The sequence below is a fragment of the Phyllostomus hastatus genome, unplaced genomic scaffold (assembly GCF_019186645.2).
Source record: "Phyllostomus hastatus isolate PE091 unplaced genomic scaffold, TTU_PhHast_1.1 phas_contig_150, whole genome shotgun sequence".
Classification (NCBI taxonomy): Eukaryota; Metazoa; Chordata; class Mammalia; order Chiroptera; family Phyllostomidae; genus Phyllostomus; species Phyllostomus hastatus.
In genome coordinates, this window is record NW_025333611.1 from 21,239,265 (window position 1) to 21,527,622 (window position 288,358).

Consider the following 288,358-nt stretch of genomic DNA (forward strand, 5'->3'; position numbering starts at 1 on the left):
GTCCTGCCCCGAGCACCTTCCTCCTCCTTCAGGGACTGGGGAAGACCCCACACAGACCTGTGTGCCCGGTCCCCCGAGTCTCTCCCATCACCTGCCACCTGGGCTGGCCAGAGAAGGGCAACCCCTAATGACCACTGCACTGTGCAACCACTGCTACAACTTCTTGGTGACTCAGTGTCCCCAGGCTGTTTCAAGCCAGGAGGCCAGAACAGCCCAGCACATTGCAGGGGCTCATAGTGGCCATTTATTATTTTCAGGCTGCCAGCTTCCATCTGAATTTCCTAACAACACCCCAAATTTACTGGGGAAATAAAGTCCCCCTCTTGTGTGTAGTCTTGGTGGAGGGACCAGATCATTTCCCTCCTCACTCTGATTCACAATGGGGGAAGGAGGAGACAAAAGCTGACCTTGGCCAGTCTGGTGTGTTTTCCAGAGACTTTGAACTTGGGTGAGTGGCCCAAGGAGGGAGGACTGATGGAGGCCCTTCACTGTGTCGGGAAGGATGGCTTACTATTTCTTGTGAATTGTCTGCTGCACTTTTTTTGGTTCTCTGGAGCATTCCTGGCACTGGCTTCTCCAAGCCTGACTTTTTGAATCCCAGTTATCTGTGGACCCCTAAATAAGTCCAATAATTTCTCTTTTGCTTGTTAGCTAGGTTCCTTTTCTATTGTTTGCCATTAAAGTCTTTGATTGACATGGTACAATAACGATTCCTGGAGTGAATAAATGAATGGAATGAAGACAGGCTCAGGTCATATTTCAAGCCTTTTCTGACTTTTCCCTCCTTTGTCATAATCAGAGAACTCAATCTCATCTGTAGGTGGGTTTTCTTGGAACTTGGAAAAACAGCAAAGCTTTCTATAACCCTCCTTGTGGAGGCAAAACTATTTTTTAAAAAATAATTGAACTTAACTTTTAAACTAATGCTTCCTGTATGGTGGTTAGAAAATACAGGTAAGCATAAAAAGAATATAAAAATATTTCTAAACATGTTTCTGTGTAAGAAATACCAATGGGCAAAATCATGTTTAGTACCTGAATGGTATTTCATGGTACAGATAATACATTTAGTTAATACTCTATTGCTAGATGTTTGGGTTATTAACAACTATTCACTCTTAGAAAAGATTCTGCAGTGAACATTCTTTTAGGTAAACCTTTGGGTGCATAGGTTCATTACCCTTAGGATACATCTTAAGAAGTAAAACAGTTGGGCCAAAGAGTTTGCATGTCTATAATAATTTACTTAAAAAACCATCCCTTTTAAAATAAAATTGGTGGAAAAAAAGAATAACATTTTATCATGGGACTCGTCTTGAGCAAGAGCAAAACCAAAACAAACAAAAAATGAAAAGCCTATGTTTCAAGGTGTGCAGTAAAGCAGCCCCATCTAAAACCACATCAGATTAACTAAGGGGCTTCAACTAACCAGCTGTATTAAACAGAGACAGAGGATGCAAGAAAATTTTACTAATAGCCCTGTCTGCTCAACACAACCAGACATCGCACTTGCTCTCCTCATCCATTCATTTACAAAACAGTTACTGAGTCTCTACTGGGTGCTTGGCATGGTTCAAGGGACTGGGACATGGAAAGGGGGGTAAGGTGTGGTCTCCACCTTGGAGGCACTCACCACCCTGGGCTGTGCAGAAATGTAAACAACTCCACAAACACCCAGTGTGCTGGTAGCCGCTCCAGGAGAAAGATGAGCACGGTGTGGTGGGCGCAGAGAGCCAGGAGCAGTTTCTTCCTGTGCATCAGGAGTTCTCTCCTCTCTGTTCCCTTCTCCCCATTAAAATGCACCATTTGAAATGGGACCTGCCCTGGCTGGTGCGGCTTAGTGGATTGAGTGCCGGCCTGCAACTCGAAAGGCTGCTGGTTCGATTTCTCAGTCAGGGCACACGCCTAGTTTGCAGGCCAGGACCCCAGTTGGAGATGTATGAGACACAACCAATCAATGTATCTTTCGACCATCAATGTTTCTCTCCCTCTCCTTCTCTCTCCTTTCTCCAATCTTTAAAAATGAATAAATAAAACCTTAAAAAAAGAAGTGGGATCCACCTTGAGGAAATACTTTTTCTAGGAAATCGAAGAAAGGAGTGATCAGGACAACTGCACGGAACCCGTGAGCATTGAGGAGGGGCAGTGACAACACCTGGAGGGCATTCTGGAGAGACCACTGTGAAACAAGAGAAGAAAGTGTGTGCAAGGTGGCTAAAAACAAGGGCTACCTTGGACCGCTCTTAATAACAAGATAAGACCCTTTAGTGGACCTCCATGAGTAGAAGAAAGCCACTGTATTAGCTATTGTTGCCGCAACAAATCACTTAGTGGCTTAAAACAACACAAACTGATCATCGTACAGCTCTCTAGACCAGAAGTCCGACATGGGTCTCACGGCACTTCACTCACAGTGTCTGCAGGGCTGCCTTCCTCCCTCCTTCCCCGCCTTCCCCGGCTTCTGGAGGCTGTCTGCCTTCACCGGCTCAGGCTCTTCCTTCTTCCAGGTTCAAGGCCAGCAACAGCTGCTCAATTCCATCTCCCATAGAATCACTCTGGTGCTTCTCTCTTCCGCTTTTAAGGAAGCTTTTCAGGGCCCACCTGTAAAATCCAATATAATCTGTCGGTTTTAAGGTCCTTAATTGAATCACAGTTGCCTAGTCCCTTCCGCCACGTGAGGGGACATATTCACAGCTTCTTGGTCTTGGGACGTGGTTGTCTTGGGGGAGGTGTTTTCTGTCTTTGTGGCACTAGGGCTTTGGAGCAAGCGTGACATCCTGGGACTCTGAACATGCTGACCTCAGGAGAGAAGAAGGACTGGAAGGAAGGCGGAGACCAGTTAGAGAATCTTTTTGGTGCTTCCTGAAAAGATAGGATTTAGTTCTGTGGGAAAAGGAAGGAAAGGACAGATGCCAGTGGTAGAGCTGGGACAGACTCCCTGGGACCCGGGGAGCGGTTGAGTGGAGAGTGGGGAGAAGGGGAACAGAGGCAGTGCTGTCAGAGGTGATTGTCAGGATAGTGGTGTCATGTTGTCACATGCATGTGATATAGAGAAGGGGCATAATGATTAATTCAAGTTTAGATCTTAATATCTTAGCTGATAAATAACCTAATATTCCCACTTTTACATTTTGAAAGGGGGATAGGAGAGGAATAAAGATTTAGGATACATACATCTCAGGAAGAGAAGTGACAGGTGGGAATCAGAATGGCTGGGAGGGACACCAGGGTGTTGGGACAGACACAAAGCACAAGGATAAGACAGAAGAGGTGACAGGATGGGGACAGACTGTAATGGGAAGAGAGAGAAAGTGTACGAGTAAGATGGGGAACAGACATAGACCACGAGGAGGACAGACCCCCCCCAAAAAAAAGAAGTGGGAAATGAGAGGCAGGAATATGGGCAGAGAAAGGGACCCGCTCAGAGTTTCTGGTGTGAGTAGGTCGGTCAACTTAAATTTCCAGTCCACTTGGACTGTACTCACAATTTTAAGTTAATAGCTTTTAAGATCGTCTTGGAAGACTTAGTTGCTTTTGGAGGCTAACTGCTGTAAGGTTTCACGGTGCTGTCACACCTCCTGCAGACGGGGTGGCCCTTGAGGGGGTGAAATGCCCCTCTAGCAGGCCTTCTGGCTCCCTCACCTGTCTCACCAAAGGAAGGTTCTCCCCCCTCCCGCCCTCCTTCTCAACATGTTTTAGCTCTTGACCCGACTTCTCCCTGCAGTTGGAGGGCTTTGTCAGATGTGTTGAGGAAACAAATGTTTTGGTTCCTCACAGATATTACCGACACGGGGTGCCACGCGGGCAGGAGCTTTGGCGACTCTCAACACAGCCACCCGTTTAGGGTCCCCATTTTACAGACCTAATCACATGCCCAAGGCCACGCGTGGACAGAGCTGGGAGAAATGTTACCTCCAGATCGGGGAAGCATGGAGCGAACTAACAAATATTGGCAGGATCGCTTCTGAAGACTTCAGGATAATGAAACGCTACCTCTGGAAAACTTGGGAGCCTGTAGCTAAGGAACAACGGAGCTCACTCTGAACCCTGCTCCCAAACCGAACCTGCCCTGGCAGCCAGAGGCATAAGGAAGTAAGCTATACAGTAAGGGGCAGGGTTTCTCCCGACACAAACGCTTTCATACTTATCTTACAATAGAGGAAATGGGCACTCAGAGAGGTTAACCAACTTGCCCAAGGTCACCCAGGAGCCGGCAGGGAGCCCAGGGCAGCGTTTGCTCCGGGAAAGAGCAGACTGGCCAGCCCAGGGGGTGAGGTCCTTCCCGCGCTGCGTCTGTGCCCACTCCCCTGTGCACCAGGCCTCCCGGGCCGGGGCCCCCGCGATCCCCCGCGTCCGGTGGGGGCGGCAGCGGGGACCGCTCTGGCTGGGGGGCTGCCGAGTCGGCGGGGCCGGCTCCGCCGGCTGGGGAGGAGGACTATGCACCACGAACCCAGGTGAGCCGAGGCGGGGGCCCTGCCGCCCGCAGCCGGGGGCCCGCGCCTGGAGCCCGGCGGCCTCCCTGTGCGGGGGCTGGAGCCGGCACCCGAGGGGGCGGCGGGGAGGGCGCAGGCAGCGGCTGGGAGCGCAGCAGCGGCGGCGAAGGCAGAAGCTCGGCTCCGCGGCTCCGGGCGGCCGCTCCAGTCCTCCAGGGCGCCTTGCTCCGTCGCCTCAGGCAGCGGGTAGGTGCGGCCGGTGCGCGGGGGGTCTGGAGCCCGGGAGCCCACGTGTGTCGGTAGGGTCGCGGTGGGGGCGGGGTGGCACGACCCGGAGAGGTGCTCAGGCGCTCTGGATTCCGGAGCCCGGGCTTTGCCGCAGGGATGGGCTGCGCGGCGGCTCAGGTTGTAGGTGGGCTGCTGCCTGTGCAGGACCCGTCTCCAGCGTGGGACCACTGTAGGGTTGGGGCTAGTGCCCTGCGCTTGGGTACGTGAGTACTCATGGAACTGCTTGTGTGTTCACTGACTATGGCAGGTTGTGTGTGTAAGGGCGTGTGTGTGTGAATGAGAGAGAGAGAGAGAGAGAGAGAGAGAGGGAGAGAGAGGGAGAGAGGCACGTAGGCTGTGCATCCATAATGTGTGTGTAACTAGATACATGTGGGCTGTGTGGATGGTCCTGGGTGTGTGGTGAGTGCACTCTGTCTAACTGTATGAGTGTGTATGTGACAAGATATGCGTGTCCTGAGTGTCTAACTGGCTGTGTGGGCACGCTGTGCTGCATGAAGCGTTCCGTCACTGACAGTACTAGCGTCCTGCGGTTGTCTTTCACAGAATCCCAGCCCCAATTTAAGATGCATTTCCCCTCAGCTTGCCACCCTGAGTGTGGCACCGTGCTGGTGGCTGCCTTTTCGAAGTGGCGGCTGGCAGAGGTGGGGAAGTCATGGGCATTGGCTGATTTTGCTATAGAGTTCAATGTTAAGAAAAAACGATGGTTTGGTTTTCTGTTTAGTCTATTAAAATGTACCCAAAAATCTTTCCTAGGGTACAGATTTGCCATAAACCAAAGCTGATGGGAGGGCACTGTGGCAAGTTTGCCCTCCTTGTCTTTTATGACTGCCCGGGTCATAAAGCTGTGGGTGAGTCTGGGGGGCGCTGGGTGGTGTTCCCACGGTCCCCTGTAGCATTAGTGATGAGGGAGAAGTTGGCGCGTGCTGCCAGGGAGCACAGGTGTTGAAGGAGAAGGACACTGGTGATGGATGCGGTGCCCTCGACTCAAGGAAAAAGTCAGGACAGGTCGCGAGGCTCCTGGAGCTCTGAGAAGCAGCCCTCCCCTAGGAAGTGATGAGTGTGGGGGAACAATTAGTAAAAAGCAAAGAGGGTTTGCAGCATTCTCAAGGCACCTTTTAATCTTATCTTCATTTTCTCCATGTACCCTTACCCTAAATTAATTCTCTCTTGTGTTTGCATCATTTCCTCCCATGGGAAACATCTTTATTATAATTATTATTATACAGCTGAGCAGGTTGTCATTCCACTGAAGCGCGTCAGAGTTAGCAGGCGCTTCCGGAGGGCCCAGGGCCCAGGGCAGAGGGGTGCTCTTGGTATCTCTGAGTTGTCTGGATTTTATTCCTGAAGCTGCTCCTTCTAAGGGCCACAGCTGCCTCGTTCGTAACCAACAAATTAAATATGTTTTCTTCCACTTGAGTTTGACTGGACCTCCCACACACTGTTCGCCCCCTCTTCTTCCTCCCCAAAGAACAGCACCTGGAACCCAACCCAAGCAACCTGCTGCCCCAACCCTCCTCCTGATTTCCCCATCTGTTATCCAACCACCAACACCCTCTGTGTCGCCTCGCTGGTCACCTTTCTGTTTCTCCTCTTCCTTCATCAGTAGTGGCCACAGCTTAATAGGGAGGTTTTATTCTTTTTCCCTCAGTACTTCTTGAATCTTTTTTTTTTTTCCAATGTCCACTGCTACCACTCTGTCAGGTGACACCCATATTCAGGGATTTCTAGAAATAGCCCTGATAATATCACTGTCTGATTAATCAATTAAATAACTATTTGGGAAGAATCTAGACCTTCTGATGGTTGTAGCATTATGTGACCTACGTGGAGTCTCTTGGCCATTCTAAATCTGTTTCCTCATCTGTGGAATGTAGCGAAAGATTTCAACTACAACCCAGTTGCTAGATCATTTCCAAGGATTCTTCCAACTTTAAAATTCTCTCGTTGTCATTGATGGTCTTTGTTTTCGCAGGAAACATTTCTCCTAAGGCCTTAGGGCTACCTTCTAATATCTAACCATCTTTTTCAAAAATTCTATTTGTCTTTAAAGAAGGGAAATAGGCAAAGGGGAAAAGGGTGAAAGTGTCCCATTGACTTAAGTTTGTGGTTGAGGGTTAACTAGATATGTCAAGCTTGGGAGTTGCAGGAATCTTAGACGTCACTCATTCTCGCCTCCCATCAAGTGCAGAATCTTCCATGCCATTGCCTTTGTGAAAAATGAAAGAAAATTGTGTAAGTTTTATTAAGATAATGTCTCCTAATGTTATAACTCAAGGTCTCTCAAACCTCTGTATTTTTGACATTTTGAGGTAGACAATTTTTTTCTTATGAGGCACTGTCTTGTGCCTCATAAGATGTCTAGCAGCATCTCTGGCACCCATTTGATACCAGTCGCAAGCACCAGTTGTGACAACAAAAAATGTCTCCAGACATTATGAAATGTCCCCTTGGAGGACAAAGTCCCCCCCATACCTCAGCTCCTGTTGCAAACCACTGTGCTGTAATTCAAATACAAGTCTTGTGGCCCTGTCCAGTAACACCTTACAACAAAGTGTTGTAATAAACCAGCGAATTGCTGCGCTGCTAGCCGCTTTTCCACCGCCTTCCGTCCTGGCCACCCTCACACATGTGTGCCTCCTACCTTCTTACTCCCCTGATGCTGTGCCTGGAAACTTTCAAGATGCTGCTGAAAGCTGAAAAGTGTTTGAGAGACAATATAACGATAATCGTAACAGCTCACATTAATTCAGCCCTTGATATGTGCCAGACATGGTTCTGAATGTTTTCCATGAACGATCTCATTTAATCTTCGTTAAGAACCCTATGAGAGAGATGCTTTGATTCTCCCCATTTTAGAGATGAGTAACCCAGTCATACAGAGGTGGAATCACATGGTCAGGCTTTCTCAGCTGAGGAGTGGTTGGAGCTGGGGTTGGTTGATGCGTTTTCTGACTCCATATTCTGACCTGCCTTCCACAAATGGGACCTTGGTGTTACAGGGTGGAAACAATCTCAAACATCATCTCGTTCAATTGTGAAACTATGCATCATCTACAAAGGCTAGAGACTGTGAGGTTAGCAGTTGCATTCAGTTGAAATAATGTGGTTTCTCCTTCTGTTGTCTTCTGAATTCAGGTTATTCAGAAATAGCTCCGAGGCGTCTGCAGGGTGAGAGCTATAGGGGCTGAGTTGGGTGAGTTAGAGGAGAGGGGCTCAGGGGAAGGGAAGGGTGGTGAAAAGGAGCAAACAATGAACACGATGGTTCTTTTTCCATTAAGTCCTTGCCATCATCTAAACTTTAGCTATCTCTTCTACCAGTGAATGTGAAGTTGCCATATTTTATCAGCTCCCTCCTTCTGTTTTCTTCTTGGCCTGCCCTTTCATTCTTCCATTATGCATGCTGTTTTTATACTACACAGGCAGGAGGAAGTGGTACACCTACGGACAGAGTGAGCTGTAAGTGCAATGTACTTGTATGGATAGGGTAAGAAAGACTACCCTACTAATAACTAGTAAGCTTGAAAATCCAAGGTATGCCCTAGGAAGGCTGGCTGTTGCCTCTAAGACCCTGTATCAACAAATCCACAGGTCTGGTGGCTGCCAGCGAGTAAATAGTAGAGCCTTGGTTTTGCAAGCCTCAGAGTTTGGTCAAGACAGTGGTTCTCAAACTTTGGTAAGCATCAGAATCATCTACAGGACCTGCTAAACAACGTGGCTGGTCCCCACCTCCAGAGTCTCTGATTCCTTGCTTCTGGGTTAGGATCTGAGAATCTGTATTTCTGACAGGTTCCTGGGTGATACTGATGGCGCTGGTCCAGAGACCAGAATTCAAGAACCACATGGTGAAGACCTAAATAAGTAAAGGTCACCGCCCACCTACCTGAGATTATTTGTAAACAAAAGGGATCTTATTTTTGAGATAATTGAGCATTTGGATTTATGAGAAGCAATGGATAGGGCAAGATAGAAAGAACAATAAATGCTAAGGACTAGCTGACATCTCTCGGTAAGCATCTGAGCTTTGCCTCTCAGTTTGAATTTCAGAAAAAACCTTTGCTTTTTCTGCTTTGGATTAATTCTGATTTCAGATCTTTCCATGCTTTCTACCTCAACCCACCCCCACATTCTTAATTTGAAAGATAGAATTTCTCATGAGTCACAGGATAATCCAAATAAAAAGTTCTTTAATATCTTGCCTATTGCCAGATAAATTCTGACTGGCCCCCTATATTAAAAAATGTATGTTACCTGCCCATCAGCTTTTGTTTCCTATGCAGTTACTTTGTATTTCTTTCTCTTTCAAATCAATATCAGCACCAGGAAGAAACCTAACAGAGACTCAAGCCAGACATTTATATGTAACTGATTAAATGTTTTAAAGTTTGAAGCAGAATAAGTTTCTTTTAAAACCAAATTTCAAACTCAATCAACCCCTCCTCCTTCTTTAAAAAAATTTTAATAAACTTTATTTTTTACAGCAGGGAAATTTGGGTTCACAGCAAAATTTATCAGAGAGTGCAGAATTCTTGTATACTCATATCTCCTACCCCAACATAAGCAAAACCTCCCCTACTACCAACAGCCTGCCCCAGAGTGGTACATTTCTTACAACTGATGAACCATTGACATGTTAATACAACTCAAAGTTTGTAGCTTACATTATGATTCACTCTTGGTGTTGTCCTATGTCCTATATGTTTCTGACAAATGTATAATGACATGTACCATCATTACACTATCGTACAGAATAGTTTCACTGTCCTAAAAATCCCCTGTTCTCCATCTATTTATCAGCCCTTGTTTTCTAACCCTTGGAAATCACTGATTTTTTTTTTACTGTCTCCATGGTTTTGCCTTTTCCAGACGTCATATAGTTGGTATCATACAGTTAATAGCCTTTTCAGACTGGCTTTTTTATTCAATTAGTAATAAAGTAAGTTTCCTCCATGCCTCTTCATGACCCAATAGTCCATTTATTTTAGTGTGGAATAATATTCTATTGTCTGAATGTACTATAGTTTATCCATTCATCAACTGAAGGACATCTCGATTGCTTCCAAGTGTGGGCAACCTGTCCTCCTGACCTGCATCATCCAAACTGCCTGACATCTGACTGGTAACTGTCCTGGGCCAGTCCTAAGGCTAACAATGTAGAATTTAACTATGCTCAAGACTGTACACTTGACTCTAAGAACTCTTAACTTTTCTTTCTTCTTTAGAACACTTTTGGATTTTTGCCTAATTATATTTCCGGTTTACAGACCCTAAGACCCTTGAATAAATCTATCATATATTTCTAGCCAAAGCCTCCAGACTGCTTTTGGGATCATTCAACAGCTGCCATAGACATCCATGCAGAGGTTTTTGTGTGGACATTCATTTCAATTTGTTTGAGTAAATACCAAGGAGCGCAATTGCTGTGTCCTATGGCAAGAGTACGTTTAATTTTGCCAGAAACGGCCAAGCTGTCTTCCAGAGTGGCCGCAAAGTTTTATGTTTCCGCCAGCAGTGGATGAGAGTTGCTGCTTCTCCACATCTCCCACAGCACGCGATGTCACCAGTGTTCCGGGTCCTTCCATTCCGATGGGCTTCTGCTGGCATCTCATCATTATTTTAATTTCCATTTCCCTAGTGACATACTGTGTTGTTGCTGGATTGTTATGTGTTCACTCAACTGAAAAGACTCTCTTAAAATTTTTTTTAATTGTGGTAAAATACACATAACATAGAATTTACCATCTTAACCATCTTTTAACTGCACAGTTCAGTTGTGTTAAGTACGTTCACATCATGGCACAACCAATTCCTGAACTTTTTCATCTTGCAAAACTAAAACTCTATATCCATGAAACAATAACTCCTAATTTCCCATTCTCCACAGCCCCTGACAACGGCCATTTCACTTCTTGTTTTTATAAATTTGACTATTCTAGATAAGTCGTATAAATACTGTATTTTTTATGACTAGATTGTTTTGAAGGGAAGCAGAATTTGCCACTTCAAAATATGCCTTTTTGGGATATTGAGTATTTTAGCCTGACTATTATTTTTTTAACCAATTTATACTTCTTCATCCCTTCACTTTTTCATTCATCTTCCCAATCCCTCCCATCTGGCAACTGTCAAAATGTTCTCTGCACTGACGAGTCTGTTTCTGTTCTACTTGTTCATTTTATTTGCTTTTTAGATTCAATTGTTGATAGATATGTATTTATTGCCATTTTATTGTTTATCTTTTTAATCTTTTTTTCTTCTTAAAGAAGACCCTTTAACACATCATGTAATACTGGTTTGGTGGTGGTGAACTCTTTTAGCATTTTCTTGTCTTGGAAGCTCTTTATCTGTCCTTCATTTCTACAATAAATGAAAATTTTGCTAGGTAGAGTCATCTTGGTTGTAGCTCTTTGCTTTTCATCGCTTTCACTATTTCTTGCCAATCCCTTCTGGCCTACAACGTTTCTATTGAGAAATCAGCTGACAGTCTTATGGAAGTTTCCCTATAGGTAGCTTTTCTCTTGCTGCTTTTAAGATTCTCTCTGTCTTTAACCTTTTGTATTTTCATTGTGATGTGTCTTTGGTTCATCTTCTTTGGGAGACCCTGCACTTCCTAGACTTATATTTCTATTGCCTTCACCAGGTTGAGGAAGTTTTCTGTCATTGTTTTTTCAGATAGGTTTTCAATTTCTTGCACTCCTTCTCCTTCCAGTGCTTCATGGTGTGAATATTAGTGTGCTTGACATTGCCCCAGAGGCTTTTTACACTACCCTCATTTTTAAAACTTATTTTTTCTGTTTTACTCTTCCGAATGGATGTTTTTGCTTCCTTGTATTCCAAATTACTGATCTGATTCTCTGCTTCATCTATCTACTGTTGATTCCTTATACATTATCCTTCATTTTCAGTTAGTTTATCCTTCATTTCTGACTGGTTATTTCTTATGGTTTCCATGTTTTTTAAATGCTTTTGAAGTTCTCATTAAATTCATTGAGCATCCTTACAACCAATTTTTTGAACTTTGCATTTTGTAGATTGCCTGTCTTTCTTTTGTTTAGTTCTTTTACTAGAGTTTTTTTTCTGTTTTTTCATTTGGGACATGTTTCTTTGTCTCCTCATTTTGACACCCTCCCTGTGTTTGTTTCTATGTATTAGGTAGAGCTGCTACCCCTCCCAGGCTTGGTAGAGTGGCCTTATGTAGTAGGTATTCTGTAGGGTCCAGTGGCACAGCCTCCCCAGTCACCCAAGCTGGGCACTCCAGGTGCACGCACTTCCATGTGGGCTGTTCGCACTCTCTTGTTGTAGGTGAGCCCTGATTGCATTTCACACATCAGTGGGATGGATTTCCCCCCAGGCTGATCAGTTGCAAAGATTGGCTACGACCACCTATCACTGACCACCATGGAGGATCAGCTGTGCATGGGCCGACCCCATGGAGCAGGACTTACTTCAGTAGGGCTCTGGTGCCCACTGAGTCCTCCCCTTGACTGTGTCACTTGTGGAGGCAGTTGGATAGTACTTCAACGTGGTCTGAAGCTGTCCACTGGGTGTGCTGGCTCTGAGGCCTCCCTGGAGGTGCAGGCCAAGGTCAGCCACCACTGTTCTGCCTGGGACCTCCCCGCATGAGCTACAAAGCAATCTGAAGATGGCTGCTACTTGTGCTGGGCTTGGAGGTGGTCAGGCAGGCCAAGCTACAGACCAAATGCTGGCTGCCACTAGTGCTGGGCCTGGGGCCACTTAGCAAGAGGTGCAGGGTACACTGAGGCCAGGTGCTGCTTGTTTGAGAGATTCTAGCAAAGTCTCACTTTCCTCCTCCTTGACTGTCAGCAGTCCTGCACCTAAACAAAGGGACTCCAAGTACTTACTCCTAGAGATCTGCAGGTTTTGAAACTGGATGCACTTTAAATGTTCATTATTTGCTAAGTACCGTATTTTTCGGACTATAAGACACACTACCCCTGCCCCCCGCTGCTCACCATTTGGGAGGAATAATGGTTGTTAATGCTGCTGTTGAGTTCTGTTTACACTTACATTGGTGAAGTATTATGTTATTTATGTTATTAAATATTTTTTACCACACTTTTTGCTTCAAAATTTTTTCCCTATTTTTCTCCTCTAAAACCTAGGTGCATCTTATGGTCTGAAAAATACGGTATACACCTGGTCTTCTTTGATTTTTGTATCAATTCCTGAAAGAAGTGTTTTTCTCATTTGTAGATGATGAAACCAAGGCTTGAAAACTTCAGGAAAACTGCTGTATTAGTTAGAAGGCTAATTGTATTAGTGAATGAATATTTTTGATTACACAAAATAAAAGTCAGTACTGGCTTGCTTAAGCAAAAGTTGGAATTTGTTGGAAAGATAATGGGGCTTTTGTTATGCATTCAAGGATGGAAACCAGATCATTTCCAAAGAATTCAACTCCAAGGGTTCACGATCTTTTCCACCTTTCTCTGCCATGAATGTGACACATCTCCAGGAGTGTGTCTCTTGGTTGATTCTCAAGAAAGAAAATCTGATTGACCCAATCATTTATGGGCAAGAGGTCACAGCAGAAGCATCACAGTTGCCATTGGGTTCACTTTTGTCATTGTAGATATTCTCTGTAGAGGTGGCCTAGTAGACACTTGAATGAATATCTCCTGTCGTCACACAACTAGTGTGGCAGAGATGGGATTTAATTTGAGGTTTGCACTCCAAATCCAGTGCTTGTCTCCTATCAAGGAGATGATTGATAGAGAAGCACATTAAAATGGCATATAATAAAGGTAACCTGCCTTTCTTTTCAAGGCCTCCCCAGATGAAGCATTTTTTGCATAGGGTCCTGCTGAGGCTCTTGGTGCTTACCTCTTGGTTTCTGAGATGTCTGTGGCCGCACCCTGCCTCCTCTCTGTCCATCTGGTTTCTGTCTTGTGTGGCCCGGCTTCTCTTTCTGCTCGTGCAGGTCCTGTCTCCGGCTCGCCTAGCAAACTCTGACTCACAGACTGCAAGAGCTGAAAGGATCTAGTATCTTGTCCCATCTTGTACCTGTGCAGCAAATAACCGGTGGCAACGTGTGCCGGGCTCTTGTGGTGAGCATTGCTGAAAGCTCCACATCTCATCCAACTCTCATCCAACAAATGAGTCGTGGCCCTTTTGGGGTTTATTTTCCTACCAAGTTATTATTTAAAAAGTTTCAAACAAAGAAGTTGAAAGAATTGTATAGGGAGCACACATACAGTCACCATGGAGTTTCTACAATTAATGTTTACTACCTTGTTTTTATCTTATTTCTATCTACCTCTCTATCCACTTATCAGTCCATATTTCAGTGATTTCAAAGTAAGTTTTTTATTCCAATTTTTATCACTAGGAAACTGAGACCAAGATAGGTTATATGACTTGCCCAATGTCATCACCTCATGAGGAAATGATGGAGCCCAGATTTATTCATTTTTATTTTTACTTTTTTTTTCCACTAAGCAACATTGTATCTCCTGGAAGGGAAGAGGAAAAACTGACTCAAGGTCCGTTAGTGGCAGGACATCTGATTATCAGGCTCCTAAAGTCCCATCAACTTGACCCATGACAAGTAGTCTACTTTCCAAGGAGAAGGAGTACTTCCCTTGCTCTACAAAGATCTGCAGATTTAGTACTTTACAACCTACTCCAAATCTCTGGAAAATCTGATTTTTGACATAGATGATTTTACAAAATTAGTATACTCTTTCTTCCATTTCAACACTTGGAAATAACTTATGGAGATGACAGGCAGTGAAATTACTATTTGAGATAACTTTTTTTAGTATGCTTTTTAAAAAATATATTTTATTGATTATGTTATTACAGTTGTCCCATTTTCCCCCCTTCACTCCCCTCCACCCTGCACTCCCCTCCCACCCACACTCTCCCTCTTTAGTTCATGTCCATGTGTCAAACTTATAAGTTTTTTAGCTTCTACATTTCCCATACTATTCTACCCACCCCACCCCATCTATTTTCTACCTACCATTTATGCTACTTATTCTCTGTACCCTTTCCCCCTCTCTCCCCCTCCCGCTCCCCTGTTACTAAGCCTCCATGTGATCTCCATTTCTGTGGTTCTGTTCCTGTTCTAGTTGTTTGCTTAGTTTGTTTTTGTTTTAGGTGCGGCTGTTAATAATTGTGAGTTTGCTGTCATTTTATTGTACATGTTTTTTATCTTCTTTTTCTTAGATAAGTCCCTTTAACATTTTATATATTAAGGGCTTAGTGATGATGAACTCCTTTAACTTGACCTTATCTGAGAAGCACTTCATGTGCCCTTCCATTCTAAATGAAAGCTTTGTTGGACAGAGCAATCTTGGATGTAGGTCCTTGCCTTTCATGACTTAGAATACTTCTTTCCAGCCTCTTCTTGCCTATAAGGTCTCTTTTGAGAAATCAGCTGACAGTCTGATGGGAACTCCTTTGTAGGTAACTGTCTCCTTATCTCTTGTTGCTTTTAAGATTGTCTCCTTATCTTTCATCTTGGGTAATGTAATTCTGATGTGCCTTGGTGTGTTTCTCCTTGGATCCAACTTCTTTGGGACTCTCTGAGCTTCCTGGACTTCCTAGAAGTCTATTTCCTTTGCCAGATTGGGGAAGTTCTCCTTTATTATTTGTTCAAATAACTTTTCCACTTGTTGCTCTTCCTCTTCTCCTTCTGGTATCCCTATATTTCGGATGTTGGAACATTTGAAGATGTCCTGGAGGTTCCTAAGCCTCTCCTCATTTGTTTGAATTCTTATCTCTTCATTCTTTTCTGATTGGATGATTCTTTCTTCCTTCTGGTCCACTCCATTGATTTGAGTCCCAGTTTCCTTCCCAGCACTATTGGTTCCCTGTACATTTTCCTTTATTTCACTTAGCATAGCCTTCGTTTTTTCATCTAATTTGCGACCAAATTCAACCAATTTGGTGAGCATCCTGATTACCAGTGTTTTGAACTGTGCATTTGATAGGTTGGCTATCTCTTCATCGCTTAGTTGTATTTGCTCTGGAGCTTTGATCAGTTCTTCCATTTGAGCCATTTTTTTTTTGTCTTGATGTGCCTGTTACGTAGTGAGGGTGGAGCCTTAGGTGTTGACCAGGGTGGGGCGACCCAGTCACTGGGTTTTGGTGCTGTATGTGGGGGAGGGGTCCGAGAGGGAGCAATGGCACTTGTTCTGCTCTCTGCTGGACTTCAGTTACTTCCGCCGCTTCCCCAAAGCAAGCTAGGCCCTTCTGGTGCTGATTCCTGTGTGGGTGGGCTTGTGTATGTTCTAGGACCCTGTGGGTCTTTCCAGTGAGCTCTCCTGTGAGGCTGGGAGTTTCTCCTAGCACCTCAACCCACACAGGTGTTTTCAAGCATTGTTTTGAGGCTTTATTTCCCCACCTGGGACCCTGGGTTGCGGGGTCTGTCTAGTTCCCCAGTTTCACCTGCTTTATCTGTGTGCCAATGTGGGACCTCTCAGTCCACCTGCCACCTTGTGTGCCATACCTGTCCACAGTCTGCCGCCTTACTGGGTCTGCCCACTGCTGCCTTGCGTACTCAGGGTCCACCAGCCACCGCTTTGCTAAGACCCCTCTCCACCTGGCTGCCCAACTCTGCCCCTCCTACCGGTTCAGATGAATGTGTCTACTTTAACTTCTTGGTTGTCGGACTTCCATACAGTTCAATTTTCTGTCGGTACTGGGTGTTTTTTGTTTCTAAATTGTTGTTGTCCTTCTTTTGGTTGTGCAAGGAGGCACAGTGTATCTACCTAGCCTTCATCTTGGCCAGAGGTCATGATCTTGAGATAACTTTTTATAAGCTCGCAGGACTTTCACATAAGTTATCATATTTAAATTTCATGAGGAGGAGCAGATCTGCAAGATAACTGCGCTGGATTTCTTAACCACACTGAACAGCTGGAGATTTAGGGCTTATAGAAGCAAAAGGAAGAACCCAAAGTCACATGGTGTTAAGAGTAAATTGGGTCTTGGTAAAAAAAAAGACACACACACACACATATATATGTATATACATATATACACACACAGAGACACAATTTATTTATTTATTTCAAGTTCCAGTAGATATTCTGTAGGTTTTGAGGAGCTACAGAAGTATCTAGTTAATAAAATTGTACTGGAAATGTTGAGATAGGGGACTTTTGAGATCTGGATCCTTTATGGGATAACTTAGTGGTTAAAGGTCTGGGCTCTGAAGCCACTTCCTGGCATGGCCTTGGACAACGTCTCCTTTCTGTGCTCCAGTTTCTTTATTTGTGGTGTGGGGACAATTGCAGTACTCCTTCATAGCATGGTGTGAAGACACAGGAGGTAGCATATGTGGAAAGTTTGGTACTTAGCCTGTGTCCAACAAATATCAGTTATAGGACTGTGTCATTATTCTCCTCCTGCTCCCTCCCCAGAAGTCTTCTCTGTGTATTAAATAGGCCGCTCTAAAATCTACGTGTATAGTTCCATCTTGATCCTGAAGGGTTTGTTTGAGAACTACTGGGACATTGTGGGCAGCAGCCATTTGGGTCGATATCTTATTAGTTCATTATAATTATAAGATGCAGATTCTGCTCAAGAATTCTCATCTAAGCTGTAAATGGCCCAATTCCTGCGAGAGTTCACTGATATGCTTAATTAGATATGGTGATCAGCACATGGTATCTGAAGTGGAGAGTTCTGTATAAATTGTTGTCTCATCCAGGAGGCTCAGAAAACTAGAAAAGAGTGAGAACAGAAGAGGTAAAATGCTGGCAGAGACTTTTCCCTTGGCATGCATGGCAAATTACTATATCTAGGTCTTCCAGGTGAAGAAGCATTTAAGCAGATATGGAAAAACTCCTGAAGAGGATTTCAGAAGGATGTGCCCACCTGGGTGGATTGCACTCCATCCTTGTGGTGTTTCCCAAACTGCTCTTCATGAATCATTTGTACCAAAATCCCTGGGACATTTATTGGTTCAAATGCAGCTTCCTGGACCTACTGGTTCAGAGTACTTTGAGTGAGGCACCCAAATCCGCAATTTTGCAAGTTATTTTTAGGCATTCTAATGTTTGAGAATCACTGCAGTCTGTAGCAGAATTACACAAGGTTCAAAAGAGTAACTTTGAAGACTTACTGAGATGGAAGGCAAATTTTGGTTTGACCTGTCCCCCATCGCAGACCTCTGAAATCAGAGGTGACCTAACCCTTTGGGCATTCTCAGGCTCAGCTCTCAGTAGCCTTTTCCATGGCGAGGAGGCATAATTTCTGTAACCACATCTCAGAGCAGGAGAGATCAGCCCTGAGATGTGCAGCTGCCTTCGTGGGGAAGCGGAGTGGGAAACATGTGGCCTCCAATGAATGGGGCACCGCCAAGCGGGAGACCCCCTTGTTACAACAGCTGGCCCACGTGATATTGTGATCACACTGCACACCTGCTTTATCAATATTCACTTTCCCTGTTTTTTTGCAATATCCTTGTGAGGTTAGTATTATGCTTATTCCATTATATGGATAGGGCCACTGAGGTGAAGAAAAGTAAGTAACTTGTCCAAGGGCATGCTGCACATTGATAGACCTGGGACTGATTCCAAGGCTGTGCTTTGAATCAGGGGCCAGCAAACTTTCTGACTGGGTGCCTGATTTTCTATGGCCTGTGAGCTAAGTTTTTACATATTTTAATTGTTGGAAAAAAATCAAAAGAAGAAGAATATTTCTTGATAAGCTAAGATTCTATGAAATTCAATTTGGTGTTCATAATACATTTTATTGGAAACCAGCCATGCTCTTTCATCTGCGTATTGTCTGCGCACTGCACCAGCAGATTGGAATAGTTGTCATAGTGACCTTCTGCTGCCAAAAGCCTAAAATATTTGCTAGATGGCCCTTGGCAGAAAAACATGTGTCAACCTCTCCTTTAAACCACAGTGCCAGTGTTTCCCAAACTTCAATTGTTTGAGTACCTTCTTTGTGATTCCTGCCACCGGCTTGTGTCATCGAGAGCATCATCTGTGTAGCACTTTTCTTTAAAACTATTAGTTTTCCTTAAACAAATTGTATTTCACAAAGAAACAGAAATGGAGGTGGAAACCAGTTCCTACTACAAGAGATAGAAGGTAACTGTACAAACTAATGCAGCACACACACAACAGTGTCTCAGGTTTTAGCTAGACACTTGGGGCAGGTGCTGTCACTGTCCCTCCCCTTTTCCTGCAGATCCCTTCACTGTTTCTGCGTGCACCATCCTGACTTCCAGTGCTGAGCCCGGACGTGTTTTGGAGGCCTGTCCTCAGTCTGCTGGAATCAACTTTGCTCACATGCACAATTAGCTGGTGGTGCCTGGGAATCTGTGTCCTGCTGTGGACAGCCCTTAACCAATAAATGATGGGTGTGGGAGAATCAGTAACTCAGTTCCCTCCCCACTTGCCTCGGATAATTCTGAGACATCTGTTTTACATGGCTTCTCAGAGCTTCCCTGCAGGGTTAAGATTCAGTGGCTTAATAACACATTCCTCATTGGCTGCCTTTCATTCCCTTCCCTGTATCATTACTTCTCTGCCAGGGTACTTGCACCTGCCAGATAAACTATGTGCATTTACTTGATCCTCGCTCCAAGATCTGTGTCTTGGGGAGACCCCAGTTAGACAATAGTGCTTCTCACAAAAGACTGTGAGCATAAGACCTGTTCTTTATTGTCAAAGAGAGATTAGCAGATATCAGAAAGGATTCAGAGGTAAATTAACACTTATGTGAGTCCTTTTCTTCGTTGTAAATGACTGTGATTAAAATAGAAAATGAGAGAACACATTTTTCACCATGAGATCCAATAGTACTTCATGCTCCATCCACCTGCTGCCTAATATCATCTGCTTTCTTCCATGACAGGAGAACCATCCTTGGGAAAGTGACATTTTACCTTCAAGGGTGGTCCCTAGATCAGCAGCATCAGCAACACCTGAGAACTTGTTAGACATGCACATCCACCACTCTAAAGCTACTGAATCAGAAACTCGGGGGTGGAGCCCAGCTGTTGTGTTTTAACAAGCCTGGGGTGGGGAGGTTTCTTATGCTTGCTTAAGCCTGAGAACCTCTGCTCTACAATAAACAGCCACTTATTTAGTTCTGATCTCACTGCATTCCTGGATTTCAGCAGAACTCAGAGTCATCCAAGACTTGCTTCGTCCCCTCAAACGTGACTGCATGATGGTTTCCTGCCTTCTGTTTGAGCCTCCCACCGAGGTGGACCTTGTCACTTGCCAAGGCACTCAGGTCGATAATTGGACAGCTCTGCTGTTGGATCATCTACCTCATTAGCGAGTCTCAAACTCTTGAGACGCCCATGTGTCCTTTGGAGACTCAGAGACAAGGCTGATTCCTTCTTTAATTAATAGGCAGAACTTTCATCCCGTGTCATGCCTTGTCATTTAACAGATACTTACTGAGCATGTACCGTGTCTCTACATAGGACCTGTGGCCAAATTCAGAGTAAGATGCTAATCACGTGATCTGAAAAGTCAACGTGTAAATAATACTTCCTGAATCTTTGCATCCTAATTGTACATATCAGCCCTGTGGTCCCTTAAGTGCAACTGAATTGGCGTCTTTACGGATTTTCAGTTATGAGAAGAAAATGGCTAGAAGCTTTTTATTTAGGACTAAATCTTTCTAGATGGTTTAGCAACACTGGCATTTTGACTACCAGTCTATAAAGAGACACTTGCAAATGAAGGCACAGTTTCTGGCCTAATTTACAGAGAATAAGTCTTTTAAAGAGTATATATCAACTGACTAAGGTATGAACCTAAAATTAAAAAGCCACTATGAATGGCAACAAGCTTTTGTACAGGGTCAAAGAATTGCATTTCAGGGAGCACAGATTCAGGCAAAAACCCAAATAGTGTCCTAATTACAGGGCAAAGGCAGGGGTTTTTATGAGAAAAAGAATGGAATGATTACATAAAAGAGAAGGACTTCCAATGGGTGCTGATCAGCTGAGCTACTCTTGACCGTGGGTGTTTGGTAAATGGTTCTATCTTTAGACTAAGAGTCCATAATTACCAGTCCTTGTGGTCAGGATGTCCACTTGCGTGATGGCTTTATAAAAAATTGCTTGTAAAACAACATTAGTTTGGCCCAGTCCAAAGGTCTGGCCCAGTTCCAACAGTCTAATTGATGAAAGAATGCCTAAACCTGTAGAGAATTTTTGTAACAATTTATGCCAAACAGAGGCTATGCCTGGAAGCAAGATCTCAGAAGACAAAGGAAAAAAAATGCTTCTTTGAATGAGTTTGCCATTTCTTTTAGGCATTTGGAATTAAGGAGCGAACAAAAAAGAGTACCCGAAGGTGGGAGGAAATAAAGCCGGATTGGATTACTGGATAGTGATAAGATTGTGCGCTCTCTTGAGGGTGGTTTGTCTTCTGAAGGGCCTGAAATGAGGCATTTCAAAGACGCGTTAACCTAGATGCGCGGAAACAATGGACAGGACTTGCCAAAGGCAAAGATAAACCTTTTCACTGAAATTATGTAGCTGGGGTGTAACTGGGCATCACCGACCTGCCTAGTCAGGAATTTACGACCAGGTCACCCTGTCATGTTGCTTTATATAGGAACCCTTTTTTGTCCGCAGTCTAAAGGTTCAAGGAGCGAGGCATCTGGAACAGTTACTCTAAGTCCAGTTTGAAATGGCTGCATTCATGCCAGTGTCAGAGAGGTCACAAAAGCATTTGCTGAGACAGCATCCTACCTTTGCCACATACTTTCCAGAGAAGAAAGCCCAAGTAAATAGCCAAGAAGAGGAATGTTGTTTTCCACTCAGTGAGCATTTGCACAGTTATAATTTTTCAGATGTTCCAAGAGTTGTTTTCCCAGTGAAGTGTACAAGGAAATCATGATCGCCATGGGGCGTAGAAGATTGGCGATGTTTGTGTGTCTGATCCTGGTGAGACTGTGTGCTTTTGTGCATATGGCCAATGGCAGGTTACGGCAATGAGGTAATGAGACCCACGAGAAGGTTTTGAACTCTTACCAAATATCTGGCTTTATTTGATTACACATTACATTGCTCTTACTTTTGTCTTACCTGCTCAGAAATGCTTGTGATCATGCCTGTTTGAGAAAATATAAGTGACTTGCGTGAGTATTCTTTTTTTTTTAATTGGAAAATGATTCAAAACACTTGGGCTTTTTTTCCCTTCTGGGGATATGAGGCAGAAATAACATGGACCATCACAGTCTATCATTTTAGCACTGGGAGAAACCCTAGCGGTTACCAGAAGCAGTTATCATTTAGACAGACATCCTGACCCAGGGCTCCACATGCTGCTTAAATGCCTCCAACGATGAGAAGCTCACCTCTTTGAAATTTCCTTTAACTTCTGCAAACTGGTGATTGAAATTTCTCCCTTTGCGCACCCTGCCTGACACCCTCTAGCCAACTCCATTTTACAGTCGGGGAAATTAAGACCGGATTGGTGAACAGACTTGCGAAGGGAGCAGAATTTCTACTCTGGCATAAGAGTTATTTTGGGCCGATTGTTTTTAAGAAACAGCAGAAAAAGGAAAAGCTCTGAAAACTAAGTAGAAGTTACCCTTTGTAAGAAACATTTACAATTAGCAGAGAAATCTCCATTTGTCTGGATGTCTCCCTCTGGGTACAAGGAAGGGAAAGATGACTGTAAATCTCTGGAAATTCTTATCAGTGGAGAAAGTAAGGACTTAATTTGCATAAGGACTTCACCTTTGCTTACCTTGCTTTTTGTGGTAACCTCCTGTAACTGCCCCCCACTCCCAATACCTTCTTTTGTCTTTAGCTGGAGATAATTACTGAAGGTGGTGGCTTGGGCTATTTTGGAGAATTATTTGTTTATTACTCAGGATCTGGGCCTCTCTCACACATACAAAAGGTATACCCATTGTTAAACTCATTTGTCTTTATCCTGTTTATCTGTCTTTATTACTTGAGGGAAGGGATTTCAGTCAAGAATCTAGAAGGTTAAGGAAAAATTATATTTCTACCCCCACACCTGCTTAAGAATAAGAACAGAGAGTTAGCCATAGGATTGGGCTGCAAATCCAGGCCCGTAAATGTAACTCCTGGTCTGGTGCTCCTATTACATGTCAGACTTTCACCCTCAATTTGGCAATTTAGGTAAATAATATTTCACTTATTCCTGACACTTGTTCAAAACAAAGATATTGAAATATGCCCTATGATGTAGAAATTTAACCCATCTAGGCATACTCTATAAAGAAACGTGGTCAATCCATGCACAGTTACGCATGAATATCCACCCACGCATCCAAAACGAAGGGAAAAGAAACACAAAGTGTAGCAAAGCAAACTAAGGTTATGACATAGCTCCAGGTTGGCAGGTGTGGGCACTGCACCAAACTGCACTGATATTTGAGTTCAGGAGGTAGGGGCTACTCACAGGTGAGTCCTGTGCTCACACTTCTTATAATAGAGATGCAACTGCACACCTTCTGTTAACCATTAACGACTGTTCCACAGCAATCTTTCAGAGTTTTCTGAATCAAAGGACAAGGGTAAAGATGGGGTACACATTGGAATAGGCATTGGGCAGCATAAGTAAAACCGTCTTTTCCTCCTCCTCCTTTTTAAAGGAAAGATCAGAGTCCAGATTTGTATTCATCAAGGAGGAGACACTCCAAGGAATCCAACAGAGTTGTGGGTTGCTGTTCCTTTACTTTTGAATAATTCCAGTGGCTTGAGCTTGTCCCAGCCTTGAAAGATACTGAGACCTTCATTTGTACTTTACGTGGCTAAGGGTTTGTTTGACTCCCTCCTCCACTCCGTTCCCAGGATTTGCCATGTTCTTTTTCTGGTTCTCCGAGACTGTTTCTAAGATTGTTTCTTTGAAGGGAACCGACACGAAGGGTGTATTACTCCTTGTCCCTTGGACCATATCATCAGATATAGCACAGCTATCACTAAAACACACACACACAGAGATACACAGTGTAACTGAATTCCAAATTGACAACTCTTAGAAGTGACACGGCTTGTACCTATGCATAGGAAATGCTCTCGGTTGATTTACTTAACTAGGCAGTGTTTTGTCAAGGAGCTAGAAATGTAAGTATGCAAGCTAAAAGCAATGGTTCTTTGTGAAGCAAGGTTCCCTTATTCTATGCAATCTTCCAACGAGAGGTGTCCCTATAATCATCATTAGTTGTGTCTGGGGATCGTGGCAGAAAATAGTGGAAGATGAGCAACTGATCAAATCATGATAGGTACTAATCACCATCTTCTCTTTGGTTACTGTTTCTCTCTGACAGAATGCATGCTGACTTGATAAATGGCAATCAATTTAAAATTCTTCACTGGGCTTAGATGAGCAAAATACAACACTGTATATCACGATTGTTAAAAACTAAAATTCAACTGAGCAGATTCGAAGATCTAGTTGGCATTATTAAATGATTCATGAACCGGGCAGCATTTCATCCAGCAAGCAGGGACTAGTACAAAATGGAAGGCTTTTAAAGAAAGGAGTGGGGGCAAGAAAATCATTAGTAAAAGAAAAATAAAAGTTGGTTGGAGGAAAGTAAGAGTTCAGGGTGACTATGACTTTCATTGGTCGAGCCACGGTGTTTTTCATTGGTCGAGCCACGGTGTTTTTCATTGGCTGGGGTACTAAAGGAGATACGTCTTCCTGTCGGAGATGCAAGATAATCCCTTCCTGTTGGGGGTAAGGCACGAGAGCTCCCTCTATAGGCCTTCCCAACACCAATTTTCATTGAGATTTTCTTATTAATTTCCACAGTAGGAATATATAAGGTTTTATAATGTTTTGTAACATTATAAAATAAAGTGTTAGTGAGATGAACTTCAGCTAGCTTTTAACTGGTTTTACTTAGTTCCAGTTTTTTTCCCTCTAACCCGTATACAAATACAATATTGATTTTCTAGTATGTTTCACAGTATTCTTTTCGTTGCAAATAATGCTGGAACCCAAGTCAAACTGGCTTACGGAATGAAAAAAAATTTGTTGGCTCATTCGAGTGTAAAACTGTCTTAAGACACTGCTGAATCGGAAGCCTCAGCTTGTGTCACCAGGACACTGGTATTCTCTATGTTGCATTTCCTTTGGGTCGGTTTTATTCAGGCTCTCCCTACAAATTGGCAATGACGGCCACCAGTAACTTCACACTGAAAGTCTGTCAGTTTAGCAACACCAGGGGGTAGAGAAACCCTTCCTAGCAGAAATGCCAATCTGGCTTTCACTAGTCTATCTGATGAACAGATTTATTGTGGCCAGGAAATGGATTGTTTTGATTGGTCAGTCCTGGTCATGTGCCCATCACTGCAACAAGGAACTGAGGCAGGGGAGGGGTAGTTCTGCAAAGGAAAATGGAAGCACTGTTTTCAGAGGAGGGAATCAATGATCAGCAAAACATTACAGCAAATGCCCACTTCCATGAGGAGATTCCCTGGCTCTAGTGGGAGGGGGAACTCGTGCAAAACAAAGATTGAGTTTTGGAATTCACAGCCCTGGATTCTATTCCCAGAGTGGTCAAGGGCTAGCCAGCTGTGAGACTCTGTCATGTCAACTCACCTCTTTCACCTGTAGTCTCCACCTGGCAGTAAAGAGAAAAACTCAGAGGCTGGAAGAGGAGGAAAAAGGACTGTGATTGGCAGTTAATACTTCATAAAGGTTAAATTAGTAAAATGGAATGTTTTTTACTTCCTTAAAAAATGACAGTATTGCATTCTGGGATGGTTCATGCATTACCTCCCAGCAGGGAAGTCACAAATTCTCAAACCTCAGTTTCCGCATTTACAAAACAAATTAACTACTTAGATAAATCAACAAAATGTATGAAGAGAATATATCAGACATTTTGCCAGACACTGAGGATATACATAATAGCAATCAAGATATAACTATGTGCTTTTGAAAACTTACATTCTAGTGAGGGAGACAGACCACTAATAAAGGAGCAATTGAGTATATGTAATGTGTGTGTTGGCAAGATAAAAATGGCATGATTAAAGAGGATAGAAACTTATAGAAAATGAGGTCTGAAATCTTCCTGAGATGATCAAAGAAGATTTCTGTGGGAAGTAACATCAGAGCAGAGTCCCCCTGACCTGAGGGACTGATCTACCCATGGTAGCGTCCTAGGGAGGAGAACCAGCCAGTGAGAAGCCCCGAGGTGAGAGCCTACTTTTGTCGTCAAGGAAAGCAGTGAAACCCGTGAGCTCGAGGGCCGTGAGGACGAGGCCATGGTTAATGCTGAGATCCGAGAGGAGGTGGGCCAGCTCGTGTCGGGTCTGGTTGGCCGTGATACGAGGTTTGATTTTATTCTAAGTGTGATAGGAAGCCAGAAGAATTTTATGCAAGCTAGAAAGGATCTGACTTACATTTTCAAGATATTGTTCTGGCTAATGTGGGGAGAAGGGATGCCAGTGGAGCGACCAGAGGATCAGTGAGGAGGGTGGAGGGTATTCTGGTGAAGGAGGTGGTCACTTGCTTGGGCCAGGGTGCTGGTTCTGGAGGTAATGAGAAAAATAGTCAGATGAAGGAATCGTTTTCAAAGCAGAGAGAATGAGTTTGCTGATAGTTTGGTTATAGGACGTGAGAAAAAGAGGTAGTTCCGTCTCAGTAACTGGATAAATGATGGAACTATTCACTGAGCTAGAGACACGAAGGGAGGAATAGGTTCTTGTGCTGGGAGTGGGAAATGAAGAGTTAAGTTGGAAATGCTTTGTACTCATCCAGGTGTGATGTCAGGTAGGCCATACGAGTCTGGGAAAGGCCTGGGCTAGAGCTATTTATCGTTTTGGGAACCTTCGGTGAGTAAGCAGTATTTTAAGCCATGGAAATAGATGTATTCATTTCAGGATTTTATTTTATTTTATTCTTTCAAAAATATTTTATTGTTTATGCTATTACAGGGGTCCCAATTTTTACCCCTTTTGCCCCCTCCCCCCAGCACCCCCTCCCATAGTCAAACCCCACACTGTTGCCCATGTCCATGGGTCATTCATACATGAGCAATGATTTCACATGGATGAGGAAAGAGAGTAGAGCCCAGTTATTTCAATTGTTAGGGCTTTGTGCTTAACTATTTCAAATAAAAGGTTATTCCAAGTTCAAATGGAATAGTGGACAGAGAGGAGTGGACAGAGCTACTTTGCTTGACGTCAGGGTGGGGTTCAGGGACCCGCAGGTGGAGCCTCCCCCACCCCTGCCCCAGACCCAGAAGTGCCCACGGGAGCCCCTGCTAGTCTTAGAGGCTCCAAAGAACAGACCCAATGAGATCTACACCCTTTTCAGCTCTGCTGGTCTGCCATTCTCTTCTTCGCTGCCAGGCGTGTTCGGTCCATCCCGACCAGAGCATCTCAGGGCCCAGGCTGAGCTTCGTGGTTCTGTTATGGAGCTAAACAGATTTACAGTTTCATTTTGGTTAGATTTAATTAGACACCCAGCAGATGGAATTATAGAGTACCAGAGCTGGAAACGAATCCAGAGATCATCTCTTGCAGTCCTTTCTGTTTTTGTGAGGTGGATGATGAAGCTCGGAATGCAAAAGGGACTTGCTCAGGGTAACCCCAGAAGCGACAGACCAGGCTCTGCCCCTGCATTCTCTCATTCATTATGTTGTGGGACAAATGTGTTGGAAAACAGGGATTCTTGTGAAAAATAAAACTGTGCAGTCAGTTGAGAGCTGATTTAGTGAGTATCAGTGAGTGTCCATCTGTTAAAGGGCATCAGGTCTATGCTAGCAGAACTTTTGATACTCTGCAACGTAGCTCCCCTTGGACTGGGGGTTCTTAGCCTGGGGTTTATGGACGGGCCTCAAGGAATCGTGGGCTCCCCTGCAAGTATGTGTGTGTGTGTGTGTGTGTGTTCGTGCTCATCTATTTTTTTCTGGGTAGAAAGTTCTCAAGACTTTATTAGATTCTCAAAGGGATACATAATTACCCACCCTCAAAAAAGGTTAAAAAAAAACAAACCTCAAAATTTTTAAAGGAAACAAAGTGACTGACCATTTTAGACAATGTGCTGTTTTAATCATAACAATATAATTACCTATTTTCACTGGCTAGTGTCCTAATGCAGATCATATAAATGAGTTTTTTTCTGAGAAGAGCAAAAAATAACAAATAAACCGATTTAACGCAGAGTAAATAAAATACCTGTATGTTTTAATCTCCAGGAAATTAATAAAAACTCTCTGCAACACTTAGAGGTGCCATACCTCAATTTGCCATCGTATTGTTCATTAAATAGTTTATACTGATACTCTATAAAATCCTAATAAATAGGTAGCAATGACTCTTTAGCCTTTTTTCCCCTTTGCCAAGGACTTTTATTTCCCTCCATTAACTGGTTGTCTAACTTCTTATTTATTCCCACATTATAGGACCCTTGGGGTGCTGAAATCCAACTCACCCATGCCTATTTCCTGTAATGGACGAACTTGATGCTAATGTGAGGTATGTGACAGTTCTGTATCTATTGTGCTATAAACCGTGGTCATTCGCACCATGAGGCCTCTGTAACAAAGCTGTGGCTGTGGATTTTCTTCAGCGTTTCATATGTATAAGCATGAATGTGGTTCTGTTCGATTATTAGTGTGTTTTTTTATTCTGCTTAAATGATAAATCAGTACGACTGTAATTGTTTCCAGATGCCTATACAAAAACTCTGCACTATGGGAGATAAGTTATATGAAAGTAGATATTCATCTCTGTAATAGGGAGAAAGAAGATATATTTAAATGGCATAAAAACAGCTTAAGAATGTCTGTGTGTACAGCTACACTTTGAGTATGCATTTAAAGAGCTATTTATAGCGGACTCTAGTTTGCCCACTTCTCTTTTCAGCCAGGCCATTACGTGCGACGTGATGGTTGCATGGTATAGTTATACAAAGCTGAATGCTTTTTATTTTGTTTTCCCATAATTTCCTGCTGCACTTGGAGATCAAATAGTAGGATGGCTTCAGGGAAGTTATTTCTTTGAAAGGCTTGCTGCATTTTATTCGGTAGAAACAAATAGTGTATTCAATCAGGTTTAAGTGTTATGGATTGACTTTTGAGGCTGAGGACTAGCTGGCGATACCAATAGCTGGAAGACTTTCTGGAAAAAAAAAAAAAAGCAAAAAACATTCCTGGTGTAATCACAGGGCAGTATTTTTTTCACTTGAGACCTGTAGAAAAGCACATTTCAGGTTTGGATCAGGGGCTCTGTGCTTCTGTGTTCCCCTAGTAGAACGCTGTGACATTCTGCTGAGAGCCGTCAAATGTCTTGACAGCAACTCTATTGTAACGCACCGAGTTCCAAAGGCGCACTAAACCCAGGAACTCCTTAAGGGTGGAATGTGTTTCATGCTTAATCCCTGGCACATGGCGGGTATTTAGCTAAGGGTTGTCGGTCAGACTGTCACTGATGTTACTCTGTTTCAAATGGGGTTGAGTTCTGTGGCACCTTGCTGTGCAAAGAGGTTCTGACTATGAAGCAATAAAACATTACATTCTCAATAGAAGCATTGTGGACTTTTTTTATTTACCCAACACACTGACTTGGTGCAGAGTCTTAGGACCTCCGTGTAGATTTTTTAGGCTGGTGCCATGTGTTTCATTTTCCTCTAGAAGTTGGTGACATTATTCGTCCAGGGAAAGCAGAGGGGAATCTAGGGAATCTCAATTTTCTTTTCGTTAATCAAAAGGTCAAAGTGAATCGATGGTGATAAGCTATGAAATTGTTTTAAGTTTTAGACATGGTATGAAGCTGCATCGGTTGGTAAACTACTCTTCTTTGTGGATAATTTGGATAGTGTGATCCCTAACATTTTTAGCTTTTCAACATTTATTTGTAGCAGCATTGGATTCTAATGGCAGAATACAATTCAGTTAAATGAAGCCTCAGGTGCTGTGTATCTTTTATCACTTAGGTTGCAAAATAATAATCACTCCCCAGAATCTCATCTCCAGACCATCTTTGCTGTCAGATTTCTAGCCTGATCCCATCAACATGTGCTCATCCTCGCCCACTCCCCCTCTCTACCCACAATATTAGTAACATGCAAATGCCACAGACTTTCCACGCTTCTTCCTCAGTCCAGCCTGTGGGGGTGTCCAGGAGAAAGGACATATTTTAGGCTTACATTTACCAGATTGTGATGGTGGCTGTCTAGTAATACATAACGATTTTAGGTGGTATATGAACATTTTTTTATTTTAAAATAAATATTTATTTTAACGTAACCGTCTTAATAGGATGACTGATAGTATTTTGTACTCTTACAGTTTCCTTTTAAAATACATTTATTTAAAGTAGAAAATTAAGTGTATTTAAAGAATATGTTATGTGATTTAAAACTACTCATTAACAAATGAATGTGAAACAAAATCCTAAGGGTAGTAGGTAAATGACCGGGGTCCAAAAACTGATATTCTAGGTATAACTAGACAGAGTAAATGTTAATTACTTTAAGAGCAGAAACCAGAAATTCTTTTTTTGGTAAGAAAATGTCTTCACTTGGTAAAATGCCTACATAAAGTGAGAGCCAAAGGGCCTAAATCCCTGGCACAAAAATAGGAATTTTTTACATGCTTTTGAGATAGGAAAATGAGTGAATGGAGGAGGGAGAAGGTTGGAGAAGAGGCAAGATTCAGAGGAGAGCTGAGCTCTGCTGGGAGAAGGGTGAAATGAACAGCCAGCACCATGGTGGCTTTTGGGACCTGGAGAGTGGTCGGGCTGGGTATCTTTATTTGCTGGCTTGTTTTAAATGTGCATGAGGTGTGTGCTGACCTCTCCCAGGATCGAGCTCTTCAATAAAACTTTCTGGCTTGGCTAGGAATTGAGTGTTGAATGTTTACTATGTGTGAGGACATCATGAGCTATAAACTTAACATGAGTTACCCATTTAATTTGTGAAACAACCCTATGAGGCACGTGCCTTTATTACATCCATTTTACAGTGTGTGGTAACCAGAATTCAGCACCCTGCCCAAGGGCACAGAAACACACCATCTCCTGCTGCACTACAAACGTGGTATGAGCCTGTGTACGTGTGTGCAAGTGTGCATGGTTGAGATGGCTGGCGGGCCTGTCTGGGTCCATGTGATTTGGAACAGAGACTTCAGAGGGGACACCCAAAAGGCACGGGATGGCAGAAGGCTAGACAAAAAGACTAGACCAACACCGAGGAAATTCAGAACTGAGCAAAAGTTTTAGATTTCGACAGGCTGTAGAATTGAAAGACTCCAGCCAATTTTTCCCAGATACTGGGGGACAGAGAGGTCCTACTTGACATGGAGAGCTAAAGAAAAGGCCTAACATTTAAGTATTTTCTCAGGCCATCCTGGCAACTTCTTTTTTTGTTCATTTGGTTTTGTTGAATGAGTTTGCCAAGTCAGTTTGACCCTTACTATTATGTATCTGTCAGTGTTCTTGGGCTACAAGCATCGGAAACTAACTTGCTAACATATTCCAAGGTAATTTTGGAGAATCTACAATGGATGGGCTTAAAGAATTAAGGACAAAATGTTAGAGGACAGGGCTTGTAAATAAACAAGAACTTCAGGAGTTCTTGCTGAACTCAGAAGTAGAATGATGGCCAACCACAGGGAGAAGTGGGTAATGACCAAGCATCTCCTCTTTCTATGTGCTGCTCAAGAGTCGGAGTCCTGGGGGATGACATCTGATTGGCCAAACCAAATCATGTGATGGCTTGCTGTCCAGCTTTTTTTACTAGTGTTTCCCCTGAAGGGCATCCATTGTAGAGAGCAGTAGACGTAGGATGAACTGAGTCAGGATGAAAAGCCAGCAGTGAATCACACCATGGTTGGAGGGGCAAGTTGCTGATGAGTCTTCTCCTTTGGTAAATAGTGTCTCATAAACTTAGCAGTCAGCCGGCAGCTCTTTGCAGACGATCTGACACCCACATGATATGTTTTTTGGTCCATTTGCTTCTTGTTGGGGCTCTGGAGGAGACAACTGCATTTTTTTTGAAGGATTGAAGAAAGGAAAGTGGCAACAGTGGCTTTGGTGACTTTTCAGCCGAAAGTCTCTGTAGAACACCATCAGCCTGCATTTGGGCAGTGAACCCAGTGGTACCTCACCCCAGTGCTGGGCCTAAGCCCTAGACACTGCTGAGCACAGCTTATTGTCTGCCATCAGAGGTAGCCCATGCTTGATTTTTGTTTTGTTTTGGTGAGAGATCAGGGTTTTTTTCCACTGGCAGGTGGTTTTCCTCAGCTTCAGCATTGCCCCTAAAGACAACCCAGGTCTCCGTCTTTTTCTTCTTGCTGTTTGTGACAGTGACAAAGTTTCTGCTTTCTAAGAATTTTTCTATCTATTTCTAGTTCCAGAAAAGTATAGGGTTCAGGTAGGAGATAAGAAAGTGGGGGAAAGTTCAAATATGTATACACTCTTTCTTTGACGATGTCTCGGGATACTAGCCCCTCTGAGGGCAGAAAGTTTATTTTGTATCTTGATTCTTTCTACCCACACCTTCTCCCGACCCTTGACTCCTCCCTCTCCTTGCCTCCTCCCTCTCCTTGCTGCATGGGCTCGCAACATTCTCCTGCCGCCCTGTGTCTCTTTGGCTTAAGATTCTGTTTCTCCTCTACAGAATAACTGTTTTGCTTTCTTATTAATGGTTCTTATTTAAAGACCAAAAATAGACCCTCTTATAGGAATGATGAATCACATAAAATAAATTGCAGCATATTTCTCCCTTAGCTAGAGTTTCTGGAAAACTCAGAGCCAAATTTGTAATTACCCCTAGTATGCATAGAAGATCTCCAGGCATTCACAAGGGTTTGGACCTGTCTTTATTTTTATGTTTCCAACTCCTTTTGTCATTTTATCTTATTTCCTTTCCTTTCTTAACAATATCTTGTATTGATTATTTTTGTAAGCCACTTTAAGGAAGGAAGAACAGAGGGGAGAAGGAAAGGGAGAAAGGAATTCAAGGAGCAACCAGTTTTCCAGGAAGGAGGGTCATGTTTTCTTCTTTCTCTGGTAAAACTTGATGCCGTGTGCTGGAAAGTCACTAAACATTTTTGAACAGAAGATCAAAATGGCAAGCTTTTGTATAAAACACAGGGTATCTGAATAAATACCAAAAGTTGAGCACCTTAAATATAAAATACATGCGCTTGATGTAAATGCAGTCACTCGTGGTCCGCATGTAACAACATGAGTTAAAAACCACAGCAAAGGTGAGTAGCTGACCTTGAATTAACTACCCAGTTGCTTTAATTCTGCCATGGCATGAGTTGCAATTCGCTTCTTCAAATCAAGAAATGAATTAATTGAAAATCAATGTGATTACAAGAGTTAATTGAAATTATCTGCTTCTACACAAAGAAAAAAGAGCAATTCTGAAAAATAAAAAGAGTTCATTTTGGGCTTGATTATTAATACTGATGACAATGCATGCATTTCACTAAAGTCTGAGAATGAAGTTGGAAGAATGCTACATATCCCAAAGCCTTGAAATAACTAATAGAGTTTGAAATCCATGCGTACAAGTTGTCAGCCCTGAAGACTTATCAATATGTAATTGATTTGCAAGCAGAGCTAATTTATGTTTGTAACCTGGCAATCTGAACGGTGAATATGTGCAACTTTTAGGCAGTGAAATGTTTTGCAGGAAATCTCTCTTCAGGCTTTGAAATTGTGACATGCATTAGCATATAAGGAGAAAGTGAGTGGGTACTGTTTAAAAGGAGATATTTTTATGTTGCTTTAGAAATGTAAATGAGAATAACACTCAACTTTAGTGCTTGACTGATAAAATGGTGATAATTCACTTAGTCTTTGGATTAGATCAGGAGCTCAGTGGCGATGAACTGGAACTCACCTGTGGTGGAAACACTTCACGCTCCCTGGAGTCCCGGGGACCTCAAGGCGGAGCCCTCCCGAGGACACCCATTTCCAAACATGGATGACTGCGTGCGATGCGTGAAATGTGCTGGTTGTGGAAACTTGGACCAATTATTTAATCTCTAAGCCTTTAGTGTTGGCATCTGGAAATGGGATTCTTTTGAGGATTGTAAGTAATATAGGTAACACAGTATGTCACACATAGTAGGCATCGAACCCATGGTAAATATCGCCCTGAGTCATCACAATAACTGTGAAACAGAGGCTTTTATTACCCCTAGGGCTGTGGGTCAATTACTACACGCTATATGCTTCTTGAGTGCTTAAATTCAGTATCCATTTGATTGGCTGACATTATTTTTTCAACCAGTTGTTAAATTGTTTGACTCTTTGCCCCCAGTAGTGCCCATTCTCTGGTAAGGAAACTGCAACTTTCAAAGGTGAGAGAACACCTCAATAGTGGGGCTCAACCATGGCAAAATTGGGCTTAGACCCTGTTTGGTCCCATTTTCTCTTTACTGTGCACCTTCCATGACCTTGGCACATTCGTGTTTGGGAACTGGAGGACCTCAGACTCAGAACTGTGTCTCCTTCACTCCTAGCCTTGTGCTCTCTTCAGTACGGCCAGCTCTCCTCCATATGCAATTAACCCCCTGACCAATGATCTCTGTTTAGAGGAGAACACCTCTGACTTTCTGCTTCTGCTTCTGTACCTGTTCCCGACTGGTCATGGCTGCCACTGTATATGTTTCAAGCAGGGACTTGGCCACAAAACTCTCTGGAAGGGCAGGAAGAAGGGGTGTGTTAGCCAGAGGTCAGGAAGCTTCATGAACCCCACCCCTGCCACAAGTTGCCTCCACCACACTCGTGGCTGAAGAAACATTTGCTGCTGTGCTCACTGCGGAAGGCAACTCCAGGTAGTGGAGGGAAAAATGGTCCTTTTTTCCCTCTTGCAGTCCAGTTGCCCATTCCGAGCCTCCCACTTGGAAAACAACCACAAGCCAGTGGGCAAGGAAGTATGGAAAATGTAGTTCTCAGGCTTCTTCCTTCTCTGATGCAGATGGGCGCCTGAAAAGTGGCAAATAACAGTATGGATTCTTCCCTGTAACCTCGCTTCCTTTTGGAACTTACAGCTCTGGAACTTGATGCCTTGGGCTTCGCAAGCCTCCAAGCTCACATGTGATCACAGTAACATAAACATCGGAACTGTGTCTCTAAGTCTTCATCTTCTAGACTGCCAGAAGCTAACTTTTGCCCAGTTCATCTTATCCAAGTGTTTTGGGGGCATTTGATTATTACTAAAAGTGTGTGCTTATAAGTGTTCCTGAATTTGTTCAGCTTTCCAAGCTGAATTTTGCCACCTTCCAGCTCCAACCATTCCAGTGAGGTGCTAATTTGAATCTATCCTGATGCATGACGAGTCTCCAGGACTCCAAGGTTGTGCCTTGTCTCTAGTAAAACAGAAAGGCTCTTGATACTGAAAATCCACGTTGGTGTTCATGTAAAGTGAGACGAATATGCATTCTGTGTAATACCTGATCAAAGTGGGTCCAGACTAAAACTGCTTGAGATGTATGTGTTACAGAAACCAGCAACACAGCATTGCCTAATCTCAGACCTAAGCTTTCCCCAAGGGCACGCAGAATGTTGGTGTCAACTTTTACCTGTTCTCAGAACTACCACTCACATGCAGCATTCTGAGTCTCATGCCTAGTCAACACTGGTGAGTTTGGTTCCTTTTCTTGTGACACCTTCTTGACTCTCATTGCAGGTTGGCTCTTTTGGAATCTTGCAGCCATCACCAAGCCTTATTTAAATCTTAAATTTCAATAAGAATTTTTTTTTCTAGATAGTTTCACTTCTATGTGAATCTACGCATGCAAATAGCTGGGGGTGGGGCACTGAGGCATTGCATAATTTTACAAAAAGCTTTTACGAGATCTCTTTGATTCTCAGCTCCAGTGCAGTCAGAATTCCCTCTCTACTTAAGAGGATTACAGTATGGTCTGTATGGAAGGGTCACTTGGATTCCAGAAAAACTGGGTCTTTTTGTCCCTCTTTTTAAGAATTGGTCATTATGAGATTCAAGAAGCATATGACTGATGCTGAGAATTATTGGAAATCCTTTCCAAACTCCTTTTGATAATCAGGAGCCTTGTACAGGGTTTGTAGCTTCTTGAAGTCTCACAAAGCACAGAATACAGAAGAAATACAGAGGGTTTCAGAGAGGTTAACTGATTTGTCCTGAGCCCACCCAGCTAACAAGTGATTACTCTGAGACTAAAATCCAAGCCTTTGCTTCTGAAATCACTGCTTTTTTCAAACTACTTTCCAGCTGGCCAAAGATAGCAAACTATTTCATAAAGGGTATATAGTTTAGATTAAAGTGTTACTTAATTAAACTTGTCTAAATTGAAAAATGGATGTAGACAATACTGGGAGAATATTAAATTGCTTGTTCCTTTCTGCCTTGATCATTTCATAAGAATAGTTTGCTGTGGTTCGGAGGTTCAGACGCTCCTCTGAGCACAGGACGTACTAATCACCTGACCTACTAATCACCTTTAATCCTGACAGCTCTGTGAGTTCCTTCCTGTATAGGCTAAATGTTCGTGTCCCCCTGAGATTTATATGTTGAGATCCTAGCCCCCAATGTGGTGATAGTAGTAGGTGGGGTCTTTGGAAAGTAGTTCACGAGGGCACGCACCTTGTGAAAGGGATTAGCACTTTCATGAAAGAGACCCCAGAGAGCTCCGTGCTCTCCACCATGTGAGGACTCCATGAGAAAATGGCCAACTGCACACCAGACTCGAGATCTGCGAGTGACTTGATCTTGAACTTTGCAGCCTTCTGAGCTGTGAGGAATAAGTGTTTGTTGTTTAAGCTACCCAGTCCATGGTAACTTGTTATAGCAGCCCAAACTGACTATGACACTCACCAACAGTGTCCCTGTTATTACATAGTGGGGCGACTGAGGCAGAAAGGAATAGTTACTTTGTCCAAAGTTACATTTCTAATAAGAAGGGAAGCCAGAATTTTTACCCAGATTTTGTTGATGTCAGAGCCTATCCTTTGAGCTTTGCAGTTTGCTGGTGCCAAGATTTCTGTGTGGCAGAGGGTTGTCATTACTCATTTTCAGACTCGGGTTCCCAAACTGAAGGCCCAGCGGATTTGTTTGTTTGGTCTGCCCAGGTCTTTACAAATCAACTCAAATGCCTCTGGGGAGGGTTTCCCAGAGTCACAGTGACTCCTATTGTCCGCGGAGAAGCCATTTGAACTCTTACATTTCCTTCTGCAGACCAGCCTCCCGTGGTCAGGGCATTCCACCGGCCCGCCAGGCCCCTGGGGCTTCTCATTTTATGACTTCAATTTGGGAGACAGTGGTGAGAATTACCTTCAACTTAGAAAGCATATCATGACATTTGTGCCTGCAATTTTCTCCATGGAAATTTGTTTTATTACCATTTTGCAAATAGGGTTGTGCTGAATGTAAGAGCTTTTTTCAATTAAGGAATTGGAACAGGTTTCTAAATAAATACCTGTTAAATGAGTACCATTTTATCAGTCAGGTAATGATGTCAGGCAGTGTTCTGATTTGCATCTCTAAAGAACTGTAAGAATAACCTTATTTTTTTCTCCTTTGCCCACTCACTTGCTCCTTAACTTATAATGGCTTAATTTCAGTGCTTGCAAAAGATTTTATACAAAGTAGTCATCTTTGAATGCTTAATAACTAGCATGCCTTTATACATATTAGATATAGATGCATATTTATTATAAGATTTCACTATAAACAATGTAACTGACATTTTTAGTCTCACCTTTGTGTCAAATATCACTATTTTTGTTATTGATTCAATATAGTTATTGCAGTCCAAATCCTTAAAAGTTGAATTCCAGAAAAAATGTGTATATAGATAGATAAAAGTAGAAAGTCAGTGTTTCAATATGAAACAAAGGAACTTCTTAGCACTCAGAAAATGTTGGTAATAGTAAGTGAACAAAACTCAATATGGAAGGTCCAGAAATGTGCTCATTCTGTGTAGAAGGAGAAGCCATATCACATACACTGGGAAGATGACTCTGGTTGAGTTCAAGGTGAATAACAGGAGTTAGGGGCTCAGGGACTCAGTTAGGGGACTGTTATACTTGTTCAAGGGAGAAGGGTAAGGCCAGGCTAAGACTAACATGGGGACAGAGGAAGAGGACGCAGATTCTAGAGGAAGTAGAATTCATGGTAGAAGGTGACTGATTGCATGAGAAGGAAAAGGAAGGCATCTCAAAGGCACCCATGGAGAAGGAGTAGGGTGCACGGGGAAATAGAGCTTAGACTGGAGCTGGTGGAGGTGGAGAAAACAGTGAGAGATTTGGTGATAAATATCCAGTAGATCATTGGTTAAATTGGTGTGGAGCTCAATAGGGAAATGTTTTGGGAAAGATTCTAATCCCATCTGCTACATGATGAATTGAATAGACTAGAAACTGATGTCCCCCACCCCCAGTCTCTAACAGTCTTCTAGGCAAAGGAGAGATGCATGAAGCTCTCCAAATATTCCTGCCAAGGAAACCACCCGTTGTACATCTTTAGGGAATCTGGAATAAGGAATTATTTCCTTTGTACTTCATTTCTAGTCAATAAGATTGTGAGAATTGAGTCTAAAGCTTTTCATAGTAAATAAATTCTTTATGGCTCATGAGGATTATGACGTAAGAAATGCACAAGTATTTGGAAAATAAATAGTGCATTTAATACGTTTTAGACAAGCTATGATAACTGCGGATTTCAACTAGTTTAGTACTTCAGGAGACAATAAGATAAAATTCTTTCCCTAAAACAGAGTGTTCTGATGGCTTGTCCTGGGATTGTACTGATTTTTATCACTGAACACTAACAGAAGTTTTGAAAAAGGAATTGAGTGAACACCAAAGACTCCTGAGACTCAAGAAAATTGTGGCTGATTTCTGTTTGTAACTTCAAACATGTTTTGTTCTAAGGTTGTCAACCAGCCTGTCGTCTATGTTGAGTGATTGCACAGGCCTCTCAGGTCAGTTTTCCGGACAGTCAGCCCGAGGCCAGGGCTGTGGCTTCCTACACTGGCAAAGGAGGCATTGACTGTGGGTAGAGATGGGTCTTGGAATCCAGGATTATGGGGATAAAATCAGAAGGGAGAAGGTTCAATCCACTTTGGAAAGAAAAACAAACAACTTTACTTCTAAGAATCTCACGTTAATTGTTTGCAGGGACATTGATGCTGCTAATCAAGAATAAGGAAATTGAAAGGTATTTAAAATCTCATCGAGTCCAAAAACCCGAAGCAGTTAGTCATACTCTTTAAAAAAATCTGTAATTCGTGTTTGACTAATTGTGGCATGCCTCTATCTAATTATGTTGAACTGATGGGGTTTTACTCTGTGGGGAAAAAAACAACTAGTAACCTTTTTACACCAGCTTAATTTTAGCACTGTTTCATTTAGAGTTATGTAACCTGACTCTGCCACCCTCTCCTCCCCTTCCTGTCATTGCTGTCATTAGCGCTCACCATCTCTCTTCGGAGTGATTGGCATCATCCCCAGACTCCTTTCTAAACTATGGTTGTTTCACCTCCAGTTCATCTAGCAGTCAGGTGGCTGGCCATCATTCTATAGCTTAAGTCCAAGCATGCCCATCCCCTGTATTTTTTTAAAATTAAATTTATTGAGGTGACATTAATTAATAGGGTCATATAGGTTTCAAGTGTACATTACTATAATATATGATCTGTATATTGCACTGTGTGCCCACCACCCAAAGTCAAGTCATCTTTTGTCGCCAGATACTTGGCCCCCTTTACCCCTCACGACCCATTCCCTGTCTTTTGTCAACTTCCTGTTCATACTTCAGATGGGAACTCAGTTATTTCCCACAGACCCCTAAGCCTTCCCCACCTCCTCTCTCTGCTCCCAGGGCTCTGTGTACCAATTGTTGGTATCAGTTGTTTGTAATTGTCAGAGCTGTTTGTAGTTAGTTGTTTGTGGAATGTCTGCCTCCTCTGCTGGACTTCATGGGCCCAGACTTGAGCACACTGTCTGGCAGATTATAGCATTGGAGAAATTTAACTAAAGTTGAGAAAGCCTTTATATTTCACTTTACAGCTCTTTGGGCACATTCTCACCATCACTGAAGGTCTATCATAGGTAGGTTTGTGCCCAGTGGATATCGACAGTCACCAGCTTTACGCCTCCCCCGCCCTCCATCAGTGAATTTCACTCGCGAGTATGGAGTCTGAGGCTGTGAGATGTGGAGAAGGGATGGGAGGATGGAAGGAACACTGGTTCTTTACTTGAAATTGAAAGCCTGTCTTATGGATGTGTTTCCGGATATCATGGCATGGGACTTGTAGTGACAGGGTTGGTGCTTCCTTTATTTTGTGTCCCCTACCTGGGGTGGACTCCTTTGCAGTGCTGTTCCCACCCCACCCCACCCCACCCTCTCCTGCTATTTCTAGTAACAAGCATTGAGCACTCAGTAGTGTAGGTCCTGTGTTTGACCCTGCATAAGTATTTTCTCATTCACTGCATACAACAGTTCTATGAGGGTCCTCTTACCATTTGCATTTTATCAGTAGTAACATTGAGACATAGACAACATAATTAACTTGCCCAAATTCATGAAGCAAATACAGGGAGGAACCAAGGATCCAAATTTAGCGGGTCTGATTCCTGAGCTTCAGCTCCTGACTACTGTGCTGCAGCTTCCTCTGCACCACTATCCCACCTGCTACAGACGCTGGTGTTATTACACCAGGTCGGAAGACCGTCATTTCTCATCTTACGGCCGCAGCTTCTATTGCTCCAGCTGTTTCTACTCATTCTATTATTTCTTCTGTCTGTACTGCCACAACAGTGCCTCATGTCATGCAGGTGGCAGTTCAGATGGCCTCCTCCGAGAAAGAGAGCTTGTGTCATCCCAGAGAGAGGAGCCCGGGTGCTCTGTGATCAGGGCCCCTTAGAGGAGATTAGCTCCCTTTCAGCAGACTTTCTGTTTTTCTCTGACTGCCTTATTCTCTGGGAATTGTCCCTCTAATCAGAAGTCCTTTAGCTGAATTCCCCCATCCTCTCTTGTTCATCCCGAGGGGGCCCAGATCAGCTGGGGACCTACAATGTTGGCACACACGAATGGTCCTTCAGAGGCCTTCAGAAAGTTGTAGCCTGTCTCACGTGTCCGATTCCCACTGCCATGTCCTAGAAAGTAGTCACTTGTTTCTGCCAGAAAATTCCAGTCCTTTTTAAAAGTATATCCAGGTAATTGGTTAAATTGGACTTCACAATCAGTTCAGTCCAGAGCATTAGGTATTTCAGTGAAGACAAACAACCACAGTGAGATTGGGTGAAATTATGTAATATTCTAACAGTCAGGTCCGGCAACAGGTCTGCTTTACTCTTTCTCTCATTTTCTGCGCTGTTGTTCATCCACCTATGTTTTTGTTTGTCCAGTTGCTGCCCCTGCCTCTTCTCACAGAGTGCGCCTTGTCTGCATTGGCCCCCTGGAAGGGGGTCCAGCTGCCGGCTGTGCTGTGGGCTGGTGGCGTTTCTCTCAGACAAGTTCAAACTCCTACTCAGTGAAAGGCATTGGGGAGCATGGAGCTCATTTCCTTCTCAGTCCCTGGATATTTCCCAAGCAGATCGCTCTGGTCTAAGGTTGACTGATGCCTTTGGCTCTGTCACACCTTCCTGTGTCCTGCTGTCTTTCCTCTCTTCTCCCTCCCCCACTTTGTGTTACTGGCATGCCATCTGACACCCCACTTGCCCTGTCTCCCCCAGTTCTCTCTTTCTCTTGCCTTTTGACTCTGCACAACACTTGCGCTCTCATTCATAACCCCTGTTTTCCCAACTCTTCTTTTTTTCCCAATGTCTTTATTGTCCCTAGCCTCTCACTTGGTTCACTGGCAGACATTTCCCGTTCACTGTACAAGGGAGTTTGTTAAGGAGCACTTGCGTACATATTTGTGAATTGACAGGTGTTTACCAACTGTCTATAACGTATGTGGCTGGCCCTAGTTACAAAAAAGTATGAGCTAACAGTTCCGGCTAGTGATAAGACCTCATATTAATAATTTATTTACACAGTATTTCAAAGTGTACAATGTGATTCCACATTGTTGTCTAATTCTCACAGCATCTAGGAAGTGGTGCAAGTGTTGTTAACCTAGCTTATAGATAAAAAATAAAAAAGGGAGGTTATGAAAGAGATTTTTTTTGCAGGTGAAGTCAACCACAGTGTAGGATAAAACCAAGATTAGAATCAAAATATTCTGATTCGTGTTTACTGGTTTTTCACTATATGTGTGGCAGTAAGTGAACACAGGCATATCACAAGGAAATATCATCATGATACAGTGATGTTATAAGATGCTAAAATATAGATAGAGAGTTATGATGATTATATGGTGTTTGGCCTAGGTTGGATATTTGGAAGGGTTCATTGAAGTTTGGTACATAGAGGAGGAAAACTTTTGCTGTACCTGTCCAGGTTCTTTGGCTGGTTTTATGATAAAATTGCCATAAGAAAGATTAACAGGAGAAGAGCAAATTTCATTTTATATATATATAGGCTTCTCACAAAGACAATGAGACCCAAGGACAAGTCGGGCAGTTGAGCCTTCTGTGCCATTCTGAGCTAAGGAATGAGATAGGAGCCCCGAGGCTTCAAAGGGAGGGAGAGTAATTCACAGGATGATAAGAAGAGCAGATGTTTAGTATGACCTGCCATACAGACAGGTCACTCCGATAAAAAGGCATTTCTGGTAATAGCTCTCTTTCTGGGCCCCCTCTCTAAATTCTTTTAGGTAATTAATGGAGAGATCAATGTTTTTCTTGAACCTGCTCAGTCTTGATTGCCTTCAGCATAAAATAATCTATATTACTTTAGATTAATATAGTGGCATGTTTTGGGGAAGCTTGTCCTGAACTCATGTCAAGTGAGAAGTGGCTCAGATCTAGAGACAGACTTATTCATCAGGATATAGTTGGTTTTCGGGAAACAGGTACATGATGGAAAGATTAGTCCACCAGGTGATATTATAATGAGCAGCTGGCATCCGGCAGATCCAGCAAATGGTCGTGTTCAGAACACAGCAGTGGGGGATCTGGGAGTTAATTACTTTAAGCCATGTAGATTGTTGTCCTTAGAGAAGTTTCCAAAATGTACTAGGGGCCCATCTACAATTGCTAGAGTGGAAGGACTAGTTAGGGAGAACCCAGACGCTGAAGTGACAGGGGCTTGGGGCAATTACTGTAAGAGATCGTCAGGAACATAGGGACACATCTGGATACCAGTCAAAGCTAGAATGCAAATTGGCAGCTGGGTCTCAGGATCCATGCAGAAGCCAAGAGTCCAGAACTGGGATATAATCCAAATGAACCACAAGGATGACTTGATGTCCAGTAGTGTCAGTAACATCAGCATTAAATACTGAAGTAACCTTTGGATGCCCTTGATTATGGATGGATCAGATCTCCAAGGTATGTTCTAATAATGATAATGTGCCTTACAGACTATCTATTGAAAGAGACAAAAATAAAAGAAAAATTCAGGGTGAGTTTACATTAACAGGGGAGACTTCATGAGAATCTATCTGCTTCTTGAAGTATAGGGGAAATATAGATCATCCATGCAGTGGCTAAATATTTGATGAGTGCTATTAGTAGGAGTTTCAAGAAAATTTAAAGTCATTTAAGCAAAAATGGAAATGTTATTAGCTCACCAAACTGAAAAGTTTAGGAGTGTAACATGCTGGACCAGGGCCTCAAACAAGTTTATGGAATTGGTGTTTCTTTCTACCCCGCCATCCTCTTAAGCAGGGTCTTTCCAGGTAGCAGTGACTTGAAGTTCCAGGCTTACATCCTATCAGTTTCAAATGCAGATAAAACAAAGGTATTCTTTGCCGGTGGTTCCAATGAAGTACCAGAATGAGACCATTGGTCCAGTTGCATTCATGTAGCCATCTTTGAACCATTGTGGTTGCATTATATTTCTACCGGAATTTCCAGGGGAATGAAATACGGTGATTGGCCAGGCCTGGGTATGTGCTCTCCTGGGGAAGATGTGGGAAAATAGGCGCCGTCCCACCCAAACCACTTTTCCTCCAAAGAAAATGGAGTTCTCTTGCTGAATGAAGGGAGGATGAATTCTTGATAGTCTGACAGTGCAGGTGTTCAATCAAAAGCCCAAATTTGTCTGTAAAGGGACCTAACCTCAAAAGGCAGAGTTCTTTAAAGTTTAGTTGTGAAGGAAATCCTTCATTCACTTGAGTAAGATCTGGATTGTATTATTACGTAAAATGACGGTGTCACCATGGGCTGACCAAATGCTGTTCCACCAGGAGTTTGATGCGGTTAGCAGGGGCTGAGAGAGAGGTGTGCCAGGTGGTAGGTTTCAGTGGAATTGACAAGGCTGGCAGGATGGGGTGGCTCTTAGGGTTTAGAGAGAGTGAAACCCAGTTGTGCTAGTTGGTAGATCACCCTAGGGGTTTTCATCCCCAAACCAGACTGAAGCGTGGTGTTTACTCTCTGGAACTCTTGATTCTTGGTAGAAGATGTACGGTAGAGTCACCTCTCAGTGAACTGGTTTCCTTTTAGAAAATGGAAGATATGAAGTTCAAACACTCTTTTGAATTTCAAAGAACCTCTTCTTATTAAGAAGCACTAATGACTCTCACTAGTTCAAACAAATGATTAAGGTTGACAGTAGAAATGTAAATCTCACTGTAAAAAAGGATTCTGGTAATATTCCTTCTCTATTTCTGGATGTTATTCTGACACATACAAATATGCTTGTGTACATATATGGTAAGTGGGTATACACATGAGGAGGCGGTGGTGACTGTTCTTCTAAGTAAGTGTATATTCCCAAGTGGGTGTGAGTTGTGTGGATACAGCAGCTGTTGAGTCTCAGTGTGGTTTGCTTTCACTTAGTCTGAAACTAGGCTCTGCTTGAGACAGAAAAGACAGTGAGAACTACGTCAAATTTTGCCCAATATCTTACTGTCACAGAAGCCTGGAGACAGAGAACAAGGGACTTTACACAGTAGCTCTGTCTAGGAGAAATATAATGTGAACAACAAATGTGAGCCACATGTGTGATTTAAAATTTTCTGCCCTGGCCAGCCAGCTCATTTGGTTAGAACATCATCCTGATACACCGAGGCTGTGAGTTTGATCCCAGGTTGGGGCTCAAACAAAAATCAACCAATAAATGCATAAATAAGTGGAACAACAAATCCATGTTTCTCTCTCTAAAAATCAGTCAATAAAGGAGTTTATAAAATGTTCTAGTAACTGTATTAAAAATAAGTAAAAAGAGCCGAGTGAAATTAATTTTAATAACTTATTTTATTTAACTCACCATATCCAAGATATTATTTCTGCACATAATTAATATAAAAATTATTAATTAGCAAGTTTAAATTTCTTGGTACTTAGTCTTAAAAATCTGGTGCGTATTTTCCACTTACAGCACATGTGAGTGGGAACACATTTCAAATGCTCAATAACTGCATGTGGCTAGTGACTACCACTAGTGATAGCGGACCAGTAGTGATAACGGACAGAGCAGTTTTAGAACATATTTGAAGGTCAGCAAATTATTCAAATAGGCCACCACTCCCCATTTCTATCCTACCTTCTCCTCCAGCTACAAACACTGCCAGCGTATCACTCCTGCTTCCCATGTCCTGGTTCTGTGACTTGACCATCCCTCTGAACTGTTTTGAGGGCATCCATGACCAACTAAGCAGTTCCTTGACAGGTGACTTAAAGCCATTTCGGCAATGCATGTAGCTCAGCCTCTGACTTTTCCTCCGTATTCTTCCAGCCTCCTATGTGAGCCTGGTAAACTGCCCCTGAGTTCTGGTGCAGGTGTTCTGGTCTTACCTTACCGTCCCTGAGTAATCATCAGGCCCTCAGAAACAAAGTCTCTTCCTCCTGCCCCCACCGTGAACCAACAAGTTTAGTTTCACACACTCAATTTTCTCTATTGCCTGTTCTTACATCTGCCTATTCATAATGGATATTTTCAACATGAAATACCATAGAGCTTCATTTTTTCTTTTTAGAATGACAATTGCCTCATTGCTTAATAAACAGGCTACATTTTCCAAGCAACTTCATTGGACCTGAGATGTCTCATGCTTTTCTGCTTTCTTTTGTGACTCTGTCAATTTACAGCACATTTCCTGCTTTGGCCTTTTCTTCTTCTTTCTTCTTCCTTCCTCCTTCCTCCTTCCTTCTTCCTTCTTTTTTTATCTCCCTCCTACAGCTTCCACTGTCTTGGCTGAACCAGGCAAACTACATGAAAAAGTACGGGAACCCTCTCCTCTGCAGCTTTTTGGCTGTAGTTCTAATCTTTCATTGCACCCATGGCCAGGCTGTGTGGGCCCCCACTGGCTTCATTAGTGCTTTTCTTGAGCTTCACTGCAGATCCCTGTTGATAGCCCCACATTGTGTGTGCATAAAATTTGGTCTGCAGCAAGAACCTGAACAAAAACAATTTTGTTTTAAGTTGAGGTCAGTGCCTTAGATTTCTATTCCATTATTAATGTAAATGATTGCCTAGTTTTCAAAAAGAATTTGCTTTCTTGGTCAGGAGAGATATTCTCACCCAATTTAACAAAATATCTGTATTTTCTTTGAACTAGCAGTGTTTGTACATGCATTTGTCCGCAGGCATCATTAATTGTAGCTCATTTGGACTTAACAGATTATTAAAACTGGAAGGGAATTTAAGATGATCTGGTCCAATTCCAGTGTTTGATCAGGACAAAGAGACCCAGAGGTCCCAAAGCCACTTACAATGAGTCCTAGGCAAAGCTGGGTAGATTTCTCAGTTTCCTGACTCTGAGGTCAAAAATCTTCATCCCTGTATTTTTTTCTTATTTCTTTCTTGCTTCCTCCCTTTCCTTTATTCCTCCCTTCCATCTTTCCTTATTTTTTCCTTCCTTTCCTTTCAATTTCTATTAGGGAAGCTGGATCAACTAAATTAAAGTATAATGGTATATTCTAGATACACCCTACTAAATTACCTATGAAAGCAACTGAAGTCACTAATATGTATTACACTCTTTAGTGTACTTCTCTGGTCCCTAAAGTCTAGTAACAGTGACTGATAATTTGTATTAAGTTGACAGAAGCCCTTAGCCTTGAATTTCCAATGTTCGAATCCACTTCTTGAATAAGGACTTGAACAGTTAACAAGATTTGTGGTTGATATGAAGGAGCACTGATAGGATGACAACCTGTTGGAGGTTGTACCAGTCAAGGTCCCACAGGAAAGAGAAGGCACGTATAGATGGGGTAACTGTGTGTGCAGAGTTGAAACATCTAGGGATGATGCAGTGCCAAGGAGCTTCCAACAGCAGTGAGATTTTACCACCCCTATGCATGAAAGCACAAGGGGAGAGAGTTATTACCAGAACCCTCAAAGGTCTGTAGCAGGTTGTAGGAATTCACCCAGTTAGATCTGTGATCTTCACTAGAGGAACACAGCTACTGCCAGTCTGTGGCTCAGCAAGTAGAGATGAAGACATTCTCTAACCTTACTTTTCTGCTGATGCCTCCTATTGACTAAACCCAACCAGAAGCCTGAGGGAAAGGGAGCTGATTGATGTGGACCCTACTCAGAGCCCAGGTGGAGGAGGGTGGCTACAGTGATTGGTTCAGGTGGGTATAATCAGTGACTCCTAGGAATAAATCAGAGGACTGTTCTTTCCCCTGGAGGTCCTGAGAACACAGAGATCTAGAGTCGCTGACAGCCATTTGATTACCTTTACAGAAGATAGAGCTACTGGAAGTGGGAGGGAGTGAGGCCAATCCCACTGACCTTATTTGAGTCTGTGATCCCACCCTGCATTCACCTGTCCCTTGTGAGCCATGCAGCTACCCATTCGCTTTTGCTGGAGCCACTTTGAGTTGGGCTTTCTGCCATTTAAAACCAAGAGATTTCTGATTACTTCATCACTACAAGAGGCCAGTTAAGAGACTTGAACTAGAGTAATACTAGCAGAAATGGAAAGGAAGTAGTGGTGTAAGACCAGGAGTTAATAGATTTAAATACGGTTAGGTTCAGGGGATGAACAAGAAGATGCAATAAGATTAGTAAAATTATCTTGTAACTGATCATTTATTCTGTAAATTATCCCATGTTTTATGGAAATGGTTAGATTATGGTATAGTATAGAAGCCATTAAAAACTATGTTGGCTATTGTTGAGTTTATAAGGCAAGTTCTGACTTATGTCATACATGTAGTGCAATTCTGTAAAAAAGATCTCTCATATTTGCACAGAAAATAATCTGTGCACCAAGATATTTACATAGCTTATCTCTTGTGAACAAGTAATGGATGTGAATATTTATGTGTTGTGTTTTTCTGCTTTTTTCTTAATGTTTGTGCATTGCTTTGTAATAAGAGCACAATAAAACAGATGTAAATATGGTCAACAATTTTATATTTTTCACAGCAACTGAAGGGGGTAAATGCTGATCATAGGCCATGGGAGTTACTGACTAGGAGATTAAAAAAATACCCTTGTAATTAATCAGCCAGATGAGATGCACTGATGGGGGAGGGGAGAAAACATGCCTGGATCAGGCTGGACGCTGTTAAAATAGCCTAAGCTACAGATAATGCTGCCCTGAACTAGGGAAATAAGAAATAGAAACCATTTTTACTACTTTCTCATCTTGAGCTGATGATCCTTATAAGATACGGTGTCAACTTTCCATCAAGGAGAATTTTAAATACATTTTAGAAAAATGAACCATCAGAGATGTTTAACGTAAGTGTGCCACTTTCCGTCTCAGGTGAACCCTGGAGCATGTGTGTCAAAGGTACTAACTTCGCTGGTTATCCAGACAGTCCACTCACTGGTTCCTGTTTCTCCTTCATGCAGATGATCAGCATCCATTCGCTGAGTTCATACATGGCCCTTGTTGCCTAGCAACATTAGCGGAATTTCTGTGTGTGCATCTTAATCCCTGTAAAGTCTTGTCCTTTATTTTACATCAACAAACTAGAGAGGGTAGAAGGAGGAAAAGACCATGGAAAACAAAGTGAAAAAATACCCAGCTGCAAATTAAATTAGAGCATCTGAGTAAGTGTACACAGGTGAACATTTTTCAAAAAAACATTTTTATCCCACCTGAGGAATTGATCAGCAAATGAAAGTCCTGAGTCAACATCTTACTTGAACAGTCTGCAGGAAAGGAAGTCCCAGGAATTTAATTCTCCCTTCAGGAACTTCCCATCTACAAGGCCATGAAGGTTCAAGAGAGCCCCACTCCCTCTTTCTCTTAGGCAGTTGTGATGAGCATTGTTTCATTGAAAGGACAACATCATCTTAGGGTTGTTCTTGAAAACCCCCTGGTTTCCCTTATTATCTTCCTGGAACATATGAAACTTACATTCCTAGGTTCTACAACTTCTGTGATAGTGAATAGTGAATTTCATTAACTAACCTTTCTCTGAAGTCAAATCTTACTCAAAAGTTTCTTAAGGCCACTATGGTGTATTTTCACATAGTAAAAAAAATCACCCTTAAAAATTCCTTAAATTGTATGCATAAAGCCTGGGATACAAAAGTGCTTTAATATGCCCTCTCTCAATAAACTGGCATCACCATTTTTTCTAGTGTTGGAACAATAGATTACTCTTGAGCACTAGATGAAGTAGCTGAGTTATATATCTTTTTGGGGGGTGCGGAATGTTGATCACCAGCATTACAAGCACATTGGCAAGGTTTGTACCCAGTGAGGGCCAGTGGGAGCTGAGTTGACTGAAGGAAGAGCAGATACCCGGTTCCCTTTCTCATGCTCATTTGAGAGCATGTGATCATTTCCACAGAGCAAGGAGCAGAATTGCCTGCAATATTCAGCTGGTGCTTCTCTCTCAGAGTAGGTTAAATGAGAGTATGCCACAACTCCATTATAAGTAGTGTTTTATTGTTATGTCCAATATATCACCAATTTTCAGGCAACAAGGGAATCTCTACTTCCGTTACTTAAGAAACTGGTAAATTAATAATTAGTAATAATTCATCCTTATTCCCATCTTCACAGAATCAAAGAAACAAAGTACTACAGAACTGAAGTACTGCAGATGTGAAAGGGATCCTGAGTTAGATATGAACCAGCCCCCTTCCCAACATAGGAATCCCTTAGGTATTAACATTCTTGATAGAATCTATCATCTTAGTTAGCACCCTCAGAACTGATGGATGAACATCAGTCAAGCTCAAAAACCAATAAAATATGCTGTCTCACTGCTTCTAGCTCCCTGATCCCTCTGAAATCCTTTCATATCTCTCTAACAGTGTCTTCAGTGTCTTGACCTCTCACCTGTGTTATTGCAGCAGCCTCAGCCCTGGTCACACTGATGGAGGGTCACCCCTCAGTCCATTCTGCGGACTACATCTGGAGTGATGCTTCTACAATGGGAATCTTGTTATGCCACTTCAATGCTTCAAACACTTGAGCAGTCCCCCCTTGTTCTTGGATTAAAATCTAAACTCTGAACATGGCTTTTTAAGAATTCTCTGACTTGACCCCTGGTCTGTCTGTAATGAGTCATACCAGTCTGCACTTTACTGCTTGCATTTCAGTCCTGATGCAATGCTTCCATTTTTCTTTATATTGCATTCTCTAGCTACTACAAGTATTCTTCCCCATCTCTTACATAGGCAACATCCTCCAGAGCTCAGCTTAGATGTCTCTTTCTCCAGGAAGCTTTCCTGGATCACCCAAGACAAATACACAGGAAAGTATCCTGGCCACATTAGATTTCCTAGATCCAATTGGCCTTGATACCCAGCTGAGTCAGCACCCTTCATGGTGGTTATGTGATCTATTTCAGTGAGTTTCTCTAATGCCTGAGGTCTATAATAGAATGGGTATAGTGATCTCATCTTATTTTACACAACGGTGTGTGGTTGACAAGATGCTTTCCCTCCATCCTCTCATCTAACACACTTGGTAGCTAGCTGTCTTCTCCATGCCCCTACCCAGCTGGCCCAGCAAAGTGGTAGAAGAAATGCAAGTCTCGGAACAGCTGTGCTGTGATTTCCCTGCTTCTACAACAGTTGCAGCTACAGGAGGGATGATGCATTCTGTATCCGTAACCTTTTATATTATGTAAGTGGCGTTATTATCTTGTTAAAATGTCAGTTTTAATAAGGGTGTTTTGGGAATCCTTTCAAATGAAAATTGGGTTACAAAGTCACAGGGAAACATCAGAAGGACTAGGAAATGACTTCGAGAAAACAGATTGAGGAAGAGCCTGAGGAGGAAAGCAACCGAATTAATTATTTTTAAGGACACTTTTTATTAAAGCATAAAATATGCCTAGGAATGTGCCCCAATAAGGTTACAGCTTGATAAATTTTCTGAAACTTGAGAAGACCTATGTAACAAATACAATGTTCGCAATGCCAGAACACCCAGTCACTATCCCTCCCCAGCAAAGGGAACCATTATCCCAACATCTGACATCATAGATTCGTTTTGAATTTCATATATAAACAGAATCATACATTCTGTCATTTTTCCTGTCTGGCCTCTTTCACTCACCATTATATCTTTGAGACTGATTCATTTTGTTGCTTGTTGAGTCAGTTAGTTCATTCTCATGAGAGTTAAGCATGTATGCCATTATATGAGTATACCATAATTTATTGATTCATTTTCCTGTTGGGCTTTTGAGTAGTTTCCAGTTTTAGGTTATTATGATTAGTGCTCTACAGATTTGTGTCTGTGTCTGTATGTGTGTGTAGCCATTTCTACTGTGTGTGGAGTTAGTAGGGAGATTGCCTACGAGGCAGGATATGAGTGTGTTCAGCCTTTGATGGTGTTACCTGTTTTTCACCCAAAGTATGTGAAGGTCCTAATGCCCCACATCCTTCCCAGTGCTGGCATCGGCCATTCCAATATCTTTTTCTAATGAAGTTTCTTCTTTTTCAAGTCTTTTGACCATGTCACTATGACTTCATTCTTTTTCATATTGATTGCTAAGGGCTTTTTCTATTTTGTGAATTGAAGTTCTTCCCTCCTATCCCCCAGTACATGTGCAGTAAATATTTTCTACCGCTCTCTTAAAGGAGACTTTCGATGACCAAAAATTCTTAAAAATGCAATCCAGTTTACCAATTGGATTCTTTTGTGGTTAGACCTTTATTTTAATGTCCTACTTAAGAAATCTTTGGTGGCTTCAAGGTCAAGAAGATATATCCATATATTTAAAAAGCTATTCTTTCTGATTGCACTCAATACCCCAAATCAGTAAAGGTTATGTTGGGCTCTATTTGGGGACCCTATTCTGTTCCTTTGTGTCTCCACTTCTCTTATGTTCTGCATATTAACTCTACATGTAATTTAAACACCACAAGATGTTATATTGTTTTCACAGTGATAATGATTTTTATTTACTCACATATGTACCTTTCCCCTTGCTCCTCATCTTCTGCATTTCCATGTTTCTCTCTGGGTCATTTCCTTTGAGAGGAAAACTCTCTTTAATATTACCGTTAGCATAGGTCTGATGATGATAAATTCTCTTAGTTTTACTTTCCTACCAGTGTTTTTATTTTTCTTTCACCTTTGAAGGATATTTTTACTAGATATACAATGTCTAGGTTGACAATTTTGTTTTCTCTCAGCACTGCAAAAAAATATAATTTTATTGTGTTTTGACTTTCATACTGACTGTTGGGAAGTCAGGTGTTAAGTCTTGTTGCTCCTTTCAAAGAATGTGTCTGTTTTCTCTTCAGGATGCTTTTTAAAATTTCTGACTGTATTTGAGTATTAAGCATTTTTATTCTTTATTTTGTGCCTAGGTGTGCCTTTACTTTGTTTTTATTTTGGTTGGATTCATAGTACTTCCTGAATCTGGGGTCTGGTATATATTAGCAGTTACAGAAATTTCTTTAAATACTGCCTTTGCCTCTTCCTTCTCTTCACTTTCCTCACATATTGGTTGCTTTTGTGTTAGTGTATGGCTTTTCAGTGCCATACACTATCTACCATGAGGTTTTAAAAAAGATTTTCCATTCAATTCTTTTAAACTGTATAGTGTAATGGTGTTTTTTTTTAAAGATTTTAGTTATTTATTTTTAGAGAGAGGGTAAGGGAGACAGAGAGAGAAAGAGAAACATCAGTGTGTGGTTGCCCTTCACACATCCCCCACTCAGGCCCTTTCCTGCAACCCAGGTATGTGCCCCGACTGGGAATCAAACCGGCAACCCCTTGGTTCACAGGCCTGTGCTCCATCCACTGAGCTACACCAGCCAGGGCTCCATTCTATTTTTATCCCATGATTCAGTCAATATATTTTCTACTTATCTATCTCCCTGTTTTTCATGCTCTCTTATTCACATCTAATGTGTTATTACCATATTTTTCAGAATATAAGACACACTGGACCATAAGATACACCTAGGTTTTAGAGGAGGAAAATAGGAAAAAAAATTTGAAGCAAAAAATGTGGTAAAATATTTAATAACATAAATAACATATTTTTCACCAATGTAAATGTAAACAGAACTCAACAGCTTTGCACAACCTGTGTGGCTCTGCAGCTGTTGCCAAATTACAACTCCCATCATCCCAACCTGTCCAAGCATGATGGGAGTTGTAGTTTTGCAACAGCTGCAGGGCCACATAGACAGGTGACCCTACAGTGGAATTTGCCTATGTTAATGTTAATGGGGGACATACCAGTCACGTGATGGAGGCGCATATGGGCACTGCAGGCTTTCTTCTCCTAACGTGCCTGCACCCCTTGTACCCTCCTCCATAGCACTATAGCATGTCGCAGCGGGGACTCTGCTTCTACCTCCCTTGCTTCGCACTGCTGGGACACCCCCTCCTCCCAGCCCAGAGCCCACAGCATTGCCCCACTCCTGATGCTGCAGGCTTCCTGCAGTGGCGACCCTGCTCCTGTCTCTTGTGACCCTGCTCCACCACTACCGGCCCCCTCAGCAAGCCAGGTATGCTACATTTGGACTATAAGACGCACCCCCTTTATCCTCCCAAATTTGGGAGAGAAGTGTATTTATAGTCCGAAAAATATGGTAAATCCATCTATTAAATTCTTAATTTCAATAATTACATTTTAATAGTCTAGAAATTTCACTTAAGTTTGAACAAGTTTTCAGAATTTGTCTTGTGCAATTCTGTTCCTCTTGTCATTTGTTTCCTTGAACATATTAGTCACAGTTATTTTAAAGCATGTATCCCTAACCGCTGTGCCTGGATCACACCAATGACCCATGCTTCCATCCCACATGAGTGTGGTTACCAGAGGAAGGCCGGCAATCCCAGCCAAGTCTGCCACACTACTAAAGAGAAGATTCATTTAAAGTAGAAGAGGATTTGGTCAGAATCTACCAGCGAATGTTTGTTTAGTAATCAGTATGTGCCAAGGCACTTTTTAAAATGCTAAACTACATGGACTGATGGTCTCATGGACCACTCACCTCCACTGATTTCCCTCAGTGCTGATCTTCACTCCTGGCCTTCTGAGCATCACCTTCCACCCCCATTTCTTTGTCCTGTCTCCCACTGAACCTCGATCTCCATTTCCCTCATTTTCTTCTCACTTCTTCTGAAGGTTCTATTCCACCTACTCTTTTACTGGTGACCCTTCCTCTGCCTCCAGTGGCTTTGAGGAGAGAGTTTCGAACGCCTGGGGAGGGTCTAGCCAATACACAGTAAGAGCCAATCAAGGGGTGAAGCTGGGTAGTGACTGAAATTGGGGTTTGCCTCAGGAAGATGAAGCAGGATTACTTGTTAATAAATTAGTGGTAATTGTACTATTTTAATTAATAATAATAATAATAATAATAATAAAGAGTTTCTCAGGACACATTCTGAGACCAGTAATAGGCCACTATCATCAATCATATTCTAAGGCACAGATTGTGCTTGTCATTTAAAGTGAGTGTCAAATAGTTATAATCTATACATTCTTGGATTGTTAGCTCATTAGCATTTGCTTAATTACTGTGTCCTCAGCTGTCGCTCTAGGTTGTAATACAAGCACAAATGCCTTATGCTGCAATTGATCTGTAGCCACAGGCGTTAATCAGATGTCTGTGGGCTGCTGGTTGGTGTCTGAGGCAACCAATTTTCTATACTGTATTTTTAACCAAGTCAGAGAGATAAAAACATGATGTAGCAAGGATTACTAGTCCTGGCAGTAAATAAGTGTGTCACTGCTGTACCTCCTCTTACTACCCACAGTTTAATGGATTTTCTACCTTTAAATGGGTTACATCATTTTTAGGATATATATTATTTAAACCAGAAAAGATTTTAAAACAATATTTTGAGGATGCTGGAGGGTAGAGAAAGGATCTAGATATTCTCACATCCCACATAAGAGGATAGGAAAGGACAAATGAGATTCGGTATTACAGTTGGAGTCAGTGTTCATTGCTTTCTGCAAGATAATTTATACAGAATGGTCAATGTGTCAGTTTTGTCAAGCCAATAATTAATATAATGATGTCAGTACAAATTAAAGCCACACAAACAAATAAGGGTTTCTCCTGCTACAGATGTATGCCATTGCGTCGTAAGATTATTGAACACCTTTCCTGCATCCGGGGCACTTTTTCTCCTTGTGGGTAGGGTATGTCCTGTGTCCTGGGTGCTATTAGTCAGGTTCACCTTATTCAAGTGTTTGGAAGGGAGGAATGTGATGACACAGATGCCATGGGAAATACATTGTCTGGCTTTGGGGGGCAGGAGAGGTGGTGTTGGCTCTGATGCCTACCCCAGAGTCCAGAGTGTGACCTGTGGCCTCTGTGCCCAATGGTGGTAGTGGTGCTGGAATTTTCTCTGGAGCAATTCCAAAATGTTGTTGAGTGTTTTTCTGGTTGGATCGACTCCAACTGTGACCTTCTGAACTTCCTAGAAATTCTCAAACTTCCTAATGTCTTTTAATAAATGTCTTTTCTGCCTAAATTAGCTAAAGAAGATTTTGCTACTTGTAACTAGAAATGCTGATTAATACCCCCTGGGTGATTACATTTGGTTAAAAGAAATTGTTTATGTAGAAAAAAAATGCAGCACTGGTTATTTCTGCCAGGTAGGATTTCTGGAGTTTTCGATCTTTTATGTGTTTGCTTTTTTTTTTATTTTTGAAATTTTCTACAATGAGCAACCATTTCTTACGACAAAGTTTCTGGGGAGTAAAGTAATGGGAAAACTTGTTACTTCGTACAGTAATCCATTTGTGTGGAACATTAGAAATGAGAAATCTTGTTGGCTTTCTGAGATTGGGTTGAAATTATTATGAAAAGGAAGAATCATAGCCATAGAAATTCACCGAGATTTGGGAGCTCAAGTTCTGTGCCGGCTTTGCCTCCTACTGAAGGTGTGAGCCTGAGTGCACGTCATCGCGCCTTTTGGCTCCATTCTTGCATTTGCACAGTGACTGGGCTGGGGTAGATGAGTGACTTTTAAAGTGGGCTCTGTGCATCCTGTGTGTTCCTGGTGGAGGAGCGAAGGATTGCATGTGTCTAGGGCTGCGGTGTTTCACACCTTAAAATCAACCAGAGTAGATTCACATGTATCTGTCTTGTGTGTTAGATTTCAAAGTTTCCTGTGAAAAAAACAGCTTCCTGGCTAGTAAGAAATTTGAGAAACACTGAGGCTAAATTACCTCTAAGGTCTTTCAGTCTTGATATGCTGTGATTTCAATTTCTGAACTGCCACTACTGTAATACCAGGCAGCTTCACACACATACACATGCATGCACACACACACCGCTGATTCACAGAATTTTGAATTAGAAAAGACTTCTTTAACCTCAACTTTTTACTCTTATAATTTTGAATCATATTATCTAAGAGTCTAGTTCTTTAAGAGCACACTTGCTTTAAGACAAACATTTACCTGTTCATGAGGATTCCATTATTCTGTTTGTCATTGACAGGATATGTGTAGGACATAAAATATATTATTATTAGGAGCATACGTTATCCTGTGACTAAACTACAAACAAATGAAAGTAATTCTACTAGAACTTAAAATGTCTGATATTGTCTGACTACAATTTAATATGCTTTTGCTACTAACTATAGTGACAAATATTCCAAGAAATTTCATCCTCAGGAAAAATGTGATAATAATTCACGCTGAGAAGCTCATACCCTGATTGGTGGATCAACTCATTGATGTTTCTAGCATATTCAAAATATATTTTGGCAACTTGAAATAGATGGAAAATTTGGTGTGGTTGAGGAGTTGGTCATCTGGAGGCATTGAGGGGAGATCGGTAGGAGGTAAGAGCCTAGAACAGGGATCAGAGTATCAATGGCCTTGAATTTCATCTTAGATTTTGGGTTTTATTTTGAAGTCAGTGAAGGGGCAGTAAAGGTTTTTAAGAAGAAGAGTGACATTGGATTTGAATTTTAGAGAGTCCAGTCAGGCTGTTGTGTAGATAAGGAACTAGAGGAGGTCCAGTCTTGTGGCAGAGGGGGCGTCTGGGAGGTTAATTTCAGGTATGAGATTAAAAAATTCAATCTGTTGCATTAGAGGTGGGGGAAGGGAAGTAGATGTATTACTGAAAAAGCAAAGAGAGAGAAGCCATAGGACTCATATATTTGGATGAGTAGGAAAATGGGAAGCATTAGGGGTGATGCTGTGTTACTTTCTTAGTCAGTTGAGTAGAAGAACAAAATCAGAAGGAAGAGCAGATTCGGGAACAAATGATGAAAAGCCCCATGTTGTGATACCGATGTGGGACTCAAATTTCCATTGCTTCTGTGGTCTGGGAATGGGTACGCCAAGAAAATATTGTCAAAGTGGACCTGGCAGGTTTCTTGCCTGAAGAAAACAGAACTCCTCTGGAGGTACGTATGATGAACTTGGGATGTCTAGAATTCTTGCAGATCAAGTCCCGCCACAGATGTGCTCAACAATCCTAAAGTGAAAAATAGATGACAGAAAAAGTCGCTTTCAGTGAGAGGCAGCAGGTCCCCAAGTTAGCAGGATTTTAACTTTGAGAACTTCGGATAGTAGACCAACTTGATAAGAACTACAAAATCATTGTTTAAAATCAACAAAGCTTTAAAAAAAGAATCAAAATCATAAGATAGTCATGAGATAGCCTGATAAAAAATAAGCAAAAATAACCACATAAAACTTATAAAAAGAAAAATACAGCAATTAAAATAAAAAATCCTCACAAAAAATTAAATGTGAGCTAAATGACAGGTGAAGAGAGAATTAAGGAACTGAGGGACAGAAGGGAGGAAATTGTGACAGTTGTAGCACAGACACAGAGACTCTAGAAATCTAAAGCACATGGAGAGTAGAGGGGAAAGTGACATACATTCAGTATGAGTATGAGCTTACAAATAGAGAACTTATTTGTAAAACATATAACCAACAAAGAATTTGTATCCACAATATAAAGAGAATCCCTATAAAAGAATAGGAAAAAGAAACCCAAACGACCCAAGTAGAAAATAGAAATGAGGCAATTCTCATTTCTGAAGAAGAAAACTGAGTGGCCAACAAATAAATGGAAAGCTACATGATCTCACAAGAAATCGGGGAAATAAATGCTATTGTACAATGAGATACACTTTGATATTCATCATATTGGCAAGCATTAATAAATCAAAGACACCAAGTGTTTGCAGAATATAAGGAAAGAGGAAATTTTTTTTGTGGAAGGATTAAATTATAGGCTTATTTTGAAAAGCCATTTGTCAAAACTTCCTTATTTGTCTTTTGCCAAATTTTAGTATAACTGTTTTGGAGAGCTGTAGAATAAAGGGCCACACACCCAATAAGTTAGCAATTCCCCTTCTAGGCTACTTCCCCAGAGAAACTTTTGAACTTGTGCACAAGGATATATATAGCAGCTTGTTTATGATAGCAAAAGAGTAGAAACAAGGTAATTGTCCCTCATAGGAAAATGGATAAGTAGCTTGTGGTTTATTCATATGCTGGCACACCAATTGAAATGAACTCACTCTGTATGTATACCACAGATAGGTCTCTGAAGCATGACAATGAATAAAAAAAAATACAAGCAGCACGATACCATGCGTCACATAAACATAAAAAATACATAAAACATGTGAAAACGTTTCTTTTCTAGAAAACAGTAGATATTTTGTCCATACCCATATATAATAAAAGTACTAATGCATACCTGTGAATGCTATAGGCTGACTTTATTGTAGAGGTAACTTTGGGAGAAGGAGGGGGCGGGAATGGAGGGTTTAGCTCCCAAGCCCAGGACTATCCAGTCCTGGAAGCTACTCTTCAGTCAGCTGAGTTAGAGACCTGCCCTAACACGTGCTCCTGGACCGGAGAACTTGCCCCCAGTGAACATTTCTTGGGCTTGGGTGTCTGGTCATTCCATTCTGACTTCCTCAGCTCAATCTATTATTTTCTCTACTTTTCAGACTGTGAAATGTTTCATAATTAGAAATTATTTTAAGGTGTTTTTTTAAGAGCTTAATCAGCAATGCCAAGTGGTGCTGAGAGTGAATCAGACAGAATCTGAGAAAAGTCTGTTGGTCCTATAACCACAGAGTGGATCGGTGGTTTAGCAGGGAGACCCAGAGCTGGGTGGTGACAGAAGCAGTCTTATGAATCGTGGTGTTTTTATTCCTTCCTCCTGGCCACCTTGCTTGCCCCCGTGGTTAAAATTACTTCAAAGATCCCTAAATCCGGTTAGAAGGGTAGTGGGGAAGGCTCATAGTAAAGGGAGCTATAGGTAGGAAAAGCTGAGGGCCGTAGTCTCTTTGCAGACGCAGGCGTGGCTAGGAAAGTATAGGGGTGGAGGGGCACCTTCTGAGCACAGCTTTGATGTCTGCTGAGAGATGTTGAGCCTGTGTTGCTGACTCTCACTTCTTGACAGGACTTTCCTTGGAGCCCAGGCGGGAGGGTGTGCAAGAAGGGAGAAGAGAATTCTATAGCCTGAGTTTCCCCCTCGTTCCTGCCTTGTTTTTCCCAAGGCTTCCCTAAATGAACATCATTCTCTCCCACCATTAGATTCCCACACAGCCTACTCATAAAGAGTAAATAGTAATTAGTTATATAAAGTGACAGATACAGATACAAATTAGTGAAGGAGGATGAAGGCACAGAAGTATCATTATAGGGGAGGGGTGAGCATCCACCTTTCAGAGTTCAGCTGGGAGGGCAACCTGAAAAGGTGTGCTCGGCCCAGGCAGAATCTCGATGCCATTCTGAAAGCCAGCTACTCAGTGCCTAGCTTCCTCTGACGGCTGGGACCTCACGGCACCCCTGCTCTGCGTCAGGCCAGTCCAGTGCTACCACGTCACCAAGTTTGGGTTCCCATCCTGGATCTGCCACTGCCTTGCTCTGTGACCTTAAGCAAGTCACCTTCCTTTTCTAAGCTCCATTTCATTCATTTTTAAATGAAAGAAGTGGAACCAGACAACTTCTGAATTTCTTCTGCCTCTGACATTTTATGCAATATAAATATCTTTCAGATACTGTCCTCCATGCCACAAAATTAGCTCTGAATCATTCACTCATATTCAAGTGTGACCTACTGCTAACAATTGGAAAAAGTACAGTTTAGCCCTACTACAAAGATGGCAAACTCACGAGTCTTCATGGACCAGGGACGTGACATGAATTTCTGCAGCAAGCAGGTGTGACATAAGGGAGGGGGCGGGGAACGGAGAATGTCAGCCTGCTCAAAGGCATTCTTGTGCAAATGTTTCCAAAACACTGTGCTGCCCGAGGTGACAAGGTACAATTTTAGCCAAAAAGCATTAAGTCGGCTAAGGGGTTGAGGGAGGCTTTTGTTCCCTGAGGCAAAGGGATGGACATTGCTGAATCATCCCTACTTTCTCTTACCCTTGAACTTGAATTTGATGTCTGGAGCTATAGCAGCCATTCCCATGGGACAACAAAATGAAAAGCTAGAAGGAACATGGATCCTTCGTATCACTAACCTCCTTTGCCAGCCCTGAACTGTGTATTTTTCCCAGGACAAGAAACAGTCATGCAGAGAGCAGTACGATACAGTGCTTGAAGGTGCTGCCTGAGACAGAGCTGGGCTTGCATCCTGGGTAGCTGCTTGACATTGAGAAAGTTACCTGAATTCTCTTCAGTGTCAGTTTTTCCAATTCACGGGATTATTTTAAGGTTAAAAAATTGATGCAGGTAAAATGCTTATAATGCATTTTATAGTGCGAGCCCTCCGTCTGTGGTAGCCTGGTTAAATCCAGAAATCTGTCTCTAAAGCTACTTCATTATTATCCAATGTATAGCCTGGGGGTCTATGCAGAGTTGATCTACTTGGTCAGCAAATAACATATGTGCAGAATAGCCTGGCTCCTGAATTATCAGAGAATAATCTGTGCTTACTCTGGAGTACTTTAAAGCTATGATACACTATTTGCACTTTATAATTCCTTGTTTGGGTTTTTAGATATGAATGCACACATACAGGATGGAAGAAGTATGTCACTGAGCAGAGCCTTGGGGACTCTAAACCAGAAGCCAGGTGGAGTCCTGTAAGTAGAAAGGTCACAGCACTGAGCAAGGGGACTCCCAATGCCCATGTAGTCCTGGTTCTGCCACGACCTCATGACTTGAAGAAAAGCCTTTCCTCAGTTTTTCCATTAGTAAACAGAGTTTGCACCACATGGAATCTAAAGCCTAGTTGAGTACCACTCTTTGCTGACCTTGTTTATGTCAATTCTGGATTGACATTTGGGAAGAATGGCATTAGTTTAATAGGCCCCCAAATGGACCCTGTGCTGTTATAAGATATTCGAGAACTTCCGAAGACGACTCGTCTCCACCGAGAGCTGGGTGGGATAGAGTGAACATAAATGGCAGGTAAAATGAGATCAAGAAAGTTGTCTACCCGGAAAACAGAGGTTAAATGTAAAGGCTGAAAGGACTGTATTTTGCTCTGGGCAGTGAAAAGTCTACCATCAAGTCGGTGTTAAGAGGGTGGAAGCTTCTGGATTTTGCTGTGGTGTGTTCCTGGCTTGGAGCTTCAATGGCAGCTCTTCCTGGGGGGAGGGGGAGGAGCAGCCAATAAATAAATAAGTAGATAGATAAATAAATACATAAATAAATAAAAATGAAACATCTTCCTAGGAAACAGTGGCTTCTCAGCAATGCCTTGCAAAGTGCTTGTCATCTCCATCGTCCTTGCCAGGACTGCGTGAAGAGTGGGTGTGTGGCAGCTGCTGCTGTAGGCTTTTGGGGTTCTCCTTCTTAACACCCCATGATGGTGATGATGATGACGATGATAGTGGTGGTGGCTGCTGGTATTTATGGGTGCTCAGCGTGCGTGCCAGAGCCCATAATAACTGCCTTACAGATGTCATCAGTTTCTTCCATTGTCTTGTCTATAAAATGTGGGTAATGCAGGCCTTGTTTTATTCTGCTCTATAATGAATAATCATTAGGGACCTAACAGCACCGAAGCAGTTTCTACTTTAGGCTCATTTCAAAAGGGGTGATGAAAAGATAGTCAGAAAAAATGGAAATGGAGAACCTAGTCATGTCGTGTCAGACCAGGCCCAGACGTTTGATCTACAGAACTGTGAACGGGTGAGTAGGTATGGTTTTTAGGCTGTTCAGTGGGAGGTAATGTCTTACCTAGCTATGGGAAACAAATATACTTACCTTGGGGCACACAACTACCATTATTTTGCCATGTATAATGCATACCCATGTTTTTGGCCCAAACTTTAAGGAAAAAAATCTTGTGTTTTAATTTAATTTTTAATTTATTTATATTTAGATACTTTTTTGTATTATAAAGGCATTTTAGCATTTCTTTTTGAACATATTATGGTACAAGAAATTTTATGTAACAAATAATTACAAAACACAAGAACAGATACAAAGTATTTCAGGTACTACCCATCTGTAATGCACACCCTGATTTTTCCCTCAAAAATTCGGGCAAAAAAGTATGCATTATACATAGCAAAATACAGTAGCTTATGGCAGAGCTAGGATTTGAACTCAGGCCTGGCTGACTTCAAAGCTTTTGTTCTGAATCTCTCTTACGCTAGGGAATTATGCAAATTCTGAATCTCTGTAGGCAAGAAATAGGCTTAGATATCTTACATTGCTAAATGTAATAATGAAATGCACATAAATGATGTGATAAATTTGGAGTAATCTCTGAGAACTATGAGGAAAATACATTCATTGAAAGTTACATATTCTGTGTGTAACTCAATATAAAATATTATTAGGATGACCGTGAAAAAGGAAGGTTTGCTATGTCCCGGGCTTAATTTAAAGAAAGAATGATAACATATAAATACTTAAGTGTATTTCTCCAGTTGTCAAGTTAACTTGGCAGGAGCTGCCAGCTAGAGTTGACGAAATCCCCCTGCAAGAAGAGAATGCCTGGAATTTGGACAAACAGAGCTTGATGTGCAGGGACCAGAAGAGGGGGCACTGCCACGGTTCTGCAGCGTTTTGGAGGGCCCCTGATTTCCGAAGGCAGCACAGTTATCAGAGGCAGGCAGAGGAGCACCAGGATTCCTCTAAGGACTAGCAGTGAATGTGGCAAGGTATAAGGATGCTGGTATAAGGACCTTTCCTCTTAAGTCCTAGCTGTAAATCCTCCTCCTCCTCCTTATCATCATCATCATCACCAAGGGCTCACTATGTGCCAGACAATTTTCTAAGTTCTTTACATGCCTCTTCTCATCTAATCCTCAAATAACCCTAAGAGTTGGCACTTGTGATTATTTCTGTTTTAAAAATGAGAAACCTAAAACACACAAAACTTGAATAACATGCTCTAGGTAAATATTAAGTACTGACTGGAAGCCAGGCAGGTCTCCAAAGATTATTTTCTTAGCTGCTCTACCCTTCCCTGTGGGAAAAATGCTAACCGCCAAGGAAAATGTATTTTTTGTTTAAGATGGAGGTACCTATACATGGCCAGGAGGTGATGTTCAATGAAAGTATACATGTTACATTATTACTTACATAAATAGGAAAGGCACACGTTATATTATTACTTATATAAAAAGGAAAGGCATACTTGTTCAAACAGTGCTATAATGTTGATTAGAAAATAATTAGTCACCAATAACAGGAGATACCCGTGGAGTGTGCCTGGGACTAGGTGTTAGGTAGTAGTCAAAATACGGTTTCGGTTTATTTGAAATGTTTGAATTTTTCCTGGTGAATTAATAGTTTCATAGTAAATTGTTCATTAATTATGAAATAGGTCAAACTAACAGAATGGCATATAGCATAGTGTAACAGATTCCCACACACCCATCCTTGGGCTTAGGAAATGGGGGAAATGAGAGTAATTATTAATATGTTAATTATTATCATGTTTTGTGGTTTTAACTTTATGTAAATAATGTACTGAATGTATTCTTCTACAACTTGCTTTTTTAAATACTCAGCATTGTATGTGCAAAATGTATCGATATTGCTATGTTTCCCTAGTTCAGTTTAATTTTTTTCACTCCCGTGTCATAGGCTTCTTTATGATGGGAGGGGGAGAAAGACCTCAGGCATAGGAAAAGGAAGGAATCCAGGTCTGAACTAGTGTGCACAACAGTGTGAACTAGTGAATGAGTGTGCAACCCTGGTGTTTGAATGGGGCCAGACTGTAATGCCAGGCAGGCTGAGTTGAGGTGCAGACCTCTTTGGAACTGAGCAGGAGCTGCCCGCCTCTCCTTTCATGAAGGACAATACTAGCTCCAGACCTGGAGGCTGAGAGGAGCCTGTATTTGCTCCAGGTCGGAGGGAAGAGATGAGCAGAGGCAGGGAGGCAGAGAAGAGATTCACCAGTCTCTTGACTGGTCAGTGAGCCGTAGTACCAGCAGCCAGGCAATCACTGTATCTACAGCTGAGTTGCTCATTTTCTAGGGTGCTTGGTGTTTAACTCTCATGTGCACATACTTAATTCATGATCCTATAGTTAATTCATTATCCTATTGCTTGCTCTTGGAGTGTTATCATCAGCTCTACTGTGAGGGCATTTTAACAGCAGAAACCAGAGAAAATTACCTTATGGCAATTGGTGATCGATGAGAAATAAAATGAATTCAGTGGTGGGTGGGAATTTGACTTAATGTAAAATGTCAAAAATAAATAATTTCCCTGAGAACATAAGAAGTGCCATGTATTATAGGACTTGTGGTCCCTCAAGCCCAATATTGTTTCACTAACTCTGGCAATGGGGAAGCGTTGGTGGGAGGTGAGGTGGTTCTTTCCCCATTACGAACTTGGACAGGTTGGGAGGTCAGTTTTTGACACACACCCGTTCAGGTGCTCAGGAACACCACATACGTAGGCCTACTTAGGTAAGAATGAGTGAATGAAATTAATCTCTTTGAATCTGAGTTTTCTTTTCTGAAAGTATCGATTACAATAATAATCCTAACCTCTCTGTTGTGTGCATTAAACAGGAATAGCTGGGGCACATTTGTTAACTGAAGGCTGAATTCAGACGTGTCGTTTCACTCTGTCTCGCGTGTGTGCATGTGTATGGCTGATGATGCCTGTTTGGCCTTGTCTGGGGTGTTGTATCCAACACTGATTAGTCTGACTGGCTGCTAACAGGCTTGGGTGAACAGCAGACCATTTTGTCTCCCAAGCACTTGCTGTCCTGTCTGTAGCTGAACAGGGAGTCTGCCAGTTGGGTCCTGGTTTTTAGGAAGAAATATGGATAGCACTACAAATCTTGCCACAGGGGTTTCTCCCAGTGGAAATCCTTGCCTTGCCTTCTGTTTGAGTTTTCTGATTATGATTTCTCCTTAGGGACAGAGGTAGTGAGATGGACTCTCTTGTTGTGGAGAAGAGAAGCAATGATTCAACAGGAACAGTCACCCTGTGTTTTGTGGTCTGTTTGAATTGAGCAAAATTCACCCCAGTGCTTGGTCATCCACGTGGCTGGTCTGAGAACCAGTTACTGCCATCTAAAAGTCAGGCTGCACCTGTTGTCCTGGGTTCCCCAGTGTCTAATCCTGTTCCTTTCAGCGTGGGCGTGCTTATTATTCCTCTAGTCTGTTAGATGAAGGAACAGCTTCGACAGTGCCATTGACTTATACTCCTGTAACCTTTTCTTGCAGCCCCCTGGTGTTGGGGAGCTCACTACATCGTGAGGCTTCGCAGGGCAGCTCTGGAGGAGGGCAGGAAGGAAAAGTACCAGACTGCCCCGGCCGGGCCCATGAGGTGCACTGCTGCTCACGGTGCTGCGGTGGTGTTCGTTGTGCTGCTCACGGTGCTGCTCTCCGGGGCACACTGCAGGTTTGAACAGCCGAGCTCCCTGATGGCTAGGTGGGGCCATGTGACTAGTTCTGGCCAATGCGCTGTTGAGTGGAAATGATGTAACTCACTTTCAGGTGGGAATATTTCATTACTGGTTTGTGACACGTGCACACACACCCCCCCTCCTACTCCTTAAGTTCTCTTTCCCCCAAGCATGGCCACTGACAACATTAAGGATGTGGCTCCTCCTGTGACATCAGTCTAGGTCCCTGAGTGAACGTGATGAGCAGAGTTCCCTGACCACCCACAATGGACATGTACAGGGGATGAAAAAAAGAAAACAAAGGTCATCAGCTGCTGATGACTGAGGGTTGTCTGTGACTGGAGTACAATCTAAACCATTCTGACTGACACAATGATGATGGAGAACCATTCTCAGAAACTTTCATATTGCATTTCAGCTACACATGTCGATTGAACCAGAATGTGAGAAGAAAGGGATCTGTCATTTTCTCTTTGTTTCCGTTGAATTCTGCCTTCTGGTATCTTCTCTCACTGGACCCGGCCACAGCCTTTAGGGATACGTGACACTGTTTCAGGGATAAACGTTAGCTACCCCAATGCCTGAGCCTTCCGGTGTCTAAGCTAAAATCCCTATTTCCTCAACTACTTTGCTTGTGATACAAGGAATAAGTCAAAGTCCTTCTAAAAACAATTCTGGTTAACTCCATCTAGGTATTTTTGCATATCTCTGGATAATCATTATCCAGGATAATTCTCAGGACAGCCTTAGACTTCCAGAAACTTCAGCATTCCTACTGTTAAGATCCCACAGACTGCCTACGGTGTGTCATGTTTTAAGGTGAGAAAGGTGAGGGATAGTGAAAAAGTCTCAGGATCAATGGATGGAATATCCCAAGAGAGTCAAAGCGTTGCTGGCATCAAAGTGCTAGATGAATGAGTTCTAAAGATAGGAAATGATGTTGGAGAGGAAGATGTTTAAACCTGAGATTTTGAGGCGTTGCAGCTATTGGTGATGACAAGTTCAAGGTTTCAACACTGGAGTAACTGAGGAAGCGTGAAGCACAGGCGCATTGGAGGAGAGCAGGTTCCAGGCTTTGCAGTTCTCAAATGAGTTATCAGAGTAAGAGGCAAGCATTTACATTCATCTGTATTTCAGGCGATATCATTTTAACTTTTAGATTATCTTCATAAGTTATGCCATTGATTAAAATTTTAGAACATTGATCCTAGTACATCATGGGGCCCTGGAGTTCAGAAGACCAAGGTTCAAATTCTGAATTCACTACTTAGTACTTACACCGATTTAAATTTTTGAGCCTCAGTTTTTTCACCTGTAAGTTAAACACAGTAGTAACACCTCTCTTCATAGGCTTGTTTTGACAATAGAATGCTTGAAAAACAGAATGTCTTCCTGGCACACAGTGGCACTTAGATAATGAAGACTATTCTTTATCCCATTATTAGTCAAGCTGAGAGGCCACAGCGGCCCGAAGGATTGGAAAGCTGCCACAGTCAACCCTGATGGGATTTCCTTATTACATTACATTACATTATACTACATTAAATTACATTACATTACATTACAGATTGCATCCTAGCATTTATTTGCAAGCTAACCACAAAATTAATTTTTCTATCTCAGTGGTTCCTAGCACATGGAAGCATTTCCACCCCATAAATTATTCTGAGAAAGAATAACACGCATGCACACACACACTCCAGAATCACACAAATTTGATTTGCCAATATTGTCAAGTTAGATATTCATTAGATAATGAAATACAGCTTTTTATGGAAGGCGTGTACCATAGCTGTTAAAAATCCTTCAGTGCTCTGAACGAGAAGAGCTTGAAACTAGAGTGTTATCTTTCTAATTCTCTTAGTAGAGAAGTGGTGTGCAGCCTCTGTCTCTGCTCTGTTATTTTCAACCTTGGACATTCACGGGTCTTCTTGCACTGCACCTGCCGAGTACGGAGAAGTCAGGAGCTGCTCCTCCAACAAGACGAGCTTGTCGTGCGTTCGTTCTAGACAAGACACCTGAAGTTCCAGCGAAGAAAACAGCCAAGCTCTTGAGGCCATTATGCTGTTCTAGACCAATGACTCTCAACCGTAGTAGATCAACCGCTACCCTAGTTTTTTAAAACAAGTGTTTTGTAACACTCCTTGACTCTACTAAAGTGAAATCACGAATAATGTAACCTATCTGTACGCAATTTAAAAATTACCCGCCTAATGCCTTAACTGGAATACAAAAAGCAATAAAATGAAAGTGACTTATAATAAAATAGCATGCATTTCATAATATAAATGTTCATCTACAATAGAAAACATAATAAGGCAGTCAGATATCTGTGCTTGTATGTTAAGTCACCATGACATGTGGCTGCTACCGACAAAGTCCAGTGCTAGCACGTTGTGTTGGCTGCTCCAGTATGTGAATGGCATTATGACATATAGAGAATACTTGATTTGAACACAATGAAAACATAATCTTCCTGTCATTTTGTACATATAAATTACTGTGCAGAAATGTTCATGTTTATATCTAAAAGATGTTAAGTTCTAGATCAGCTAATTATGAACACATTTTCCACTCACACAGATGGCTAATAGGGTATTCTAAAATCACGGAGAATGTGGGATGGTATTTTTATTAATAAGAGATTGTCCCTCATATTATGATGTCCCCTGTCCTTGTCCTCTTCTGAAATGCCTGGAGTATTCCTCAATCATTACCACAACCAAAGTCCACAAATATTTTCAACAGCCTCTAAGAGTGGTATCACTTCTACTGAGAGCCATGTGCTAGATCAGTGGACTACAGGACAAACAATTAAAAGGTTTCTAAATTACTAAGGCTGAAGTCCATTAAAAACAATACCTCACCTATCCCTCTATACTCCAGACATGTCAAAAGGCGAGGCTGATCATGTCACGTCCAATGCCAACTTTAAAACAACTTGTGACCCTGCACGGAACTGTTGGTAGAGACCTAATGACCTAGCCCCGCCTCCTGATCTGACCCTTGTAGACCTCCTGTCATGCTACCTGCCCTGGCCACCTGCATCCAGGGGTCGTGCTGCTCTTCTGTTGGCAGCTGAGTGAGTCATGTCCTTCTCACTGCAGAGCTTCCAGCGCTGGCCCCTGACATGTGCTGCCTCTTTTCAGTGCGCTCTGTTCTTCCTTTAAATTACAGCTCCATTATCACTCCCCCGGGAGAGTGTTTTCGGGTCTCCCTCAGGGTCAGCGCCAGCCTGTGCAGCTCTTCTCATCGCCCCCACAGCAGCTGTAAGTCTACAGACATGCAATTACTGGATTTATGTCTGCTCCAGTGGCCTCTGAGCTCTCCAAGTAAAGGAGCCACGCCTTCATTCTCTTCCTAGTGACTGAAATAGAGTGGATTCCCGAATATTCTGTTGAGTGAATATACAAAAGACAGAGTGAATGAAGGCATGGTTGAATGAACAAAGGAGCAAATATACGCCTATAGCAAGGCTGACATTCCTTGGCCAAGCCTCTCTGAATCAGTGAGCTTGTTTGTTTTCTGGTTAGAGCAGAGCTCACACCTAATGGCTCGGAGAAAAGAATGCTCTCCTGTGTGCCCTGTCTGGCCAGGGCGGTGTGTTAACTACTTCTAGTGTGAAGTGAGAAGGGTTGTGAGTTTGCTGGAAGTGCAAAATATTCCTGGAGTTTCAAATCCCAGTAATACCCCAAATGAAAAGTCTCCCATCCGCTTCCACTCCCCTGCCCCAAATATTTATTAACAAGTTTTTGTGCATTCTTATGGCCATAGCCTCCGAATAGATATATAGATATCATGCATAGCTCTTCTGGTTTTATTTTCATTCAAACTCTTATGGTATCATATTATGTGCATTGGTCTATAATTTTTTAATTTAATTATGTGCCTGGGAGATATTTTTATTACTTTATTAATATTTTATTTCTACAATTTTATTGATTACATATGTAAAGATATATATAGATATATATGTATATATACTCATAAAGATATATATATGTATATATTCTTTTATTTTTAAAAGATTTTATTTATTTATTATTAGAGAGAGGGGAAGGGAAGGAGAAAGAGAAACATCGATGTGTGGTTGCCTCTCATGCGCCCCCTACTGGGGACCTTGCCTACAAACCAGGCATGTGCCCTGACTAGGAATCAAACTGGCGACCCTTTGGTTTGCAGGCCTGTGCTCAATCCACTGAGCTACAGCAGCCAAGGCTGTACATATATTCTTTTCATTTTAAAAAGAAAATATCTCAAATATAACAAAAGCTGCTGAGAAAAATGAAAGAATACCTTTGCATCCCCGATCCAGCTTAAGATATAAAATATTACAAATGCTTACAGTTGAAACCTCCTCCTGATAAATCTCCTCTCTTTCTGCCCCTGCACCACAATCACTTTCTTGGTTTCATTGTTCATGAACCCAGTGCATGCCTTTATACATTTTATTAGATGTGTATGGATCCCTTCTCATTCTTTTTACAGTCTGCATAATATCTAAGTGTATCAAGTGCCATGATTTAATTAGTCACTCCCACATTGGTGAACTTTATATTGTTGGCAAGTGTTCATTCCAGTACAACTCAGTGTGATGATGAACCAACCATCTCAAGAGTGGTGAGTAGGGCCATGACAGGTTCCAACCTAAGCATTTTACCAAGCTCCTGCTTCGTACTGGGAGAAGCGTGGACTCTGTATAGGAACAGTGGAAGCAGGGAGGCTTGCCATCACCCGGGAAAAGCCTGATGTAGTTAAAACAGGTGGTAACCGGGGGAGGAGCTGGGCAAGGGTCAGAATGAGGAGCTGCTTCTAAGGCAGAGGGAACAGGATTTGCTGACGTAGGTGAGGTATGAGAGGAAGAGACCTGTGATGAATTACTCCAAGGTTTGGGGCTTGAGCAGCTGGAACATAGAGGGTGAGGGAGCTCAAGAGTTCATTTTGGAAACGTTAGATGAAGCCATCTAACAGACTGACAGCTGAAGACGGGGCAGGCGGTTGTGGCTGTCCACTGGTCTAGGCAAAGGTGACGGAAAGGCCTCGGTGAGGGCATTGACAGCAGACTGGAGAGAAGTGAAGAGACCTAAGAGGTGCTCACCAAATAAATGAACAAACAAAACAGAAACAGCCTCCTCCATACAGAGAACAGACTGAAGGTTGTCAGAGGGGAGGGGGCTTGGAGGGCTGGGTGGAATAGGTGAAGTGATTGAGAAGTATGATTGGCAGCTACAAAACAGACGTGGGGATGTAAAGTACAGCACAGGGAATATCATCAGTAGCATTGGAATAACTACATACAGTGCCAGGTGGGCACTGGGAACATCGGGGGGACACTTTGTCATGTCTGTGACCGTCTAACCACTCTGCTGTACACCTGAAACTAAGTCAAAATCATATTGAATGTAAATTATAATTGGAAAAAATAAAAAATAATTTAAAAAAGAGATACTCAGAATAAGTAATGACGAGTGAAGGAGAAGAAGAAATGGAGTCACATGCCTGGTTTCTGGCTTGGTTAATTAGAATGGTGCTGCTTTCTGCTGAGTGAGAAACTCCAGAGAAATGAATGACTCCCAGTTAAATACATTCCTTGTAGTAAGCTCTTAGGAGTCTTTGTGTTTCTATACCAAATTCTTCTTTAGACCAAACTTATCGCTGGTCCCCGAAGAGCAGAGGCCATCAAATCTGCTTTATAAAGGGCCAGAGAGTACACAGTCTCAGCCTGTATGAGCCACATGGTCTCTGTGTGGCTCGTAAAAGTGCACAGCTGTCCTTACCCAGCCACACCTTTGTAGAGGAAAGCAGCCATAGAAAATACGTATGTGATTGAGTGTGACTGTTCCAATGAGCTCTTATTTACAAAAACAGGCAGTGGACTGGATTCAGCCCGTTGGCTGATGGTTGGCAGTGCCTGCAGTAGAGCAGCACGAAGCAGTTTCTTCTTTCATCTGAGCATAAGATTCTTACATTGTCAGAAGCAGAGGTGAGGAGAGAAATCATAACACTTAGCAAGAGCAAGCCAGGGCCGGAGCTGGATCCATTAGTCATTAGGTCCAGAGGCGGAGGCCGTCAGTTGGAAAGAAACAGGGAGCAGGCTGTTATCAAAGTTATGGGAAATTCGGCTTTTCCTCGAGCCCTTATCCTTGGGGTAAATGATTGAACATACTGGAGAGGCCCTGTGTGGTCCACATTTTCCCCTGGGCTGGATTTCTCATAACCACAAGATGAATTTCAAGGAAATGATCAGCCAAATACTGAAAACATGCCACGTGCATTATTCCAATGGAAGCCATTTCTGTACCTGATGAACATATGGCATCCTGAACAACGTGGGTAAAGGGATGTTTGCAAAAATGATCCAGAGACCCTACACTGAACCTGCATATGCAAATATACTGTAAAGAAAAAAATCTATCTATGAACTGTTTGCTCACTGTCAATATAGAAAGACTAGATTTCTTTAAGTGAGACTTACCTCGAAGGCGTAATTTCCTGGCACTGATCACTGAGCATTTGGTTTCCAGGAAGAACGGAAGCCCTGGTCATTAATACACTGTGAGGCAGTGAGAGTCCTCCCAAACGCAGACCTCAGCTCGTCACATGCACCTGAGCGTGGCCCGACACTCAGATATGGCCGCAGAGAACGGTGGCTTTGATCCTGATATCCTTTGTATTCCTTGCAGCTTTGAACTTTGTTATACTCTATTCAAATAGATCCTCTTTGGGCTTTGAAGTTTTTCTCATGCCTAATACGTGTGATCTCTGAGGCCCTGGAAAAGGCAATTAAGATCTTGCCACAACAATTTTCCTCCGCGTGTTTACATTTGAAAAAGACCTGACCTCCTCAGCTGTGCACCAACCACCTGCCTTCCTGCTCTCCTCGGCAGGGTCTTCAAAACCAATCCAAAAGAGTTCTTTCAGAACTGCATAAAACTCTATTATGCATTATTTCCATCCTGTAAGGATTTCTTTGTCCCCTACCATTTTCTATAGCCAGCATATTTTTATAAGGTATTTTAAGCTGTCATCATCAACATTTTGAATACTAAGGTTCTAGACAAAAAATAAATAAAATAAAACTTTAGCATGTCTTTTTTAAAAGGAAATTTGTTCAATTTCAAGTGAGCACGTTTAACTTTCAGTGGGAAAAGTATTGGACTTACGATCAGAATGTGCAGGTCTAGATCCCAGGTCCACGACTTGGTAGTTGCAGGATCTTACCTCTCTTAACCACGCTGAGCACCCATCTTTCCTGAAAAAAAAAGAGCATCGTGATAGTGAATTACATGGTAATTGTGAAGATGAAACAATCCAACACCAAAAACTTCCTTAGTGTGTTGTTTGCCATATGGTAGGTGCTTGATGAATCCATGTCCAAATCTACCCACTTCTAAGCAGGAAGTTCCAAACCCAGGAGCCAAAGAAAGTAATTTGTAATGAGGGTTAGGGTCAAGGGCATCCTTTACAATGCTCTAGGTCAATGTCCTCAAGGTGAAGTCTCCAGACCAATAGCATCAGCATTACCTAAGAACTTGCGGGAAATGAAAACTTTGGGGTCCCATGCCAGACATACTGAAATATGGGTGGGTCCAGCAGCCTGTGTTTTAACTACTGTCACCTCCAGTGTCCCCGGATTACATAAAGTTTCCTCTAACCCAGGAGTCTTCTGTTACACCATCACGTCAGAGCCCGTGATAGTCGCACTACCCGAAGCTGACTCATGACCCAGCAGTGTGAGCCTCTCTGAGGCCCATGGGCTTTGTGAGAAATGCAGAACCTCAGCCTCCATCCCGGACCAAAAGCATCAGAATCTGCATTTTACCAACATCCCCAGTAGATTCCTGTGAATATTGAAGTGTGAGGGGGGGTGACTTTGATACACTGATCACAAACCATATTCCTTATTTCTTCAGTGTGTGCACTTGCTTACTGTCTGCTTCTTCAGTCATGTGAACTGCTTCAGGCGGGGGCATTGTTTACCTCTGTGCTGCTGTATCCCAGCACTTAGCCACATCTCCGCAGGTGGTTGGCAGTCAATACGTATTTGATAAATTAAACATTCCATCTGCCTTCCTCAATTGATCCATGAAGAAACTGAGGCTCAGAAAAAGTAAGTGATATTTTGAAGTTACATGGCTGTTCTGAACAAGGCCAGTGCAAAAAGAAAAGGAAGGAAGGAGCTGAGGGGGGTGGAGAGAGAGAGAGAGAGAGAGAGAGAAGAAAGAAAAAGGAAGGAAGGATGGAAGGGAGGGAGGGAGGGAGGGAGGGAGGGAGGGATGGAGGGAGGGAGGAAAGGAGGAAAAGAAAGTATTCTGAGTACTGTGTATGTGTGTTCTGGGTGATACAACAAAGCATGGCCTAAAATATCTTTGGCTATTGTCCCTGTATGGTCTTCTAATATTGATAACAACGATTGCTTATTTATAATATACATTGTCACTTACAGTCCACTTTCACACATACTTTCACTTAGGGTTCTATGTGGAAATTTACCCAGAACTATTGTTGTAGGTTTTCTTTTATTAAGAACAGAGAAAATGGAAAATAAAACCAACACATTTGTGGAGTTTCTTTATTAATGCACCAAGAGATCACTGAAAAAGGGGAAAAAAAAACAAAAAGTAAACTTTCCCATGAGAGTAACCTTAAAAGACCCTGTTTAGTGGAGTGGACAGAACTCTTCAGTCAGGTGGGAACTGTCTGGAAGTGGCTGACACTCTTGGAGGATGTCAGAGGTAACCCCAAGGGTCTAACGTGGATTGAACAGAAGTGATTCCTAATTTATTTTTATTTTCATTACTGGCCTTAACATTTAGTTCCACAGACATTTCTGCCTAATTAAAAAAGTTCCTTCTGTGGTTAAATTATGCTTGTCACTCACAGTTTAAAGTTTAGCTCTTTCTAGCTCCTAATTGGCATGCCACAAATGAACCATAACATTGAACTTGGGGTTCTCTGACCCTGACATTCCCAGCTGGTTTGAAATACACCTTCTCTGGATCTGGAGATGTGCACCACATACTCTGAAACTGTTTTTTTTTCCCTCCTACAAAAGGAAAGGAAGTGCAGGGAGATGGCTCTAATGGTGAGACTCAGCTGATGGACAGTCTGTTTTCTAAGGATATGTTCAGCCCGTTGCCCACAGACAAGAAGGGGACCTAAAAGCTGCCAATCTCACTCCCCTCCAATACAGTGTCCTGACCTGTGGTTATCCATGTATTCTTTCTTATTGTGATAAATTATACATAACATGGAAGTTGTCATTAATACATCAAATAACCATTTTAAATGTACAATTCAGTGACAATAAGTACGTTCACAATGGTGTGCGACCATCACCACTACCCATTTCCAGAAATTTTGCAGTGCCCCAGGCAGAAACTCTGTACTCATTAAATAATTCCTCTCCTCATTTACCTGTTCTAGGCTCTTCACATAAGTGGAATGATACAATATTTATCATTTTGTGTCTAGTTTACTTCACTTAGCACAGTGTGTTTAAAGTTTCATCCATGTGATAGCATGTATCAGAAATTTATGATGGAATGAAATTCCATAGGATGTACAAACCACATTCTGTTTTGGGTCGTTTCCATTTTTTTGGCTACTGTGAATAATGCTGTGAACATTGGTGTGTATGTATCTGTTCAAGTCCCTGCTTTCAATTTAATCTATGTTCAGCCTTTTGAGAAACCACTAAACTGTTTCCCACAGCAGCTGCACCATTTTAAATTCCCACCAGCAATCCACAAAGGTGCCAATTTCTCCACACTTGTTATTTTTCACTTTTGTTTTGCTTTTATAGAAGCCACCTTATTGGGCATGAAGGGGTATCTCACTGACATCTAGGCATTCTTTTTTCTTTTTTTTTAGATTTTATTTATTTATTTTTAAAGAGAGGGAAAGGGAGGGAGAAAGAGATGGAGAGAAACACCCATCGGTTGCCTTTCACACACCCCCAACTGGGGACCTGGCCTGCAACCCAGGCATGTGCCCTGACTGGGAGTGGAACTGGTGACCTATTGATTCACAGGCTGGCACTTAATCCACTGAGCCGCGTCAGCCAAGGCGACATCTGGGCATTCCTAAACGCTTTCTGAGCTGGGAGCTCTACACAGCACCAGGAAACTATTGCCTGTCAGGAAGTCCTTATTTGCATGACTAAAGCTTGCCCTCCTCTAGCTGTGATTGTCAACCTTGGCTGCAGTTAGAAGCAACTGGAAACAATTCCAATATTAGGCTACAACCCAGGCTAATTAAATCAGCATATTTGAGGGTGGGGCCCTAACATCAACATTTCTAAGGCTCCTCAGGTCATTTCAATATGCAGCCAAAGTTGAGGACCAACTCAGCTGGAAGCGTGCTCACTCTTCTAACTTCCTTGCACCATCTGCAGTGCCTGAAGTGTGACACACCTGTCACTGGGCCTTCTCTGATCACTCTGGTAAATAGCCATCAGGCACCTCACACTGGCAGTCCTGCCCTGCTTTCCTCCTAGACTTTTTGCTCTAACATGGACCACCAGCTGACGTTTGATATAAATTCTTTCTATCTATCCATTGTCTGCTCTCTGTTTTTGCTTATTTCTGCTTTCCCAGGACATATAACAATGCCTGGTGCAGGCAAGGCGCTCAGAAAGTATTGTTGAATGGATGCTTGCACAGATGTCTTATTTCAAATGACAGCCCTTCAGGTAGTTAAAAATAGCTTTTGTGTCTTGTACTGGGTCTTCGCTAGGTGAAATCTCTGTGTCTTCAATCAGTTTTCAAAGACATCGAAGGATAAACTTGATTATTAGGAATACAATATGTCTTTCTTTCATTCAACAAGCAAATAATTGAGCCCTTCCTAGGTACTTCACATACCTCTGCACTCCAGATACCATAGAGTAGACTGTGCCTGGCACTGGGAACTGTGCTGGAAAAGGTACGTGAAGTCGATCTAGGGGATGGGGGTGGGCACAGACAAGAATCAGTAGCAGGAGTCATTTCAGATAACAATAAATGCTATAAGAAAATGACAAATGTGGGCTGTGACACATTAAGTGGGGGTTAGCTTTAATCTGAGACCCAAAGGGCAGGAATAAGCACTCCAGGAAGAAGGCACAGCTGATAGAGGCCAGAAGGACAACAAGTTTCAGAGGAGCTGAGTCGGAGCCTCTGAGAAGGACAAGGAAAAAGCCACTGTCACCTCCTTTGTTAGACACTTTACCTCTGTTAACATGGCCTAAGGTCCAATTAGTTTTGGGTAGCCACAACACCCTATGAAGGTCTTTTCTCTCATTGAGTTAAATCTCCCTTGTCCAATATTTGTGCTGCCAATAATTGGGATTTAGGTGTGGGAGGGTGATTTAGATGAACTTAACCTCGAATTTCTTCTCATCTGAACCCTAGCCAAACAGACCATCAATCAATCAGTCAATCAATCAGTTAAGAAAAACACTTGTCAGCACGGTGGAGGGACGCTCTTGTTCTTCCATCGCCGGAACAGCGGTTCCTCATTCTGGTCAGCATCTTGTCCTCCGTGTCAGGCCTGGTGGGAGAAGTTCTGGACGAGGCCAGAGCCAGGACAGGCCAGAGCCAGGACGTGCGGGGCTGCTGCCATTTGGGGCCCACAGCCACATGTTGGTTTTCAGTTGAAGGAGCTCAGTAAAGACAGATATTTCTTGATCCTTGGGACCCCGTGGGTCCAGTCGTGGGCTCACGGGGCAGGCAGCCTCTTCCAGACCAGCCGCCAAAATGCTCTGACAACTTGGTTCCCCTTTCTGGGCCTCAGTGGCTTATACTGGAATGTGAGGTTTGAGACTGAGAATTTTAAGAGTGTTTGAAACTTCATTTAAAAAGAACTTTTTATTACTCTGTTAGAAATAATACCTTCCCTTCCCCCACCCCCTGTAGCTTCTTAGTAATCTGCAGACATGCTTTTGTGGATAGGGGACACTCACTTCCACATTAATAAAACGAAATGATTTATACTGGGGCAGCTGTATTTATAGAATCAAATCAGAAGCCAACATTGACAGGAACACAAATTTGAACTGTTACGTTGGGCAACAAAAGAAATGTGGCTTTAGGGCAGTGAAATGAATTCCTATGTTTATTGATTGGCTGCTGTCTTTCCAATGGGCTTGACAGACTCTGAGGCCATTTTGGCCAGGCCAGCTATGTAAGGACAACCTGCAAGCCACGGCCTGTTCCCAGGACAGTTCACCTGCACACGGCAGCTTCTGCACGGGCTGGGATGGGGTCCTGAAAACAGGGTGGCCTTTGTATTCATGCAGACCTGGTTCAGTTACCACCATTCATCCACCCAATGCCACCTTTCCTTCATCCAGTGTGAATGACAAATTGGAATTGACTTTATCAATAGATGAAACATGAAGTCCTGCCTCATGGAGTTTACTAGGTAGACAGGTGCACAAAACAGGGGTCAGCTCAATACATTTCTGAGCACTAGTTGAGGAAGCACAAGCTGACAAAGCACTCTGAAGGGAGCCACAAGGGCTCTGATGGAGAAGAACGGTGCGGTCTCCGGTAGTTCATTCATGTCCCTGAGCCTCCTCCTCCCTGTTATGCAAGGCTCCCCGAAGATACCATGTAAAGTGTCAGGTGCACACAGTGGCATATATTAGGTGCACAATAAGTGTGTGTTTCAGCTGCAGATGGTGCAGATGAATGAAGGAAAGATGAATTTTCTTGCCCCTGTCTCTGGGTTTCCTTCAATTCTTTGTGTGTGTGTGTATGTGTCTGTCTGTGTGTCTTCCAGTTCCAAGGAGGGTTTTAGGTCAGTGGAGAAGGTCGTGCTGCTCACATTTCTCTCGGCGGTGATCCTCATGGCCATCTTGGGCAACCTTCTGGTGATGGTGGCTGTGTGCAGGGACCGGCAGCTCAGGTGAGTAGCATGAGGAAACCTGGGTGGGTATTCTGGCCTCTCCGTGGAGAGCTGGGGTCTGAACTTTGAATATCCATTATAATTTGTCATTATAAAAGGGGGAAAAATCCATGGGGATGATGCTTAGAAATAGAGCAAGGAAGAAAGATCAGATGCAACCCCACAACTCTAACATGACCACTGTGAACACTTAAGTGTGTTTCCATCCTGTCTTTTTCCCTGTGTTTAATTTGGTTGGGTTTTTTAGATTGTGATCACAGTATGTACATACCGTATTTTGCTGTGTATAATGCACACTTTTCTGCCCAAACTTTTTTGGGGGAAAAAAGGGTACACATTCTACATGGGTAGTACAAATTCCATATCTATGTAAATGTTTTTAATTCTTTTATTTATGTTTATGCATTCAAAGTGTAACTCTTATCTGCTTAGAAAGCAGTAATGATATCTATATATAAAATAATACCCTGGATTAAGCTTTTTGGTTTTGCTTCTAAATATAAATAAATAAAAATTGAATTAAAAAATAAAATGAAAGATTTTTTTTCCTGAAAGTTTGGGCCAAAAATGTGGGTGCACATTATACACGGCAAAATATGGTACCTTGAGAGCACATCTAATCTAACTGCTTTACTTTATCAGTTGGTTCAGAGACTGACCCACCTAGGATTTAAACCTGGGTCTTTGGCTCCTCCCACTTCATCAGTCTGAACCCTCACTGCAATTAAGATCACCTGGAGACCTTTTAAAAACTGCTACTGTGTAGTATAAGTATGCCCCATGCAATATTTGGGACATACTTGTACTAAATAAGTATTTATTATTAATCTGAAAGTCAAATTTAACGGGGTGTCCTACACTTTACCTGGCAGCTCTAGGGGTGGATGCATGTGTTAATCACCCCAAATTGCTGACCTAGTCATTCTGGGGTGAAACTTGGGCACCAACGTCTATGAGAATTCAGGGGGTGTTTCCAGTGTGCAGCCTGGATGGAGAGCCACCAGGGCATGAAAGGGGGTAGGAGACGCAGTCCTGCCTTATGTACTGCCTGCCTCTCTAAGCATGGCAGGTGTTAATCCAGTACCATGCAACAAAGCATAAAAGCACACTTCTGATTGGTGTCCCAAACGTGAGGCACGTGGGGGTCAGTCCAAGAGCGGGAAAGAGTGGAGTTTGATGCCATTTGTGAGGGGCGCACCTCGGGAGGTTCCCTGAGAACAACCAGGCTGGAGCCTGTAAGACTGGTGGGTGCAGTTAGGCTGATGGCAGGGAGAGAGAGCACCCTGTGGAGAGGCCCTTGGGAGTTGCTCCACACACAGGGGTCTCAGATCAGGCCAGTGTGGCCACAGGGGAGAGGAGGAACGGGCTTTGGGTACATGAGGAGTGAGGAGTCTGGAGAATTTAGGAGTGGCCAGACCATGCAAGGTTTTTCCAGCCATGTTGCAGAAGGGGAAACTGAACCTCACGGGATACATTACACATTTGACTTTCTTTTCTTTTTCCTCCCTCCCGTCTTTCCTTCTTTCTTTGCTTTCCTTTCTGCCTCTTTTCTCTCTTGCTCCTTTCTCCCAAACTTCCTTCCTTCGTCCCTCCACCTGCCTCGTCCTTGTACTTTTCCACTCACAGGAAAATAAAAACCAACTATTTCATTGTCTCTCTTGCCTTTGCGGATCTGCTTGTGTCCGTGCTGGTGATGCCCTTTGGTGCCATTGAGCTGGTCCAGGACATCTGGATTTACGGGGAGATGTTCTGCCTCGTCCGGACATCTCTAGACGTCCTGCTCACGACAGCATCCATTTTTCACCTGTGCTGCATTTCTCTGGACAGGTAAGGACGGAGCACCGTGCCTAGTGGGGCTCTGGGCCGGAGACAATGGCCTGGAGACTATTGGAGTGTGCCTTTCTTACTTTCCTAATTCCTTAGAAATGAGTTTTAGAGTGTTTAATCTGATTGTTCACTTTAATCTGTACTCATTCACTTTCCAGCCTTTGTGGAGGGCACTCTCAGAGACCTTGTGGACACAGAGTTTAGGAAGGCCTTGGCCTTGCCTGCAAGGGGTTACAATGTAGTAGAGGCAGGTGCCAGCCATTGGGTTTACCATAGAGCTCTCAATTGTACAATGGTGGCATGAATCAAGTTCTGAGGAGGCTGAGTGCCAAGAATTAATACATCTGCCTGGTAGGCAGCGGGAGTGGTTCTGTGTTTGAACATGACCTTCTCTTGAAAGTGTGCTGTATCACAATTTTAGGTGTGTATTTAGGTATGTCCCTGTGACTATGGAGACTCTTTTCCAGAAAGTTAAAGATCATAATAAAATCCCCCAAAACCCAGGGCTAGCATTTCATTCTGCTGCATATTTTTTTTCTTTTTCTTCACATTTGGCTTCAGGAAGCCTAATGGTTTTCATCTTTGCCTCATCTGTGGAGATGTAGGTATTTTAGTTGCATCAGTACTTTAATGTGACTAATTCCAGCTCTTGTGTATCTAACAGTAAAGGAATAATGCAATCCAAAAGTCAGAGGATTACCCGAACATGTGCAGCCAGCACTGCAGCCCTATCTTAGGGGCTGGTTCTCAAAGGAAAGTGTGGGTGCACATCGCATTATCAGAATTACCAGGGACAATCTCTCACTGTCTCTTGAGAGTCCAACAGATCACCAGTTTCTCCTCCTGTCTTGGGATAGGTGACTGTTTCTTTCATTGAGGAACAGGGAAACAGGTGACTAAAATCAAAGACTGTGGTATATCTAAAGTGTGTGCCTTTCAGCACTAAAATCCGAGTCTCCCAGAGAACTACTCGCACTCTGAAAAGTCCTTAGGGACTGAGTCCAGCTGGTGGAACAGCCGATCCGTAGCCATCCCATGGGGCAAGTGCTCAGTGATTGGAATGGCAGGCGTGACGGTCTAGGTTATATAAAGTGTGCTTGCCCTCCTTCTCTCGCTCTCATTTTTCTCCCTCTGCCAAGAACTTGGAGTTGAATATGCTTAAGTTAAATGCATGTATAATGAGATTCCATCTATAACTGGAGATAATGACGTTGATAAAACTGAACTGTTGGTTGACAGCTAGACCGGCAAAATAGTGTATCACAGTTTGACATTTGTGTTTATTAGCTTGTTTATAATAATCTGACTTCAGTACATGAATGACTTCTTCAGACAGTTGGTATATACCGTGTGAAAGTTCACATCAGAAATAATGGAAGGTAAGAAAGTAGAAAATGCATAGACATCCTCCAGGGTAGCCTGCATGTGATCACTGCTCACATGAATTTGGAGAAGGCAAAGCTGAGGGATCAGGGCATCTGGAGGTGGCCTTGAGGTTTGGGCAGAAGCCAGGGGAAGCAAACGAGCCAGGTAGGGAGCGAAGAATGGAGGGAAGAGTAGCATCTCTTTCTGATGTGGAGTTCACTCCGGGCAGCTCTGACAGAAGGACTCAAGGTTCCCTGCATAGATTTCGCTTCCGAGTCCCGTATTAACTGTCAAGTTCTTTTGAAATCATGAAATTTTTCCTGAGTTGTCACGAAGCAGTACGGGCTGGTCATTAAGAACCATCTGCTTTAGAACTCAAGATTTGGTTCAAATCCCAGATCTGCCCATGTTTAGCTCTGAGATTGGTGATAAGTTTGTCAAGCCTTTCTGAGTCTCATTTTCTCATCTCTAAAAACGGGGGCAATGACACCTATTTTACAGGGTTGCAGTTAGGATTAAGTTAGATAATCCATTCAAGGCATAGCATTGGCCCAGCTGGCAGAGCACTCAATGTTAGTGGATGTCAATTTCAGTTTCTCTTAACTATGCATGAAACTCACCAACTTTCTTACCAAACTTGGACCTTCTTCTCCGTGAATAGCTCTAGCAGCTGCATCATTCAGAAACCGGGTAGTTATTCTTAATGTGCTTTTACTTTATCCCCTACATTTAAATAATAAGTCCTATTAGTTTTCCTTCCTGAACAGAACCCAGTCTGTTTCTCCCCATCTCTATCATCCTAGTCCACACTAACACCATCTTTTGCAGGAGTCACTGCAGCCACCTCCTGATTGTTCCTCCACATCTATTTTATGCCCTTCCAAGACACTTGCCTCTCACAAGCCCTCACAGCTATCTTCGAAAAATGCAACTCTGATCCTGTCATTCTTTTGCTGCAGACCCTTCAGTGGCTACTCATTGCATTGGGGATCAATACCAAACTCCTTGGTCTGTAGGGGTTTGAGCTCTTCCCTGTGCCCCAGCCTCATTTCATGCCTTTTGCCAGCCTTGCTTTCTGGCTGCAGCTACCTTGGCCTTCTTTTTCCCTTTCTAGTGCTCTGTGCTCAGCCATCTCGAGACCTCGGCTCCTCTCTCTGCTTGGAAAGTTCCTTTGCCCCTTCCTCTCCTGTATGCCTTTTAGACCTTAGCTCAATCCTCTCTTGCCTACAGAGAAGCCCTCTCTGGCCCCATCAGATCCATTCTCCCTGGAGACCTTAGTACAATTATGGTTAAAACCACACTTAATTTTTCTTAAATGTCTCTGCCTCTCCCAATGGGAGAAAGCACAAGCATGTGAATAAAGACAAGGTCGCTGCCCTCATGGGACTTACCTTTTAATGTGGGAGATGGACATTAACCAGTAATTATGTAAATACTGATTTAGGTATTTGGTAAACACTGTTGGACAACTGGAGTGCTCAGCATATTCTCTTTGTGAACAATGCTGCCAATAATTTCATTTTCTTCTTTGGTAGCAGACATCAAACACTCCAATGCCATGACTAAAATGGAGTCCAGTGGTTTTGTTTTTCTCTGTGAGCCTGGGTCACTTGCCAGTTGTCTCCCTGTCCCAAGAATGGTATTTCACTGGGCTGGAAGGTCCACCCTGGACACTGCAGGGCAACAATGTAGCCTGGTAGAGTATGATTGCATATATCACCTAGCTCTGTTTTTGCCATGTCCCTCCTATGACAGGTGGGCTGGGGTGGGCTGGGGTGGGCTGGGGCAAAGCACAGAGTGCATGTCTCAGTCAGGTGCAATGTCATCATTCATCACAGGACTCCTGGCAAAGTGTCTTGTCCTCCTCTCCAGAGCTGCGGTGAATCTTTGGAGATGACTCATGAGGGGTAGTGCCTGTTGAGCAAGAATGCTCACTGCGATTCCTAATTCCACCCAGATGGCAGACCCCTAGATCAAAGCAAAACATTATGAAACAACATTTCCCCAACGACCATTCTCCATCCACAGTGCTTCTGGGTGTACTGAGAATTGAATCCTATTAATGAAAGCTATTGCCTCATTAAAAATAACTTCTAAAGCATAATTAAAACTCATACATTCCATAGCATGGGTCATGAGAGGTCAAACTGCATTAAAGCACAGAGTACCATTGCCTATTTTATTTTTATTTATTTATTTTAATATATTTTATTGATTATGCTATTACAGTTGTCCCATTTTCTCCCTTTCACTCCCCTCCCCCCTGCACACCCTCTCCCTCCCACATTCCCCCCCTTTAGTTCATATCCATGTGTTGTAAGTTCTTTAGCTTCTACATTTCCCATACTATTCTTGCCCTCCCCCTATTTTCTCCCTACCATCTATGCTACTTATTCTCTGTACCTTTTCCCCCCTCTCCTCCTCCTACTCCCCTATTGCTAACCCTCCATGTGCTCTCCATTTCTGTGGTTCTGTTCCTGTTCTAGTTGTTTGCTTAGATTGTTTTTGTTTTTGTTTTAGGTATGGTAGTTAATTGTGAGTTTGCTGCCATTTTACTATACATGCTTTTTATCTTCTTTTTCTTAGATAAATCCCTTTCACATTTCATATAATAAGGGCTTGGTGATGATGAGCTCCTTTAACTTGACCTTATCTGAGAAGCACCTCATGTGCTCTCCCATTCTAAATGAAAGCTTTGCTGGATAGAGCAATCTTGGATGTAGATCCTTGCCTTTCATGACTTGGAATACTTCTTTCCAGCCCCTTCTTGCCTGCAAGGTCTCTTTTGAGAAATCAGCTGACAGTCTGATGGGAACTCCTTTGTAGGTTACTGTCTCCTTTTCTCTTGCTGCTTTTAAGATTCTCTCCTTCATTTTTACCTTGGCTAATGTAATTATGATGTGCCTTGGTGTGTTCCTCCTTGGGTCCAACTTCTTTGGGACTCTCTGAGCTTCCTGGACTTCCTGGAAGTCTATTTCCTTTGCCAGACTGGGGAAGTCCTTCTTTATTATTTGTTCAAGTAAGTTTTCCACTTGTTGCTCTTCCTCTTCCCCTCTGGTACCCCTGTAATTCAGATGTTGGAATGTTTAAAGATGTCTTGGAGGATCCTAAGGCTCTCCTCATTTGTTTGAATTCTTGTTTCTTCATTCTTTTCTGACTAAATGTTTCTTTCTTCCTTTTGGTCCACACTGTTGATTTGAGTCCCAGTTTTCTTCCCAGCACTATTGGTTCCCTGTACATTTTTCTTTATTTCACTTAGCATAGCCTTCATTTTTTCATCTAATTTGCGACCAAATTCAACCAATTCTGTGAGCATCCTGATTACCATTGTTTTTTTTAATTTTATTTTAATCATTGTTCAAGTACAGTTTTCTCCCTTTTACTTCCAATGCAGCCAACCCTCCCAACCCTCCCCACTTCCCTCCCATTACCACCCTCCCCCTGGTTTTGTCCATGTGTCCTTTAAATTTGTTCCTGTAAATCCTTCCCATTGTCCCCTGAAATTACCAGTGTTTTGAACTGTGCATCTGATAGGTTGGCTACCTCTTTGTCGCTTAGTTGTATTTTTTCTGGAGCTTTGACCTGTTCTTTCATTTGGGCCATTTTTTTTGTCTTGATGCTCCTGTTAGGTAGTGAGGAGCAGAGCCTTAGGTGTTCACCTGGGCAGGGTAACCCACATCCCTGAGTTGTGATGCTGTATGTGGGGGAAAGGTCCGAGAGGGAACAATGGTGCTTGCTCCACTCTCTGCTGGATTTCAGTCACTTCCACTACTCCCCCAAAGCAAATGGGGCCCTTTTGGTGCTTATTCCTGTGTGGGTGGGCTTGTGTACATTCTAGGACCCTGTGGGTCTCACCAACGAACTCTCCTGTGAGGCTGGGAGTTTCTGCCAGCACCTCAGCCCCCACAGGCATTTTTAATCAGTGTTTTGAGGCTTTATTTCCCACACTGGGACCCTGGGTTGTATGGTCCATCCTGCTCCCCAATTTCACCTGGTTTATCTGTGCGCAAATGTGGGACCACCCAGTCCACCAGCCACCTTGCATGCTGTGCCCCTCCACAATGCACTGCCTCGCGGGGTCTGCCAGCCTCCACTTGGCCGTGAGCACTCTCCACCCCAGCTATCTGACTCCGCCCCTCCTACTGGTCTGGATGAATGTGTCTTCTTTACCTCCTTGGTTGTCAGACTCCCATGCAGTTCAGTTTTCTGTCAGTTCTGGTCGTTTTTGTTTTTAAGTTGTTGTTGTCCTTCTTTTGGTTGTGTGAGGAGGCACAGTGTGTCTACCTACCCCTCCATCTTGGCCGGAAGTTCCCCATTGCTTATTTTAAAGCTAAGGTTCTGTAGTGAATGAAAACCAAGTATCTGTAACAGAGTAGTTGTTTTAAAAGTGGGGTATTCTAATACAGCCATTAAAAATCATGAGGAATAGCTTTGCATATTGTCTTAGAAAGATATCCCTGGTGTGTTGTGTGAGAGAAAAGGAAAGCTAGTTTCAGACTTAAATGTTTAGAATAATACCACTTTATGAAATAAATAGGTAGATGTTTGTATCTGAGTGTATATGAGTGGTGGTTATGTGGAGGCAGCACTGGGGGTGGTGCTGGCCAGACTGGATGGTCAGTCAAATTGGAGTTGGAAAGCCCCACTTTTACTAATTTTGGAACCATATGTTTTAAGCTGCCATTTTCTCTTTGCTGGAAGTTAACACTTCTCGAACGCAAGCGCGTTCACAGCAACCTTTTCGCTCAGAGAGTGTTCCTGGGCCAGCACATTCCTCACCGATGGAGAGCATCCTGACTGCAGTGTTGGGGGTTCCCTCTGAAGCCAGGGCGCTCCCAGGAATGTGAAAATCCTTCTGAGCGGTGTGTTCTCTGCTTTCTCACAGGATGCCCTAGATTTCACCCCCAGCGCCCCCCACCCACCCACGGAGCCCTCACCCCCACCTGTCAGCAGATTCTCCCTCCTTGGACCTTCGCACCCATCTCCATGACCTTGGGTTTGATCTGTTCCAACAATGTCTTTTCTGATCATCGCTGTTTTCTAAGAACATAATACTTGAGCATTGTACAAAACATCATTATTTCACAAGTAAAACATAAAAGCGTCCCCAATTCTTTCTCACTGTCTCCACGGCTATACACCCTAAGGTAGTGACTGTAAATAGTAGCTCCCTGTAAATTCCATTTATTTTATGTGCAGTAAGCAGACTCGTTATATGAATATATTTTTAGCTTACCCAAATGGACTTACATTTTAAACTAGCCTTCGAAGAGGGCTTTCCCTGTGTATACCCCAATGAATTGCCTGACTGTAGTGTTCTTACCAACTTGCCTTTCAAATGCTATATTAGTAAGGTATTTTTTCAGCAGCATGTTATAGAAAATAACTCAGTTGGCTCCATTAGCTCAAAAGTCTGGCTTCAGATGTGGCTCTCTCAAGAATTTGAACAATATCATCCAGTCTAGCTCTCTCCGTTTGTCTCAAGCAACATGAGTCTTGTCTTAAACCATTCTTAACTCTTGAGTCCACTGGAAGAGAAACCGAAATGCTCTTTCTCAGGGAAGAACTTTGGCTGGCTTTGCTGGAGTCAAACGCTCTTCCCTTGACCAATCATTGTGGTGTGGGGATGACACATTTGGTTGCTTGGCAGAAATGAGGCACCATGACTGTGGGCTTTCCCACAACATACAGCACTGGCGAATGGCAGTTCCTGCTGGAAAGAGAGTTGTTGGACAGACGAGAATGGGCATCAACTTCTCTTAGGCGGGCCAAAGGATCTACAGGTATCCTTATGAAGCCTCCATAACAAGACATAGAGATGTGTCACCCCCAAGTCTTGGTTATATTGGTTTAAACATTACTAGACCCTTCCTCTGGCTTCATGTGCCATAGTCTGCAGAATTAACCACTCTGGTCTTCTTTCTCTGGGGTACTTTGTTCTATATTAGCCATTAAGTGCAGTTCCCTTTAAAAAATCTATTTCAGCTCACTGAGGATGGTGTTCTCTATAGCATAGCAAGGCTTCCTCTTGGACATGTCCATCTATCTGAACTGTCACCCTTCCTCTTGGTAGCCCAGAAACTTGATGTGTTTTAACTGCAAAAATCCTCCAGTGCTTTCTCCATCACCGGTTTTCTTTGAAAACAGGTTGACTTTGTAAAACATACAATTCTGACTCAAAGGTTGCACATTTTATCCCATGCAGTGTCTCTGTATTTCTTAATGAGATCCCTGGAGCACAGCACAATTTTGTGTAAATGAAAAGTGTCTGCCATTGTGAACTTATGTCACACAATTACATTTGTTCTCCCAACAGGACTGAGATGCATCTCTGCAAGGAAAGCATGGTGCACTTTTCCCCTTCTCACCTGGTCCTTGAGGGCAGGTTCATGCTTTCTACACCACGGCGATATTTGCCGAGTTGAATTTCATGCCAGGGAAAATGAATCTTACTTTTATATTCATTTCATCAAATATATGTTGAGTGCCTACTAATTGCCAGGAGCTGAGCAGAGAGCCCTGGAAGTGCAGTCGTGAACAATCAGAAAATCCTCTGAGTCAAAGGGATTTTAATCTAACAGAGAACACAGACAGTTGATAGGCAATTACAGTAAAATTGGGGGTCACTGAAACAGAATAAGGAGAAGTCCAAGGAGCTGTCGGAGCATGTGGCCTCCAGCTCAGGGTTGGCTCTCAGAAGAAGCGAGACTGAAGCTGGGATCTGTGGATGATGTAGACGTCAGTAGGTGAGGTGCAGAGAATGACAGTTCCAGAAAACAGCATGTGCGAAGTCACGGAGGTTATTTTAGTGACACGTGATCAACTACAGGCCAAATCCTGAGCTTGTCTTTCAGTGCTGTTGCCGAGGGGTCCGCAGTCTCCTTTCCCATCTCAGATCCCAATGACAGCGATCTGCTGTCACTTCTGCATGTGATGTACTTCCTCATAACTCTGTGCTGCTGCCCGTGTCTTGAGTTTCTTTCTTTTTCCTGGTGAATTACATGCTTCTTCAATACTCAGATAAAAGGTGTCACCTTCTCCACCCACTGGCCAGGCTTCATTCCCAAAGGAGATTTGTTGTTTCTTCCTCCGAGCCCCCACAGAATGTTAAATACAGGCATAGCGGTTATCCCCCAGTTTAGTAATTGCTTTGTCTGTATCACCCCAGACTGTCAGCTCCTTGACTGTCAGCCTTCGTCTCCTCCATTCTTGTGTTCTCCTCACAGGCTCACAGTAGCTGCCTCTCGCATGTTTAGACAGGTGACTTGTGGCTGTTTGCTGTAACTTTGGTGTTAGTTTTCCTGCCCCTTTAAGAGTCTCCATATAGCCAGTGGTTAAAAAGAGGCCTGAGGTGCTTGTGTTAGACTGCCTGGATTCAGTGCCAGGTTGACCAGTTGTCAGTTGTGTGATTTGGGGCAAGTTACTTAAAGCTTCTGGGTTTTAGCTTCCCATCAGTAAAGCTATGTTAATAATAGTATGTTGCATTTGGAGTTTGGGAAGGGTAGATTACTGAGTGCGTGCAATGAACATAAACCAGTGCATGGCGCCTAGTAAACATTCAGTAAGTGCTAGCCATGAGTATCATGCTATTATTTTTTTCATTTCCAAATGCAAATGAGTGGCTGTTGTGGGTGCCTCCTCAGACACTGAGAGTTGTGTTGCACTTCCTGCTCCATAGCTGTGTCCTCCAAGGTGAGACCCTCAGCCTTCTAGCCTTAGGTGTCTCTTCTCTGGAGAGACACCCATCCTCTGGCTTCATGGGCCCCTCTGCTCTGGTCTCTCCTGCAGTCTTATCCCATACAGGCCCTGGGGTCCTCTGGACTCTGTTGAACAGTCTTTTCAACATCTTGCCTTAAGCATCTTCCTATTTTCTCAAACTTGAGGTGCTTCGAGTGTGGAAATTTCTATCATAAACTAATGTCCTCTTCCACTTTTTACATCGAAAGTCACTTAAATGTAATTCCTTGAGGTCGACTTTTACTTAGCTATGTGACCAGCTGGATGACAAATCATTGCTGCATTTTCATAAATATCTTTCAAATCCACCTTCTTCTCGTGACATTTTTCCCCATCCTATTTCTGGATCATTGCAGTGGCTTCTTAGTTATGATCTCTCAAATTCATCCTTAAGTATGCCCTTTTTCTATGTGTCCCCAGCTTACAAAGCTTATAGGACACTGCATATTTTCTTTCCTTGTCCTGGTGGTGAAGCTTTTGCCTGGTCTTGCCCAGGTACTGGCATGATGAGGGCATGGGCTTCAGCACACGTAGGTTTAAGTCTCAGTTCTTCCATATTCTGGCTCCATGACATTGGGCAAATGGATTCAATTCTCTGGGCCTGAGTATTCTCATGTTGAAAATGTGCATGGTGGGCCCTGGCTGGCATAGCTCAGTGGACTGAGCACGGGCTGCAAACCAAAGCATCGCAGGTTCGATTCCCAGTCAGGGCACATGCCTGGGTTGCAGGCCACGGCCCCCAGCAACCACACATTGATGTTTCTCTCTCTCTCTCTCTCTCTTTTTCTCCCTCCCCTCACTCTCTAAAAATAAATAAATAAAATCTTAAAAAGATTTTTAAAAACGAAAAGAAAATGTGCATGGTGACAGCTGCCTTGCAAAGCCGCTATAAGGAATTAGATATGACATAGAATGCACTTCCTGACACACAGTCCCCTCAGTAAATGGGCGGTGTGTGCAGTAGGAACAGGAGTAGGTGTAGCTGCAGAGAAGAAAATGAACAGACACAACCCAGCGAGAGAACTGCTGTATCACAGATATATACAAGGTATTCTGAAAAACCAGGGTGGAGCTGGGGAACCAGTTCAGATCTCTGACAGAGAAGAGTCTCTTCCTGCACCTTTGGGGGGCCAGAAAGAACTTCCCAGGAGATGCAACCGTTGAGCTGAGTCTGGAAAGGACCATGGGACAGCCATCCAGTGTCTGTTGGCAGACTGCTCAGCTCTTATATGTCATGAAGTATATCTTGCTGACCTTTGTGTGTATCCAGTTAGCCCTGCCAAAATGTTTTCAGGTGACATTTTTGGCAGATTTTTCCTTTGGTCTATGATAACTCAGGCACTTTTCGAGCCAGCTGGTACTCCCCTTCTTGCAAGTTTTCTTATCAGGATGGCACAGAGGAATATTTAACCGAGAGGAACACAGTAAACATTAAATCTGCAGATTGCGTATGGGGCTGTGATTCCTGCAAAGGCTCCATCTAGTGTCCCCCAGATCTCTACAGAAAGGAGTAGAGATCCCCCACCCCCGTCATTTTTCCTTCCCAAAACCCAAAGTTCTCCCTCCATTCTTGGCTACATCCTCAGCCTCCCTTTCTGTCCCTGTCTCCTAGCAAACATCCCTGTGCTGGGTGGGGGAGGGGGCCTTCTTTACTGATCCTCCAAATGACTGACAGCTTGCCAAGCTTGTTGGAAACCAAAGTGAAAGGCTTTTTAGTTTTGGGTGGTTTTTTTTCCTTCTTGAAGCTACTGCTGTTTTTCTCTCTTGTCCACCTCCTCAAAGAACTAAAATGTAACAAAACCAAAGAGCAGAAAGACCAATCTCTTTCTCAGAGCTCTGCCACAGTGCTTGGCTGGATCACCTGCTGGAAAGGGAACTGGTACCCAGCCAGTGAACCCCACAATTACCCTAGGCTATATATGCCTGTTTACTCATGGTATGCTTGTCTGTGGCCACATAACATTTACCCCCAAACTTAATGACTTGAACAACAATGCATTATTATTAAATCTCACAATTCTGTGCCTCAGGAATATGTGCTTGGTTGAAGTCACTTGGTTGTGTTTAGCTGGAGGCTGGCCTGGCCTGGAATGTGAAAGGCAGTGCATCACACATGTGGTACCTTGGTAGGGTCATCTGGAAAGCTGAGCTCAACTGGACCTCTCTCCATGTGGTCCCAGGTCTCTATATGTGATCTCATGTTTCATACATGTTAGGTATTTTTATATGATCGCTCATGGGTTCGAGAAACCAACAGTCCTCTTGATAAATAGGCCTAGGAGTGGCACATAGCACTTCCAATTCGCTCTGTTGGTCACAGCGGTCTCGGGGCAGCCCAGACCCGGGAGAGAAGGCGGAGCAGACTCCCCATCTCTGGGTGGGAGGAGTGTCAGAGAATGTGTGACCATCTTTAATTCGTCACAACGACAGCCTCTTACAAAAACTCGGATGTAATTAATTCCCCTTTTATACACGGAAAGCAGACACCGATGGACTTGCCCCGAAGTCGGAAGGGTAGTCCATGAAAGAGCTGGGGCTAGGAACCTACTGATTTTCTTGCTTCAGGCAAAGTCCCCTTGTAACTCATATGTGGGCTGGTTGAGTAGAGCTCTTCATCCCCTTGGTCCTAAATTTTAAAGACCATTCTCTGTGCTTTATGAATTAGGACTTGTGAAAAAGTGAATCTGGTGAAACGTTTCTGTTTTCCTGCTTCCATTCCAACCCTTGGGTCTTAGCAGCCAGCTGCTACTTCATCTCTCCTCTCCTGTAGTTGCTGTGTCTCTCATTAGCTGACCCTGATGAGAGATTTGGTCTCAGTGGTCTTCCAGGAGGCCACCTTCATCCATCTCAGGAAGGAGGGCTGGGCCTGGATTAAGTCCTTGAGAGGATGCTACAGGTAATCAGCCCCATTACAGGCAGTCAGTATGGTCTCAATGCCTCTGCTCTTCTTTAGGGATCAATTCATTCACCTTTCTGTTTCTTATAATCCACTACTGGGAGTGATGTTGAACCAAGAGACTTCTACTTTATTTGTTAAATAGTTTAAAAGCCCCTGGTTTCAAAATGTATTTGAGCCCTGGCTGGTGTGGCTCAGTGAATTGAGTGCTGGCCTGTGAACCAAAGCATCACTGGTTTGATTCCCAGTCGGGGCACCTGCCTGGGTTGTGGGCCAGGTCCCCAGCAGGGGGCGCTTGAGAAGAAACCACACACTGATGTTTCTCTCCCTGTCTTTCTTCCTCCCTTCCCCTCCCTGTAAAAATAAACGAATAAAATCTTTTAAAAAACAAACAAACTGTATTTGAATCTGTTCACAATATGTACGAAACAAATATACAGGATGGGGCAAAAGTAGGTTTACATTTGTGAGTCTGCAAAACAGTTTATCCTGTATTATTATTTATTAATTATTGTATTATTTTTTCATATAACAATTGTAAACCTACTTTTGCCCCACCCTGTATATAAAAGATGAGAGGGAATGGGAGTAACTAATAACTGCTATTTATTAAGCTTTATGTCCTAGGAACGTCCTAAGTTTTGAACATGTTATTTCATCAGTTCCCTTAGTTAATCAATGAAGTAGACAAAATGACCCACACTTTACACTAAGGAAGCTGGATCTTAGAGAAGTGAAGTAACCGAGCCTAAGGCTATAGAGCTAATCGATGGTTAAGGCCCCCTGATGTGAAGATATAAAGCCAAAATCTCTCATCAATTCAGAAAGTCTAGAATTCCAACTTGTTCAGTTTGCTCCTTCCCTGTGGTAGGAGGGCAGGAAGTGAGGAGGAAGAATTTTCCTTAATTGCAGGAGTGGGGAGGAGATTAGCGTGGAGCTTAAAATAAACAACTGTCTCTTCAGAGTTGTCAAGGTAAATTATGTCCCCAGAGACATTTAAAGGCAATTTGATCACATATTCACACCTGGCTGCGGTTGGGGAAGCTGGTGGCTGGTCTACCAAAGGCAGTTTGAACGGAGTTTTATAAGCAATAGTTTGAAATGTTTTGCATAAGAAATAACTTTGCACATTTTAGTTCATCCTGGCCATCTGGGACCTCACTTGCCATTTGAACATTCATTTAGCCACTCTGTAAAAGTTTTCTAGTTAAAGAAGGATGGCAAATGTCCAGCGAAAAGCAAGGGAACAGACCCCGCAGATAAGTCCCTTCCCAAGATTTGGCAGAATTGCATTCATTTATGCTGCCGTCCACCTGGGTTGTGAACCTACATTCCTTTCTCTTCCGTGTGTTGTGATTCAGCCCCTTTAGTAGAGCATGCAGTTCGAAAGCTTGTGGTTCTTCCCAAAGTGGCTTGTAAAGAAATGGAATGACCTCTTGGGGATTTAGGGCAGGTAGCAGACTCAAAGGCTGTAATGAGGTTAACATCCTGGCCCTTGATTCAAGCTGCCGGGCTGGTTCTGGTTTTTACCACCTGTGGGACCTTGGACAAATGCTGACAGTCTGTGTTTCTGTTTGCTGACCTGTGAAAGGGGTACATTACAGTTCCTGTCTCAAAAGTGGTAGTAAGGGTTGAAAAAGGTCATGCAGGTAGAGTCCTTGCTAAGTAAATGGATAGTAGCTATTATCATTAACTCAGCCAGGGTACATTGCCTGGCCTCCAAAGAACCTGAAATTTTAACTAGCTGCTTCTGTCTTATGGTGTCGGACATGTGTTTTGGGGGCAGTTCATGGTAGGATCAAAATTTAGTTATTAGCAGGGGTAATATAATCCCAATGTAAGAATTAAAAAACAACCATGATAGATACAAAGCATCAGATTTCTATCTGGTCCTTGATTTACAGACAACAGTTAGAATTTTTAAGGACATTCCATCAGTCAGGACTAGAACTTAATTTTTATTCATCATTTTTTTCAATAATATTTATTTTCACCTACTTAATTTAGATTCTTGAATGTGGCCTTCAAAAGGATATTTTTCTAGGTTCTTTTCTAGAAAGCGAAGATTGGGAAGGTATGAGACAAGGTATGGGAAGGACACAAGGTGGCTGACTTAGGGCCACTGCCTTGAGGGTGCCAAGGCCTCGGTGAGAATTTGAACCCATAAAATCAAGTAGGTGCTCTTCTCTGCCTCTTCCTAGCTCCAGGGGGTCTGTTCACAATCTTCTGTGTTCCTTGGCCTGTGGATACATCATTCCAGGCCCCTGTCCTCACAGGGCCATCTCCCTGGGCATGTCTGCCTCTGTGCCCAAATTTCCCTTTTTAGGAGGAGGTCAGTCCTATTGGAGGAAGGCCCACTCTAGTGGCCTCCTTTTAATTTGATTAGCTCTATGAATATCGCATTTCCAAATGAAGTCACCTTCCAAGGTACCGAGGCTCAGGACTTCAACATCCCTTTTGGAGGAGGGGGGCACAGTTCCACCTGTAACAGCAACTTAAGCACAAAGAGAATTCACAGGGGAGATATGACACAGCATATTAAATTAAAGGACAAGCTACAGAATGAGCAACTGAAGGGTCAAGAGCATGGCTTCCCAAAGACCCAAGGAAAGGAGCTACTCCCAGCCCCACCAGGAGGTTGCTACAGGAATAGGGGCACCTGTCCTGCCTTTCACATCTTCGTGTCACTCTGCCTGACATCTGGAGTCCCAGGAGACTGTCTGATTGGGTGACTCCTTGACTGGAAATGTCACAGCCTCATCATTTGCTTTCCCAACACCACTGCATCAACAAACCAGAGATAATTTCCCAAAGATTTTGGATGCTATTGCCAGGAAAAAAGAAGCAGGATGCTAATGGACACAACCAAATGTCTAATCTAGGTCCTCCAGCAGGAATGAGGTGGGGGGCAAAATTTGTAAAAAAAAACGTATATTTTTTCACACATACCTAACTCATCATCTCCATGTTAATAATAAACCTCTGATGATTATCAGTATATCCATTCAGAAAAATTGGCCATTCTGATATAACTTGCCTTTCTTAAAAGTCAAGAGCATGGAGGAAACTCCAGCTAACCATCATTGTTTCCATTACTGAGTTATATTTAGAGTTGGCTACCATGTCAGTTTTATAGAGAGAGAAAAATGAGTTCCTGACTAATCCCCCTCTTCCATTCTTTGGTCTGCTGTTCCTTGCAGTCTGCTTCAGCCTGCCTACAGGAAGCACAGCATGGCCAGCTAGCTGTTCCTTGGTGCCTTAGAAGGAAAAGTATAATCCCCCCATCTCCCGAGGCATCCACTTCTCAGGCTTTAACATTGGGCTCTCCTTCTCTTTCCACCCCCTCCAACTCATCCCACCACCACCTCCTCAAAAAATACAGCCATTGTTATATTAGTTATGCTTGGGATTAAGAAAAGAAAAGAAGAGGTGGAGAAAATTAACAAAGTGAACTACCTAAAATGAGGGGCAGAAGGGGGTGGCTCATCAGCGAATGGTACAAAATCTTAAAGAACAGACTTAGCCTCCAAGCTGTCGTTTTGCATGTGATCTTCAGAATCTTGCAAAGACAAATCACTGATAGACCTACTGTGATGTTTTGCCTGTTGCCCCATCCCGTGAATTTCCTGGAGACAGAAGTGGCGATCTCCAAGGCCGGAATACCATGCAAGGGACGGCCTGGGAGTTAGGGACTTGGTCCCTGAGTGGGGCAGGTTGCATCTCTGTCTGGAAGTAAGAGCAAAGTCAGTACGGTAGGCAGAACATGGACTCAAAGATGAACAGTGAGTCCTGTGAGGAAGAGCAGACCCTGATAAACAGGGGTGAGGTGGTCTCTGTCAGACGGCAGGAAATGATGAAACAGAAAACATTTGAAAGTTTGCATCCTTAGAGAGACAACGAAGTGGTCCAGCCCAGAAGTAAGATATATCAATTCTGTTCACCACTCGTTGACCAGACCAGTCACTTGGCCCTACCCAACAACACGTCCGTCAGGAAGTGTATGTGCCGAGAACGAGGGACTGGGCATACTTAGCTGACAGAAGCAATGGCTTCTGCTTGTCAAAACGCGAACTCCAGGTCCTTCTTCAATAGGCTCTGATTCAGGAGATCCTTGGTATCTGCATTTTAAATAGGCCTCCTCAGGTTAGAGTGTGATGTAGGGGAACAGGGTGGAATCCTTGGACCACAGTGTAAGGAACACTGACTTAGAGCATCCCTTCAGTATAAAAGGATGATCAGGAGAATGGGGACAAATCTGAGACACAGATCTTAGAGCTCAGATGTCGGGCCACCTTAGGTTGTTACCAAAGAGGACCACAGATGCCTGGGCGCTGAGGCCCGGAGGGCTGGCCTGAAGCCCCCCAAATGCTCAGGCACAAGGGTAGTGTTGGAGCTGAGCTGAGACAGAGCAGACCCTCAGCTGTGTGTGCAGCTTCTCAGGCTTTGGGAGAGGGACAGGGATGCGGGGCTGACTCCAGGCAATGACTCTCAGAGGTGATCTAACGTGTATGTTTATATTAGCAGAAACTTGTCGGCCAATATAACATTTTGCTGTATAATTGCTTGTTTTCTTTCCTCTGTTCTTCTTTCTCTTCTCTCCCCCTTCTCCTTCCCTTCCTCTGCTCCCCACTCTCCCCCTCTTCCCCATTATTTTCTCCTTTCTTTCTTCCTTGTTTTTATTCTTTACTTCCCCCTCCAATGTTGCTCTTTCCCAATATTTCCTCTTCATATCTCCTTCCTCTCCCCCTTCCTTCTCCCCTCTTCTCTCTCATCGATGATTCTCCCTCCTTCTCCCTCTCCTTCCTCCCCTCCCTTGGCACCCACCCCCATTCTCTCTCCAGGTACTATGCCATCTGCTGCCAGCCTTTGGTCTATAGGAACAAGATGACCCCTCTGCGCATCGCATTAATGCTGGGAGGCTGCTGGCTCATCCCCATGTTTATCTCTTTTCTGCCTATAATGCAAGGCTGGAATAACATTGGCATAATTGATTTGGTGAGTAGGCCTCACGCACATTCCCACTGGTGAACTGTCTGATTCACTTCGTTTGCTTGGGATTCCAAATAAACAAACAGTATCAAGTTGGGTGGATATCCCAAGAAAGACTCTGACAGTGGTCTGAGCCATAAGAATAACAAAAAAGCAAGCTAGCATTTTTTAATGCTTTACTGTATGCCAGAAAAAATGCAAAATTCTTTACCTATAATCCTGACAGTATCTTTGGCTCATCTCATCCAGATGAGAAAAGTCAGGCTCAGAAAGGTGAAGCAATGTGCCCAGTAATATGCCTAGAAAGTAGCAGAACAGGTGTTCAAAGCTTAGCATTCAGACTTCAGTGCTCCAAGAGGTCTTCTTCCTGTTTCATGCTGAGAGTCTTTGAGATTTTCAGTGATCCCCAGAAATCATGTCATGTCAGTGGAAGCTTCTGGAGAATGAAGCGAGCCCTGAACCAAGAGTTGAGAGCTGAACCCTGAGCCCAGTCCTCTCATTGGCCCACCTCCTGCAGGGCTGTGATGAGCAGATCCATGGGTCCCCTGTGGAGAATGGTGTGTCCCAGGGGGCAGGAGAGTAGCATGGTAGCATGTGTCAGGCACTTACCGCCTTCTGTCTAGGTGATTATTAAGAGTCATCCAGCTCAGACATACTTTGTGATAGCGATCAAAAGCTAAGGTCTGGATTCATCACCAGGGATATATATTCCCTAAGGAAGTAGTCAGGCTGTCACTTTAAAGCTGATCCCAGGAAGATGTTGTGGCAGGAAGGGGAATGGAGAAGAGAGACTGAGAGCAAGCTCTGGCCCAGCAGAACCAGTGAGAGTAGGAACTGCCTCTTCTTCTCTTTACCCCATTCTCAGCCCCTAATCTTGCCTTGTTCTTTGTCCAGGAAAGGATACACAAACCAAGGCTGGGCGAGGATTTGCATGTGGTATGTCAGAACAAGAGTTCCCAGGGCCTCTGAGAGAATGCTGGGGACACGGGAGTGGAGAAGTAAAAGGGAACCCACACAAGGGACTGTATGGATCTTTTCTTGAATCCTATCCCTCTTCTTTCAAACTTTCAGTTGTATCGTTCTTGGGGGAAATGAAATTTAAGTTTCTAACAACCAGGAAATAGCAACCAACAAAGGTTGAACACTTACTGTGTGCTGAGTCCCATGAGAATTGAATCACTGTTGTTATGAACCTCACTCAGGCCTCCCGACAAGACTGTGAGGTAGATCCTATTATTGTCCTCAGGGAATGAGGATCAGAGGGTGAACTTATTAGCTAAGGCCATGTGGGGCAGGAGGGGTGGGGGCCGCATCTAAGCCCAAGCTTCCCGGGCTCCAGAGACTAAGCTCTTACTGTTTGTGTTAAACTTACTCCTTAATGGAGAGAACCTTTGGAAGCACAAACTTTTTTTAAAAAGATTTTATTTATTTATTTTTAGAGAGAGAAGGGAGGGAGATAGAGAGAGAGAGAGAAACATCAATGTGCAGTTGCTGGGGGTCATGGCCTGAAACCCAAGCATGTACCCTGACTGGGAATCGAACCTGTGACACTTTGGTTCACAGCCCGTGCTCAATCCACTGAGCTACGCCAGCCAGGGCTGGAAGCACAAACTTTTGAGGGCGCAGCATTTTTACCTTCTGATGTAGAATTTTTAAGGGAAATAACCTAAGGAATGTATGTCCATTTATGAGAATGAGAGGCATCTCCTGTTTACTTTGTGGAACCAGGGGATGGGGCAGCTCCTCACTGTCAACATGTCTAGTCTTTGCTTCATGGTGTTGTGACTGTATTTCAAAGTTTCCAATCATTTGCACATTGAGTCAGCCCAAAGGGAAGCTAGCAGAACCCACATGTTCAGAATACGTGGTAATTAGGTTCCATAAAGTTGCTGCAAACACTGAATTAGCAAATATTGAATCTTTACTCCTAGCAGAAATAGAGGGTTAGGCTCTTCCAAGTCTCTGGTCACAATATTTGCATCAACTAATCAATACATAATATATTCTGCTTGTAAGAGAGGCTCATGAAATATAAGATGACAAAGTTTGAAAATATAAAATAATAGAAAATGCAAACACTAACCAAAAGAAAGCTGATGTAGCTGTACTATTGTCAGTGATAAAATAAATGTAAGGCAAGTAACATTACTTGAGATAACGGGAGGCATTTCATGATGATAAAATGTCAATTCAATTAGAAAGATACACTGTAATTTTATAATATACTCTAAGACACCAAACTACTTCTGTATTTTAGTGCCATTTTGTCACACAGCTCCTTCAGCCAAGGGCTATTCCTAGAGGAGGCTGGTGACTAAGAGCTGTTCCCACACAGAGTTTAGAGTGGGGACAAAAGTCTTTCAATCCTTCCAAAGGGATCTAGTGTATCACAATGCAATGCAGTCAGTGTTATTCACTGTATTAACAGAGAAAGAAGGGAGACTCCACATGATAATCTCATTACTGCCAAAATGCATTGACAAAATTCAGTATCCATTTATTTTTTTAAAAAAACTCTCATCAAACTAAGACTCAGAAGAGAGCTTCCTCAAATAAATAGCATTGACCAAAAACTTACAAGTATCATACATAATAGGGAAATATTGAAAGTTCCCCTCCTAAAAGTGGGAACGTAACAGTGGTGTCTAATCTTACTGCTTTTTTTTTTAAATTATCCTGGAGGACTTGTCAAAGTTCAATAATGCAAGAAGAAAATGTTATTGATATTGAAAAGAAAGAAATGAAATTGTCATTATTGACAAATCACATGTGTGTGTATGGAGAAAATTCAAAAGAACTAGAGATGAAATATTAGTAACTAATTCAGCAAAGTTACTGGATACATAGCCAATATACAAAAAAAATTTCACTAAATTCTACAATCAGTGAGGATTAAGAATTTTAACATGGTACCATTTACAAGAGAATGAAATCTCAAGTACTTGGGAGTAAATCTAACAAAATATTTGTAAGACATTTACACAAAAATATGAAATATTACTGAAATAAATTTTAAAAGACTTCAGTAAAGGGCAAGGATTACCATGTTTGTGAACACGAAGACTTGGTATTGCAGAGCTATCAGTTTTCCGCAATGATTCTATCTTAACTCCAATCAGAATTCTAAAAGATTTTTTATAGCAGTTAATAAGCTATAAAGTTGACTCAGCTTCATCTGGAAAATGCTGAGATTATAAGAATAGCTAGAATAGATGTGAAGAAGAAGAGTCACCCTTCAAAGACATTTATTCCCAGGTGCGTTGTATGCAAGCAGACAGGTAGGAGGAGACAGGTGGAGCTCGACCCCGGGTTAGGTAGATAGAACAGAGTGATTTTGCCCCTATGTTATTTGTATTCTTCGCTGGGGCTTTCAGCCCCTTGTGGATAAACAAGCCCTCTGAGCCCTGGGATCTGATCACACTCCTTTTCTACCATCATGGTTCTGTCTAGGTGCTGTAGGCTGGGATGTAAAAAAGGAAGCTCTGCTGATAAACCTTTTTTCTTCCCTTTTCCTTTTATTCTTTCTTCCCTTTCATTCAATGTTCCCCTCCCTTCTTTCTACCTTCAATTTCTCCTTTTCTTTTCTTCTTTTTCCTTTTTCTTATGATTTTCCTCCTTCCCCTCCTTCTGTTTCCTCTTCACTTTTTTCTCCCCCTTCTCTCTCCCTCTCACCTCCACCTCTCAGATAGAAAAAAGAAAGTTCCACCAGAACTCCAACTCTACATACTGTATCTTCATGGTCAACAAGCCCTACGCCATCACCTGCTCCGTGGTAGCCTTCTACATCCCGTTCCTGCTCATGGTGCTGGCCTATTACCGCATCTATGTTACGGCCAAGGAGCACGCCCACCAGATCCAGATGTTACAGCGCGCAGGAGCGCCCTCGGAGGGCAGGCCCCAGCCGGCAGACCAGCACAGCACTCATCGCATGCGGACGGAGACCAAAGCTGCCAAGACCCTGTGCATCATCATGGGTTGCTTCTGCCTCTGCTGGGCCCCGTTCTTTGTCACCAATATCGTGGATCCGTTCATAGACTACACTGTCCCTGGGCAGGTGTGGACTGCTTTCCTTTGGCTCGGCTATATCAATTCTGGATTGAACCCCTTTCTCTACGCCTTCTTGAATAAGTCTTTTCGACGTGCCTTTCTCATCATCCTCTGCTGTGATGATGAGCGCTACCGAAGACCTTCCATTCTGGGCCAGACGGTCCCCTGTTCAACCACAACCATTAATGGGTCAACACATGTGCTAAGGTGAGTGCCTAGGGGCTTGGTGGATTTGGTTTACTGGCATGAGCAGAAAACTGGGCAACTGTCCAGTTTTCTGTTTCCAGAGGGGTTATTCTTGAAAACCGGTGCAGTGTTTGCAAAAATTAAAGAGACCCTACCATCTGGCCATGGAATAGAGCAGTGGATGAGTGCTCAGGCCGTGCGGGAGGCGGACCTACATTCAAATTCACTCTCCATAGTTCTGTGACCTCGGGCAAGTCATTTAACCACTGCGAACCTTAATTTTGTTTTTTTTTAAATTGAGATTATAATTACAATATCTACATTACAGGGTTTTTGTGAGGATCAAGTTAGCTAATGTATGTAGGGCACATGGTACAGAGCATGCCATCTGGTAAGCTCTTAGTAAATATCATCTACTATTATTTGTGGGTGCTATAGAGGGTAATGGTTAAAAGCACGGACTTTAAAGAAAAATAGACTTTATTTTGACTCTCAGTGCCACGACTAGCCATTTGTATAATCTTTCCTGGTTTTACTTCCCTCAACTATAGAAAAAATGGTAAAAATAATTATATCTCACTGGGGCTTTTGTACAATTAGAGATTGTATTGGGGCCTGACACACTGTAAACACTGTTAATACCACTAATGATGTCATTAATATTAGTGGGTATAGGAGTGATAGCACATTGCCTAACACCCAAAAATGACCATAAAATAACATGAGAAACTAAAATAAATACAATGAGACATATGCAACAATAATGCCACGTCAGAAAGGATCTAATGAGGTATGGACAGTCCCGAATGGGGATGTGTGAGTAAGAAAGAAGCTGATTGGGCTTCAGGCAAGTCAGGGAAGGCTTGACAGAACTACATTCTGTAGAAATTTGAGACTTGGAGGAGGAACCAAGGCAGCCTTTCCAGGGAGAGAGAACAGGATGAGGAAGGAAGTGAAATAACAAAGAATAGGGAAAGGTCACATGGTTTACCCAAGGGCACCTCAGTTGATGGAGGTGAGAGTGACTTTGGAGTTGAATGTTCAGTGATTAGTCACGATGCCTCTTTCCAGACCCTGAGAATTTCCTGGCTACCCCGGCCTGGAGTTGTTCTCAGCTGTGAAAAGCCATGTGTGATCAGCACATGCATCCTGTAGCTAAGATGAACTGCCAAGAGCAGTTTTTTTCTTCATCCTGAGAGGCACAGGCATTTCTAAAGAGCGGTTCCTTCTTTGAGACAAGCAGTTAATTTTCCCAATGATGACAGTAGTCAGCTGTTCTGGCAGCCGAAAACGGGGGCACTTTTCTTTTAGCATGTGGAGGAAAAGAAGAGGAAGAAACAGGGTTGCTATGAAATATAAACACCTTGCCCCAGGGGCTGATCAGAAGCACGGATTCCACTCTCTGTGGGCAGACGCGCAGCCAGAGCCTAGGGTGGTGTTAAGACTCTGGCTGGTGGAAGGGCCTCCAAGGATACTCCTAGAGGTTGACATTCTTAGAAATTACGCCTTGGCAAGTGCCCTGGAAAGGATCCAACTGTAAAATAAAATACGTGTGCAAGAGCTTCTGTGCAGGTGCCAGATAGTTTCTAGGTATTTGAGCTGGCAGTTGCCGGAGCCCATGCTGCAGAGGGTGCATTTGCTGAGCCATTTGTTTAGAACTGGGTGGCTTTTCCCATAGAAACAGTCATGGAAGGAGTTTAAGGGTTTCTAGGGCAGCCCAAGAAGCCCTGCTTTACTACTCTGTACGGTTTTATACCTCTGGCTTGTGGAGGTCTGCCGTGGGGTTGTAAAGCACAGATAGCCGTGTAGAGGGGGCTTATGGATACACTCTTCGTACCTCAGCCCCTACCTGTCCTCACAGGGTCATGAAGAGTGCAGGAAGTTGGGTGAGGTTCTGTTCTGTGGGGGTAAGGAGTCTTCTAAGAGTGGGGCAGCCTATCCAGAGAGAAGACTGCCTAGAACTTGAATCTGCTAGGGCGTAACCCTTGTCTAAAACAGGAGTCCTGCCTGCTGTATTCACTGCTGCGTACAATCTGTTGCCTAATGTATAGTAGGAACTTAAACTCTTGATGACTGAATTAACAAATCTACACAGTTAGTTCCTCATATCAACTGCATTAACACAATGTAAGAAAAATTTACATTTTTCTTTAAAAATCCCACAAACAGGGTATCACCCAATTCTGATGAACCCAAGGACCATAAAACCTAAACGATCCCAAGTAAAATAGGTTTTATCCTGCTATTCCTACCCCTAGCCTTTCTTTTTCTTGGCACTTAAATGCTTTAGACAATGGAATTCCTTGTTGAACTCCTGGAAGACCAAGTATTTCCCAACAGTAGACACTATGACTTTTGCTTATAAGCCACATAGTCCGCTGTCTGCAAAACAGTGGATGATCAAAAGATCAACACACTGTTGCTGATAAAATGTCTGCATGATTGTCTTCAGGCTAATGGAAGATGAAAACACTCAAAATTGAAAAGTATCTGGTTTTTAGGGGTTTCTTTTTCTGAGACTCTCAACAGTATAGAGGACTCAGTCTGCACCCTGGAATCACATCCGAGACAGCCAGCTTGGGGCAACACTCTGAAATTGTGGGGCCTATTCCTCTTAAGGTTTTTTTTTTGAAAGAGTGGAATTTCACTCTTCCAAGTTGAATTAAAAACAGGCCAGTCTGGGCCCAGTGGTTTAGAATGACAGATCTCCCAGGCTTGGTACTATCCTTTGGCCCTTGGGCTTAACAAAACATTTTTTCATTAGACAGCAAATGGGTACTCAATGAAATAAAGTACACTTTTGCAAGACATTCTTCTTAGAGGACCTCAATCACTCAGATGGCACTACTGGACACAGTGGCAAAGATGTGTGCCATCGTGATTGGTTGTCTCCTATTGGACACCTGTTCTCTTAGGGATATCCAACCCACAATCAAAATAGAAGTGAAGATACCGTTTGGTTTGCTGATGAAGTAGTTTATCTTGACACATAGGTGGCATAGCCTTTTAAAAATAGATTCCAAACATGAATTATTGTCATATGAATATTTCTTGGGGTGGTTTTAATGTGCATGCACATGTGTGTTGAGAGAGGCCGAACGCCAGCATGCGGACAGTGGGTTCTAAGAGGTTCATCGTGTGTGTGAACTGATCCGTCGTGAATTTGGAGCCAACTTCTCCTCCTTGTCACATTCTTCACTTGGTCCCAGAGTGGTTTGCCTCATGCAGCATCTCCTTAGTCACATGGGAGTCACTTCTCCCACTCTAGGAAACACAGACGAAATGTAATGGCAGAGAAGAGAGGAAAGAACCTAGTGAGAAAACATTGGCTCCTTTTCTGATCAAGTCAAGAATAAAACGAGGATATCTTGTCGCCTGTACTGTTCAATGTTGTACATGCAACATCCAAAATTATGGAAAAAAGAAATATGAGGTATAAAAGCTGGGGGGAAAAGGAGCAAATTTGCTATTATATAAAAACAATAGAGTCAGGAAAATCCTCTGTAAACTGGGAAAACTGAGATATTTCTCAAGGAAGCCCAAACATTATTAGATACTAGACTCCTACGTACTAGAATTAACCAATTAGAATGGGAATTAGAAAAAAAACACTACCATCCACAGAAACAATGAAGTTACTTTATAAATGTAAAGGAAAAGTGTAATGCCTTCATTGAAAGAGATTTTAAAACTTTCCTGAAGAAGAGCAAGGGTTTCCCTAAGGGTTTGCTGTGAACCCAGATGAGATAACTGTAAATTCCAAATTTTCTTTTGGAGTTACAGGAGACTCATCTGAAGTCCAGGTGTGCAGAGTCTGGGACTTGATTTATTAGAATCTGAGGCTTGATTCACAGTAACCATGTACTGGACATTTAACATGCCAGACACTGTGTATAAGCTGGTAAAATGAGAGGTCGTGCCTCACTGAAGTCCAACTGAGGAAAGAAACTCGTAAGCAGATACTCACAGTACAGCAGGTATCATTGGGGTTGTGCACAGGTTTACCAAAGGGATTGCCACTTGACCAACAGTTTCCTTCTCATCACTGATGATGGTCATCCAGTCTCTACTCCTGGTCCTGCAGTGAGTGAATCTTACCACTGGATGAGCCTGCTCAGTGGTTGGGCAGCTCTAGAAATGAAGAGTCTTCCTTATGTTGAGTTGAAGTCTCCATTGCTATGACGTTTTCTGACCAGCAAGAGAAAGCCAAGCTACATCTTCTTTATTGAAGTGGCCCTTTCTGTGTATTTTAGTTATATGTCCCTTCTGAAGCTTTTCTTTTATAGTCAGAGAGTCCCAATTTCTTCCATTATCTTCCATGCAATATTGTTGATGGTTTGAAGAACATAATCATGTCTCCCTCCTTATAGCCTTTGTTTTTATTTTTCTTGATCATTTTTCTTTTAAGTATGGTCAGCAGACCACTCACGTTAGAATCACCTGGGAATTTAGTAAAAACAGAGAATCTTGGGTGGCATTCACTGAATTGTGACAAATTAGGGAAAGTGACATTGTTACCAAGTGACTCTTTTGCATAGTGTCTTAGAGAACCACAGTTGTAGACTTTCATAAATTGGAACAGTCCAGTGTTTGCTAGCATTGATTTTGCTTCAAGGTCGAGAAATATTATAATTCTTGATTCTTTTAAATTTTTTAATTGACTTGAGAAAAAGAAAGAGGAAGGGAGAGAGAGGGGAAAGGAAGGAAGGAGAGAGGGAAGGAAGGAAGGGGGAGAGAGAGAGGGGGAGGAGAGAGAGAGAGGGTGAGAGAGAGAGAGAGAGAGGGAGAGAGAGAGAGAGAGAAAGAGGGGGAGAGAGAGAGGGAGAAAGAGAGAGAAAGAGGGAGAGAAAGAGAGAGACCGCTTTCTTGTTCCACTTACCTATGCATTCATTGGTTGCTTCTTATATGTGCCTTGACTGGAGATTGAACCCACAACCTTGGTTTATCAGGACCATGTTCGAACCTACTGAGCTACTCCACCAGGGCAATTCTTAGATTCTTTTAGACTCTCTTAAAGATAATGATTTTGTCTGATATTAACAAGTAAAATATGGGAGACATTTCCTTTAGAAGCTTGCCTTGGCTCAGTCATTCTTCGAGCCAAGGGACTCTCCTCATTTGGGAGGCATAGTGCAACTGTGTAGACTATGACCACGTAGTCACATGGGTGACAGGTGCCAGGAGCAAGACGTATCGATTTCATTCTGGGGTTCTTTGTTTATTAGATAAATGCCCGACTTGTTCACTGCTGCATCCTCACAGCCTAGTAAAGTACCAAGAACATTGGGAGGCTTGACAAGGGAATGGAGGAATGATTCTGTCCCTTCTCTCCTGACCTAGGCTTTCCTCTGTTTCACTGTCTCCCAGAACATTTGCCCAGATGATCCGAGGCAGAGTAGGGACTAGCGTGCTGACAGTAACCTCAGAACAGAGATTCTCTCTACATAAAATCTGCTGACGATTCCAGTTTTGGGCTTTTGGATAAATAATCCCTGTCCTGCCCATCTTTCTATCTCATTGTAAAAATCAAAGGAGATAATGGATATGAAGTTGCTTTGCTAACTGCAAAGTTCTGTCCTCGTGAGAGAGATAATTATGTCGCAATACAAACTATTTGTGAGTCAGGTAACACAAGCAGAGACCGGACACCAGCTTTAGCTTTGGGGATGCATTTCCCTCGTGCTAGCTTTAGGTCTCTTCCCTGGTTCCCCAAGTTTAGACCCTGCTCAAATCTAGGGCACTCACCCAGTTCCTGAGAAGGCTGGGAACTTGTGTAAGCACTTCCCAAAGAACTTTTGTCTGTCTGACTTGGCTCTTAGCTGCTACCCTCCATTACCCACTGATAAGCAGGTTTTCCATGGGCTTGGAGACCCCTAGAGCACTGCTATCCAATAGGGTAACCACTAACTATATTCCAAGTGCTCAGTAGCCACATGCGAGTGGCCACTGGATTAGAGAGCACAAATGTGGAATATTTCCATCATTATAAAAAGTTCTATTGGACAAAACAGCTCTAGAGCTATCTGAGCCTTCTTTTGGAAGAAGGTAGTTTGTGCTTTTCCTTAGGCTTACTAACTCTTCTCAACCAAACCTCAGTAATAGATGAACCGATTCTAGCGGATACGCTACGTAAGAAAGTCTTTGATGTTTCTGTGCATGAGATGAGTATATGGAATCAGGAGAGGAGGAAATACGAGGATAGAGAAAATTGAAAGTGAGAAAGAGGCAAAGAGAATAACATTTACACACACACACACACACACACACACACACACCCCACACACACACCACACACACACAAAGCAGAAGTATTTTTCCTTTTATGTTACAATGATCAGAATTTATGGTTGTATTTATTTTTTTTTCTTGTTTTTTATCTGCCTCCCCAGTCAGACTGTGAATAATAAGGACTGGTAACATATTCATTTCATTCTCAAAAGTTTCCCTAGGATGTGGCACGTTGCCCAATGAATATGTTTGTCGAATGAATGAGTAGATGCTTCTCCCAGACCGTATTGTTCACCTGGACTGTGTATACTCAAATAAGTTTTCACCAGTTTTAAAAATACATTCATTCCATAACTGGAATAGTCCTTTTTTTCCCACTGTGACACCACTTGCCAATTTCTAATCTCAACACACCAGAATTCCCCTTTTAAAAAAAATGTTTGCACACTGTGGATTGGAAGCTTACCCATCGATGAGGAAATAATTTAGGTTTTATTTACTTTGGATCCTGCTAATGTTGGAAATTTGTTTGACATTTAAAAGACATTTTTTGGCCTTTACCTTGAACTTTGGAGGTTACAGTTGGATTCAACATTTACCTCATTGTCTTGAGCCAAAGCAGACTTAATCTGGGTGAATCAAAGATAGATGAGAATGACCTTGACCTATTGCTCCCAGCCTCCTCCGGGGCTGGTAACATAATTTGCAGGCCCAACGTAAAATGAAAATGTGGGGCCTTATTTGTTCAAAAGTCAGGAAAAAATTGCCATGAACGTACTAAAATGTAAAGTCTTTTTCTTTCATTGGCAGTCTTTCTCTCAACCTGTCATGCTGGATTTATTTTCTCTAGTAGAAAAGTAAAATACCATTTTAAATTCTTAGCATAAAATGTATCATTCATCTTTATATTGTGCAATGTCAGTTTCAAATGCAAACATCAGAGTATTAGACTTTGTGTGGAATCACCAAAATTGTACAAGCTACATAAACTGTATTTTGCAGTCGAGACATGCTTGTGTATTTTGTGTTCATCAGACAGTGAAAAAAACCAACGCGGTTTTTTATTGAACTTTTTGATAGACACACATCCAACTACCTTAAGATTGTGGATAAGTGCAGAAGGACTTAAAGCGAAAGGGATCATGGTTTGCTCCCTTGTCCTTGCTTTCTGTGCTGGTGTTTTCAGCGCAAGTGCTTGGCTAATACGGGGAAGCAACACGAGCGAGGGAAGACTCGACAGGGCCCCTTGGTGGCTCCCACCTCTTAGAACAGCGCTGCTTTCTTCTTGTATTTGGCAAATTCGGGTTCAAATGGAAAATGGGGCCGCCCAGGGCTGTCAGCATCCCCAGTTACCAAGTCACAGATGCACTGGTTTGAACCGTGAGCACACAGTTCTGGTGGAGCCCTGGTATTCAGCAAGACTCAAAGGGATTACAAGGTAAACATGTTACAGAAGCTGCCGAGTTCAAAGATAGAGTTAGGAAGAATTTCAAGATGGCGATGAGCAGAGCGTTAAACCAGGCTGTGGGGTCCTGGGTGATTGCACTGGCCACACGCCCATGAAACCGGTTCTGTCTCCAGTCCTGCCCCAGTGCCAGCCTGAGGCAGCCTCCCAGAAAACCTTGTTCTGGCTGAGATCACACCAGGAATATAGCGGGAATAACCATATCAGGAGATCTCCCCATGCCTCACCCAACATTCAGGATTAGAGAAGTCTGTGCTATTTGCAGCACGTGTCTGCAAAAGTTTGGTAATCCAGTGGCTTCAGCTGCCTTCCAGGTTGCCCACTTCTGGGCTAAAGTGCCGAGGCCCAAACGCTATCCCCTGTCCTGAGACACGTTGTTAAGAAAAGTTCTTGCCCTGGCTGGTGTGGCTCAGTTGGCTGGGTGTCACCCACAAACTGAAGGGTCATGGACTCATTTCCAGTCAGGGCACATGCCTGGGGTGTGGGTTCTGTCCCCAGATGGGGTGCCTGTGAAGAGCAACGGATCCATGCTCCTCTCTCACATCCATGTTTCTGTCCTTCTCTTTCTCTTTCCCTTCCCCTCTCTTTAAAATTGATAAACGTGTCCTCAAGGGAAGATAAAAAAATAAAAAGAAAAGTTGCTGCTCTGACTTAGGAAAGGTGAACGTTGGTGCGCTACCAAAGGGACATCCTGCCCCATGTGGCCTAATGGCTGTGAGTGCTAGAGTCTGGCACACCTGGGTTTCCATCCTAAGATCTGTTCTTTACTATTGATGCAACATTTAGCATATGCCCAAACATCTCTGGGTCTCTGTTTCCTCATCTGTAAAATAGCAATAATAGTAAAACCTACTCCTAGGGATTTTGGTAGAGTTAAATATGACACAGTGTATGTGTAGAGCTGAGCCCAGCGCCTGTTACCCAGAAAGCGCTCAATGAATGGAAGCCACTATCATTGCTGTTAATGTAATTGTATATATAGCATTGTTCCTATCTCGGTTAAACAACCTTCTCCAGTTATTTACTAGGCTTCCTGATAAGCATTTCTTAAGAAATGAGTCAGTAGAAGTCTCTGTGTTCTACTCACGGCTCCTTAAACAAAGAATGATGAGCTCCCTCTGCTAGAAGAAAAGCCAGAAGTGAACTAAATTAAATTAATCACACTGTGTATAAATAATTGTTGAAACAACATGAGACAACATTTGTTTCCTGGGTACATCATGCCCTGTGCTGAACAGTTGAATTGAGACTATTATTTGGAATGTGCCTTCTGGCTTTTACGTTACCTGTAGGCATTTGTTTGACCCAGCATAAAACATGCGAACTGTGTCCAACAAGTTGGGTCTTTTCTCTGTGTAATTCCCCCCTTCGGTTCTTCAAGGGCACCTGTGACTAGGGTGTTAGGGTTCTGCCCAGCAGCCCCCTGAGATCAGTGCCCACAGGAGGGAAGGACTGTGTGTGGCACCCTGCAGGATAAGCCTGCAAACAACGCTCAGCTCAGAGATGCCCAAGGTGGTTTATCCGAGGTCCAGAATGGGGACAGTGTGGTGTGGTGCTCTAGCCCTTGACCTTGGCTGCACACTAGAGTCACCTGGGAGTTCTTAAGCAACACCTGAGCCTGGGTTCCACTTGTAGAGATTCTATTCTAGTTGGTCCAGGTGGGGACCCAAAATGCACATTTTTAGGAGCTCTGATGGGCATCTGGATTGGGAACCACTGGGGCTGTGGAAACAGCAGGAGGCTTCTCTTCTCATTGCTTACCAATCACCAAGCAGCCATTGTCTCTCTCCATACCGATAAGGTGAGGGGATTCAAATAGAAAATAAAGTTTAGGCCTAGCTCCGCCGGTTAAACAACTGAGATAGTGTGGATTTAGACCAGTAGTTTTTTTCTCTCTCTCTCTTTTAAAAGTGATTTGTCTCCAAAATCACTCTGCATTTCTAAATTTTTTAAAATTTATTTTTCAATAACAGTTGACATACAGTATTATATTAGTTTCAGGTGCACAATGTAGTGATTAGACATTTATATACTTTATGAAGTAATAAATCTATTACCCACCCATCTGACACTATACATAGTTATTATATTATTGAATATATAGGGATTAAAAACATAGGGATGTTTTTAATCGAGGGCTGTTTTGTTTACCGGGGCACATTTTGCAATGTCTGGAGGCATTTTTGGTTGTCACAAGCGGTGGGTGCTACCGGCAGCCAGCGATAGAGGTCAGAGATGCTGCTGAAATATGACAGTGCACATACAGTGCCGCCACCACCCCCAACGAAATAGTGCTGAGGTTGAAGAACCCTGCTTTAAACTAATCCTCTGGGCTTCCCAACAAAGCACCTTCTCTCTTCTTCACACAATGCCAGGAGGTGTAAATGCTTCTATCTGCCCACTCCAGGGCAGCCCCTGCACCACGTGGACCCTCTTAATCCACATCCATTCCCAAAACAAGACGAGGGGAGGGAAACCCTGGAGAAGGCGACTGGTGGAGTTTCTGGGAGGAAGGGCCCCGAGTTTCTGTGGTTGTAGTGCCCGTAACCTTGCAGATAAGCCCTTCCCACAAGGCGGGCTCCATGAGCTTGTTCTCTCACAGCGTGTACTTGGCAGAGACACAGCCCTCCCGATTTAGTCGGAGCAGCTGTTCAGGAAGGAATCGCCTCCAAAGCACACTCAGAGCCACCAGAAAACCACTCCCCCGTGTAACCGAGAGTGCAGTCTGCAGCCGTCCCCGGTGGAACTGCGTGGGTCCCTGGCCCGGAGCAGGTGCGGGCCAACAACAGTGTGCTCAGAAGAGGGTCAACACCATGGTTTTCTTGGTGGGATTCATGACATATGAAGAACAGTGTAAGGAAATTAGAGCTTAAAGAAGATCCAGGTCATTGGCACTGTTTTAATACACATCTAAGGGCTGTTATGGGAAAGAGGGACTCAACTTGTTCTGCATGGTCTCAAGAAAGAGAAGTGGGATCAGAGGATAGAAGTTTTAAGAATACGTGTTTTAGTGCACAATGGAATACATACTGAAACTCTAGTACGCAATAGAGATTTTAGTACACAGCTGTCTTACTAGGCAATTCTTACTAAAGGAGAAGGAGAAAGTTGGAAGACCACCTGTCACTTAGAAGTGTTGACTGGCCATCAGTCACCATGGTCATTGATGGATCATTAGTCAGTGTTGCTGAGGAAGGGCTGGGAGGGTGAAGACGTTCTCAGACCCTCCCATTGTGATTGTGTGAGTGGCAGAACCATGGGAGTCCTTCTCCAGTGCAGACAAACATGAGGGAGGGCAGCACCTGCTTCAGCCTGCAAAACATTTTGTTCAGTGTTATGGCTAAAAGCATAGCACTGAGTGTTTGATGGACTTCGGTTGGATTTCAGGTCCTGCCACTTTGAAACTGTGTGATCCTGGGCAAGTTTGTTGACCTCTCAGTGCCTTGGTTTCTTCCTGTGCCAAATGGAAGCAAAGGTGGTTTTTGCCTCATGAGAGTGTTTGAGGGTTGTGTGAGGTATTGTGCATACAGAGCATGGGACACATAAGTTATTGACAAACTGCATTCTCATTATCCTCGTCATCATCATCCTTCTTGGCAAAATCTCAGGAACACGAGTTAATAAGGGAGGCTCCTATTTCTGGAACTCTGGTTCACTGTCAGACCACATGGTCTGAAGGGAAATGGTTTGGTGTCAAAATCCCTATAATATCCTCCTGAGAAGGGACAAGATAGTTCCTGAGCAGTAAGTTCACAAGAAGAAGGGACAGTTCAGTTGCAGGGATGGAGGAACTCGGGAGAAGGAGCGATGCAGAAAGGCCCAGCTGCCGGCTGCCTTACTAGACACGCTGGGAGACCATCTTCGACCCCTGAGCGAGGAAAACCAACGAGTGGCTGCTGGTCACATAAACAAACCGACCGAGGGGGCTCTGTTCGCCCAAAGAGCTGAGAACTTGGTCTTCGCAAAATGATTACAGAACCGTCTTTTCTCATTTCCATGCCTATTGCAGGTTATTTTTAACAAGATTCTTAGAAATATTTCACAGTTAGAATTGTTCTTGGAGGGCTTTATGTTCTCTAAGAAATGAGTGAATCTATATTTTGATAAATCTAACAGATACACAGGGTGGGCAGAAGTAGGTTTGCGGTTGTGTACACAAAACACGGAGTTTATTCTTGCACTATTGTTTATTGTATTTTTTTCCATATGGACAACTATAAACCCACTTTTGTTCCATCCTGTATTTAGTTCCTGCTTATGTTCCTTTTGTCTTTTTAAGACTTCTATTTCCTTTGCTGGCTGGTATAGTGAAATTTCTCTCTCTATTTGTGCATTAGCATTGCCTGCTTTAAGTTTCTGAGTTTGGGGAAAGGAGTATGTGTGTGAACACATACATATACATACATATGTACACACATATGTACATATATATGTGCTTGTCCAGTAAAATAATTAGTTGCTTTAGGAGTAATTAGGCTTTAGTTTTCTGGCCCAAACATCACCATCTTCACCTTCACCATCATCATCTTAGAATCTACCATTTACTGAGCATTGATTTGTACACCAGGCATGGATCTCAGAGCATTACATGTGTTGTCGCACTGAATCCTTCATAGACTCTCTGGGGCAGGTGTTATTATTCTCATTTTACCAATGAGGAAACTGAGACTTGGAGAGATTAAATAACTTGGGCAGTGTTCTACAGTAGTGAATGGTAGGGCCAGGATTCTAATAAATGTTCATCTTAGGTCAAAGACCTTGCTGTTAACTATGAAACCACACCCCTTGCTAGTTAACAGAAGACTCTTGAAAGGATGCAGAACGTTCAATTCTCAGGCACAGGAAGGGCTTCAGGAGTGACCTGGTCAGATATTCCAACCAATGCCATGATCTCTTCTACAACTTATCCGGTAGGTAGCTGTCTATCTCTTTTCCCAAAGAGGGGTAGCTCATCATTATTATCCAAGGCAAGACACTCTTTTGTTTGAATAGCCAGAGTTGTTGCAAAGTTTGGTCAGATTTTACTTGCCTGCATCTTAGCCTCATTAAAGTTCAGTTTTATAGCTGAAGGTGATAACAGAGCTCCAGCAGTCCAGTGGTTTTTAAACATTTTTTTCCAGTGTGGAAATCTTTTGTTCCAATAGACTTTTCCTTGGAACTGTGAACAACAAAACTACAAGTGCACTGATCAAAACAAATGTTCACATGGGGGTGTGTGCACAGAATCACAACCACCAACCCAACCCTGCCAGTGTTTCATATAGCTCTTCCAGGAAGTCATTCATTAAAGTCTTGTTTAGAATAACCTGAAGAGACTGCTGAATCCAATGTGTTACAGACAAGAAAATTGAGCCCCAGAGACTCAAGATCTTGCTGGTATATCAGCAAAAGTACAAAGATCAGTATCCAAGTCTTGGAATTTCTAGCCCCAGCCTAACTTATTCATTCATCTATTAGCTTTGATGGCATGCTGAATATGGCGTCCAGGCCCTGTTCTAGGCAGTGGGGATATAGCAGCACTCTAGACAGGCAAGATTCCTACCATGGAAGAGTGCACAGTTGAGATTTTACCATGTCACTTATTTCTGGTGGTTCGAGATCTGCCTTTGGACCCCCCGCACCCTCACCCACATGTACTCACACCGCCCTGGACAGCTTCTGCATTCAGCCCGGTTCGTCCATGGCTTTCCAAAAGACTGGACCCTAGGACTGTCCTCAAGGCTGTTCACGTGCTCGGTGATTGTCAGGTGACTTTCCTAGACAGGCTCGCAAATCACAATTTTTTTCTACCTCTGATTTTCTTCTGAGACTAGGTGTATAATATAACCACAGAGAGAAACTTTTTTTCATGTATCATTCAAGAGTATGGAAAGGCCATTTGGGCACATAAGACCTGAAACTGTAAATGCTACCTGGAATGAGTTGCAATACAATAAACTTGAACAATATAGTGTGACTTGCAGTGGGCAGATAGTGAAGGGTGTATGAGTCCTTCTTGCTTGACCCAATCTGGTTTTCCAGCTCCTTTCCTTCAACGCTCCCCCAACCTGACTCCCTAGGCAATACACATGCAAGATGGACCCATTTTTCTCGAGGAACTAGTGAATTCTCCTGCCTCAGGATCATTGTTTCTGCTGCCTCAAATGTTCTCTCTGACTGTCCTGCCTGGTCTGAGCCTACTCACTCCTCTAGGCATGGTTTCAGTACAAGCCCTCTGAAAGTTCCTGCCCCACCCCCTTAGTCTTCGAGTAATAACAACCACTCCTCCTTGGGGCTCTCTTACCACCTGCTTCTCCTTCTCTTGGAAGATCAGCGGATTCTGTGGGATCTTAAGGACTTTTACACACCTGACACACTCTCCTCCCATCTAGGCAGCTTCTTAAGAGCAGAACTGGTTTCTGCCTGCTGAGTCCAGGAGTCGGAGGTGCCTGTTTGGGGACGGTGCCCACTCCGTGGTGCTGATGCAGTGAGACTCTGAGTTGGATGGCCTGGTTCAGACCGTGGCTCAACCTCTCCCTAGATGTTGGGCCTGGGCTTACTAAGCCTCATTCCATTTAACTAGAGCCTGCAAATAATAAAGCTATGGTATAGGACTGTTGTGAAAATCCTATGAGATAAGCCAAAACTCAATAAATGTCGGCTGTTTTTATTACAGATCCATGCCTTTAAGGCATTTTCTCCTAGATACTTTTAGGTTCTGTCATAATAGAAATACTTTGTTGAGAAAAAGCACGCAGTCTGATACCCTGAGACTCGAAGTTCCAATCTTTTGTCATTTAGGACTTGTGGTAAGGAATTGGGAAAAATCTCACAAGGAGGTTGGCTTGGCCTTAGTTACATGTGCATGTGGAGCCGTAGGGAAGCAGGTGCATGGGGATTAGAATAAGCCATACCCACTGGTTTGATCTTGTACTTTGGTTTGGTTAAAACATGGACATAGCTGAGGCTCATGATGGAATTAAGGAGCCCTGGGAATACATTTTGTCCCAGGGCCGCAAGGTTAGGTGTTCTAAACTGCACAGACACAGCTTTTGGGGGGTCCTTTCTGCAAGTAGCACAAAATAGCAGAAAGAGCTCTGGCCCACAATCCCAGAGCTTCCACCCAGTGCACGCGTGGCTTCCTGTGCTCGCTGAGGCATGCTCTCAGCAATTCAGTTTTCCCATCGTCTGACAGGGGCTGTTGTCACCTGCTTGCTCCTTGCACGATTTTTTACCAGTTCAGCATTCTATCCGTACAATTTCTGATTTACTATTTGTCTTTAAATGCATTTTTACTCGTAAAGGAAATTATATCATGATCTTAACTGAAAAACCATGTAGAGACAGATGATTTAAAAATAGATGCAATGGAAACAAAAAATATTATTTGTATACATTATTATTAAGATTTAACTTGATCTGATTGCTTGCCAAAGGCTCAGAGTCTGAGGCCTGCTCCATTTGTTAGCTACGACAGCCTTGGAAAAGCCACAGTGGGACCAAACTGAGTCTTTCCCTTTAAAATAAGCAGACAGATCACCTTGCGAAGGTATATAAATGTCTGACTACTGTTTTACAGCTGGAACTAGCACTGTATGTCAACTATAACTGAAAGATAAATTTTAAAAAACAATCTCAAAAAGATTTAATAACAAAAGAGCAAAAGAAATAGTGAATTCCTTTACTGAGATTCAGATTATTCAACGTTGAGCCCATTGGTTGGTAAATCACCCATGGAACACATCCCATGCTTGGGAAATACTGGGTCTTCCAGAGTCAGTATTCTATTCCAGTTGACAGTGAATCTAAAGTCGAATAAAGATACTGACCTGAGGCATTGCCTTTTGAGTAAGGTAACTTACTACTGATAACTTAGTGTGTGCTCACTGTTTACAGGCAATTTGATTAATTTATATCAGCTCATTGTACCCAAACATTCCATTTTTTTCACCACATAAAGAATACCTAAAATATATTGCTTATGCATTTTACATTTTTTGCTTTCTCATATTCATGATTCGTCAATGGGTCTTTTCTCATTTCTTCATCAATGTCATGAAAACCAGTACATACCCCCTCTTCCACTTTGTTAAACTGCGTGCATTTCCATGATTTCATTCTGATCCCTTGCGGAGCATCACTGAGAGCCTCATACTGCCAGCTCTGGCCTTTCCCACTCCTGTATTTTCTCTTTGCTGCCCACCAGGAGTCTCAGGGTCTAAGCTCTGCCTCGGGGATGAGTAGAGTACCTGGATGTTCACCTATTCATGGAACATCATCCCCTCATGGGCAGAAGAATCACCTGAGAACACCTTATAAAAATGCAAATGTCTGCTCTTCCTACTTCACCTCTGCTCTCTCAGCCAGCTGTCAGAGGTCTGGTGTGGATCCCGGGAATCTGTGTTCATTGCAGCTGCCCACGATAATTCTGGTGCACATAGTCTCTGGGCCACTCTGTGAAAGATGACTTAACAGCCAGAGTTTCTTTCCCTCCAACTCCTTCTCATCCTCGGCCAACTCCTCCCCCTCCTCCTCCTCCTTCCTCTTCTGGAACACGGAAGTTAGATAGTGATAAGTTGATTCCCTCAACTGTTAGTATTAAACTTCATCCCCAAACTCTTCTCACCACACAAATAATTTCCATGTTTCCCATGGACAGAATTCCAGGATTGGAAGGCAGCATGCCTGATTCATAGCACTGGATCCGCACTACCCATCAGTCCATCCATGCCCGTACACCGACCTACTTCCTCTTCTAAAATTAAAACAATACCCTGTATCTTCCTTCCTTACAGATTTGTGTTGAAGATTAAATGTGGGAAAAGATATACAAATGCTTCCTAAATTGTAGAGGATTTTCACAAAACTATTACAACAAAAAACTATTTAGAAATGCTTCTGTTAAAATATTGGAGATTCTTTTTTAATGGTATTTTGCATCAGAGATTTTGAGCAACTCTGCCAATGTTTCTGATGCAGCATATGTTTAAGGAGAGGCAGTTGTGATTTCGCTGCATTTTAAGTTGTGGCATCTCAGCCCTTCCCTAGCCTATCCTGCTCAGATACATTTAACAGCTTTGCAATGTAATTTCACAGATTCAGAAATTGAGGTCTTTCAGATTCTTTAACACAAATCCAAAAATTACACCCCCTTGTGTTTCCAGTGAAACCTCTCCCTCCACACAGAATATAAAGCATCAGATACTAACAATAGAATATTAAAAGCCAAATTTGAAGCAATTACCCACAGCTTTGGAGAACAGTCCCACACACAGCTGGTGCCCAATCAGAAGGTCTGCATCTGTCACCCACCATCTCTGCTACTCACACAATCAGAATGTCAGAGCTGCAAAGGATCTTATAGATAATCCTCCTCCTCATTTAAAAGATGGGAAAGTGAGGCACAGCAAAGGGACTAAGTCATCGAGTCACATATGGAGGGAGGCTAACAAGGCATTAGAACACAGGTCCTGGTCTCCTGGTTGACTGCTCACCTTGCTGCACTCAGCTGCTTCCTTTGCTGAGTTAGTATGGTGACCTTGGAGTTGAAAGTGGTTCACTCGATGTTAAGGCCATGTGCGCTGAGTGTGATCTTTTGTACTGGAAAGAGGTCTCTTGAGGTGCCGCATATTTGGCCATAATTTTTGTATCTTAAATGAAAAACTAAAAGGTAGATGACATTAAACTGTGAAGTGTTAACAATTAGGTTAGTACAATAGTGTAAACTGACAGTGACACAGGCCAGCCAACACACAAGATCATTCTGTCATTATTCTCAAGTTCCCCATTTGCCCTGCCTACAGGGAGTTGGTTGAGAGTTCTCCATAGGGTTAGAGGTTGGGCCATTGTCTTTCTTTCTGTCTTTGGAGAGGGCTATATTGATGTGTCCTGAATGAAAAGAAGTGATACTGGGCATCTATTAGCAAGTCCACAGTAATCTCGATCTTTTTTTGTTTTGTAGATAGTGAAAAGCCTTCATTATATTTATTTTTGCTTATTTATCAAGCATAAACGTTTTAAAAAGTTTATTGAGTTTATTAGAGTGACAATAGTTAATAAAATTACATAGGTTTCAAGTGTACAGTTCTACAACACATCATCTGTCTACTGGGTTGTGCGTTCACCACCCAAATTCAAGTCTCCTTCTGTCTGCATTTATCCCCCCTTTACCCTCTTCTACCTGCCCCCTGGCAATATAACCTTTCGGAAACACTTCTCAAGGACCTTCTCCATTCTTCCAACAGCTCTGGTGCCTTCCCAGACACCAGCTCTGTGGCTCTTCCTGCCTGGTCTTCCATCCTCTCTCCCCATTCTTTGCTATGTTTATTAACCCAGCCTTTTTCTCTGACTTTGTCCTCCATAGTTTCCTCCTGCCTTTGCAGGTTTTTTTCCATGTCACCTAGCCTCCCCAAGCCTGCATCACAGAAAACTCACACGCCTCTTTAATGGGCAAGAGGGGTTAGCAGGAGAGCCCTGTGTTAACCTCTCAGTCACGCTGTGTTTCAGTAAAATGGGGGCCACTTCACACTGTAGACTTCCCATGGGTGGAATAGATAAACTCTGTGTCCCTGTACATACTCCTTTTACCTCGGAGTCCATCACAGGGGGACAAGAAAATGTTAGAGACAGCAGCGCTGGACTTAGGAGGGGCAGTTCTCAAGATGACCAGTAACGGTATATCAGGACAAGTAAGAGCACAGAATTTAGTATCAAAAATGACCTAAATGGAAGGCCTGATCTTGACATTTATTGAGTAAACTTGGGCAAGTGCTCTGAAATTCAGTTTCCTTGTGTGTTAAAGAAGTGTAAAATACATGAATTAATGCATAACACACAGGGGCTGCCCTAGTGGGTGGTTGTTTTATTGTTGATAATAATGATAATAAACAAGTACTATACAAAGGGAATTTGGCTAATGAGAAGTGAGAAACCCCTCCTTCCTTCCTTTCTATTCATTCTTTTTTTAAAAAAAATAGGTATGTTCAATGAACGAGACAGATAAACGTGTTGGGGGAGGTGTGTAAAGGCGTGTGACCACATCTTGAATTATGTAGTGAATTTATACTTGAAAGTGATAAGCAGAAAATCTGGAAGAGGGAATGTATAACCAAAGATGAATCAAAAGCTATGTTCAGAGCAAGTCGCAAATCCAGGAATAGCTAGGTCTCATTAGTTAGGGAAGAAATCTTGTATACTCTGCTTTAATAAGAATAGTCTTCCAACTGGAAATGAGAGAACATTATAGGGAGAAAATTGCTGTCCAGGGTCAAGGAGAACATTTTACTGCCTCTGAGCCAAGACGGGCCATAGCGCAGGGGACTAAAGGAACCAGCTGATAGGACCTCTACGGCGCTCTTTGGGGGACTGAAGAAACGATGGCAGCCTGGAGACCAGTAAATGTTGACCCAGTTGTTAAAGAAATACTAAAGCTAGACTCGGGACACTATACACTCGTAGCCTGAAGTAGACCTTACCCAAATTCTAAGACACTTATAACACAGATCATTTGAGAACAAGAGTCAGTGTCATTTCATTAAAAGTAAATCATACCCTCATGAACATGGACAGCAGTGTGGCGATGGCAGGGTGAGGGGAGGGGGTGGGTGGAGGTGGGAGAGGGTATAAGGGGGATAAATGGTGATGGAAAATAAGTTAAGTAAATACATAAAGCATGCCAACTAATTTCATTATCTATTAGGACACATTCATTTACTACTTGGCAGAGACATTTCGGCAAGGCATTGGACACAGCCTGCCACGGGTGGGCCCATTCTCAGGGGCACTGAATGTCACCTGTTTGCTGTGAAGGTCGCCTGTGGTGGTGTGCCACAGTTCTCTGTGTCGGCCCTGTCCTGACACTAAACTGAAAGGTCTAGTTAGCAATAAACTACCTGACCTTTCTGTGTGCTTGTAAAATCCTTATAGTCTAGTTTGAGTCAATGCTAACGAATCACATCTTGAATGAGGAAATTGTTATTATTATTTCAAATGATCTCAGTGAGCTAAAATGATACCAGATCAATGAAATGAAATTTAACTGAGACCAGGGTAATGTCCTATATTTTGACTCAAACAAGCACAACAATAAACTGCACCAATGTGATAAAGAACCACAGGAATTGACAACTGTTTGTATCAAAAGCATACAAGCTGACAACAAACTCAATACAAGCTGATAGTGTATGACCATAGTGAGAAATGAACTTAATGAACGTTCACTGAAGTCACCTAAACTGATGATGAAAAGTGAATGACCTGTGAGGTTCACTGTGTAGGTTTGCACTCTTTCCCGGTGCTCTGTTTTAAGAGAGACAATCATAAAATAAGCATTGTGTTCAGAGGACCGTGCTCATTATGGGGACTATTCCAGAAGCCATAATATCCCATAAACTATTAGAGAAATGTGTAGCCCAGAGAGAGAAAACTTGGAGGATACCATTAGTAGAGGGAAGAATTTCAAGTGGGCCTGCAGGGCACAGTAGTGCCACTCGGAAGACAGATTTTGGGTAAACATTAATAAGTGCTTTCTAATAACAATAACAAGCCCTTTCAGTAAAATTGCTCAGAAATGAAATGTCCTAGTCAATCTCTGGAGATCCCTGCACAGGGACCAACCAGCCCCTGTCTGCATGCCATGGGGGCTTTTCTGCATGGGTGGGCTTTTCACGAGATCCTCTGTGATGCCCATTGCAACTCTGAGGTTCTCTGGTCTTCTCCCCTCTCCAGGGATGCAGTGGAGTGTGGTGGCCAGTGGGAGAGTCAGAGCCACCCTCCAGCGACTTCTCCTTTGGTGGCTGCTCAGCCCTGTGACACTTAGTCCCCTGGGGCAGTGACTCAGAAGACAGCCATCCCTCCAGGAGAGGGCCAGGTCCTGCCTAAGCTGCTGCTCGTGCATGACTGCACCTGGGATTCTTTTCACTCGAGCGTTCCATCCGTTTGTCCGTCCGTCCTTTGGGGCGGGCCTTCCATGCCCACGCGCTTTTCCTCTGGGATGCCAGCAGGCGATGTTTGAGGGAGTCCGGGGAGAGCACAGCCCCCTTGTTCACTGGGGATTCTCTTCCAGAGACGCCCGCCTCCCATGATGGGATTTGTTTTATTTCTCAGCCCTCCTTCCTGACTTCTCATCCTTGCCTGACACTGTCTGTTGTCTCTTCACTGTGCCTGGTCAGTTTCCCTCGTGTTCCAGACACGATTGCTCACTGTGTCTTATCTCAGCCTTAGGTGTCGCTAAGTATGCCTTCCTTTCTGTGCCTGCTCACAGGTGTTGTCAGAACACATTCTCCTTGTGCCTGTCTTGGTCAGAGTCATGTTCAAAAGCTCACATGTCTTGCGTGTTTTAACTACTCACTGTCTCATTCCATCTTGGTCTGTGCCAGACACTAGCACACTCGCCTCCCTGTGTCCGGGTCCGAACGTGTGTCCTCCTGGCCAGCCCCCGTGTCAGCAACAGATTCCACCTCCTCTGCCTTATGTCTGGTTTCAGTCCTTCTCTTCAGGACAGGCCTCACTTATTTATCATGGAAGACACTGGGGCAGAGACCTGCCCGAGGAAACAGGTCTCTGCAGCGACCTTGGAGGGAAGCCGAAGACAGATAGCTGCCCCCTAGTGCTGTGGCCTCAGCTCTGAGACATCTGCCTTGCTCTTGAACTAGAGCAGCATCTTGTCCTAAGGAGCCCTGGGCAGGACCGGTGGTACCGTAGTGCTTATTAACAGACTTTGGGATCTTTTCCATGAACTCGTGGTGTGGCCCACGGCACTAATTTGTAACCCTGGATTCTGGTCGTGTTGCTCTTGAAGAAGAGAACTGTCGGGAGCTCACACTGCTGAGACCTGTCATTCACTGCAGTTCCGCCACCCCCCGCCCCCTGCCATGGAGGAGGCAGGACCAGCAGTGCCGGAGGTGGAAAACCAGTGCTTGACTTGAAGCTGAAGGACCCGCATTCCAGCCGTGGCTCTGTTCCTGATAGGCGGTGAGATCTTGACCCAACCCTTCTATCCCTGGACGTCACTCTCTATGTCTGTTCATTGAAGTTTGGACTAGGGGATCGCTGAGATTCCTCTCTGTTTCTAGGACAACAGGATGCAGTTACAGCCGTCTGCTACCTCGAAAAGCCATGGCCCACCTGTGTTTTGTCTGTTTCCAAGGACCTAGCCACCTCCTTTGGGCCTTCTAGACCCTGGACCTTGCCAGCTTTGCCCTTCGGATTCACCTGGATGTCTTTCATTCCACGCTCAGTCCATGGCTCCTGCCAACTGCCCCAAAGTGAATGTCACAAAGAAGGCAATGGCATCACGTCCCAGAGCCATGGGAGGTTTTAACTTTGATCTTGGCTGTGATTTGATAGCATCTCAGGACTTTGTATACTCACTTTGTTTCTGCTCCTTAAGAAGTGTCAGTTACCATTTCTGTTGATGTTTACTTCAGTCCCGGAATCGAACTGGACAGGAAAGGGACTTTGGAATGAGGAAGAGGAGATCACCCCCAAACCGCCCAAATGAAAAAAAAAAGTCTGTCCTGTGAAGACTTAATTTTATTGAGGAGGAAGTCCTGCCTTAGGAAAGGGAAAAAGCCTCTCAAGAGAATGTTCTTCAGAACTCCCGCGTGTTGTTGAGGAATACTGCACCGTGTGAAAAGCTCTGTGGGAGGCCGGGACTCTCGCTGGTCCAAGAAGCGGATTCAGCTGGGCATCCATTCTTATCACACACGAAGAAAGTCTATTTTAAGTCCTGCCTTGCACCTTGGTTCTTGCTAGACCAAACCCCTTTGATCTTTCAAGTCACTGTCCTCTGTCCTTGCTAGATTGGGACTTAGGACCCTTTCAAGGTTGATTCTTGTCTAATGCAAAGGAGGGAGCAGTAAGATTCTGAATCCCAAGGCTGTGAACCTGGCAGTCAGACCCAAACTGGGTGCTCCGACGGCTGCCGCGCTGCCCACCACCTCCGTGAGCACATGCACTGAATCAATGGCTGATTTACTGTGTGACCCTGAACTACTAGCCAGACCCCTCTGGATTCTGGGAGAACTTCTCCTGCCTACATCACAAAGTCGTTGTGACGATAAACGATTTTTGTAAAAACAACATCCTGTGAATCATAAAATACCATTCTGTATGTTTATTATTACTTTGGATGCTTCTGAGCTCCCCAGAATGAAGAATTCTTGACGAACCAATGTAAAGAATAAGTTTTCTATATTGAAAAACATACCACAGGAGCACCTTTGGGGGCTCCAGTCTTCCACATCCGTCCTTCGTTTGGCTACTCCGGGTCGTGCAGCCCACATGACATTGCAAATATATATGCCACGAGACCTTCATCTGATGGGATTGTGTTGTTGTTAGAATAAAGGAGTGGGTGGGGAGATACGGGGACTAATTCTGGTAAGAATGAGCCACACTTCATGTAACTCAAAGTAGCATGGAATAAATTCAAATGTCTTTTGCCATGAAACATTTATTTGGAGAAAAAGGGTCACCAAAATTACCCCTATCTTATAAATTCTATTTAAAAAAAAACAACAGTCCTCAAATGTGGACCAGATTATGAATGAGCAGCTGACAAGGAAGTTACACACAGACTCTGCTAAGATACTGAACCAGATAACTTTTGAGATTTTGCTAATCTGGCAGTCTGTGTAAGTGATCATTAGCTATAGTTTAATATGGTTATTTTCCTAGCACTTTAATTTTGTTTACACTGTTAATAAAGTAGAATTACAAGTGGGGCCACTCATCCAGGCCACAAAGCACTGAGCCTCCCTGTAACCAACATGTGAACTACACGTGTGCCCCTCCCGTAGAACATGGAACTTAACTACATAATTTCAGAGGGCTGTGAGTGTTCACGACGGCTGTAACTTCAGCTTTGTGAAGTGGTTAGTTATGCCTGTGACTGACCTGAAGCCTGAGCTCTGAAGGCACTGGGATCCTTGAGTCCAGTTCATCTCCGTGGGGACCGCCCTTGGCTTTACGACGCAGACTTTTTCATACACTTCCCGAAAAGGTATTCTGAGAAAAGTGGGAGCCTGTGTAGACTTGTTTTTTTTAATTGATAAATTCTATTTATTGATAAACATGAATAAATGACATGTATGTTTACATTGGTGCATTCTGTACATGTTTATATACATTACATATTGAGGGAAATCTTTAGACTTAAAACTAATAACTGAATTTTGAACGCGCAGTAGCATACCAACAGCAGCCTCCTGTCTCGGTTCTCTGGAGCTTCTCTGTAAGCTCCGTAGACCAACCCAGCCCTCCGAAGTGTTGGGCATTTGACGCTGGAGAACATTCTGTCTCCAGTGTCAGGTTCTCCTCAAGGTGAAGCCAGAGGCCCGGGACCGCTGGATGACCTGATTCTACCTGCCTGCGTGGACCTTTGTCAGGGCCTCGAGCACTAGGACAGATCTCTCTGCCATGGTCATCCCAAGAGCAGAGGGTGGGGAAGGATGATCCAGCACAGCCACTCTCAGGGGGCAAACCCTGGGAGCCATCCCCAGCTGCATGTACATCCACAGGGCTTGGATGGAGGCTACTAAGCATGTGCTTTTTTGCTGAAACACTTTTTGGTGTCATGAACCCCCCAAAACCCCCATGAGTCCAGCCCCCATGCCCTGGAGCCTTCAGGGTGTCAGGCCTAGAGTATATGTCAGTGAAATCCCAGCGCTACTACTTTTGTGTAGGGGCAATGGAAAGAGCCCCCTTGGTGGTCAGGGGAAGGGTATTTGTGCTGGTTCCTCTAACTCTTGGGACCTCCACCATCTCACATATCAAATACAGAGGATGGACAAGAATTAGGTTTTCAAATCAGAATCCTTCGCACACAAGTTTACCTGGAACTCCATTGCACTTGGGCCGAAATAGGGTGGGGTGCAGTATGACTGGATCCTCCATCTCTGCTCTTTGTGTTTCATCCCGGGAAAGAAGCTTCTTCACAGCTTCAAGTTCTACACAGCTGAACCAGGCACTCTCCTCTAGAGGTCTGCGATGGTGTTTGGTTTTCCTCCTCCATAGTTTTTCTAAAAAATTCGTAAGGCCTCTGGGTATTTATCCAGGTGAATTTCCTCAGAATCACACCTGTCCACTCTTTTACAAAATTTCTTCCTCCATACAAAAAACAAAAAACAAAAAGCTTAGTCCTGGCTGGGTAGCTCAGTTGGTTAGAGTGTCGTCCGCATATGCCAAAGTTACAGGTTCAATCCCCAGTCAAGGCAACCAATGAATGTGTAAATAAGTAAATCAACAACTCTCTCTCTCTCTCCCCACCTCTCAAATCAATAAATTTTAAAAATTGCTCGATGTCTTGCAACTTTCACCCTAGAATGACAGTCTGAGCCATAAGCCCCCTGCAAAGCATCTGCTGTGTCCAGACAGAGAACTAGACCTTAGACACTCAACCAGCCCAGCCTGAGGCCACTGTCCCCATTCTTGCTTTTCTTTCAAATTGTCTTTCTTCATGTTGGAGCAGCCTTCTCCCAACCCACCCAAGGGTGAGAACCTAGCATGATTCAGTATTTGCTCTATGGTAGATAGTTTTTTATTTGTTAAATAGCTTACTTTTATCAACAGCACTACAATGATCACAGATTTATTTTTTGGGACATCTACTTTGTGTTAGAGGTTAATCAATAAATAATACTGACAAGGTCTCTGCTCTCTCATCAGGAGCTGGAAAATTAACAAGGAAACATATATACGTGAATTAAACAAAGTTAGGTACGGTACTATAAAGAATATGGAAAACAGAAATGAGGCTGAGGTGTGCACGTGATCTGGGGTAGTCAGGGAAAGCTGCGTGGAACGGAGCCAGCCCTGTGAGCTGGGGCAGTATGCTGGAGAGCTATCAGTCATGTGCTGATGGGAGGAATGTGATGCCATTGAAGGATACCAGCAAACACAAGACTCTGGGGCAAAGATGAGCTGTGCATGCCTGGCTGGTGCTCAGTAAATGTGGGCAAAGTGGGAGGAACCTGATAGTAATTCAACAGCATTCAATACTGTTGATTAGTCACTTCCTATGTGCCAGGCTTGGTGGGAAGCATTGTATATGGAAACCCTACAGGTAAGTATCATTTTCCTATTGTGTTGTTGAATCTGAGCTGCACATCAGAGAGGTGACCTGGAATTTGCCCAAGGACAAAGTGATTACCCAGGCCCTGCCGGCCTGGCCTTTCTCCCCCACACATCACTTGCAGAGGGAACTGAGTCACCGGGGGTCGTTAGCTTGAGCAGCAAGAACCATCCTTGAAACAGATGAATTCTCATCTTGCACATCTTTCCCCCTTTGCCTCTCTTCCTTCTCCCTGGAGTATTGGCTGTCTGTAAACAAAGATGCATTTACACAGTGGTTCTTTATCGATTTTAAATAAGTAATTCCAAATAGCATCTAATTAGAAGTAAACACCAATTCTTGGCCAGCCAGAAAGTGGTTCGCTAGTAAAACTATTCATTTTATCAGACACTGGAGGACATTCAAGCTGGTTATATAATCAGCAGACTTTTCTCATGCATTTCCTTATCTCCATCCTTTCTGACATCATCCTTCTGCAATCAATGCTATCTTTCATCTGGACTGGCCTTTAGGCTGTACAACCCGATATAAGCAAGCCATTTCTTGATCAAAATCCCTACCAGATAATTCATTGCCTACCAAACTCTGGGCTCTCTGTAGTTTTTCTAAGTCTACTGTTTACAGCTTCGCCTCCAGTTATTTCTCTTTATCCCTGCAGAGCAGACCGTGCGCTCCAGGTCCCACGCACTTCCTCTTCACGATTCCACCTTCAGTCTGTTGATCCTGCTTTCTTTCCACTGGGCATGCGTCTCCCAGTATCTTTTACAAAGTCCATCTCCAGTGCCACCTTCTACTTGAAGTCTTCGCCAGCCTCCAGGAAAGCATGGGGTTTGGGACCTATTCCAACCCCCAAAGCACTTTATTTGTCCTTCTCTTAGGACATTGGGCCAGGCTTCTCCATGGGGCTCACTAATCCTGCCCTTTCTGAGCTGCCATACCAGATTTTGGGCTCCTTGAGGGCAGGAACAATTCTGATAGGTCATTTCTTTTTTTTCATGCCCAACTCAGGTTTTTGTGTGCTAGAGCTGTCCGATAAATTCACTGAATCCCCATCTTCAGAAGAATTTGGAGCCTTGCGCTGTTTATAGCGTCCACACTGCACCATCCCACTGAGCTCTTTAAACCCCAAATCCCACTGCTACTCTAATTCTTCACCCGCTGCCAAGGCTGCAGCCTCCAGATAAGAGAAAAACCTTTCTGTGACAGCTTTGAATAAAATCAAGATGTTTATCCTATTTTCTTGCAAGGAGCAAAAGGATTAGAGTTTTTAAATACCACTATTTCCCTGATTTGTAGCAAGCTTTTTTCCTTTTTTAGTTCATGTCTGTGTATTGAAAAAAGAACTTAAGCTTAAAGGGTTGTGTTGATAGAATGCGGTGATGAGTCAGACTGAAGTTGGGTGAGTCACTTGATATTGTATAATCCTAGAGACCAGTGGCCACTGTGTCACCAGTGGCATTTATTGGGACAGCACTGAGCACAGAGTGGGTGGAGGGTGGGATCAGGACACCTTGAGAGTAGCTCAGGCTAGAGTGTGATAGAGAATGTTAAAGAAGATGCCAGAAAATGTACCCTTTCCCCTCGTATCTTAATGACTTGATATACGACTCTGTGCGTGTTCCTGCCCCTTTTGGCTTAAGTTTTACTATCTATACATTGGGAGCCTTTCTGTGGTCAGGAACTTGGGCTTCGTCCTTAGACAGACATGGGTTTAGATTCAGGCTCCATCCATGACTGTGTCTGACTTTGGGCAAGTTCTGACCACCTGAGCCTCAGTTTCTTAGCACAAGAGTAACAGTGGCACACCCCCCAGAGTGTGGTTGTGAGGCTTCTGTGAGTCAAAGCTAAACAGTGGGGCACAGTCCCCGGCATAGAGTAAGCACTCACCGAAGGCTGGCTAGCTGTTACTGTTATCACTCTGCAGCCCATGACATTGGAAATTCCAAAGCTGTATGCAGAGCCCTATGCAAAGGGTATTGAGGGACCAGGGGTGGGAAGTGGGAAGGCGGCAGGCGAGGGTTGTTCCTACGCCAGTTGTCCACTCATGGAAGGGGCATGCACACTATTCAGAAGATGACGGAGATGGTCCGGGATGTGGTTACAGAATCAGGGGCAATCGACAGGATGAGCATGTGCAGGAAATGGAGAGAACTCAGTTGGCATTCAGTGTCTCTCTGCCTTCTCCAACTCATGAGTTTCCTAACCGATAGTCACTCTTCACCAAGGGACAAGGGGACTCGTGTATTGAGCACCTAAGCTGTCAGTACTGTCTGGACACCTTATATATCTTATAACATGTAATCCTCAAAGAAAAATAAAAGTATTGTCTGGATCGAATTCTAGCTTCTCAACTTGCCAGCTGTGTTTCCTTGGGCAAGTTAGTTAACTTCTCTGAGCCTCTGTTTCTTCACGAGTGAAACAGAGGTGTTAACACTACTTGTGGGGTTGTATATTTTAAATAAAATTGTGTATGTGATGGCAATTCCGATACCACCTGCCAGATAACTGGGAGATTTCATTATCATTTTCATTGTTATTGCATATAACAACCTCCTTTTTGTAGATAAGTAAAATGGCCCTTAAGGAGACCAGGTTCCTGACCCGAGGTCACACGAGTAACAGTGAGCAGAGCCAGGATGCAGACTTACATGCGCCTCTCTTGAGAATCCACTCTTTAATTTTCTGCCTGTGTAGAAGGTAAGAGATAGGAGTGATACCATCGAATTTGGAAGAGACACTCCCTCCGGCGTTAGAAGACATTTTGTAACATGTATGCGCATCCCGGTAGCCTGGACTGATAGTCATTTAAACTGATCTGGACACTTGGATGGGAGGTCAGACACTATCTTTGCTTTTAAAACCTTGGTAGAGGTTAGATAATTTAATTTTGGTCGAGTCTTTCTCAGTATTGAATGCCATTAGGGGGTTACGTCATTTCATTCCAGCCTCGGTGCCCTGAATTGGCATGGTGATCATTAGTATATGGTCTTCTTGTCAACAAGGTCCAAATGGGGACCCATATGCCACAGCTTAATAATGAAATTCTTGGCCAGAACACAGCCCACACCCACCCTCCGCCCCACGTTCTTTTCCCAAAGCCTTTTACCAATCTCTCTCGATCACCCTCAGGAACTTGTGGTGGAGGGGACTGTGAGTCATCCATGACCAAGGCTTTGAGGGAGGAAAGTCAAGGGTGTCATAATACCAAGTGAAAAGCTGCTGGCCGGCTGAGCCAAGGCCCCCGTCCTGGTGAGACCTCGTGTCCCGGCCAGCCAGGGAAAGGGCGGCCAGTCGGTCAAGGGGATGTGACTCAATGGAAGGAGCCGGGAAAGAGCAGTCTTATCAGGGTCAGTCACCCCGTCACTGCATCTCCTCTCAGCCCAGGGCCCCGCGGAAACAGCGAACTCACGAAAGTAAAAGGTCACTGTGATTCCAGAATTCTGTGTCATCTAATAGCAGCCCTGTCAGTGGAGAGCCAACGCTATTTACTTTCTAATTTCCTGGCATTTATTTGTTATTCAGACCTCCCTGCTGCAGCTGATGGTTTCACCTGGGTTAGCCTATGTGATGGGGAAAAAACAAAACAATATAAAACACCACTTCTGAATCCACCTTGAATTCTGCCCTCACCGCCTGGGGACTTCTGGCAAGCCAATCTGGGTCTCAAATTTCCCATGAAACAAATGTCCCAGTCTACCGCACTCATACCAAATTGTATTTATCTACTTGGCAAAAGTATTTGTGCTGCTACAGGAGAGATTAAGTGAATCAGTCAATAAACACTCATTGGCTTTTGATGGCTCCCATGTTAGGAGGTAGGAAAAGATGCAGCCACAAAAACTAAAAGCCAGGCAAAAACTAATACATCCAGTGAGGTCAAGGAAGACACAGTATTCTAAAATGTATGAGACTGGGCAACATACGCTAAGTATTACTGTTGTTATCATTCTTCATCTGGTACTCCTGGTGGGAAGGTACCTCTGGCTTCTTTACCTTCCATGTGTCCTGTATTTAGTCTCCAAATTCTCTTCCTTTGAGAAGACCTGTATCTCGTCTTTTCTCTCCAGTTTCACTGGCACCTCTTAGCGCTCACTCCCAGCCACTCCTGCCTCATACTACCTAACTACCAGTAATCCTTTTGTTCTTTACACCTGTATAGGCTAATCTGTTTGTTAAGTCACACATGTACACAGGACCACTAACAAAAAGAAGACAGTGAAGTGCCCCAGCTGATGTGGCTCAGTTGGTTGGGCATTGTCTCACAAACCAAAAGGCCACCAGTTTGATTCCCTGTCAGGGCACACGCCTGGGCTGCAGGTTGGGTCCCCTATCAGGGTGCATACAGAAGGCAACCAATTGCTGTTTGTCTCTCATATCAGTGTTTCTCTCCCTCTCATTCTCTCTCCCTCCCCCTAGAAAGAAAGAAAGAGAGAAAGAAAGAATGAAAGAAAGAAAGAACAGTAAAGTGACACTCCCCTAAACTTTTCCTTATGCTGAAAATCTTCCTTATTCAGCAACTCTACTCAGAAACATAATTGGCCCCCAGGAGCCTGTCAACACTGTGTCCAACCGAGAGCAGAATGAGTAAAAATGGGCCAAGTCCCACTTTGCTTTTGAGCTGTCAGTTCCATACCCAACTCCTCCCTGCTCTGCAGCGACACACCCTGCTTTTCTCCCACCCCTTGTCACTGAGAGGCCAAGGCCTGCTTCACAGACAGCCTTGCCTGTGGAGTCTAACCCCACCCACCCCGGTCTAGGTCCACAGCACCTACTTTCCTGGAGCCCCAACCGTAATCCCCAAAGAAAGATGCTCTCTGGCCCACACACCAAAGAGAAACATTCCAACTCCCTACCTTGGCATAAACCCTGCCCACCAACAAACAGTACAAAGTGAAAATGCCGTCCAGTTGACAGACACCTATGAGTTTATATAGACGGAGTATCTCAAGAGGTAAGAGAATGAAACAACCTTATTCACCATCCCAGAAATGGAAGGACTAATTGGTTTAATCATCTTCATCTTCATTCGGCCCAACGTGTATTTAAACACCAACTACGTGGCAGGCAATTTGCTAGGTACTAACAATGCAAAAAACGGAAAAAAACAGCCTCGGGGTTTGTCACTGCTGGTGTCTGAGCCTGGCCGTGGGGCTGGGGAGGAAATGAAAGAGGCTTTGTGGCTTCATTCTGTGGCTGCTTTTAGCCTGCTGGCAGCCCCGCGTGCCGGTCGCTGCAGCCAGCCCGAGCTGGTGACTCGTCTCCTGGGAGAATGTGCACCCCACACCTGGTGAGTTGCTGTGGAACCCTCCGTGGGGTCCTGAGGGTCTCACAAAGCATCACACTGACAAGGGCCTCTGGAAAACCTAACCCTGATCGCTGCACACCAGCAAGTTCATCTTTCCCTTTTCCTCATCAGGAAACGAATACACTGCAACAATTTTATTATAGTTCTAACATTTAGGCCATTTAGGGCATAATAAAACTCTTTGAGAGCCTGATGAAATCTAGGGCCTTTCCGTGAAAGTCTGGACGGATGCACAGAATTTTGAATACAATTCCAAGAACTTCATTGATTCCCTGATGTAGAAACCCAAAATAAAAATAAAAATGTCTGCTTTAATGTGAGACTTTCATAGCAGCTACGACAAATATTGACTTGATGAAGTCACCGAGTCCTCCCTATTGTCCTGCATCTGGCTTGTTGATATATTTATCTCAAAGTCATAAATACAATCTCCAAGTGCCATTCCTGTCAACAGAATGACTCATTGTAGAGATCCTATTTCTTTATGTAACATCTTTCTTTTCTCAAGAGAGCGCCATGGAAATTATCACATAAATGGTTGCGGATATCCTATGAGCCATACAAAGGAATACGTCATTGCTTTCACTTACAGACTCAAATGCAGTGTCAGAAGAGGTTGAGCAACCAGCTGAGATTTTGGTGAACCATGAATTCAATCAGAAATCAGAATTACTGCAGTCAAGAGAGATTGATGGCATGCCTACTGTGTGCCAGGCACGGCACAAGCCATTGAGTCTGCTCAGTCTCAGACTGCCGTCTTGTTCCCACATCTGCTGCAAGAGGGAACAGTCTCTTTTCTCGGGAAATTGACTGGGATGAGCCCAGCTTTCCTAACTCAGTGACAGTATCTCCCATTTTCACAGTGGACATGAAAGCAGTAGAGTGTGGATTGACACAGTTTCTGGAAGCAGGCAAAACTGGATTAGAACCCTGATTTTAGTTACTTAAGCACTTGAGTTTCTGTTTCCCTGAAAATTGGAAATTGTTTCTAGAGCAAGGGTCCACAAACTTACGGTGGGCCGAGTTCAGCCATTGGCCTATTTCTGGGTGACCCGTGAGCTAAGGATGGTTTCCACATTTGTAAAGCAGTGTAATAACAAACGAAAATAGTAGACAACAAAAAATGAACAAAAGAAAGAGGAGGAGGAGGAGGAGAAAGAGAAGAAATCCAATAGAGATTATATGTGGCTCCAAAACCTAACCATCCAGTCCTTAATAGAAAACGTTTGCTGGCTCTCGTTCTAGAATCAGAATGCCTGTGTTTCCATCCTTGTGGCCTCCTAGCAGCGCTATGATCTTGAGCCAGTTACCCAACTTCTGAAATCTCCGTTTCCTCACATGTCACATAATGGTGATAGTACTTATTGCCATGATGTAAGGGTCGCATACGTTAATATGCAATAAAGTTCCAGAGGCTGGTATATGGTAAACACTTGAGAAATGTTAGCTGTTGTTACTCATATCATTATTACCATCATCACCAAGTCTTTAAAAGATGTTTGTATTAAAGGAGATAGTGTCCATCAAACACACATTATGTTGCACTTCCCAGGCAGGCACTCAGTAACTATGTCAGCTAACCTTGTTATTATCATCGCCATCACTGCCATTGTTCGAGTTGCCACAGCTCTTTCACATACATCATCTCATTAGAAGCTCCCAGCACCGCAGTGGCTGCTGTTATTACCTCTTTCTAAGAAATGAGAAACTGAAGCTCAGAGAATGAAGGGACAGATGCAGAGCCAGGAAGAGGCAGATGATAGACAAGTGCTGGATTCCGTGTTCTGCACCAGCGAGTCCTCTTTCCACACCATGGGGCTCCTCCATCAAAACATCTGAGGATCTGTTGTTTGTTAGTTTTCTCCAAATGATATACTTTGAGTCCTGGGAGCCTGACAGGGCAGGCAAACATGACTGTGTTCTCCCCTGGCAGAGCTCTGCAGACAGGAAGCTGGGATAATTGGATTCCAGCCATTCGATCTCAGGACTGCATTTGTAACCAGCCAACGGCTGATGACCAAGTCTAATGGAAAAAGCCCTGACCAAACAAACAGAAGCCTCCTGCAGCACCTCATTGTTTATGCTGCAGGGAGTGAAATTCATCAGCAGCGGCCAACACTCTTCTCGTAGTTCTTATCCAGGACAGGATGGCTTCAGAATGTGCCACAAGGGACTAGCAGAGGTACCTGAGTGGGGACGTTGGAGACGAGGAGCCAGGGCATTTTGGACAGCAGAGCTGGTGTTGTCTGACCTGAACTGTATTTTACTTATTTTTGGCCAAAGGCTGGAACACATTCAAGCAAAATGTGCTCTCAGAGTGATGTTTAGAGCAAGTTTTAAGATCATAGTGGTACAGGCTCAGAGAGTTGATGACAGCAAAAATAGGTAATGTTTCAGAGTCAGCTCCTGACAGGAGTCTTGTCATTTCCAAGCAACTTCAACTTCAACCCACTTTGGCTCAGATTATTTTTTTTATTTTTAAAGATTTTATTTATTTATTTTTAATGAGAGGGGAAGGGAGGGAGAAAGAAAGGGACAGAAATATCAATGTGTGATTGCCTGTCACTCACCCCCTAAATACTGGGGGCCTGGCCTGCAACCCTGGCATGTGCCCTGACTGGGAATCGAGCTGGCAACCCTTTGGTTCTGAGGCCAGTGCCCAATCCACTGAGCCACACCAGCCAGAGCTTGGCTCAGATTATTTTTAAGGCAGTAGATTCAAATAGAGTTTATTGTTGGGAAGTGTGTAAAGTCGTGCTTCCTGATGTTATTGCTGCAAAGTAATGAAAAGGACCCTTAAGAAGCTTCAGCGTAGCCCCTGATGTGTAGGGCAGAATGGGACTGCCCTTTAGGGACAGGGATTTGCCCTCGGGGGGAAGCTGATGGTCTGCCTCTAATTGTGGCAGTAAGCTTTGCTTGGAATCAACTCTGTGCCTGTTCCCCAGCTGTTGTCCAGGAGACACAGAGCTCTCAGTCTGAAGAACAGGGCTGTGTGGCCTCCCTGCCCAGGGGCAACGTCCCTGTGGCTCCTTATGTTGAGCCAGAGGTAGTCTTCTCTCCTGAGCCTATAGCAATTATTTTAAGGTGTTAACATTTGTGGGTCAGACACATTTTCAAGTAGCAAAGACTTCTTCGGAGAGTAATGAAGGTGGAGCTCACCAGGAAACATAGGGTTCTTCGACTGTCAAAGCAGGTTGTGGGCGCTATGCAGGTGTTCGAAGCATGCTGAGTCTTTATTCTGGGCCTGGCCTCTTCCCTCTGTGTTTCACCAAGCCTTGTCTTCTTGGCTTTGAGTTTTTCTAATACCTGCTGCCAGGCAGTTAGCTAACCACCACCTGGCCCCTGGCCTGCCATATCACCGTCCAAACAAGAGCCAAGTAGCCTCATTGTGCTGCTTCCTGGGTCTACGACCTACCCCAGCTCCATCCCCTGCTGCCAGGCTGAGGCCCTGCCTGGACCAAACATGTTGAACTTAAGAAAGGTGAGGCCACTGAGTCAGCATGGTCTACTGGGATTCTTTCAAGTCTACAGGCGAAGGGATGTGTGCCTTCTTTTCCATTCAAATCTACACAATACCAACCCCATGGGTTTGTGGTGAGTAAAAAGTAAAACAGTCAATGTCAAAGGTCTTTGCAAGATCATGGTCTGAAATACAAATGTAAGGAACAGTGTCTGTTTAGGAAAACACAGCTTCAACCAGCTGTGTTTTATAGGTGCTCACTCCAGGCAGGGAAAACACAAACAGCCAAGGTTGGAGGAAAACCAGGCTGTTAATTCAGCAAGCTGGACATGGATGGGGGGGCAACCAATAAGGCCTTCAATACAAATGTTTAAATTTTTGAAAATCTAGATGCTAATTTTATATTAGTATTTTAAATTTTATCTGAACGTCACTTCAGCGTGTCCCATTAACCACATCTCCCATTTTTAAGTATAGTGAATTGCAGAAAAGTGTTTGTAAGGATTCTACCTTCCGAAATTTTCACAGGGAAATGTTTTGTTTGTTATTTGCCAGAATCTGCTCACTACGTTCAGATATGTTTGTAACTTACCTATATGTTGCCCTCTTAAAAGTTCATTCATTAGACTCCATAAGGGTCTGATTCAAGAAAAGTAGTATAGCTATTTGCATTTAGAAGGAAACATATAAGTGACTATGCAAGAGTAATTACATTTTTTATTATTTTATTTTATTTTAATTGCTGTTCTAGTACAGTTTCCTGTCTTTTACTTCCATCCCAGCCCACCCCCCCGCAACCAGTCCTTCCCACCTCCTTCCCATTTCCACTCCCCCACCTAGTTTTTGTCCATGTGTCCTTTATATTTGTTCCTGTAAACCCTTCCCCTTTTCCCCTGAAATTCCTCCCCGTCTCCCCTCTGGTCACTGTCAGCCTGTTCTTTATTTCAGTGTCTTTGACTATATTTTGCTTGTTTGTTTGTTCTATTGATTAGGTTCCTGTTAAAGGTGAGATCATATGGTATTTGTCTTTCACTTTCTGGCTTATTTAGCTTAGCATAATGCTTTCCAGTTCCATCCATGCTGTAGCAAAGGGTAGGCGCTCCTTCTTTCTGCTGCATAGGATTCCAAAGTGTTGGAGACGATGTGGAGAAAAGGGAACCCTAGTGCACTGTTGGTGGGATTGCAGACTGGTACAACCACTATGGAAAAAATTTTCTCAGAAAACTAAAAATGGATCTGCCTTTTGACACAGAAACTCTACTGCTAGGATTATATCCTAAGAACCCTGAAACACCAGTCCAAAAGAACCTATGAACCCCAATATTCATAGCAGCACAATTTACAATAGCCAAGTGTTGGAAGCAGCCTAGGTGCCCATCAGTAAATGAATGGATCAAGAGTAGTTAAATTTTTCATTAAATACTTATTAAGGTCTAATAAAACAACATATGTGTGATTGTATGTCTGTATGGGAATATGTATATATACATCAAGTATTAGTTACTATGTATATGATATATGTAAGACTACAATTGTCTCACCCCATTTGTAATCCCAGCCACATGCATACTTGAAACCACTGAATCACGCAGCAGACCCAGAGCAAAGGAGTGGCTTCAGCTCCTCCTGCGTGAAATTACAACATGGATTGGCCGGGTCCTGATTGCCTGATTTCCAGGAAAGCATGTCATGCAAAAAGGTCCCCATATATTTAAATCTTTAGTGATTACTTAAAGTCCACTGAAAGTTTCTGATTTTTTTCTTAAATTTTCGTGGGAGATTTTCATCAAATGTGCACAGTGTTCCGATGGTAACCCTTAGCTTCGTCAGAGAAGGGTAGATACCAGGACATGTTATTGGGCTGGTGAAGGACTAGAGAAACCCCGTTACAGGGTCCGAATCATTAGCTAACTACATAATGAAGTTGTACTAGCTAATGATGAGTGAGCACATGCCCAACACAATGAGCACACAGTGAGAATGCCTGGCTTCAGTTACTGCTCTCCCTAACTCACTCAGGGAGGGACTGCTGCAATAAATGTGGAAAGTGGGGCAGAGGGAGGCCCGTGGGGGAGGGGTTCCCAAGGAATGAAGCTGTGGTTAGAATTCTGGACGTTTGACTCTCTACCATCCTAATGGTCAATAAAACACCTAACGGGGCTACATGAATAAGTCATAGTTTCTATCCCAAACAGTCTTGTAATTTATCTGGAAACATGCTGTGTAAATGCACACACCGGTTGCCTTTAACAAGCTACATGAAGGGCTGTCACAAGGCTGCTTATATTTTCAAACAAATCATAGAAGCAGAAGGTGCTATGTCTGTATTAAAGAGGGGAAGGGAGTATCACGCTAAGATGGTCAGAGACGGCTGTATGGAGGAAGTAGCTACATCCATCTGATTATACTTCAAAGATCTTCAACACAGACGTATCATAGGAGGTGAGCTGAAGGAAGGGGCCCAAGATGGTATGGTCTGTGCTTCTGTTCTGCTGAATTGATCCAATCAAGTTGCCCTTAAAAATCCCAATTCCGGGGTCCTGGCTTTCTGCCTGGCCTCTTGCCTTGTCTGAAATGGAACTAAATGTTTTGCTGAGGGAACCAGCGGACAGAGTTAGGAGAGCATGGCAGAACCCAGAGCCCTGACGGTGTGAAGGGGATATTTGGATGGGGTTTCCTAATGCAGGGACCTGGGGCATCTCTGGGAAACCTGAGGGAGCCACAGATGGTTCTTCCCTTTTGGAATGGGACCCAGAGTTCAAGAAGAAAAGCGTCTCCATGCTGACCTGGCCCAGAGTCTGACGGAGGATTTGAGGTCACAAAAAGGGCAGGCTTGCGGAAGTGAGGCTCCGGGAGTCTTGATGCTTAGAGATTCAAGGCGTGAACTTCTAAGTCATAGGGCCCTGGGGTGGAGTGCCAGCCTTCCTTCTCACTAAGAACATTTTCTCGGTCACGTTGCATCGAAACTGCAGGTTTCTCACCAAAAAACGGGGTTAATAAACCTACCTAACAAGGTTAACATGAATATTGTATGGGAAATTGTATATGAAGACATTATAAAAGGGCATATTATATGGGATAATTTCTGGAAGGAGTGCAGGATGGGGCCTGGCCAGTGATGAGGAGGAGGAGGAAGGGAAGGAAGGAGGGTGCCCTTTCTGTGCATACTTCGACCATCACCCCATGAAAGGTAACTCAGAACACCTGGCTTAGCTGCTAACTAGCTGGGTGGGTCACTTTCTCTCTGTGCCCGTTTCCTTTCCCGGCCAATTAAGGTACTAACCTGCACTGGGAACTTCCCAGGTTGCCGTGGGATTCAAATGAGACGCTACCTACGCAAGTGCTTTTTAGACATACGGTGTGGCATAACCATGCTGCGCAATGATTAGGTGCCCCGCCCTGCCCCCCAAAGGCACCTGGAGGCTGCTAGATTGCTCATTCAGGCCAAGGTCACCTGTCCGCTAACCTCTGCATTTTCTTTCTTTTTTCTTTCCCCACTTCTGTTTGGCTCTTCCTCGTCTGTGGCTGTTTTCTGTTTCAACCAAAAGTGGCTGCTCCTCTATCTCCAGCTTCCTCCTGCTCTTCTGCAATAGACCAGTTCCTGTCTAGCTCTGAGCATGCTCTGTAAGTCTGTCCCTGTGTTGTGAGTCTGTCTGTGTCTGTCCACTCACTCCTTCCTACAAAATGGATTTTACGTATTCTTCTGTCCTCCCCGGACCAGGCTGAGTCCAGTGGGCACGTCACATAATGCGGAAACCTCACAGTAGGCCGAGGCCCGCCAAGCCCAGGGTTCCTTCTGGGCCCCGATCACCATTGATCTGAAGGCTGAAGATTCATACCCTTTGGGAGCTTGATTTTATGTTACACCCAGTAATCTTTCAATTCTGTTTTGGACTTCTTCCCTGTTCTGGGGGCACAGCCTTCCCAAGTCCTCTGGGGGTGCTGAATTCAGCCCGTGCGACCCTGGCACTCGGAGCTTCCCTCCTCTGGGTTAGCCCCGATTCATCCCAAATTGCACTGAAAATCAGTGGTGAATTCCTTCATCTTTTTCATTTTCAAACAAATGATTGTGATTAAACCTTTGGGTTTTTTTTTAAAAGTTTTAAACTTTTAAGTCCTCACCCAAGGATATAGAGGAAGGGAAAAGAGAGAGAGAAACATCAATCAGTTGCCTCCCAACCAGGGATTGAACACGCAGCTTTAGGAGTGCCCTGGCCCGGAATTGAACCTGCAACAATTTGGTGGTTGGGACGATGCTCCAACTAACTGAGCCACCCAGTCTGGGCAAGTTTTAAACACTTAAAAAAACCCTTTCGTTTTGAAACACATTTGTATCTGTAGAAGAACAGTACAGAGACAGTACAGATGTTCCTATACACCGTTCACACAGCTTCCCCCGACGCTAACGTTTTATATAACCAGGGAATGCTTATCAAAGCTGGAAAATTACCATTTATCTGACACTGTTAACTGCACTACAGACTTGATTTGGATTCCCCCGGTATCAAATCTGATTTCGAGAAATTATTTTGAATTTCTAATATTAGTTATCCCACTCTACAATAATGCCCTTGAGACATGTTTGAAATAGTTTCCTCTGCTCCAAAGGGCCCCCATTGCTTTTGCTGTGTTGACTTTGGTGAGCTTTCTTATGATCTTTCCCTCACGGCACACATCTACTATCGTTGTTTCGTATAATCACATCGTTTACCACTTGCCTCGCGTACCACCCCACTATGGTCCAGTCTCCGCTCCGCTGTGTGTGGAAGAACCAAGCTTTTGAGAACTGTGTGTAAACCAAGTTCCAATGTTTTGAGTGAAAAACTGAGGAAGGCAACAAGAAAAGTCCACATCGTTGTGACAACTACTCTGATGATTCAGAGATCTTTCCAGAGAACGAACAAATAAAATCTTGCTCAGTGCAAGTTTCTGGATGGTTATAGTTGTTCGATGCCTGGCCTTTGAATAAAGGGCTGCCGGTGAAGGGTTCACAGAAACACATACATACACGTGCCCTTCTGACTGTTCATTTTCTCTTCATGACTCAGGTTCTCCTAAATTAATAGCTAAGGGCAAAAAGTCACCGCTCCACCACCTAGACTGAGTTCCTTGTCCCTTTATACACATTCTCTCTTCGAGTCCTTGAGAACCCCTGTATACGTCAGCTTGGGCTGCTCTAGCAAAACACCACAGACCGGGGCCCAAACAACAGACATTTATTTCTCAGTTTTAGAGCTGGCATATCCAAGCTCTAGGTCCCAGCACATTCAGTTCCTGGCGAGGATGCTCTTCTTGTCCCCACCTTCTCATCGCATCCTCACATGGGGCTGGCGGGGAGGGTGCCAGCGCCTGGTCTCTGTTCCTCTTCTGTAAGGACACTCATCTCATCATGAGGTTCCCACCATGCAGGACACCCTCTTGGAGCACTGACGACTCCTCAGATGAATCACGCCCCTCGGGGCTCTTGCCTGCCTCTGTGCCTTTCCCTGGGCCATGTCCTTCCTCCAGTGCCCCCGTGTCCAATGCAGCAATGGTCCTGTCAGCTCTACCTTCCAGATATATCCTGAATCTGACTACTTCACAACATATCTGAGCCCCCAGCATCTCCAGACACCTTGAAAGTTGCCCATGGCATGCAAAATAAGAGCTGTCCAAAGAGGTCCACATCCGAATCTCCAAAACCTGGGGCTACATCACCTTAGGTGGTGAAAGGGATTTGGAAGCTGTGATCATCTTGGGGAGATTATCCTGGATTGTGTGGGAGAGCCCAGCACAATCACAAAGCATCCTTGTCACAGAGAGGCTGGAGGGTCAGCGACAGAGGGAGAGATGTGAGGACAGAAGCAGAGGTTAGAACAGGGAGGCCACAAACCAAGGAATGTGGGCAGCTCCTAGGAGCTGGAAAGGCAAGGTGTGGTGTGGCCCTCTAGAGCCTCCAGAAAGAATGCAGCTGTACCTAACACCTTGGGTTAGCTCACTGAGACCCATCTTGGGTATCTGGCCTCCACATACTGTACTGTACCGTAAGGTACTGAATTTGTGTTCTTTTAAGCCAGTAAGTTTGAGGTAATGTGCTACATCAGCAACAGGAAGCTAATGCACCTCCCAACTTGCTTCTGGGCTCCCATGCCATCCTCACTCCGGTTTACTCTACACACTGCAGCTAGATTATCCCTTCAGAACATAAAGTCCTCGTGAGCCCACTCTACTTACGACCTCAGTCTGCCTGCCACAGACCTTACGGTGAGCACCACAGTCTTTAGCTTGGGGAGCCTCCCGAGCCTTAACCCTCAGCTTGGACTGGCACTACCCTGTTCTGTTCTCACAGTGCCCTCTGCCCGCACAGCAGGGGGCCTCTGCACATGCTACCCTTTTGCTGGCGTTCTCCTTCCCCCTACCTGGTTAACCTCTACCCATCTTTCAGCTCTCATCTCCATCACTTCCTTGGTCTCAGAGCCCTGACAAACCACCCCTGGACACATCTCCTGTGACATGCTTTCATAGCATCACTGAACGCTCCTCCCTCTTGACACTGCTCACGGCGGCACTTTTGCTTCTACTGTGGGTCACCCGCACTCCACCATGAGGTCCATGAGGACAGGGATGGCGTAGATTTTTCTAACTGTCCTGATATCTCCAGGGCACGGCTCAGTGTCTGGACTGTGGTAGGCACTCAAAATACAGTTTTACATAAGTAAGTGGTGGAATGAATAAATGTCCAGAATTTGATAGTCTCTTTCCTCCTGAACATCCAGAAAACACCCAGTGTGAGATCCTCGTTTCCAGGTGTTGGGGCTCTAACTTCCATGAAGCTCTGCCTTAGGGTTGAATCTCTGTAAATCCTGCACCTTATATTTTAATAATCAAAACATCTCCTCACAAGCGCCCCCGTGCGATCACTGCTATAAGGGTGTGATATGGAATAAAGTCAAACCATTTCCTTGTAATGCCAGCCTGGGCAAGCAAAGGTGGCTATTATTATGCTACTAATTACCACATGCAGGCTGCTCTGAGTGTGATGCTAATTGCTCAGTGAATGAATTGTAGACCCAGGTAATTGCCAAACCTAATGTGGCTCCTGTCATGTTTGACTAAATTAATGCAAAGGGGTGGGGGGAAGAACCCATCTGGGAGGGAGCTGCTTCCTGCCTTGCTGTTGCTTGAGAAACAACAGAGAGTTTGCACCTGGACTTGACTCTGACCAGGTTCACCCCCACCTCTGCTTCCTGCCTGCAGCTGCAGGGCTGCAAGTAAGACCCTCCACCAAATCGAGACCCAAGACTGCCACTCTGAACAGATGGCAGCCCTTTGGGGGGTTGTTTCCTGATCTGTGAAGTCCTCTTGAAGGTCTCTTCCAGCTCTGTGATCAACTGCTAAGTGAACAAACATTTGATCAACTGCTAGGGAACGGATTTCTGCACTGAGTCGGCAATGAAGTACTGGGTTCGAGTCTTACCTTGGTCATTAAATAGCAACCATAGTAATTGATATTTATGGGATCCTTTCTAGTTGGTTGGCACTATTCTGTTAAGCATTTTATGGGCACGATCTCATACAATGCCCACGACAACCCAGAACATTGGGAATAAGCACAGAACTCGTCAGCGCCGGAGCCGGGATTCCGCCCCATGTGTTCTGCCTCCAGGGCCTGCACTCCCAACCATTCAACCCTGGGGAGGTCCCATTTTCTGAACCTTGGTTTCCCCAATAGTGATGATTCCTGCACTCGCTGTGTATCCAGCCCTTTGCTAAGCCCTTGAAAGATGTCAATTTTATCGTCACACCAAAGCTGTGAGGTCCCTGTAACTAATGTGCTTGACCAGGTCCCACAACTCGTCAGTGGTGGAGCCAGAGTTGAAGGCTGTTGTTTGCCTGCAGAAGCACGTGCTCCCTTCTCCCCAGTATCGCTCAGATTGGGGGTGAGTAGGTCCCCACGAACATGCCCGGAGACTGCCTGGGGTTCATGCAACCCAGTTAGATAAATGCCGCACAAAGTCAGCCACTGTCACTGTGACATCGGGGGAGGGGGGGACCTGAATGCACGTGGGACTGGAATTCACAAGGCCGTGTGGATTTGTAAGGTGGCCATCTGGAAGATCCCAGATCCACTCAGATTATTTACTAACTACCAAAGGGAAAGCACCAAGTCAAAGATATGTATCTCACGATGACTCGGGCACACCCACACCTGGGGAGCACCTCTGCAGGCCACACACTGTTTGAGACGCACTGTCCTCGATTAAAGTTCTGCAAGGACATCTCAGACAGTCCCTGCACCCTGTGCATCACGCACCAGACTGCGGTGACAGGACCCACCAATGCTGTAATGAGGAAACATGTGTGTCTGCTCACCCCCATCATTCATGAGGCCTGCTGCCTCTCCACTGCACGCTGGCTGAAGGGAACCGCCCCTTCAAATAGTCACTCAGGCCCCACACCTCTTCCTGGTTACTCCTGAACCACCCCCTCATTAGCACAAGAGAAGGAGACACAGAGATGTGTCTGTAGAAGGCTGTAGAGCTGTGGGACGCTCTCATTATGTGACCATGCTGAAGGAGGAAGTGCCATTGATTGCCAGTGAAGGTGCTTACTGGTCAGATTCGGGAGTGTGTTTTGAGGGTAGGAGTTGGGGCTGCATGGGGACTATGACCTTAGGTAATTGCTTAACCTCTCTGAGCCTCGGTTTTCTCATCTGTAAAGTAGACCTAAGTATAGTCGCTACAGTTCAGAACTGTGAAAGTGAATGACACAGACGAAATCACATATGTAATTACTAAAATCAGTGCCAGCACACACCCCTCTTCCTCAGTGGATTGAGCTGTGTATGACTTCTCATTATTATCATTCAGGTTTGTCCTGCACAAGCATCATTTCTCGGATATCCCTGTACCTCAGGTACCGGAGTGCAGCCCCATTTCATGGGGTGTTAGGTTCTAAGCCCTTTCTTGAAGACCTGTGTTTAAGTCATGAACAGAGTCACTCGGGGGCAAGAGCTATGGGCGGGAATCTTCCCGGGGTCCTGGCCAGGCTCTGCCACTTACTTACCATGGGGCTCAAATACTCACTCGGCTGCTGTGAGCCCCATTTTGTCCTCCCGGTAGGTGGTCTCACTGCCCGCCTTGCCTGGCCTGCAGAGCAACTTTTAAAGGACCCATGAATGGAAAATCAACTAGCTTTGCTTTAATATGCTGACTTGCCAAATTAAAAGACATCCGGTTGTCTTTTTTGTCTCGAGTCCTTTTAGGTTTCACCTATCAAGAACATAAAGGAGAAAAACATTCTTAACCAATAAACTACTGTACACGCATCATCATCATCATTACTATATAACGATAACTGAGAAGTGAAGGGAAGAAAGAAACAGAATCCTCCCGTTTCAGTGTGTTGAGATTCTCCTCTGTGTGTGCCCCAGGCTCGTGTTCCATGCACCGTGTCCTTTAATCCGGACACCAGCACAGTGAGGTGAGCACCGTTGCTCTCCGTCACAGAGGAGGAAAGAGAGGCAGAGGGAGATTAAATAACGTGCTGAATATCTCAAAGCCGGTAGGTGGTAGAGCCTGGTTTGGGGACTCGGTCTAGATCAAGGTTTCTCAGTCCTGGCGCCATTGACACTTTGGGGCCAGATCATTCTCTGTTGCGGGAGACTGTGCTGTGTACTAGACCATATTCAGCAGCCTCCTGGTCTCCACCCACTAGATGCCATTGGCACCGCCCCTGCCGTGGCAACCAGAAATGCCCACTCAGTGTTTCTGTTGAGACTCACTTTTCTAGATTCACACCTGGTCCATGGCCACATGGGAACCAGCTTAGCATTCGGGGTCATCAGATAGCCCAGGTCTGATTGGCTGGACCTTCACGTATTACCTGTGTTCCCTTGTCATTTTGCTTAACTGGAAAATGAACACAATACTGTCTCCTAGGGCCGTTGTGAGATTAAATAAGGTTCATGCACGGAGAGGGCTTAGTACCGTTCCTGAGACATACCCGCCCGTCGATACAAGTCAGCAATTAACTATCACAATTCAAAGCAAAGCATTAATGTAATTCATGACAAACCATCAAGTTGGTTGTCAACATACAAAGTCAAATAACTAACTGGTGTGTGTGTGTGACTGAATGGGTTTGACATTGGCTTTAGGAAGTGAGCGGTGAGGGAGATCTTAAAGTCTCTAGAAGTTTCATAACAACCATGGCCCGACGCTGGAATCTGGGTTACTGATGACAAGACCCACTTGCAACGGAGATTGACCTAAATGCATTTAACATACTGTGCGCCGCCACCGTGCAGCACTGCGGAAAAACAGGAAGCACTTGTCAAGCAGTCAGTTTCACTGTGATGCTTAGAGTCAACTTGCTGTTTGATTCATCTAATGAGTTTACTGCTCCAAATGTCACCAGAAGGAATCAAAGGGACCGATTTAGCTTCATTGTCTTTCAGGCTCTGAGTAGTTTAGTGACTTCGGTCAACCCTTTGATGCTGCTGAACCCAGAACCAACCCTGCTGGAGGTATAGGGGTACAGCGTGAGGTGGACCATAGGGTCTATTTTGGTGAGTAACACCAGAGTCCCAGGCTCTGCAGGGAGGAAGGAAATCTGGGCTCTAGTCCCAGCTCTGCCACTCACCGTCTGAGCAACTCTGGGCCTGTTGTTGCCTCCAGGCCTTCAGTTCCTCAGCTTTAAAATGAGCAATCTGGATGCATTTCTTTGAACTTCGCTTTGATGATCTGCGTCCCCCCATCCACCCCACTCAGCCATGCTCTCAGAAGCACTCAGTAGAAAAGAAGTCAGGATTGGTGGGGCGCTCTCTTTGGTGCCTTTGAAAGATGCCTGTTGAGCGCTCATGCTTTCCATCCTTCCTCTTAGGTACACGGTTCTGCACAGTGGGCATCACCAGGAACTCGAGAAACTGCCCATACACAATGACCCAGAGTCCCTGGAATCATGCTTCTGATCGAGGACATGGCACACAACTAAGCCGCTCATTCCATTCGTGTCTGCATGAACAGGACACCCTGGCACCTCTCCTGACCCTCGTCACCGTCAGTGGGGCACAAGGCAGCGGGGCCAAGGGCCCAGGGCAGGTATGTGGAGCACAGCATTGGACCGGACCTGAGGCCAGAGCTTGGAGATAGCAGAGTGGAAAAAGGACTTCGAGAGTCATCAAGTGCAGCCTCCCACCTCACGCAGGGGTAGTGGCAGCATCCACAGCTTCCCTGGAAGCTGGTCAGTCTCTGCTTGCATACCTCCAGGGACAGGAGCTCGTGGAACTCCATTACCCTCGAATGCAGCTCCTTCTGTTGTGGGGAAGATCCAAGTAAAGGAAGTTCTTTCTTGTTGGTGCAGAAGACGGTCCCCGCTCCACTGGGGCCGTGGAGTCGGCCCCCTCTTCCTCTCCATAACTCTGAGACAGTAGAAGACAGCGATCTGCCACCCACTCACCCTTTTAATCCTTCCTCAACTAGGCAGCTCTGGTTTTCCCTCCATTCTGGCCATCTGCTTCCGGACATGCTTTGGTGGGTGAATTAATCAAAGCTCTTTTCACAAACTTGGGTTGATATCAAAGCCAAAAGGTCCATCCAGAAGCACCGAAGTCCTGACAAGGGAAGAGTCGACATATTTTGGTTTATAGACATGAACATTTTTCTTGTCTTTTTTTTTTTAATTGTGTATCAACTCTGGAAACAATGCTTCGGTTTTGGTTTCAGATGCACTACCAAAAGACATTTTTATAGCTGGTCTGGTATGCGTGTCTGTTTACAGGTGACATTTTCTCATTGGCATGCTGGCTTGGAGGTCATTGGGGATGAACCTTGACTCACTTCCCCTCCGTGACAATGCACGTGAACCCGCGCCTTTCCCGAGAGTGGCAATTGAGAGCAGTCCTACCACTTGGATTTGGGGAGCAGCACTGAGTTGCTGCAATCAGACACGTTTTAGGGCCTTGCAGGGCCCTGTGTGGAGTCAGCTCCTCGTCTCAGTCAGGGGAGTTTGCTCATCTGGGCAAAGACCGAGCCGCGGACCAACTCACTTCCCGGGAAGGCTCACTGGGCCTGGCCTGTGAGGCTGCTGGGCTGCCATTTCTCTGCATCTTTTACCAGCACCTCACCCCTTCTCCAGCCTCCTAAGGAGATGCCTCCCTGATGTCCACGTTACCACCAAACTACTTATCTTGGGGTGAATTTTGCCTCCAGGCTCAGGCTCAGTTGCCTTTCATTCTGTTGCTGATGAAAGCCCTATGGAAGGGATGGACTGCTGGTCCTGGTAGGGGCCCCGGGAGCAGACACTGTGGGGGGTGGGGGGGTGCATATGTGAGACACCCTTCCAGGCAAAGGTGTGCCAGAAGTTCCTAACCTCACCAGCTGCCCTTGTCCTTCCACTGGGCCTGCTGACCCCGCTTTCCTCCCTGAGCAGTCCCAGAGGCCACAGTTGCCTCCCTGTCACCTATTTCAGCAGTGAGGGCAGAACCCATCCTCTCTCCCTCTTTTCTCTCTGCCCCCAGGCATGGTCAGAAGGACGGTCAGACTCTGCATAGCACTACAGTGGTCACCACCCTTGTTTTAACACCAGAAGTCCCGTATCCGGAAACCCCGTTAGTCCCAGGCAAACCAGGCTGCTTGGTCGCCCCACTGACTGGACGCTCCCGAGCTGAGGATTATTGATAAGCCTCCTCACGGTTGTTTTCCTTTCTTCGCTTTTGTGGGAAAGGTGGAGATGAGAGAACGTGGGGGCCCAGAGCTCTCCGCGTGCTGTCTGGAGGTGGTTTCTGCTCTCCCCGAATCACAGGGCACTTCTTTGGGAGGGGCAAGACAGGTCATGAGAACCGGATTGCAGTGAGGAGGAGTGGGTGCAGCGCTTCGAGGCAGCCAGTGAACTTCGTTTAACGCCCCTGAAGTCAACAGGATCTGCTATTAAATGCACATGCGCACACACACACACACATGAATACAGCAGGATTTCTTCCCTATGAGATGCTTCTTGTCCCGGGAGCTTAGCAACTGTACCTGCTTATATAAAATCTTATTTCTCAGTGGCAGGCCTACCATCTTCAAGGGTGACTTGGATGCACAGGGCCCGCAGATTGCAGGACAGGTGGGAAAATGCGACCTCATCACCTCATCCCTGGTCCATATCTTCTGGACTCGCTCCTGTGGGCCAGTCCGTGATCTGTGTCTGTAGAGGTCACAACCACCCCGGGCCAGGGAAAGGACAGCCATTGCAGGTAGAGGAGGCTTTGTGATTGTCCAGAAGATGGTCTCCTTTGCAGAGAGGGTCATCAGCACACTTCACAGTCTCTTTTGGCCAAGGATGGGATGATGTGGGTGATGCTTCAAAGGCCCACATCGGTGGTTCCCTGGACAGGACCAGGTGTGTTCTGTGTGGACAGCTGCTAGCTCGGCATTCTGGGAATCTAGGTAACCTACCACATGTGTGAAAGACTCAGCGGGGGAGACTTGGAGCGCATCCAAGGAAGGAGGAGACCTATATCTGGCCCTCTGAGAAGACCACCGTTTCCCAGGGAGTGTGCAGGGTCAAGAAGAGATGCTCCTGGGAGGAGGGGCAGAAAGGCCTTGACAATCACTGGGGTGAGGGATGCTGCAACCAGACCGCCCCATGCCGGGGATAAAGGGGGTTCACCCGTGCGGCTTCTCACCTTGACTCTCCAGCCTACAGGCTGTCCAGGCAGCAGCCCAGAAGCTCCCCGTCCAGCTCACAGTCAGCAGCTAGAAAAGAGATTAAAAACTAACGTCCTCCACTGATACCCAAGTATGCGTTGGTAGAAAAACTCATCCTTTCTGAGATTTCACCTCATCTCACTGACACGTCCTCTCCATGCTGCTAACTTGCTGTTTCTGGAGAAAGCTGCCGTGTAGCTGGGCTGGGGGGTGGATATGGGGGCGGGTGAGGTGGGGATCCGGGGAGCGCCTGGGAGTGGCTGTAACTGAACGGCCTTTCGTGTTGTCTTCAGAACAGCAGTGCTGTCTCCTTGGTGCTGTGCTGTCTACCTACCCGTTTTTCTCTTTTCTCTTTGAATCTCTCTTTCACAAGAGATCAGAGTGGCTTTACTCTTTTTCTCCACTACTCAGCTTTGCTTGGTCAGAGTCCTTCCAGTAACAGCTGCTCAAGTTCCAAAAAAAAAAAAACAAAAAACGGCAAATGCATTGACCTCTCCTAATCATACTTTGCCGTCTTCCTTCCGCCCAGCCTGGAAAACTGAGGCTGAACATTTTGTTTGAAGTTAAACGAATCAGGGGTGACTCTGAGTGTGGGACATCACGTCACTGTGGGCACTAGCCTCACTTGTCTCGTCCACAAAGTGGGGACAATCTCTGAGCTGCAGGGAGTGTTGTGGGTTTTCCAACGTGTACCATCTGAGGGCCACCATTGTGGTTTGTACCCAATGTGCGTCTTGCTGGTACTGTGACTTGTGTAATATTTTTATTCCAGTCAATTCAAGCTTTCACTTACATAAATTTACTTGAGGAAGCAACATTTTGTCGGCACCCAAAATAGAAAATCATATTACTTGCCATAAATAGAAAGCAGCCATGGAGATAGAGGCTATTAGACAAGACAACAAGACAACAAGACAAGGCTATTACGTTCCGATGAGAGGCCAGCGCTCAGAGCCCGCCCAGGCCCCCGTGGCTGGAAGGGAGACGAGTGAGTGCAGGCGAGCAGGTGGGGGCGCCCGCCTCTGATGATGGGCTCTCGAAGGCAAGGAAGGGGTGAAAAGAGAATTTGCCGGAAATGGACTTTCAAACTTTATGAGTTAATGTGATTTAATTGCAAGCTGTATTCCACACTTTTGGAAACATAGAGAGGAGGGAAGCTAAACGAATCTTTTAAGAAATATTATATGAGGAAGCACCCAAAGATACCTGGAATTATCTTCTGGAGGGCGGGCCCCTTATAGTACAGGGTTTCCTTGCTAGGTGAGTGTTCTAGGAACCCATCTGTGTCAGGGTTTCAGCTGCTGTTGTTACGAGAGGCTGTGTTAGGCTCCAGTGAATTTTTCTGAGGACTCTTTCAACGCATTTGCCCATTTCCTGATGGGTGATTTGTGAGCGCACCTGCCCACACTGCGTGCAGAGTGGTCAGCAGTTTTTGACCAACAATAGCATGACGCCCGTGCCCCACCCTCCCTATTCACCTGATCTCACCCCGGGCAACTTCTTTTTTTGTTTCCCTAGATGAAAAAAAGGCCTCAAAGGGAAACATTTTGCCATTGTGGAAGAGGTGAAACAAAAAAGGCAGAAACACTAAAATGCATCAAAATTGATGAGTTCAGAAACTATTCTGAACAGTAGGGAAAATGTCTTGATAGGTGTATTACATCAAATGGAGAGTGCTTTGAAGGTGACTGAAGTTTCAACGTGTAAGAATAAATGTACAATTTTTTATAAATAAATTCTGGGTTGTTTGGGATCTCCCCTCATATTTGATTTAGATTAGGGTTTGCGTTTCCCTTCTTCTTTAGCTCGCCAAGAACATATCTTAGTTCATGGTAGTAAAAATAATGTAGAATCAAAACTGAAGCTACCGTTTGCTGAGCATCTTTCTGCTTGCACTGCGGAGAGTGCTTTACATGGATTATCTTATTTAATCCCCATGAAATCCTACGACGTAAACGTAAATACCCGAATCACCCCTGCTTCACTGATGAGCGAACCCCGGTGGAGAGATCTGTTGCCCAAGGAAACAGACCTGGGAAATGTGGACTTGGCTGTGAACAGAGGCAGTCTGATGCTCAAGCCCCGGCCCTGTTCATTGTCGGGCTTAATTTATTCCACAGGCACATGTCGGACCCAGTGCTGGGAGAGAGCAGCAAATAAGGCTGGTGTGGTGGCCTCCCTCATCCCATGTTGCCCAGGCGTCATCTCCCTTCTGCACCAGCTTGGAACCCGGAGAGCACCTGGGGAACGCCTGATCCAGGGGAAACGCCGCATCTTGCTTGCTCTGTTGCTTTCTCCTGCACCCTTCCGTTGTCAATTTCCGTCTTTAAACAATGGGGAGACACAGGCAGATTACTGATCAGCAGGAAAGGCCTTTCCGCATTGATCTTTCCCAGCCTTTTCAGTATTTAGGAGCCGGAAGTCCCTGAATAACCGGTGATGCACTTCGGTGATGCACTTCGAGAGTCAGACGTGTGAGCCAAGGGAGAGCTAATGCTTGTATATTTCAGGCCCACCCTGGGACCCCCTGTGGGAGGCACTTAGACCTCCCACTTTTGCAGCTGGAAACTGCACTTGGTGGATATGCTCGCACTGGTTTCGCTGCACCTGCACCACCAGATGTCTGAGCCTCTTACCGCCCCTTGAGTGGGGGGATCATTGACTTCACTTGATCGAAAAGGAAACAGACCTTGTGCAAGGACATGGAGCATATACTGGGACAGAAATCGAGACTGAGATGCTTCTGGTCACTTCATTCTAAGTGTTTTCGTTGTCCTCTGCTTTAAATGTGTTTGATTTCTAAATATACAAAGTCTATATTTTGAGGCTATATTAATGATGGGTTATACAAATAATGTATTTCTGCAGTCTAATCTCATTATAAAAATTATAATATAGATACAGCGAAATACTTTTTGACTCCAACTCAATCTTACTCCAAGAAATAACTGCTCTTATTGCCTGGCTTCTATCATCCAAGACAGTGTTCTGTGTATTTCCACATGTACAAATGTACATACAAAATGAATAGTTTTGTCCTTCTGTAGAAATAAGATGAGGCTGTACATGATAATCCACAAATCGCCTTTCTCAGTGGCACACCCCCAACACCATTTCACGTCCGCACGGGATTCTCCTTCCTTCCTTGTAGCTGCCGCACGTGCACTTCCTGTGACAGACGTCGTATGGTGTGCGGCATTGCCTTTCGTGTCCTAGCTGCACCCCATGTCTGAGCGGGGTGTCAGCGGCATCGGGATTTCAGCAGCCTCCTTTTTCTGGGACTGTGCTGACCACAGGAAGGGCAGCTGGCTTGGCTCTGGGTCTGAGCGGCGGCAGCAACTCTGACTTGGCAGCTTTCCTGCGGGACAGGTGGCCCTCACCTGGCTCCCCAGCCTCTCCCCTCCCTTTGAGGGGCCGGGACACTTCGCTCAAGCTGCATGGGCTTTGGAGTCTGACGGCTGGCTCCACCCCTTCCTATGTTTGGGTTTCTGAGCAAGATTTTTAACTTGCTCAACCCTAATTTCACCACCAGTAAAGTGGGGGACATAAGGACCAGGCGTATTTTGAAGTGTCAGTATGAGGATGTATAGAAAGCACCTGGTAGACACCTCTAAAAAAGCTCTCATAGTGTCGTTTTCCCCTCTGAATAGCGTCACCAGTTCTCTCTGCTCCCCGCCAGCCTGGTGTGTGGTCAGAGGAAGCGCAGGTCATATGGAGGGACTGGAAAAGGGGGAAACCCTGTCCCACTGAAGGGAGCCACACCGGGAGCAACGCTGCCCACACTCATCACACCTTCCGTGCACCGACGGCTCTCGTGGGGCCCTCGCCACTGCCCTGGGCGGTGGGCACATTATTCACTGTTAACCATTTTACAGATGAGGAAACTGAGGCCCCAGAGCCAGGCTTGCAACCATTTATCCCTAGGTCACCCAGAAGTTGAGTGAGTGAGTCAGAATCCAAAGCCAGGCCTTCTGCATCCAAATGCGAAGGCCCTGTAAGAACAGTGGTGCCAGGTCTTATCTGCAGGGGTGGGTCATCAGGACTCGCGCGCACTGTGAGAGAAGGCCAGTCCTCCCCCTAACAGTGGCACGAATTCACAGATCCCTCCATAAGGCATCCCTCAAGGCCTTTCAGAATGTGCCCGCTCCGCATCTCTGAGTGGACAAACAGGACCCAAGCCAGTGGTAGGCAAGGCCTCCAGTCTGTAAGCGAAGAATGATTTTTATTTTTTTAAGTGGTTGGAAACAAATCAAAAGGTATTTTGTGACATGTGAAGATTATGTGCAATTCAAACTTGTGTCCATAAATAAAGTTTTGTGGTACCACAGCCAAGCCCATGTGTTGATGGGTGCTCTGTGGCTGCTTTCTCACCACAACAGTGGCGCTGAGTAGTCGAGGCCAAAATATTTACTATCTGGCTCTGTGCATAAAATGTGTGCTGACCCCCCGCTGCAGGACAATCGCTACGTAGCCATTCAGTCCAACCGCCTTCTGTAGTAGGTATCTCCCGAATTCTTTTTCGTTCTTTAGTTGGCCCTGTCCGGGCAGCTGTAGGGTGATTTCAGTGCCCCCTCTGCTGTACTCATTCTAGCAGCGCACTGAGTGAGACAGCTCAATGGGTGAACAAAAGTTAGACAGCAGCGACCTCTAGTGGCTCACCTAAGCATTAGATTATTTGGTTAAGGTTACAGTGAAAAAAGTTTGAATAAACTAAGGGTTTTATATTATTTTGAAATATCTATTATAGACTGTTGATACTTTTCTTGCCTTTTAATGACCATTGTTCTAACCTAGAGAGTGGGACATGCTCTTTTAGTTAAAAGGGAGGTTAGCTGACTTAAAAACAAGATACTAAAGAGATGACTATTATTAATGTAATGGGAAGAATTTCTAAAGCCTTGGGAAAGACTGCAGAAAGACACTGATTATCATTTACACTGTTTTAGTGTTAAGAAAACTTGCTGGGAGGGACTTCCAGCCAAGATGGAGGCATAGGTAGACACACTGTGCTTCCTTGCACAACCAAAATAAGGACAGCAACAACTTAGAAACAAGATAACAAGCAGAACTGACAGAAAATTGAACTGTATGGAAGTCGGACAACCAAGGAGTTAAAATAGACACATTCATCCAGACTGGTAGGAGGGGCGGAGTTGGGCAGCCGGGCGGAGAGGGGTTGCAGCACAAAAAGTGGTTGCACTGGGTGTGCAAAGCACCCCGGTACGCAAGACCGCAGTGGGTGGCCCCTGGGCATGCAGGCAGCTGCTGGCAGACCCCAGGTGCGGGGTGGCAACCAGCAGACACAGCAAGGCGAGGATTGTGAAGCAAGGCCCTGCACGCAAGGCAACTGGCTGACCCCGCGGTCCCAGGGTCCCAGCGCTGGGAAAGAGAGCCTCGGGGAACTGATTGAAAACACCTGTTAGGGATTGAGGCGCAGGGAGAGACTCCCAGTCTCACAGGAGAGATTGTTGGAGAGACCCACGGGGTCCTAGAATGTGCACAAGCCCACCCCCAAAGGAATTAACACCAAGAAGGCCCAGTTTGCTTGGGGGAAGCGGCAGAAGTGACTGAAATCCGGCAGAGTGGACCAAGTGCCATTGTTCACTCTTGGACTCTGCCCCCACATATAGCATCACAACCCAGTGGCTGGGTTGCCCACCCTGGTGAACACCTAAGGCTCTGCCCCTCATACATAAGAGGCGCGACAAGACACACACACAAAAAAAGGCCCAAATGGAAGAACAGATCAAAGCTCCACAGCAAATACAACTAAGTGACAAAGAGGTAGCCAGCCTACCAGATGCACAGTTCAAAACACTGGTAATCAGGATGCTCACAGAATTGGTTGAATTTGGTCACAAATTAGATGAAAAAATGAAGGCTATGCTAAGTGAAATAAAGGAAAATGTACAGGGAACCAATAGGGATGGGAAGGAAACTGGAACTTGGATCAATGGAGTGGACCAGAAGGAAGAAACATCTAACCAGAAAACAATGAAGAAACAAGAATTCAAAAACAAGAGGAGAGGCTTAGGAACCTGCAGGACATCTTGAAACGTTCCAACATCCAAATTATAGGGGTACCAGAAGGGGAAGAGGAAGAGCAACAAGTGGAAAACTTATTTGAACAAATAATAAAGGAAAACGTCCCCATTCTGGCAAAGGAGATAGACTTCCAGGAAGTCCAGGAAGCTTAGAGTCCCAAAGAAGTTGGACCCAAGGAGGAACATGCCAAGGCACATCATAATTACATTAACCAAGGTAAAAATGAAGGAGAGAATCCTAGAAGCAGGAAGAGATAAAGAGACAGTTACCTACAAAGGAGTGCCCATAAGACTATCAGCTGATTTCTCAAAAGAGACCTTGCAGGCAAGAAGGGGCTGGAAAGAAGTATTCCAAGTAATGAAAGGCAAGGACCTACATCCAAGATTACTCTATCCAGCAAAGATTCCATTTAGAATGGAAGGGCATATAAAGTGTTTCTCAGATAAGGTCAAGTTAAAGGAGTTCATCACCAAGCCCTTATTATATGAAATGTTAAAGGGATTTATCTAAGAAAAAGAAGATAGAAAACATGTATAGTAAAATGACAGCAAACTCACAATTATTAACAACCATACCTAAAACAAAAACTAAGCAAACAACTAGAACAGGAACAGAACCACAGAAATGGAGATCACAAGGAGGGTTAGCAACAGGGGAGTAGGAGGAGGATAGAAGGGGAAAAGGTACAGAGAATAAGCAGCATAGATGGTAGGTAGAAAATAGACAGGGGGAGGGCAAGAATAGTATGGGAAATGTAGAAGCTAAAGAACTTATGGCACATGGACATGAAATAAAGGGGGGAATGTGGGTGGGAGAGGGTGTGCAGGGTGGAGGGGAATGGAGGGAAATGGGACAACTGTAATAACATAGTCAATAATATATATATATTTTTTTAAAGAAAACTTGCTGGTATCCTTGCATTTCTATAGACATTAAGGAGGAGGAGGCAGCCTGGGGTGGGGCGGTGGATCAGCCGCTGGGACTTGTCCTGTCGTCCTTAACCAAGTCTGGACCACTGGTGAGCTGTCCCTCTGGGCTTCCGTTACTCTCCTGTAAAGGAGGGGGTCGGACTAGACAAAGGGCCCTCACCCCTCATCCAGACCACGCTTATATACTTGTCGTGCAGCACATACCAAGGGGGTTAGGCTCTGAGAAATGTCCTTGGGTGATTGGGGTGCTGTGCAAACAGCAGGGTGCACTTACACACACCCACATGCTACAGCTACTGTAGCTGTACGAACTGTACTTTTACAGGAGGGGCCGCCCCGCAGGTCTGTGGACACCAGCAAACACGGATTGTTTTGTGCTCGTTTCAGCCTATCAGCAACCAGTGTTGTGATTGGACTCACTTGTGGTTCCGATTGCAAGGTGGCCCTCAGCAACGACCCCCAGGCAAACTTGGAGAGGTTTATTGCAGACCTGGAAATGACCCACGACACTGGAGGCCACACAGGAAGCTTGAGGGAAGGGAGATCACGGGCCTGAGGTTCTGCTTTAATTGGGGTTCAGGCAGGAGCTCAGGGTCTCCAGGGTTCATTCTTTGTGAATTTAAACCTGGAGAGGAGACTATAAAACGTGGGAAGGCAAGACTCAAGCAGCCCAAATGGCCAGTCAGTGGCCAACCAAGGCCACTGAGAGAAAGGAGCCTCAGAGCGGGACGCAGCCGGGCTCCTTCACCTGGGGCCGCGGCCGCCCAGGTTCAGCCACCTTTGAGACGGGCCTTGCAGCCCAAGCTTCGTCAGTTATGGAAACGGCAAGAACCACCTGCCAGGGCTCCCACCACGCTGACGTGCCGGGCTGAGATTCCACCAGATGGCCGTGACATCACCAGGGGACAGGGATGTTTTCGCTCCATTATAATCTGGTGGGAACACCATCGTCCCTGCGGTTTGTCGTCAACCGAAACGTCACCACAGGGCACATGACTGTTTGAAAAGACTGGAAGGTTTCCCCCAGACCTTCAGTGAAGCAACTGTTGAGGTCACTCAGCTAGCACATGGCAAAGCAGGTGCTGCTTTAAAAGTTTTTTTTTTGTCTTAACCTGATATTCTAAAAACTGCAGAGATCTCTGCCATGTCAGGTTAACCTCCCTCCTCGAGAAAGGACAGAGGCCATCTCCCGACGACCAGTCTGGGAAATGCTGTTCTGTGCCCTCTCCGTCCTGTGGTTCCCTGAGCTGGAAACCTTGCAGCCACGGAACTAAAAAAGAGCAACACGGGAAAGGGAGTTACACCGGAACCTCAGACGCCACTCCACCCGCTCCCTTCGTGTGTAATTTGCAGTTCTTCTTTAAAAAGAGGGATTCACGTCCACGGCAAGAAAAAAGTTTTTAATAAACTTTTATTTTTATTTTTATATTCAAGATAAAGCATATACACAATTGAATGTGGAAATAAATAACTAGAAATGCTTTGCAAACTTTTCCATTTCCCTCTCAAAACTCAGTTTTTTAAACTCATGAATATCTTTTTATTTGATTTTAAGAAATATGGCCACTGTAATACCAAGAGGAAAAAGCCCCACAATATTGTACAGACACAGGCGGCCCCTCTGGCCACGGGGTGCAGCTCTTTCACTAGAAACACGAAGAAAGCACACAGGACACAGAGACTCTCCAACGGGTTTACTCAAACCGCTTCGCTCGAGAAGGAAAAGGCACAGATTTAAGGGGATGACAGTGATTATTAAGAATATAGTAAATGGGGGCTCAGCCAAAAAGTGACATTTATGAACTAAGTCAAAAAATGAACTCTTTCCAATGATCTGCCTTCATTAAAATGAATTTTTAAATTAAACGATATAAACATATGATATAAAGCTGGTACTTAGGAAATGTCTTTGTATAGTTCCTCTATGTACAAATCTTCGTATATACGGCTCCAAGGTTCCTTACGCATTTCCTGTGCACCACCCGAGCCGCGGCCCGGCCCCCGCGGAGGCCTCCCTGGTGGGGAGGGCCAGCCCAGAACGCTGGGGAGCGGGAGGGCCCGTCAGATGTAGTCGTCCTCGACCGGCTCGCCGTTGACGTCGCAGTAGTGGATGAAAATGGCCACGACTCGCTGGAACACACCCTTCTTCATCTGCCGCATCTCGGAAATTTCTTCTCCTATTGTTTCCATGCAGATGTCCGCAGACAGCTGCCCTTTCCTTCGAGGAGCATAGATGGTGCCTTGGGAATCAGAAAGAAAAGGGGAAGCATGTGTGATTATCAGACTCCTTTGGAAAGCCGCTCGATGGAGCTGGTCCACGAGACGTGCCTGGACACAGGGATGCGAAGGCACCGGTGTGTGTGCACAGACCACGGAGCGGGCGCCTCGGCCTGGCCGCACGGCCACGGCTGACGTCCCGGGCAGCACACGTGAGTGGGCAGAGGCCCAGGGCGGAAACCCACCCGAGAGGTTCAGTAAGTCGTGGCTGTACATGGAACTTATAAAATCCATTTACTCATAAAATGGTTTTGAAAACATCCTGTAAGGAGACAAGGGTGCCGACAACGACATGCACAACTTTCTTCAAACTCCCTCCAAATTCCTGCATCTAAATCGTAAGTTCCTCCGTGCTACCCAACAAGAAGCTGCTCATAAGTAGCAAAAGGACAGTTAGTGTAACTGGAACAAATTTGAAATAATATAACTGACAATAAGGAGTAACAAAATTATAAACTGGAAATAAAAACATCAAGGTAGGAAATCCGTCTGAAGGAACCCTTCCCACCAGCCTTCAGAGACCCCTGGTAAGTCAACAATTATCTCTTGTACAAATTTGGAGGTATTTTTTGTTGGAGGAGAACCAAACATCAACAAAAAGCAAATAAAAACGTTTACATGGGAAGTGATTTACAAGCTGCGCTGCCCCTAACTCTCAAACAAGCTGATGTGTCTAACACAGTAGGATCGGCTCAAACCAGAGAACACAAATCGGGTTGCAATTACTTTCTTCGTCGTCTTCAAAATCGTATCTGGCGAAGCTGTTGGGTTCTGCTGCCCGGAGTGATCTCAACCAAGGGAAGTCGGAAATCAGGGAGTACGGGGCACCGTCCACCACACCTGCAAGGAGACGTCAACAGTGCTACTGCGGACGCAGTAACCGGGCTGGACATGCAGTGTTTCGTAAGCAGAATGTAAAATGTACTCTCGCCCCTCTTGGCTGAAAAAGCATCATCGGACCAGGACACGTGAATTCCAGTTCCCATTCTGCCACTATCTGGTCAGACTCTGCTTTCATGAAGCCTCAGCATGGTTTTTCCCTCCCTCCGTGTATCTAAAATAAAGAGGCTGAGACAGGTGCCCCCAAGGCACTCCCGGCTCTCAAACTAGAGCAAGTTCCAATTGCCTTCCCCTCTGTTTCAACGCTGCTTGGATTACCTTGGGGCCAGGAAAGACTCAGTTGTTAGCTGGTCCCTGCTACCTGCAGATGGTCAAAGCACCCATAGCTGGACCAACTGTCAGGCTCCCACTCCTGTCTTCCAAGCACGTGCCTCTCCATCTAGTTAGGTGACAGCTCTTTGGCTCTCCAACCAGTCTGGGACGGCTCACCTTCTAAAGTGTAGATGTCTCTGCCCCAGGGGTACCTGGGGTACTTCTTCAGGTCGTCTTCAGTTCGCGTGGCTTCAGGGAAGAATTCATACTTAATGAGCTCTCTGGAGGCAGCACAAAAAAATCACATAAAAATTACAAAACTGGAAATTATGTTAAGGTGTGGGGTAGGAAGAAACTGTCAACTGTGCTAGGCCTAGATGCTAATGAACATCTCAAATTAAATAATAAATACCCAACGGAAGACTCAATCTAGAGAATACATATCTAGTCAGGTCAAAATCACTTTCTTCAATATCTTCAAAATCATTTCAGGTAAAAAAACAAAGCCACTCTCTAATCAAATGTCTTGGTGTATAAGGTGCTTAACATAATGCTTATATAATGGATGCCTTAAAAGTCCCATTGTATGAGGATGTAAAACACCAGTATTAAGATTTTTAACTTGCTCTCTTTTCTATGCCCTGAGGCTAAAGAAGGGAAGTCAGCTGTACAGGTATAGTTCCTGCTCCTGGAATTTTTCTTTACATTTGAAAACAAAAGCTGCAAATACATGTAGGCTTTCTAGTTTTAGGCTCTCACTCCCTCAGTTTTTCACACGTTGTATCTCATGGGTCTCAGTGCCGAAAACGCCCAGATGAGATCATCGAAAACAGAGAACAGGATTTGCTCCCAGGGGCCCGCGCGGAAGGGCCTCTGGGGGCCGCAGGTGACTTACTGATTGATGTTGGCTATGGTGTCCATCCAGCTGCGGATGCGCACCTTGTTCCGCACGTTGGGAGGGTTGCTGAACTCGTGGATGATGCAGATGTGGTAGGGGTAGGGGCCACTGAACAGCTTCTGCTCCAGCGTCAGCGTGTCCACCTACAGAACACAGCACAGAGAGCTTTGGACCAAAAAAACAGGGCACCTTAGAAATCTACCTCTTAGAGCTTGGACAATGTCTCCAGGGGCCCTACGTTTTGAAACTTATGGCTGATTTGAAAATCAAATGTCCCATTCAGCCCTGAACACAGCTTACCAGGCTGGCGGCGAGGCTGAGCAAATTCGTCTGTCCGGCGAGCTCAGCGATTTACCTTTCACTGTTGTGTAAATGCCCCTTGAACCAAGAGTCTGTCCTCACAGGGTTCAGAGCTGACTGCACTACAGAACCACAGGCCCTGTTCAAGCTGACCTCGGCCCGCCCCAGCTCCTCGCCCACCCCGCTGGCCTTCATTCCCCTTGCTCTCTCCTCAGGCACTGCCCTCCTCCTCATCTCTACTTAGGGAGCCCCTCCGGCCGCCCAGTGGCATTCACGCCCACCCCCTCCGGGAAAGGCAAACTCCCCGCGGGAAGGAGGATGCCACCTGAGTCTTTTCAGCCCAGCACGTTGTAGACACTCGACAGTCTGTTCAAACAGAGATAGTTTGATAGTTCAACTCCCTTCAGGAATTAAGTGCAGAGTCTTACATATAGCGTTTATTCTATATTTTTTGTTGCTTTATTGAGAAATAAGTCATATCCATCCCTGTATAAAGTAAAGGCACACAGCAAGCTGGTCTGGTTTAGGAATACTGTGCAGTGTTCAGCTAACATCCATAATCTCGTATAGGCACAATAAAATGTTTCCTCTTCACAGTAATGAAAATGGTAACAGTGACAGCAGCTATCATAGGGTTGCTTACTGCATGCCAGTCGCTGCTCCGCACTTCACACATGAACTTAACCGCCAGGTTTTCATTCTTCTGATTTTACTGATGAAGAAACTAAGACAGAAGCTAAATCACGAGCTATAGGGCAGTGAACCAGACCTGAATCGGGCAGTGAAACCAGCCTGTTCTCTTACTACAGCCAACTTGAGTGAGGATGAAAATGCATAGAATAATCACGACCCTCCCATGTAACTTCCTTTTAAAGCCCATCGAAATCTAGCAGAGAAGCCTGACGGAGGACTGGCAAGACCGCCCAGCCTGGTTAGGAGAACTCTGTGGAATCTAAAGAAGCATGACTGTGGGGTGAGCAAGTGAGTAAATGCCAAGCCCCAAAGGCGAGGACTAAGAGGAAGTATCCCTGCAGGTCAGGTGTCCCGAGCGAGGGGCTGGGTGCGGTACCTGCTGCATCGGGCGTAGGTATATGATGCGGTTCCTCTCAGGAGGCATGCGGAGTATCTGGTCTAGCACCTGATCCATGTTCAGTTTCTTGCATTGTGCGTAATCAAATCGGTTCACGATTGGTGCGTTTTCAACTTTTAAATGTTTCAGAACCCTGCACCTGGTAGCTAGAAAGTGAAAACAATGGTAAGTGGCACAAAAAATCTGTGCAAATAACAGAGCAATGCCCGGCCTATCTAGAGTCGTCCTTGGAGGACTGGCCCGATGTGTTCAGCATGAAACACTACAATGTAATAAATATCTCACACATCATGTACTGTCATAAAGTACAACAGCTAGTTAAGTAATTTGAAAAGGGGACTCTGTTCTGTTCAAAAGGAGGGGGTCACCCACATGCTAGAGGGATGGTCAGGTATCTTCTCTCATCTAAGATTTCACTGGCAAGGAATCCAAGTCCCACAGAATGACTTGCCTAAACATAGGAATTGTTCAGGAAATGTTTACTGAAAAGAATGAATGGTGGTAGCAATTAAAGTCTACAGTTTATGGTGATGGTCAAATACACCTGGAATAATTCACATATATTTTTTTGCATTCACCCACAGAAAACGAGCAGAGCTGATTTTAATTCCTACACTGGGTATAAAAGCAGAACCTTCAAAGACCCAGAAACACATGCCACCATTGGTCCACAGGTGGACAGTCCAATGTGGCAGCCACCAGCCGTCTGCAGCTATGATGTGCAGTTAACTACAATGAACAAAGCAGTTCCTCAGGCACTAGCCACAGGTCAAGTGCTCGACAGTCACGTGTGGCCGCTGGCTGCCGTGCCAGATAGTGCAGGTGTAAAATAGTATACCAAGTCCAAAAAAAATTTTTTTTCTTCTCAAATTTCAATCTGATTTTATTTTTGTCATAGATTATAACCTGGTCCAACTCAACAGTGAGAATCAGATGGAAGATACTATAAAACCGTAAGGCCGGTATGTCCGATCTTTTTAACGCATTAAGGGAGTCTTCTGTAACGCCTCTGACCCAGATAGCATCGTCTTGCGCACTCCGGCCCTGGAGCTAGCCTGATGTTCGAACGGGGGAAGTCCAGTCTCCGGCCTTTCCGACTCATCTCTCCTGCGACAGGGCAGGAGAAAGGAGGCAGGAAAGGAGGAAAGGCAGAGACAGGGCTACCCGGGGATAGGGGTTCAATGGTTCTCGGCTATAAAACCAGACATGGTGAAGGCCATTCCAAACTCATTTGGTCATCTCACCCGACATAACTTAGCTGTCTTCTAGTGACTGAGTTACTTATCTAAGTCCCCTGTCCTGTGAGCTAAACAATGTGGTTTAAGGACAAAAGGCTGAGCCTGAGGTCATGGGATCCACCATTAGGTCACGGAAGATACAAAGAGAGCCACCCAGTCAAGCGCCGAGGTGAAAATTCTCCGAGCAATCATCACAGAGAAAGGGATGACCTCTGGGGGCAGAGCTAAAAGCCCTTGTTTGCAGCCTTAAGCTAGGCTGGGTTCCCTGCCGTCATGATCTTCTGAGCTTTCAAAGGGCCCCTGCCCTGTTTTAGGAGGAAACTACCATGGGCAATTATTATTTATTAGATGTGTTAAGACCTCATTGGTTGGAATGCACCTCTTAAGGTATTACTTAGTGGGCCTAGGGCTCCCCACATAGGTCTGGTGTTTTCTAGAATTCAAGAGAGAGGTTATATGTTTAAATCTCAGTTTTATTTCTCCTTTCTGGGATTCTCCTAGTTTACAGAAAAATTTTTGGTAACAATTTGTCGTGTTTTGTTTACTACCAGTGTTACAGAAGAAGTGCAAGAAAAGAAAGCCCCTAATTATTTTCTGCAATACTAATATAATACAACTTAACACTTATTAGGCTTTTATTAGAGGTCAGACCCTCTACTGTGTGGATGGATGTATGTGTATACACACACACACACACCAATCACAGCATTTAACCTTCATGCATGCTTTATAAGGTAAGCATCTTCGGCACACTTTATAGATTGAAAAAAACTAAATGCCAAGACTATATATAACTGTCCGAAGGCAAGACACGAGTCAGATCCTCATTTTACATGGATAGGTATCAATGATGTAATTATGAGTGAAAAGAGAAAAAGAAACAGATCATGTACAGGACATACTATGAATTTAAACATTTTACATTCACTAGTAATGCCCTAGTGTTTCAGAGGCAAACGTGTACGAGCAAACACATGAAAGATGGACTGGAAGGACACGCATTAAACACACAAGTATAGGTGGTGGACGATGAAGGGCCTGGCAACGAGGGACAGATGGGGCCACTGGACTGACGGTCACATGCCACAACTGAGGTTGTGATTAAGCATGTCAACCAGAGCCGGAGCAGTTAAGCACTTAAGGCCCAGTCACCGCTCCCCCCGAAAACAGTCACAAACACACATCCAGCCTCTCACAGTGAGCCCACAGCAGAGGCAGGATTCAAGCTGAGGCCTATCTGGTTTGGTCAGGTCAGGCGGCAAACACCACTTAGAGGGACTGAAGGAGAGGCTATTTTAAAGGATGAACCAAGCAAATCTCTGTCACAAATACTACTAATTATCTGAGAACTACAGAGCAGGACAGAATTAGAAATAATCCCACACAGTGATTCCTTTGAAAAATAGCACAGTAATGCAGTGCGTGTGAGCCCTTAATTCTTTACACATGCTCACGACGCCGTGCCTGACACAGGCCTGGGTACGCACCATGGATGAACATCATCTTGGGGCAGTCTTTTAGCACCAGGTCTGTGATTCCGCAGTTGGTCATGGTGACACCCACCAGGTTTTTGGACTTTAACACAAGGACCTATGAGGAGAGAAATTTTAAAGTTAGAGGTCTCCTTCTGTACTTTCTTTGGAACACTTAAATGTTTTCACTGGCATAAGTGAGAAATTGCTGCGACCGAGTTCTTTTGTTTAGAGCAAGGAAAGCGGACAATCGTGGAAACCCTGGTTCCTTTCCATTACTCAGGCCCTTGGCTGCACTGAAAGGTGAGGGCTTTTTCTTCACCTGCACATGGTCATCCTCAATCACAGGGTCACTGGTACTGGTGGACTTATCTGCTGTCCGCTTCCGCTTCACAGAATGACGAGGCTTTGTTTTAGCAACCTCTAGAAAAAGCAAGAGGAACATGCAAATTTCAGCCTTGCTTTCTTCCCTTGAAGATAGCACATTCAATTGTGTGTATATAAACTCCATCAAGGCAGCTCTCAAATCTACAACGTGGTCCCCAGTGGAAGAGTCAGACTGCTATTTCCAACCGACTGCTTCAAAACCAGATGACCCTCCATGGTCGCAAACACAGTAGCCCCTTCTCACCCCTGAGCCATTCCAACCATCTACGTAACATTCCCACCTCTAGTCACCCCAGCCATCTAAAAGATCATTGGTGGATTAAACTCACCAGTGTCCTGCCAACAACTTTAAATTTTCAGCTACTGCTTAATAAATGCATTTCAATGCCTGAGCTTTGGAGCCATGCTTCAGCCCACCGTCAGTTTCATCCATCCTACATCCTAGGCAGCCCCCACTGCCCATGCCTCTGACGCCACTGATCATTCTAGTTCCTTCTGCTCAGAACAACTTTCCTGAGTCCACTTTGGGAAACACTACCCATCCCTGAAAACACCATCTCAAAAGTCACCTTTTCTGACAAATCACCTGGATTCCCAAACATTAATAGGGTTCTGTAATTCCCTGTACACTTCTTTTATTGTTCCATTTAAACTAAAAAGCTCCTTGAGGGCAACAACACCATCTTAATTTTTGTATCCATGCCAGCTACTAATGATCTAAAATGAATATTTATTGAATGAATTGCACTCAGCATTCACTGAATGAATGAATGAATGCAAGCATCATAGACACATAAATGATATAATAATAGCAAATGTTTACTGAGCACTTACTGTGTGTCAGGCACTTTTCTAAGGGTTTCACTAGTACTAAAATAATTTAATCCTTTTAGCAGCCCTTTGAGATAGATTTATTATTCTCCTTATTTTACAAATTAGGGGAGTAAGATGTCGGAAGTTGGCAAAGGTAAATAAAACTAGTGGAACTGGCTGCCAAACCCAGGCAATCTGGTGGCTGTCACTGTGCTAGAGAATCTGCAGTCTTTCACCTGCCAAACCCTAGTTAGCATGCCCTAACTCATGTGCCAACAGTGCTCTAAAACACTACAGTTTAATTATTAAAGCTAGTATGACTTTATATGCAAGTTCTAAATTCATCTCTACAACTTAACAAGCATGTATATGTTCTAAGACAAGACAGTAAAAGTCAGTCCTCACTTTTGATAGTCATTCTGCAGCGGACACTCCATGAGGAAAGACTGAGCTTGGTGAGTAAAATCCTCCCACCACACTGCTCTTTCACATACCACGACTAGATAACAACATCCCACTGGGTAATTATCTGACTTTACACATGACAGATTACTAAGACAGACAGGGAAATAAGATGCAAATATTGCAAATTCCCAAAGGCGTGGGGTTACTCTAGGAACTCTGGTTAGTCGAAGGGTTTTGTTTTGTTTTTGGTTTGTTTTTTTTTAACATACCAAACCTTTCCTCCACCAGCTGAAATCTTTGTGAAATCTTACCATATGAAACAACTGAAAGCAGCTGCTTTGGTCCAAGCCTAAAAGGGAACTCAGAAGTTCTACCCAGCAAACTTCCAGCATCTCCCTGAATGCAAGCAAAACCCTGGGGTTCTTGAAAAAGACACAAATTGCTGATCTGGGCAACCCAGGGAAGGCTGCCTCCCACACTATTCCTGCAGGAACTCTGTGTCAAATCCGATTCCCTTCACTGGCAAGGCATCTTCGAAAGGCAGCTTATTTCACCTGACTGACAAAATTCACACACTCGCTACAACCAACAACAGGTCCTGGTCCCCCTCTCCCTGCACCACAAAAATGGAAGCAAACAAACACACAACAGCAGTTTGGTGCCCACTCCTTTGTGACAGTGTTGAAAGAAGGGGCTTCTAGCAGCGTTCTCCTTTTAGGGTCAATTTTCAAACCCTCCCCTCCCCTATACTGCACTAGAATATGAGGTTCAAAGCTAAACTGCCTGCTCTCCAGAGCACCCAAAGTGGAGGCTTATGTTTTCACACTTTATACGCTGATTACCTTGAAAACGGCTTCCCAATGTAAAAGGACAACAGAGTTTACCCTGTTATATTATTTTTATGCCTCCCTCTCTGTTTATGGACAAGTAATCTTGTTTAGGGACAACTGTTAGTGATTTCAACATCCAGTATCAACATGCTTCATGTGATGGTTCCTGCCCCTTAGTAAGTTCACAATTTTTCACCATGTCCCACACCACATGAGACATTCCCCTAGAAGCTGGGAATACAATGGCGAACAAGCAGACACTGTCCCTGCCCTCGTGGAGCTCAGAGTCTACTGGAAGACAGACAGTAAAACATGAAATGACAACATACTATAGTTGAAGTTAGCAAAGAATGCTACAGAAACCCAGAAAAGCAGACCCCTCCCATCTTAGGTGTTAGGGAAACAGGTTAGTATTTATGAGAGTCACACCATATTAACCCTGAATGTTATTCTCTGACCATCTAATCAGTCATTTTTGTGACATTTATTTTATAAAGTATTATACAATTAGGATAAATAGGAAACGTATAGACATTTATTCCCAAATTAAAAATTTGCAAGACAAATAACTATATTAGTTTCTAACATATGTACTACATAAGGCCATAAATTGAAAACTAAATAAAAAACTCAAATGTTTTCTTTAAAGCAATTTAAAAACTCAATTAAGTTTGTTCCTTTGTTAGTTTGGATTTTTCTCCTTAAATCTTTTCAGGTAGGATGGCAATAGATATCAAAAACAAGCTAGATTAAAAATAAAAAGTTGAAAGCCATCCAAATAACCTGTTCTTCTTTCCAAAAGAGAGCTGGATAATATTCACATCAGCACTTTGACATTTCTCCGGAAAAGCTATTATTGAAAGTAATGGATATTTGTATTGTGTTTAAAAAATATTAGAGCAAAATTTACCTACTACATACACATTAGCTGCATACATTAGAAGCCTCCCTAACTGAAAAAAAAGTCAAAAGATAACAGATGTAATTTACTAAAAAAGTAAAAAAACACTATATAAATGAATTTTTTTTTATTCTAGGGAATTATTTAACTTGAGAAAAGTTCTAGTCACAAAACAAGCCAGAAGGAAATGATAAATGGGGTTGCAGAACACAAGGTGGAAAGAAGTAAAAGTCCCCAGTGGTTAATATAAGGATCTATGTTAAAAACAAAAACAAAACAAAACCCCCCAAATGGTAACAATGATAAAATGTTACCATAAGACAGAACAGGAGAAAAAACAGTCTCCACATAGGAAGTCTCAATGCTGCAAAAATGACAATAATCTTTTCAATCAATGTAACAGAATTCCACACCAAAACCAAGATTTGTTTTGAGAGTGTGACAAAGTTATCATAAAATACAACTATAAAAATAAATAATAAATGTATGACTGGTCAAGGAGTTCTGACAAAGAATAACAAAAGAGGACGGAGCACTGGAACCGAATGTCCAGAGACGAACTTAGGTGTATCAAAGATACATGATGAAAGAGCATTTCAAAATAATGACATGGGAATGGATGTCAATAAACAGTACTGACACAACCTGGTGATGATTTGAAATAAATCAAGTTAGTTCCCACAGATTAAAATAAACAAACAAATAAAAGAATGTGAAGTTGTAAACAATTATCTGAAACAGTTGTAGAGAAAAGCTTCCACAGCATAAAAATAAAGAAAAAAATCATAAAGGTAAACAAACACACAGATCTGACGGTACAAATATGAAAAAATAAAACTCTGCCACCACAGGGCCGGAACGGCGTGTTTCTGTTTCACAGGCAGAGTGCCGGTTCGGATGACCGAGGAGTCTGATTCAGAGCAACAGCGGTGACGGCCACACCGCAGCGTGAGCACACTTGCTGCCAATGAACCGTGCACTTCAAAATGGTTAAAATGATGAATTCACTCATGGATAAAAAATATCACAGAGCATTTAAACTCCAAGCTGGAAAAAATATATTTTCATCATATGGCAGAACTAGTTTTTGCAAAGCATAATGAAATCATAATGAAATAAAACTCCTATCTTTAAACCTGAGTTCATGCTACTATGATGATTAGCATATAAGTTCTCATGTTTATCTTATAAAAGCTTATTTTTGTTAATTTAAATTTACATAATGCAATCAGCTCTACTTAGTATATAAAAACGCATTGACTTGATGTCCCAGGGCTGATTTTAAGATTTTGAAATTGAGGGAGACTTGGATAAAATAAAAATGTATTATTCTTCATTGATAGATTACATAACTTAATGAAGGCAGAGGAGATGACTTAAAAATAAGGTCAGATAAACAGAATTATGATTAAGAAAATGTGCTCTCCCTCACCCAACACAATGCCTTTGTATACACATTACAAATATTAATGAAATGATATACATAGATATACTTTCAGTATATCTTCACCAAAATAATTCTCAGCTGAAGTACTTACCTGCTTATATCCCGGCAAACTTAACTAGAAATTAAACTAGACTTCAGAAAGAATGACTAAGTAACTGTGGAGGAGGATATTCTAGCCCCAGCAACTTCCGGTCCTAACTCCGGGCTGAGGGTGCAAGCTTCACCCCCGGTAAGACTTCCTCAGTGTGGGAGGGCAGCCGAGTTTATCTGCTGGGACTTACGTCAGAACCGGGGTCCTAATTAGGGTCAATATACACAGTGGTCTTTTTTTCTTAGAAACTTAACTTTTGGAGTTTTTCTGGGTTGGATGCTTTGTAAGCTGTTTTACACACCCTCCCCTCCCCCATCACTGCTGAAAATTAGCCCCAACCCTGTAGGATCAACGGAACCCCAACACAGAACTCAGTCTGCCCAGCTGGCCTCACGTAGGAAACCTCATGGAACACACTAACACCTCCTCAAGTCCTACCCTGCAGGTGCCAGTCCTGGCGGCATTGTCATACCTGACTCAGATACCAGCGGTACATGGGACAGTCTGCTCCTGGCCCTTGTTAGGGGCCTCCGAGGGTAGTCTTCATTAGACTGCACGTCACAGCTCTCAGGCTGGGAGCTCCCCCTCCTGTCCTCACCTGTAGCCCCCGAGCCACTCCCATTAGTCCTCTCATCATGTGCTGGGCCTGAAGACCCCCCTTGTGGCAGAGTCCTAAAGGAAAAGGCGGATCTCGTACCATCCGGGCCATTCACAACACAGGCTCGGCTGGTTGAAGGACGTTCCTCATCAGAACACCTGCTAGTTCTCCTTTGGGATTCCTGAGGCCTGTGACAGCAGCATCTGGGGCAGACAGAACTCTCTGCATCTCCCTCCTCCATGGCCTCAGAGTCCTCTGACCCAGCGGGGGAGCAGACACACTGCCTGGACACATCCACTTCTGTAGGGCTAGGCTCGGAAGAGCCGCCGCTGTCCACCGTCCTTACACAGTCAGGGCTTTGAGAAGCAGCGCTGAGCGAGCTGGAGTTTCCCACTGTGCTGGCGGTGGTGCTGCTGCAGCTGGGATAAACATCCTTGTTTTTTTTCTTTTCAGGAATATCCCTAGCTGCTTTCATATCGGCTTTGATCTGCTCACTGGTGACCTGACAGCCTTTCTCACAGCTGCTTTCCTCGAGGGGAAACTGCTTCGACTGGCCCATCTGATGGGAGTTGTACCTCTTTCGAAGTGGAGTCTTGCCTTTTCCACTTACTGCTTACAGAAAAAGAAGAATGGCCCGAGGAAAAGAAAAGATTTCAGTATAAATTCTGGACAATAGGTCAGAGTAAATTTGGACAGGGAACAATGTACACGAACTTTCCTAAAGTTTAATGGTGACCACATCACTCAACTGCTCACAAATCCTCTACGGTGCCCTAGTGCCCACACGGTTTATACACTCCTCAGCTCAGCCTTCCCAGGCTCACCATGATCGGATTCCATACTTACATTCCACTTCCTTCCCCTCAGGATACTTTCCACACCACAGCCCAAACTGACTATGACCCTGCCTTACTACACGGAGGGCTTTGTTCTCACCAATTCTCCGGCCTCGGATCTCTGTTCAGTTTCTTCTGCACCCCACCCCCAAACCACTGGAGTACGTTCCCTGTCACGTTCTTCTACACGTGTCGAACCTGACGTTTCCACCAGACTAGAGGTTCCCCAGAGAGTCCATGCCTTACACATCCCTGCATCCCTCCCAGCACCTGACACAGTACCTGGGGCACAGTAAGGCTCAATGAGTATGTGAGAAATGCTTAAACAACTCAGGTTTTGTCAGGCTGACAGAAGATCTAGTTTCTAAATTCAGAAACTGAACTTTCAAGGAAACATGAGGTTAGTCAGCTGGTCATATTACTTTCCCTAACTTTCAGTTTCCACTGAAGCTCCTTTCAACCACAGTGTAAAGATATCTGAATTTCTTAAAAGGAATAAAATAAGAATTGAGTGATCAGTCAAGTGTCAAAATTTACCTTGATTGGTAAATTTTCCAAGTCTAAAAAACTGAGCTCTCCGTACACAGAAGGGTATGTATATTACTAGTTCGGTGTTAACTGTATACCAAACATTCTCACATATTAAGGAGTAGGGTGCCCAAGGAAAAATGAGTGGACAATTTTTAAAAGCCTCATCCTTTGCTGAAAGTGGTAAGCATATGGTTCTGAGAAATAGAAGGGTAGGAAAGACAAGGAAGATGTATGAACCTAAAAGTTAAGAAAATTACAGTTTTTTGGTGAGGCAAATTTTGGCAGAAGGCTGCTAGCCAGATTTAAAGGGAGGCAAAGGGTTGTAAGAAAATGTTAGGACTCCCTTAAGCACTGAACTAGCCACCAACACTCCCCAGGCACAGCTGCAGAGATTATGATCTGGGCAATGTCTGTTTTCAGTGCTCTGGCTGGCTCGGTGACTAATCCCTTGCAATAATCCCTGAGCCCTGATGCCACCACCTCCTAAAGCCTCCACCTGGGAGTCACAATCCTCACGCCTTCTCTTCCCTGAGCCCTGATCCTGTGGTTGTGCTACACTTGCCCTTGACGGCACCACCCAGGTTCCCCTCTAAGTTGGGCTGCTGCCTTTCCTGCCTCCCGCCACCGCTGAGGCAGGGACAGCTTACATAAACAAACAAAGGCCTCGTGGGTCAGTTCTCAGGACTCCCACTAACAGGTCAGAGGATAACATAATCTCTCACCTGACAACTCCCTGGACTGCACAGGCTCTCCGGTTTTCTCTTCGCGCTCAGAGTAACGCCGAGGACCATTCTTAGGAATCCAGACTTCCTGGAGTTCTAGACTGTCTTCCTCATCATCACTCTCTGAATCGTGAACAGTAATTGGAGTTGGTTTCACTACACGCTGAAGACCACTGGGTCCTGAAACAAAAAGCACAGGCCTAACAGTTACTTTTTGCCCAAGGCAGGCTCTCACTCAAAGCACTGCTTCCAGGAACCGGGCTCAGAGAGGTGCCTTGGTTCCATGCAGCCCCCCTTAGCACTCATTTCAATGGACTACACACTTGGATGAGATGCTGCGACAGCACCTGGACTCTAAAGCTTTACGTAAACTTTAGGTATGATTAACGTGCCAACCAACATTACACATTTCTAAAGGCAAATAGAAATAGGCTGCATGGCATCCCCCTTCAAGAACTTCACTATTTCAAAGTCTCAAATCATGCTGATATAATCAAAATAAAAGGCATGACAATCATTTAAAAAATGGGCTGTTTTTCCAATTTTGCAAATGTACAAAAGAAGGCAAAGGAAATGCAGGTGAACCCCGGACACCCACGGGACTGGCGAGCACTCCGTGTCCGTTAACCGAGGACAGGTCCATCTCACTGGATGAGCAGACGCGATCCTGAAAGGCTACATGAATGCTACAGTTTGGTTATTTGAGTGTTTATATTTATGTACCAAATGTTTTATCTGCTTGGCAGTACACCCTGTAAACCTTTAGCTTGTCCGAGCCAACGCTCTAGACAGTGACTGATATTCCCCCCATCAATAAAACGTAGGCTCCAAGGAAGCCCGCCTATCTGTGCCCTGTTACACTGTACGATGCCCAGCAAAGAGCAGGCACACAGCATTTGTTGAGTAAGTGACTGCATCTGTAAGACACTTAAAACAGGGGTAAAGCTATTTTCCACTCAAAGACAAGGCAGCCTTCTAATAGACCAGGAGAGAAACTAAATTCTAATTTGCTTCTGTCCCTTGCTCACTGGCTGAGTGGGCTTGAGCAAACCATGCCAACTTTTGAAAGGATGCTAGTTTCCCTACCTGTAACACAAAGGTCTGTATTAGGTCATCTTTAAGGGCCCATGACTCCATGGCCGTCCTTAAGACACCCAATGGCAAAAGGAGATTCGGTCTTGGTCTATTTACTAAACCAGGACAAATTCTCCACTGTTCGCTGTCCTCACCAAAATGAAGGGACAGGACAAAGTATTTAATCAGGTCATTTATTTTCCCATCAACAATTTGAGTGCTTTCTTTCTCTGTACTCACACGCATGTGCGTGCATGCCAATACAGTTATCACAGTTACAAAAAGTCAAAAACAAACTTTAATAAGACATACACACATACAGCAAGGAGAACATCAACATAACACAGCCCTCAATAGTAAGCAGCATACAGCATATCGTTAACTGTTCTTAGTGCTTTACATTAGCACAGCCAGGGCCGAGTTTTCAGAACCATGCAAGTGGCAAATCACACGATTACCTGCTTGCTCCTCGTCGACATCCACGGGAATAACTGCCTGACTGTGAGCTGGCGTCTCATGCCCACTCTCAGCCACCACCTCTCCATCTTCTTGTACCATGTCTTCCATCTCATTCAATGCTGGAACAAAATAAACAGTCAAAGTCAATCCAGAAGAGGTCAAAAAAACCACAATTGCAGCCAAAACTGGGGCTCCCCTGAAATGAACAGCCCTGTGATTATAAGACCAATTACAGGAAAAATGGCATATTAATTGTGTTTCACTATATCAACATTAACAAGATGTGTGCAGTTACTCCGCAGGGGAGGAAACCGCAGATGGGAAAGGAGCGCGGAGCGGAGAAAGCCCGTCCCTGGCAGCCGGAAGCAGGGACAGAGGCACACAGCTGAGAGGAAGCGCCGTGTTCATTCCCAAAGATGTTACCAGGGATGGCTGTAACAGACAACCATTTGTCTCCTTCTAAGCTGTTTGCCTTCAAGTAGCAAGAGTCACCTCCTGGAAGATCCTAGGATCATCTTATTGGCAATTAGTCTCATAGCACCTGCTGGCTAATCCAGGCTGTGCTGGGCAGGCAAGCTCAAATTGTTTCTTCTCCTACTCTCTAGAGGCCACGTTATCATTTTTGGCCAATGTGTGGCAAGGATTACTAACAAATACATGAAGTACATTTTTAACATTCCAATATTACTCAAATGTTTTATTTGCATCAAAGTCTTCACTACAGTTATTAGCGCCTATCAATAAATAGAAATGTGTCATTTTATTTACATTTTCCAGGGGATAAGCACAATGAGCAATTTCAGACTGGGAAGTTTCAATCTGTTTACTAAGCAAATACTAAAGCTTCAGTCGGTTTACTAGTGTTAAAATAAAACAGTCACTTTTCCAAGAGGACCATAAAAGAACTCCTGGCTTTGCCAACTTCTTGTAAGATTACATCCAAAGCCGTCAAGGCAGAACTCAAGGCACGCCATCCAGTGCGCCCTGCGCCCAGCCTCAGGCTGCATCAGGACACTGCCATACTACGCTACATTCCAGCCTTGGCCACACCCTGGGAAGGCAGCGCACGTCCGCCTTGGGCGCCACTAAATCCTCAGCGCCCAGGGGTGTGCGATAACCCCTGCTTAGAAGTCGGTCATCCAACCCTGTGAGTGAAACAGGAAAAACAGCAAAAGAGAAAGAGATCCTGCTCCTGAAAGAACGTCCTTCAGGAGGCGCACCGAGTTAACGCAAGCGGATGGAGCCGAAGACAACGGAGTAATAAAGAGTGGGCAGCTTTGACTCCTTCCAGGGCTGGTCCAAAATTAAACAGAGGCCCTCGTGTGAGAATTTTAACATTTTGCATTAAGGAAAGTCAGCACGTCAACACAAATTTTTAACTAATTTTTAATATAGTGTTAAATTAGCACCTGGAGTGGAAGCATCAATGTTAGTCATTTTAACTAACACTTACTCTCGTTCACCCTTTCTATTTTGAATCCCTGTACCATTTTTTTTCTCATTTTATTTTGTGTCTCTTATTTGAATTCTTTCCACTCATGGTTTTGACCAAAAGTCACAAAGCCTTTCTCCAGCTTATTTTTTTATTTAAAAGAATCAATGCAATTGATGTGTATGTAGTAATACATACAAATGAATACACTGTCAACCTGGAGAGACCCATGGAACCGAACATTTTACACCAATCTTCATTTCTCCACAAACGCTGCCATCATCTTTGGTATTCTCAGACATCCTTTTATTGAAACTGTTTAATTCTTCAATCTCGGCTTTTATGTGGCTCACTGCTTTGTTTCTCGGCCTTTCACAGCATTTGAAGCTCTCTTATTTAACAATAGTGTGACTTCAGTATTTGTTTAAATGCAGGTCTCTAATCAACTAAAAGCTTGTGTTTCCATGTCAGCAGTCTGGAGTTCCACTGTTCTCTCCTAAACCAAACACAGTGTTCTTGCTCATGTCTGATCCCTGCTGCACCAAGGGGTTTCACAACGAAAGGCATTCTCCAGGATGTACTGAGACGCCTATGGCCAAGTAACTTCCCAGTGGAGTCTATAATCTGTCCATTTCACCAGCTCCAACCACACAACCACAGCTGGGTTCACAGGGTTTGAGCAGTTTGGTACTATATCTGCTCTCACAGTGTCCCATGGATGGTCTGTGTTCTCTGAAGTCCATTTCCTTATGGAGCCAGTGACCAGTATGATGGCACTCAGGGACAACAAGGCAAAAGAGAAAATACCTGACCTGACCTCACTCTCCTTCTTTAACCCCTAGAACCTTCTGTGTAATTTTTCCTGGGGGGTGGGGGTGTCAGGGGAGAAACCTAGCTACAGGTTTGAGTGCCTAAGAGTACTTATGTGGAAATAAAAAGCATGAAGTTACATATTACTGCAGTATTTCAATAAGTAGGAAGATGAAGGCTGGCAAGAAGGCTTAGAATTCTTAGCATACAGTTGGTATGAAAGCCACGAGATGGAATGAGCTCATGTAGAAAAGACAGTGAGATTGAGAAGAGATGAGAAACAGAGGAAGTGGTGCAGTCAAAGACCACTGAGCAGGTATGTCCAATGAGCAGGGAAGAAAACCAGGAAAACGGTTTCAGAGATGCCAAGAGTTTCGAACTATCTTGGGAAGGTAGAAGCGGGCATCGATGACAAATGCTGCTGAGATGTTGAAGAAGATGAAACTGGAGAAACCACCGCTAGCTTCCGGAAGAGAGTCACTGTTGACTCTGCTGAGAACCAAAGTGGAGAGTCCCACAGAGAGCACGAGAGGGGAGAAAGGGAAGACAGCGCTCACAGAGGATGCCTGGATAAGGGCCTGCATCCTGGAGAGCGACCCTACAGGAAATCATGCTCCACACACAGTCCGTTTTCGTTACAAAAGCAGTTCCAGACCACCAGGGCTCCCACTTCTCATGAATCACTGTGCCCACAAGAATGGGTGAATGAGCAAGAGACGGATGGCTAGAAGAGATTCCTTCTGTAGTTCTTACGCGCCCAGCAGAAGTAGAAAATTCGGTGAGGAAATAATGTCACTCTTTCTACACTCATCAACAGAGGGGCCAACGAAACTGCCTAACACAAGGGTTGGCACACAGCAGGTGCTCAGTCAGTACTGAAGAACTGGATGGAGTTGCATAAGTGACATCCTGTAGGCCTTTATTAGTTCATGTAATTAATTTGCTGATGGTTGTAAAGGACTTAATAATGAAAGGTAAGTGAAAGATGCCTAACACAATGTCTACCATATCGTTGGTATTCTTTTCTTCATCTCTGGGGACGTCCAAAAATGGTCTCTATATTCAAACTCAATAATCCTATCTACTGGTAAGGAGATGTTCTTTTGTCCAAATCCTCAAAGTAAAATCTCAGTTAAGCCAGGCCCCTGAGGCTCATTGTACCCTAATTCCCACAGGTTCTATGAGTCCTTCCCATTCTGTAAGCAGCCTTAAAGATTCTGTGGTAAGAGGCATTGCACGGACAAGTCTGAAACAAGCAAACAGATAAATTTCATTCACCCCTTCATTTACCTTATCAACTTGGACCCCAATGTGTGAAGTGACAAAATGAAGTTGGGGGGTGGGGACAAAATAGAATCAGAGAAATATGATCCAAAGTAAAAATCATTCCTATCTGGAGCTCACAAAAGATCTGGGTTACCGTCGGCTGCAAACTGCTGCTCTCCTGGTTGCAGATCTTGCCGGAAATCATTCTCCTCGTCTGAGTCATCTGGATGATGGTGATTGTTGTCATGGATGTTGGCGTTATTCTGAGCATTGTTATCGTTGTCGTTGTTGGAGTTCTGGTTGCTGACGAGGGCCGAGGACACCCCAATCCCTGTGCCTGCACTCAGACCTACTCGAGCACAGCCCTAAGGCAAGACAAAACCACATGCTTAAACCCTTCGCTCCATTCTCCACATGAGACTATTTATACAGCACTTCATTTATGTAATGTTTTTACATACACACACAGGACTTCATTTAAGGCGCACAACACTTCAAGCAAGAGAGTTTATTATGCCTGATTTACAGATGGGATGCGCAGTGGGAGGAGAGCTGCCCACAGCACAGGACCAAGTAAGTGGTGCCACTGGGCCCCGAACCCCAGTATCCTGACCTCAAATCCTGAGCTTTCCCTACTCTATTGCACTGCTTCAACAGTGAGGATGCAACCACTAAGGGCTGACAACACAGAACAGAGTGAGTTGAAGCATTAAGTTCTTATTACAGTGAGAATAGAAGTTTTGTTTGTTAAGCAGTTTTAAAATACCATTTTGTTCAACTAGGCAATTTCAAATTTCCCAGGACGTACATCTAAATAAAAAGATAGTGGGAAAATAAACCACTTCAATATAAATTCCTAATCCTTATTTATATTTTGGGTTCCCGGTTAGATTTAATCTCCCAATTAATTAGCCCAGGTAATAATCTGTCTTAGCTCAAATTTCCACCTTCGCTCTCTTACCTTACCTTCAGATTACAGAGCTGATAGAGACAGTTTTCCTACTTTCCTTTTTCTTCCCCTTGTGTAGAGACCCCTTAATACCCATTTATAAGGAAAAGACGCCATGCAAGCATTATCATAACCTTTATGCCTTCGCTGCACTGGCAGTAGAGTCCCATTATAACATTGTAAAGGCAAGTTATTAAAAAGAAAAATATCACTTGTTCTGTTTTCTTCCTCGGGTACCAAAATAAACAAACAAAAGCTCTCTCAAATGTGATTTACTTTGGGTGGTTCCCGAAACATCTGGTCCAGCGAAATAAACTCCAGGCTGGGCAACAACTCAATAAACTGGCCGAAGGAGTCCAGCTTCAAAGCATGACACCTCACTAAGTTGATATCAACCAATCGAGTCCATCTTGAGTGGTCTGTTGACGAAATGCCGGAGAGAATTTAAGTAATACTTTTTCCATTACTAATGAATTTTGCTACAGTCACAAGGACTTTCAAATCCTGTAACTTTTCTCATGACCTCTAAAACTGGATGACTATAAACTATGATGTTTGTTACCTAATTTCATTTTGAGAGCTAGGTAGCTTGTAACCAATCCGCCTTTATTTAAATGTGACTCACTCACAAACTACATACTTATTCAACAGTAGGACACTAGTTAAAGAAATATGGGTGCATTCATTTAATAGAACACTATGCAATTCATAGAATGGAGAACTAAAGACACTTGCTGATATGGAAAGCTCTAAAAATAGTCCTACTATAAAAGACAAGCTATAGGACAGTGTATAGACATAGCAGGATCCTTTTGTACATATAAATCATTTTAAGTGCTATACACATATAGGGCGCAATATGCACAAAAGAATCTGTCCAGAAGAAGATACAAGAAACCGTTGATGGTGGTTACCTTTGAGAAGAGGAGACTTTTCATTTTGTACCTTTCTGTACTGTTTGATATTATCAAGTGCATGTATTACTTTTAGTTATTTTAAGTGTTAACAGGAGTTCTGAGTGATGGGATTATAGGCCATTTTTTGTTTTCTTCTTTATACTCTTCTGTATTGAAGAAAACAAACAAATCAAAAACCCAATAAATGTTATTTTTTTAAGTGATCTATATGCCCCCTACAGCCTCAAGTTTGTATTTCCCAGTAACTTCTTGGTGCAGCTGGGCCAGGGATGTTTCAGTTCTGGGGGGTAAGATATGGTCATTCTAATGAGGGGTCGATCTCAGCAGAGGCCCAGAGCGCATACACAGACCTGCAAACGACTCTGTGAGCAGCTACGATACTCCTAGGAGGTGACTCACACAGCAGACAAGGCTGTTCTGCAGGTGCCAGTGAGGAGGTGTGGTGTAGTTAAAGAGGATATCAATGAAAACTTTAGTTCTGAATTTCTTTAAAGGTTTGTGGATTTAGGTATTTAAGGGGGACCTTTAAAGAAACAAATCATACTACTCTCTTAGGGAGAAAAATGAACTTCTTCAATAACGAAAAATAACCACTGGGGGTATCTGAAACAGCCTAGAATTTTAAGGTGAAAAATTTGAATGTAAGTTAATGCTTAATATGTCATGTAATTTATATATTTATATATACACATATGCACACATACCCATTTTGTCCTTGTCCTTTCAGATAATGTGTCATTCAAAAGGTAATTCAGAGAAAACAAGTATAATATCCCAAGCAACAATTTCTAACCTTCATTGTATGTGCCCGGCCCAAAGAAGTATATATAAAGATCAGGGCACTTGTATCCATAACCTGGACAGTGCAGATTTCTAGGTAGAAATGTCAGGAGTTCAAAGAAGCACTGAGTATACTTCCCAGTAGGTTATCACAGGTTCCCAGAACTTGTATGAACAATCATGTAAATTATCTACATTTTATATTAGGAATGCTATAGCACAGACAGAAAACAGAGATACATATTATCTCGATATAAAATACAATCATATTTAAGACTACAGTACCTGAGATCCAATTGTATGGATTATGCAGATGGGGGCAATTGTAAATTGCCAAATATTTGATACAGGAAAAAACTTCATTGACTGCCTTCATCCCTATATCGGTGATAATGCCAGGATTTTCTACCACATCAGCCAAACCATACTTCACCAGATCCGCATTAGCCATTCTGCCTAGAAAGAGAAATACATTTTTTTATAATAAAAAAAAAAAAAAAAAGAAGGTTAAGTGCTGTCATGGGGCATTTCCAATTCTTTATCTTAACATCCAGTACGATCACTCTCTGAGATCATTCTGTCACCTGTTCATCACTGGATTTAGGTTCAGGTACATTTTCTGGTTAGGTATACCGTATGAACACTAACATTTATTTTGCAAAGTGAGAATTTATATTAAAAGTTCAGGAGCAGCTAATAGGAAAAAAATTACTTCCAAATGTTTAGAAAAGGCAAAAAGAAAATCGAATTAAAGTAAAACTGAGGGATATATTGTATTAGTGCATGCTTATGGTGAAGTTTTAGTTTTATCTTTTAAAAGAAAAATAATACCTTAACAGGTAGCTCTCTCACAATGCAAGGACCAGGTGTTTGGAGCTAGGTGTGGCTGCGTGTAGAGAAATGTAAACTGGGGGGGTTCAGATTCATTTTTAGAGCTGTGTTGGTTAGCAAACCTGTATCTATCCCCAGAAAATGGACTTCTAACTCAGGCACACCCGCTTACACTGGGCTGTAGTGCCTGCTGGCACTACTGGTCACAGATGAGGGGTGTGTACCAGCAGAAGAGGTCCCTCCATTCTAGTTCACGCCATTGTTAATCACACCTCATTCCCAGTCCTCTATCATCGCTTCTCCCATCTACCTGTGCTTTACCATGCAGGACGGTCCACTTGACTATGAACAACTTGGAGAAAAAAAAGGAACTATGTCTAGTTCACATCTATATCTTCCATGTCCAGCACAGGACTAGGGATACAGAATTCAAACATCTCTCACGGTCTCTGTAATCAAGTGACGAAAGCACAAACGCAGTTGCTCTGGGGAAGCCACCCTGCACATTTCAGGGATTTATACCTTTGGTTCAGAACACATTTAAAACAACCAACCCATTCTAAACTCTTCCAATTCCACTTTCCATATAGTTCATGGTCTGTCTTCTGTAGTCCCCCCTTTGGGTGTTTACTGGTAGTTTTTGCAAATTTCACCTTAACCCATCTTTTACAATTTAGCCGAGCAATTTTCTTCAGCCTCCTGGTAAGAAGTTTTTTCTTGCCCTTTGGACTCAAAACTTACCTTCTCCTTCCGGCCAGGTAAATCTGGGACTAGTCCTGTCCCCTGAGTGTTACCTGCATAAAGGCTGCAGCCTAACACGAGAAATCCACGTCCTTCACTCAGTGCTTTGAGACGACCACCGTGTTCCTGCTCTTGGGGTCTCCTGACTGTCACACCCCCTCAAAGCTCTGAGGACATCACCAAGGACTCTGGTTCTTTTTGATTCAGCCCATAGGTGTGCTAAATGTTACCATTACTGAATGCTTTCTAAATGTCAGAGATTGTAAAAATAAAAGTCTGTGTTTTCTCATTTGTTAGTTTTACCTTCATTCGACAAATGAGAAAACACGGACTAAAGAAGTAACTTGCCGAGGTTCCATGATTAATATAGGCAGGCCTCAAAGCCATCTCTCTCCGTCTCTCCAAAGCTTCAGCCCTGAAGACTACTCTGTACTGCTTCTGGTTTCCAGTGAGTGTTATCACCTTTACGTGCAGCTCTGCAATCCCAAGGCTAGGTGAACAAAGAACCCCTCTCTCGGTATCCTTAGTACGTGTAAGTACTAAGTGATCCTTGGGTCACTTTTCTCATATTCCTAATACACAGCGCCTGCTTTTCGGACGTCCATATCCCCATTCAAACACTATCACTTCTACCGTAAATGTGTAAGGGACAAAGGTGATGCTTTGTTTGTATTTTGCCAGACCTGGGTAAAAAAGTGACTCGAGTTTTACCAGGGACCACCTCTACCTCCTGGAGAGCTGCTTCAAAATCTAAATCACTGAAAAGGATAACATTAAGCGAAAGAGTGTGGCCTGGGACCTCTCGTTCCTCTCTAGATAGTCTCTTAGAGGCACCTGGATCCTATTCTGATGCAGAGAACCCTGGACTATACTTGGAGAAGCAGAGGAGGGCACTTGTATGAGAAAAAATGGATGAACTGCAGCACACGTGAAGAAAAGCACAGCTTACAGAATGGGCAAAGCTAAGAGACTATTAAGTGTGAAGGAGACTGTGAAATGAGTTATTCGGGAAATATAAGATAGCAGTAGTCAAGGGTGACGTGTTTTTCTCTGAAAACGTGTGATGAAGGGAAAGAAGCACAGCAGGGAAATATCTGGCTATAAAGGTGATCCCCAAAGACAATCTCTCCCTGGGCCTAAATGTGGCCACCTTAAATATACAACATTTGTCATTTTAAGCTTTTGAGGAGAACAAAATACAAGATTATAGAAAGAGGACCAATCACCAAGCTAACAACTTTAAGTCACTACATAGATATTGTAGAAAGCCAGAGAAAGTGAGCAACCTCATCAAAACCAAAGAAAGCCTGACACCAAACACAGCAGGTACTGGAACGCTTTTCCTCACAGTGCTGATGAGATGCCGTGGCAACTTCACTCTTTTTGTAACAGTGAGCCTACAGTGAAATTGGTTTCATCATACAAACATTGTTTCACTGAAGTTCCAAGAATTTATTAAGGACTTTATGGAAGGACTTGCTGTACACTGATTTTATATGAAATTACTATACTAGTTTAGCACTTTAAAGCTATGCTGGTAAAAAGCTGATCTTTTTCAAAGCTATAAAGATTAAAAGTGATTGCTGTGTAAACTGGCTGATTGGATTTTTTTAAATCCTTCACCTGTATGAATGAAAACTACAACAACAAAAAAGTGAAAAAAAAAAAAAAGAAAAGAAAAAGAACAACAGCTGTGAAATGAAAAGAAATGAAAAAGGACGACAGCTGTGCTGTTGGACCCAGACTGTCCCGACCAGAAGAGTAAGCCTTCTCTGGTCTTCAACAGCGCAAATTAGATCCAAAGGGAAAAAACCACCTGGAATGATAGCGACAGGTGAAGAAAAGATTCTTGTAAACTACATAGGGAAGAAACTAATTCTAGTAAAAATAAAAACATGCTGTGTTCTTGCATGTATGACTAACGTCATGTTTGAATAATGAACTGACATGCACTCGAACCCAAACGGTGAGGTCCCCATTGTAAATACACTCCAGAAAAGGCTGTGAACAAGCCTTCCAACAGCAATCCTCATTAAATGAATACTGACCATCATGTGCTCACACTATCTGGGAAATCCAGAGGCCCCAGCGGGCTTATTATGGAAATGAAGAGCATGGGCAGGGAATGGGACCTCATCTGAGAGGACCATCAAAAGCTTCAAGAAGTGTGGTAGGTCAAATTCAACAAATGGAACCAAGGATGGCATTCTGTGAAAAAAACGAAGCAGAATGGGAAAGAAACGTGTGCAGCAGAGTGGAGACAATATCAAATGTAGATAAAGGTTTTTAGGGGGAGGCATTCTGATAATCACTGTATTTTCTACAACATGCTAAAATCAGAGGCAATATTGAAAAAAACAGTCACTGACACTTCAAATTTAAATTAGTAATTTCTTTTTCCAGAAGTGAGAGCACCTAAGATTCTAAGTTGTCTTATATTCAGGATAATACGGAACATCCCAGTTCAGGTTTCCACTTGTCAAGAAAGTTTCCTACAGCAATTCTAAGGAATAAAAGAAGGTATAAGTCTTACTCTGCAGCAAAAACTCATCTACATATCCCAGATGAAGGGTTTCAAACTGGGGGAACTCCAACTCTGCCATCTTTAGGGCAGAAAAGACACCGTCTTTGGTGAGGGAAGGCTGGATCCGAACTTCATGTAACCTATGAACAAAGAGATACGTATCGCAGTAAAATGAAAGCAACCAGAATCAAAGGTTCTTCCTAATGTAAGGCTCTGAAAGAAGTTTACCTTACTGAAGTGTCAAATGCAAACAACTTTTCTCCCCTCCATTAAAAAATATCAGAGATGTTTCCTTTAAAGGGGCATTCTGCAAAGTGTGGGCACATCTTAGGTGGTGCACTGAAGTTCTATTGAATAACAATGAATCACACCATAAGAATCGTAAATCCTTTCCAGTGCTTTCTTAAACCTGATTAAGTCTAGGTAAGAATCTGCTGCTGCTATTCTCACATCTTTTCTATGCTAGCTGTTAAGTCCATTTGAAAAGAGTACAGTTCTACAGTAGGTAACAATAACTACTTACTCACACTCAAACAGTTTTGTTCTATTTATATTCTTAATATTCTACTGATGAAACAACTCTGTTTTTGCATAAACTGAAAAGTAATTAATTCAATGTAAATAAAATATTAAAGTAAAAGTAGAGGTAAACTTCTTAATAACACAGGAAACAGTAAAGGTGGCATAAAATGGTATGAAAGTGTATTAAAAATATAAAGGTGTTATAAGGTCAGGACCTGAAAAAGCTGATTTTAAACAATGTTTCTCAACAGCAAACAATAACTCCAACTAACTAATCTGATTCGGAAGACCGCCGCAGCTGAGATGACAACCCCCGAGAGGGCCGCAGGCACCAGTGTCCTGCCAACTTGGGCTGCACCCTCAGGCGCTCCCCCACAGCTGGCTGCTTTCCTCTGACGAGACCACTGCCTTTCAGGGCTGGCGGGATCTGAGGAGGAGTGGAACTGGTCACCCGTTACAGCTTCAAACTACCACTAAGTGACAACCCTGCTGCTACCTAAACAACTCCTGTGTACTTTAAATCTGAACGAGGCATAACAGAACTTCACACATACAGATTCCCCCAAATTTTTGTAAAACAGGAAAAAAACGTATCATTCTATGACAAAAGATACAGGTGAAGAGGAAACATACCTACGAGCAGCAGTGATGATGAGGTAACCAAGGTCTACTTCAAGAGCATTTTTGCAAGCCCCCAAAACAATGGTGTGCAAATTTCTAAAACCACCTAAAGGAGAAAAGGAACAAGACAAAAGACATTTCATTTGACTACAGCACTTTTAGTAAAGCATTTATCCACACTTTAGAAAATTATCTTTTTAAAAGTAAATCTATAATTAAGATCTATAATAAAGAATAAAATACACAATCTGCAACTGGTTAAAAAAAAGTAAATTTAAGTTTATTTTTCAAATTAATATGTCAGGATCAATTGTGACTACTAGTCATCTTCTAAAACGAAAACAGATATCATCATTCTGAAGAGACATTCTGATGGTGTGTGAAAATTAGTCCAATTATTTAGATTATTAAGTAAGAATTTCCAGAAAGCCAGAGCTCACAAGAGAATTGTAAACAGGGGATCCTGACACTTTCTGGCCAAAGTATGAACTTCTGATATATTTATAAGGAATAAGATCAGCACGATTTTAACTTCAACTGGTTTTGTCCCATGTTTTTGAAACTAGTGCAAAATACAGAGGATAAAAAGTATACAAATTACCGATGTATAAGCTCATGAATTTTCACAAAAGACTGGTTTCTTCTGAACTTTAATAAATAAGATCACATCATATGTACACTTCACTGCCTAGCTTCTTTTACCAAACATTTTGTTTATGAAATTCATCCACAGTGCTGCCTATAGCTTGTGTGTTCATTCTCCTTGTTGCAGAGTATTCCGCTGCAAGACTGTGTTACGTTTTAATTTTCCATGCTACTGCTGGTAGGCATTTGGGTCATTTCCATTTTGGGGTATTTATGAACAATGCTACTATAAACAGTCTTGAACACTCCCTGGTAAACATATATATGTGTGCATTTCTGTTGGGTTTCAAGTATTACTGTCATTATTACTGTTAATAATAATGTCTGTTACCAATGGTACTCGATTTTTCATTTATACTTTCAATATTCAAAGTTAGATTTTTAGTTCTCAACTATTAATGATCTAACTAGCTAAATGTCTTGGTATTTTTATTTCAATGAAATGACTAACATGGAGAACATTTTATTTAAAATATAATTAAGAGACCTAGAGAATAAAATGTTTTTTCTTTTAAAAGCCATCATCTAATGGACAGATTTATATCCAAGTGATAAACATGAAAACATGTTATTAATATCTGAATTCTTTCATAGGCCTAAGGTATCCAAGTCAAAAAAACATCTCTTAATACCAAAGTACATTAGACATTCCTGTTAACATTTCTCAGAAACATCCAAATATAACAGATATGTTCTTGACTAAGTAAAAAGTATTAATGAGCCAGAACACATGCCTTACAACTATTTATTTTAAGAAGGTTTAACACTGTTAAGCATAAATGAATGCCAGCCTGTGCTCACGGTTACTTATTCTCCATGAAATACACCAGAGAGAACGTGCCATTATTAACAAGCATTTTCTTTTGAAAAGATTCTAAAGAGAAGTAAATAAAAGCTTACTGATTTTTAAAAATCTATTTTTAAAATATTTAGTAACTAGCCCTGGCTGGTGTGGTTCAGTGGATTGAGAGCTGGCCTGCTAATCCAAGGGTCACTGGTTCAATTCCCAGTCAGGGCACAGGCCTGGGGTTGCAGGCCGGGTCCCTAATAGCGGGTGCGTGACAGGCAACAACACATTGATGTCCCTCTTTTTCTCCCTCCCTTCCCTTTTCTAAAAATAAGTAAATAAAATCTTTCAAATTCTTTTTCAATAAAATAAAGTATTTAGTAACTAAAGAAAATTACCTGATCTCCAACTGTCTTCCACTACATGCTGGATAAGACCTCCAAGGAAAGGAACTCGAACCATTTCTAAATGTTCCAAGTTTCGGGCAGAGGCCAAGCCTGTTACTAAAGGGACGTATTTCAAGGAATTTGTGGGACCTGGGGAAAGGGAAAACAAAATTCAATCAAATGACAGAAACTGCCTCAAAGACAAATTTTCAAATTAGAAGCTGAAATAACTTAAATTCTTTTTTGGAAAGTGACAGCCAAGTAGTTGGCTCCCTCCCGTTTATTCTCGTTAGAGTGAAAACATTGCCCTGCTCACCGTATACTTATTCAGCATAAGGTTTATCAGTAACATGGGAGAGGTATTTAGTATTTTTTTAAAAATAAATTCCCTGAAGTCTTAATAGTTTTGAGCTCAAAATAATGAAGGGAGAAAAAGCTAAGTCGAAAATTTGATCCTTCATTAAAGTAACATAGCTCAGTCATTTAAATATCTCTCCATGTAACGAGCGTTGTATCGAGTGTATGGCAGTTCACAACAGATGGTCCTACCACAGAACTTGTGACTGACATGGAAACAAAACGAATGTGAAAATTTATAAAAATATAAAAAGGCAGCACATATCAAGTACAAGAACAAGATCTTCTGTATCATACAAAAAGAAAGGAGAGAGGAAGGGAAGTGGAAAGAGGCAGAACTGAAGGACGTTTGCAAGTGGAGCGGAGGAAGGAAGCCTGGCCACTCAGGACAAGACAATACAGAGTACGAGGAAAACCACCACGCCGGCGAACGGTGTTTGGTTGAGGACAGTAGTGCGCAGGCAAACCTGACTACAAAAGAAGGTGTGGCTTGGAAAGGAGGCAGAAACAAAGCTTCAAGAAGGCCCCTGGTTATTGTGAACTTTACAGCAGAACAGTTCGCAGCGGACACTCTTGGGGAATGGAGACACGGGAGGTTTCTGACTAGGGAACTAGCATCATAAAAGCAGTGTTTTATGCTTTCAAGTAAAGAGACTGATCAGATAACTTTTTACACACAGAATGATTGGGCACCAGAGACAAAGAAAGCAAACAGAAACATATTAAAACAGTCCTATAAAAGGTAAAAGTGCCAAAGTGCCTAGAAATAATGTAGAGACATGGTGACGCCTTTTTTCCTCATGGGTCAGACACAAATCATGCATCTACTATCTTTAAAACAAAAAGTGTATTTATCTTCACAAGGGGAATAAAAGTTATAAAACACCCAGTAGTAGCAAAATACAATTTCATTTACGAATGAAGCTGTGGAGTTTGCTTTAGGGTACTTTTAGAATAGCACAGGTGTAATTCCACCATAACGCAGACCCATTACCTGCACAGTTCCTCATGACGAAAGTCCGTAAACTGATGCAAAGAAAGTCTTTGAATGGCTGTGGTTTAGTGAGTCTCACCCACTTCATATAAAGGTGCCTTAGCATTGGAATACAAGGAATTTCAGGAACATTCACCCCTAAAACATATTCCAAAAAAGAACAAGCAAGAAAGTCACCAGGAAACTTTGTATTCTGTGTCTAAATGCAAGAGTCTATTTTTCAATTTGATAATGTATCCTTCAGGGATATTTTTATCAGAATTACCCAGTTAAAGTCTATCAAGTTTGACTTGCTTAACATACTCTTGTAAAAAACAATCTAAACAAACCACAAACAGACTAGTACCTTGTTATTTCTTTAGAAAAAGCATATGGGAAGATAGGATTTAAAAAGTATTTCTGCCCTGGCTGGTGTGGCTCAGTGGACTGAGCACCAGCCTGCAAACCAAAGGGTTGCTGGTTGATTTCCAATCAGGGCACATGCCTGGGTTGCAGGCCAGGTCCCTAGTAGGGGGTGCACAAGAAGCAACCACGCACTGATGTTTCTCTCCCTTTCTCCCTCCCTTTCCCTTTGTCTAAAAATAAATAAATAAAATCTTTTAAAAAAGTATTTCTGTATTTTATACACGTAAGTCTTTCTCATAACTCTACAACCCTTCCCGATATACCTGCCCTATAGATATAAGATGAAAGCAGGCACTGAACACAAAATTAAGAAGACACAGAAACAATACACATAATTACTATTTGACTACCAATGCCCACTATCCCATCAGTGAGAAAACTAAATTTCTCAGCACAAAGGCAGGCTAGCTGGCCTTAAATATCATGATTTCTAGAAGATATCCAGAGACACAGATAAAGCTCTTTCTAGAAATATATGAATCGTAAGGGTTTGTAAATGTGCAGTAGGAGCCAGTCACCGTGATGCTGAGAAAGCTAACTGCCTGTCTTCCTCCTCCTTTCTCGATTGAGATAAACGTTAGAGAATATTTAGACAGAGAATGCACACTGTGCCCACTGCAAATAAGGTGGCTCTGAAAAAGACTATCTCCTCGTTTCTCAGGGAAACAGAGAAGTGGCAGAGTGTTCCACTGGCTCTGGGTTGAAGAACACAGGGGAACCTTCTGCTTGGAGAAGATGCAAGTAAATAAGAGCTATAATAAGGATTCTTATTAAAAAAATTATCACTAAAAAATCTTTACAGTAAGGATTATTTTTTATGCAGTGTTCTAGGGCTGAGCAGTGTTATAAAGTAGCCAGTAGCTACAGGTGGCTAGTGGATAAATTAACACAAAACATTCAGTGCCTCTGTCTCACCAGCCACAGTGGGCACCATATGACAGAGTACAAAGAGAGGACGTTGCTGCCGTCACAGAGTTATACTAGAGCGCAGAGCCAGGACCAAAGGGTGGATGTCAGGAAACCATGGCAGGATCTGGCTCATTGAAAAAACAAACAAACAAATAAAAAACCCAAACAACTTTCAAAACTACTCCAACTGTCTTCAAAAAGGGAACAGATTGTTTGTAAAGCAGTATTTCTCCCACGCTCCACCTCAGACTCTTCAATGGGAAATCTTTATACAAGTCTCACAGGCATGTCTTTTGCCGTCACCAATCAACACAGCCATTTCTAAAATTACCCTCACTTCCTTTCAGTGACTATTCAGTTATGTGGCATTCAAGGAGCCACAAGTGACCTGACAAACAGTACTCACCAACTAAATGTAAAGTTTGAATTTTTGCTCCTATAGGAATTTTCAGTTTATTTTCAGGAGGAATTGGAAATGCTCCATTACGATTCCGGAATTTCCCCAAAATGTGAACATGTGGCATATATGTCCAAATGGATTCTACCAACTCCAAATGAGAAGTCTCCACACCCTAGAAAATAATGCCAAAACAAGAGTAAGAAAGGCTTTTAATTTAGCATCAAAGCTTCTACTTCTGGACGATAAAATGTTAAGCATGCAATAGAACTTAAAAGTTTGCTATGGGTGAAATTTGCCTGTGAGTGAACATGTATTATCATTCTTTTGATTTATTTCATCAATGAGCTGATGTCAAATATTCAGCTAGATGCACTCACCACTAAGTTTGGGCATGCCTGCAAAGCTTCCAGAACACCTGGAATGCTAAAAGCTTCATGGCCCCGTACCCTTCGCCTCTCAAGGTATCTAGGGTGAAGGCCATATAGTTGTTCAACATCTGGCATCTTCTTCAATAGTGTCAGAAAACTGGAATCTGTGAAGCCTGAGAAGTTCAAAGATATTTAGTGCCAAGTTCATTTTCTGTTTGTCAACATTTATTAGTCACTTTCGTCCTCCCCAAAAGGTACTCTCTGGTCCATAAAACCTCAAGGGCTCTGTGGAGCAGGCAACTGAAAAAATGAGTAAGATGTGATCTTCATCTTCAGGAAGGTCAGTTCTAAGCTCAATCTGTTGCAACCCAGATTCTCTTAGTCTGACCATTTCCTAGTAACTGCTCCATCCTGTGTTTAACTATTGCCCCCCAGATGTTTTGAACCAGCAATTTTCAAAATTTTCATCTCATGGCACATGTAAACTAACTACTAAAATTCTGCAACACACACACAAATATATTTTTTTGCCAATTTGGCAAAAAATAGGTATAATTCTTGATTTACAAAAAAATTAATAATAATAGTAATAACCTATACTATTTGGCTCCAAAATGACTTTTAAAAAATCATTTTTATATGCCTATACTTGCATATAAGGATGAAGAATTAACAGATGCAGCCTTATTATGTGACGTGACCAATAAGATGCAACTCTATTATATGACCTATGTTTATGGTTCAAGACAGGGCATTCACTCCTGACAGCTATTGTTGTGTTGGCTGATGCCTTTTTTTTATTTGACCATCTAAAAGAAAAGAGGTCAGTGGCCCTAACTAAATAGTTAGGTACTGTTCATTTAAAAATTCTGGGGTTATAAATTGCTGTTTGAGACAATTCATTCCTTTGGAAAAGACAGATGGATGCAAGTGAGTGCCTAAGAAAACATAAGTGACCCACGCTTTGAGGATGCTGCGCTGATAGACGGCGATTTGTCTGGGAGGCCAGTCACGCACCCTAGAGGGGATCAGACATCGGAGCACAGAAGGAGGCAGTTTACTCCCACAGCAGAAGTGCTGGTGAGGTAAGGCGGGAGAAAAATCTCAAACAGATGACACTTTATTATCTGGGTGTTTTGTTTTTTAATGTAGTCTGTCAGAAAGCCAACTGGCTGCTCACTAATGACAAATAAAAATATTAGCTCTCAATAATAAAAATGAAGCCCCAAATCACTAAGTCTTATATACTCAAGTTTTCAAAAGTTGTACCAGTTGTACAGGGCTAATCCAGACAATATGTTAACTTTAAAATCATAAAACTGAGCCCTGGCTGGTGTAGCTCAGTGGATCGAGCGTGGGCTGAGAACCAAAGTGTCGCAGGTTCTATTCCCAGTCAGGGTACATGCCTGGGTTGTAGGCCATGACCCCCAGCAACCGCACATTGATGTTTCTCTCTCTCTATCTCCCTCCCTTCCCTCTCTAAAAATAAATAAATAAATAAATAATCTTTTTTAAAAAATCGTAAAACTGAAGAGTAAGAAGGGACCTCAGAAATGACTTGGTCTTTCTAATTACAACAGTTCATATTATTATCCTGTATGGTAACCTTTACTGACTGAGCCATTCAATGGGTTAACCATTTTACATTTGTTCTCATCTATTATCACAACCCAATGAATAAGGTTATCACCCCATTTACAAATGTAAAAAAAAAAAAAAAGAGCTTGAAAGAGTTTAAAAGCTACCAAGCAGCAGAGCCCAAATTCAGAACTAAATCTGACCACCACCAATGTCCAATCTCTTCTGTTGTGCAGTACACATTGCCTTGCACTAAGTGTGGGTAAAGTCTCACCTTCTTTACAGAGATGTTATGAGAATCCAAAGAGATCACATATGAAAACCATAATGTACTATCGGTATATAAAAATCTTAGCATGATTATACAATGAATCAGGGTTTAAAGTCCAGAGGATAGGCCAGGATGGCGTTAGTAAGTAGTTGGTAAGAGTTTACTCCAGGCTAGAGACTGTTTGCTTTGACTCTCTTTTCATATTCACTGCAGGGCTGGGAAGCCTTGGCCTTGCAGGCATTTATCACAGTCTGAAAGGAGCCAGCAAAATTCTTCTGAAACTGTATCCACTGGGAGCTCTCCTCGGCTGCTGCTTCTCACCATGCTCTGATCCCATCTCCAGAACTCCTGCTGGCCTAACCTCCACTAAAGCCAATCCAATGTAAGCAGTATCAGTCATTTTCACACTGCTCTATTTTTTTTCTTTTCTGCAGTAAACGATCACTCTCCAGAAAAGATGAATCGTTTTCCCTTAAGATGGTTTCTTTCAAGTATTTAAAGACAAGATTTGCCTTCTCCCAAGCTAAGCTCTAGTCTCAGTTCTATATACTGTTAACCAACTATGGCCAACTGACAAGAGTTATCAATTAACAGAAGACGCTCTTGAAAGGATATAGTACCCCAAGCTGTGCAATATTCCAACATTCCAGAGGCACTCTGTCCTGTTCCACATATGGGACAACGCAGGACAATTACCTCCTCAGCCCTTCATATTCAGGAAAGGTCCCTGTGCCCAGCCCCATCACCTTTTCAAAATACCAGGATCTGGATTATTTTGAAAGGTGGTTAAAAAGACATGCAACGAAACGTGGTTAAATAAGACATTTAAAACTGCCAAAAGGCATTAATTAATAGACTGATGTTAACTGAAAAAAAGACTAATTGGCCCTTAACTTTGATTCTCCCCTCTCAGCTATGTTCTTAACTGAAGTCAACTTTCTTTCCTCACGGTATCTTTATCTGAGGTCTGTTTGTTGTGGAAAGGCTACTAACTTTGAGTTCTTTACCTGCAAGGCCAATACCTTTTTTGAAAATATCCAAGACCTAGTATAGGCCTTTGAAAAGTGCTTAAGAAATTCAAGTTCCAGAAGTGGCCTACTAGAGCAGCTTTAGAAAAACTGGTCTAGTTTACCTGATATTTTAGAATACTGTTTAACGAGAGGGTGCCCTCAAGGGGTACAGGAAAACTATGAACACCTGCATCGTAAAACAAAGGACCCTTTGTCTAATAAGGTCAGCATATATGTAGTTAATAAAAGTCTCAATAATATTCTCTAATTACATATTTGTGGAATGGGCTGATATAGTTCCTGAAGGGAATAGGAAGTGAAAATGACAGATAACTAATACAGTAATACATCAGGCAAAATGTATTTTATCAAACTTAACCTAAATAATTCACATAAAATCCTGCCTCCTTACCTACAAGGTGATTCCAACTGCCTAGCTCAAGACAACGAGAAACATCTGATGACAAGTAACCTTTGATGGAAACATTATTGATAATTTCCAGTAGAAAACTACATACACGTTAAATGCACTTACCGCTTGGCATGTATTCCCACCACCGCCCTGCACAGAGGTCCACAACCCTCACAACTCTCAGATACAGAGTCACTGCTTCCTTTAGCTTCCGGGAAAGACATTCCATACACATGATATCCTGCAGAGGGAGGTACCTTTGTGAGAGAAAGAAACTCAAATTTATCAAGTGGCTAAGTACTTCCTCTCCCTGATGGGTTATTTTTTTCCTTCTTCCATTCTCCTACTCCTCAAATGAAATAAGACCTTAGGAATAGTCACAGGTTTTAAGATTAATATGCATTTATGGTTTTGTGCTAAAAATAGCTAAGTCAGTAAATACTCAAGTGTCTAAATAAAGTATTGAGCTTCCTCCATAGGACATCTGATAGAACCTGCCTTTCTCCTTTTAAGTTTCTAAGGACAAAGAAAATTTCAAAAAAAAAAAAAAAAAGGAAGAGAGAAATCTCAGTGCATTTCAAAGCAGGATGATGAGAGTACTGATCAATCTGAGGTGGCCAATTTTATTTCACAGCTTTCACAGAACCAACCTTCTGTAGTGGCTAAAAATCCACTCTCTGCTCCCTCAACACCACCCCCTGCAGAAGCTCTGCTATTTTCTTCATCAACAGACATGTCTACTGAGTTTGTAGTGGATCATTTTTCCCTAGATCTTTTACCTTTTAGATCACATACTCTGATGAAAGTACTTCATAAGCATTAAGTAAGAACCCTTTATCTGAATAGCAATTTCCTCTTTCCAACCTCCCATTATTTTTCCTTCCCGAAACTTTTCAATTAACCTCTACTCTTGTTCTGTTTCCAGTAATACCAATATATATTTTTGAAAGATCAGAATATCTTATTCTCTTTCTCAAAACTCCCCATGCACAAGATTAATTTAAAAAAAAAAGGAAGAGCTGCCCTTTACTGAGCTGGTGTCCTGTCACAGACAGAAGTCGCTGTTTCACAACTTTACAGGCAGGTTGTACAGTGTCTCCCACACAGCCCTCCCCCACCCTCCCCTTCTCTGCTGGGCAGTGTGCCCTGCCCTCTGGCTATCAGCTAACTGCAGCCAAGTCAGGCCCCGGCAAAGGCTCTCTGCTGTTTCTAGTCAGCCCCCCAACTGAATTCTTCAACATCCCTCATTGATGCCCTTAACGCTACCCACACCGCTCTAAACAGTCCCTTCATTAAATTATCTTCAAATTCCAGCTGAGTGTATCTTGTGTCCTGTTAGAACCCTCACAGATAAAGTAGGTGCTTTGATTTTTCTATTTTGCAAGTAATGCAACCAGAAGGTTGGTTCTCAGAAAAGCTGACCTGCAAAAAGTCCACAGCTAGGGAAGAGGAAGAAAGAGATGTCCACACCATTGGGTCTGAGTCTAATTCCTAAAACTTAAGCTCATTCTAAAAGAAAAGTCCAAGTATGCCTGCAAAGTATTTCTCTGTTCTGTGTTTTTCCTACCTCTGGCTCCTCTCTCTTCTCCTTTCAAACTATTTAAATAAAAAGAATCAAATCAAATCAATTTCTCTATTTAAAAAAACATATTACTGCTAAGTTAATTTACAGTCTCCATAACTTAAATATAAGTAGGATAATTTTTAGAAACTATACAACTACATATTTTATAAACAATAACAAATATTGAATTTTTTTCTAAATCAAGTTTTGCCTCTAAAACATTTCCCCCAAATCACTGTTATCCAAACTATTTGCCTAGGTTAGTATTATACTCCCTTTAAGTACAAGTAGTTCAGCAATCACATGAAGTTATGTCACGTTTGCCCTCAGAAAAAGAAATGCTCCTTTTCCTTCACAGATACATAGTCAGTAGGCTGGAGTTCAAAAGACAGATCAAATACGTTTCAGAAAATCTGTGTCTGACACAGCACACACAGCAAGGCTTAGGTTTCCTTTAAGGAAACCATGGTTTGCCTTGGTTCATGAAAACATGTTAAGTAGTTATCAAAAATTAATACATGGGTCCTCAGATAAAAACTCTAGAAGCCTAAAAATACATTTTTTTTAGAATAAACAGTTCATACCAAATTCAAGTATTCAGCTTAGTTCACAGTTCTTCACATTTTGCCAATTTGCTGCGCGTTTTTTTGCACTAGGACTCAAGTAACATCCTTCTGCTTGACTGCCTTACATCGGACTACTCTGTTTGAACTGCCAAATATTATTTGGTCTACTCTCAATTTTAAAAATGGTCCCAATTTGTTCATAGTATGTCCTCCCGTCACTCAGCAAACATCTAACACACATGCCTGGGAACAGTTTTGCCTTTGACTTCTTCTGGAATTTTAATAGCTTTATTGTTTAGTTTACTGATGCATTTAGAATTTAGTTGTCAGATACGAGATAAGATCATGCTTTTATTATTTTCTCCAAATGGTTTTCAGGTTGTGACATCATCACTGAACAATCCATTGTTTTTCCTCATTGATGAAAATACTAAATTTATCATAAACTGGGTCCCCAAATATATTTGAGTCTACATATATAGCCTGCATATGGAGTCCGTCTGTTTTATCCAATTGTCTGGATATCTTTTTCAATTCCAAATCTTTAATCATTGTATATTTTAGAATATATTTGAGTATCTGGTAGGGTCAGACTCTTTTTCCAAAAAAATTTGGCTATTCTAGTAGACTTCTTTCTGTAAAATGAACTTTAGTATCATTCTGTTATGTTTAAGAAAAACATCTGTTATTCCAATTGGGCCTCCTATACCCAGACAGAACTGAACTATGTCACAGAACAACAAACTGAAGAAAATAAAGACTAATGCACATTTATATTAGAGAAGAAAAACAAAGTGAAATAAAGTAAGCCATGGTTCTCTAAAGGAACTCTACTTTTTAAATACTTCTTAATTTACAAACATAATACTTTTTAAAACTTCAAAACATTTCTAAGAACTTCATATGAAAATTTCCCCTAGTAAATAATCTAAAATAATTGAAAATCCAGATGCTTACAAAAGTTAATTGCATAAGAGAAAAACTGGAAGCAATCCAGATGTCAGAAAACAAGGGCAAAGATAATTATCGTGTTATGACTAAAATGGTAATTATGAAGACCATGTAGCAATATGAAAAAAGGTAGGACATAATCATAACTATTAACACCAAGAACTTAAGGCATGCAGTGTGTTAAGTGCTTTAAAAGCATTATCTCAGTGAACCCTTCTTATAACATCTTTATACTTATCGTTGGTCCACAGCTAGCAAACAAGAGGCTCAGGATTCAAATTCAGATCTTCAACTCCAGAGACAAAATATGTTAGGGTTTGTTTACTGAATGAATGGATAATAACTGAAAGAACAGAGCTGGGGAAACCAGAAAGTCAGGTTTTCTTTCCTTTTCTTTCTTTTTTTTGGGGAGGAGGGATTTCTTTAACTATTGTTATAATGCAGTTTGGACAAAAATATAATTAAAAAAAGATTTTGAAAAACGTTACCATAAAACAACTTTCACGTGTGCACAGCATATGGCGATGATGGGTACCACTTCACGAAACCTTGGTTTCAATCACATACTGTCTACTAAATGTGTTTCTCACTGTGGGCTGTAGTAAGAAAAGTCCAGAACACTGCCTTATGTACACACAGTACCGTAATAACAAAAGTCAACAAATCTTCCCGTCAATAAAAATTCCAAGAAGCCTGGAATGTTAACACAGTCTAAAGAATGGCCGTCCAACAGAACTTTCTATAACACAAGAAATAATCTTACCTAAAAATATGGCAAAGCACTTCATGTGAAAGTTGATTCATATAGTCCTTCGTTTCATCTGATGCTGTTTCCTCCGTGATGTCATTATTCATGAGACATGTTTTAACACTTTTCTTTCGTGGACCCATTGCTGTGTTATCTCCAGTATCGAAGAGCAAATCTCCCCTGTCGGTTACTTGAGGTCAGAGTACCTGAAAGCAAGCAGAGAACAGAGTAGATAAAGCAGCAAACCAGAGGCAGACACTATCCCTATAAAGCCTAGGTAAAACAACATTTATTTTAAAATACAAACAGACAAAGGTAATTACAATAGTACAGACCACATCCAAATTAATAAAAATAATTACACAAAAGACACAGAACATCATCTTCTGAAGGGCAGCAGAAAATATAAAACTGAATTATTTAAAACGAGCAAAACTCCAAGGAATCAGGAGTCCTGGACTGCCATTTGTGCTCCTAGCTAACTCACTCACAGTCATTTGATTGCTCTTCCCATCAGTTTCAACACAATACTGCTCTTGCACCTACTCCTACCGGCTTTCAGGCCTCTGTCGGCCTTCACCTGGGCTACTGCCATGGCTTCCTAAGTGAGGTCCACCACTGTATCGCCAGGGCCTGGAGCAAAGCCTGCCACACAGTAGGCCTATAATACATAATTTGCTAAATCTTTTTTTCAAAAATTTTTAAAGATTTTATTTATTCATTTGTATAGAGGGGAGGGAGAGAAGGAGAAAGAGAGAGAAAGAAATATCAATGTGTGGTTGCCTCTCATGTGCCCCACACTGAGGACCTGGCCGGCAACCCGGGCATGTGCCCTGACTAGGAATGGAGTTGGTGACCCTTGGGTTCGCAGCCCACATTCAATCCACTGAGCTATACCAGCCAGGGCTAGACTTGTCTTTTTAAAACATTCCCCTGATTACACACTAAGTGAAAAGAGCAAGATGCTGAATTTTCATAAAAGAAAAAGGACAAATATGTTTATGTTTGCATGGGGTACTTTTGGAAGGATTGATGACAAAAGATTAACAGTGGTTACCTCTGGGGAGTGAGAACAGAAGTTTCGAAAAGTAGGAAACAGGTTTACTTTTCATATTCTTCTCCATTGTCTGAAAATTTTAGACTGGTTGTATATATATCTTAAAAAACAAACAATGACCAAATCAGCTTACAAGGAACCCTAGATTCTAGGATAAAACCTTTTCAGTCTGGTCTCAAGCCAACTTCCCAACGTCATCTTTCGACCCCACCACTTGCTCCGTCGGACACTCAGTTCCCCCACACAGACATTATCTTTCATCCCTAGTAACCCACCGACTCTGACTAGAATGCCCTTCCCTTCCTTTTTCTTTTTCTTTTTTTTTTTTGCCTAAAAAGCCACTAATTTTTTTTTTCAATCTGCCTTCAAAATTTAGTTTAAATGTTAAATCCTCTGTGAAAACTTCTCCAACTCACCCCCTCTTCTGAGCTCCCCGGGTGCTTCTACTATAGCAACTTGTATTTTTTTTCATCGTGTCTCTGCCAGGAGAAGAAAAAGAAACTCAACCTCCTGCCTCTAGGTGATAACAAGTCCTTGCTCATAATAAATCTTCAAGGGCCTGATGTATGAACAGCCACCCATCTTTCCATTCCTCCAGATGCATCCAATCGCTCCACGGCAGCTAAGAACCATCTCATAAGAACCTATTTGCTACCACAGCACTCAACGATCTCAGCAACAAGCCTGGAAGTCTGGCAAAAATGCAACCAAATGTTATTCTAATAAGGACACATCACAAACAGCTACCTTGCAACATACAAATGACTCAACAAGACTATTAAGTAGTACAGAACAATCCAACCATGGATCAATTCGCTAGCTATCGTATTTTAACACGTTTCACCACTGAGAATCTTCACAACTCTAACTGTTCACAGACACCATGTTCTTAACTTTTCATACTTTAAATAAAAAGCTTTCTTAGCCCTTCTCCCTTCTTTTTCTTCACCAAACCCACACCACTTATGATTTACACCCTTATCTATAATCCACCTTTAATTGTCCCTTTTGTTTTGCAATGCTGTGGTTTTGTGTGAGTCAGATTTAGTAGCCCCAGCAAACAAATTGCATTTGAATTTCTAAACCTCATAGACTGAGTTTATAAAAGTGCACTTGTCTGTAACTCTGAGAAACATTTAATCACAGATATGACCTTATACAACATCACAGGGATGTTAGGACTCCAGCAAGCCCACAAAAACCTGCTGAACCTGCAGTATGCACTAACACTACTGAAGGGCCTCAGTGAGAAACACTAACAAAATTTTAGGTGAAATTGTCTATTTCCCATATTATGCCTAGAATTAGAGACTTGGTCATGTAGCTAGAGTCGCAGGCTTGGTCACGTCAGCTACCTACTGGCCAGCAGGCAGAGTAGTGACTGCCCTCCCTCTCCCCTACTCCAAGCCTTCAGTGGGGAAGGGACTAGCGGAGATGAACGCTAGGGTAAGTAACAACTCCACCCTCCACCCAGGGCCTCAGCAGGGCAGGACCTATAGACAGGGTAGCTCCCTCAGTCCTCTCCAGTCCAACTAGGTGCCCCTGGAAATGTCCAGGAGATAAAAAGCTTCCTCATCAAAGGCTATAAAAGACTTCCCTTGCCACCACTCAAACTCTACAAAGGATACCACAATCGTTTCAACAAAACTCAGCTTCACCTCCATTAACATGAAACACCAGCTAGGCCATGCTAAGCATTTCATCCCAGGCACTGAGTAACAGAGGCCTGGAATCCCTGCATGAGAGGCATGCAAAGTCCCAACTGATGATGGTGTCTCTCTTGTACATGCACACCCTCTCCTAATTACTTTTATTTCAGTGGAAGGAGAGATGTGAGCAAGTGAGAATAGAAAATGATCACGACTAGCTTTCTATGTCTTGGTTTCTTCCTACCCTCGTCTCTACATCACCACCGTTTGCCCCCTGAGTAACTAAACGAGGCAGGAAAGGTCCAGAACAGCAGGAGGTGCGAGGGCAAGTGGAAAGGAGAGAAATCCCAGTTATCAGCAGCAGAGAAAGAGAAGGTGTTGGAGTTAGCCTGCAGAGGAGTCAGGGAGGGTACGGGAGAGCTGAGTATATATAACAGGTGAGTATAACAAAAATGTGAAGAATATATAGTGTGCACTGGGCATTTCTGAAGTTAGCAAGTTCTAAGGGCTGAGGCCCTAAATCTCATTCTGACAGAATTATATGATCACAGAATGTTCCAAGTTGAAGGGGCCTTCACAGTCGACCTAGATACACACTTCTTCATTTTTTCTGGGCCCTGAACCCATATGTGACTATGATGAAAGCTGTACCTCTTCGCCCCCAGAGACAAACAAAACACACCCAGACCCATGTATGCTGAACTATACAAACACAGTTTCAGGGGCTGCACAGACACAGCGAAGCTCACCCAGAGGTCCCTGTCCAAGACTGGCACCCTCAGTTTCCAGATGGACAAATAGTACCAGAGAGGGTCAGTCACCTGCCCCAGGGCATAGACTAAGTGTCAGAGTTCAGGCTGGATTAAGACTCCCCAACCCACACTACACACCCTATCAAGTCAGTCCTCTGTACCTGGGCTGTCTCTCTGCATTCTACAGATACACCCCAGTGCTTGCAGATGGACTTCTGGGTGCTCTGATAGAACTGCTGCTGACTGCAGCCTCCTTCACACACGAGTTTTGTGGTCCATGTGCATAAGGCTTCCACACAGTAGCCCACAACAGCACGGGCACCCTACTTCTGTCTGTTTGAAGGACCTTAGCCACAGGAAGCATTATTTTTGTCCTGCAGGCCCAAGTACATCCTAAATATCAATCCTGTGTTATTTATGAGTACCCTTTAAATGGATCCTTCCATAACACAATTTCTCTTGGGTGTGCATGCTCTTCTTTCAACCTGCCAGTTCAAAGCTCCTCCCATCCCAAATAGAACTACACTATTCTCTAATTTAGTTCCTTCTGGTTGCTCCCAAATTTACCCGTCTTTTTAATCCATAGCCCTGAAGGTTATCTCCACTTCTTGTAGAGGAGCACCAACATTTCCTTGCTTACAAAATCAACTTACTTTCATTTTAATCCTCTATTTCCATTAAAGAGGTTTTAACACTTGTTCACAATTCTCACATCTGATACCTACAAAAGACCTACATAAAGTCACTCCTTTATTGTCTCAGTGTCACACCTACAAGTCTTCCCATCCCTGTTCCATCTTGTCCACATCCTTTTCCATCCCAAAATTATTCTAATTACTCCTTTCCTCAATCACACCAGCCCCTCCAGGATACATATTTGTCTCTTATTACACACATTACTGGGCAGAGAGAAAACTAACCAGAGAACTTAGGGACTACTTCTTTTACAAAATGTTCACAATTCTGTATTAATTTCTCATTCTGTATCTAACTAAAAACTCTGTGGCAACTCTTCTTCTTGACTGCTACTATCTGTCTATCCACTGCTCATGTAAGCAACCCATCCTTCTGAGGGTAGGTGGTGACAAAGTCTTCCTTCCATGAAGCTCTCAATCTCCCAATGGAGTTAGACTTTGACCACGAGGATCTCACAACTCAGTCGTTTCAATTATTGTAACTTCAATTACTTTTCATTACCCTCATCAAAAATAGGTTCTCCCCTTTAAAACTTCCCAATGTCCTCATCACCCTATCTGGTCAAGGGCTTCCCTGCCCTTCCGGTTTAATGCCTTTCTTTGTTTTTTATGGGCTTCAGCTTACTCCTGTCAAAGTATTTTCTTGCATGTCACTTAATTTGGTCACATTTCTCACATCAAAAATCATCAATGTCTCCTACCTAGGGCAGCCTCTCTTTCCTAAATAAGTGCCACACCATATTCACCAAACTGCTTAGATTAAAAAAACAAAACCAAAAAAACAAAAATAAAAACAGACTTATAGTGCAGAAAGGATCAAGAATCATCCAGTCCAACCCTTCGTTTTCCAGATAAGGAAAGTGAGGTCCAGAGAGATTAAGCCAGGTTGCCCTAAGTCCTAGATCCAGAAAATAGCACTTCTAAATGAAGCGAGGATCCAGCTCTTCAGCTCTAGTGCAGGTCCAATTTTATTTCACTGTCACTTTAGCACATTGAAATACAGTTGCTCCTTTTCCTCCTATTCTATGTTAGTATCTTTTTTTACTAAAGTGTGTACCTCCAGGGCACACATTCACTTAAACAAACACACACACAAAAGCCTATATTCTTCACCTAAAGAGGACATAAGAATTACAGCATTGCAAATTTTAGAGTGGGGAAGAGCTGTAGTAACTGTCCAAAATGAAAGTTAAAAATTACAAGCACAGATTTTTCAAGTTATATGACTACATATGTACCCTCCAAACCCCACTTTTTCCGTCCCCCAGAAAATTTTGATGATAGAACCATTGTTTCGTTCTTTAGTTGTGCTGGGAGTTTGGGAAAGGGGATGAAGAACCAGTGACCCTAACCCAACACCTTCATTTGCCAGATGAGAAACCTCAAGTTCACAGAGAGAAAGAGATTTGCCAAAATGAACGAGCAAGTTGGGGAAAAGTTTTAAGGCTAAAAAAACAAGTCTCCTAGTTTTCACACTGGTATGCTCTACACTGCCGGTATGGGTTTATAAAGAAAGTCCTCAGGGCAGAGATTCCTACTGCACAGGAAGCACAGGGACCTTCCCAAGTGCCCTGTTGCCCCAGGCCGGTTGGGGTCTGGAAAGAAATAGGGTAGACACGTCCCATCGGTGATTCCCTGGATAGAAACGCATGCTCTTCAGGTCTGTCTCCAAGGAAAAGACTCGGCGAGGGAGTAGAGAATCTGACTTCCTGAGCTGGGAGGGACATCAGAGGCATCCAAAACATTCATTGTACCCACAAGCAAACTGTGTCACAGAAAGGGTAATGGACCTGGGCAAAGTGGACGAAGTAAGACTAGAACTTGGGATTGGGAGCCCAAGACTGGCCGCCTCTCAAGGATGTATCCGTTGAATCCTGCTGAGGGACATTCCCTGCGTACGCTGGGTACAGGCCTTTTCCAATTTACTGGCTTAAACACTAATTTAATATTAATACCATGGAAGTCATGACGCCGGGAGTGGGATGGGGTCCCCCATGTTGTCCAGGCCAACAACTCCCATTTTGCTCAAGAAATCGAGAGCAAGAGCGTGTTCCGTATGCTGGTATCTTGGGCCAGGTTCAGACAGGGAGGCAAACCCCATAACGAAGGCCTAGAAGGCCAAGAGCCATAAACCCAATCCCTGCTTTTCCGGGAGCCACAGGCCCGAGAGGGGCCGAGACCGACAGCCCGGACGGTAGGGAGCCCGGGAGCCCCCATCCAGCCGCCGCACGCACCCCCGGCACCACGGTCCGCCTCCCGGCCGCGGGCCCACCCTGCCGCCGCCTCACCTAAGCCGGCCCTCCTTCTGTTATTTGTGGTTGTTGAGAGGGAGGGAGAATCTGGACTGACGCTTCCCGCGGCCCCCACCACCGTGTGCTTCCGCTTCCGCCGCCGCTCGGGCATTTCCGGTGTACTGTTCCCCGGCGCCGGGCCGGCACCCGGACCCAGTTGGGCGTGGGACACAGGCGTCGATACACTGCCGCCATGTTAAGAGTGGCATCTCTGGAAGGGGTGTTGGCAATCCTTTCCCTTGACAGTGTCACCGCCCCGGAAGCAGCTAGAGTCCGACGCCAGGGAAATAGTTACGACTTAGGCGATTACAGCTGTTTTGATTGAGAACCTGCTTAGTGATCGGCAATGCAGGGTTTGGGGCAGAGCGAGGTGGTACAAATAGGAGTTCCTCCACTTAACTGGCGCAGAGACGGCAATCAAGCACTTCACCCCCAAGCCTCGGGTTTGTTAAGTGAAGATGGACATCGATATGGTACCTACATAACAAACGACTGCAGAATTTACTGGCTTAGCACAGTTTGTTATGATTTTGTGAGGTGACCGGGCTCAGCGCGGCAGTTTCAGTTTGAGGTTATTTGTCAGCTGAGACTGCAGCTAACTTCAGGAAAAACTGGCTGTTGCGATGTTGCCAATTCAGGCTGGACGCCCCCCCTCCACCCCCTACGAGCTCAGCTAGCGCTTAGTATCAATGCCTACTGGCCCCGCTCTCCCTCTGGATTGGCTTTGTCACAGCGCAGCGCTTGGGTTCTGGTAGGGAGCACTCAGGAGCGGAAGGAAGAGACAGCACAAGATATAACCTTGAAAGTCCCAGAACTTGTGTCACATTCTGTTAGTCAAGAAGCCACTAAGCCAGCCCAGAGTTAAGGAGGGGAGAATAAGAATTCGCCTCTTATTGAAGGAGCAGCAAAGAATGTGTGACCATCTTTAATTTACCAAACTACCATATTTGTGTGTTTTTAATTGGGGGGGTGGTGGGATATGTAGATTTTATTAGCACAGGTATCAAAAAGGAAGGCTGGTAGCCCCATCAATAAAAAGTCTTGAATCTGCACATGAATGATTTTTTTTTTAAATTGTGGTAAAATATACATATGGAATTTACCATTTTAACCCTTTTAAGTGAACAGTTTGGTGGCATTAAAGATACATATTAACATTGTTGTGCAACTACATCACCAGCCACCTCCAGGACGTTTTCATTTTCCCAAACTGAAATGATGTACCCACTGGAGGACAGCTCCTGTTTTAATCCCCACATCCACCGCCATTCCCATTCTACCTTTTGTCACTAGGTGTCTCACGTAAGTGGAATCATACGATATTTGTCCTTTACTGTTTGGCTTCTTTCACTTCACATTATGTCTTTGAGGTTCATTTATGTTGTAGGAGGTCAGAATTTCCTCCCTTTTTAAGGCTGAATAGTATCCCATTGTACGTATATTCCGCATTTTCCACATTCATCCATGGATGAGCATCTAGGTTGCTCTTCCATTCTTGGCTATTGTTGAATAATGCTTCCATGAACATGAGTGTGCAAATATTTCTTCTAGATCCAGCTTTCCGTTCTTTTGGATATATCCCCCAAGGTGGGATCGCTGGATCAATTCTACCTTTCATTTCTCCATAGCAGCTATACCATTTTACATTCTCACAGTGTACGAGGGTTCCAATTTTGCACATACTTGTTCTTATGTGTTCTTTGTGGGTAATGTCTGTAAACCACTTAGAGCAGTGCCTGGCATAGAGCAAAAGCTGTACAAAAGTTAGCAGTTATTACTTGATTGTTCAGAGACCTCTATTTCTCCCTTTCTTCTTGGCTATAGTTGAAGTTACAAAGTCTGAATCGATGTGTCTGAAGTTCCTTTTAAAGCGTGCTAAATTCTTTAAGTAACATAAGGAAATCCTGTAAAGGATGTTGTTCATAGGTAGAGAGAGAGAGGATTGCAGTTTCAAACCAAACACAAGGTGGTAGGTTAGGCAAAAGAAAAAGGAAAGAAGAAAAACCCCCATGGGAATCTTACAAACATGAGCTCTGAGTGAGCATTGAGCAACAAAGCCTTTGCTTTTCGTTTTTAATTTGGACCATGATGCACAAGATCAAGGTTATGTTACAAGAAAGTGAAAAGATCAAGGATGAAACTTAGGAAACTGAACCTGCTTTCTTTCTAACAGTTAAGTTGACTATGTTTTCCCTGCCACTACATCTAGTGCACGTCCTTTAACCTGACCTCTAGAGGCATGGGGGCAAAGAGGTTTTTCTTAAGAAAAGAAAATCCTTTGAAATACCAAGCGCTGTTCACCATCAGCAACATTTACTAAAAGACCAAATGGGACCTGGGAATTTGTTCCATACCAGGGCTGCAAAAGTGACTGGGAAACTCTGCTCCTAGGCAGGCTGGGAGACCTCACCTAGAGAGAACATTTCAGTGAAACGTGGGAGATCCTGGTACGGTGGAATGTCAGATGCCGGAGCAGCACAGAAGGTGCTGAATCAGTCCAGTCTCCATGCAGCTACACTTGAAATAGTTGGAAACACCCTTTTTAACTCACCTTTCTTCCCCCCATAGGCTTCTGTCTCACTACTTCTTCACTGTGTCTCTCTGTCTCATCCTGGCTCTAGCTTCTCCTTCACAGCTTCTTGTTTTAATTGTGTTCGTTTTTGTTTATGCATTCTTGTGATCACCATGTGACTCTACCGATCATTTTAAATACATCATGACATTGAATTCCTATGAACTCTATGAGGTAGGCATCGCTTGCCCCATTTTATAGGTAATGCAACTCAGGTTCAGAGAGGTTAATTAGTTTGCTAAACATCACATGGCTAGTAAATTGCAGAGCATTGTTGTGAAATTTGAGCAATCTGACTTCAAAAGCCACATTCCTACTGACTAAATTGTGTGCTATTGTAATTTTTTTGCTCCCAATGACAATCTGATGTATCTTTCTAAGGCATCCTGTGAATTACGGCAATGGCTCCTTTTTGCTTAAATTTTAAACCTCAAGGCACACACCTGTATCTTGTGTAGGAGACAGCCAAGGCCCCAAATGCTTTGGTGGCAGCCTACCATTTCCACCTCATTTTCCTTCGCAAACTCCGTGTCCCGGCTGCACACAGGACTCACTTTTGCCCTCACACACCTATGACTCTCCTGCCCTTGGTGGAGTGAGCAAGTTGCCCCATGCAGGCAAAAGGTGAATGAACCTCCTTCAGCTGTTACCAGGAAAGACATGGAAGATGCTGGTACCCGGGGCCCAACTCGCTGTGTTCCATACTGGGCCAGAAATGAGTGGTCCTTACATTCCAAAAGTAAGAGGGAGAAAACAGTTGTGGGTTTCAAAAGCTGGTCGTGTTCTGAGCCTGACATGATTTATTCATCCATTTAACAAATATTTCCAGCCCTGGCTGGCGTAGCTCAGTGGGTTGAACTCGGGGTGCAAACCAAAGCATTGCAGGTTTGATTCCCAGTCAGGGCACATGCCTGGGTTGCAGGCCATGGCCCCTAGCAACCACACATTGACGTTTCTCTCTCTCTCTCTTTCACCCTCCCTTCCCTCTCTAAAAATAAATAAATAAAAGCTTGAAAAAAAAAAAACACTACAATATCATTCTTAAAAAAAAAAAGAAAACCAAAGCTTTAAAAAAAACACAAATATTTCCTGAGGATTTGCTCTGGGGGTAGGCATTGGACTGGATGCAAGGAAACAATTGTGAGAAGTTGGTACCTTTCGTTTTGGTAAGGGGACACAGACAAGTAACCATATAGGTGAATCGGTTTCTTAAAAATAAGCACATGGGTGGGGAGATTGACACACAGTTAGCTTTGTTGAGTGAAGGAATGAATGAATGGATAAAACTTTTATACTTGAATTTTCCTTTTAAGCATTTAAATTTCACAAAAAAACCCCTGCCAAATAAATGTAATAACTCTAATCAATTAAACATATAAATATGGAAAATGACTTTTCCTCAAAATGCCAACAATAATATAGATAAAATTCTTATTCTTTCAATTTAAAGTTCTAAGTTTAAATCAATATTCAATTAAAAATTTCAAACTGGAATTATAAGCATCATCCATCTTACTTTTTAATATGCCATAGTTTCTTAAAATATGACAAATAGTTTAAATGAAAATTATAGACTTTCTTAACACAAAGTAATCACATAGAGGTGATTTAATCATTTCTGTGCTTCAATTCAATCTTTTGGGGGTTATAAGACACCCACCTACAAAGCCATTCTATTTCCCAAGTCTGGGGATTGCAGGAGTGCATGGATTGGAAGAGTGTCTGGCTGGGCCTCAGGATCCTCCCCACCCCCAGCGCTCTCCTTTCTGGTTCATGAGCTGTCAGGACGCAGGCCTGGTGTGGTAGCAGCCATGATTTCATCATGTATATGAAGTGTGTACCGGAGATGATGAAACCAGCAGTTAATGAAATGCATAGATTAGCAGAGGGCAGAGGTGAAGAGGGAGACTCCTGGTGTTGCCTAAACCCGTGGATGCTGCTCTGTTTGCACTAAGACCCACCCAAGCTCCTCCCAGTGGCATGACCCCACACACTTCTTGTCTGGCCTAAACTAAGTTTTGGTTGGATTTTTATCACTCTTAACCAAAACACTGACATATTTCTTATTCTGTATTAACCATGATTCCCCTTTATTATCCCAGATCTTCAGAAAACTTTTTTACTCTGAAAATGAGGCAGGAGACAATATAAAAAGAACTCTGAGACTGTGCTGGTGTTACGGGCCAGCGTCTGGCATCCTGGGCACCAGGAGAGGCCTTTTGGCACTTAGGTAGGGTGGATAGTAAACAACAGCAGGGAAGGAGGGAAGCCCTTGAAATTCTATGTATCGTTTCCACGGTCTGGGAAAGAAAGCCTTGAACCTGTGTGTTCATCCCAAGGCCTGGAAGGGGGCAGAGGAGGGAGTCCACAGTGCCCAAAGAAAAAGCCCATAACACCACTTCAGTTCATCGCCCACCTCTGGTCACTATCTGTTCTATGAGGGAGAGCATAAAGGCCTGGGGTCCTCTGACATTAGGACAACAGACCTCCCATCGTCTGTGCACTGCAAAGTTGAATCATTTTGTATTGTTATGAAGTGTGTTTTCCAGGAGACTTAGATCTCTGGGTGACATTTCCTTGCTTTCCACCAGGATAGTAGTGTTTCAGGTCCTGGGAGTGTCATCATTTATTATGATGCAAATAGGTTACATAGTTCATTGTGGTGGAGGCAGGAAAACAGCAGGAGGTGGAGCTTCAGGCAGGCCTGAGGGCAGCCTCCTACTCTGAGGGTGGAAATGTGGCATCCAGAAAAGATAGTGCCAAAGTATCTGCTGTTTTTGCTTGACTTGCATTCACTTCTCCTGGCAATGGTGCCTCCGTATTTCTTTGGGGAATGATTCTTTGCCCTCTTCTAATTCTATACTGAGGGCTGCCTCACCCTGGCTCCCACAGTGCTTTGTGAGTCAGTTCACTTTAATGAGAGTTGGGCATCCTTGTAGCCCTAACAACTGATTCAGGAATCATCCCAAGGATGTGGGTTGAGTAGGGTGGTGGTCAAAGCCTATCTGAGAATGAAGACAACATCAAGGAAAATGTGGATGGATCCAAACAATGGAAGGAAAAATTTCTGCCAACATTTTTTGAGAGACTGGATCTCACCATGTCTTCTGAATTCAGAGATTCCTCTGCACTTTCCAGGAGTCATGGAACCCACCCTCAACTCCTTGCCTTTTTCCCCTTCATTTACTTTGAGTTGGATTTTCTTGTGGATGTTATTCTTCCAAAGAAGTTCCATATACTATTCGATATGATAGGGGACTCAAAACTTGGAAAATTTTAGCTTAAGGTAAATAGCCATAAATCTAGCAAGTAATGTGTATGTTAAGATTTTTGTTTCAGAAACTACAGATAAGGCCCATCTGGCGCCTGAGGAAAAAAAAAACTGACCTTCTGGAGTGCTGGCTAAAGATACCGCCTGGAGACATCCCTACCAGGCGACTACCCCTCCCCTTGGAATTTCAAAGGTTTTCCCTGACACCTTGTTTGCCCTCCCCCAACCCCCTTATAAAAGATCTGGCTGGGAAAGAAAGAGGAAGATGGTTTGTTAGGGTATGAACCCGCCATCTTCTCGGATCGTCGGCCATCTGAATAAAGTGCCTATAAAAGATTCAATCACTGTCATTGCTTATTGGATTTGGTAGTGACAGGCAGCCTGAACACCGGTGTCTTTTCCGGTTACAGATATATGTGGTTTTCCCACTAGAGGGTGTAGCTCACCCACTGCATTTGTTCGGAGAGGTAATGCTGGCAGGCAAGCATTCACTGTCAGAGCTTTTGGGATGGTGCGGGTCCCAGCCAGACAGCTCACATTCCTGACAGGGCCCTTGTCTTATTAGAAGTGCTGGGAGAGCGGTCAGGTGACCAAGGCATGGATACAGAGAAAGATAATAGAATAGAACTAAGGTGCCAGGTGAAAACTATGTCTCAAGAACCACAAAGCTTCCTTAGTCTTAAAAAGAAAAATGGTGAGGGCAGGAATGGCAATTAGGTTTTGCCTTCCCTACCAAATCTGATTGCCAGCGCATGCCTGGGGTTGCCGTGTTAAGAACACATCCAGCTCAGTGGAGTGTACATGCTATCCTCGATGACTGGTATCTGCTCTGGGCACGGGGAGCAGCAGGAAGATTGGATATGATACATACTGCCCATCCATGGGTGAGATGTTTCTTGACAGGAGTACCTTTGGCATTTCAATGGCTCAATCTTCACTGTGTGGGACTGTCCAGGGCATTGCAGGGCCTTAGCCCACTGGATGCTAGCAGTTCCCCTCCAGCCACTGCGATGAGCAAAAATCAAGTCCCCTCACATTTTAAATGTACCTTATGAGAATAGTACTGCTCTAGTTGAAAATCATTAGGTTCAAGCAAGATCAGGTCACTTTGATTTACCTGAGGATTGAACTAGAACTTTTAATGTTCTTTAAGACTAAAGGAAAAAAGTGATTTTTTAAGATCCTGAGACCAGACTGAGCTTCCCTTCAGAAAGGAGTAGGGATTGAGAATACAGATGGAAATGAAGACTCTCCAGCAATGCCTACGGGAACAGGGAGTCAAGTAGAACCTCAAGCAGGCGTGATAAAAATCTCCCCCCTGGCTGAGGAAAGTGTAGAGGGAGTCTCAGCTGGGGGGGAATGGGTGTCCTGTTAAGCATCAGTATCATTTGGGGTACCCTCCTTCCACTTGAGGGTTCCATTGTCTGTAGGTGTTTCTTTGGTCAGAATGTCTTTAGATGACAGTTCTCAGAGAGCTGCCCTCTGTACCTCGGAATCCGCTGAATATCAGCCAGCCTATATTATTTTTGGAACAAGGCAGCCTGAGTCCATGAACAAATAAATACGTGAATAAAATATTCCCTACCCCCTAATGTAAGAGTTCAAGTGTCACCTGTTTTCATATTCTTGATGCCCCTGGAGAGGGGAGAAAAGGCAGTTTGAGCTACAAGCATAACGTGGCAGCCACTTTCAAGTATCACATTTGTCGACGCTCGCTATCCAAAGACCAGCAGAAACACTTTAGTTGAACTTGTTATTCACTGCTGAGACAGAGAACGCCCATGATAAGCCACAAGGTATCTCATTGAAAGGGCATTAGAAAACATGTAGGATTAGCGATTGTTAGGTTGATTTGGGGGAATTTTAGGGAAGACTGGCTTTGCTCTGGATTGGAGTTCCTGAGGAGTGGGAGTGATTCTGTAATTTGGCAACCTAAAAAGTTTATTTAGGAGTGTAGGAGACCATTCTGCGTGGCGTGGGCCCAGCTCCCACTCGGAGATACACAGGACCCATGCCGACGGATAGGTTCTCCCGTGGGGAATCAGGCCTGCAATGTGCCTAGGTCACTTTGAGTCTTGCTCTTGCTAAAAAACTCCCTCACCCTGAATTGAGGACATTTACTGCAGAGTAACTTCCTAAAATCCATGCTAAACCTTCCAAGGATGAGTGTATCTGGTTCAACCACTTTTGCCTTCTCATTTGCAAATATCCCTCTTCTGTGATGTGATTAGCATCATTGGCTCCTTTGTTTTCTGTAAAAGGTAACCACCTAAAGCAAACCTGTGCATAGTAAATAAGGACCATCACTGTAATGTGCTGGAGACATAGAAAAAAAGGCCTGTCATGGCAGAGTCCTCAGCTTTTGCTCCCCTTGAGAGAAAAGCCATGCTGTCCCTTTTTCTCCACCAGACTCGGTAGTTCCGTGTGAATGTCTCATTTCATCCATACTGATGGGGACACTGTGGGCCAGTGTCTGCATCAAGGAGGAGGGAAGGATAGCCAAAGGCTAGAGTTGAAATTGTTGAAGAAGCAGCAGTCATTCGTACTTGTCTAGATAGGGGATGTTGGTATTTGTAGGTAGGATAATGTTCATGTTTTGCCTGTGTTCACACATGCTTTTGGAAAGGCATTATCTTTGGTTACAGACCAGCTTTGTCAGATGTTAATGTTCTGTGGAACATGAAGGCCTAGATGTGAGTAGGAGGCCAAACTGTAGCAATGTCAAGTTCAGCTCCTGGCTATATGATTTTGTTTCAGATAATTCATTTTCTTGGTCCCTCACTGGTTTGTAAACTGCACACGGGCCCAGACCTCTTCTGATTACCCCTGAGGATGAAGAGTCTAGCCAAGTCTTTGAGTCTCCTACGTGGTAAAGACTATGTACTGAATAAATGAATGAATTGTCTGATTAGCCTGTCGGACTGACTTGCTTAAAGTCGGGGGTCATTTCTATTCAGCTCTTTATTTCTAGAAACAAACAGTTCTGGTGCAGCTTAAATACATATTGAGTTAAAGAGGAGTTTTCCATCAGGTAAGATTTATTGATTTAAGAAAATAAGGTAAAATAATAAATTACACATTTCGAAGGAAAGACGATGTGCAATTCCAGCGGGTTCACTCGTGACAAATGAAGAAAAATCACGTCACATTCGAGGTTTTTAGCATTCTCCAGTGTATTGAATATGAAGAGTGAAATTCAAAGCTCTAAGAAAAATTGACATAAATATTTTAGAGATCATTGGTAGTAATAAAACCTTTCTTCCTCCTGGCCTAGCTGTACTACAATAAGCAGTGTAAGGGAAGAGGCCTTGATTTGTAAGCTCCTGACTTATAAACAGCCCAAAGCTAGAGATTTGCCTCTCCCCTTACAACCCCCTCACCCCAGACACGCCTCTGCTTTGTAATCATGGTGGGACATCATTAGACTTTTTAGCAAATTTGTAAACTTGTATGTTAAGAAGTGGAGGGAGGGGAAAGCAATGAATCACTGAGGAGCCCCAGAAAAATCTTTTTACTTTTCTGAACCAGATATTACCTTACCTGCAAAGTGACCAAAATGGTGGCTGCCTGCTAATATAGGGTGTACATGTATGTATCAGGCATGATGCTATGCCCCTTGTATGCATCATCTTTTTCAATTCTCACAGCCAACCTCTCAGGTAACTACTGAGGTTAAACTATTGACCTAGGTCACAGAGTTTAAACAGAAGAGCTGAAATTCCCATACACGTCTAGTCTCTGCTCCTACCCACGTATTCAGTTGTCAGAGATCGAACCAATACACGTAATAAAATGTTTTTAATTACCTATAAGGGTGCTTTAAGTTTAAAAATGCATTTTATACCCATTATCAAGTCATTGTCCCCCAAAATATGCATGTCCCCACATATGTATGTATGTATGTATGTATGTATGTAATGCAACAGGTACTTATGGTACGTACTTGATGCCAGACGTGTTAAGTGCTAGGGCTGAGTCACGAACCTGCCTGCTGACTTGTGGAGCTCATGTTTGGTGATAAGTCGAAAGTAACAAAACAGGAAAATAAAATATCTGGGAGTTATACATAAGACTTACAAAGGAAACAGAAGCTTATTAGTGTGGAAACTATCAGAGGCAAATCTATTTTAGGCAGGATGGTCAGGGAAGGCACCTGTAAGGAAGAGACATTTAGGCTGAAATCCAGATCATGAGGAACCAGCCCCGAGGCCAGCATGGAGAAAACGTTCCTGTGGGAGAGGACAGTTTGACCAAAGGTCCTAAAGCAAGAAAGAATTTTATATACTTGGAAACATTAGGAAAAGAGAATCGGTGTGGTCCGAGCCTGTTTAGCAAGTGAAGCAGATACGCAATATGCAGCTCAGATACAAGAGCCTGAGGTTTGGAGGGATTGGGGGGCGTCCCCAGGTCACTTAACCACAGGGGCGGGGTTCGCCCCAAGGTCTCCTGACCACACGCTGAAACTCGATGCTTTAGTCTCATCTTGAAAAAGGTGATTTTTCTTACCGCTATGATGTTCAAACATTTTAGGAACAAAGCCTTTTTTCAAATAAGACCTCGTAATGAAACCTAATGTTCAAACTGATCCAGGGAGGCTTCTCTGCTGGAGTCGGAGGAGGGGACTCGGAATCTCGGTTGTTGAGTCCCTGCCACCCTTCCCGACCTTGGTGCCGCAGCGGAAGGGAAACCCCAGTGGCACTGTTTTCAGTTTACAGAGTTGTACCTTGAGGAGGTCACGCGCGTTCTCTAAAACAGGTGGAAGTGTTATCAGTCAGCCACACAGCATGTTCTCAAAAGAGGGTTCTGTTTTGAGTTTGGCGTTTTCACTTACATGTGAGCGAAGCAGTACACACAGGAATTGGGGTACGTAACGTTATTAGTGGCACATAATGGGCTGACCCTTATGGAACATACTCCTTTCCGCTGGATAGACTTCCTCTGATAATAACTGCACGAAATGTCCTAAAACAAAATTCACAGGTCAAACCCTCCGTCTTGCAATGATCCCTTAATAGCGTCTATTATAAATCCTTGGGAATTTCATTTTGTGCAGAGAGGAGATAATAATAAAACGTGGCTTCTTTTAAACTTTCGAACATGGCAACTTCCTGATCTTAAATTCAGCAGCCGGGATCTTGGGGATTTGCACTTTGTCAGGCAGCTGAGCCTGTGCAGCTGGGGCCCTTGACTGTGGAATATAAACCTGTAACTTGTGAGAAGGGACGGAGACCATGATGGGAAGTGATGAAAATGACTACAACCACTGTCCAGGTGCCTCTGAAACCCTTTTAGTCAGTCAAAACCCCCCTTGAAGACAGCCACTGCAATGTCTTGGGCAAGAAGTGAGGACTTGAATATAGGCAAAAGCAAATTTAAGGGAGAAAAAAATTTAAAAACAAAAACAAGGAGTTTTAATTGCCAGTGGTGCATAAGAAGATAAGAGGGCAGGAAGAGACCGGGATGAGGCCTGGCTTTCCCCAGGATTTGACATAAGTGGATCGAGTCATAATGGATGTCCACTGTGGAGATCAAAAAAAGGGTCAAATAGTAGCAGTTTCATGTGGTTTAATAAAGTTCAGCCAACTAGAAATACTAGAAGCCTAAAACTGGAAAAATCGTTCTTATAAAAGAAGTAGCAAGCTTACCTTATATGACATTAGAACAAAATTATCTGAAACAAAAATGTTTAGAAAAAAGGATTAAATAAAACAATGTAGTGTTGAGATATGAACAGTTAACTAGCTCACTAAGTAATCTCATAAATAAATAACCATGAACACCAGAGAAAAACATGTGCCTTTTCCACACAAGGTTTATCTGGCCATGCCTATTTCCCAAACACTGCTTCCTTCCCTCCCTCGTGCCTGGGACGCTACTGTCCCAACTGAAAATTCACTCTTTGCCTGGGAACCTTCCTAGGTGCCATCTGACCTTAGGCAGGAGAGGTCTGAACTCAAGCTTTGTCCTCTGGGACTCAGCATATCTGCTGCTGGGCTGCTCACTGTGGGGGCCGTTTTAGAGAAATGTCTAATCAGAAGGGAGAGGGGAGGGGATAAAGGGGGAAAAGGGGGAGGGGTTTACAGGAACAGTTATAAAGGACATATAGACAATAATAAGGTGGGGTGGAAATGGGGGGGAGGCGGGGAGGGCTGGGGTGGTGGGGAGGGGTGGGGGGAAAAGGCAGAAAACTGTACTTGAAAAACAATTAAAAAGGTAATGTCTAGTTCTTGATAGCCATGCTGGCTACATGCAGACACAAATCTTAGCTACCTGTCTTTGTGTTTGATGGTTGCCTGCCTTGAATACACTGTTTTCCCCCCAAACTCTATCTGCTCCTGAGCAAGCCTTTCCCTTTGTTTGGGACCTCTGTGTCGACAACCGCTTACCAAACTAGTAACAGCTCCTGTGGCCTTCCTATTTTATGTTCTGCACCACAGCCTTGATTACTCGCGGTGGCTGCAGCGGAGCCTCCCTGCCCGCCCCCACCCCCCGCACCTGTGCCAACCTGCCAGCAGACTCAGTTTCTCATCATGGGCTTCCATTGTTGGTGTCATTTTGTTGGACTAACCAGGAAGCACTGAGTCCCCCCTCTTGAGAGTCGATCACATCGGGTTGTTCTCACTTAGTAAGCCATGCCGGAAACACACACTGTTTTGTGTAGATGACACCAGAGTGTGCACACACTCACATGAAATACCAGTGTGAGGGGAGTGTGGTAGGAAAGTATTAGGGAGAAGAGGGAGCAGAGAGGAAATTGATGATCAACTCAAAAGGCCAAATTATTTGTCAAATATTAATTACACCTCTCGTAGATCATCCCTTAAAATATCTCAAGTCTGAACCTGTCTGTTGGCAGTTCTTGGAATATTTAAAAAATGGATTCAATCATTGATATTCACAGTAGTTGAAGGAGTGAATTCTTTATCTCTGAAAGTAACTTCAAGGTTTCAAAAAGCCCTACATCTAGAGAATAGTTATCTCTGGCTTGATACTTCACTTGGAAGAGCAAACGTTTACTCCCTCTCTAAGGTTCTTTGCTAAATCCTTACACGAGAAACAGCCAGTGGCCAAGAGGAGAAGCAAGACAGCTTTCTTCATTTCCATGATGAACAATGTGACTCGTCCACCAGAGTTCCCTCAGTGGAGAGTTTCCTAGCAACTCACCAGGCTCCATCCTTCAGAGGATCTGGTACCATGGCCCCACCGCGAGCCTCAGACCCCATTATGAAGTCATCTGCAGATGGTCTGTTTACATAAGACACTGAGAGCTAAGTCATCAGGTCGTCAAGGACCAAGACGGCTTCCCAGGGCACATATTTTATTCTTAACAGGCTATGGCCTGTTAAGGTTGTTTAACGTTGTTTTGTTTGATTATTCAATTATTATTCAGTTCCATAGACGTACATTCTGGTTGTTTAACTAGCAAAGAGAAACAAGTGTGGGGAAAAAAAAGTAGAATGAATTGTTCTTGGGAATTTTTCCAAAATTTACATGTCTGCCTTCAACACCTGTTTCCTTTAAGCCGAAGATTCTGATTCAGTGGGTCCAGAGTGTGACTCAGACATGTAACACACACACACACACACACACACACACACACACACACCATTTAAATTGCATGGTACAGTGTGATTCACCTCTTTGAGAACTAATGGATTAGGACAATCTCCTAGGGTCCTAAGGAGGCAGCATTACCAAAATAATACCCGAGTTCCTGTAGCACCTAATGGTTTTTCAAGTACACTCTAATAATAATAACAATAATAACATCTACAGCAGCAGCGACATTTATATCATTTAACATTGTTAACATTGTGATGTGTTCTGAGCACTTTCTTTCCCTGTTATTTGTTAATCCTCATAATAGTTCTGAAAGGTAAGTATGACTGGTAACATCTTTAAATCTATGCAAAAAGGGCTTCCGTGCCCTAGGCCCCCAAGTTGCAGAGGGCTTCCCTCTGGCTTTTCATAGCCATGCCCCTCCGTAGGGCTAAGAGCTTACATATCGAAGATGTATGCCCTATGCACAGCTGTCTTCCCTTCTAGACTATACCCTGAAACCCTGAATTCCTGAACACCCTTTCCAAGCAGACTTGACCCTGCTTACAGAGCCTTCGTAAACTTCTGCCCCCAATCCATTTCCCCAAGGCAGACTGTGCTGCTGCTATGCATACCCTTCCCCTCAATGTGACCCAGGGGTGGCTGTGTGCTGGGCTTGGGGTGGAGATTGGACATGTAGGCTTCAGTACACAGGTGCACATGAACATGGCTTTCCAAGGGGCATGACAGACCTGGGGGTGGAGAAAGAAGACAAATTCCAGGCCAAAAGAGGGAGCAATGCCCTGGTACCAACCTCTCCCATGCCACTACTTCTGTCCAGGAACATGACAGAGGCTGAGAATTCTAAGTCTCAGCCTGGGTTTTCACATTGCAATGAAGCTACATTTGCCAACATAAGAGGAGAGAACATGATTTAAGCGAGTGTTAACTCTAAATTTTTAATAGTCGGGCTGGGGGTAACCTTCAATGTTAGTTTGACACTTTCTTATTAAATGGCCTTTCAGTGTGCTTAGACTCATTTAGGCCATGAGGCAGAAGATAATTAAGATGCACTCTCATTCTTTAAGAGGTCCATACTCCAGCGGTGTTTTGCTTATTAGCAGAGAGTTATATTTAGATTATATAGAAAAATACATACCATGGAATGGTAACACTAAAAATGGAGACAGAACTCTGGCTGATGTGGCTAAGTGGATTGAGCTCTGGACTTTGAACCAAAGGGTGGCTGGTTCGATTCCCAGTCAGGGCACATGCCTGGGTTTCGGGCCAGGTACCCAGCAGGGGGCTCATAAGAGGCAGTCAAACATTGCTGTTTCTCTCCCTCTCTTTCTCTCACCCTTTCCCTCTGCCTAAAAATAAATAAATAAATAAGTTTCAAAAAATAGAGACAGAATATATTGTTAGAGAAGCCAAAAATTCATCCAGGAAGAGGCTCCAAGAGAAGGATGGGTAAGAGGCTTTAGTGCCGTCTACATAGTTAGGCCCAGTTCTTTCAAAAGCATCCTCACAGTGTTCCAGCCAAGGAATTATCTCATCCTCTGATTGCCTGTGTCTGTTCTGGTATTATTGTTTGCTTTTGCAAATACCCTCTACATACCTATCACCCAAGCTCAAATGCAAGCTCCATTAAATCAGGAACCATTTTTATGAATTTTCAGAGTACCCATGGGGGATTTTCAAGCAGGGAGGAATAATACAATGAAAATGCTGCTTAAGCCCAAGTATTGTTCACTCAGTATTGGGTGGCTATTATATTCAAACTACTGAACTGGGTATGTCATGTCTCCCTGAGTATGAAAAATCTTAGTACAAACAGGGACGTCTATTTTGTTCATTGTCTGAGCCCCAGAGCCTAGCACATAACATGTATTTAGGCATTCAATAGTTGTTTGGTCAATGATATGTGAAAGGGTCTCAGGATGGTGGAGTTATCCCCCTTGATTGCCAAGGATCATGGGATCAATTAGGGTACAAGACACACCTCAGATCTGGTAGTAGGGATCAGAAAAAAGGAAGTGATGGAAAGACAGAAACTGACCCATTAGAACGTGCACAACTTTATCTTGGTTCACTCCAAGATGCTTCCGCCCTATCCACTTGGGAGCGTGGAAAGAGTCAGAGAGTCCCATCCAGGGTGGTTCTCAATGTCTACAGGGGATACCCACCTTGCATGGTAAAAATGCACTTTCTAGTTGTCAGAAGTCAGGGATCTAAGCTTCTTATGCATAAAGGGTTTTCCTTAATTCTTGTGGGGGGGGTGGGTGGGAGGGGACAGTTAGCAAAAAGTATCCACATGAACCAAGCAAATCATAGGGCTTATTTCCCTGACCTAGTTAGAAAAAAGCATATGTCTCGAGCCCTTTGAGCTACTGATTCTCACTGTTGTTTAGTAAACAAACAAACAAACAAACAAAAAACAGAAAGAGAGTCTTTACAATGGTTTTTGAGCCATACTTATGATTAAAGTAAATCCAAAAGATTTAGTTTTCATACCAAAAACTTTCAGAAAGAACTTCCTTTAGGTCTTTCAGTGTGTTTTATTTAAAAGCAATAAAATGCATTGTGGTGCATAAAACCAGGCCTCGTTCTCCTGGGAAATGATTACCTCTGGTGCTTAGAATGCACCATAAATTATTCCAGAACCACCTCAGCTTCCAGCCTATAAAAACTCAAATTTATTTTTCCTTGTTTTCTGGAGAGATGATAAATACAAATAACATACTAAGCAGGTAAGCATTTACTTAGCATTAAACTTCACCACTATGGCTTAGAAAACTTGTCCCTCACTTGTCGATACTTTCAAAGTTCTGTTTGAGCTACAGCTCTTTGTCAGTTCTGTTACTGAAATTTGTCTACAGTCGCCTATGCCCTAATTATCTTCCTGTCTTCCTGCTCACTAATCTTGTACAGAGGCATATTATAATTTCCAAACATCTCTTAACTTTTCTCCTCTCTTCTCCCCATTCTCCACTGGGCCTCCACCCTCCACAGTTCACCAGACAGCTGCTCCCTCCTCTACCCCCTCTTTTCATTTCTCAGCATCAGTTGACCTCAGAGTCAAGCAGAGGCAACCTGGTATGTGGTTAAAAGTAGAGACTCTGCTGCTAGAATCCCTGGGGTCAAATCTCTCTGTAACCTTGGGGAAATTATTTAAGACTTCTGTGTCTTACTGTCCTATCTGCAAAATGTGGTACAAGTACCTGCTTCATACAGAATTTACAAATAGTAAATGATTTTCAAGCACTTAGGTAGTAGGTGGCATGTAGGAAGGGCATTATGTATCTGCTATAATTTTCTCTACTACCTCTGGAATTCTTACTTAGAGAGGGATTTTCCAGAAGCCCAGATTTGCTTAGGAACTGTAGGCTTACGGCACCGTGCCCATGCCTACAAGACAGAGGCTGAATGGCTTAACACCACACACCCTGATCTCTGCTACCCCAGGGTACCTTCTGAGTGAGCCCTAGGAGAATTCTCCAGTCTCACGACCCAACCTCCACCCTCTATCCTCAGCCAAATATTTTTTGTTTTAGGTCCAATGAAATTCTCATTGCATGCAAATCAAGGTCATGTACTTTACTGCCTTTCATTGTTTGCTTAGGAAAAAGTTGTATTTATTTCTCAAGACCAGCTCACCCATTCATCCCACCAACACTCTTGTCGTCATTTTTACAGCCTGCATGCTTCCTGGGGAAGCAAAACGGTAATAGCTGACATTATGGAACTCCTGGCTAACTGCCAGGAACCCTCTGAAAACACCGAATGTGGCTTACCTTTTAACCCTTGCAATCCTTGCGGTGGATACTATTAATACATCCTTAAGAAAAGAAAATGCAAACCGAGAAAAGTAAATTTCCTAAGGTCATATAGCTAGTAATTGATGAACCTATTACTTGAACCCAAGTCTGTGACTTCCAAGTTCATATTCTTAACTTCTCTGCTAATGTAGTATTCTCTTTCACTTACAGGGAACAGCCTTAAAGAGAATTAAGGGTGTCACTTAGTGGAACGTTTTTATTACCACCTATGAGAATATTAACAATTCTCAAAGTGAATCAAAATGAAAAGGGTAAATCATATCCTTAATCCCCTGGAGAGTAAGTCAAGAAACACAACATTTTATAATAAGACTAGCTAAACCTCCTAGAACTCTTACAATACACAAAGGACTACATTTATCCCCTTGCAAAAATTACAGCATATAAGTTCATAGTAATTCAATGAGGTGGGCATAATAATTATTCTCATTACATAAACGAGGAACACTGGGACACTATGCTCTGTTGACTCCATTAAATAGTGATTTAAATCTGAAATTCTTTCAGTAAAACTGACCTCGACAGTTACATGGATAAACACTCAGCTACCTAATAACATTATGTGGCATATCAGAGTTATCTGTGGTGATTCTAGATAAATGATTCCAAATCAGATCTTTTACGTATTATAAGATGTATGGAAGAGGTTTTGATTTTGCGATAGAAAAATTCACCCCAACTTTGAGATTACATAAAAGTAATAAATCTGAATCATATATGAAATGGTCATTTTCTCTAATCAAAACCAATTGTTTTTGGGAAAAAAAAAAAGATAATTTTGCTTCAGTTCTTAGTCTTGTGCCAGCTGACATGTGGCTCTCCTCAAAGCTTTGAATTAAAATAATAATCAGGGTTGACTCACTCAGCAAAAGTGAGAATACCACGGTAGCTCTTCTGGATGGAGTAAGAATGAAGTACAGACACAAGGACCTTGGACTGGGAAGGTGGTCATTGTAATGAGGGGCTAGTTTAGTCCACTGATGTCGGGCCATATTTTCAGTGCTCAGTAAATAGAGAATGGATAAGTAGATAATAGATTTTAAATTATTAAAATCTTTTCACAGTCATGATAGAAAGTTAAGCCAATGTTGATTTGTACTCAATAAAACAAAAATATCCTATTGACTCAAATAGGTCAAGAATGGGCTGGGGTTGTTTTTTTTTTCTTTTTTTTTAAGAGTTTTTCTATCAAAGCAGAAACTAAATGATGATCACTTCTCCGGAATCTCCCAAGAAGCTTTCTATGTAGTGTTAGGAAGTTGGGTTAGATGAGCTTTGTGGTCTGAGTTTATGTGATTCAGAGGGAGAGAGGAAAATGCATTTTAAAAAATAGGCTTGCACATCTCCAAGATGAAAGAATCTCAGAAGTTCCTGGATACAGGTTCTCAGCTGAGAGTCTGAAGTTCTAGGATCAGGAGGGGCTATTGCTCCCAGGATGCTGACAGTGACCAAGGACAGTAAGGTGGGGTGGAGAAGCGACCTGCCATCATCAGCCTAGCCCTTTTGAGGCTTGCATTATATCCTGTCCAGATGTGTCATCTCTATTAAGAAATGCGTACTTCCCAGAACAAGACCCTAGAATGGATTTTTAAACAAATTCAATGAATTGTGGGAAAGATGTCATTGTGAAAGATGATTTCATAATGTGACCCAAATTAATACTACTTCACATTTGGATGGTACATACAGTTCTTTGTGTTTTCACATATGTGTTATTTGATTCGCATGTAAGTCTGAGTTGGGTAGTACCATCATCTCCAGTTTACAGAGGAGGAAACTGGGTGTTAGACAAGTTGCCTAAGGTATCAGAACGAATAAATGTCTGAAATAAGTCTTAAAGACAGGTTTCCAGGTTTAGTCCTCATTTTCTGCAATAGTGCCATTTTCAAGGGTCTGGTGGAGTGATCAGTGTGGCTATCAGCACCGGCTCTCTGGGCCCTTTACTTGAAGTCTTCATCTGCTTCCAGACTAGACACAAAACGGATTAACTCACTGGTCTTGACTGATAAGCTGTAAGCAGCCATTATGCCTGTACAGTGGACCGTGGTTCCCTGGAGAGCCCCAAATTTTGTAGTGTGGGTGGAGCTAGTGAGAGGGCTAGCCATATATCTGCTGGGACTGTACCTGCTCTCTGTTGGAAGCTGCTTATTCAGGTTTTCTAAGGGAGAAATCACTGACAGCCTCAAGCACAAGAATGAGGGTCCATGTGGATAGCTTAAGAATACAATGGTGCAGAACTGGGACTGTCCCAGATGTTTTGGGCCATGATTGCTTTGTCTCCAAACAGAAACTAAGAAGCCAAGTACAGTTTGATGGACCAAGAGCCAGAGGCCCTCACTGCAGTTAGTGTCCAGGGCAGTGACATCACCAAATGCCCTGCCCTTGTCCAAAGCAAGGGCACCGTTTGCTCATCTCACTATGTCAGATATTAGGAAGTAACTTACTTATCCTGAATCAGTATTTCAAAAAAATTCATTAATGTTGCTTGCTGAATGCTATAAGGCCTCTTGACTATGCAGAAGGACAATTTCAAAGAGCCATTCCATAAATCTACGACAAAACCACTGGCAGCTCCTCTTGCCTCTCATATTCATGGGCTAGAAGGATGCTCTTCAACATTAATGGACATAGTGCCCATAACCTGGAAAGGCTGTACAACAGAGAACTCGCATTTATCTCCCTGTAAATAAATAAAGACAGCAGAATCTGTCCGGGTAGCGGCTCTGGGGATAGAGCTTACGATGTTGCCTAGGGAACACAGCAGTGCAGTGTTTAGGAGCCTGAGCCCTAGAGAGCGCTCTTACCAATCATAGCCACCATTTCCTGTTAATGTTGGACAGCATTTCTGTCACCATGAAACCTTATTTTTCTTAAGTGAGAAAAGAATCAGATTCATTCATTAACTTACTACTCTGTTTTTTGGGGGGTTGGGGGGAAGCTGCTGTCACATTCCAGAACAAATTAGATGCTAAATTTGCCATGGTAGATAATAAAAACACTTGTATTTGTATTTAGACACACTTATTACTAGAGTTGTTTTGTAAATTAAATGAGACCATGATTGAGTATAGGAACCTGGTCCAAGAGTTTACTTCAACTAATGTTAGAAAATTTGGGAGGTAGACAAGAACTGCCTTAAAAATATGGGAAGGGTTCTCAATTAGATCTTTCCTTTGTGGCTTGGGATGAATCTGAGTTTGATAAGAAGTTTTGACAGTAAGAGTTCCCTGAGGAAGGAGTGAGCCCCTTCTCACTCAGAGCCTGAGAAGAAGCTCTGTGATTATCCATTAGGAATTCCATAAAGACAACTCTTCACTGAGTATGAGGACGGTAGCCATCAATGTTTTATATTTTTAAACAATTTATTGAATGCTTGTTGTGTACCCTACCATGAATATTCTGTGTGCCCTTGAATTTTTGCCTTGCTCTTCATGGGAACTCTCACAGAGAAAGTGGAAATGTTCACTTTCTCTATGAAGGGGGCCTCTGTATGAACTAGCTTCCTGATCAGTGTAGAACCATTCTAGAAGAAGAATATAGTCAGTCTCCCTGTCCTTGAGGAAAAAGTGTCAGAGATCTATAGATATCAGAGAAGAAAGAAAAAGCCTTAAAGGCCAAAATATTGGTGCTTTTCACTTTAGCAAATCTTCCCAAGTTCAGGGCCAGTTTACCGTTGAGAGCACTTCCTTCCTTCCTTGGTCCTCCTTCTTACCTTTCCTCTATAGTGTCATACATCATACATACAAGAGAGCGTACAGAATACACATAGACAGTTTAAATGATAGTAACAGTAATAAAACAAGAACACAAATGCTCGTAAGTCTATCATGCAATTTAAGAAACGGCACAAGTAGTCAAAAATGTGAAGGGGGCTAAGAGGTACAAACTCCCAATTGTAAACTAAATGAGTCACAGGAATGTAACGTACAGAATAGGGAATATAGTCAACAATGTTGTATAACTTTGTAGGGTGACAAATGGTTATTAGACTTAGGATGGTCACTTTGTGAGGTACGTAAAAGTCAAATTACTAGGTTGTACACCTGGAACTAATATAATATTGTATGGCATCTATATTTTAAACATTAAAAATAAAATTTGTTTCTTATAAAAGTTCCAGTAGTAAAATAAATAACTTAAAATGTTCCATATTACACAAGAGGAAATAAAATAGTACAAACTGTATGTACAAGCCTTTACACGCCGCTTACCTAACTCTCATTCTTTATTGCTACTCGGGCTACCAGCTCCCACCTAATTCTAACCCATTTTCTTCTCCTCCAGGAAAGAAGTGATGCAGCTATGGAATCTAGAAACATTTCTCCATCTGGAAAGGAGTTCAGTTGGTTCTCCAGCTCTTTGTCCTTTGCCAGATAATACAGGTCCCTGTTGTTATTTCCAGGCACTGCAGAATTTAGTGTGGGACTCTCCATATCATTAGGATGTCAATCACAAGGCTTTGAGTACCTTAAGCCTAAGTGTGTTTTGATTTTTTCCTGACAGTTTAAAAATTCCGTGTATTCATATGTCAGGCACTGCCTACCATTTGTCAGGAAGGACAGAAAAGAACAACTACCCATTTCAGACACGAGGGTGAACAGGACCCAATTTCCTGCTCTCAGGGGGCTCAAAACCAGATGATATATATTTTTCTACTACTTTTTTTAGAAAATAAAAATGAGAATAACTTTTAAAAAGTCTTCCCGAAGTCCTGGAAGGGAGGTTGTGTATTTTCATTTCATTGCAATCAGATGACTTTGGTGACGCCGGTGGAGGTTGTAGCAGTGATTGCGTGCTCTAAAAACAGGTTCATGGTGTATGTCCTCTCAGGCCACAGCCAGGCAGAGCTCAGGCAGGCATGATGGGGTGGCAAAAGGACCGTCAGGGTCCAGAACCTAAATTAGAACCATCCCTTATGCTTGCAAACGTAGGACAACCACAGAATTTTACTGTTAGTATTTTAAAAACCACTTAACAATCATTTGCTAATTACGTGCCTGGCCCAATATTATGTAGTGTATGCACATTGGTTCCTGCCAGTCCATAGGAACTGCTGCTGCCCCCATTCTGAAATGCAGGAACTGAAACTCAGAGGTCAAACCACTAACTCAAGGTTACTCAGAAGTGGCAAACCTAGATTTGACCCCAGGGCTCTTTACCTCCAAAACCCCCATCTTTATTTTTTTTAATCTTTAGGTGTTTTTTTAATGCTTTATAAAAGCAATTAAGGTATAACTGACATATAACATTATATTAGATTCATATGTTCAGCATAATGATTGGATAGTTATATATATTGCATAATGATCACTATCTTAACCAATGGTTATGTGTCTTAACCATTTGTATTGTAACCAAATAATTTTAGTCTGGCAGGGTGCACGTGTTAATATCTACAGGGTGTGGCAGCCAATGGATGGTAGTTTAGGCAATCTGTGGGCCTCAAAAAGAAATAAGAAAAACTGGAACCCAGGCAGACAGCCAAAACAAAGATAGGGCGGCCAGGGAGGTGCGTGCCACAGCAGAAATCTGCCAGTGTTTTGGGTGTCTGCCACTGGGCTCCATTTCTAGAAGAGGTGAAGTGGGGAGGAGGAGAGAAGCCAGGCACACGACCTAGACACGCAGAGAACCAGAGTCTGGCTGCGGGGGCGGGGCCTCAGGCTGGGGAGGCAGTCGGTGGTCAGAACTGTGGGCTTGCTCATGAGGGATGAGATTGAGGAGCTGGGCGCATGCGGAATGAAACCTCCCACACAGGCTTCTTCTGTCTTAAGTTACACAGGGCTTGGCTCGCCAGCCCTAGATTTAAACCTGAGCCTATTTGGGGGGCAGTAAATGCCACATGTCCCAGGAAAGAAGCAACTGGGAATAATAGGGTAGTTTCCCAAACTCTCCAGAAGCATCTTTCAGAACTCTAGTCATTTTTTTTTGGTGTTTAAGTAGGCACTTTTAAAAAAGCTTCACTTTATATTGACTCGGTGTTTTGTTTTTCCTTAAGAAATCCTGAACAGTCTTCAGGGTGCATCTAGGTGGATGTGTTTTGCTAAGACATGTATTTATAGACCTGACTTCCATTTCCTTGTCTGTACTTCTGCTAATTGAAATTCTGAAGTCAATGTTTCAGCTCAACTTTGTCCTCTGAGACGGATGGGAGTTGCCTGTTCCAGAAGGACTGGTTTGCTGGGTGTAGTAATGCCTGCTGGGCTTAAGTATGAGGAAGAAGTCATTAAAAAGGGGACAGAGTGAACTTTCTTAGAGTTTGAGTAGGCTTCACTTCTAGCAACATGTTTTGGCAAAGAATTGTTTTTATGTTATTTTATTCTTGCACCTTTAAACTTTTATGGCGATTTTCTTTTCATGTTCCAGATGAAAAGGATTTGCTCGGTGGTGTTGCAAGAACTGAGTGTAGAGGGTGGGAATGTAATGAGCAGTTTTAGGCTGTAGGTGTGCAAGGTAACCGCCATCTGGGGCACTCCCCCACAGTCTCGAGAAAAGCGTTGATTTCTCTCTGTGTGTCTGTGGGTTCGTTTTATGGGAACTAGAAGAAACCATTTAGAGTCTGAAAGCAAACTACATGCTGTTCATTAGAATGCTACTGTACTTAGAAATTCCACAGCTGGATCAGGAGTTGATATGTGACTTGGGGATTATCTAGGATTAGACATTATCATTTCTTGGCTTACTTGTTGATAGAAGTCAAATTCAGTTCACCTTAATTTAGTTCATTCATAAAGCATTAGTTGAATACCTTCTTTATCTCTTCACTTTTCAGAACTAAGTAATACCCAGGGAGTTTTTTTCCAACTTGAGAAAGAAGAAGGCATCAGCATTAGGTCCTTTGATCGTCTCATTCCCACCACTGGTTGTAGTTGGCCTTTCCCCCTGGAATGTGTCCCTAAGATGGCCTATCAGACATCATCCCCAAGTGAAACAAGTCTATAAGATTCAATGCAAACAAAAAAGGTCAGACATGTTCATCTCACATAGGTCTACTTTACTCTCCAAGGACATCAGGATAGAATGGTGGCAAGATTATATGGAAGGAATTTTGTTGTATGAAAATCACAAGATAGATTCAACACTTTCCAAAACGTACAAATTTAAGCTTGTTGTCAGTTTTCCTGTGGAGAGGAAAGAGTAACAAATGAGAAATGCTGAAGCCATAAGCACTTTGTTAGCATCTAAACTTCACCAATGATCCACCCAAATATACGCATGTCACTCTATTTACTGATGTGTTTAAGAGGACTGACTGCAATTTAGAAATATTTCAGCAGCTGGTGCTGGTTACATAAGATTAATACTCCAAATATATCACAGTTTATGTCCCTGAAAACATATTTTATTGGATTTTTTGGTAATTTAAAAGGGATGCACAATCAGATACATCTTATGACATGATTGTAACCTTTTTCTTATTGAAAAAGAACCAGAAGGATATACTATATATATGAGATGTTTGTTTTCATTCATGTATATTTCAAAAATAGTTAAAAGGAACTATATATTTCTATACATTCTAGTATATAATTTATCATTTAATATTTTTAAGCTGATGCCAGTAGACCTTGCAGACAATTACTTTGTAACCTTTAAACTACTACGGGCTATTTGATTTCCTAAATTTAATTTTTGTTGGTGCTCTAAACATATATATCTTGTGGAGAAATCATACTTTGAAACAGAAGAAGTTCTCTAGGTTTTCCAGATATCATTCCCCTTTGGTACCAGTCATTAGGGGGTTCTAATGTATTTAAACTTGGCTGAAGCTCAACAATAAACAGGGCTCATTCTAACAGATGCAGACTGGCACGCCTAGGAGGAGGCACATTCCTCATCCTGGGAAACAGACTGTGAGATGACTTGGTGGTGACTTTTTTGTCTAGGGAGTTTAAGCAATAAATCAGTCGTTGAAAGTGGAATTAACTTTTAGTTTCCTTCCAATGCAGAGATGCTAGGCTTCTCTGATTACTACTACCAGACGATGTTGGGATACAGTAACACCGCGTGCGGGGGGGACTCCAGATCCCATAAATAGTGAGCATTCTGTTGATCAAGGTCAAGGTGAGATGGTGCACATATTCCTTATGCCCTAAACCACTTCTTGGAATTGAGTTGCTTTTACCTTAACATGTAACTATTAGACCTTAACTATAGAAAAGAAAAACATTTTGATACTTACATAACTTTATCACAAAAGGTGCAATCATTGGTGTAAGTTCTGCCATCAGATCCACAAATTGGTGCATATATGGAATAACAAATTCTCACTTCTCCTGGTGACAACTTTTTAAACTTACTGCAATCAATCTGAAAATACATGTTAAAAACCTGCCATTTCTTCAGCCAAACCTTTATTCCCAGGATTTAGAATTTTGCAAGCAAGTCAGAAGGCTCTCAATGCATTCACTTCTTATTCCCATTGTTTGTCCTCCTCTAACCTCTTTGAAATAGATCAAGTATACAGATTTTTATATCAGATACAAAATCATAAGTGATAAATTTCTTTGTGGTAGCCAGCAAAGAAATCAAAATCTCTTTAAACATGGAATCTATTCCACAGCACCAGCGCATCAGTTCTCAGCACCCATGCCATGTTCAGCTTCCTGCTATTTCTCTCTTTCACTTGAACAGTTGTATCTGAATACAATTGTGAGACGTGTTATAAAAATACATACTGTAGTTTTAATAACTAGTACATCCCTGGCAACTTTTACCATTAATTATTGGTAACAAATTACTTGTTCTACCCATCACCAGCACATAGACAGACAAATGTATGTTAACATTGTAGTTGTGAACTGCTGTTTGAAATTCAGGGAGCAAAGCCAAGATGATGAGCCATGGTGGGAGCAAAAAGACCATTACCATGAAAGAAATTTTCTGGGTTTGCATCTACAAGCAAACTGAAGAGTGTGGCTAGTAAAATAATATACATTAGAACTCAAATCCTGCCTACATGACCCTGGGACAATTATTTCATCTCTCTAAGCCTCAGTTTCTTTATCTGCAAAATGAACGTGATATACCTACATTGTCAGATTTAAGTAACAAATATGTAACTGAGAAGATATGTGTAAAATGCTTAGCACTACATGGCATGGAAAATACTGAATGAATAATAGCTGTTTTTTCTATCCATTGGCTTTACTTCCAGGTCTGCACAAACTCCAGTTCCATGCAGGAGACTACGGTTCCTGCTCTTTCCACGCAAGAGCTCCTGACATGATATTTTACTAATTGGTGAACATTTCTACTTGGATAACCTGAAATATGCTCAAACTTAAAGTCAAATTCCTCCTGCCCTTCAGATATGTTGTAAGAGTTAACTTATTCATTCATTCAGTTACTAAACTCCAGGCAACCTTCCAAATCTTTGGGCTGAGCTGCTGGCAATACAGAGATTGGGGTACATGATTTATCAGCAGAGTGACCTCAGGGGCTAGTGGTGCTGAACAAAAACTGTGGCACCCCATGTTGAGAATATGCCAGCGTGAATGATTTCCCTTCCTCTCCTGGCTGGCTCGGCCCCCAGTGCCAGAACTGATACAATACAATATGATCAGGAAACTACTAAGGCTTCATGCCCATGAACCCTTTTCCTCCCCACACAGGCACTACATTGTGAAGGATGGCTTGAATTCAGGCTAACCTGGGTCCAAAATTTATGTTCTTAACCTTACTGTTTCCTTTAATGTATTAAAACAAATGACTCAAAGCAGTGAAAGGAGGAGACTAAGGCCTGAGGGCCACGCAGCTAGAAAGGAACCCCAAGTGCCTGACAGCTGGTTTAAAGCATTTGCTACCACATCTACATTTTTCTCAACAGTAGTCACTACCCAATATGAGCCATGAAGGAAAGCTCACTGTAAAATCTTCATTCTCTAGGGTAGAGGACGAAGATATATGTGGTCCACTTCAAAATTGTAAGAATCTGGACTTGTCCTTACTGAACTTTACTCTGGGTGGGTACTGCCCTGAACCCTTCCCACACACTATGGCTTTAAGTCCCGCAGTAATCTTATGGGCCAAGTCCTGTTACCATGGCCACAGATGATCCAAGAGCTGCAATCGAAATCCAGGACTTTATAAGTTTGATGCTAAGTTTCTAGCCCTTTTGTTCCTTCACCTCCATTTCAGAAAGGTCTGTCTACAGTTTTTGAATAAAAGCAATTTTGATACTTAAAAATGTAATTATGTACTGATACTGGCTTTAAAATTACATAAAAGCAAGACTTTGATATCAAGATAGATGTACTGACCCGCTGGCGACCTCTGGCACACTCTACATCTGTAAGAAAAACAAGTACAAGAAAAAAAATTAACTCTGAAAGAATCTAGTCTTATTAGAAAAATAATCTTTGATTAATGTCTCAGTTCTCTTAAACTGTCATAAAAATATAAGAGTCTCTTCAGAACTTTTGTCTCAGTATAATATCAAAGGTTGGAGCTCAACACAGATTCATTTACTTACTTATTTATTTTGGAGCAGGATTAGAATGTAGCCAAAAGGATAGAAAGGCTGTTATAATAATGAGGGGTTTGTCTTATTCTTTCCTTTCTCATAATCAGAGTTCAGAAAATATGTAAAAAACCAAGGGAATTTTCTATCAAGGAAGCATCTGCTCTTCTGTAGCAGCCATAGACAACCATGGTTGAAGATTCTAGGAAGTCAGATTTTAACTCAACATTGGAAGGAGAGTAACGGTTCATGCTGCCAGACCATGGATGGGGCTGCTCTGTGAAGAAATTATGTCCCTATAAAGAATGGTATCAAGTCAGAGCAGAGTCTGGATGAGCACTTTCTAAAGAAATTACACAGAGTGTATGGGTAAGAATTTGGCCTTAGTTGATGATTTAGGTCCACTCAAGTGTCTGATATGATACGATTTAGTGGTTTATTGGTGGAGACAAAAAAAATGCCTTTCCCAAAGCTCCCCTCGTTATGTATGTGACGTGTGCATCCCAGAATGATGTGGGCAGAGGATGGTGTGAGTGGTCAGGACTCGGCAGGGGCAGTGCCGTGAGGCAGATACTCACAGATGGTGGTTGTGAGCACCAGAGTCAGGAGCAGGGCAAAGGCTGTCACTCTCATGCTGCTGGAGGGGCCAAGGGCAGTCAGATGGAGGCCAAAGAAATGATTTTCTGCTGTCTGCCAGTGCTGCCTTATATAGTGCCAAGAGTTCCTTCCTCAATTGTAAAACAGCTAATTGCAGGAATCAGAATCCTGAGAAGAGGCCAGAAACACCTCTTTCCTGGGTATAGAAGTTCTTTTATTGCGAAAGACATTCTAATAGGTCACAAGGCCTTGTAAAAAGTAAAAGCACCCAATAAACCTGCCATTATATCCTTTTATCTTTATGTCCTTAAAAGTTTCAGAGCTTTCACATCTGTTACACAATTTGATCTTCATCATGAGTCTGTCACACAGTTATTACCATTTTCTTTGCTTTACAGATAAGGAAGTGAAGTTACAAGAAAGTTAATTTTACGGCATTTTTTGCCCGCTGCACTGCCTCTGCCAGAACAGTTGTGAGCATGGCAGCTTTATGGGTGCTGGCATATTCTCAGGTGTCCCTTTTTCCTCCTTCCTTGTCCAGCATCAAATGGAAAATGTTGCCAACTGAGACACCAGACTGGGCACAGAGAAAAGGTATCAAGTCTTTTTTTTTTTTAACAGAACACCTTTGCAGTCTTTTATTTGAATCTCAAGACAATCCAACTAGTTAAACGAGGAGGAACAAGAATAACTTCCTCTTTTGTGGAGAGGGGAAGGTGTCATGTTGTGCTATTTTTTAATTTAAATTATATTTTATTGTTTATGCTATTGAGTTGTCCCTATTCTCCCCTTTGCCCTCATTCACCCAGACCCCCAACTCCCTCAGGCGATCCCCACACCATTGTCCGTTGTCCATGGGCCACGCATATATATTCTTTGGCTACCGTATTTCTTATGCTGTACTCTACATCACCATGACTATTCTGTAACAACCAACTTGTACTTCTTAATCCCTTCACCTTTTTTATCTATCCTCCTGACCCTCTCCCATCAACACCCAAGTCTTGGTTAAGCTGAAATTAGTGGTGATTCATACTCTTTAGCAGGGAGATAATTTTCCCAAGAACCTCAAATTTGGGGAGCTGGTACAATGGGTGGACTGGTGAGTGCTCAAACCACATTTATTTTCCAGATCCCTGGGGGACGCTTCTTTGTCAAGGGCCCCTGGGAGAAGGACCTCCTAAAGGCCAATAATAAAAAGCTTTGGGACCCTCTTAACCAAGAATGGACTTTATGGCAGTGGCTGGACTGTCCCCGAAGCTTTGGCTGTGATTCTCTACTCCCCAAATGCAGACTGATGATTGAAGAATAAGATGCTGACTTTGCCCCAGGGCCATAGTTACATATATGGAGAGTGACATCTTCTGCTAATACAGTGACTTTTAATAGACAAGCCACTGATCCTTTCCCTATGGTTTAAATACATTTAATTGTGCTTTTTTTCAAACCATGCTTCATTGGAAAACTTTGATAAAGGCTACAAGGACACTTATTTTAGAATGTGACAATTTTCAAATAGAGTGACCCTATGAGTAGATCTTGGAAGCAGCTCCTGCAGTTTTGGTGGATAGAAATTGGAAGTCACTGTCTTTAGGTGTTTACTGGAAATAGTGTCAAAGGCTGGGAGACTAAATTCACATTTGTTTCCCTTGGAAAAGATAAGGACAGCTGAAAGCAGTGTTGGGATGGTGAGGAGTGGGAGGTAAGAGCAGGTGTCATATTCTTACTGAGAGCTGAAACCCTAAGAGTCTCACAGACATGAATTCATTGGCAGGTCTACCATTCCCTGCATGACCTTGTATGAGTTTTTAACTGCTAGAAGCCTTAGTTTATCTTCATTTGATCATTTAGTAATGATTGATGAACCTTTACTCTTTGAGACTGTATTACAACTTGAACATACAACCATGACTAATGAAAAGCTTTGTCCTCGTTGTAGCTTGACAAACACTCTCTTTGACCACACTTTAGTTATATTTCTCCGAGTCCTCTTCTCAATTAGGTCTTGACCTTGCCCCCAGCCTCTCCCTGCACCTCATGTTTTTGGCCTGTCCAGGTCTCTCTTAGCAGGGAATCCTGCTAAGTAATCCCTCTACCATTGACTTTTGATCACCCTTGACATCTGGTCAGGTTCTTCACCACCACCTGTAATGTATAAACTCTTGCAAAAATTCTGTCCATCTAGTTTAGCAAGAATCTTCCACCTTTGGTATCTGCTCTTAGTAATTTTTCACCTACTGGCTTCCTCATCCTGCTCCTTAGAAATAAATCCCTATTTGTATTTGGAGTTGAGTCCAATGCCTTTCCCCTATTCCAACAGGTGTAGTGAATAAAGGTAATTGAGACTATACCTTGAATAATGTCTTTCTTACCATTTTAACAAATATCAAGTAATTTGTCTTTAACACACTTACAATAAAGTTAATAACAACACCATCACCATAAGCTTGCTGTTTTAAGTAAGATGGTATAGGTAAAGCACTCATTGAGGTTTGGCACTCAGTAAGCCCTCAATATATGTTAGTATTTAATGACAATGGCCATGATAATGAAGATGATAATGGCAACAGTGATCTGGAGAAGAAAACATTCAGAAAGCACTCAGGAACCATCTTAAAATAAGCAAATGGTGTATCTCTGTGGCCTTACTGGAAATAACAGATCTAGACATCATGGAAAAAGGAACTTTGTAATGATCAAAGATGTTTGGTAATGACTAGAAGTGATGAGAATTTTATCAAGTTAAGTGTCCCAGTGGAGGCCAGGGGGCTACCTTTTAGAACACCTACAGGGTGATTCCTTTATTGAATGTGACAACAGCCTCTATCCATAATTTTCCAAACAGACATTCATAAGTAAACTCTTATAACTAAAAGTGACTCCAATATTACAAAATTAAGATTTCAATATGTAAGACACTCTCAACACAAAGAATTTGTCTGAACACCCAACTGGTGACTCAAGCCAGAAACTAGAGACCTGACCACCGAATGCGTAACTGCGTGCCTTTAATACCTTCCTCTCTCTCAGTAAACACTTCCAGTTAATTACCGTATCTTTGCTAATTGTACACCCAAAACTACCAAATTCAGTTTCTTTTGTCTGTCCCCTTTGCCACAGATCTATTGATGCCCCCAGAAGCTCTAATCTGGAGGGGTTTGCAGTAGTTCTAGTGTAACACTGTGGAGACATTAACTAGGGTGGGAGATTTGGAAGCAGCACAAAGTGATTAGACTTTGCGGTTATCCTAACAGTGGTGCCAACAGGACCTGCTAATGGATTAGGAGTGGAGTTTGAGAAGGAGAAGGCTCAGGGAAGCCTCTCGTGCTTTTGGTTGGAGCAACTGCTGAGTGGCTGTGCCACTTCCTGAGACTGGGGTGCTGCCCGTGGAGCGAGTCAGGCAGCTGAGACTGAGTCTGATTTCAGACACGAGCACGGTGGGTGCTCAATCTGTATTTTTTTTTTTACAAATTGAGAAACTGTGTTCAATAATTAATTCCTATGCATTGTTCAAGTTCTGTGCCTTCGTATTTGCTTTTCCCTTTACTTGGAATCACCTGTCCCTTACCTGACCAACGCATGCTCAGATGGATTACAACTCAAGGGGAGGCCTCCTCAACACCCCAGGCAGAAGTAGACTCACCTTCCTCTATGGCCTATAGCAGCTTAGCAATGTTTATGAAACACCGTGGATGAAGCATCATACTAATCACTAGGTATATAAAGAGGTATAGGCCTCTCCTGAAAGAGCTTACAATGTACTAGGGATAGGGGAACACACCCACCAACGATTCAGTACAACGTGGCAAGTAGTATTAATACAAAATGCTATGAAACAGCAGATGAGCAAATGGTGGGAAGTCAGGCAAAGGCTCTCATATTTATTGTGAGTATTCGTCACATGTAGGGTGCCTTGTATGACTTCCTTTAATCATGACAGCGACAGCCCCATACGCCCAGCATAGGGTTTAAGTACCCGCCCAAAGTTGCCCAGCTTGCATGTGACAGAACTGGTTTACAAAGAAATCCGTGACTCCTCAACCATTTCTCTGCCAAATGAAATTCAGAGAAGGCTTCCTAAGAGGGATCCCTCTGAGCTGAAACCGAAGGGTAAAGGCCATTCCCAGCAGAGGACGCTGTGCACATACAGACCCAGAGGCCTGGGCGAGGGGAGTGTTAGAGCCGGTGTCCTCCAGAGACAGTAGGAGGACGGGGGGTTGGGTGGGCAAAGCCAGCTCAGGAGTCTGGGTTTTACCCTGAGGGCAATGGGTAGCAAATGAAGGATTTTTGAACAGAGAAGTAATAGAATCAGATTGACACCACAGAGAGATTACTCCAATATGATACCTAGTATCGATTTATATACCAGTATTTATTAGAGATTATAATTATTTTCTAATTTGTGTATATCTCCCTCTCTAGAGTTTGAGCTTTAATTGAACTGAACTCCGTTCCATTCTGTGTGTATGTGAGCGTGTGTCTTGGGAGCCACTTGGGATTCCTTGTATGAAACTTTCTCCTGTTTGAACAACCAGATTTACATGTTCCTCACTTTTTTTTCCAGACTGAGATAGTACACCTTGATCTAAGAAACAAGGACAAACTGAAGTAAAGATAAACTCTCTGGGGTCTTTTAATGAGATGCAAAAAGAAGCCAGTCGGTCAGTGAGGTGCGAGTTTGAAGGAAAACACAACTTTCTTCACTCTGTCCCCTCACAGATGACTGCACCCCTGTCCCCCACCCCTGAATCTCTGCTATGCTGAGGGAGAAGGTCATCAGAGTCCAAGGATGATGAAGATGACGCTGAGGATGTCATCGCTCCACACCCACATCTACGGAGGAGTTAACATCTTCCTTCATGAAGAAAGCGAACCCTTCCATAAGTTTTCCTACAGGAAGACACAGTTAACAAGATTGATTAACGCTAGAGGAAATCTCATGTAATAGTAGAGCTGAAAGGGACCCACAGAGCTTCTGAGGCAGAACCTCATTTTGCAGGTGAGGTAATGGAGTCTCCAAAAAGGAACATCCTTGCCACAGGCAGCCTCTGACTGAGGCAGAAGCAGAATTCCCTGGTCTAGTGACACCGCCACCCCACCGGTTGCTTCCACTGATCCCAGGGCCCAGGCTCATCACCCCATGGCCTAAAACAACAAAGACGGAGGGATCCCACCAAGGGAAGTTGGAGTGGCTGCCCTTCTGCCTTTCCTGGTCAGCGGGCCCTATGCTGGAGCTGGATCCTGCTTTGGTGAGGACAGTTCCCCCCATGTCCCCGCCAGTGTCCTTGAATATGAGCTAGTTTCCAGGCCAAGGGCCCCGTGTCCATGCACATTAGAGAAGCTTCCCTTTTATCAAGTAGATGTCCTGCACATAGGAAAAAAGACAGAGACGTATCCTTCTGGGCTCAGGGTCTAACTTGGTATTTCAGCTTGTTAAGGTCACCACAAAGATGAAAGAGGCAAGGTCTAAGGTGAGTGGCCTCAACCCAGTGGTCTAAGAGAGTTAACAGTGAGTACAGTGGACTTGCCGTAAAACAGTAAATGCTAAGTTGCTTGCTGTGCACCAAAGAAGTGATATCTTCCTACTTGTTTGCCTTCAAAAACACTGCACCAGCCAAATAAAATATGCAAAGTAAACATGTCCGTGGGATACAGGTCCAAATACTGACAGCTTGTATCCCCCTGTTTTCGATAAAAGAAAAAACCCCTTTGTGACGGCCTTATCCATCTATCCCTCTGAAGGCTGCCGATGTTTGCAGTCGCTGGGAGATTGAGGAGGACAAAGGCCCTCTAGCCACAGTCTGTCTAAGGAACAAGCTGTGCTAAGACCTCTTAAAAGTTGTGTAGGATAGGATAGTGGTTTTCAATTATTTTTAGTGTGGGGTTTAGGATACTTTCTTCAAGCAAGACATTGTATGAACTCCACTACGTAAAATAGTCAAAAGCTGAACTTGCAGTTGGAGATGACCCCGAATGGCCCCCTTAACACTCTTGGTGACTTCTAACTTGCCTCTATAGAACCACTGGGCTCTGGGACAGCTATTTGAAAACACATGGTCTCAGTAGACACCTCAGTTGACAGATAGGAAGTGGAGGTTCTGGGACGGATGGAACCAGTGCAAGCTAGCAGCCATGGGTGTCTAGCCCTAGCCTGACTGTGAGACAGTTGGTTTGCTACCTGCACAGTCTGCTTCTAGGTGGAGAGTTAAGTAGGCTCATGGAGAGAGGAGAGGTTTGCAGGGGAGGACACTGGCCCCAGCTTCTTTTCCTCCCATGAGGTACTCACAAGGTCTCAGTACACAACAGGCATTCGTTCCCATAGGTGATGTAGTCAGAACCACAGACAGGCGTGTAGGTGATGGGGCAGGGGATGGCCACCACTGGGTACTTCTTGTAAATGTCGCAGTCCACCTGTGCCAGACACCAGAGAAATGTCCTGCCTTGTTCCTGGCCCCCAAGCTAGCTCAGCCTCTGTTGCACAGGCAGCGAAATATCATTTTGGAAGTTCCAGCTCAGATATTCTGATGCTACTGTTGCTGCCTCTACTGGTACCAATGTCCTCACTACGACAGAAACCAGTAATACTAGCACCACTTCTATTATAACTGGTACATTCAGTTAACAAGTGCTGAGTATTTCCATGCCAGGCATTAAACTTAAATTTTACATGCATTTTCTCTGTTTAATCTTCAGAACAACCAAATAGAGTAGGTTCTACTTTTATCCCTATTTACAGAGGTGGGGGTGGGGACAGGGGAAATGGATAGCTTAGAAGATGGAATTTGGCCCTGGCTGGGTAGCTCAGTTGATTGGAGCATCATCCCATACACCAAAAAGTTGCAAGTTCGATTCCCAGTTGGGTCACAGACCTAGTTTGTGGGTTCAATCCCCAGTGTGTATGGGAGGCAACAGATTGATATTTTCTCTCTCTCCCTCCCTCCCTTTCTTTCTAAAATCAATGAACATATCCTTGGATGAAGATTTAAAAAAAGGGGGAATCTGTATAACATAAAAGCTAGAAAGTGGTGAGGTTGGGATTTGAATCCAGAGCCTGTAAATTAACCAAAGTCTTGCCTCTTCCATGTTGCTTCCCATGAAGACTTCACCAGCTGAAAGTCATCTCTCTCCTTTAACTCTGAATTTTTTAAGGCTCTGGTTATTTATATGTATGTCATATTTCTTCAAATAGCAGAGGAGATTTCTTATTGGTGTCTGCCTCCACCTTCTACCCCCTAAACATACTGACTTACTCCTACATATATATCTGATAATTATTGGTTGACTAAATGACAGTCAATATGGATTGAAATGAAAGTGAAATTCAATATACTCACAGTCTTTAAAGGCAGACTAGCAGCTTCTGAAAGGGAGATACAAAATGTTAAAAATAAAGCAAAGTCTTGAAGTCTCATGAACTAATGTAAATTTGATCCCATAAGATTAAGACTCTGTATTTCCCCTGGCAATAAGTCTCGGCACGCACCCCATTCTTACACAAAATTCCAGCTGTTTGCCTAGGAAGCCAAATGGCCAATGGACTAAATGAGCCCTTAGTTCAGGCAAGAGAATTACCCACACTTCCTCCCTTCATTCCCAAGGGTTGTTCTTGGAAGCTCATTGTAACTTTGATAATGGTTCAAAGTCAGACAGCAACAGGCAGGATGCAGTCACCACTCCCAAGGACCTGAAGCACCATCTCTGATATTCTTCCCCTTCTAAATGAGGTAAAGGGATGTAATAAAATGTCTTTAAGGTGTTAGAATCTTTTTCTTATTTAACTTTCTAGCCGTATAAAAAGCCTAATTATTGATGCCTGGCCTTTGGAGAACTGTGTTTTGTTTCACTCCTCCCAAATTGATTTGGGGAGGCACCCAAGTGTTTCTGTTACAATGTCCAGTGTCCTTATGAAATGGAAGACTTAGGAAGAAATTAGCTCATTTCTCTGTTCCCTGGATGGAAATAAAAGTCCTTGATAGGGAAGACCCTAGACCCAAATCCCCCAATTCCATTAGGGACCTAAGATTCTCTTTTTCTCAGGCCAGGGCTGCTTCTTCTCTAAACCAGTATGCTTTTTATTCTAAACCAGTATACTTCCAATCCACACGACCAGACATTTCTCTGTGATGCTCACCTCCCAAGAGAGGTTATTTGGAACAACAAGCCTAATGGCTGTAAACGATCTACCTACCCTCAACTCACCTGAGCTGCTGCAGAAGTAGGTCACCATGCAGAGCAGGAGGAGAGCCCCGATGGCCTTCATGGTGGAGGTGGCTGTGAGGCAGAGGCTGCTCAGGGCTGTCACAGCAGGGAAGGGGCCATGTTTATATGGCAAAGCCCGGCTTCTCCACCTTTCCCATGAGGTCATCTACAGTCAATGCTGGCTTTGAGAGGCTCTCCAAGCACAGTGTCACACCCTGGGTGGTGCTGCAGTCCTTGTCACTTAATTGCTAATTCCTGTCTGACCAACACATTAATTACTTGAGGTGACAAGAATTTCTCAGTCTTTCCTAGAGGTGGGGACTGTTAGAATTCTAAACCTCATGCATGTATTAGAAGATCTTAAGTATAGGCTGCTCAGCCAAGTTATGAAATAAGTGAAAATATCAGTTTCTTTATTTCACAAGAATAGAGGGTGTTTAATCCAGGTTAGACAGACCATACTTATGCTTATATTTTGGCTTCTGGGAAACTATTGTTTTATATTTGAGGAAATAAACCTATGAAGCAGGCTGGGACCTAGGAGGAGGAAGAGTGACGTTAGCAATTCTGAAGTCTGGATAAGCGTGCTGACGTTTTCTAGCTGTGTGATCCTGGGCAAGTTGTTTATGTGCTGTGAGCCTATATCAACCAGAAATATCTGGTTATGTTGTGGTACCATATAACCCCAAGCTTTATGCAACTTAAAACAATATGTTTACTTTTTAAGCAAGCTGCACAATTGTATGGTCACCAGCTGATGGTGCTGCGAGGTGTTCAGCGGCCCTGGTGGGCAGAGCTGTCACTATCTGGAATGTCGTTTGTTCTCAAGGTTAACTGAACGTGTGTTCCTGAGGGTTTCCCTTTTCAACAACTAAGTATTTTGGCCCAGAAGCGACACCACTGTCACCTTCCCGTGTGGCCGCCCCAACCACAGAGGACGTGGAGCGTGATCTTACCTTGTCCCTTGACAACTGGAACTTCAGTTCCATCCCATGCAGAGAGGGAACTATTGCTTGACACAACAGTGTCCACACAATTGGCGTCATTTTCATGAGAAATTTGCTCTAAAGTGCAGTGCATGTCGTAACTGTGATGATGATGATGATGATGATGATGATGATGACGACGACTGATGAGCTGAGTCTCTGCTCTGGGTTCCTGAGAGCAGCCTGTAACTGGGCTATGCAGGCACGAACGTGCCAATGGCTGTGGCTTGTCTGCTGAGTTGAAGGACATGTGTGTGGAGCCCTGGGGGACAGCAGCTGACTCTCCTCCACCCGTGCTCTGCTTGGCAGGGTTGCTTTTTGTGCCTTCTGAAACACAGTGTCTACAAAAGGGAATAAGCTAATTAACAAACGACATTGCACGACTCCCTAAAATTTCAACTCTTGCACCTGTTTAGGGCTTAATATAATCAAGTAGGTAAAAATATGGGCATGGAGTCCAATGGATTTTATTTGGGATCTTGTTTTTTAATAAATGTTGACTTTGCGACTTTGACTATATGGGTTAAGCTCTGGATGTTAGTTTCTCATCTGTGACAGAGAAATAATTTACCTCCTGGAGTGGTTCTGAGGGTTAAACGAGATTATGTACACAATTGTGTGTGTGTGGCAGACTGCCAAGACCACAGTCTCAGCTTGAGGATGGTGTCTAATTATATGCAATACGGGATCCATGACGACTTGCTGAGGAAGGAACTTGTATGAGTCTAATGTTACCAGCGAGTAAATTGAGGCTCAGAGGATTTAAGTCATCTCACCCAAGATCACAATACGAGTTAATGGAGAAGACTGTTGAGGTCAGCCATGGAAAAGAGGGAAGCAAATGTGTTAATAAAGGGGTTTTATTATATGTTTTCTTTTTGCAATGAATGTGTGGAGAGAGTGAATACTGAGAAAAAGCCACTATGTTTCAAGAAGTGGAGTCTTTGTTGCAGATTCAAAATGCCATTTTAACATGGTGGGGTGGGAGTGGGATCAAAGGATGATGAGGGTGAAGTGGAAATACATGGTTATAATACTTCTTAGATGTTTTACAGTAAAAGGGGAGAGGGAATGGAAGAAGCCAAACCTTCAGCAAGGTCTATCTAGGAGAGACAACAGTGCATGTCCTAAAGCCAAGGGAAGAAGAAAATTCGGACACATGGTGGAGGGTGGGAAAGGAGAGGAGTGTAGAAAAGGAGGAGGCAAGATTAAAAGCATGTATTAGGGCACTGTTCCCTGTGATATGAGGGTCAGAGAAGACTAGACGAAAGACAAGACAGAAATATTTTGAAAGGGTGAGGGAGAAAGAAGTAGGGGAACCCCCTAGACTGCTGGCTCCAGCTGTTAAGCGGGACTGACTCCGGCAGTGGGAGGACTGGGTTGGTCTGGAAGCTGGAGGAGGACGGAGAAGGCCTGGCACAGACATTGATTGATGGGAAAGCGCCAGAGAGTTGACAGGAGTATAAAAATGGCCACTAGACAAAATTAGCAGTAGACGTTAGCAGGCCCAGTCAGTACCATGCTGAATATTTCTCCCAAAATACTGTATGTTAGGACACTGAGTAAAAAATGGGGAAAAGGGGGATTTTATGGATAGGGACTGTGTACATCAGAGACTTGAGGGGGAGCCATGGAGATTGTGGTGGGCTTGGGAGGGAGCCAAGTGCTCAGGAAGGTTCTTGGGGGATCATGCAAATTGTGAGCCGTTGAGGGTTCAGAGGTCAAGGTTTGGGCTAGGTGTGAACTTAATGGGTGTGGGGGATATGCACAATTGTGTGTGGAGGCTGTGGCTAGTAGGCTAAGTTTCAGGTGAATTTCTCAGGGCTGAGTCTGAGATAATGATCCTCAGGGTGTATCCAAAGATAAAGCAGATGACAAATGGGTGGAGGTAAAGGTCTTTGGGTTTAAAAAGGTGAGGAAAAGTGAGGGCAAACGATCAGGTGTGGATTGCTTTGGGGTTTGGCATCCCTCCACACGGAGAGAAAATTTTCAAGCTGCTAATGAGTCACAGATTATGGAGGGTCCTTTGGGAGTGAAAGATGAAACCTGTGGAGACTTTTTATCAAGCTTTTTTTTTTTTTTGCCAAGGGCAGTTTCTTTATTCTTCTTGATACTCCTGCAAGGGGCCAGACCTTGAGGCCTTGTCAGAGGGGATCACGATGACAATGGTTGCACTCCAGGGAAGGCAGGATAGGATTGGAAACATAAAAATGTAAACACGGAGGAAGAAAAGGCTTGAGAGTGTCACATCCCTCATTTCTTCCCCCATAGGTCTGCGGTGCCACGGGGAATAGGAAGGTGGCTCACCAGAAGGTAAGAGAATGAAACTGGAGCAGGGCTTGAACGAAGGGTTCCTGGGTCAGTCAGCAGGAGGGAAATGGGGGAGCCGGGACCACAGCTGGGCAGTAACACATGAGTACAGAATAACGGCTGTAGGAAGTGAAAGTTGTAATAAGAAAATCAACCACATATTAAACACTTACTACGTGCTAGAGCTGTGCTACACCTGCTGTGTGCACTGTCGCATTCAAGACTTACAATAATCTTATGGGATGGATGTGGTTGTTTGCCCTGTTACGTAGCTGTGGCAGCACAGACTTAGAGAAGTGGCTGAAGTTAAGAGCCAATGCTTTTAATTACTCTGATGTATCATTGCCTTGGCACTTAAATCTAAGCCTTGGATTTGGAGACGGGTTGAAAATTGGAATGACAGGAGTTACACTGGCAGAATCAGAGGCGTCGGGAAGGATAGCCACTGTCTCGAAGGAGGCAGAGGGAGCTGAGCACCGGGTCCGAGCACTGGGTCCGAGCACTGGGTCCAAGTGCCTGGCACTGCCCTGTGTGAGCAACATCCGGAAAGAAGGAGGGTCCCAGTGGGGACAGGACATGATTGAGAGCCTGGAGACAAGGCTTCTTTCTCTGTCCTTGTACCCTCATCTGTCGCAGGGGCAATGTGTGACAGTCCCTTCTCCATGCTGTGCTTTCTGCTCCCTAAACATCTAGTAAGATCAGCCTAGGGTTAGAGCTTCAAGTTTCCTGGTTAACAGTCCCTCCCTGGAACACTAACATGTGCAGATGATGAATAAGGCCGAGGACTTAGGACTTCGGGTGAGTGGCAAGCAGTTGCAACACTTCTTTGAGATTCTGTTTTTCCCTCTGAATGGCTGCACCAGCCCATCCCCCACCCACCCCACCTCAGCTCCTTCCTTCTCAGCGACCAGCACATCCCCCCTGTCAACACCTGGGGGCTTTCTTGTGACAGTTTTAAAATCAGTGGCCTAGATTTGGCTGCACTATCTCTAGTTTTTGGTCTGTCCTGTTCTCCCTCCCTCGTGTGATACTTTCACACTCTAGCTTCTCTTTTTCCTTTTTTAAGGCAGCCCCCACTGTGATCGCACCTCTGTGTGCACTGAGGCACAGTGACATTTGCATTTTGATCTTGTGTCTAGCAGGACCTTTTCCCCTGCCTCTCTTGGGAACGGGAAGTTAGCACATGCAGGCATACTACGTTTTGGTTCTCTTCGGTTTTCTTTGAATGACTGAGGCCAAATAGTTGCAATCATGGAACTGCTGAATGAACGTTAATGGTTAGTTCTTCCCATTGGTTCATGCTGCTCCTTGATGACCTCACATGACCTGGATCTAGACTATACCCAGACACATACACACACACCTCCCAGCTCCTATTTGTGAAATCCTGTCTATTGTGCTCAGTGATGAAGGAAAACACCTGTAACCCCAGGGTGGGCCAATGTTAGCACATATATTAGTCTGTTAAGGCTCCCACAACAAAATACCAAAGAATGGGTGATGTAAACAACAGATACTAATTTTCTCACAGTTCTGGAGGCTGGAAGGTTAAGGTTAAGGTGTTGGCCGAGCTGGTTTCTCTTGAGGCCTCTCTCCGTGGTTTGTGCCCAACCATCTTCTCACTGGGTCCTCACACGGCCTTTGCTTTCTGTGCATGACCCCCGGTGTCTCCTCCTTTTCTAACAAGGATTAAAGTCCTATAATATCAGGTTCCCGCCTTTATGACTTCGTCTAACCTGAATTACCTCTGTGAAAGCATTGTCTCTAAATGGAGTTACACTAGGAGTTAGGTTTTCAACACATGAATTGAGGGGGACACACTTCAGTCTAGAACATTCTGACATCTGCAGCCCCACCTCCAAATTCATGTCCTTTTTACATGCAGAGAATCACAGATCTCCAATCTTCAAGACATTTGGTATCTCATGAAAAGTTAATTGGGATTTCATGACTAAAGGCTTTGCTGGTCAACCAGATTTGGGAAACCTTGAATAATCTATTTCACTTGGGAGAATTATTTATGACAAGCTCTTGCAATACAGAATTCTTTCCACTTTGTTTAACTCAGTTGTCCCCAAACTTAATTTGCTACAGGACACACACACACACACACACACACAGAGGGTTCACAGGACACTTAATGTCTAAAGGGATGCTAGTGTTTTCCAAAGTCACCCCAATACATTTCATAAAATTTAAAAAGAAATAGAATGTAGTTTTCAAATGTAGATGTGCATTATAGGACTGCCTGGAGAATTAACACAGCACACAGAAGCCCACGGCCATTACAATAGGGTAGGCCTGGGTCTCTAAACAAAAGCTTGTACAGGGCCAGGAAGGAGGAAGCTATGAGAGGAGCGCATGCCCTGCTGCCTGCCAAGATAGGCTGTGATTTAGCTGGAAAGGTGATGGCAGAGCTGTTCGTCTCCTTCTGGAAGTTACCAGTCCAATACCTAGTCAGACTGGGAAGAGTGAGGCTGACATCTAGTGTCAACAATGAGTAATGACACAGAGCACACAGAAGCCACAGGCTTTTTTTTACTGTTCATTTCCACAGCCTGAAACATAAAAATGACTCCCTGATCTGTATTAGTCAAGATCTTTCAGTTTAGGAGACAAATTATGAGTCAGATTAAGCAAAAAAGAAGAAGGAATTTATTGATCTGCATAATAGCAACAATGGGATGGAGTGAGAATTGGGTATGCTGGAATTCGGTGGTTAAATGACATCCATGCTCTTTAGCTTTCTCCGAAATATGTCTGCCCCCAGAACGCTTGGCTGTTCTCCCTCCTGTTAGCACGTGGAAATTCTTCTCTCCTAGTGAAGGTGGGCTTCCCTCATGAATACCAGGTAGAAAGCCTCGAACAGCTGTGGGGACACATGTGCAGGATATTTGCTTTTGCTCAGGTCTTTACGTGGGATGAGAGGGGCAGGGGCAGACTTTGCAGATGGGCAGGCCTGCAACCTGCAGTTAATTTAACTCAGGAGAGTGGGCGGTGGGCCTGCTTGGTAACAGAACTCAGACCAGAGCCAAGGGAAAGCTGTCTCTCAACAGGGATGAATGCTGACCACCTCTTTTATTATAATGTGTATTTGCAATAAATGCAATATTTGGCTCTCCATTAGTTTGATTTGTCTTCTAACTGTTACCAATTTGGGGTCCAAAGAAAACAAACACAAACCAAATCTGAGTGCAGCATAGGGCAGTGTTTATTATACAGTCTCAAAAGAATGCATACATTCCAGATGAAGTGATTTTCAGAATTTAGTAGTGGAAAGAATGAGCGAATGTAATACTCTGTTACTTATCATTACATTTCCCATATTTATCAAATTTAATATGTGAACCATAGTCCCTAAAGAGAAGAGAAAAGAAGAAGATTAGTATCACAGGGAAAGATCAGTCTCATGGTTTCCCATTCTCTTGTCTGTCGAATGACCCCCCAAGACACGGCGCTGATGTACAGCTCCCGTTGCACCCATCTCTTCCCCACCCCCCTTTACCGCCACCACAGCGTGCCTGGGCCTCCTCTGTGTTGTGGCTATGCAAGCAGCGCTCTGTGGAGTTTTTCAACAGAGAATACTCCATCCCCGAGCCCACTCCTATTGTGATACCTTTGCATTCAGCAGAGCAATGCCAGATTTTTCTACCAAGAAGTAAAAAATAATCATAGCAATAATGCGATGCATAATAATTCACATATTTCACGCTCTCTGCTCAAATTTTTGCTGGGCTTACATGTCCATGGACTACAGTCTGTTCTCCTCACTCTAATATTTATGTTTTCCAGAAGTTAGCCTCTGCTTAGCTTTCCATCCTTATCTATCACTGTTCTCTGAATACATAACATTCCTTTGAACACAATTTTTTCTTTATTTCCCTAAGGCGTCACACATTTTATCAATTCCAAATGTTTTCTCAAGCAATGGGCCCTGTGTAAATTGCCTATTCTATTTTCTTTTGCATTTTTTTTTCTTTAAGAAGCCTTTAACCTCCTCCTTTCAGAGACTCCCCATCCTGACCCCTATATCTATCTGCTCACTTGGGTCAGGGGTTACAAATGCAACTGCTTGTAGAAGCCAAGCTGGTGCTATAAATAAGCGAAGTGGGCCACCTTTTCTCCATTACCATAATGGAGAAAGGTGGGTTTCTGGCTGCATTCTCTGGGAATGCTTCAAGCCCATTTGTATGGGCAGCTACTATGAAGCAACTGTTGCTTATTCTAACACACAAACTCCTAGCTTACTGTGAGTGTAATGTTTGATTTTTTTAAAATGCAATGGAAATCTGTATTTTTGGATAAAGTCTGATTTTTGAAATACGGTCAACCAATTCATAACTTCCTAAAATATTGTTTTGGCTGAATGCAACCACTGCTATTCTCTCTGATGGATTTTCCTGTGCATATATTCTTTTTGCTAAACAAGACTGCAGACTTCTGAAGGGTCTGGGGTCTGTTTCCTAAACTCTCCATTTTCTTGCTACTGTCAGGGCCCTGCACTCCACAGGTTTGGGGGCCTGAGAAGGTGGCGACAGTGATTCTGTACCAGTGCTGGCCCAGGCTTGCACTCCTCAGTTGTCTTTTCCCAAAGGATTTACACCATTCATAAATGGTGGGGATCTGTCAGGATCGTGGGTCCAGTTTGCCAGAATCTTTCTTGAAAACACTGCTAAAAGCAGGGACATAGGAATTACTCCCCTCCTTCTATCACCCATTCGTCTTCCTCTGCCAGCAGTGGTAAGAACTTCATCCATTCACATTGTCCAGTTCTCAGGCTTTTCCTTTAGAGGACATTTCAATCATCCTCTGAGCCTAGTCCTTGCTCTGCAGATGAGGGAAGTTTTCTTTATGGGACTAGCTTCTAGGCCCGTTCCCTTCAGTGCTCAGCTGCCGTCCTCACGGGATGGTCACATGACGCTGGGAGCCCATGTGGATTCTTTCCAAAGGAAGATGTGCATGGAAGAGTCAGATAATTCAGCATGCTGGGGATGCTCAACTTAGTTCCAAGAATATCGTGCCTGGTAAGAGTGTCTTTGTAATCTGGGTTGTACGCCAGGCCAGGCAGTTTATGCTCAGATGAGTGTTTGTCGTCCTGAGCCACTCTGTACCAGTTCGACCCCCTTTTTGTGGGGGGTCAGTCATACAGGTGCTGCATGCCTTGGTGACTGTCCCCCAACATGTGGCCTGGGCACTAAAGCTTTGGTGAGCTTCCCAGGCTGTCAATGCCTGCCCTCTCTGGCCACACGTCATCGCTGGGTGATGTAGCACTGCCTGTGCGAGTCCACTGGGAGAAGACAACTGGAAGCTGGTACCTGGCCTCTCTGGTCTCCACCCTGTGAGCTTCCTGCCCTTGCTGCTTTTCATCTCTGTCCTTTCACCGCAATAAGCCATTATCACGCACAGAGCAGCTTTTCTGAGCTCTGTGAGTCCTCCCAGCAAATCATCAAACCCGAGGGGCTTCTTGCTCACAGGAGAGTTACTGACAAGACACAAGGCTAACTTGTAAAGACAATTTCAAATTAATCTAAATTTGCTATTGAATTTACTTCAAAGTCAATTGTCAACTTTTACCACATAACTACTGTTATTCACACGTATATTCACACCTACACCTAGCCTACCTCTGTGCCTGTGTCTGTTTGCATCTACCAAACAACAATCACAGGCGCTATTCACAGGTATGTCAGTGTGAGTTGTATGGATAATTTGAGGGACTTCTAGAGTCTGGATTTCTATTCATTGCTTGCATATAGACTATCTACTAAAATCTCTACACAATTCGATAAAAAAATCATGTCAGATTTTCTTTCTTTTAATGAGTCAACTTTGCATGTGCACTACATTTTTTTAAAAGAAATCACTATATATGTAGTCTGTCTTCAATATTTTGTGAATAATAGAGGCCATTCTTTTTTTAAAATCCCATGCGTTAGTCAATCCAGTTCCTTTGCTCAGATTATTTGAAATTTCTGTGACGAAGAAACAAAGAGAAAGTTAGCGCTGCTTTAACTTGGACTTACCACTGAGCGACACAAAAGTGACACTCGTTCTGGTAAGTGTGGCCCAGAGTGGTGCACACGGGCGCAGTCACATTAGGGCAGAACAAGTCGTTCATAGGGTCCGGCGGGTAGTACATTTCACACGGGGGCTGCGAATGTTATAAAATATTATGTAAATAATGACTGATAGATCCCCCCATTTTTTCCTATCCTGCCACTTCTGCCCCACACAGAGATAATATCAAAAATTACTAGTCAGTTGATCTTTTTCAAGGATTTTCTCTGCTCTAGGCTTTAGTCAGGCAAGTTTTTTTTTTTTTTGACTGAAGTGTCTTCAAACATCCCATCATTCTTTCAAGTTATGAACACACTGATATCTCAGCAAAAACCCTAAATGCAAAGTTTTCATTTAAACGTGGAGTCCCGATGCTAGATGCTTATCACAGGAGTGTGTGAACTTGGAGAGGACGGGGCTCTCATGTGGTTGTTAGGGGGAGGGCTTGTCAGAAACCGACTCGCAGATACAGAGGCCAGACTGACGGTGGCCAGGGCGAAGGGAGCTTTCTGGGCTGGTGAAATAGGCCAAGTATCGGGACACATAGCTTGGCAGTTACAAGACAGTCATGGGATGTAAAGTGCAGCCCAGGAAATAGAGTCAATTATATTGTAACAACTACATGTGCCGTGCCAAGTGGGTCCTGGAAATGCCAGGGGGATCATGTTGTAAATTACATGGCTGTCTAACCACTAGACTGTCCACCTAAGACTAACATAAAATAATACTGAATATCAACTGCAAGTGACAAATAACATTTTTTAAAAAGAGTGAGGGCTTGTATTGAGGCTGGGAAGAAATCCTGTATATAGGACTATTTAACCTTGTGATCCCGAGCGAGTGACAGGTATTATTTCACTTAATGCTCAGAGGTACATTTTCCTCTTGTCATGCTTATGTCACCCGAAAGTCCATCTAAGTCTGGAGAGGTTGAGATACATGTCCAAGGTCACACAGAAACCTTCTTGTTCTACTTTCCCACTATGAAGTTTTGGGTCTCTTGTGTCTAGAGAGTGATCAGGTTAGGATCAGAATTCAGAACTGAGAAATTTGAATTTACCCTAGGCCATCTAGAGTAGTCACGTTTCACGAATGCTGTAAATAAAGACACAACAGGTTAAAAAAATAGTTTTCCATGCAATATGATTTTATCCACGGAAGTTACTAACATAATAAGGAAACGTAATTTAATTATACCTATGCACAAAGAGATACAACAAGATTGGTGGGTGGTAGCTACTTTATCTACTTATTTATTTATTCTTTTTCATTTTCATAGTCCTGACTTCATTTGTGACTTTGCTGTGACATTGAGAAAAGAATAAAAACTATTTAAGATTGTACTGGCATAACTTGCCAACCATGTCATTTTTATTAAGTGACTCTGTTTTGGTTGTCTTCAGTTTCCCATTCCCTACAATGGGCATAAGTATACACATCTGAAAGACTGTTGTAAGAATTAAATATGACACAGTAAATAGGGTAGGAGGCCTATTCCTGCCGAGAGGCCGGACTCAAGATGACAGTGAATGATGAGGAAACCTAGGAGTTCCTTGGCCCCAGGGAGGCTGAAGGACGGTGCACTGGTGTGGGTGAGGGGAGCCGGTGTTGCCTGGGGAGAGAGGGTGACCAGCCACCTGTGACAGAAGGAAAGACGACCTGCTGCTCTTCCCTATCTGTCCCCATCAGACAATACTTAAAATAGCCAAGACTAAGTGTTTCCAATGATAGCATTATGCTAAGTGAAGTAAGTCAAGCAGGGAAGGACGAGAACCTATGGTTTCACTCCCATGTGGGGCATTAAACAAAAAGCAACAAACAAAAACAAACTCAACAGGTATCTACCTATATAGCATGCTATCTTTTCTGTTGGAAAGGAGGAGGAATAACAAGATGTATATATGTATATTTGAGCAAAAAGAAACACAGGAAAGGAAACAAAGACTAATGAGATTGGGCACCTACAGGATGGTAGGACGGGAGCAAAAGGAAAAGGGCATGGAAGCAACAACCCACATTTCCATCTAAACTTCGTGTTGCATTTTCCTTAAGTTCAAAATAATTTTGAATTGCCCTTTTGATTTTTCTTGACCCATGCCTTAGACGGAAGTGGGTTGCTTTGTTTTCAGATCGTGCTGTTTCCAACAGTAATGCCTACTTTATAGCAATTTGCACAGTTAAACCCAACAGTCTAGGTTTCAGCCAAACTTTTTCCATCTAGTCTCAGTAATCCTTTTCTTCCCTACAACTAAAAGAAAACCAGGTGCTTCTCTCCCAAGACCTATACATTTGCTTACCTGAAACTTGTTCCCCAGTCATGGATACCAGGAGAAACACAGTCACGAGAGGGAAGGCAGCCATTCAGTCTCACCTAACGTCCTGCTTGGAGAGGCCTGTGAAAATGCTCAAGATAGTTAATTCCTAATCCCTTGCCAAGCCAGCTTTCCAACCCCTCCTACCAGAGGTGACGCCATTTCCATACACTTGGCCATGACCGTTTCACCCTGACCTGGTCTCCAGGGACTCAGACCCCAGAAGGCCCTTCTGCTCCAAAGAGGGAAAGAAAATTAAAACAAGTTTTTCTTTCTTTTTTTTTTTTCTGCCAGTAGCTAATTTACATTCATCATCCTGGCCTGGAAGAGGAATTAGGCTCAGGGTTCTCACCTCAGGCATGTTACCTATAAATAGGTTCACCCTGTTATTGGACATGAACCAGCCAGAGCAGGTCGGCCTCAGGCCCGCCTGCAATGTGTGGGTTCTTGACGTCCCACAGGAAAGGTTTCACAACATGAGTCCTGGTGATTTTAACAGTATGCTTATTAAGGCTGGGGACAGTAAAACGCAGGAAAGACTTAGGGTGGAAGAAGCAACAGGAGTGAGCCCAGGTGGGGCTGCTGTCAGCTCACTGGGAAGTGAAGGTCGCAGAGACAGGAGTGAGCCCAGGGCAGGGCCGTTCTTAGTTCACTGTGAAGTCAGAGAGAGAGGGGGGCCTGGAGACAGGACTAGAGGGTAACCCGGGTGGAGCTGCCACTGCCCTCTGGTCCCCGGGCTGCCAGTCTCCTGGGGACCCGTAGAGTTCAGGAGGAAATAAAAGATTGATACCCGAGAGCAGGCATGGGCGCGAGTTCGGCACTGAGGGCTTTTTATCTTTTTCCTCCGCGTGAGAGAGAACCTTCGGGGAGGGTTTCAGCAGAATATTCATCAGCTTTCCAGATGCATTTTTAATATGCTGATGTGTCAAAATGAGCACATGGCAGGGGGAATATTCTTTGGTCTGCTATACTGTTTTACTTTTCTTGGGTCTGTCTGGCTTTTAATGGGATTTTTGTTATTTGTTTCCCTGACTTCATCTGTCCTTGGGCACAAGTGGCATTAATTGGGTCTCTGTTCTCTGTTTCCCAGACCAAGGAGATTTAAGCTGTATATTCTCTGGTTAGGGAAGAGAGTTATAAGGCATTCACTCTCAAGTGTCCTTGGCTAGGGGAGATAAATGTTCTTGCAATTCACCAGCTGGCTGTAAGTTGCTCAAAATCTTTGGTCTTGTTTAATTTTCTTGTCTCAGTTTACCCATTCCACCTGCTTAGGAATTTTTGTAGCTTCTTACCACCCTGCCTCAACCCTACAACAGACCATCTGAACTGGGGCACTCATGTTAGTGAATACGGATACGAAGAATGTACAAGAATTCTCAGATCATAGGTGTGAATGCAGGTCTGTCCTGCATAATCAGGAAGACGTTACCTACGTCATTTGATTTCTTGGGATGGACCAGTTCCTCCCGCCCTGAAGTCCCTCTCTTCCTGGTGAAGTTTCTGCTTCCAGGACAGTTTCGTGTGTTCAAACATCAAGAATGGATCGGAAATGGAATTGTTGGTCCCGGGTCATAAAAATTGTGCAGCCCTTCCCTGAAGCGAGAGTCAGGATATATATCTATAGCTAGGTCTAAATGTAATTTTTATAATTTTTATGATTCATACATAGGTACACAATGGTTTTTATGACTCATATATAGGTACTCATAGATAGACATATACATATGTGCGTATATATATATGTATATGTGAGTTCAAATTCTGGCTCCAACATCTCTTAGAAATGTGAGCCTGAAAATATGAACTTCATAGGATATTAAGAGGATCAGGTGATATTTATATAAGTAAAGAGGGTAACTATATTCAATTGTCAATTTCTTTGGCAAACTCTTCTTTTGTAAAGATGGAAATATTGAGGCCCAGGCGAGAAGACACTTTCCAAGTCCTGTCATCAACGTCCTCATGCCCTACTCCATGCATTCTGTCTCTTCCCCAAAGCACAGCTGGTCGGCACACAAAGAAATGAGGAAGCACAACATTAGCTGCAAAGTCTGCCTTACTTTCAAGTGCAGAGGCACAAAAAAGAGAGTGGGAGAGGAAAACAAACATACAGGGAAACCTACTGACAGAGAAGAAAGCCAAAGAGATCCCAGAGCAGACTTGGCCTAAAGATAGAGGTAGAGGGGTGTTACCTGAATAAGGTTGCTGCAAAGTGTCAGCCTGCTGTCACCCCTCTGAGGTCACGATTAGCTTTAAGCAGAGTGGCTGTGGCTGGGGACATCTAATGGCTGTTTCCTCTGTCTGTCTATCCCTCTCCTGAACCACCTCCTCTGGTGTTTCATGCTCCAGCAGGCAGGGACATACCTGGAGGTTCTGTACTCGTGGTTTCCGGTTGTGGATCATAAGAGCCAAAAGGACTTGCATCCTAAATATCTGATGACATTTGCAAACCAGATTGATTACCAGTCACATTTCAGAGGATGTGGTGAACTTTTCTGCTGAATTCAATAGTGGTTCCAATCTTCGTCATCTGCTCTCCCTCCTAAGGTCACTGAGTCTATCCTGCTTTTCTGGTTTGCCTGTTTTATTTTTCTAGGGCATGATTTCTGACTCAGCCTGGAAAACTCCAGCACCACAACCAATAATCTTTGCAATATTTAAACCTCCTTATTCAGGTGCAACTGCAAAAGAATACAGTAGCAATGGCAAACAGTCCATCTGCTGCTTATAACATGATATAATACATTACATTAATACGTACCTGCTATATGACATGATAATCCTGCTTCTAGCAATTCACCCTGGGGAAATACAACCTTATGTTTACACAAAAACTTGTACACAAATATACAGAGCTGCACTGTTTGTAATCACGAAAAGTTAGAAGCAACCCAGTTGTCCTTCAATGGGTGAACGAACCATTCAAACCGCTGTATATCCACATAATTGAATGACATTCAGAAATAAAAAGAAATGAATTTCTAATATATTAAGAAACATGAAGGAATCTTTATGTAAATAAAAGTAGCAAGGCTTAAAAGAATAAATACTGCATGATCTGATTTACATGAAATTCTGGAAATAGCACTGTTTCAGAGATCTGGAGTTGTAGAGGTTAGGGATGGAGGTCGGACTTGACTACGAAAGCATGGCACGTAATTTTTTTGTAGTGATGGGGCTGTTTTGTATCTTCTGTTGGTGAATTTGTAAAAATTCATAGAACTATATACTAAAAAGGAAAAAAGTGAATTGTTACTATATGTAAAATAAAGTTCAGTTTTAAAACTCTGGTTCATAATGTTGGCCCTATCTTGCTAAGTGATCTTGGACAGGATATATCACCTCTGAGATCCAATTTTCTTGGATGAAACATGAGGGTATTGGTCTAAGTTTTTTTTCCAAGTTTAGGTGTCTGTGATTGGTATTTCCCCATGTAAATGCCTGTCTATTTCCCAAGTTCAGCATGCAGTCCACCAAAGGAAGTCATTTGGCAGCTAGTTTGCAGTGCTCTTTTCCTCAGCAAGGATCCCGATGAGCCCAGTGGAGTATCACCGTCATCATCAACCTGGAGCTGCCAACACTGCCCAAATTCCCCAGGTGATTCTGTATTTCCAGACCGAGACTCACCGAGGAACACTAAGAATTATACAATTGCAAATTATTATTTCTGCCCTATAGCGAAGTTTCCACAGAGAAACACAACACTTAGGGGAAGAATATACAGTGAGGTTTTCACCCTCGGGGAAGAATATAGAATCCATGGGTGTGCAGCAACACTGAATAAATATTAACTCTATCACTCAGAGCTCTGCCTCACACCTTGTCATTCACGCTGTGGATAAAACACCGGATATGTCTGTCATTGTGATGTAATTTCTTGCAATACTCTTATTTTTTAATTATGCAGATTTATGGAATGGAGTTGCAATAGGGAATAAGATCTCTTCTTCCAGAAAACCACAACCTATTAGTCAAAAAGGAATGTTTCTAGGTTTCTGACAGATATAGAGGGCCAAGAGAAGAGGGCAAATTCTTTGACACATTAGCATCATAGTAATTCCAGGTCTAAGTATCTACCCTAATATGAACCACATGCAAAAGTGTTCCCTGCAGCATTACCTGTAGTAGTAAAAAATTATAAGTAAATGGTCTACCATTAAAGGCTTGGCTAAATAAAATGTGATATCATCATGTAAAATAATACTAAAAGCAAATAAATTAAAACTTCAAACATCAAAAATTAAAGCTTCAAACATCAAAATTGATAGCCCCCTAAAACACTAAGAGACAAAAATCATATTATAGAATGTAATTTATTTTTTAGAAAGAGACACAGTAGTTCCATGTATCATCAATAGTTATATACAGGGTGGGAAAAGAGTAGGTTTACAGTTGTGAGTACACAAAACACGGAGTTTATTCTTGTATTATTATTTATTATTGTATTATTTTCCATACAAGCAACTGCAAACCTACTTCTGCCCCATTCTGAATATATACATACATATATATATATTAGAATTGTTTTTGACGGTACATACTCAACTAGCAACACAGGTTGACTTTCAAGAGAAGAGGTAACAGTGATTCAAGTAAACATACTAATCAGGTGGAAATTATAGAATAGGCTGTACTAACAAACTCATAGAAGACTCACATATTAAAAGTTTTCTTATAATATGTGAGATGAGTTTTCTTATAATATGTGTTTCTTATAAGTATTTTAGGGACGTTGGCAGTTGCAGCTCCTGCTTAAGTAAGGAATGGCCCTGACCACAAGAAACTGGGTAAACATCAGCGATCCATATCAGAACCAGCAGAACGCTGCCCACACATTCTGTTCCCAGATATCAGCAGTGAAGCTGCAGATGGGGCGATGAACCTGCTGGGTGACGTGCACAGGACATCATCACACTGAACCCCCTGGGGACTGCATGTAGCCAGAGATTCCTTAGTTCCCCTATTTCCACGATTCCCCTGTATAAACTACCCAGGACATTTGGGATGCTAAGATGGGCCTTGAGACGAAGGTTCCTCACTTTTCAGGTTGCCAACACCTGAATAAAACCACTTTCCTTTACATCAGCACCTGCCTCTTGAGCACTGGCTTTCAAAGTGGCGGGCAGCCGGACTTGCATTTGGTTGCAAAAAGAGCTCTTAGAGGAAAACATGTCCATGTATTATTTGTGTAACAAAACATTACCTTTAAACAGAGAATTCAGTGAAGAGTACCAGAGAGATCTGGTTCATATGGAAGTTTTCCCACGGCCATGTAGAAAGGCCCTAAAGACACGGCACCTGGAAAACCAAGGCCAGAGGCTGGAATGGTCGGCATCGCCAAGGGAGGCTCTCCTCGTGGCCCAGGCTGTTTTAGATATTCACCTGTGAGCTACGTTTTAGGAATTAAGAGCACATTCACATTGTTCTTAAGCAACCAGAGAGTCCTGAAAATGATCGCTTTAAATGTTTGAGTCTTTTGAGCAAATCACTATTCAACTTCATTTCCATCACCCTCTTACTGCCAGCCCACAACCTCCACCACCCAGAGGCCCCAAACCACAGAATGACACATGTATATTTACACATTTTGGAGAGAATTAAGACTAATTTTGTTTGAGAATCCTGTGACACCCTTTGGAATAATGAGAAGGGCCCTGCAGTGTCACAAAAGCAGAATTAGGAAAGCATCGGCTTGTATCGTTGCCATGGGGATCTGTTTCCTGTAAAAATCCAGTTCTAGAGACACCAGGAAAGAGGGGAGAAACCTGGGCAAGGCTGTGGTAGGGCAGGGCAGAGTCGCCAAGCACAGCACACCAGTGGGTCGGGAGCGCTGCCTGCCCCGTCTGTCCAGGCAACACGGCGGGCTGGCTGCCAGGCTGCAGCGAGTCCGCTCTGCCCAGATCCACTTTGCAGAAAGAAGTGTGGACGGGAGAGGACTGACGGGGAGGAGGGGACGTTCCCCCACCGCTGTCCAGACCTGGTCACCGACCCACTGAGCGATGACAACACAATGGGCCTGGGGCACTGCTCTCTCTCTGCTGTTAGAGCACTGGCCCCTCCGCGGAGGTGTTTTATGTTTCCAATTTTAATTTTAGCATCTACACTTTGGCAATTCGCATTTAAATGTGTTGTCAGAGAACTTCCAGAAATCTTTAATAGGAAGACCAATTTCCATTTTCATATGTTCTGAATTTCAAAATATTTCTTTTTAGCGTGAATACATAGTATCAGAGGAGTGGCCACTGATAAATAAATTATAATTACCAGGGCAAAATTTAAACAGAGCTGGCTTTGAGAAGCACCTTGGCTTTGTTGGACTTTATTTAAAGATCCTAGTGAAACAGAAAGTCTGAAAGAAAAAGGAAAACTTCAGATCCAGGAGGCCTTAAATGTAGAATTTATTCTACCAGCAGCAGAGAAATCCAAGCAGAGAAGTGAGTACACAAGGGTTGGTTAGTTATAAGAAATGAAGATCCTCTGAAGGAGAAAGTAGGAAGGTAGAACTTTCCTGGGTGTCCCTTGTTCTCCTCTGCTGCAGTTTGAAGGCCAAATCAGGAGACAGGTCAAATCCCCACAATGTGTAGAGTGGGTGTTTCTGCCTACCCCTTTCATTTAATATTTTCACAGGAGTAATCAGGACTTTAAATGGATACATCAGTTTTTGTGGATTCTGGAGAAATACTGATGAGGTCAGAATCTCATATTTGGAATGATAAAAGATGAGTGGATAAAACAACTATGGGAGAGCTACACAATGGAATACTACTCAGAAGTTAAAAAGAAGAGAATTTTACCCTTTGTGACAGCATGGACAGACCTGGAGAACATTATGCTAAATGAAATAAGCCAGTCACTCATATGTGGAATCTAATGAACAAACTGAACTAGCAAGGAAAACAGAGACAGACTCATAGACAGAGAGCAGGCTGACGGCTGGCAGGGGGAGGAGGGAGGTTAGGGGTCGGAGGGATCCGGCAAAAAGGAAAATGGCCTCACAGACATGGACAACAGGGTGGTGACTGTGGGGGGAGGTCGGTATAAGGGGGACAAATGATCATGGAAAACATACAGTAAAAAAGGAAAAGAATGATAAAAGATACACATCTCATCCTACCTCATCCTCAGTGACTCCCGGTCACCATGCCATGGCCTGGCATTTCAAGCCTTCTGGACTCTGTCTGCGGCAGGCAGTTAGACAGGTACGGGCAGAGCGAGGATGCTGGGCCCAGTACAGCAGGTCACCAGGGCGGAAAGCCTTGGGTGCCTACCAACGGGCAAAACCAGGAAAACGAGGACTTCGGCCCCAGCATAACCTTCCTACCTTAGCATATTGCTGGCCATGCAGTTTGGACCCCAACCTTTTACATCGGTATCATGTGGTTTGGGTACTCTCCTGACTTGCTGTGTCACTGGTCCTGTGGTTCACAGCCTCCCTGACCTTGTCTCCCCAGCATATTGCTAGGAACAAGAGGTGAAAGAGTGGTTCCAAGCAACTCCCATGTGGGCCGGCCCTTGCGTGACCACTCCCTTAAGCATTAAGCCCTAGGAATAACATCTAGGCCTCAGCTGGGGTTCAGCTCCAGGCCCAGAAGAACAGTAAAGCCAGACAAGTGAAGCTAAGGCTGACATCAGGACCAGATGTATTGACTAGTGACCCCCTGCCCTGGCACTGACCAGTCAGTGGAGACCAAGCCCTGAAAGGACACATCTGGAAAGCTGATGAACATTCCACTGAGGTCGTCCCCCGAGACCTCCCTTGCAAGAACCCAGTGTGGCTCTCTCTGTGGAGCACGCTGGTGCCTCTCCCCACCCTCTTCCCCCAAGTGCCTTTTCCTTGCCTCTCTCTCTTTCCTAAGCTCCAAGGGCTCTTCTTCTTCCTCTGCAACTTGTTTCCTGAGCCCATTTCTTCCACAGCTCACTGCTTCTACCTCTGTGACTTCCTAAATAAACTATTTCTTCTAGTTTGAGTCTTAGCTCTGAATTCTTTCTTAACCAGAACTGAAGTACTGAAGTTGCTGAACCAAAGTCTGGTTTCACATGTGGTGTAGCTTAGATGCAGATCAGGCCTTCTGCCCCAGACCCTGTCCAACAGCTGGGGCCATTTCACCAACAGCACCACTATTCATGCCACACACTGTGAGCCCTGCTAAAGGAAGAGAAGGGGAAGGAAATAGAGAAAGGAAAGGAGGGGAGGGGAGGGGAGAGGAGAGGAGAGGAAAAGGAGGAAAAAGAAACAAAGAAAAAGAATCTGAAAGAGAATGAGGAAGGGGAGGAGGACCAGGAGAAAGGAAGAAGAAAGAGGAGAAAAAATTCAGAAATTCTCTCTTGAAATATCTTTTAACCTTTCTCCTTAAAATTTCCATGTGGTTTTAAATGACTAACGCATTTTTTATCGAAGGAAATTCCCTTTAGAAGCCTCCAGATGACTTTATTTTACACATAGTGCTTCTACATGGTTAACAAGACAACTGACCCAAAATGGAATCGATTATGCTAAGGCCCATGTCACCAAATGAAGACTTAATTACAGTTTCAGCCCATTGGAAGTGAAATCTTACACCTGTCAATCAGGAATCACCTGATCAGCACTAGTTAGGTAACCTGCCTGAGACACCCCTGCTGCCCGCAAAGGACAGGAACTTTGCAATAACCAGCTGCTTTTTGTCTAGTGTAACTCCTTGTCCTCGCTCCCTTCTGCCTATCAAGGACTTTTTGCATGGCTCCTCGGAGCTCCTTTCTGTCTGCTAGATTAAAAGATGTTCGATTCAAATTGATTTTAGCTCAAATAAACTCTAAAAAGTTTTAATAGGCCTCAGTTATCTGTTAGCAAGCAGATAACTAAAAACTCAGTAGTATCAGCTGAAATTGATCACTTACAGATTTGTCACTGCAGGGAAAAAATGGCACCTAATTTGACAAACTGCCTTTTGTTTTGCCTCCTCTGCTGTTCATGCACATCCTCAGTGGAATCCTGCATGGAGAACCAAGGACACAGGAGGAGGACAGAACCAACCCCTTAAATTCGACCTACAGCAATGGAAAGCAGAATAAAAAACAGAGAAGTAGATACAGCCACAGCTTCAGGGTGGAAACACCAGAAAGCACACATTCATTTCTCCAATTAGTATTTGCTGCATGCCAGGTAGAAGAGCCTCACCTAGCAAGCGCCTTAATAAGGCAAGATAACTGAGAAAAGCTAAGATTTTAAAATGCTTCCCATGGGCCAGCCCTGCCCCGAGTGCTTTCTATTTATTAACCTAATCCTCACAATCACCTTTGGGTAGGAACGATTGTACCTACAGTTAACAAGCATGGTAGCTGAAACAGAAACGTCAGCGACGATGCTCAGTGTTGCACAGCTCACATGTGGTGGAGCTTAGGTTCAAAGCAGGCAGCCTGCCCCAGAGCCCACACTCTAACCATTCAGTTAGTCCTCTCCATCGCCCCTGAAAACCACCACCTCTGCTGGGGAGTGATGATGGAGTTTCATAAATGATCCACATTCTCTGGCCATTCACAATTAGGATATGTAAGAAGTGTGTCTCAAGAAACACAAACCAGTGGCTTAAAATGCAATGGGGGAAATTCATGCTCAATAATGAGCAGATGGACTAAAATATCTTTGTCATGGGACAGGGAATGTAAGTCAGCAAAGAGGTCAAGTAAAGAATTGATGCAATGACTTCTTCGCGGAAACACAGTGTCCACTTGCTGGCTGTGAAAGAGGAAGAAAAAACAGAAACCTCGAGTGCTTATTAGGTTCATATACTTCGTGCACATTGCCACTGAGGCTGAAGCTTTACATACTAGGTGGGCAATGACGACACACTCATTTGTGTGTTACTGAGTTTCTTCCAAGAAGGAAAAAACATACTGAGGTTGGAGAAGGGTGTCTGGTCAAAGCATTGATGTTTTTCATTAAGGTTTTTTTTTTCTAAGTGCCCATTAGTTTCTCAGGCTTTCGAGGTGATTGTGCATTTCTCAGTAAAATATTACCCAAGTGAATTATTTATGAGGCTCCGGGAACTGCAGACCCTGGAGAACAAATCTTTCTGATGTCTCATCTCTGGGAGGGCTGTTTGGTGTCACCCTCTGCTTCCCTTCTGCAGGTATCTGGGCTCTGTTTGGCTGCAGCTTCGTGTTCGCTGCAAAAGGCAGAGCAGCTGCTGAATATGGGCAAAGGATGGGACAGGGAATCTGGGGTTCAGATTTAAACATGCATTAATATTTAAAAATTAAAAATGATCATATTTGTGAAAGATATAAAAACTCACATTAAATTTTTCCCTGAATTGTGTAATTTTATGTTATTTTCTTTTTACTTTTTAACTATATTTTTGCTGCTATGAATTTTCCAGGGTCATATTCCAACAACAAGCATGCACAGTCTTTATCATGAGAAAAAGATTATACAAATAAATACAATATTTTCCTGAATAAGTATTCAGGAAATACTTATTTCCTGTATCATAGACATTTTAAATCTTATCTTTTTTACTTCAAAAGATTAATTGAAAATGAAATTCTACAGCCCAATCCTACCTAGAAAATGATCATAATTTGCCATGAAGAAAAGGAAAGCATAAAATAAATATAATTAACACAGTAATATTAATACCATTTCTCATTCAAAGGTTCTGATCCTGAGGCTTATTTACTTTTCATTTAAAAATGAAGATTAGTGGGAGTTTGAGGGGATAAAGATAATCTAGCACCAAACAGAGAGCATCTCTTTGTAATAAGTAAAAATACTAAAGTAGAATTGAAAAAGAATTACATTGTGAGAGTGTGAATCTGTATAACTTAATATTGATGTCCTGGCTACTTACAAACACTGTTTATATTATGATGTCTGTGCTTTGGGGACCATTGGTCTAAAGCAGCTCGAGCAAATGGAGTGAGTACGAGTGCCTTCTAACAGATCCCCAGAACCGGAGACTTCACAATTTTGTTCATAATGCTTTTCAATGTTCCCCGAGGTGCATACATCCCAGTTCAAACCCAGTCCAGTTTACACTGTTGTCACAGCACAATCATTCATCACATTCCCTTTTACGCTGCAGTGCGTCCTGATTTGGTCCAGTCCACTGTGGTCTCACCGGGTTGATGGTTCACTGTCCATTTTCCGAGCACCTACTCTGGACCTGGCTTTCTGATAATGACTGGAAACACAAAGGTGAACAAGATAGCTCCCAGTCCCCAGAGAGGTCAGGGATGGGAGATCAGGGCAAGGAGGGGAAGGGAACCGCTTAATGACAACACCATGTGATGAGAGTCCCATGTAGGTCTATGCCATACGCTGTTGGGGTCTCAGGGCAGGATGTCAGATGAAGGAACACGGCAGGTTCCTCAGTGCAAAGGGCAAGAAGGTCAGCTAGTCAGTGGTTAAGAACAATGAATCAGCTCTGCAGAGGCAGGTAGGGCTTTTCCTTTTAAAAATGTATTAATTTGCATTCCTACGTGCTCAAGGAACTGGGGTGGTAAGGGATTAAAGTAAGAAAAACACAGTTTCTGACTCATATTTCTTCAGTGGTTATACAAAAACCTGCCCTGCTTGGTGAATCTTATCTGTATAAATAGATAAAAATGTTTGCAGAGGAAGAGTATTCACCACAATTTACTAGTTTTAAAACATAAATTAGATCATATTACTTCCTTGCTTAAAAGGGTTCATCGTTGTTTTTAGAGTCAAACCCGCACCCCTTCCCATGACCCAGGAGCTCTGCCCTTCTTCTGCAGCCCCATCTCCTGCTGCCCTCACTCCAGCTCACTAAGCTCGGGCTGCTGGGGCTTGGCTGTTCCCTCTGCCTTGAGCACTCTTCCTCCAGGGCTTTACAAGTCTGACTTGTATAGAGGGGACAGTCCCCTGACACTGAAACCAGCAACTAGGGAAGTAAGCAAAGCCAAGAGGTCAGGAGGGGTATTCCTGCTGATGTCATAGAGCATCCGCTATGGGCTACATAACAATAGAGATTCTGCCTGCTCCTCTGTGGAGAGGCTTCCCCCGGCCGCCACAGATGAGAATAAGCCTACCAAGACATGATCTGCTTGGGAAGGAAAGGCTAACCAGTCTCTCAGGAGAAAGGTGTCAAACCCCTCTCTCAATGGCCTTTTACTGAGTTTAGCTTGCATAGGGATACATATCAAAGAAAGGAGGTATGGTTTACAGATAACATTTCTGGGGTCATGGGAGTCCTTTTGAGTCAGGGCCTGATAGACAGGGTGATGTCAATCAGCTGTAAAACTTTGGGAAACAATTATTTTGTGCTTGGACCCTTAACATTTAAATTGAGGACATTCTTAGCAAAGCAGGTTTCACAGGACCTTATACATTCTTTCTTAGGCCTGATCACCCCCTACTGGGAACCTCCAGTTCCTGCACAGGGCCTGCACCCCTCTTTGGCATTGTTTCAGCCAAGGGATTAGGAGACTTTTTACAGATAGAATGAGGACTCAGGCTATGATAAAGCTGAGGGGTGAGGGTTTTTTGTCCCTTCTCCACAGTCCCCTAAGTTCTTCCCTAATGGCCCCTTCACAACTGTGCCTGTCTTAGATTGTTTCTTTCTTGAGGAATCTTACCTGTCTTTGACTATCCAGCCATCTTCCAGTGGCCCCTGCCAGGAAGATAAGTTTTCTCTCCTTAGTGGCTTATTGTCCCAAGGTCTGCTAGCCATGGGGCCTTTTCACCTGTCAGCAGGGTTATAGCTCCTGAAACCAGGCAGGATGGTTTCCAACACTCCACCTCATGCTGTGCCCTGGTACCTGGAACCTGCCCAGCACCCATTTCCCCAGCAACACTACATTCATCATTGTTGGGAGTTTCCATATTAAAGCCCAAGTATGTACTATAGCACTACGAGCTTCTCAAACTACAGGATGACCCACCCCAATTCTGTGCAGAGAGGATAAAAAACAAAGTATTCAATATAGCTTTGTAAATCATCAAATTTATTATAAAATTTGGCCAAACAAGTACTTTAATAAGAACACCCCCAAAATGGGAGCAAAGGAGAGGAGGGGAGGGGAGAAGGGCCTCAGGAAAAATGTCCATTCAGGTGTGGGCTGAGGGGTGGACCCCCAGGGAGGGTGGCCTCCTCTCCTGTCCCTCAGCAGGAAGGCCACGGAGAAGCCAGGCAGCCCCGCATGTAAATCCCGTGCAGAGAACACTGCAGCAGTTTGCACACCTCCATCGTCCACTGGACCAAGTCCTCTCACCTACATGTACAGCGTGTGTTTCTGGCACCGTCTCTCCTGCAGCTGCTTGCTCCAGCCTCTGGCTCAAGCACCACATGGCCGGGCTCCCTGGAGCTCAGCGCCTTCAGGTTCAGCATGTAAAGTGCAGGGAGTGTGGCTTGACTTCCCCAGAGTTTGACTGTGGGTCTGCCTGGGCCGTCCACAATTTTAAAAATTATTCGGGCTTGACTTTGGTCCTTTTGTGACCCTGCTTGGTGGACGGCTCACAGCACGGGCATTTTAAGAAAAGCTTGAAGGCTCTCTGAGCCACCCCCTGCCAATCCTGCCTGTGGCCAGAGGTAGAGACTGGGGTCCCACCAATGGGCTGTGCTGTTTGGAAGCAGACCTCAGCGGTGGTTCCATCTGAGGCTCTTCTACTGCTGCTGGAGCTGCCTCTGCTGTGGGTGGTGGGCAAGCCCCCAGGGCCATGAGGGAGGGCCTGGCTGGGGGTGGCCGTCCCAGACTCTGGGCTGGGCAGGGAAGTGCTTGTCCTGGATGCCAGGCTAGGTGGGGGAACCATCATCCTCTCTTCCTGGCTGCTGGAGGAAGAGGAGCTGGATGCCAGGCCGGGTTGGGGAGTGGTCGTCCTTGACCCCAGGCAGCTTGAGGGAACTGCAGGCTCTTCTGTCCTGTTCCTGCTGCTGGGGTCAGGGGAGGGCCTGGGCCTCACTTGGATGGTGTGGCCCTTCATCTGGGTTTTCGATGTTTTAAGGATCAGGTACGTTCCCATCACCCTGTTATATTTTTTCTGTGTCAGGGACTCCTGAATCTCGTGCTCCCTAAATCCCATGCTCTTCATTGTTTCTGTCACCTGGGGGTCAATGTCACCCCCAGGTGGCTCACTATATGGCCTTAGTTCCTCCTTTTGGCCCATGTTGACCCATGGATCACTCATTATGTCTTCAAGGGTTGGTCTTCTCCTGGGGTCAAGGATCAATAATTTTTTTAAAAGTTTTTGACCTTCTTCGGATAGTTGGCGTGGTATACGGACTTTCCCATGCAGTATCTTCTTCTTTATTTCCCCAAAGGTGTCCCCTACAAACGGCAAATCTCCCACCAGCATCCTATACAAAACTACGCCCAGGCTCCAGGCATCAACCTTCGGGCCATTATAGATTTGATGCTGCATTATCTCTGGGGCCATGTAGGGTATGGTGCCACAGTAGGTGGTCAGTTTATAATTGGTAAATTCCCGACCAAAGCCAAAATCTGCGAGTTTGATATTCCGCTCACCATCAATCAGTATGTTGTCTGGCGTCAGGTCCCGGTGGATGATTCCCTTCCCGTGGCAGTACTGAACCGCTGATATGAGCTGCCGGAACATGGCTTGGGCTTCCCTCTCGCTCCTGGGGCCGTGATTTTCCAGGTAGTCAAGTAAGTCCCCTCCGCTCACGTGCTCCATAATGAGATAAAGTTTCTCCTCGGTGGCAATCACCTCAAATAATTTTGTTATATTTGGGTGATTTAAGCTCTTAAGGCAATGGGCTTCTTCAAAATATCTAGTTATGTCACACTGGTTAATGGCCTTGACAGCCACCTCTGTCCCTGTCAACACGTGGCAGGCCAACCACACCTTGGCAAAGGATCCCTTGCCAATGGTGTTCAGGAGGGTGTAATCACCAATAAAGCTCTCTTTAATGCCAAAGCTGGCTGCAAGGTCATTCATTAGTCATTGTGGCATCAAAATAAGAACAAAAAGAAAGAAACTAAAACAAAGTTAAAACAAAAAAATGAAAACAAACCAAAAAAATTAAAGAAGAAAAATAATAAAGGAAAATGAAAAAAACTGTAAACTGTGACAAAAAGTAAGAAAAAGAAAACAAAATGAAAAGCAATGCCAACAACAACACCGACGAGTCCAAGTCCAGCAGGTCACCACAATCAGCTTCCTGGGCATCAACGGACAAAATCTCAGCCCAGCCAGGGCCTATATATGGGAACCGTGTGCGATTCCATCACAATGGCGCTTTATGAGGCCAGAGCAAGACATGGATCAGGCATGGCTTGGGGTAAACTACAGTGGTTTTCTCACTTTTGGACTCAAGACCCTTTTGCTCTGGAATAAAAAAAAAAGAAAGAAAGAAAAGGACCCCCCCCCCACTACCACCAAAGAGCTTTTGTTTATGTGGGATATGAAAGATTAATATTTACTTTATTAGAAATAAAAATCTGTAAGATGCAAAAATAAAATATAATAAAACATCTTACTTATTCTCATGCTCCAGGTCATACTTCAAGTATCACCTGCTTAGAGAAAACCTTCCCTGACCCTCCACTCCTACCTGCCTCGCCCAGCCCACTCGTCAGTCATCTTCACGGCGCTGCCCACAGGGCGCCCGATTCTCGTTCACTGTCTGCCCTTCCCATGCAGGCAGAAGCATGACCGTCGTCCTCCCTGTGTCTGGCACAGTGAGTGGAAACAAGAGTTTCATAAAGAGAAGAGTAACAAAAGAATATATGGCTAACTACTTATTTAATCGATGTGATTGATTAAAAATCTTTTCTAAATGCGTGTCCTGTCTTCACTTGGCCTTTGGAACAGGCAAGATGGGAAAGAGGAGAGCTGCAGTCTGGGCCTCCAGGAACGTGGGTGCGCAGTGGGGCTGAGGAAAGGCCCAAGGTAGGAGCCTTGCTGTACAGATGAAAGAAGATGATTCGCCCCGCCCTCCAGCGGTATTTGCCAAAGGATGCGATGAGTCTGGATCTGCAGCGAGGCTGCAAGGTACTTTTACACTCTGAACGTCCATTTCAAGATGCCACAAAGGACCTCTCAGGGGACCTTGACTAGCCACTCGGGTAAATTTCTGTGTTACTGAAATGAACCATCTCTGCAGAGAGAAGTGATGATGAGGCCGGTGAATTTACATGTGTAAAAACACTTCGAAACCTCTGGGTGAAAGAACTTCTGCAGAGGTGCAGAGGGTGAGGTGACATTTTGGGGCCAATTCTGACCTTTTACGGTGGCCTAGAGGGAGCAGGCAGGCTTGTGGGTGCTTAGGGGGAGCCTCTGGCATGTTATATTCAGACTAATCCTCCAAGACAGCTCCCTACTTTCAGTATATGGAGTGTTTTAATCACATGTATAAATTATTATTTTAGTAATTACTTTCCTTTAACATTTCCCTCTGAAAGTCTCAGCTTTGTGGTAAAGGGACACTTTATAGGGATTTGCCTGTGAGCTCTCCCCTCCACAGCACCTTGGTTCACTGCTCTCTGCCTTACATCAGTGACACTTGGCTCCTCAGCCTGACCCTGTCTGCTGCTGCACCACCTGGGACCCAAATGGGGTCATTTCATCAGTTATAGACAAATGTCCAGAAGTTACAGTCAGATTAGAATAAGCTCAGAAAGGAGGAAGGAGAAAATTTCAAAGAAATCTGTCAGTCTATGAGTTAAATATATTCATTTATAAAAATAGTGTTAATAGTTACTTAAGGAATACTACCAGCAAAATAGAACATTTTCTGATCTCTTTCAGCAAGGTAAATACAGACCCAAAGATAAGACATTTAATGTAAAACTGTCAAGGCAAAAGCCAAGCTCTGGGCAACTAACTTGAGGTCTCCTATAGGTTGGGGTGTTCAATTAGGTGAAGGAGGTGCAAGTTAGGGGGCCTTTTAAAATAACAAATTCATGGATCGATACCTTTTAACCTTGCAATTCAGGGATTAGTTAACAATATCTGGCATAGTCCACTCCAGCAAGGCTGGAGGGAGTCCCTGGGAGACGTTCCACTGATGGACCTCGTGCAGGTCGTACGTAGGCCATGATGCTCGGTGGCGTCTCCCAGAATTGTGCTGTGGGAAGACTGCCCTATGAGCTCGTGCTAATTTCAAGAGCCTCTATAACTTCTCAGCAGCAAGTGAGAAGGTCTCCTTAGTAAGGCAAGTTCCCACATTCCCAGATCCAACCTCACAGGATAGGCCTTCCTTCCAGTAACAATTTTAGAAGGGAACAATAGATCCATACCAAAAGGAATTGATCTTAAATTAAGCAATACCATGGGAAAGACTTTAGGCCAAGGCAGATTAAAAGATTCAACAGACTTTACCAACTGCATTTTACCTATCTTGTCAGCTTGTTCTGTAAGACGAGAGGACTGGGGATGACAAGCACAATGAAAATGCTGCAGTATCAGCGAGGTCTGCCTACCCGGTGTAGAATGTGTCTAGTAAAATGGGTTCCCCAGTCCCTGTGGGACTCTGTGGGGATTTTCTAGTAGCCAAAATCAGACTTTCTGGAAGTATTTTAGTAACTGCTGTGCCTGTAGCCCTAACCAATGAAAACACATATGGATAATCATTAATGTATTTTTATCCTTTGGGGTGGCAACTGGATCGAAATCCACTTTCCAAACAACAAATAGGCCTAGATTTATTTCCCTTTTCTAAAGAGAGATTCCCTTATTTTAGTTACACATTTGATTATTCACTTAAAAAACTTCACAATTATAGAAAATTAAATGGTTAGAAATAAAATTTAGCTCTTTAAATATTAAGGTTTTGTTTACCTAAGCAATCAAAGGACTGATGGTGCAGAGTACGTCTTACTCCTTCTTTGTGATTTTTGATTGAGAGCATACCGATAGTACAGGAAAACCAAAAACCTCTGTCCTTCTAACACAGAGAGAAACCACATCCAATTCTGTATCTGCGTACTTAAACTTCAATAAATTCATTTTAACCTTGATTTGACCAAACATAAGATTATTTTTTTCAAAAATCCTTTCCCATGAAGCTTCTGCAACACACACAAACTTCCTGCAACTTTCATATGCCTTTTATCTTTGTCCTTTTTCCACTTTTAATTTCAGAACAATCATTCACTTTAGGACAAGGATACTTTCTTTTCCTTCATTAAAAATGTCTTTCCATTGCTCATACCTTCTTTTACCAAACACACACCTTATTCTCTACCTGCACTCATTTTCCGTCACCCTAACCTCCCAATCGGGCTTCCTCACAAACGTCTGGGTCTTAATCTGAGAGACCTTGTGTCTTCTTAGCCTTGTCAAATGACACATTAAGGTCTCTGAATTCATTACCCTGGTTTCCTATCTGGTCTGTCAGCCCCACAGCCAGAGAATAGTGGGCAACTGCATGTCTTTAATTAAACCAACATCCTCAAGCTAGTTTTTATTCACTAAAGGTTAATCCTAGATTATGTGCACTTCAAAAGCAATTGCCTTAGTGCTGTTATTTCTTCAGTTTGCATAGGTGGTCATTTGTTTTAAGCCAATTGAGTAGATCCCTTTACAATCTAAATTTGATTTTACAAATCAATTTTTGGCAGTACCATTTAGGGATGAAAATATACCAAATCTATAAACAGACATGCATAGGCACACATAAACAGACATCACAATACAAAACCAAAAAGAAAAATATGGATTTAAATATATTTTCTAAAAACTGCACTAGGTTGAGGTTCTGCTCAGATGGTCAAAGTTTTGCATGCTGTAAGAATTCCTTTAAAGCTGTTTTATTTTTAATAAAAGAATGTATTTCATTGTCTCTGAGAGGTCTGAGATTCTCATTTCTAAAGTTTCTCTGTAAGGTGTGCTTATTAACAATCACCAAAGGAATAGAAAGCAAGTATTCACAATAAAGTTGGAAGCTCCAAAAGTTAAGAGAACCGTCCCAAATGCCTGAGACTTAAGATGGGCCAATTTTCCTGGGGCAAGATTGAAAAATGGCTCCAGAGGGGAAGCCCGAGCATCAGATGGCTGCTGCCCACTGGAGACAAAGGTGGGGGAGGGGAAATAGGGAGAGGGTAGGCAGGGTGGCAGGCACCGGGTGAGGGTGGCTAGAAAGTGAGGGATCTTCCCAGGTGAGGGAACACTGCTTCGGAGTCCCATCCGCATCACCATGGAGCGTCAACAGAAGGTCATTGGCATCAACGGAACACCAACAGAAACCCCCAATTTGGAATGTGGTAAAGAAAGACACTTTATTCTGTGCAAATAGCTCAATTGTGACATAGAAAGGCTGTGACCCATCTCAACTGTGACAGCACGGTTGTGGAAAGAGCACTGCTGTTAGGCCAGCCCAGGGCCAGGAGGCCCTGAGATGAGGTGCCCTAGGACCAGACCATTTCTCCGGCTAGACAGCTCTGCACCCTACCAGCCTGCTCTGCTCTGGGTGCCCTGCACTGGTCTGCTCCACTCTGCTCTGCTCCAGAGAGACATCTTCAGTGTGTTAGCTCCAACTGGAGCAAACTCCAGCTTTTGGTGGAAAGGGAAAGTGCGCTCTCAGAGCCAGAGGGGAGCTGACTTATATACACAGAAGTCCCCATCCCTGGTTCCTGACTGGTCCATCCTCGTGCAAATGAGGACCCCAAATCCTTGCAGTTTGATTGGTCCAAAAGGCACTATCCTGGCTGGTCAGGATGGAGCCACTTTGAAGGGGAAATAGGTAGAGGGTAGGTCTGACCTACACCCTGTGTAGGTCTGAATAGATGGGGAAAGCCTCAGTCCTACTGGTAGAGACAGGATTCTGGGCACTCCTTTATAAAGGCTGGCTCAGATGGCAGACACACAGAGAGGCACACAGTGCAGGGTGAGCTTCTCCCAGAAGTGCAGTTTGGGTGAAAGGCCCTTGAGTGGAAATGGCTGCTAGGCTCATTTGTTTGCTTGTTTGTTTTTGTCATTGTCTTTTTAACGTGAGCCCAGTTAAGCCACCAGGAACCCTTCTCTATAGGTATCTTCTTTCTCAGGGTCCACAAGGTCAGATCAGACTGTCACTTAAAAGCACAGTAAGCACAAGGAACTTATCTGTTCCTGATGAGCCTTATTTTCATATGTTAAATGGGAACAGTCTGACCTATTGATTTTCTACTGTTAATACAAAATCCCACATGAAATACTTTGAAATTTGTGAGGTCTACAGCATAAAATGAATTCATCAATGGAGGCAAAATGTAGCCAACATAGTGACCTATTTGATTATAAGAGAGAATAAGGTTTTCTCTCTCCACCTAATCCTCTTCCTCCCACCTCTACCCAACTGTATAACACATATTTATGAAGGGCCTAATGTGTGCCAGACACTGTGTCAGGTGCTGAGAATCCAGGGGAAACTAGTCAGGTAAGATGCTTGTGGGGCAGGGAGGGAAGAGACCATCAGTGAATGTGTAAATAAACGAATGAGCAATTTCAGAGGATGAGAAGGACTAAGAAGATGGTGATGATTACAAAAGAACCTTCTGGGGAGACAGCATGAGGGCTGCAATCTGAACGCTCACACACAGTCTCCGGTGCAGAAGAAACACAGTGGGAAGCGTGGTCCAGGAAGAGACAACAGCAAGTTCCTAAGACCAAAATGCTCTTGGCATGTCCCAGACACAGAAATAAGGCCCCTACTCGAGTAGTACAACGAACGAAGAGGAGGGTTTAACAAGGTAAGTTGGGCAGACAGGGCGGATAGGGAGGGTCTTGGAGACTGTGGTGGGGAATTTAGATTTTATTCTAAACTCAGTGGAAAGCCGTTGGGTAGTTTTAAGTAGAAGAGTGACTTAACCTGACTTGGGTGGTCAGAACCTTTGATAAGACCAAGGAAAGAGACAGAGTCTTTGTTAACATTATAACACTGAATTTTTTTTTATTAAGAGAGACAGGCAATATTTAGCTTTAAAAAGGTTTCCTCAGTGGAGGCTAACAGACATCTCGAACTCAGCATGTTCAAAATGGAGATTTCTCTCCAGGAGTCTTCCCTCTTTCAGAATGGTCATTATATGCTTCTGGTTTTCAGAACAAAAACCATGGAGCCATCCATGATTCACCCGACTTGTCAGCAAAGCCTGAGCCCATTTCTCACCTTCTTCATTCACTTGTGCAACCATGGACGGCCCCAGTCCTCCCCTGCCCGGACCAGTGCAATGGCCTCCTAACCATCTCCCTTCTCTCCACCCTGTCTCTCTTCAGCCTGTTTTCAACACAGCTGCCAGAGGGAGCCTGATGACATCAAAGTCAGGTGATATTATTTCTCTGCCCAAACCCTCCACTGTCCTCTTACTTCACAAAGTCAAGGTATAGCCTCACAATACCCCAGGAGGCTTGAAACCTCCTTTCCCACTTTCCTCTCTCCCCACATTTCCTGCCGGTTTTCTGCTCACTTCCTCTGCTCCTTGAGCACTCATGCTGCTCCCACCTGAGGCCTTTGCTCTTCCTGGCCCTACTGCACACAGTATACTCTCTAGAACACATAAGGCTTTCCCTTTCACCTCTCTCAGGATATTACTGAAGTGCATATTCCCAATTGAGGTAGGAATTTGTATATAACAATGTTTTGGTTTTAAAATGAATATTTAATAGATGTAGCTCAAAGCCAAATTTGGCTTATTTTTATTCTAATGACTTCCACAAAATAACCATTATTTATTTATTCATTAAATGGACATAGTCTGATGATTTCTTAACACTGTCTGGAATTACATTCAGTGCCTTTCTGATAATGCACTCCTAAGCATAAACTTACAAAACCTTGTAGTGAAGAGTCCCCATTAAATTACTCTTCTCTATAAACACAATGATAGGAAACGGAGGGTTCAACTAGTTGATACGAAGCCTGATGAAGACGAACTCTGCCCACATATCACCTGATCCCTGGGATACAGTATCCTCATCATTGCATCATCCCCTTCAATGGCTTCCCCACCGCCCTAGGGATGAAGGCCAGAACTTTGACCATGGCCCCACAGTCTGGAGCCTGCATGTCTCTCAACCCCATCTGAGGCCCCACTTCCTCCTTGCTCCCTGCCTTCCAGACACTCCAGTCTTCTTTAAGGTCTTTAAGGATGACCTTAACAGGTCAAACACTCCATCCACTTCTTGTGGACTCTTATAAGAACACTGTCCTTTCCCTCAAAGTATTTATCACAGTTGTGAATTTAAATTTATTAGTCTGAGTCTTTGATTATTTTTGAAACTGCACAAGGGCAAAGATTGTATACATACTCTTCTCCACTCCCCAACATCCAGCACACTTGATATTCAGTAATTATTTGTTAAATAAGTAGATGAATAAATATTTGGATTTTAGAGGGTCAGTCAGCTTTTAACAGAACATCACCACATGTTCCCACATCCAGGCTTTCTAATCCTATTGTCTCAATGGCCCACAATCTCATGACATGCCCCCCAAAACACTAATAATGTGTAATTCACATCTGATTTTAAGCTTTCGATGAGCTTTCACTTTCATTTCTACATGTCACTCAATTTACTGATAAAGAAAGAATCTGAAGCTCAAAATGGTCCTTATTAGCAAGACACAAAGTTAAGGCTGGAATTCTGACCACACCAAGGCTACCAGAAACTCTGAGAAGGGAAGATGAAGAAATGGATATTGGGTCCACTTCTGATGGCTCATGGAGAAAGATATCTAGAAATAGAGGTATCTCTCCAACCTGAATAAAGAACACAGATCTAATTTATTAAAAGGGTTATTTTATTAAACTTGAGTTTGATTGGGTCACATATCTATTTAACCAGGGAGCACATCTGATATGAAAGTACACAGATGGAAAGAAAAGTCAATCATTCCCATACCATGGCTTAGACAGCAACCCTCACTGAGTCTCCTCTACGTATCTGTTTTGTACTTACTCTTTACACCCCATAAGCACCAACTTACCATAGACTCCTATTCTCTATTTGTCTATGCAGTGCAATTTAGCACCCCACTAACCAAATGGCTCTCAGTGTTTCATAGGTATACTTTGAGTCTGAAGAGTAAAATAGAAATACGTAGAAACCGTCCAAGCACAACTCAGTGCCCTGTACTCAAGGGCATTATGGACCATTTGAGCCAAACACCTCTTTTTACAGAGGTCACTGGGCACCAATTGGTCTCAGAAGAGAAGACTGAGAAGCTGAGCAGAGATTTTGAGAGTGTTGAGTTAGAAGGACAAAAAGTAAACTTCTGAGTACACCACAGAAAGGTAACCCTGGAAACTCTCCATGTGTTGGTTTGGGTACCCGCCAAAGAGCTATACACAATAAATAGTAAATCTTCACGATAGTAGAAGTCCTGTTTCAAATCAACTCAACCCTCAAGTTTAGGTTAAGCTTATCCAGGATTTCTAGTGGCCCTAGTTTCCTGCTAGAAGCAAAAATACATGCTCTCTGGATGAAGACCGTCTTAGACTTCACTTTACCTGGCACTTTTTCAAATACAATTTCTGGAATTCAATACAAAATTCAACTGAGCAGAAGGGAAAGTAAAACAAAGGGATCACAAGTGAAGAGGAAAAAAATACAAAGTAAGGAAACTCAGTGGAATCTAGGTAACAAAGTCATGAGACACAAAGTCACGATGAATATGTTCAAAGACATAATAGGTGTAAACAAATGTTCTGACAGGGAGCTGGGAACTATTAAAAACAAGTTGAAAAATATATAACTGAAAAATATAATAATCAAAATGAAGAGCTCTATGGTTTTTAATAGTACAGTTAATCCAGTTGAAGAGAGAGTTAATGAACTGGAACACAGGTCTGAGAAAAATATCCAGAATAAAATGTGACAAAATAAAAGGATTTAAAAAATAAAGAGCCAAAACAACCCAATCATGTTGCAAATGAGCCTTTCCCCATTCTCTCCCTGAAGCATTTTCTTGCCTCTCTCTTTCTCCTAAGCTCCAAGGGCTCTTCTTTTTGCCTCCATAACTTGTTTCCTGAGCCTATTTCTTCCACAGCTCACTTCTTCTACCTCTGTGACTTCCTAAATAAACTATTTCTTATACTTTGAGTCTTAAGTCTTTGAGTCTTTCTTAATCAGAACTCAAGTACTGAGGTTGCTGAACCAAGGTCTGGTCTGACTCCACCTAACACCTGGTCCTGTTTAGCCAGCACCACCACCATTAATGCCACAGGCTTTGAGGCCTATTAAAGGAAGAGAAGGGGAAGGAAGTAGAGAAAGGAAAGCAAAAGGGAGATAAGGAAAAAAAGAAAAAGAGTTTGAAAGAGAATGAGGAGAAGGAAGGAGGACCAGGAGAACAGAAAAAGAAGGAAGAGGAGGAGAAAAAAATGCAGAAATTTTCTCTCTTGAAATATCTTTTAACCTTTCTCCTTAAAATGCCCATGTGGTTTAAAATGACTAATGTATTTTTTTTATTGAAGGAAATTCCCTTTAGAAGCCTCCAGATGAGTTATTTTGCAAACAGTACTTCTACATTGCTAACAAGACAGCTGACCCAAAACAATTGTACCTACAGTTAACAAGCATGGCAGCTGAAACAGAAACGTCAGTGACGATGCTCAGCGTCACACAGCTCACATGTGGTGGAGCTTAGGTTCAAAGCAGGCAGCCTGCCCCAGAGCCCACACTCTAACCATTCAGTAGTCCTCTCCATCAGCTCTGAAAACCACCACCTCTGCTGGGGAGTGATGATGGAGTTTCATAAATTATCCACATTCTCTGGCCTGTTTCACTTGTGACTAGAGAACTAGAGTTCACAATTAGGGTATGTAAGAAGTGTGTCTCAAGAAACACAAACCAGTGGCTTAAAATGCAATGGGGGAAATTCATGCTCAATAACGAACAGATGGACTAAAATATCTTTGTCATGGTACAGGGAATGTAAGTCAGCAAAGAGGTCAAGTAAAGAATTGATGCAATGACTTCTTCGCGGAAACACAGTGTCCACTTGCTGGCTATGAAAGAGGAAGAAAAAACAGAAACCTCGAGTGCTTACTAGGTTCATACACTTTGTGCACATTGCCACTGAAGCTGAAGCTTTACATATTAGGTGGGCAATGTCGACACACTCATTTGTGTGTTACTGAGTTTCTTCCAAGAAGGAAAAAACATACTGAGGTTGGAGAAGGGTGTCTGGTCAAAGTGTGACTGAAAGCAGGTCCAGTTGCCGCTGCTACGAAAGCCAGTACTCAAGAGTCAGGTGCTGATGTAAAGGAAAGTGGTTTATTTGCAGATCCTGCATCTCAAAGAGGGGGACTCATGTCTCAGAGCCCATCTCCACATTTGCCTCCTTATAAAAGGCAAAGCTTTTTATGAAGAGGGAGAGGGGAATGGAACAAAGAGATGCAGGAAGGGATTGGAAGGTTCTCTACATGCAGACTAGCACAGCCCTCCCCTACAAGGCAAATGATGGTCTGCTGTGCCTCATCCTGGTTTAGTCATCCAGGCCCCATGGATGAAGGTCAGCAAATCTCCCTGAGCTGGGATGCCTGAAGGTCTGGGTCTGTATCTTCTGAAGTTAGTTCCTAAAATTCTTATACAAATATGCTATTTGTCTACAAGCTACACATTGGTCAGAGTCAGCACTTACGGAAACAATGCGGGGGGGGGGGGGGTGTAGAATTTCCCATGATTACAAAAGCCTGAATTTTTCATTAAGACTCTTTTGTTTTAAAGACCCCCTTAAGATGACAGCAGCCCAGAGGGAAGCAAGCAAAGCCAAGAGGTCAGGAGAGGTGACTCCTGCTGATGTCACAGAGCACCCAGGCTATCAGCCGCATGACAATGGAGACTCTGCCTGCTTCACCCCTGCTGTGCCCTGGTGTCTGGAACCTGCCCGGCATGCTGGGCGCTGGCCTTTCCCCTGCAACATCACACCTGTGACTGTTGGGAGTTCTCGTAATAAAGTCCAAGCGGTATGTCTTTCTCTTTCTCTTCTTCCGTTTATCAATTACATTTTTTACTTTTTCAGGATAACTTTCAGGATAATCCTTTCAGGATTTACTTTTTCAAAATTTATATATTCTTTCACATTTTCTTCACCTTTGTTTTAGAATAAAATACAAATTAAATATATTTAACGTTCACAGTCCTTGGAAGTCTCCCCAATAATCCCTTTTTTGGATAAAAATCATCCATTAGTGAATGCTAAAGAAGGACTCACTTTTGCTTGTTAGCGTGTGCCTTTTCTAGCCTTAATATTTATTTAAATCTGTTCTTCATTAAGCACCTTGTACTTTAATAATTTCTGAAACATTTTTTACTTTAACTTATATTTCTGTCCTGAAGTCAATCAAAAGTTGTTCCATATATTAAAAAAAAATAAGTTTATGTGCTAGAGTTTGACTTTTGGTTCAAGGAATCAAAACATCCCAAATATTTACTAGAGGCTATTGAAATTCATTTTGTTTTGAGTTTGGATTATGGTTTTCTTCTGTTTCCTGGTTTTCTATTTTAAAGGCTAGGAGGCTTCAGCTGCATGTATTTGATTCTCCATTTTTCATCTTCTTACCGGAGTTCTGCATAGATAACAATCACTTTGTTCCGTGTATTTGAGCGGACACAGTTGGCTGTTACTGTAGGCTTGAGTGTTTCTGGTGAAAGAGTGCCCTCTCCTGTCCATGGAGCAAAATGCAGTTACTTTTATGAGGTGGTGGGTGTATGCGGGCACGGTGTGTGTTTCATTTTTTTGATATTGTTTGGCTGTCTTTTGTATTGCATTATTCTAAAGGTGTCCCACTTGCTTCTTTTTACTTTCACTACCCTGTCTCTAAAGATCCCTGTCTGTACCCCACTCTATTTTTTTTTTACTTTCTATTTACTGAAAAGTGATGCCTATCAGAGACTTCTACCTTGGGACTTCTAATTTCCTTCACTGCAAACAATTCCTTGTCTATCAGGTCCTTTTACAGTTTTTTTTCCTACAGCAATGATGGGCTTTCTCAATTCCCCTCTTCTGTCTTTGAAAATTTTTTATGTATTTTCTTCTTTCTTCTATGGCTTCCTTCTACCCATTGCCACCAATATTCCATTAACTGATACGTCACATTTATCTGTCCACTCACCAACTGATGAACATTTGGGTTGTTTACACTTTTTGACTATTATGAACAGATTTAAGGATGCCAATGCATTCTCTTTGGGGCATTATTTATGAATCAATACCACTATACACTGTAACAAAACTGTAAGTCTATGAATACAGAGACCTGGCCTTAAGAGTAGCCAGAACGAAAGAAAAAATGATTATGTACAAAGATGTTGGAATTAGATTGTGAACAGACTCCTCAGCCTGAACAATGGAAGACAATGTCACTCTTAAGATACAACCAAAAATCTTAAATCTTGGTATGCAAAGCAGTAGTATATAGAAATATTGCCAAACTATGACAAAGTTTCCTTTACAAGCAATCCACGATTGATTCTCATTAGATATACAATAATGAATCATTAATGTGTTAAAGACTTAAAATATATTATTTCAATTAACAATTATAAAAGCTTTCAATGAAGGCAATCTATACTTACCAAAATATTTTGAGGAAACCAGAAGAGGTTATAAAGATTATATATACACATTTCAAAAGTGTCCAAAGTTAAGTAATACACAATTTTATGATTAATTATATATACTGAACTGTGAAGAAAAGCAAGTGAATGATGAATAGGAAACTGAGTTTAATGATTACCTCTGAGGTGGTAGGGGAATAGAATTTGAGGGAAGCACCTGGTAGGAAGGGCTAAGTTTAGAAAAGTGCTTTACATTTAAATTTGGTTTCTGCATATAGGGATCTGTGTTTTGTTACAGCCTTATCATACACATTGCTGATATTCTAAATGTGCAGCATTTGATAATAACATATCAAGAACATACTGGCAGATGTGTACTCTCTGATTGTTTCTGTGTTGTCTGCATCTTATAACATGAATGTAGCATCGACCTGGCCCTTGGTTCTCCAGAACTACAGGCCAGTCTGTGCATCCAATAGCATAACCCATTTTTCAGGTGCTTATAAGCCATGGCTTATTATTGAAGAAATGTATATTTGGGTAATTTGCCAATTTTTAAATGTTTTTTTGTCTTTAAAAAAACCCGAGCCTTTGTTTTCCAGAGCATTTTAAGTTCACAGCAAAATTGAGAGGAAGGTACATTGATTTCCTACACCCCTGCTGCCACTACCCATGTACAGCCTACCCCATTGTCAAGGTCCCCCAGCAGAAGAACACATTTGTTACTACTGAGGGAACTACATCGACGACACATCCTAATCATCCAAAGTCTACAGTTTACATTATGTGTGACCTTGGTGTTGCACATTCCATATGCCTGGACAATTGTATAATGACATGCATTCATCATTACGATATAGAGAAATTTTCACAACCCTAAAAATCATCTGTTCTCCACCTATTCATCTCTCTCTATTTCTCAACTTCTGGCAACCATGGATTTTTTTTTTTGGACTGTCTACATAGTTTGGCTTTTTCCAGAATACCATATACTGGAATTATACAGTACATACCCTTTTCAGATTGGCTTATTTCATTTAGTAATACACGTTTAAAGTTCCTCCATGTCTTCTCATGGCTTGACAGACCATTTCCTTTTAGGTCTGAATAATATTCCATTGTCTAGATGTACCACCGTTTATCCATTCATTTACTGAAGGGCATCTTGGTTGCTTTTGGCAACCGAGATTTGGCGATTTTGAATAAAGCTGCTATAAGCATTGGTGTGCAGGCTTTTCTCTGGATGTAAGTTTTTACTTCCTTGGAGCAAATGCCAAGGAGTACAGTTGCTGGACTGTATGGCAAAACTATGTGGTGTAATGGACGCGAGTTTCTGTTGCTCCACATCCTTACACATCCTTGTCCAGATTTGGTCTGGCTGACGTTCTAGGTTTTGTCCATTCTAACAGACATGTGGTGGGATCTCCTTGTTCCTGTACTTTCATATCCCTGTGACAGAGTATCTTGTCTATATTTACTTGCCCCGTGTATCTTTTTCTGAGGTGCCTATTAAGGTCTTTGCCCTGTTACTCACTCCAATTGGGTTCTCACTGAACAGTTTTAAAAACTAATTGCATATTCTGTATAACAGTCCTTTATCAGATATGTCCTTTGAACGTTTTCTCCCAGTCTATGGCTTATCTTCTCATTCTCTGGATATTGTCTTTTGCAGAGAAGATTTTCAATTTCAAATCAATTAATTAACTAAAAATTATGAATCAAGTATTACTTTCATGGATTGTGACTCTGGTGTTGCATCAGAGATGCTTTCCTCAGCTGTTTCCAATCTACCAATAAGCTTGCCACTTTAATTCAACATAGTATTGGAGATTCTAGCCAGACAAATCAGGCAAGAAAAGGAAGTAAAAGGCACATAAATTGGAAAGAAAGAAATAAAACTGCCACTCTTCGAAGGTGACATGATATTATATATAGAAAACCATAGTGATTCTATCCAAAAACTGTTGGAAACAATAAATTCAGTGAAGTTGCTGGATATTAAAATCAATGTACAAAAATCTATCATGTTTCTATGTACTACTTGTGAACTATTAGAAAAAAATTAATAAAACATAACTACATCAAAAATAAAATATCTAGAAATATCTAGAAATAAATTTAACCAAGGAGGTAGAAAACCTGGATATTGAAACTACAAGACATTAATCAATTGAAAAAGACATCCAAAATGGAAAGGTATTCCATGCTCATGAATTAGAATAATTAATATTGTTAAAATGTCCATGTTGCCCAATGCAATTCAGTATACAGATTCAGTGCAATCCTTATCAAAATTTCAATGACATTTCTCACAGAAATAGGACAGACAATATGAAAATTTGTGTAGAACTACAAAAGACTTAAAATAGCCAAAGCAATCTTGGGAAAAAAACAACAGCAAAGCTACAGGCATCATACTCCCTGACTTCAAACTATATTATGAAGCTATAGTAATTTTTTAAAGGTTTTATTTATTTTTAAAGAGAAGGAAAGAGAAGGAGAAAGAGAGGAACAGAAATATCAATGTGTGGTTGCCTCTTGCACGTCCACTGTTGGGAACCTGGCCCACAACCCAGGCACGTGCCCTGATTGGGAATTGAACTTGCGACCCTTTGGTTCGCAGCCTGCTCTCAATCCATTGAGTTACACCAGCCAGGGCTATGAAGCTTAACCAGCATGGTACTGATGTTAAAAACAGACACACAGATCAATGAAACAGAATGGAGAGCCCAGAAATGAACCCATACACATATGGTCAATTTATAACAAAGGACATAAGAATAGACAATGGGGAAACAATAGCCTTTTCAATAAATGATGTTGGAAAATTGCACAGTCACATGCAAAAGAATAAAATTGGATCACTATCTTATACCATATACAAAAATTAATTCAAAGTGGATTAAAGACATGAACATGAGACCTGAAACCACAAAAATTCTAGAAGAAAACACAGGTGATATGCTCCTTGATATAGCTCTTGGGGATGATTTTTTGAATCTGATACCATAAGGAAAAGCCACAAAAGCAAAATTAAATAAGTGGGACTACATTAAACTAAAAAGTTATTACACAGCAAACAAAATAAAATCAATCAATGAAAAGGCAACTAATGAACAGGAGAAGATATTTGCAAATCATCTATCGGATGAGGAACATCCAAAATACATAAAGAACTCACACAACTCAGCAAATAACCCAAGAAATGCAATTTTACAAATGGCCAGATGATCTGAATAGACATTTTTCCAAAGAAGATATACAGATGGCCAAGAGGTACATGAAAAGATGCTCTACATTACTAATCACCAAGGAAATGCAAGTCAAAATCACAATGAGATAACCACTTACACATTTCAGGACATATACCATTAAAAAGGTAAGAGGTAAATGTTGGCAAAGATGGGGAGAAATAGGAACCTTTGTGCACTGCTAATGCTAGGGCCCAAATGTTCCCCCTACCCAACTAGTAGACGTTGAAGTCCTAACTCTTAGGGGGGATGATACTGAGAGGTGGGGCCTTTGAGAGCTGCTGAAGTCCTGAGGAGGGAATCCTCATGAACGGAAATCCATGCCTTATAAAAGAGGCTCCAGAGAGACGCCTAGCCCCCTCCCACCATGTGGAGGCACTTTGAGAAGGCACTGGCTAGGGACCGGGAACAGGACCTTGACCAGCATGTAACCATCCTGTCACCTTGATCTTGAACTTCCCAGCCTTCCCAACTGTTATGAAGGTTCCTCAAAAAATTAAAAATAATGCCAACTCTGATCTAGCAATTCTGCTTCTAAGTATATATGCAAAAGACTGAAATCAAGGTCTTAAGAGATGTCTGCACTCCCGTGTTTATTGCAGCATTATTCACAGTCATCAAAATAAGGAAAAAAGCCAAATGTCCATCAAGAGAAAAAGGCATAAGGGAAATGTCATATGCAGGTAACAATGGGATCTTATTCAACCTTAAAATGAAGGAAATATTTTCATTTGTGATAACACGTTACTAGGAGACATTAGGCTAACTGACGTCACTCACAAAGGACAAATGTCACATGATTCCACTTCAGTGAGCTATCTACTGTACTGTATTTTTCAGACTACAAGACGCACTCTTCCCCTCAGACTTGGGAGGAAAGGGGGGCTGCGTCTTATAGTCTGAATGTAGTTTACCTGGCTAGTGAATGTAGTTTACATTTACATTGGTGAAATATGATGTTATTTAAGTTATTAAATATTTTACCACATTTTTTGCTTCAAAATTTTTCTCCCTGCTTTCCTCCACTAAAACCTAGGTGTGTCTTATGGTCCTGAAAATACGGTAGTTCAACTCACAGATGCAGAAAAGAAAATAGTGGTTGCCAGGGCGTTGGAGGTGGGAGATGAGGGTAGTTGCAGCCTCTAATGGATAAAAAGTTGTAGTCACACAAGGCAAGAAAGTTCTAGAGTTCTGCTGTATTCCTTAGTGCTGTGGTTAGGAATATGGTGCTGTGCACTTCACTTATTAAGAAGAACATAAACCCAGAAGTGGGATGCTGGGTCACAGGACAGCTGTATTTTCCACCTTTTGAGGAGCACCCAGACTGCTGCCCGCGGTGGCCGCGCTAATCTGCATCCCCACCTGCAGTGCACGGGGCTCCGTTCCCTCACAGCCTGGCCGGTACTGCTCCTCTCTCGCCTTTCTGGTACGAGCCATGCTGACCCATGTGAGGGGGCATCTCCTTAGGAATATTTTCCATGTTCCCAAAGTGAGGGGATATTTACTTTATTTAGCAGCAAATATTTTTAGCAATTTTGACAATGACTTTAATTGTTGTGCTTGTCAGGGTTTTTCATTTTCTCATTAAATTGGCATGGAACAATACTGGACTCAAAGGTTCTTCTCTTAGCTCTCTTTATCAATAATAATAATAATAATAATAATAATAATAATAATAATAATAATAAAACAGGTTAGACTGGGTAACAAATGTAAGGATGGCGCACAACCCAAATGCAGACTGTGTTAATGCTATCCTTGATATTTGTGACACACCTACGAGACAGGTATTACTATTCTCACATGAAAAATGAGGAAACTGTGGACCAGAAAGCCTGAATACAGCATCGAGGTTATTCAGTAGTCAATGGGATTTGAACTCAGGGCTTTCATCTGCTTTGCCCCCTGAGACTGTCAGGCAGATTACTTAAGTTGTTCTGATGAACTCTTCCCACGTCAAACCCTGCAGGGGCTCCCTCTTAGCTCTGAGCAAAAGATCTGTTGTCTGAGCATAAATGAATCATTTCAAAAATTCAGTATGACAGTTTTATTCAAGGGGCTTAGGGTTTGTAAATCATAAATACTAGGTAAGATCAGAGAATTTCAGAGGAAAGAGCAAACCTGAGAGTTCCTATAGTACAAAGGTACATTCTTGGGAAGAATCAGTCACGCATTCCTAGACTCTGGATGGGTTCGAAATAGTCACTGCCCAGGTGTCTGCGGTTCTGAATGACGGATGTCAGGGGGTGAACACAGGAGCATTCCTTCCTAAGTTTCCCTGCTTTCCTCCTGAGGCCCGAGGAGGGTTCTCTTTGAGACTTCATATATCTCTGGGTATTGATACATGAAGTTATATTGAATATCACTTTATATTTGAAAAATTTAAAAAAGTTCTCACACTAGTTAGCATGTGTTCCCCATGCTTCAGCCCATTCGGTTTGAACTAGTTTTGTCAGCTTGACGTCACTGCTCTAACTTAAGCCAGCTTAGCTCTGCTGGCTTCATCCTGTTTTCTTCACTTACTCGTCTGGTCAAACTACTCAACATACAATTTAGGGCAGTGTTCCTGGGGCCTCAGTTTCACTCCCCAGCCTGTTTTCTCTCCTGATCTTAAAGTCTGCCTGCTGTTCTCTAGCCCGGTTCCCAAGCCCTCTGCCTGGCACTCATCTGGGGACCCTGGGACACTCCTAGTGGAGAACTGGTACCGCAGTTGTACCAGATGTTCCCGTTGGGGGAAACTGGTTAAAAGGAGCTCGGTCACCCTCTGTACTAGTACTCAAAGCTTTATGAGACTGTCCTTTCACCTCAAAATAAAAAGTTCAGTAAATACCAAATCTCCAATGGAGTCCACTGTACCTTTAGTGTTGCAAAATGCTATGGGGCCTCCCTATGGATCTAATTAGTTTCCAAAACTAATTCTCTTATTTGCTTTGATTCTTTCTTTCCAACTTGGCAGTTTGAAAAGCTTTCACATTTCTTTTCTGTTTTGGCCATTCACAGCACTGTTTGTTACTTTACATGCCCCCTACTCCCCCACACTACTTCCGGGTACATCAGATAAAATTGTCCCCAACCTCCTGTTGAGGGAAGACCTATTACGAGTATCTATGTTGCATCTCTCAAAAGCTACTTTGCAGTCTCCGACAGAACCAAAAATACCACCTCTGTGTCCTGGCCATCTATTTTACAGCCATGTTATCAGGACCCATCTATTCTAACCCCAGCAAGCTGCTCGCCAGCGGGCAGATAAAGGAGACTCCTCAGCAGGTGGAGGCGGCCGAGGAGGAAAGGTGAACACAACAGGCACAGTCTCCCGAGCTGTGGGCCGCTGTCTCCACTGCCCTGTCTGGTTCAGGTAGGGCAGGTGGGGAGGCTGTGGGGTGGTCTGGGGGTGCAGCGCTGCTGTGAGGACTGCTCCAGCTCAGCCCTTCCTGAAATGCTTCTATCCTCCGGGAAAGAACAGAGAATCCCACGTGCACATTTCCTCACACGGAGTTAAGCCTCTGCGGGCTGAGCCAAGGGGTGGGAATGAACAGCTCCTTCTTCTGGGTGCTGAGGACGTGTCCTCGTGTTTCTCTCGGGTCCCTGCGAGGCCTTCTGTTCACATGTATGTCTTCTTGATCCTGTGGGTTTGGGGGAACAATAAGGGGGAAAAGTCCTATGTAATTAGGAATCTAGGGAAGTGGAGCAGATCCTTCTCCTGTAAGAAACTTTCCTTTTGAAATAGGTTATTTGTCTCCGTGTCATGTGTTATACACATTATTTTCGGGTTCCTTCCACAGACTTGGTAAAATGTCTTTCCTCTCATCATGGAGCAAAGCTATGTTCCTCATTGCCTTGACATTTCCTCTTTATTCCGGTGAGTGCATTTTTCAGTTCTGGATGAAACAACTCTTCCACCTTAGAAAACGCAGGAGACAACTACAATTAAGTGGAAACGGAGCAGCTTCTTGGATTGGGTTTGTAATACTTAAACTGGCAAAGTGAAAAAGGGCACGTTACAAATACCTTTAAAAAACTGCATTGGTCAGCTGCTTCTCCTCATTTCCCACCTTAGAGAGATGGAGACAGAGAGGTGGGTTAGAACGAGCAGTAGAACTTAGCTTTCTGTTCATTTCTGATTAAAGATATTTACCTACTTTTTTTTCTTTTTTGTAGTTCCCATTCCAGGGTTGCTAAATGTAGAGTGCAGGAGCAGTGACGCCTTCTAGATCTGCTATTCCTTGGCGATCTGGCTTGTTGTCTGCCAGTTCTGAGTCCACTGAAGTCACAGCCTTGTGTAAGGCGAGGGCTCACTGAGCCCTCTCCTGACAACTGATCTTCCTTTAAGCACAGGGACACTGACAGAGTAGCTGTGTGGTGTTGACTAGACTCCCGGTATTAGAACTCCGGACTACTTCATTAAGAAGCAATCAATTCCTTTACGTTAAGTGACCTAATCCCTTATATCAGGTATACTGAGTGGCATGAAGCAAGGCATTGACTTCTCTGACCAGGGTGTCTCATGTACAAAGAGAATATAAAGAACCACGGTGTCTTCACAAGAGAGTGTGGTGGTTATTACACAGGGTGAGAAGAACTTGGAAGGAGGTTTCTGGACTTGCAGCTGCTTTGTGCACTCACTGCTGTGTTGCTGCCGCAACAGGCGCACCTCGCAACGTGTGGGTCTTCAGTGAGCAATTTACATTGTATTTGGATTCTCGAAGAGATGGGTTCTTCCCCCAGAGACTCTGATTGCTTTCCCCTCTTCTTATTTTTACATTTTCTCTTGTGTGCTGGTTCCAGAAACTTCATTCTACTCTCCAAGACCCAATCACCCAGAGGTAAGTTAATACTGATTAATTTGGAAATTGAAAAAGGTAAACTTTTAAATGTTTCGTATTG

At 43.2% G+C, this 288,358-nt stretch overlaps 6 protein-coding genes across 15 annotated transcripts; 1 reads left to right on the plus strand and 5 right to left on the minus strand.

Moving 5' to 3' along the window:
* The first annotated feature begins 4,156 nt into the window (after positions 1-4,156).
* On the plus strand, positions 4,157-147,251 carry HTR4 (5-hydroxytryptamine receptor 4). Of its 3 annotated transcripts, none has more exons than XM_045826198.1 (8): positions 4,157-4,454; positions 28,074-28,146; positions 78,605-78,730; positions 80,357-80,557; positions 97,397-97,550; positions 98,439-98,480; positions 101,230-101,798; positions 147,151-147,251. In XM_045826198.1, exons 2-8 carry the CDS (start codon positions 28,121-28,123, stop codon positions 147,236-147,238), a joined length of 1,206 nt encoding a protein of 401 aa, XP_045682154.1. In that variant the 5' UTR covers positions 4,157-4,454; positions 28,074-28,120; the 3' UTR covers positions 147,239-147,251. The 3 variants fall into 3 exon arrangements, with proteins under 3 accessions (XP_045682154.1, XP_045682139.1, XP_045682145.1); XM_045826183.1 differs by lacking the exon at positions 147,151-147,251 and adding an exon at positions 122,176-123,840; XM_045826189.1 differs by lacking the exons at positions 4,157-4,454; positions 147,151-147,251 and adding exons at positions 4,565-4,679; positions 122,176-123,840.
* Positions 147,252-158,327: 11,076 nt separating this feature from the next.
* On the minus strand, positions 158,328-204,746 carry FBXO38 (F-box protein 38). Of its 4 annotated transcripts, none has more exons than XM_045826050.1 (22): positions 204,641-204,746; positions 198,215-198,405; positions 194,494-194,627; positions 191,109-191,272; positions 190,738-190,903; positions 189,018-189,155; positions 187,679-187,816; positions 185,861-185,954; positions 184,715-184,845; positions 180,895-181,065; positions 179,189-179,331; positions 178,118-178,328; positions 174,455-174,574; positions 172,923-173,102; positions 170,933-171,442; positions 165,684-165,784; positions 165,377-165,479; positions 162,631-162,797; positions 161,259-161,404; positions 160,541-160,644; positions 159,938-160,051; positions 158,328-159,174 (listed from the first exon to the last, which is right to left on the minus strand). In XM_045826050.1, the coding sequence occupies exons 2-22, from the start codon at positions 198,340-198,342 to the stop codon at positions 158,996-158,998; spliced, it is 3,342 nt and encodes a 1,113-aa protein (XP_045682006.1). In that variant the 5' UTR covers positions 198,343-198,405; positions 204,641-204,746; the 3' UTR covers positions 158,328-158,995. The 4 variants fall into 4 exon arrangements, with proteins under 4 accessions (XP_045682006.1, XP_045681996.1, XP_045681987.1 ...); XM_045826040.1 differs by having other exon boundaries at positions 170,834-171,442; XM_045826031.1 differs by having other exon boundaries at positions 170,708-171,442.
* A 24,088-nt stretch (positions 204,747-228,834) lies between these two features.
* On the minus strand, positions 228,835-233,032 carry SPINK9 (serine peptidase inhibitor Kazal type 9). The gene is made up of 4 exons (XM_045827005.1): positions 232,902-233,032; positions 232,124-232,152; positions 230,044-230,171; positions 228,835-228,982 (listed from the first exon to the last, which is right to left on the minus strand). Exons 1-4 carry the CDS (start codon positions 232,954-232,956, stop codon positions 228,937-228,939), a joined length of 258 nt encoding a protein of 85 aa, XP_045682961.1. The 5' UTR covers positions 232,957-233,032; the 3' UTR covers positions 228,835-228,936.
* Positions 233,033-237,529: 4,497 nt separating this feature from the next.
* SPINK7 (serine peptidase inhibitor Kazal type 7) lies at positions 237,530-241,272 on the minus strand. The gene is made up of 4 exons (XM_045825332.1): positions 241,120-241,272; positions 240,255-240,280; positions 239,207-239,331; positions 237,530-237,810 (listed from the first exon to the last, which is right to left on the minus strand). The coding sequence occupies exons 1-4, from the start codon at positions 241,178-241,180 to the stop codon at positions 237,765-237,767; spliced, it is 258 nt and encodes an 85-aa protein (XP_045681288.1). The 5' UTR covers positions 241,181-241,272; the 3' UTR covers positions 237,530-237,764.
* A 6,332-nt stretch (positions 241,273-247,604) lies between these two features.
* SPINK13 (serine peptidase inhibitor Kazal type 13) lies at positions 247,605-255,176 on the minus strand. Of its 5 annotated transcripts, none has more exons than XM_045825352.1 (5): positions 255,149-255,176; positions 252,770-252,865; positions 251,533-251,567; positions 250,439-250,566; positions 247,605-247,772 (listed from the first exon to the last, which is right to left on the minus strand). In XM_045825352.1, exons 2-5 carry the CDS (start codon positions 252,831-252,833, stop codon positions 247,718-247,720), a joined length of 282 nt encoding a protein of 93 aa, XP_045681308.1. In that variant the 5' UTR covers positions 252,834-252,865; positions 255,149-255,176; the 3' UTR covers positions 247,605-247,717. The 5 variants fall into 5 exon arrangements, with proteins under 5 accessions (XP_045681308.1, XP_045681318.1, XP_045681327.1 ...); XM_045825362.1 differs by lacking the exon at positions 255,149-255,176 and adding an exon at positions 254,977-255,065; XM_045825371.1 differs by lacking the exon at positions 255,149-255,176 and adding an exon at positions 254,218-254,237.
* An 11,016-nt stretch (positions 255,177-266,192) lies between these two features.
* LOC123808280 (serine/threonine-protein kinase MARK2-like) lies at positions 266,193-267,683 on the minus strand. The gene has a single exon (XM_045822848.1). It carries the CDS (start codon positions 267,681-267,683, stop codon positions 266,193-266,195), a length of 1,491 nt encoding a protein of 496 aa, XP_045678804.1.
* Between the last annotated feature and the right edge of the window lie 20,675 nt (positions 267,684-288,358).

Coding starts and splice junctions, on each gene's coding strand:
- SPINK9 (XM_045827005.1), bottom strand. CDS start 232,956: ATGAGAGTGACAGCCTTTGCCCTGCTCCTGACTCTGGTGCTCACAACC. Junction 232,153..232,901: donor GGTGCTCACAACCACCATCT/GTGAGTATCTGC, acceptor TTTTTCTTACAG/ATGTAGAGTGTGCCAGAGGT. Junction 230,172..232,123: donor GTGCCAGAGGTCGCCAGCGG/GTCAGTACATCT, acceptor ATGTATTTTCAG/ATTGATTGCAGTAAGTTTAA.
- SPINK13 (XM_045825352.1), bottom strand. CDS start 252,833: ATGGCTGCCTTCCCTCTCGTGACTGTGTTTCTCCTGGTATCCATGACT. Junction 250,567..251,532: donor ACTACTCTAGATGGCCTAGG/GTAAATTCAAAT, acceptor TAACATTCGCAG/CCCCCGTGTGAAATGTACTA. Junction 247,773..250,438: donor CACTTTTGTGTCGCTCAGTG/GTAAGTCCAAGT, acceptor TCTTCTCTTTAG/GGACTATGGTTCACATATTA.
- LOC123808280 (XM_045822848.1), bottom strand. CDS start 267,683: ATGAATGACCTTGCAGCCAGCTTTGGCATTAAAGAGAGCTTTATTGGT.
- FBXO38 (XM_045826031.1), bottom strand. CDS start 198,342: ATGGGTCCACGAAAGAAAAGTGTTAAAACATGTCTCATGAATAATGAC. Junction 187,817..189,017: donor CGTCATGAGGAACTGTGCAG/GTAATGGGTCTG, acceptor CCCTTTCCCCAG/GTCCCACAAATTCCTTGAAA. Junction 165,785..170,707: donor ACCGCTGGTATCTGAGTCAG/GTATGACAATGC, acceptor TGCTTTTTCTAG/AGGTTGCTAAAACAAAGCCT.
- SPINK7 (XM_045825332.1), bottom strand. CDS start 241,180: ATGAAGGCCATCGGGGCTCTCCTCCTGCTCTGCATGGTGACCTACTTC. Junction 239,332..240,254: donor CTAGTCTGCCTTTAAAGACT/GTGAGTATATTG, acceptor TGTCTGGCACAG/GTGGACTGCGACATTTACAA. Junction 237,811..239,206: donor CTGTTGTGTACTGAGACCTT/GTGAGTACCTCA, acceptor GTCTTCCTGTAG/GAAAACTTATGGAAGGGTTC.
- HTR4 (XM_045826183.1), top strand. CDS start 28,121: ATGGACGAACTTGATGCTAATGTGAG. Junction 28,147..78,604: donor GAACTTGATGCTAATGTGAG/GTATGTGACAGT, acceptor TGTGTCTTCCAG/TTCCAAGGAGGGTTTTAGGT. Junction 98,481..101,229: donor TGGGCGAGGATTTGCATGTG/GTATGTCAGAAC, acceptor TCCACCTCTCAG/ATAGAAAAAAGAAAGTTCCA.